The sequence below is a fragment of the Anabrus simplex genome, chromosome 9 (genome assembly GCF_040414725.1).
Source record: "Anabrus simplex isolate iqAnaSimp1 chromosome 9, ASM4041472v1, whole genome shotgun sequence".
Taxonomy (NCBI): Eukaryota; Metazoa; Arthropoda; class Insecta; order Orthoptera; family Tettigoniidae; genus Anabrus; species Anabrus simplex.
The window spans coordinates 67,048,750-67,332,078 of NC_090273.1; the positions used below are offsets into that span (position 1 = coordinate 67,048,750).

General features: G+C 38.8%; 2 protein-coding genes across 3 annotated transcripts; both read right to left on the minus strand.

Moving 5' to 3' along the window:
- Positions 1-9,680: 9,680 nt before the first annotated feature.
- xmas (RRM_XMAS2 and SAC3_GANP domain-containing protein xmas) lies at positions 9,681-234,210 on the minus strand. The gene is made up of 25 exons (XM_067154007.2): positions 234,083-234,210; positions 220,088-220,260; positions 213,222-213,709; positions 192,466-192,555; positions 188,817-188,993; positions 180,313-180,599; positions 171,764-171,894; positions 169,603-169,818; positions 164,464-164,732; positions 158,443-158,668; positions 154,030-154,233; positions 145,575-145,769; positions 133,937-134,070; positions 125,900-125,993; positions 119,577-120,103; positions 108,222-108,409; positions 93,285-93,517; positions 90,983-91,333; positions 87,664-87,819; positions 75,772-75,978; positions 65,595-65,725; positions 54,161-54,218; positions 50,413-50,545; positions 34,987-35,254; positions 9,681-10,536 (listed from the first exon to the last, which is right to left on the minus strand). Exons 1-25 carry the CDS (start codon positions 234,129-234,131, stop codon positions 10,497-10,499), a joined length of 5,025 nt encoding a protein of 1,674 aa, XP_067010108.2. The 5' UTR covers positions 234,132-234,210; the 3' UTR covers positions 9,681-10,496.
- A 26,613-nt stretch (positions 234,211-260,823) lies between these two features.
- Positions 260,824-282,631, minus strand: LOC136881227 (zinc finger protein 552). Of its 2 annotated transcripts, none has more exons than XM_067153961.2 (3): positions 282,528-282,631; positions 278,497-278,929; positions 260,824-262,552 (listed from the first exon to the last, which is right to left on the minus strand). In XM_067153961.2, the coding sequence occupies exons 2-3, from the start codon at positions 278,856-278,858 to the stop codon at positions 262,087-262,089; spliced, it is 828 nt and encodes a 275-aa protein (XP_067010062.1). In that variant the 5' UTR covers positions 278,859-278,929; positions 282,528-282,631; the 3' UTR covers positions 260,824-262,086. The 2 variants fall into 2 exon arrangements, with proteins under 2 accessions (XP_067010062.1, XP_067010063.1); XM_067153962.2 differs by lacking the exon at positions 282,528-282,631 and adding an exon at positions 282,398-282,503.
- Positions 282,632-283,329: the final 698 nt, after the last annotated feature.

A 283,329-nucleotide genomic window follows, 5' to 3' on the forward strand; every position in this document is an offset into this window, starting at 1 on the left:
TTAAAAATTTCATTGTTCCGTATTGAAGAATATTACAGTTAAAATTGAAATAATTGATAAAGAGATTCAACCTATTCTATTCTTTTGTATTGAATAGGTTGAATCTCTTTATCAATTATTTCAATTTTAACTGTTACATACATATTGGCGGAAATACAAGCTTTGTCGTCATCGGCCGCGAACGTGTTAATCTTGCAGATTTTATAGTGATAGCCATGCACCACCAGAGTTTATAAAATGTCAGTGTTCTTGATTGTGCCTGTGTAAGATTGGATCATCACGGCCTCTGAATGGAATTCCAGCCAATACTTACGTTCTTCCTTGCAGTAGTCTCATCTAGCAAAATGCAGCTGTCAAGTCAAATTTCAATCGTAAATCTCCACAAAAAAAAGCGGGTTATATATTTTTATTTTGTTGGCAGTTGCGCATGAAGTCTTCCACACTCTCGTCATCTTTAAATTGTTGCCCTCCTTGAGCTTCTCTAGCCGGGCTGAGTGGCTCAGGCGGTTGAGGCGCTGGCCTTCTGACCCCAACTTGGCAGGTTTGATCCTGGCTCAGTCCGGTGGTATTTGAAGGTGCTCAAATACGTCAGCCTCGTGTCGGTAGATTTACTGGCACGTAAAAGAACTCCTGAGGGACTAAATTCCGGCACCTTGGCATCTCTGAAAACCATAAAAGAGACGTAAAGCAAATAGCATTATTATTAGAGCTTCTTTAAGCGGTCCGAACAAATGGAAATCGCAGGGCGATAAGTCCAGGCTGTAAGGAGGATGATCAAGTGTAGTCCAGTGCATTTCCTGTAGCTTGGAGACCGTTAGACCTGCAGTATGGGGACGCGCGTTGTCGCATTGTGATGATTACTTGACAGCTCCCATAACTGATTCCAACTTGTTCTGCAATTTCTGATACTGTCGATCGTCGTCAATAATGTCTTTAACCTCACAAATGTTTTCGCCTGTAATGCTGGTCCGAGGATAGCGATCGTGTTGCTGATTTTGCACAGGTTCTTGTCCTTCCTTGAACTTTTTATGCCAAGCAAACACACGTGTCCTTGACAATGTTTGATCACCGAACTGTGCAGTCAATCTCTGGCAAATTTCTGCCACTGTAACTCCTTCACGAGCACGAAATTTTATAATTATGCATTGCGCAGTGGAGGGGTGCACCTGTTGCTCCGACATCGTGAGTGTTACTGACAAAACGGCGGGAAATGTCTAACAGCACGCTCTCCCCACTCCTAATGGTCCCGCCTATGCATAGTAGAAGTGCGGTACCAGTCCTACCAACTGCTGATGTTAAGGAACAAAAATCCCATTTATATTTGATTGAAATGTTTTACTCCACAATGCGTTTCACGTATGGAGCAAAGGCACCCATCACCCGTTGATTGAAAAATTTGATAAAAATTGTGACTGGTAACAGTTTTAAGTATTCATAAAAAATGAATTCACAGTCATGGACAAGGCCTACATAAAAATATGGTTATGTTTAAAAATAAGTTCATGTTTTTATCTTCTGGATCCATGTGGTCATCCGTAAGTGTAGACAGACATCTCTATTTGAGAAATATACCTATATGCTAGACTATAATGGACATATGGGACACATGGTCACCCTAAACAAACTGTATGATTAAAGAGGAAAAATAATTAGATCAGTACATTAAATTCTTGAAAAACTAAAAACATTATTTATTTGCATCTCTTTACATTTTCTCGAAAGTACACAAATTTTCTCTGCCTTGCAGATACAGAAACCACACCATCAACTGATGTCTGTGTGCTCACAGCCAGTCTAGTCCCCAAGCCAACATACTTAACACGCGAGAAGTCACACTTAAGAAACTTTCTTGGAAATGCAGTCATGTAAGAAAGCACTACGCGAGGGGTCGCACGAAGGCAATTTGCCGCGGCAGATGCGAGAGTGAAAGAAAACTTAAACTACTCCGGAATGCAGCAGGAAATACCCTGACGATAATCAACGTCAGGCGAGAGAGAGGGAGGGGAGGGATGAAACGAGAGCCCTAAGCCCTACAGCAGCTAGCAACGAAATTATCAACAAATGTTTAAAAAGTGCGGCAAACTGCCGCGGGTGCGACCTCTCGCATGTTAATACCTGTATAACTGAAGGCAATTTGATTTGAGTCAATAGTGCAGAAATGTCAATGGTGAAAGAAAGTAAATAAAACTACAATGAATACTTTGTAATTTGGACTATTCCTCGATTCATAGTGCATACCTGCCAACTTTTAGAAATCAAAAATAGGAAGATTTTTTTAATTCTTGGATTTCATCACGTATATTTGGCCACAGCCTCGATGAAAAAAGGACAACATAAAAGGCATCCCTCTCTACAGTTACAAGGCATATTCACCATTAAATTTAAAATCTTAAACTAAGGAAACATAAAAATAGTTACAAGAAAATGCTTGTAACAAACACGGAACAAAATAAATAATAGTTTCCTTTATTAGACTGTGACGTGAATGGAAATTCAATTTTTGAGGTATCTGAACATTTGGAGACAACGTTTGTTATGTTTTGTGACCATAATGTGAACAGAAATAATAGAAACTGTCACCAACACAGGCTCTCTGTAATCCATTCAACTCATTGAAATTATGAACTAAGAATGAACGCGAAATGCATTTTAATACACAAAACTACTACATACAACACGGATCAATATGTCTCATACATTATTAACATACGACTTTGGAAGAGGGAAAAGCACAAAACCGTAAGAAAAAACACGTGACCTACAACTCCAACGAAACTACGCACAGAAACGATGTTAACAGCATCTGAACCACACAATACCAAACTCAATCTTTCGTCCCGATTAACGGAGTTGCTATAGTACGCTAGCCTGTCTCACTTGTAGAACTATTGTTTTACGGCTGGAAATTCGGGGCGATGCTGTAGTGAGCGGCAAACATGATACACAAAGGTGATGAACAATACACTCACCAAATAAAAGCATCAAATAAATATGCTTGGAAATGAGGTTGCATAAAATTTACAAGCACACAGTAATTTATCCTAGGCGAAGAGTACCGACCCCACTGGAGTATAGGTCAAAATTAGGAAGAAGTAAAAATAAATTGGAAGACTAATAAAATATCAGAATGTTTCCGGGTGAATCGGAAGGGATGGCAGGTATGATAGTGAATTTTTGGAAATGGTTTAATTGAGTTTTTTAGAATTGCTAACTATATCACTGTTAGCTTTACAAGGTTCAATTTCATTGCTTAGAAATCATTGCTATCAGTTATAATTGTTGTATTTTAACAACATTATAAGAATAATGTATTCAACAAAAATTACCATTGCAAACCAAAATTATAAATTTTGTTTTGTTATGCTTTGTCCATTGTGGCAACCTTCAACTGAGGGACGTTTTTGTAAAAAAAATATAAAAAAATCTATGGGATTAAGGTTCAAACACTACTACTGTTACAATATGTCTTAAAACTCAGATGTGAAAGTGTTATTTCCATGTATGTTAATAAGCAAATATACATTGAATTTCTAATTTTAAACTCTTGCTTATCACTCACAAAAGTTTCTATATTTACAAGAAGCTTATGTGCCTTGAAACATGAAGTTCAATGATAGGAAGAGCATGTTTCCCGACAAGTTTTACACTAACATTGAGCTTATATTTGAAGATACTACAACTACTTGAAAATTCACTTCCAATTTATAGGTTAACCATTTTGCTGATGTGATCGAGTTAAATAAATTTGAATGTTGCACTCTCAGTGTTGCCGTCGACTAAACTCAATTTACGCGAAACATGCTTGTACGTTGCTGCAATCTGTTGGTTATGTTTTCAACTATTAAGTTTCTTTGCTTATGCACAGATGGTGGTAGAATAAATATGGTTATCTTCTGTACCTTCTGCTGTGTGTCATAGCTCCGCGTGCAATCGTAATGTGCACCCTGAGAAGATTCTTTGGTTTTTGGAATAATTAATTAGGATGTGTGTCTCGACAATGGTGAAAGTGATGCGGCGGTTGTTGGGGAAATCTTGACTAGTGATTGTGAAGTAAGTTGATGTGCCTTTCAAACAGCAAGACTTCCAGGAGTTGAATCCAGCTATTTTGAATATTAATTTGAGTCCAGAACCTCAGAGATAGAATATTCTGAACTTTTTATGAACAAGAAAATTGTAAGAATTTTTAAAACGAAACTGGGTAGATTTATATGGAGACAATTGACGGTAAGCCAAAATATTCAGCACTGGGAGTGTTTGGCATACCTGACAATTCAGCAGCGAAAAGCTTCCCCAATAAGTTACCTTCTTTACTGATAATCTTATTTAAGTGTGTTGTAAATGAAATGGTACTGCCAACAGAAAGGATGGTTCTGTTAGCCTTGATGTCCAGAATGTTCAATACAGTTCCATATTCTAAAATAACACATCAATAAACTGGAAAGACACTAAGCAACAAGGAAGGATTGGAAAATACACAGAGACAGTTCAGTGTGAAAATCCATGCATCAACATGCAAAAAAATGTTTCCTTTGAATCCCATGATATACAGGACCATGAAGCCATTTTGTTTTCCTTTCCCACAAAGTAAGACTACGTCTTACGCCCTTGACTTCTATCTTTAGGATGTTGACATCCATCAAGAAATAACTGCCAGGAAAGAAAAGAATAAAGTCAAATGATATCTCAGCCACATCCTCTGTTAGGCCAGCTTGCCAATGTCTTAAATCAAGAAGAAGCTTCTTACGATCTACTGAGGCACTTCAAGGTACATCAAGGCACGCATGAATTAAAAGAGTGGCAGGAATGAAGCCACGATCTAAATGAATGGATGATGCCAAATGAACATTTCCTTGGAAGTTACTCAACAGACTGCGTTCAGGCATCATGAGATGCAGGTCAAATCTGCAAAGTAGGGCTTCAGTGTAGATTCCAGTTTGTGTGAATGTGGGGTAGAGCACACCACAGCACACTTAATGCCAGTCCGTTGTACAGCGGAAGACCTGCTCAAGGCAATACCAAATGTTCTTGAAGTGGTCAGTTTTTTATCTTCTACAGTCTAATCCTGCAACCACACCGTATAGTTTCTGTGTATTTTTCTTGTTTTTCAAAGTATTTTTTTGTATATATGTATTATTCTCTCTTTAATGTAATGTTTCTTGCTTCTGACACAATAAACAAATAAATAAACAGACATGATATGGTATTTGGGCTTATGCCGTGTCAAGAAAACAAGGTGGAAACTCTACATTTTGCAGAACTTTGCTCCGCATCTTCAGAAGAAAATCTAGACTGTTCACGAGGTAGTCTTCTACAATACAGCGAACCACCTGGTGACAAACGAGCGTACACTACAATTCTCCAACAGTTAGCATTCTTAAATTCAAACCCTCATTATTATTATCATGTCTACAAGTACGGGGCGCGAAAGCATCAATGTTAACAAATAAATAAATATGCTAACTGGATTGAAGCCACTTACATATATTTAACAAAGCCGAGCTTTCTGCCAAATTACTTTGGCTTCATCAAAGCATGAGAAGGTCTGCTTTTGACAGTGATCATAGAAATTCCACATTCTTGAAGAATTTCTATGATCACTGTCATTAATGTACTTTGACGGAAAGCTCGGCTTGGTTAAATATATATAAGTGGCTTAGTTAGCATGCTTTTTTATTTATTTCATTATTTTAATACAATAAGCCATGAAAACCTAGATTAATTAATTAAATAAATGCTGTATTTACGCGAATAATCCCAGCATAGTTTAAAAAAAATTTAAATCTGAGGCATGAAATTGGGGTGCAGGTTTTATTTGCGTCAATGTTGGCATTCAATTTTTTCAAAATGAGCCTTCCTAAAGTTAAAGTGCGGGGATTATTCGCGTACATATGGTATGTCCTTGACTTGGATACTTATGCTGATCTTTAATTAAATTTCTTAATATATTGGGAAACTAATACAACAATGGAAATTCCCAACATCTGGCATATTGATTAAAGATTTATTTATCCTGGCAAGATTATTTACTGAAACAATTAAAATGTTCATGGTTCATGGTGTGGGTTACTGCAGTCACGTCCTAGTTCGTGAACCATGGGCAACGGCTGAGTGGCCTAGTAAGTGGTCCTGAGAGTCGGGATACCAAAGCTATGGAATGGGAGTGGGCATCTCAGACATATTCTGAGTCATGGCCCTCCTTGTGCTCAGGCAGCTAGGACTATACAATTCACTTGGACTATGTGCAAGTAGGGTAGCATCCTGCTTCATGAATTTACCGAGCTCAGAATATTTTAAGCAAGCCTCGGACCTATGGGAGTAACGGAGTACCACTCCCATTTGACAGGCGAGGGACTCCTTGGAAACAACTTGGTGAACGAAATGGAATTCGATGGGGAGCTATCAATATTAATGAGGCTTATGGAAGAAAGAAAGTAGAACTGGCTGAGTCAGCAAAGAGGATGCATCTGGATATGCTAGGAGTAAGTGATATTTGGGTAAGGGGAGATAACAAGGAAGAGGTAGTAGATTATAAAGTGTACTTGACGGGTGTTAGAAAGGGAAGGGCAGAGTCTGGGGTAGGGCTCTTTATCAGGAATACCATTGCACGCAACATAGTTTCTGTTAGGCACGTAAATGAGCGAATGATGTGGGTAGATTTGTCAGTTGGAGGAATTAGAACTAGAACTGTCTCCGTGTATTCACCATGAGAGGGTGCAGATGAGGATGAAGTTGACAAGTTTTATGAAGCATTGAGTGACATTGTGGTCAGGGTCAACAGCAAAGATATTATTGTGCTAATGGGCGATTTCAATGCGAGAGTTGGGAATAGAACTAAAGGATACGAAAGGGTGATTGGTAAATGTGGGGAAGATATGGAAGCTAATGGGAATGGGAAGCGTTTGCTGGACTTCTGTGCTAGTATGGGTTTAGCAGTTACGAATACATTCTTCAAGCATAAGGCTATTCACCGCTACACATGGGAGGCTAGGGGTACCAGATCCATAATAGACTATATCTTAACCGACTTCGAATTCAGGAAATCTGTTAGGAATGTACGAGTTTTCCGGGGATTTTTCGATGATACAGACCACTATCTGATCTGCAGTGAACTGAGTATCTCTAGGCCTAGGGTAGAGAAAGTGAAATCTGTCTGCAAACGAATAAGGGTAAAAAATCTCCAGGATGAGGAAATTAGACAAAAGTACATGGATATGATTAGTGAGATGTTTCGAACAGTAGACAGTAAGCAGGTTCAGGATATAGAAAGTGAATGGGTGGCATACAGGGATGCTGTAGTAGAAACAGCAAGCAATGCCTACGAACAACTGTGTGTAAAGATGGGAAAAGGCGAAGCTTGTAAACGTAAAAAGAAGGCTTATCAGAAATGGCTCCAAACAAGGGCCGAGGCAGACAGGGATTTGTACGTAGATGAAAGAAACAGAGGGAAACAAATAGTTGTTGAATCCAAAAAGAAGTCGTGGGAAGATTTTGGTAATAAGCTGGAAAGGCTAGGTCAGGCTGCAGGGAAACCTTTCTGGACAGTAATAAAGAATCTTAGGAAAGGAGGGAAAAAGGAAATGAACAGTGGTTTGAGTAATTCAGGGGAACTCATAATAAATTCCAGGGAATCACTGGAGAGGTGGAGGGAATATTTTGAACATCTTCTCAATGTAAAACGAAATCATCCTGGTGGTGTTGCGAACAGCCAAGCTCATGGGGAGGAGGAAAATGATGTTGGTGAAATTACGCTTGAGGAAGTGGAAAGGATGGTAAATAAACTTCATTGTCATAAAGCAGCAGGAACAGATGAAATTAGACCTGAAATGGTGAAGTATAGTGGGAAGGCAGGGATGAAATGGCTTCATAGAGTAGTAAGATTAGCATGGAGTGTTGGTAAGGTACCTTCAGATTGTACAAAAGCAGTAACTGCACCTATCTATAAGCAAGGGAACAGGAAGGATTGCAACAACTATCGAGGTATCTCATTGATTAGTATACCAGGCAAGGTATTCACTGGCATCTTGGAAGGGAGGGTGCGATCAGTCGTTGAGAGGAAGTTGGATGAAAACCAGTGTGGTTTCAGACCACAGAGAGGCTGTCAGGATCAGATTTTCAGTATGCGCCAGGTAATTGAAAAATGCTACGAGAGGAATGGACAGTTGTGTTTATGTTTCATAGATCTAGAGAAATCATACGACAGGGTACCGAGGGAAAAGATGTTCACCATATGGGGCACTATGGAATTAAAGGTAGATTATTAAAACCAATCAAAGTCATTTATGTTGACAATTGGGCTTCAGTGAGAATTGATGGTAGAATGAGTTCTTGGGTCAGTATTACAAGATATTAGAATCATTCCGTATTGATGATTTTCACTTTACAAAGGTGAAAAATGAAACTATACTATCCTTCTAATTCAATACATTATATATTCCGTCATTGGACGGAGTAAACAAATTCAAACATGTTTCGGCTCGTTTGAGCCATCCTCGGTGAAAAATTAGGGGGTTTGAAATAATTTACATAATATAAGTTGAAAAAATGCTAAAAAACATAATGAAGGAGCAAATGAAAGAACAAACAAAAGAGAGCCTAGACGGAAACAAAATTAGCACAAATATTTACATCAATATGCGGAGCAAAAAACAACTTACTGCGACAAAATTCAGTGAAACAGGTGTTAATTAAAATAATAATTGAAACTAAAAACTGTGTTAACCTAAGAAACAAAGGAATGAAAAAACAAATGATGCAGATGCAAATGAACAATAGTAGCACATGGTGAGGTTGTGGACCTCATACTTTACAAAATATTGGTTTAGTAACAATAACAAAACAGGTTGAAATCACTGTCGAAAATCATCCTTGTTGAAACCCATCACATCAAATTGGTTAGGAGGGGAGCGGGAGCAAACATTTTTGAGAAACCAAGCCTGATATAACGTGCAGGCGAAAAGCCTGTTCATTGACGGTTTCCACTAGATCACTTACAGTTTACTATGCATCTGTCTTCTACCTAACACAGCTTCTCAATTTTATATCGCGGCCCTTCCGACCCTTTATAATAAGGCAAGACACCAGCCAACATTATGAAACAATAATCAAGAAAGGGACCGCTAGATTGAGAAGATATTGAGAATGCTGCTGTTTCTGAAGCTTTAAATTTCACTGGTGTTTTTTCCTTGTCACAGGAATTTCACAGTTAAATTAGCATTCAACATATCTGGATTCAGAACCAGAGGTGTATACGTTAAGTACAGAAAACATTTTCAAATCTATCAAAGTGTTAATAATGTACTTCAACATTCATATAATTTGTCACACTTGTTCATAATATCACCCAATCACACAAAGTAAACAATATTTTACATAGGCTATATACACATGTTTAACATTGATTTGATACCTGAGGATGTTCTTGTAGTATGAAACATGTCATTCTCATATTGTGTTCTGTTACAGGTATTTTACATTGCTTCAACAGACTAGTAAACTTAAAGAAGTTATATATTGGAAACTGTGATGCATGGCAGTGTGTTTTCCGTTTACATCTGCATAACAAAAGTTAAATGTATTTATTCCACCGCTGTCTATACATAAACTAAAGAGCTAAAAAGTAGCCAACAGATTGCAGCAGCATATAAGCAGGTTTCAAGTAAATAAAGTTTATCTGATGGCAGCTCTGAGAACACAATGTTTTATTCGAGTGAACCGGACAATAGCTCTGGCAAACTCACTTGGGGTTGATAGAGTAAACGATCACAGTAGCAAAATGGTTAAAGTAAAGATTCCTGTTGGGCTGGGAGGCACAGACCAGCCTAATCTATCTTCACATTCATACGTATGCTCGTGGAGATAAAAGAAAAAGTTGTAGATTCTTTTTTTGGAACTTCTTAAATTTCTTTTTATTAATACAAGAAAGACTGTACATAACTTGTTTTCATTACTGGGCATGTGGAACGAGGTTGGTTCTGAGCACAAGAATACACTGTATTAAGGTGAACATAAAATGATTACTGCTCTTTAACATATGATGATTCTTGATCAAATAAATAAATGAATACAAAAATAAATAAAATGCTTAGAAATAAATCTTTCTAACAGAAGGCATGATGAGACAAATGCAGATGAAACTAACAGTGATTATTTGTTGATTTTCAAATCAAACAAGCTAGTATATCAATAAAAAGTTCTACGAATGTTGATTTATATTACAAAACTAAGTATACACAAAAGCCTCAATTGCAAACATAACTATGAAAAACTATTAACGCAGCTCTCCCATACATGAAATGTCTTCAAAATGCATTTAATAATTTTGTCCAATTGAACTTCTCCCAAACCTGATTAACATAAATTGTAATAAAAAAGAAGTTCTGAAACTAAAATACTTGCATAGAGGCCCTGAATTATGATTCACATTATTTACACACATGCTGTCAACCAAAGCCCCAAATTCGATGGCTCGACACAATTTCTTTCGTACTTCAATCGACTTATGAGACTCTTCCTTTTCTTGAGGCATGTTTTCTCTTGCTGAAACAAATAACAACAACTTGAATACAGAATACATATCTCAAGACTTTTATCAATATGAATAAAACCAAAAATAAAATTCAGAAGGTGTTCCCAAAAATATGGAAAATAATGGGGTGTGGATAGTACACCTCAAAACATCCTTATGAACACACGTACTATGGTCGACTGTTTATGAGTTATGCCTGTTTATGTTAGCAGCTGGACTGGAGGGAATATTTTTAATTAATTTTGGAGTCAGGAATTCTGTTATACGGTCTTGTATTATTTAATTTACCATCTAATCATTACGAGTTTGATAATGTCTCTCACTGATAACATTGTGCATGATTTTCAAAAAATCATCAAACTTGTGACACATTTTAAGTAATTCTTGTACAAAAAACATGGCTAAAGCTACTTGAAATGGGAAGCACCAGTAGGACTAATATCAATAATTCCAGTATAATTTTGGAATGTCTGTAACTCTTAAATTAAAATAAAAGTTAGAAATCTCCCTAATGCAGGGACTAACCAAAGAAATTGCTGACTAAGGATGTTCTAATTGAAACACCAAACACATCCACAAAAGAACCACTAGCAGTTAAAACGATCTTTGAAATCGTGAATGGAAACTTCCAACGGGTACAGTGCTACAGCTATTTTTCCTGAAAATAATACCAATAGCAGCTATTCTACTAAGGAATATCTGGAAACATCTGAGTGTTGCAAATATGAGAAAGTTGGAGAGTCTCAAAGCTACTTCCCTAACAAAAACTCTACAACTGTAAAATTTGCACTCTCTCTCCTTGTGTACCGAGTCTGAAACCCAACTATGCACAACCTCAGAAAAACATTGGTTGCTGCATATGCTACACTTTTTATTTACTTAATCGTATGGTGATTATAACAACAAATTGATAACTCCAGGTCTAAGTCTTTCAGCCACTCTACAGCAGAAGTTCAGAGAAGTTCAGTCATGGACGAAGTTGCCGCAGAAAGGAAAGGGCGTCGGACTCTTCCAGGAATACACGCCAGCGAACAAATGGATAAGAGATCACCGAGGTTTATCCTGTGCGGAATGGAGAGAGGCCATCAAGATGACAGCGAACGTGTGCGCCGTTCGCTCCGTGCCAGGAAGGTCCCAGGACAACACCCTCTGTCGGCGTTGCCACAGAGAGCACGAAACCCTTGCCCATGTCCTGGGAGCCTGCCCTCACGGGGAGATATTGAGAAATTCCCGCCATCATACAATACGAGACATGATTGCGACCTCGCTGAGGGATCACGGTTTCACGGTGCACGAAGAGGTCTCTGGCCTAGCTACCGACGGGAGTAACAGACGTATTGACATGATAGCCTTTCAACCAGCTAGCAAGCAAGGACTAATCTTAGATCCCACAATACGCTTCGAGTCGCACGTTGGCCAGGCCGAAGAGGTGGACGCCGCAAAGAAGTCAATTTACCAACTGTAAACTACTATAAGGATAAATATCACCTAGACAATATTTCCGTCCATGGACTCATGATCGGAGCTCGAGGCACAATCCCTAAATTTCTTGTACAGCTATGGGATTCTCTCGGTCTCAGCCGGACACGGCTTCACGACATCGCTATCGCCGCAATACGAGGTTCAGTGACCATACTCCGCAATCATCTATATAACATCTGAAGAACCGTATTGCAAATCTATTCCTGAGCCTTTTGGTGAATCTTCTACCTGGCACACTAGCAAAGTCAACAGTAACTTAGAAGACAAAATACTGTGTAGTCGACATACTTTGTCCTTGTGGCAGCCTCTGCATGGGGGAAGTTGTAATAATAATAATTTAAAAAAAAGATGAAACAGGTCGCTAGGGCTTCCGGACTAGGCATGAAGAGGGTAGCGCAGGATGACATGGTCCATGGTCTGCTCCTCTTCACTGCATTCACACATTGGAGAATCCATCCAACCCCACTTATGGCATAAGAAATTGCAGCGTCCATGCCCAGTTCTCAGTCTGTTGAGGTGACACCATAGTCTTATTGCTACACTGTTGAGCTAGAACACACTCATCATCACAATTTGCCAGCAATGATAACCAGGACTAGGATTTATACATAATAAAAACGGCCATACACAAACATTAACTCAGCTCAAGGGAGATAGGGTCACCTTCCCTATTCCACCACTTGAGTAATTCCTGTCAGGCGCATCCACGTCACAGGGGTGGGCACCCTACACTTCAGTAGGCCGGAGTGATAGGATGGCCGAGTTCAGTCGGGGACCCAGTCCCGTGGGGTATAACACGGAACCCATGCCCAGGGATACGGCTGAAGACCTCAACGGCAGTGAAGGCGGAAGTGAACATCACTGGTACGGTGGATATGGCGGAAGAGGCAATATCTGATCCCCGAGAACTGACTAAGGGCCTACTGCCTTGCAGGTTGATAGGGGACTATTAAAGGCTAAGGGAGAAAACCCTGACAGAAAAAACTTCAGAAGTGATAGGCCCAGCATGTCAACTTCTGAATAATTTGGAATTGCTTTCAAAACTAAATGAGGCCTCGGATGGAAATATTGTAATCACCAGAATAATGACTAGTTCCCTCATTGGTAATGATATTAATGATGGTTTAATACCCGATGCTCCATCACAACCAAAGAGGAGAACACACAAAACTCGATATGAGACTGCAATCAAAATTGCCATGCTAAACATTCTGACACTAACTGTGTAGACTTAATGAAAACATGGAACATAAACATACTGGGACTCAGTGAAACCAAGTGGAAAGGAAAAGGATCAAAGGAACTCTGAGAGGGATATCATCTATTCTGGTCAGGTGGAGTTCAAACAAAAAATGGAGTTGGTGTTGTTATGGATCATCAAATGAAAGATCATGTAGTGAAGTAAAATATGTTTCTGATCAGATTCTTCACATAATGCTAAAATTGGATTCTTCCCAGAACATCAACATCATTCAGTGCTATGCACCACAGACTGGTTGTGAAGATGAAGAAAAAGAACATTTTGAAGAAGACATAGAGGAAAGAATAAGAGATGGAACAATTATCATAGGGGATATGAATGCTCAAGTATGGACTGTGAGAGATGGATATGAAAGTAATCTAGGATCACATGGATGGGGTCCACGGAACCCAGAAGGAACTACATTCCTTGATCTCTGTCTGAGGAACAACCTTGTAATGGTATCAAAAACAAAAAAGCCATAAGGTCACAAGATATGGATGGGATGGAAAAAGTGAATCTCTTATAGATTATTTTTCGATAGAGAAACAACTACAAAATAGACTGTTAGATGTAAAAGTAATTCCTAGTGTCTCTTCCTAGTGATCATATTCTGATCTTGAATGGCTCGTCTCCATCTTTCTTTCTCTTCCATTTTTCTCTTCAACTCCTTAATGTACTTTTGGTTCTCTTCATCATTTTCTTGACTCGTCCCCATCGGTTGATTGAACTGGTAATAATTCCTCCAATTCTCGGCGTGATATCTCATTTTTTTAGAGTTTCGGTCGGAATAACGGCCGTTTCTTTTTATTCTTGCCAGATATGGCTGGTTCCAAGAAAACATCAAAACAGTACTACCTAAGACAGATGAAAGAACAGTTGAGGAGGAATGGAAGGATCTGAAAGAAAATCTAGTAATGATAACTGAGAAGGTATGTGGACGAACCAGTGGCACAAGAAGATGGAAGGAAACTCCATGGTGGAATGACAGAACAAGAACTGCTGTCCTGAACAAGAACAACACGTTTAGAAAATATTTCAAGGACCAGACTGACCATAATAAGGAACTATACAGGGTTGCTAAAAAACAAGCAAAACAAGTTGTTTCAGAAAAACGAGAGAAGTGGTTGAACAAATGGAGTGATGAATTGAAAGAGGATGTTAATGGTAATAAGAAAATGTTATATGGAATGATGAAAAATAGAAAAAGAGATACCTAAGAGATGATAATGAAAATCTGATCAATGAAGATGATAAGATCAAAGAGACTTGGAGGATGTACTTTGATGAATTGCTAAATGTGAATTGCATGCAGCCTACACAAAAACAGTACTATCTCATACAAGTCTGCCTCTGACAATGGGTTAGACTTAATGTAGAATATGCCTGGAAATACATCAAAACCGGAAAATCAGCTGGTGCTGAAGAAATTAATGGAGAAATGATCAAGGCTATGGGCATTTCTGGAAAACATTAGATCTACAGACTCTTTCGTAAGATATGGAAAGAAGGGGACGTCACAGTTGATTGGAAAACAGGCATCATAATTCCAATTTTTAAGAAAGGAGATAGAAAGAAATGTTTCAACTATAGAGGCATCACTTAAACATCTCAAGTTGGTAAACTTTATGAAAGAATTATAGAGCATAAAATCAGACCCCTTATTGAAGAGAACCTCTTCAAAGAACAGTATGGATTCAGGAAGGGGAGATCAACAACTGATTTCATCTTTACCATCCGTCAGTTAATGGAAAAATACTATGAACACAACCAAGATTTGTGGTTAGCCTTTCTGGATATCAAGAAAGCATTTGATGCTATGAACAGAGAGAAGGTGCAGGAAACACTGAAGAAAACTGGAATACAGGATGACATGATACACAGGATCAAGAATTTGTATGAAGATACCTGCAGTAAAGTCAAAACACCTGTAGGAATGACTGAAACCTTTGATGTAAAATCTGGGTTAAGACAGGGTGGTGTTTTGTCTCCTCTTCTTTTCATCACTGTGATGAACGAGATTCAGAGAAAAGTTCACCAAACTATTGGAGGTAAGAAAATGAAAGTTATCTTGTTCGCTGACGATATATGCTTGTGGGGAAACTCTAAAGAATACCTTCAAGAACAAATAAACTCCTGGACAGAAGCTGCTAAAGACCATGGTATCTTCAGCCAAGAGAAAAGTGAGGTTATGGTCATGAAAAGATAAGGACAACCCGTGGGACACATTGAAATGGAGGGGAAACAGCTAGAGATGAACTATCAATTCAAATATTTTGGAAGTGTTATCTCTGATACTGGTTCTATAGACAAGAAAATTTTGCACATAATTCAGACAGGTAGCAACTTCTACAGAATAGTACAAGATACAATATGGAACAAAAAAATACCAACAAAATGTAAGAGAGTCAAATATGAAACCTATTACGTACCAATCCTGACCTATGGTTGTGAAACATGGATCATGAGAAATAAAGATGTTAGTAGAATCTAGGCAGCAGAAGTGAGATTTGTCCGTAGCATGATCAGTAAAACACGGAGGGACAGAGTCCGTAATGAGGAAATCCGCAAGCAGGCTCAAGTTGTAAGACTGCAGGACAGAATAACAACGCAGCGACTGAGATGGTATGGACATATGCGACGCATGGGAGATAACAGATTACCGAAACAACAAATGTATGATCTAACACTTGAAGACAAAAGACCAAGACACAGGTACAAGGACAGGGTAGAGATTGACATTGAACAGCGAGGACAAACTTTGGAAAACATAGAAGAAGGAGAGAAGTTCAGAGACCAGAACTGGTGGAGAAGCCTCATTTGCTGACCTATCGCTTAAGATGGAACAACGTGGAATTTGTATGTATGTATGTATGTATGTAAAAATGTTCAATTATTTTTGCCAAAATAGGAGAAAATAATGTAAAGAATTATAGTGTATCAAATTTTGATACTTATAAAAAGGGTTGAGTTAAGGATTTATTGATAAAACATGAAAGCCAAGGATTAAAGTCACAGAACAAGGGTTTTACTTTTTCTATGCGGGTCAGAGCAGAATTCTCTTTTGATATTTCATAGAAATACCAGAATCCAGCTTTGAATTACTGATGCTAGTAAAACAATTTTTAAATTATTTTCTGGGAAGAGTAACTTTGAAACAATAAAATATGGAAGATATTTAAAATAAAACATTAAATTATGTAAATATATGTGAGATTTCCTCAAATATGTAAAAAAAGAAAAAATACTAAGTCAGGAAATATGGAAAATAAAATAGGCGTTCACTCCAATCATCCTAATTCATGAAGATATGACAAATATTATCATTTAGACTTTCACGGCCCGTGTAAATATTCACGAGTTGTATTTTTGGGCTTATGCCGTGTAAATAATTATAAACACACTCAATGTTTCAAAAGGAACCTTGCCTTTCTTCATCAGGAGACAAAAGAGAAAAGAAACGACGTATTGATGGTTGCTAGGAGAAAGCAACAAGGAAGCTTCAAATGGTACCCAAAGATGTAAAGGGGGCGCCATTTTAGCCCAATGCTACAGACAATGAATAGTAACAGCAAAGCATTATTCTCTAATGGTTCTGATTATAGGTAGCCATGATTCACTGAGGTTGTAACCTGTATCGCGGTTGAAATTATCTTGATGTTTACGTATTTCAACCGCCTCCCTGATAATTCTTGGGCGATATTGCTTTATACAGGCAAGAACATCCACTTCTTGGAACAAGACATCATGACCAGGTGTTAGGGCATGATCAGCAACAGCTGATTTATCAGGTTGGTTGAGTCTGATACATCTGGTATGTTCTTTGATGCAAGTACACACCGTTCTCAAAGTCTGCCCAATATAAACCTTGCCACAAGTACAGGGAACTCTGTAGATACCAGGTTGTTGTAATTTAGGCAAACTATCCTTAGTTGGTCGCAGGAGTTGCCTAATCTTAACTGATTTGTGAAGCGTCAGATCTACAAGAGGAAATTAACACCTTGAGAACCACCTTTGAGAGCAACGGTTACAGCAGAGCTTTGATCTCAAGGGTTCTGAAATCGGCACATAATCGGACGTCTGTTAAGAAAAAAGATGTAAAAGGAACTGCTTACCTACCTTACATACATAACACGACGGATCGTATTGCTAAAATCTTACGTAGGTACCACATACGAACTGTTTTTGGAACATCAGTTAAGATTAGGCAACTCCTGCGACCAACTAAGGATAGTTTGCCTAAATTACAACAACCTGGTATCTACAGAGTTCCCTGTACTTGTGGCAAGGTTTATATTCGGCAGACTTTGAGAACGATGTGTACTCGCATCAAAGAACATACCAGATGTATCAAACTCAACCAACCTGATAAATCAGCTGTTGCTGATCATGCCCTAACACCTGGTCATGATGTCTTGTTCCAAGAAGTGGATGTTCTTGCCCGTATAAAGCAATATCGCCCAAGAATTATCAGGGAGGCGGTTGAAATACGTAAACATCAAGATAATTTCAACCGCGATACAGGTTACAACCTCAATGAATCATGGCTACCTATAATCAGAACCATTAGAGAGTAATGCTTTGCTGTTACTATTCATTGTCTGTAGCATTGGGCTAAAATGGCGCCCCCTTTACATCTTTGGGTACCATTTGAAGCTTCCTTGTTGCTTTCTCCTAGCAACCATCAATACGTCGTTTCTTTTCTCTTTTGTCTCCTGATGAAGAAAGGCAAGGTTCCTTTTGAAACGTTGAGTGTGTTTATAATTATTTACATGGCATAAGCCCAAAAATACAACTCATGAATATATGACAAATAGTTAACCAAAGCTAATGAAAAAACAATTGTGTATTTATGAAGAAATCCCAGTCCTGATGATAATGTATGTTTGCAACTGTAATACACTTTCTTCTTCTTCCTAGCCTTCTCCCAATCAGCTGAGATCAGTTTTTCTGGTCATTCTCCTCCAAAATCTTCTGTCTTGTACCTTAGCCTTGAGAATTTTGTGACCTCTCCAGATCTTTCATGACTCGAGCTATCCATCACATTTTGGGTCGTCCCAGCATCAGCTTAATTTAAACTGTCAGCCGTTCAACTTTATGTCAACATATTCCTCAGGTCTCCTTTCAGAATGACCATACCATATCACGCGTTTCTCCTGAAGCTCTACTAGTCACTCTCAAAGACTGATAGATAACGCTGTTGCATATTCTACACAGGTGAATTACCCCACAACCCCATCACAGTATTCACATTTTTTTCTTGCCCAACATCCAGAACCAACTAATAAGGCTGGCCGGACCACCATTTCGTACATCTTGCCCTTAAGGTACAAGGGCACCTTCCTGTTGCATAAAACATCTGCTGTTGCCCACCATTTTGTCCAGCCACTATTTATCTTAATAATTATATCCTTATCTATATCGCCATCATCCTGTACCACTGAAACAAGATAACCGAAGGTCCTTTTGTTTTAATGATCTTCTCACTGTTAATACTCAACACTTCACCTATCCAGCCATAAATTGAAAAATTGCAGAGCAGGTATTCTAGACGTATTTTAGCTCTACTAACCTTCAACTCATTTCTCTCAAATACGTCCTGGAGAGACAATGACTAATCGTATTGTCCAAAAATGTGAAAGCACAGTAAAACATCTTCAGGGCTGTTGACAGAAGAGTTTAAACCAAATGCAAGCTTACAGCAACATGATCTGCATCACATAGCGAACCTGCTTGGCAGTTAAGACAGTCCTGATTTCTGACTTGACTTCATTATGCTGATACATGATTTTACTTAAAGCAGTTAATAGTGCTGCCTGTGGCTTCTTAAATACACAAGTTAACAAGAACATACCTGGCACAAAAGCTGAGTGAACTCTTGTACGGAAGAATCAGCATCAAACTTTGTATACCTCATCCTGTGCTATGGTATTTTTTTAAAATTTATTGTGCTTTTACGGCCACATTGGACCAATGTAGTCAATTTCTGTCCAGTCTTCTATGATGTTTTATGGTTTCTTTCCTTTCTGTTCTTCCAGTATTTCTTCATTCTATCTGATCTTCATTGTCGTTTTCTTCTGAAAATACCCTTTTAATTGTTTCTCTTTTATCACATAGGAATCTGATTTTACTATTCAATTTATTTACTTTGATTTATTCTTTAAATCCTCCAGTGTTAGGTCTAATTCTTTCATGTCTTCTTTTATTTCTTTTACCAGACAGGTTGTTGTTTTTGTTCCAAAGCTTTTCCAAAATTCTGCGTATTAACCTGTCTTGAAGTGTTCTCAACAGATGACCAATGCCATAAAATGACAGCCAGATAACATCTTGAGGCAACCTCTATGGTTCACAACCTTAGCTGTAACTCCATTCAAGGATATATGCCTTTGACAGTCAAAAATGGTCTTCTCTAATAAAATATTTTTTTGTTTTACCCCTTATTCTCCAGCCCAGCTTTCGAACAGACTACCAAACAAAAGAAACTCCATGGCATAACAGCCACGAAGGGCCTTAGCCTACCAAACAACTACAGCTCTGCCCAAACGTCTGCAGATCACGAGGTATCGTGGTCAGCGTGACGAATCCTCTCAGCCATTATTCTTGGATTTATAGACCGGGGCTACTATCTCACTGTCAGATAGCTACTCAACTGCAATCACATAGGGTGAGTGGAGCTCGAACCAGCCCTCAGATCCTGGTAAAAAAATCTCTGGCCTGGCTGGGAATCGAAACTGAACAGACTATAGGGAAAGTAAAATCATTGCCTTGTCACACTCGCCTTGGTTGCCAAATGAGCTGGTGCACAATTCAAAATTGTACTCCAGCATTATAATACAGCACAGCTCACCAACTGTAACTTAGGCACATTTAACCCAGCAATGCCGTGCGGTACCGTACAGTACCAGTGCACCTTACTTCAGATTTTCTCGTGCTGATCATTAGTCGTGACATAAATCTGGCAACTCCGCTTTACATTGTCAAGGTGATACTCCCTACAATGACTGAAATCAACACAGGCTTTTATTTCAGTGTTTGTTTGCAGCAACAACCACTTGGAAGTTGAAATCGTGTGGAGAACAATAAAAATGACTGCCCGTCTAAGGTAAAACCAAACCCCACGGCACTTAACGCCCTTGAAAGGGCTTTGGCCTGCCCAGCAACCGCTACTTAGCCCGAAAGCCTGTAGATTAGGAGAGACTGTGTGGTCAGCACAATGCATCCTCTCGGCTGTTATTCTGGGCTTTCGAGACCGGGGCCGCAATCTCACCGTCGGCGTCAGATAGTTCCTCATTCTAATCACGTACGCTGAGTGGATCATGAACCAGCCCTCAGGTCAAGAGAAAAATCCCTGACCTGGCAGGGAATCGAACCCGGGGCCTCCAGGCGAGAGGCAGGCACGCTACCCCTACACCACGGGGCCAGTTACCCGTTTAAGTTAAGGTGCTTTATTCTGTTTATAAATTTTGACAGTATAATTTTGTATCGTGTGGTTCATAATCTTGAAATATCAGTCAATGACTTGAAATAACAAGCAATTGGTCATCATTTCTGTATTAGCTGTTATGACACTAATTATTCTATTGGTACCGTATGGTACCGCACAGTGCTTACTGTACCTCTCAGTTCCTTTTGTGCTCCTTGCTTCTAAGGGCGATTCTAAAGAAACAATTCATACTGTAGTTGCAAATAATGTCATTCAATTGTATAATTGTAGATTTTACTAAAAAAATCTACGACATAACAGGCGTGGAGAGTGCAATATATCGTGTCTAATGATATGTGAACATCATTCAAGTGGCTTGATGCTTGAAGAGGTTCTACATGTTATTGAAGAAGAGGATACTGATGCTGAAGCCATACACACTGAACTACCAAAATGTAATGTACTACTGTATCTGATGAAGATACGGCTGAGGAAGATGAAGGGGGTCTCGCAGATAACCTTACGGGAGGTGGACTCCGAGCACCAGCTGAAGTAGTGAGGAAACAGCAAATTTCGCACAGCAGTAGAGAATCCATGTTCGATAATGATTCACAGCCCGCGAAGAGAGTGAAATCATCACCTCGTCCACCAACTATCTGGATGGCGGATGACCTAGTTCTCACAACAATCCACCTCCCTGGTGCAAAATTTTCCACTTTTCGAAATATGATGCTGACCGACATATTTTTGAGTTGTATTTTGACGATGAAATTGTGAATTTCTTGTGCTCTGAAGTCAGCAAGTATGAGCTTGTTAAAAATGAAGAAGATCCTAAAATAACCCCGAAGACATGAAAATATTCGTCACCATTTTACTTCTAAGTGGCTATGTGCAAGTGCCACCATCAGAATTAAGAAGGTGCAAAATATTTTTTACAATATATATATTTGGGAGGTATTTTGAAGAGAAATAAATGCAGTTGTTCACATTTCTTTTCTTTTTAGAGTATCTGACACCTTGAGATTCAATGACCTACATCACTATATCGCTCTAACAAACCATCACGCCGGTGCTGCGCAGCCGCAGGACGCAAATCTCGTGGCCGCACAGAATGCCTCAAGTATACAGTAATGTGGAGATAGGTGACTAAAACCTGAAGTCTATAATAGTAGTAGTATTCGTATTTCCTAAACATATGTCATGTCTGAGCTAATGTTATTTTTCAGAATTCCCAAAGGAATGTCACAAATGAACCTATAAAAACTGTTTGTTCTTTTGTTTACTGCTAAGTAATTTGTAATCGATATTTTGTAACAATATTAAGCATTAAATTTCATGGTATTCTAATGAGGTAACAATTTTTGTGTTTCACCCAAAAGGTATGTCAAGCGCTGTGCAGTACCGTACGGTAAGAAGCCCTCATTTAGAAACCAATCTTCCAATTTTTGGAAAAATTACTTAAATGTTCTCTAATATGTGAATGCTGGGAATATTAAATAAAAATTTAAAAGTTGAAAACTGAAAACTCCGGCATTCCTGGATTAAAAGAATTAATGCATTAATGTTATTAATGTTTGTGGAGTCTAATACCTCTATTTAATAACTACAGTTTTACACCATTAATTTACTGAATTAAATTATTTCGACACACATAAGTATTAAATTCTTTAAATTATTATTATTATTATTATTATTATTATTATTATTATTATTATTATTATTATTAGGATGATGATGATTATTATTATTATTCTTGTAATATGTATTAGTACTACATTATTTTATTATTTATCAATCACTATTATTACCTAAATATATGGCCTGATTCCAGTTGAAGACTAGGTCAGGAATGGAATGATGCTCCTCCACCTAGCTCCAAGTATTTGAAGTGTGTCGCTGGAGAAGTCTGTCATGCCACTTACAAGCGATATTCGATGAATAAACAAAAGAAGTAATGATTATGTATCTGTACTGGAATTAACTTGAAACTGACAGGGCAAATTGTAGATCCAAGTGAAAACCTGTCCAGTCTCCAATTTGTCCAGCACAAATTTCACTAAATAAGTATATTTTTTGTAAATAGAGATATTATCTATATATTAAAAGAGTTTACTAAAAATAGCTTTGACAAATCTGCCCGTCCATTCTACTGGACCAATTTGCTTCATTTTTATTTTATTCTCTCCAAATTACCTGCCAGTGAATCACGAGACATTGATAGGTCTCTAAGTGCAACCAGCTTTAAGTAATCATAAAATCAAATCATTAAATGATCGCTCCAATAACTGCAGGTGAAGGCTTACCCTAACCCACAATACAATGTGTACTTAGCAGGTTGCTAAGCGGACTAACACTTTCATTAACATTCTATGTGAGTTTCATCCTTAGTAATGTTGTTGCATGCATTCATCCATGTTTGATTACTACGTGTGAACCCAGAGAGTACACACTTCCTCTGATCACGGAAGAATACTATTCCCTGCTAGATCCTCTTCGATTCTGTAACCTTTCCCAGCTTCCAATATTCAACAAATGGAAGAGCGTTCCTAGTAACTTACTAGCCGCTAAGAGAAAAAAGTCTACGTAAAAACAGACCCCATCATGACATACAACTTAGACATTATCTGGAACACCTATCAAAGGATGACCTAGCTGCATCAGAAAGAATGAAGGCCATGCATCTTAAAAAAATTCTCTGCCAGACAAAAAACGCTCCTTCGAGACTAATCTATGAGCTCACAAGACCATTGTTCTGTATAGAAGAACTGCGATTAAAAATACTATTGCCTTCTACGACACAATCCAAGTTTTACATCAAGAACTGCAGGATAAACAAATGAATATATGGGTAGAATTTTGCCAAACAGACAGCATTATGATGACAGAATGGATGAATTCTGACTACAAACTGTAGAATACCATAACACGCTTCTTATTAAATGTTCATAAAACCATTGAAAAGGGCAGGCAAAACAATATGACTGCGACAGGCATATCAAGACGAGTTGTCTGACCTATTTATAACGAATGCTGCAGAGCAGCACGTATCCTCTAATTAAACATTATCATAATTACTGAATTAATAGACCGACATAAAATATGTTTATATCATAATGAAGCATGTTCTTGTGTCAGCCAACTTTGCACAGCAGGAATTAATCTGTATCGAGTGGCTGCACTCCCAAGTTGGAGTCAAAGTCGGGGTCAGCAAACGAGTGGGAGCTGTTGCCATAACTCAAACTGACAGGCGACATGTACAGCGTGCACCCTTCCCACTCTCCTACCATGTGGCAACACCATAGCGGGTCCCATTTCACCCACATCTTCCCTTGGCCTATACCCTCTCTTCCACTTTAGTCTACTCAGAAGATGGCCTGGAGAACAGTAAACATTTGTCCAATATATACTTAGCATAGTTCTATGATATTACAAAAGTGATGAGCAGCATTTGTCATTTCAAGAAGAAGAAGAAGAAGAAGAAGAAGAAGAAGAAGAAGAAGAAGAAGAAGAAGAAGAAGAAGAAGAAGAAGAAGAATTGTATGGTTTCAGCAACCATGTGTAAGCATTTTAATATGTCATCCAGGCTGCTTGGGCTTTCAATTTCGACGTTCTGTTTTCCCCTACCAGATGGCACAGTAAACTGGATCTCTGTCGCATGACATCTGGCTGAGTTTTAATTAATTTTGTCAGGTAAAGACCAAATGTGTCTGTCACCAGAGATCTTTCACATGCCAACACCATACAACCTTTGCCAGATTTGAGCCCAAGATATCGGGGTCTGGAGGCCAATACTCTATTTTTAATTCCAATATAAATGGTCCATTATTGGAAATTACAAATTTTTCAGCTAACATATTCTTGGTTGCCAGCGTTTTGCCCCAGTGTGCCAATGGAATTATGAATTTACTCATTCAGAAGAAAGATTTCATGTTCCCTATAGGAATCAAAATCTAAATCACTCTATTTTTAGCAGAGAAATGTCCGACTCCATGGCTGAATGGTTAGCGTGTTAGCTTATTGTCCAAGGAGCCCTGGGTTCGATTCCCAGTTGGGTAGGGGATTTTAACCTTCTCTGGTTAATTCTGATGGCTTGAGAGCTGGGTGTGTGCACCATCTTCAGCATTAGAATTCATCACAGACAGGGCCCCATATTCACAGATGCGCAGGTCACCTGTAAGACCTGCACTAGGCCTCTCCGGAGGCCATACACCATTAAAGCAGAGAAGTACACACTTTTACTGGCAAACAAAGGATAAACAGCCCAACAATAACGTACTCCTTCCTTTCAGTCGTGCTTGTACTCGGTGATCACCTTCTGTCAGGAAGTGTACAGGTTAAGGAAACATCGAGAGCAATAAGCTACCAGGAAGAACATGTTTTGTAGTACTTACCATAAGTAAAATACTGGTCCAAATTTCCAGTATAACTTCTGAGAGTAGAGGAGAGAGTAGGAAAAGCTTGTGCAGGTTGCGGTGTATCTGACTTCTGCGCAAGGGTCGTTAGGAGCACAGGAGAAAGGTGATGTCTATGGTTTGCTGTTCAAAGAGATAGGATCAGAGATAACTGGAAACTGAATATTCAGAATAAGGGGTAAGAACACAAAACTTACTTTGTTTTACACAGGAAAAATCAATCTTGAACTAAAGACTAAGGAAGCGGTTGAGAAATTCAATAGAAAAATGATACAATACAATAGTACTGAAAGGAATTACAAGATATACAGAAGAAGAGTGACTTCCCAAGGCAAGAACATAAGCCTCTCTGAATGGTTAAGACAGAGTGATGGCATATTCAAAGCTTATGCAGTTTTTATAGAGAATTCCATTGGCTTATTAAGGTAAACAAAGTTAATAAGTACAAAGAAGTCATAACTGTACAAAATTATAATCGTTACATAAGTCCAGCTCTGGCTAACTGGTTAGCATGCTGGCCTTTGGTTCAAGAAGTCCCAGGTTTGATTCCTGAATGGGTTCGGGATTTTAACCTTCACTGGTTAATTCCTCTGGCTCGGGAACTGGGTGTGTGTGCCGTATTCAACATTAGATTTCATCCTAAGTAGGGCCCCATCCTTGGGTGTCAACTCACAAGACCTGCAGCTGGCCTCTTTAGAGGCCATATGCCATTATTATATCACCACATAACATACGTCAACTATTAAAAAACACTTATCTTGAATCCTTCTAAACAGTATGCAAGTGTCCTTTACTCATCAGCATATATTCATGGCTCCCAGCCGTACAATAGCATGCAGAGCACAACGTACACACACTGCTCTCAGTCGTGAGAAGCTTCATCAGATTTGAGCCCGTATTTTGAGTATTCTGCCAAGAGATACCATGACGTGTTTACCATTTGAAAGAGGAAAAATTGCATTATGCAAAAAATATTACATCTGATTATTTCCACTAGTTCACATTCCATCTGACATTATATAAGTGAATGCCCACGCCGTCTCCATCCACGGCCCGTAACAGTAATGATGTCGCGTAGAAGGCTACTGTAAGCAAGCAGTGATATTTCTGAAATTATGAATAGAAGAAAGAGTGAAAACAAGTTGGAAATGTCAGACTGTGGAGAACTGTTTAATGGTGGTGGTGGTGATGAGATAATCATATGGCCTCGTCTACCATGTGTGGCATTCTGATTTGATGCCGTCTAGGACTGCCTGTGCGTCAATTTTGACATTCTGGCAGCATAAACCGGATCTCCCTTGGGTAATCTATGGCTGAGTTATTTAATTAATTTTGTCAGGTAAAAAAACATGTCATCAGGGATCTTTTTACATGCCAACATCATATGATATGGAGTGTCAAATGGCCTTTCTTCCTTGCTTCAAAAATCTGACCACCTCTGCCAGGTTTGAGCCCATGATCTTTGGATCCAGCGTCCAACTCACTACCACTGATCCATACTGAGAGAGAAAATGGTAACTGGAAACTGAATATTCAGAATAAGGGGTAAGAACACAAAACTTACTTTGTTTTACACAGGAAAAATCAATCTTGAGCTAAAGACTAAGGAAGGGGTCAAGAAATTCAACAGAAAACTGGTACAATAAAATAGCACTGAAAGGAATTACAAGACATACAGACATACAGAAGAAGGGTGACTTCCCAAGGCAAGAACATAAGCCTCTCTGAATTTCTGAAAATAATGAATGGTGTGGGTTACTGTAGTCACATCCTAGTTCGTGAACCATGGGCAACGGCTGGGTGGCCTAGTAAGTGGTCCTGAGAGTCGGGATACCAGTTTCTATGGAATGGGAGTGGTCATCTTGGACATATTCTGAGTCAAGGACCTCCTTGTGCTCAGGCGGCTAGGACTATACAATTCACCAGTGGTCCATAACCCGTTAGAGGAGAGATCCTCACTTGGACTATGTGCAAGTAGGGTAGCATCCTGCTTCATGAATTTACTGAGCTCAGAACATTTTAAGCAAGCTTCGGACCTATGGGAGTAACAGAGTCCCACTCCCATTTGACAGGCGAGGGACTCCTTGAAAACAACTTGGTGAACGAAATGGAATTCGATGGGGAGCTATCAATATTAATGGGACTTATGGAAGAAAGAAAGTAGAACTGGCTGAGTCAGCAAAGAGGATGCATCTGGATGTGCTAGGAGTAAGTGATATTCGGGTAAAGGGACATAAAGAGAAAGAGATAGGAGATTATAAAGTGTACTTGACGGGTATTAGAAAGGGAAGGGCAGAGTCTAAGGTAGGGCTCTTTATCAGGAATACCATTGCATGCAACATAGTTTCTGTTAGGCACGTAAATGAGCGAATGATGTGGGTGGATTTGTCAGTTGGAGGAATTAGGACTAGAATTGTCTCCGTGTATTCACCATGAGAGGGTGCAGATGAGGATGAAGATGACAGGTTTTATGAAGCATTGAGTGACATTGTGGTCAGGGTCAACAGCAAAGATATTATTGTGCTAATGGGCGATTTCAATGCGAGAGTTGGGAATAGAACTAAAGGATACGAAAGGGTGATTGGTAAATGTGGGGAAGATATGGAAGTTAATGGGAATGGGAAGCATTTGCTGGACTTCTGTACTAGTATGTGTTTAGCAGTTACGAATACATTCTTCAAGCATAAGGCTATTCAACGCTACACATGGGAGGCTAGAGGTATCAGATCCATAATGATACCGAGCTTGATAGCTGCAGTCGCTTAAGTGCGGCCAGTATCCAGTATTCGGGAGAAGTAGGTTCGAACCCCACTGTCGGCAGCCCTGAAAATGGTTTTCCGTGGTTTCCCATTTTCACACCAGGCAAATGCTGGGGCTGTACCTTAATTAAGGCCACGGCCGCTTCCTTCCCACTCCTAGCCCTTCCCTGTCCCATCGTCGCCATAAGACCTATCTGTGTCGGTGCGACATAAAGCAACTAGCAAAAAGAAAAAAAAAAAAAAGATCCATAATAGACTAGATCTTAACTGATGTCGAATTCAGGAAATCTGTTAGGAATCTACGAGTTTTCCGGGGATTTTTCAATGATACAGACCTCTATCTGATCTGTAGTGAACTAAGTATCTCTAGGCCTAGTTTTGAGTAATTGAGGTGAACTCATAATAGATCCCAGGGAATCATTGGAGAGGTGGAGGGAATATTTTGAACATCTCAATGTAAAAGGAAATCATCCTGGTGGTGTTGCAAACAGGCAAGCTCATGGGGAGGAGGAAAATGATGTTGGTGAAATTACGCTTGAGGAAGTGGAAAGGATGGTAAATAAACTCCCTTGTCATAAGGCAGCAGGAATAGATGAAATTAGACCTGAAATGGTGAAGTATAGTGGGAAGGCAGGGATGAAATGGCTTCATAGAGTAGAAAAATTAGCATGGAGTGTTGGTAAGGTACCTTCAGATTGGACAAAAGCAGTAATTGCACCTATCTATAAGCAAGGGAACAGGAAGGATTGCAAAAACTATCGAGGTATCTCATTGATTAGTATACCAGGCAAAGTATTCACTGGCATCTTGGAAGGGAGGGTGCGATCAGTCGTTGAGAGGAAGTTGGATGAAAACCAGTGTGGTTTCAGACCACAGAGAGGCTGTCAGGATCAGATTTTCAGTATGCGCCAGGTGATTGAAAAATGCTATGAGAGGAATAGGCAGTTGTGTTTATGTTTCATAGATCTAGACCAGTGGTTGCCAACCTTTGCCAGCCGACGCCCCCCTTTTCAGATACGGGTGGTCATCGCCCCCACCCTCGTCGCTTCTATAACCTCTCTGATATACTGACGTGGAGGATATAGACCTAACCTAATGACACCACATAAAGAATTATTCTATTATTCAATTATTTATGAAAAATAATATGAAGTACGCACTTTATATCTATGACATATTAACTTCATTTTAGCACAATACAAAGAACACACATTTACAATAAATCCTTCAATTAGTCAACAAATGTCAGTGAGAGGGTTGACACTGTTTTCTCTTGGTAAGATTCCGTATGTTTGCTTTGATATTTGACAGAGCACAGCAGAAATCACTTGCAACATCAAGCCGACAGCGCTGCTTTGCTTTTATGTCACTCAGCGTTGAAAATCCTGACTCGCATAAATATGTCGTTGAAATTGGGACAATGACACGCAATGCTACTTTGGCTATTTCAGGATACAGTGCAAGACAGTTTACCCAAAAGTCGCCCAGTGCTAATATTTTGTAATCATCTTTTAGCTTTGAATCACACTTCAAATCTATGGCTTCTTCTTGAAGTTTTGCTGGCAGTGCTTCAATGTCAATGGCAAACGGATTTCTTGTTAAAATCCAGGACAATTCATCTGACAAGATATCAGGAAAGTAGGAATTGAATTCTTGTGCCAGGGAATCCAAATGTGACTGAATTTGCACCTTAAATTTATTACAATCACGTTCATTTTCCGGCAAAATTTCATTAAGGCGGTGAAAGGATGAGAAGTTGTTCAACTGAAGCTGGCATTTCCATAACTGCATTTTTTCCAGGAAAGCTCTGATGGCATCATAAGCAAGCATAATACTGGAGGTTTTGCCTTGGAGCTATAAGTTCAAACTGTTCAAAGCTTCAAAAAAATTGCAAAGACATGCCAATGAGACGATAAAATTGGCATCAGTAAACACTTCATACAGATCGTTCTTACCGTAACCAAGAAGAAAAATTTCAAGTTCAGACTTTAATTCGAAGAGCCGAGCCAACATGTTCCCTTTTGATAGCCAGCGAACCTCTGTGTGGAAAAGGAGAGTTTTGTGATCGGTTTGAAGGTCAACACAAAGGGCTTCAAACAATCTTGTCTGTAAAGAACTTATCTTCACAGAGTTCATAATTCTTATAGCGACTTTTAGAGTGTTATTAAAATCTTGGGGCAAGGTTTTGGCCGTCAAAGCATGGCTGTGAATTATACAGTGGGTTCCCATGATGTTTGGATTTTTATCTTTGGCCAATTTGAGAAACCCAGAATGTGACCCGATCATAGCAGGTGCACCATCCATATATATACCCACTACATTTTCCCAGTAAAGTCCATGTTCTTGGAAAAAACTATCGATGGCAGAAAACACACCACAAGCTTTCGAAGTTGTTTTCAAACATTAGGAGAATAACATTTCTTCTCTTAAAATTCCACTGTCGACAAACTGACAATATACAATCAGTTGACAACAATGGGCCACATTGGTTGTTTCATCACACTGAAATGAAAACACTGGAGATGCTTTCACCTTCTCCAAAATTTGCATTTCTATGTCTTCTGACAGTTCTTGAAGTCTGCACTTCACTGTGTTATCGGAAAAATAAATTTTAGACAATTTCTGCCGACTCCCTTAACCCAAAACTATATTTGCAGCTAATAACATACACAGCTTTACCAATGTTTCCCCAATTGTGTGTGCTTTTTTGTCTTTGGCAATCAGAAGAGCTAGTTCATATGATGCTTCCACTGCTTTCTCATTTTCTTGGTTAAAAGTACCCAATGAATTTAATTTCATACATCTTAGTGAGTTGAGTTTAGTTGTAAAAAATTCTGTGGGTTTGTCTTTTAAGCCTGAATGATTCGAGTTTAAATGTCTCTCCAAACGCACGGGCCTCATCGCATCGTTACTCAGAACACAATGGCAGATTACGCATTGAGGCTGTTGTATTCCGTTACGTTTAACAACTGTGAAGCCATATTTAATGTAGTCATCATTGTACAGTCTCTTCTTGGACATCGTTTTCAATTTTTTTTAAAGTCACAATATTAAATAACACAATTCACACCGTCGCACTTTTACAGCAAAGCATACACAACATTCACAATAAACAACTTGACAGACACGTCCAATGCGAAAGTATACGAGGCACAGAATTAACAGTCAAAGGGCCTGGTCACTGATGGTCTATCGGCGATGAGTTGTCATGGCCATTACAGCGCCATCTCTGATGGGACAGTTGTACTATGTAGCTCTCACCAATTAGACTGCAAGGGAAGAATAAGAATGTGTACGGATGGGAACAGAGCATTCAAGGATGAGCTAACCACAAAACGAGTCTATATGCTGCAGGGTGAGAGGGAAGGAGGAACTTCCACTACATTTGTTGCTTCTGAAACTCCGATTTTCTTTGTTCTTCAGAGTTAATGTCGACTCCTGACTGTAGTAACTTATTGCCAGTTAAGATCTTTGGTGAGAAAATGTCACTGTTTCATTAATTGCTGTGGTCAAACATTAATTAGTTGTAGCCCAAAATACCAGCAGGCCTACATAGAATTTCACGCTAGCCGTGAAAGCCTAACATGTTATATTAAATAAATTATTATAATTTAGCCTACTATTATTGCCTTATCTCCTGTTGTTCTCGCTACTAGATCAATTTGATATAATATCGACATTTATACGATTACCTCCTTCATGTAATATATTTTGTTTATGAGAAAAACCTTGTACAGTATGTAACAATAATATTGGAAAATGAGAGCAACTACTACATCGTTGATGAGTTGAAACATGTCGCGTATGGTCATAGTTTACTTTCACGCAAGAAGGTCCACAAAGTGTGCTATTAAACGTGCGTTGAGTGCTCTTGTTTACGCACCTGCTCTCAGGCTACATTTCGCTCCTCACAACACAGCAAATTCCTTATTTCACCTCCACCCTCATGGCTCTGCAGAGGTTTGTGCCTACAGATGACAATTACCAGTGCTTTTGAACGACTGACTTGGCGCGACAATCACTTGGAGAGATTTGAAAAATGTTTATTACACAAAATTGTAATATTCAAGTTAAAATCACTTCACATCCCCCCCCGATAAAGCCCCATGCCCACCTAGGGGGGCACACCCCCCCAGGTTGGGAAGCCTTCATCTAGAGAAAGCATATGACAGGGTACCGAGGAAAAAGATGTTCGCTATACTGGGAGACTATGAAATTAAAGGTAGATTATTAAAATCAATCAAAGGCATTTATGTTGACAATTGGGCTTCAGTGAGAATTGGTGGTTGAATGAGTTCTTGGTTCAGGGTACTTACAGGGGTTAGACAAGGCTGCAATCTTTCACCTTTGCTGTTCGTAGTTTACATGGATCATCTGCTGAAAGATATAAAATGGCAGGGAGGGATTCAGTTAGGTGGAAATATAGTAAGCAGTCTGGCCTATGCTGACGACTTGGTCTTAATGGCAGATTGTGCTGAAAGCCTGCAGTCTAATATCCTGGAACTTGAAAAGAGGTGCAATGAGTATGGTATGAAATTTTTTTTTTGCTAGGGGCTTTACGTCGCACCGACACAGATAGGTCTTATGGCGACGAAGGTATGAAAATTAGCCTCTCGAAGACTAAATTGATGTCAGTAGGTAAGAAATTGAACAGAACTGAATGTCAGATTGGTGATACAAAGCTAGAACAGGTCAATAATTTCAAGTATTTAGGTTGTGTGTTCTCTCAGGATGGTAATATAGTAAGTGAGATTGAATCAAGGTGTAGTAAAGCTAATGCAGTGAGCTCGTAGTTGCGATCAACAGTATTCTGTAAGAAGGAAGTCAGCTCCTGGACGAAACTATCTTTACATCGGTCTGTTTTCAGACCAACTTTGCTTTACAGGAGCGAAAGCTGGGTGGATTCAGGATATCTTATTCATAAGTTAGAAGTAACAGACATGAAAGTAGCAAGAATGATTGCTGCTACAAACAGGTGGGAACAATGGCAGGATGGTACTCAGAATGAGGAGATAAAGGCTAATTTAGGAATGAACTCGATGGATGAAGCTGTACGCATAAACAGGCTTTGGTAGTGGGGTCATGTGAGGAGAATGGAGGAGGATAGATTACCTAGGAGAATAATGGACTCTGTTATGCAGGGTAAGAGAAGTAGAGATAGACCAAGACGACGATGGTTAGACTCCGTTTCTAATGATTTAAAGATAAGAGGTATAGAATTAAATGAGGCCACAACACTAGTTGCAAATCGAGGATTGTGGTGACGTTTAGTAAATTCACAGAGGCTTGCAGACTGAACACTGAAAGGCATAACAGTCTATAATGATAATGTATGTATGTATGTATGAATGAATGCGATGTTGTAAGGTTGGATTCGAGTAAAAAAATCCAACAAATGAACAGTGGAAATGGGGGGAGGGGAAAAAAGGTACGAAGACAACTCTGAGGCCCATAAATTTCTTGTGGATTAGCTCATTCCTGACTGCTTCAGAATTTTCCACATCCTGAAAATCTACTGAAATACCAAAAAAGCATTTCATTTTATAATAAAACGTTTGCATGATGACTTACAAAAGTCAAACAGCTGCAACTAATAAATTAAAAGTTCACATGACAACCTCTGGGTATGTGCAGAGCTAGAGATGTGTTTTGCCAGCGAGAGAACCTCCTCGCCACAGTACGTCATTTTTACTATTTCAGAATATTTTCCAAAAATGTAACACGTATGATTCTTTAAACTGATGCATGAAATGTCAAACTGTAATTACAAATCATCGTCATTGTTGTTGATTTTCCACTCCAGGAGACCAGGTGTGGAAATGAATAAGCCTTCTCCATAAACTTCTGTCTTGCCACTACATTTCTTCCAGTTTCTTTTCCCATTTTGGGCCCTCCTTGTCAGATCTTTATTTTATCTGCTTCATCCAGCCATCACTAGGTCTGTCTCGCAGTCCTTTTCCAGCTAATCTTTCTTGCAAAGTAAGCATTGGTGATTCCATCTCATAATGTAGCCAAATCATTTCAGTCATGATTTTTCTTATATATCAAACGCACTCGCTTATGGCCCTAATTCAAGCCAGACTGGTTTGTTTCCTATTCTGTCTCTTCCGTATGCTCAACTTAAGGAACTACATTTCTATTGCTTGTAACATAGTTGATTGTTGTCCCTACTAGCCAGGATTCCAGCTTTCAATCCATACGTTAGAATGGGTAGCAAATAAGTCTTCTAAAGTGACACTTTCGCTTTTTGGGGAAGCTTTTGTCCCACAATACAAGGTGTTAATTTTATTCAAGCCTGCTTGCAGCTGCATCATGGCCTCAGGCACTAACCACTCACCTGTCGAAACTCCAGTCCTTTCGGAGGGCCGCTTCTCTATTTCCTTGCACCTGACCGACCTTGCATTCTGAGCTGATTGCTATTCATTAATGGGTGCGCAAGCTGTCTGTGCCTGTGGGACTTCAATGCTCAACAGAAGGCCTGAGGTGCAGTTCAGTTGTAAGGAAAAAAACAGTCAATATCTCAAAAGAAGAGTTGCAACAAATTAATGAAAATTTGTTAAGACACTACAATACTGGTCTCGTAGCACAAGAAGAACATTTCCAGCATCTTCTTTGAAAGGTAAGGTACTCTTGTCCATTCGCCCCTTTTATGTTGATGCACAAGAATGTGTGAACGTCAGCCCTCGTACAGGGCGTGGTGCATGCTCGAAGTCACAGTGCAACTGCAAGCGGGCCTGAATAAAATGATGACCCTATAGTTGGAAAAAAGAAAATGTAGAAGGTTGCAATTGCTTTAACCCTGCTGCTAATTCCATATGTAATTTGTTGAATATGGTTAAATGGATACACTAAGTGATTGTATGAGCAACACTTTCACACCATTCATTACAGCAACTGGCTGTATAAGGAATGGTGTTATTAGCATTGCTCATACCTCAGTCACTTTGATATTGTCAAAGCTAAGTATGAGACTGAGGTAGGTCAATGAAAGTAACAAGTAGATACAGCCTAAGCTTTGTATCTCACCAGAAATAGTTCTGTTTCACAAGTTAATACAAGTATATATATTTTCTTAAATTATGTGATATAAACATAGGGAACTCTACACCAACAAACTCAGAATAAGGGTAACCAAAACCACCTACCTTCCTGGTAACATATTAAATAAAACAAGATCGTTCTTCAAAGCAATTTCATTCTCTTTTATTTTAGCCTCCATTTCTGCTAACTTCAGCTTAGCCTCCTTGAAGAAAGCTCTCACTTCAGTGTTCTCCCCCTTCAGTCTCAACATGTGATCTGGACTTGGTTTCGTGGTTTTAATATCTTGTGATTCCAACTTTGGCTTCTTTGCACTGTGAAGTTCAAGTAGCTCCTCAGACCATTTGTTTGCCACCATGCCGATATCTATGATATCTGTAAATACAAATAACACAACAATTTACATTTTAGAGAGACTATAAAATGGGTGAAGGGAGAAAGGAAAAATATGACAAAGAGCTGAAGGTGAGGTTTGCAGCCACTGTGGTGTGGGGAGCAAACAGAGAGGAAGTACAAGGTCAACAAGACATAATGAGTGAGTATACTGGTCAATATGGAATGACAATACACATAGAGGAAAGCAAAACAATGCTTCTATGTACAAGCTTGTAGGCCATGGTCCAGAAGAAATGTGGTCTCCAGACATTACTCCAAAGACGTTCTGCAATCAGAAGGGTCTGCACTCCCAAAGGTCAGCAGCGGATTGAGGGAGAAGACCTTAAAATTATAGGAAGCTTCAAGTAGTTGGGAAGCAAACTGATGCAGGGATGAACATGGAGATCATTAAAAGGATACAAGTAGGAAATGCATTTTACCAGAGTGTGAGGAACTTGGTCTGGAAGAAGGAAGTACCAAGGTGATATATAAGATGAATTATTGCCCCGCACTGACATCTCTATCAGAGCCCTGGATAATAACGAAAAGATGGGAGATAAAATGCAGGCTAGTGAGCAAGATTTTTAAGTAGTATGATAAGAAAGACAAGAAAGGGCAGTGTAAGAAATGAAGACATCAAAGCAGAAAAGCTCTCTGACAGAATGGACAGAAATAAACTGAGGTGGTTTGGACATATTAAGAGGATGGAAGAGGGAAGGATACTGAAGTAGATGATGGAGGTTAAGACTGAACGAAAACAAGAGGTAGATAAAGGTGAGCGGACTTGATCGAGAACAGCACAATAACAATGTTGTGTAGCTATAGCTAGCCTGGTGCGGCCCTGGTAAGGGAGATGCTCCGACGAGGGCAGACGGCGGCCTCTGCTGTGTATAGGGGAAACTACGTGTAAGTGTGATGAAGGACAGAGTTATGTGTGGTGTATGAGTTGCAGGGATGTTGAGGACAGCACAAACATTTAGTACCCGAGCGAAGGGATTTAACCATTTACGGTTACAATCTCAGACCAGGCCGGAAATCAACCCCGGGGCCCTCTGAACTGAAAGCCACTACACTGATCATTCAGCCAAGGAGCCAGACAGCATAATAATAAGTGGTTAGTTTTAAAATTGTCATCATTTTGGTACACAGTGTGACCGATTATTACCTAACTCTGCACGTCAGAACCACATCAAATAGGGTGGCCTCGAATCCATTACCCAAAGAAAAAGACAGCAAAGGTCGGGCAAGGAAAAGCAATTCATGGTCGAGCACGAGAAATGGTATGTGCCCTTTGAGTGTACTTTGAGCTGGGCAGCTCTTCTTAAAATAAGTATGAATACAGTCATAAATATAGGCAACACGAATGAGAAGAAGAAGAAGAAGAAGAAGAAGAAGAAGAAGAAGAAGAAGAAGAAGAAGAAGAAGAAGAAGAAGAAGAAGAAGAAGAAGAAGAAGAAGAAGAAGTTGGGCCTTATTGTGGACTGCTGGAAACTCGAGGGAAAGTGAAATACTATTACAAGGGATGAATCATATTGACTTAAGAATATTTGATACAATTTGTTAGAAGAACATACGGTGAAACCTCGTTAGTGCATTCCTCATTAACACGATTTCCCGCTTAGCACATCGTAAATTCAAAGTCCCGATTCTCATAGTACAGTATTAAATCTACATAAAAATTCCTCACTTATTGCATCACAATTTTTTGCTATTACCGCTTAGTACTATCACGTTTGTCCTAGCGCTGAAAATGTTACTGTTATTTGTCATCCCTTGTGAAAGAAACACAATTTCCAACTCGGTTAAGAATCGTTGTTACAGTTGCGTGATTACGGGAAACGGCCTTCCTGAACTTCACAGGATAAGTTGCACTTTCGGGGAGCAAGCCGTTAGCCTCACAAATGTTCAGTTTTGCTTGCCAGTTAGCAGCAAGATTGCTGAATAGCATAGTGAGCCCGTTTGTGGTTGTATTTCGCATTCCATTCAGTAGCTAGAAATTTATTTTGTGTTGAGTGGTACAGTGAAGTGTAGCGAATATTTGTTGTGTGATACAGTACCGGTAGCCTATGTCTGGATTAGAAACATAATCGTGTGAAAATGACTAGCGTGGTGCATATTGGTCTTGTGATAGCCTAGTTATGGATTCAGAAAATGTTGTGAAATTCCTAATAATGAAGACAAAATTAAAATCTGGCAGAAAGTGGATTGGCGTAAGCGCGCGGAGGTCGCGAATGTTAAAACTCGCACCTTCGAGTTTCGACTTGATCACTCAAGTTGGTCGAAGTTTTGTTTGATTCAAAATGGCGGCCAAAGTCATTCCTGGCAGCTGCATATGGTCGAGTGTAACCTCCAATTCATTGTCTAAGAGTGTGGCCAGAAATAATGTTTAATAACCCACTGTTTTAGAAAGAGTGTGATCTGCAATAATACTTTGATATTTTTGTTGGCCCTCGTGCACATGTTTTCATATTTGTTGTCTTTTGTCTGATTTTTTTTTTAACCACCTTTCAGTATTTTCATATTTGTTCTCTTGTGTTTTTCACACTTGTTAATACTTCCCTCTCATCTTTAGAATGGTAGATAGGCCTATAGTTTTCACTACACTCGCAGATACACAACGTAAAATGCCCTCATGTCGAAAAAATCGTATCTAGTGTTTCCATATCCTTGTTGGATAGCTTTTATTCATATTTTCATTAGTACATTAGTACATTTTCTCGCTTAATATGTTCATTTTCCTTGTACCCTGCAGAAACGTCTTAATGAGGTTTCACTGTATTTGTATTGGTCCACTTGTTCAATACAATATTGATAGAAGCCACTTAAAACCAAATGGTATGTACAGTCATAAAACAAGGACGTTTCAACCTTTTATGCTATCTTCAACAACTATATATTTTATTTTACTCGAGTCAGAAGCTATACAAATTTTAACATTACAAAATGAAATAAAGACATCTTAAAATTTCTGAACTGAAATATGTGGAGAAAGAAACATGATTAATGGAAAAGTTTAGTGTTGACACATTGAAAGTTTTTTAAAACATCATGCATTGTTTTTCACAGTCTTGATAGAAGACCATTATAGCCACAGTCCAATGATAATTATAAAATATGCCTGGCTGGAGGAGTTGTTTCTTGGTTATTCGTTGGACCTTTTGTCATACACAGTATATGGTAAAATGTGGGCATCAATATGGAACATGAGTATGAAGTTGTACATAAAGATGCAATTCCTTATTAGTTAGTTGGATGAATTTATTTTTATTATGTTTTTTTTCCTGGGTTTTGATTTGTTAAGGTTGAAAATAGGGTTAATTTCATGTCTTTTTTTCATGTATACTAGCTGAAGATGACCTAGTTGTATTAATTTTATGAGTGTACACACCATTCATTTTAAGTGGCTTGTATCAACATTGTATTGAACAGGTAGGCCAATACAAATATATTCTTTGAAAATAAAGGGCGTATGGCTTTTTTTAGTGCCAGGAGTGTTTGAGGACAAGTTTGGCTTGCCAGATGCAGGTCTTTTGATTTAACGCCTGCAGGCAACCTGTGTATCGTGATGAGGATGCAATTATGATGAAGACAACACAGTGGAATTAACTAATTATGATTCAAATTTCTGACTGTGCCGAGAATTGAACCCGGGCCCCTGTGACCAAAGGCCAGCATGCTAACCATTTAGCCATGAACCAGGACATTCTTCTAAAGAATTGTATTAAAAAGTGAGACAATTCCATAAACTGTCATTAACATTGATAATTTCCCAAAAAGATGCCATTCGCCACATATTTATTATTATAAGCACAAAGAACATTCTACGCTTAAAATGTCCATTTCATTTTCCAAAAAGCAGAATTTTTTCAGGGTGGTGAATCTTCTTTCTGCCTCAGCTTGCTAGCTCTGGGGTTCCAGTACGAGAAATATGCACAGTGAACAGTGCTCATCTGGGTGCAAGTAAAGGATCACGTTGCCCAAAATAACAAGAAATTTTCCGAGACTGAGGCACAAAGAACTGACTAGGGAGGGCACTGAGCGGGTTATTCCTGAGAACTGGGCAAGTGCAGTTAACTATGTAAGAAAGGAGACACAATGGTATTGGAGAAAGGAAGGAATAGTGGATGAATGTATGGACAAGACAATCATCTCTCTCGCATTCAATGGATCCAGTTTGGAAGCAGAAGCAGACGAGAGAACTAACTTGGATTCACTGCTTGGTGTAAAAATTATCATCATCATTATTACTTGTCCATAAGCTTGTGTCACATTATTGGAGTGCTCTTGAAGCAACAGCAACTTACACTGATGACCATAATTATAATATCTGTACGTTTTGCCAACTGTGGACCGTGTTAATTTGATTTTAGCTGATTCTGAGCTTTGATCCTCACCCAGTACTCCTTCATTCACTCTGCAATCTCCTGCTCTCATCTGTCCATGATGCTTGGATCCGGGATCTAACATTTTCTTGGAAACTTTTGGTGTTCTCAAGTCTCAACCTGCAAGCTTCCCTGTCATTCATTGCACCTAACTAAGGGGTTGGTCAGTCTTCACAGATCCATTCTGTAGATGTGTCCAAACAACATGGCTCTCCTTTTACTTTAATTTTGTTAATGGTTTAACGTTGCACTAACACATCAAAGGATGCAAGGATGGAAAAATGTTAGGACTGGGAAGGTAGCAGCTGTGACCTTATTAAGGTACAGCCCCCAGCATTTGCCTGGTGTTAAAATATGAAAGTGTGGAAAACCATCTTCAGGGCTGCCGAAGACAGGATTCGAACCCGCCATCTCCTGAATGTAAGCTCCCAGCTGTGTGACACTAACTATGCAGCCAACTCGCTCAATATGTTATTCTACTCTTCTGGATGGTGCCTGAGATCTTTCCTGGCCTGAGGTACAATTCTAGGTTCATTTCTTTCAATATGATCTGTCCTCTGTTCTTTGGGGTTCCAGTATCTTCCTCATAATCTTTCTCTCCACCAGTTTCCAACTCTTTGACCTATCCTAATTTTGTCAGGTTCAATGATTCAGCTGCATACAAGGCTTCTGGACGGATTGCTGTCTGGTAATGTCTGTTTTACACCAATCAAGATCTTCTTGTTGTAGGTACTCATAGTTAGTTTGTATGCTAAGTTCATCTTGATGATTCTCAATATAAGCCTCTCTTTTGCTGACAGGTTGTCAACTATCCACTCTCCCAGATATTTAAATTTCTCTGCTAATTATCATCTTTTGCTTGAGTGAAGGTCCAGATCAGAGTTTTAGGCTTGGTTGCATAAAGACATCTGACCAGAGATCAATTTAGAACCTAGTTCTGAAAATGAATCGAGATTATGACTTTGTCGCGTTGTACAAAACTGAACTTGGTTTACACATGTGTAGTTCAAATGTAATCGAAGTTCAGAAAAGTAGACATTGCAACACCGCAAAACAAATGAAATACAAAATAGCTTTGCCCGTTGGATAATACTTAAACAGTGGGATTGACCTGGCTGTGACTGTCAATAAATAAAATACGAAATTGCTTTGCCCGTTGGATAATACACGTTGCATTGAGCTTTACTATCACGTCAGGATAAAAATGTTGTCACATAGAGACCGTCGCACGTCCGTTTTTCCTTTACGGTACCTGTTACCTATGGTGATATTAAAGAGGTTTTAAATAATAAATTTGGTCACAGTGCTTTTGAGCACAGCAGAGTGAATACGTAGTTGTCAGGAAAAGGTGAAGCAACTCTGCATGTCAATAGCTAGCTCATGTTTCATACGTAGCACGAATCCGAATCAAACATGGTAGTCCCCAGCTGGCAAATGAAGCAAGTTTGAATACATTACATTTTCTCGAGAAGTACTTGGATCAATTTATGGAATAATCACAGTGCTGAATTTGTAATGTTTATAGATTAAAGGCTAGGTGTAGAAAACAGTGCAGTTACATTTTAAAAATAAAGTTAATAGCAATATCTCAGAGGATATTGACACCATTCTATATTGAACGGTCTATATGTTATTTGAGATGGACAACTTAGTTGAAAAACCCTCTATATCCCAGTAATCAGACATCTGTAAGACATGAACGTAAGCAATTCATGGAGGTTATGTTGTAGAATTAGGTTTCACTGCGTTATAAGTAGCGTAATATATGAGGGGCGTACTACATTGTTTTACACTTTATTTTTTGTATGTCCGGGTATGGTTCACATTTCACTTCTGAAGGTGGTGACGTGTAACTAGTGTCTTGTTCGACCGTTTGGTTACAACACACGCCCAAGGGCCAACGAATGCACTTGTCACAGCCATTTCATAACAACACTGTCAGCGTAGGAGGAGCAGACAACATGGAAAGCAACCGTCAGGGAAAGTGCTATACGACTTGATTCCTATGGAAAGAAGGCGTGACCACTAAAAATTCATCAGCGCTTGGTGGCAGTCTGTCGAGAACATGTGTTGTCAAGGAAAACAATTTACAATTGGGTGGAGGGTTGGAAAACAGGGTGCACATCAGTGGATGAGGGAACCAGTTCTGGAAGGATTGTGACAGTGTCAACACCAATCAACATTGCCCGGGTCGAACAGGCCATCCAAGGAAACAAATGCACCACATTTATGGAAATGAAGGCAGCCACAAGAATTAGCCGAAACACCCAGCAGCGGATCGTGCACGGCCACTTACAATTGGAGAAGGTGTTATCCACGTGGGTGCCTAGACTCTTGTCTGCACACAAAAAGCAGAGGTGTGGGGAAGTGCGCAGAGAACTTTTGCAACGTCATGATCAAGATCCAGCCGACTTCATGGCTAGGCTTGTGACTGCTAATGAGACATGGCTCCATTACCATGAACCACAAACGAAACAACAATCGATGCAATGGAAGCACAGGGGCAGTCCACTGCCAAAGAAATGTCAAACAGTGCCATCAGTTGGCAAGTGAATGGCGACAGTGTTCTGGGACACAAAGGGCATCATCCTCATTGACTGGCTGGAATTTGGAGCCATGATTAACAGTGCAGCATATGTGGCAACCCTTAAGCACTTACGTCGTGCCATTCAAACTAAGCGGCCAGGAAAATGGGCTAAAGGTGTGCTTCTGCAACATGACAATGCCCGGCCCCACACTAGCTGAGGAACCACCGCTGCCATTGAACAAATGGGATTCACGGTGCTGCCACACCCACCATACTCTCCCGATTTGGCACCAAGTCGGGAACATGAAGAACCCTTTGCGGATTTTGCAGAACTCCGAAAGAATGGTTTCAAGAAGGTCTGGAGAGAATGACACATCGATGGCAAAAGTGTCAAGGCATGGGTACGCAGAACTCCGAAAGAATGGTTTCAAGAAGGTCTGGATAGAACGATACATCGATGGCAAAAGTGCACACAGTTACAAGGAGATTATGTTGAGAAGGTGGGCATAACTGATGTGTAATGTACTTCATTTGGGTAGAAAAAAATAAAGTGTAAAACAATATAGTACGCCCTTCGTAGCTTATATACGGACAACAACTATAGGTAACAATGAATTAGGTTAGTCTCTTGTGTATTTTCTTATGATTTATTGTAACAACACAGGTAATATTATGTTCACAATTAGCTGTTCTTGTATCTCAAACAGAAAATAACTCCTTGAACTGACATCTGTGTATATTAATACATGAAAGAGTCTCTATGATGAGCATACTCAAGATGTTAGAACCTAGTAATTTTCAAATTTACTCTTAATTTCATCCCAGTTTTTAGCGTCAATTTGTATATATTTGTTTCATATATTTGTGTCAATTGTGTGCATGTACATTTGTTTAGTTATTAGATGTTTTACATTAAGGCTGAAGATGGCCAGCCCCGGCTGAAACTAGTCCCTAATTAATGTAAGTTAGAATATTGCATATTATAGTATCGAAAGGTGGACCATTACTACATTAATTTAATAATTACATTGAAATATCTCTAATCAAAGTTAATCCTAGTTCAGTGCGAATTGATCTCAGATCAACGTTTATACAACAAAAAATTTAGCGTGAACCAAGATCAATTTTGTCTCTGCCAGCACTCTTTGCATCCCTCTCTCTAAATTATTTAACAGATGTTTTGCCGCGGGCTATTTTCCTATTATCTGGAAACAGGCAAATATTGTTCCACTTCTCAAATCAGGCAACAAATTTAATGTTTCATCTTACCGACCAATCTCTGTTCTCCCCAAACTATCCTTTATCTTTGAAAAAAACTGTACACCAGCGTCTCCTCGCATTCACTTTGCCGTATATCTCAACCAAGCAGCATGGTTTTCTACCAGGTGGCTCTTGTCTAACAAACCTGGCCACTCTGCATAGCTTTGCATCACACGCCATTGCAGCTAAATCACAGCTGGATATCTGCTACGTAGACATTTCGAAAGCTTTCGATTCTGTAGACCATACTCTGTTGCTCCATAAACACTCCGAACGATTTAATATACATGGCAGTCTTTTGACCCTTCTTGCTGGCTTCCTACATAACCGTTGGCAGGGAGTGGTAATATCAGGCACTTCATCCTCATGGTTACCAGTCACCTTCGGTGTCCCACAAGGCAGTACTCTTGGCCCCTTGCTGTTTTCTTTGTTTATGGACGATATGCCGTCCGGACTCAACAAAATAGCGAATACCCTACTCTTTGCTGACGACTGCAAGATATTTAGGGAGATCAGGAATCCAGCAGATGCAGCTCTGCTACAGTCCTCACTTAATGCCCTCTCGAACTGGTGCTGTACTTGGAAACTTATCCCCAATCCACAAAAATGCAGCCACATGACCATAACACTACGTAAATCTCCTCTACCGACATCATATTACCTACTCGACAAGCCCATCACCGTGGTTACGCGACAGCTTGACTTAGGTGTAATATTTGATACAAAAATACAATTTAAGACCCATATAAAAACATATACAACCAAGGCCATGAAATTACTAGGCATTCTCTATCGCTTCACAGAAATTTCTGACCCCATTGATCTTCGTCACTTCTTCCACACGATCGTTCAACCTCTCTTAAACTACTGCTCTCCGATTTGGACAACAGCCGCCCCCTCCAATACTAAGCAGTTAGACAAAGCAGTGTCCTTCTTTGCTGCAATTGTAAGGAACAGAAACCCCAAGCACAGAAATCTGTCTACGCAGCAGATATTAATGGCAATTAATGTGTCACCGCTGCACATCAGGCGACAGGTAGCTGACCTGAGTTTCCTCCACGAGATCTTAAATGGACGTTACCGCTCGGAACATCTTGTCTCACTCTTCTCTCTCCGCGTTCCTTCCCGCTCCACCAGAACCAAAGACCTTCTCCACATTCCCCACACTCAGCACTCAATACTTCAACGATCTTTCCTAATCCGCCTCCCAACACTCTTTAATAACATTAATAGGAGACAAGAGCTTGATATAGCATCAAATAAAAGTGTACTCGAGAGGTGTGTAAATAGTATCTTAAAGATAAGTTGATGTGAAGGGATTATACCGTCATCTTGACCCACGACGACTTGGCTATGAACATGGACATTCTCATGGTTTTCCATTTGGACAGTTATTAGTAGGATGTGTACCTGATCTTGTTATATTTTGTTATGTTTGTTATATTTTATTATGAAAGTTTACGTTTGTTAAATAGTCTGTTGACAGTGCAAGTGAAATTTGCTCAGTGTAGCTGTATCTTGTGCTTCATGAATAAATAAATAAAAAATAAATAAATGGTTTATGCAACCAGTGCATAGTTACATCTGTTGGGTTTTTCTTTTAACTCAAATGTGTTTTGAACATTGCTAACAACTCAGATTTTGTATAAGCAGACAAGACAATTAGTAGTGATACAGTAGCAATGTAAAGAATGCAGGGAAGATTATAAAACCTGTGCACCTTGTCATACAACATCGTTAGGTTGTTAGCATATTTACCAGTTACATGTTATACTGTCTCGTGCTACACTGTTAGTTTGTTCTGTACTGCAGTCAGCTGTTGAGAAAAGTGGTCTACGCACATCTGTCTGAGCTACATAGTCAGTTGAATTCTGCTATACATGTTCACAGTCATTTTTTCAAAATGTGTTTTCAATGAAGCACACAATACACATTTCTGGCACTCCTAGGCACTCTGCACAGAAAGTCACCACCTTTCTCATTTTATAGTTAACAGTTTTCTTTCCATGATGAGTAAATATAGTCCTGTAGAACACTGTGCAGTTTTGCCACATCTTACCGGCAGGTCCTTCTATTTCATCCAACGTGAGTGCCATGTTCCTTGTTCGAGGTGTACAAGATGTGGCATAGTACCGCAGAGGGAAATCATAGTTGATGAATTTTATTTCCGTATTGATGATTATTAGGGCTCGGAAGTTGAGGAAAAAATCCTTTCTTTTTTTCTTTCTTTTTCTTGAGTGTCCAAAGATGAGGCCCAACATAATGTATGGGGTCATTGTGGGCCAGAAAGTAGTGTGTTTTACATGTCTTTTTTTTTGCCTTTTTTGGAGTTTTTTTACTTAATGGTCAATTTTTTAACTTGTTTTGTCCCAACAGCTCTTTTTTGCAACTTCGCCTTCTTTCGACTACATTTTACTGTGCATTCTTGATTTGAATCATCATTAGTTCATCCATCACCTCTTAAATATATTTTCTCTAGCAAATAAATATATCTGATAAGAGAGAAAATGAAATGAAATTGAATGAAATGAATGAAACTACAGGTGGAAAAAAAAAAAAACGCTTTCGTTCTCCTCAACCTCATGGTTAGTGGGTAGCATGACTGTCCTCGTCCAACGACCTTCTATCCTGAGCCAGCTGCTTGTTTAGTTGATATGGACGTCGCCCTTTAATGCCATCGAGGAACCCTGCTCTTCGTCGTCCTCTTCTAGTCTTTCCTTCCAGTTTCCCTTCAAGCAGTGTGGTGCACCATGATGAATGCTGGAGTAAATGACCTATACAACTACATCTTCTTTTTGTGATCATTTTCTCTAGAATGATGGTTTCTTCAGCTCTCTTGAGAACTTCTTCATTTGTTAGCCTGTGAGTCCAGGGAATTCATAACATTCGATGCCAGCACCACATTTTGAATGCATCTATTCTTACCAGCCTTTAATAGGGTCCAGGTTTCAGAGCCATAGCTCGCAATGCTCCAAATGAAGCTCTTAATGAAATGCTTTCTTACTGGTAGGAATATTGCCTTGGAGGTCAACAGGCTTCTTTTTTTATTGAAAGCTTCTTTAGCCTGGGCTATTCGAGAATGGATGTCCTTTTCACACCTCCCATCAGATGTAATGATGCTTCCCAAATAACTGAACTGATTTACTTGAGTCAATTTTTCTCCTTTCAGCCAAACATTAACATCCTGTTTACCATCCAGAGTATATTTCATTATCTGGGTTTTTGTTTTGTTAACATTCATGTTATATTTTAGTATTAGTAGATCATTCAATTTCTTTAGTGAAGTCTCTATCTCTTTCTCAGTTTCAGCTTTGAGGGCAATATCATCCGCAAAACGTATTGTTTGGTATAGTTGGCTATTTATTTTTATTCCATGGGTGGAGGTGGCTGAAAACTCTTTCATTGCTTCTTCTAAACAGACATAGAATAATAGCGGTGACAGACCACATCCTTGCCTTACGTGTAAGATAAGTGAAATACTGAAAGGAGAAAATGTTGATGCGAGTTGTTTTTGAAGACGAAAATCTCACTTGCTTCAAGTATGAACCTTTTTTTTTTTTTTTTTTTTTTCTTCTATTTAATTTACGTTGCACCGACACAGATATGTCTTATGGTGACGATGGGATGGGAAAGGCATAGGAATGAAAAGGAAGCGACCGTGGCCTTAATTAAGGTACAGCCCCAGCATTTGCCTGATGTGAAAATGGGAAACCACTGAAAACCATCTTCAGGGCTGCCGACAGTGGGGTTCGAACCCACTATCTCCCGATTACTGGATACTGGCCGCACTTAAGCGACTGCAGCTATCGAGCTCGGTAGTATGAACCTTTAACATCCGTTGATGTGGAGAGAAGTTTCTCGATGTTTTGCAACATGCTGTCTGAAAACCAACGATCCTTTACACCTAAGAACCTGGAGATGACTACTATGATATACTGCAAGGCCAGCTGAGGTAAGGTTTCCGAATTCCAATTTCTGTAACCCTAATGTGGTTAAGCCAAATATGATTCCAACTAATTTTAATTTCTTTCTCCAGGATGTCTATTGCGGGTTTGCTGAATTCATTCTAAGTGGAAAAAATATTTCATTCTCAATTTTGCAAGTACTCTCTTTTCAACAAAGATGGAATTCCTGTTTTTAAATTATTTTAATCTAAAATTTTTGCATTATTAAACATTATTAAACATTAAACATTATATTCCTTCATTAAATGTGCATTTAAAACTAAAATTATGAATGAATGCATCAAATTTTTACGTCTTTTTTGTCAGTTTTTACGTCATTTTTGGACATTTTTAGGTCTTGTTATAGGTATTTTTTGGCAAATGATAGGTTTTCAACCTCCAAGCCCTAAGGATATTCCAATATTCTGCTAAACAGAGAGAAATGATGGGGAATTTTTTTTCCCCCCAGAACTATGCTTGCAGTGCAGAATCCAGACATTTACAACTGCAGTTCCTATCAGAAATTCAATAATACCTTTCTCCACCACCTGACACCCTTTCTCAATGGGCTGTAATATGATAACATAAATTTGGTCACCCAAGGTCAATCCCTTTTTGCCCTTCTTGGAGTGGACCACAGATTTTGACTTGAAAATAAGGTCCTCTATCCTGTTCTTATTACTGGTGTCTTCCACAATATACTGCCATGCTCAGGTGCACAGTTGATATCATTAAAGACTGTTTACTTGTCCATCTTTTTTTAATACTCTTTTATTTTGCTCTACGTCACACCGACACAGATAGGTCTTATGGCGACAATGGGACAGGAAAGGCCTAGGAATGGGAAGGAAGTGGCCCTGGCCTTAATTAAGGTACAGCCCCAGCATTTGCCTGGTGTGAAAATGGGAAACCACAGAAAACCATCTTCAGGGCTGCCGACAGCGAGATTTGAACCCACCGTCTCCCAAATGCACAGCCAACTTCCGTGAAGCCAGCTGCTTAATATAGTCTGCATTATTTGCTCTGTTACAAACATATTATTGTCAGAAAGGCTATTGAAATTAGTCAAAAAGTTGACTTGTGAACCATTACAAAAACAAAACAAGCAAAAATAGGATACAGGGGTGGGCGGGGTGTATATGTCTACATTACACCAACCTACTAGATGTATACCTTGATCTTTAATTAAATATAAATACAGTAATAATATAATGGCGTATGGCCTCCAGAGAGGCCTGGTGCAGGTCTTTCTCTAGTAGACGGCCTATTAGGCGACCTGCATGTCTGTGAAGATGAGGGCCCTACCTAGGGTGATTTCTATAGTTGAATATGCCACACACACCCAGCCCCCAAGCCATTGGAATTAACCAATTAAGGTTAAAATCCTCGACCCGGCCGGGAATCGAACCCGGGACCCTCTGAACCGAAGACCAGTACGCTGACCATTCAGCCGAGTCGGACATAAATACAGTGAAACCTCGTTAAGACGTTTCTGCAGGGGATAAGGAAAAAGAACGTGTTAAGCGAGAAAACGTACTAATGAATATACGAATAAAAGCTATCCAACAAGGATATGGGAACACTAAATATGAGTTTTACTGACAAGAGGGCATTTTACGTTGTGTATACGTGGGTACAGTGAAAACTATAGGCCTATCTACCATTTCTAAAGATGAGAAGAAAGTATTAAAAGATGTGGAAAAACACGAGAGAACAAATATGAAAATCTTTCCGGTGGGGATTATAAAATAACAAGTACAATGAAAGGTACAAAAAACACCAGGCAACAAATATAAAAACCTGTGTACAGAGGCCAACAAAAAATGGAAGTATTATTGCACATCACACTCTTTCCAAAACAAATGTTAGTAGATCACTATTTCGGAGCAGTGGGTTATTTAACATTATTTTCTGGTCACACTCATAGACAATGAACTGGAAGTTACAATCGACCATGTGCAACTGCGAGAAAATTTTGGCCACTATTTTGAATCGAACGAAACATTGATCAACTTGAGTGATCAAGACGAAACTTGAAGGTGCGAGCTTCAACATTCGCGACCTCTGCGTGCTTATGTCAGTCCACTCTGTGACAGATTTTAATTTTGACTTCATTATTAAGGAATTTCACAATATTTTGCATATCCATAACTGGGCTATCACAAGACAAATATGCATCACGTTAGTCTATTTCAAACGATTATGTTCCTAAGCCAGATATAGGCTACCATATCACGCGACAAATATTTGCTACACTTCACTGTACCAATCAACACAAAATACATTTCTACCTTCTGAATGGAATGTGAAATACAAGCATAAACAGGCTCACTCTGCTATTCAGCAATCTCGCTGTTAACCGGCAAGCAAAACTGAACATTCCTGAGGCTAACAGCTTGCTCCCCGAAAGTGCAACTTATCCTTTGAAGTTCAAGAAGGCCTTTTCCCATAATCACGCAACTGTGGCGACAGCTCTTACCCGAAATGGAAATCACATTTCTTTCACAAGTGTTGACAAATACAGTAACATTTTCAGATCTGGGAAAAATGTGATCGTACTAAGCGGTAACAGCAAAAAGTTGTGATACGTTAAGTGAGGTATTTTTATATAGCTTTAATATGATGAGTGTTGGGACTTCGAATTCACGACGTGCTAAGCGGGGAAAATGTGTTAATGAAGAACGCACTAATGAGGTTTCACTGTAAAAATGTTACCATTAGTTCTGAGAAATGTGTCCCCAAGACATTCAGTAGTTACTTATCCTGCAATTTTGGGAAGTATGCAAATTCAGTGTTGACAAATAAGAACTGCAAGGAACATGTTCAAATATCAATGTCATAAATTTTTCCACTAAAGTAATCTTAAGATTATTTTTATTCCAAGGTTTTCATGCAATTTTAAATGAAGGCATTAATTTTGCAATTTCTATACAATACCTAAATGATACTGTATATTCTAAGCCATTAGCAAGTCTTTTCTTATGCATCATGTCGGTACCTGGGAATTTATAGAAACCAAGAAACAAGAGAGGATGGTTCTCTTACCAGCAGCAGGCAAGAAGAATTTTGATGAATACAGCTTTCTCATTGCAGATAAGTCTGCCTTCTTTACAGCAACAATTAATTCTTCATCTTCCAGCTGTTTCATAGCCAGTGCCAACTGGATTTCTGCTAGTGCCTGAACCAAAAGCCAAAAGCTTGATATAAATACTCATGAAATCATAAAATTAATCTCAAAACAAGCTGAACATTAAAAATGTAAGGGCTGTTTCTCTATTAGTAGGCAACTACTATTGTTCATTTCCATTTACATCATTTGTTTTTTCATTCCTTTATTTTCTTTGGTTAACACAGTTTTTAGTTTCAATTATTATTTTAAATTAACACCTTTTCACTGAATTTTGTTGCAGTGAGTTGTTTTTTGCTCCGCATAGTGATGTAAATATTGTATATTTGTGCTAATTTTGTTTCCGTCTAGGCTTTCTTTTGTTTGTTTTTTCATTTGCTCTTTCATTATGTTTCTCCGTCTAATGACGGAATATTTATTGTATTGAATTAGGAGGATACTCTCTTTTTTCACCTTTGTAAAGTGAATAGTTCAGAAGTTGATGCCATGAAGCGGTTCCACCACCACCACCACCACCACCACCACCATCATCATCATCATCATCATCATCATTTTTTCTCTTCCAGCTTCCTCTATCCAACCACCATTGTTACTCCTTAACTGTGTTCCGATCTAGATTTCTTCTAGTTATGCTATTCTTGATGGTTTCCAACCACCTTATTCTGGAACTCCCTCTTACCCTCCCTCCTTCTATCTGGGTTTCCACCATCCGTTCAGCATCCTTCCCTCTTCCATCCTTTTAACATACCCAAACCATCTAATTTTATCACTCTCCATTCAGTCAAAAAGCTTTTCCACACCAATTTCCATTCTGACATCCTCATTTACTCTGTCCTTTCTCATCCTGCCTATCATAATTCGTCAAAAGTTCAATTCACTGGCCTGGATTTTATTCTCCTGTCATTCTGTCAATGTCCAAGTCACTGCTGAATATGCCAATATTGGTATTTCCTTCCTCCACACTAGGTTTCTCCCACTCTGGCAGAATGCATTTCTGTCTTGAATCCTTTTACTGACATCCATGTCCACCACTGCCTATTGCATCAGTTTGCTTCACAAGTAATTGTAGCTCTCCACAATTTCAAGGTTTTGTCTCTTTATTTTTGGAATTCCTTTTCTCTTCAAGTCAACACCTTTTTCTTACTCTTCTCCACGCTGATTTTCATTTCATAATTTTCAATCATCTCGCTCAACATGCTGAGTTGCCCTTGTACTTCCCCTCTGTTTGCTCCCCACACCATAGTGTCATCTGCAAACAGCATTATCTTCAACTCTCTCTCCTCATATTTTATGCTTGTCATCATCATCATTTTACAGTTCCAGTTTCCCAGGTACTGTTGGCGAGTCTCTTCCATTCTGTCTTATTGAGATACGTTCTGTTGTTAATGACGTCCTCAAGTGTCCTTCCCCGATCTGCAATGTCCATCTTTACGATGCCCATCCAGTGGGTTCTTGGTCTTCCCACCATCTGTTTCCCTGCCACATTTCTCTCCAAGTTAACATACGCTGTCCTTGTTGGCTCCATCCTCATTACATGGCCAAACCACCTCAGTCTGGACATGCTGACCCAATCTAACAATGATGTAAAAATCCCAGCTTCCTTCCTAACCACATCTTCTTCTTCTTCTTCTTGCAAGTTGCTTTACGTCGGACCGACACACATAGGTCTTATGGCGACGATGGAACAGGGAAGTGCTGGGAGTGGGAGGGAAGCGGCCGTGGCCTTAATTAAGGTACAGCCCCAGCATTTGCCTGGTGTGAAAATGGGAAACCACGGAAAACCATCTTCAGGGCTGCTGACAGTGGGGTTCGAACCCACTATCTCCCAAATACTGGAAACTGGCCGCACTTAAGCGACTGCAGCTATCGAGCTCGGTCCTAACCACATCATTCCTTAACTTGTCCAGTTTGATTTTTTGAATTGTGGACCTAAGGAACTTCATCTCAGAGGCCTGCAACCTTGATGAGTCTTTCTTAGTGAGGATGCAGGTTTCAATATCATAGGTTAAGATTGGTATGAAGTACTGATTGAACATCACCAGCTTTAATTTTGCTGGTACTTTGGGATTCCAGAGGAGTGTTCGTACTTGCTGGTAAAAGTGAGAGCTCTTCTGCACTCTATTTGCCACCTCCTTTGTGGCTAGTGTATCTCGAGATATTACACTGCTGAGGTATGTAAAGCTTTCCACACTTTCTAGTAGATGGTTTCCTAGCATGATGTTCACTGGTCATCCCTCTCCGTTTATTGCCATCACTACTGTTTTGAGGTTGCTTATCTTGAGACTGAACTCCTGAAATGTATCTTTGTCTCCTTCACAATTTCGTCCATAATCATTATGAATAACAGTGGTGGGCCAATGACGTCGATGTCAGGCTCCCTTAAACAACAGGCATCGTCAATAACAGTGGTAACAGCGCACTTTCTTGTTGTAGTCCAGTTTAATTCCAAAACCACTCTGTCCTCCCCGTGTGTGTCTGGACATTCAAGCAACAATTTTTATACATTGTTTGAAATTATTCTATTATTTGTTTTCCAAATCCTCTGTTCCATTACTTTCCACACCTTTCATCTTCAGCATCAAAACAAAATCACATGGGCTTAAGTCTGGTGTGTATGGTGGATGACGGAGCACTTTACCGCCCTATCAAGCATATAAATTTCACCACTTGCGCGACATGTGCCCAAGCAGTGTCCTGCAAAATGATGGGAGGTGTCTGTAAAAAGTGTCATCGCTTCTTGTGCAACGCTGCTTCCAGGTGATCTTCCAAAAATTAACGGTAATATTGTGCATTATTGTCTGTCCTTGGGGTATGGTATACATTAAGATAACGATATGACAGCTGCACACCAGAATCACCTTCACATTGCTGCCATTCTAACACCCTTTTGACTTCAGTGGGGACCTATAATGAGCTCGTACGTTTGGGCCCATGTCTCATCCACCATTATAATAGGGCATGGGAAAACCTGCCCTTTGCACTCATAGCATTCCAAATGGGTTTGCGCAGCATCGTACCATTGGTTTTTCTGAAATCCCGTCAACTAGTGTGGAACTCATAACAATACAATTTTTCTCATACCAAGACGGTATTTCAGGATATAAAACCCAGTTTAGACACTTTGCCTCTCTCTCAGGATAACTCACAAGCCATCTGGGTTGTATCGCTTCCTAACCCACCAACTAGCAACCCGTCCTCGTCACTGACACCAGGGCAACCCGGCTGAGACCTGTCAGCCATTTGCTGTTGTCTGTCATTGAACAACTCACCATTCCATAGTTGTGTAAGGTAATGTGGTTCAAAGTATTTCATGACACTGAGTTACTGTATGGCCATGGGCACATTCAATTTAAATCCAGCTGTGCTGTTTCTGTTTTGAGAACATCTTGGATAACAACCGTTCAACAGGACTCTCACAGACAACACTATTCTTTGCAACACAGTGCATGCATGGAGTGTTGTATGGACGAGTCCATGAACTGTAGGGTAGGTTGTATACGACCCTAACGTAAGTATAGGCAAGAAACACTGGTTCTGTTTTCTGGTATACATACAACAGTGTTGCCACTAGTAAAGAAACAGCCCTCATATATAAATTAATTTATCTCAAGCTCATATATACTATATAAAACAACCCAATATGAGCTTATCATGCTCAGTACCAACCTGTATTATATGTGCTCGTTTAATGTCGTCACCAAAAGCTTCGTTCTGACACAACAGCCTGAAAAAAGAAAAAAAGGAAAAAAAAGGGAAGAAAATCATTTCAATAATTCATACAAGAAATTACTGAAGTCTAGCATCGACTGGATCCTCAAAACGTACAACCAAATAAGATTGTCAACTGCCCCCATTTTGTTGGGATTAACCAACTCTTCATTCTCAACATAATCCTGTATCCCATCACGATTTTCTGATAAAAAATAAACTTAACCTCTTCAGGCCAAAGACCATATAAAATGAAAAAATTTTATATATATATATTGTACCAGGAAAAGTTGTGGGCAAAGGGCATGAGTAGGACCTCAGGGAGTGGAACTGGGTTTTGGAGCCGATACAGAGAAGGATAGTCTCGCAGAGCGAATAATAGATGGTAAATAATTTTTTTTCTTAAAACAATTTATTAATTTTTCACCCTGCGGTATGATTATTGACTCAAATTTTGCATAGAAATTAAATGTCGAAAATAATCTCCTTAAAAAAATGGCATAAATATCATTGGTTTCAAAGTCTCTCATGTGTGGGAATTTCCACCTAAAGTCTTTTATAACCTAAGCACACTTTTATAATTGTAAATGGATATGAGAAATTATCAAAGTTTTCAGTTCTCAGTTCGTCAATCTCGATATATAGCACACTTGAAAGCCTACAGTCTTTCTACGAGAAATTAAATTTATCACTTTTGAGAAATTATGAAAATTGTTCACACGCGACACTGAAGTTTCACTGTTCAAAATAAATGAAAAAGTTTAGTCAGTTTGTTACTCACTTATGACAAGAACTGTTGCTACCAAATGTCGAAAGATGGACTTCTGGAATGTTCCATGTAGAATCAGGATTGGCGATGTTGACGTTCCCAATGAGGTGATGACAGCTGGAACTGGATCACGTTGAGTTGTAGCTTGTTCGGGTGATTTTCGCACACGAAAATTTACTTGGTGTGAGTAGTTTATCACTGACACTGTTGAACACTATTTATGGCGTATGAAGAATCACAGTCCTTTCTGTACGAAATGCTATTTACAGTCGTTATTGAAACGTTCATAATCACACAGTTCACATTTTAAAAAAAAATAAGTCGATGAGCACAGTCTTTGAACACAGTCTAAAGTTGCTAGGGATTATTTTCTGCTAATCCTGTTACTATAATGTTATATTAACACAGAAAAGTTCTCACTTTTTCACTCAAATTACTACTGTGAGTCTTATGTTGATGTGACGTGAATATGAGTTCTGGTAATTCTAAGTATTAGGCTCAGTAGAAGTTCAATGTTACTTGAAGTTACCTAAGTCCACACGTAATGAAATAGTTAATATTTGTACTCCAATAAGTTCACTCGCGTTACAGTCTTAAATGTCTTTAGGATTATATTGTAATCGCGACGCGGTATACTAACTGCAGTGCAACGTCTTTTAATAATTCTATCGGTGATAGAATTTCGCGTTCCGGAGATACGACGGAAAGTACTTCTACCGTGACTGCGCGAACATACTGTACGCGGGCCGGTCTCTTCGCTATCTCACTCACACAGCTGTTTGCTTGTCCTTGTACTAGTTTGTGGGCTGTCTGGCCTTGACATATATAGATACCAGCGCAGGGAGGGGTGACGGCTCTCTCGGCCATGTGACCGTGATTACGTAATTTCGTTGAGACTTTAAATTATTATAACTCAACAACCGTTTGATGAATTAATTTGAAATTTACAGGGATTAACTTTTATGATGTTTGCTATAATTCAGCGTTTGTCCCGTTGAAATTGGTTAAGGCGTTAAAAAGCTGTTAAAAGAAAATTTCTTTCGAGAAATATCTCTAGGGGAGGTGAGCTTCAAGCGACAGGTGACGTCACTTGACTCCGCCTAGCGCACTCGTAGGGTCTGGCACATACTGGAACATTCTTTACATGGATGTTCGTACGTCGGTCGGATCTTTAATGCTGGAAATAACATTTCTTTCAATTAACATGGACCAGGACCTAGGCCTTCCTGGTACATCTTCCCCTTGGTTGGACGAAAAGAAAATACGCAGGATTTTCTCTTCCAGGCTTTACTCTTCCTGTGGTACATATTGTTTTAAATTGGCTGAGTTATAAATACCCTCGAAAGTGCCGTCCAATTTTACAATTTCATAAGCCCCGTTTCTCAATACAGTGCGGATACGGTAAGGACCTACGAATAGTGGACAGAACTTAGCGTAAATCCTTCTCTCAGGGTTGGAGGTAGCTGGTCTCCGTATTAAAATAAGGTCTCCAGGATTCAATGGTCTTCTGAACTTCCTATTACGCTGGCGTCGTTCTCTGATGGCGGCTGCATGTCTTAACCTGATCAGCGCGTCGTTGATCTTGACTTGCTGCGGCACATTAGCATTTGGTAGGGCTGGTAATATTCTGTCCCAAGGTCGCTCTGGTTTTGACCCGTGATGTAGGCTGAGAGGAATGTCATTAGTAGATTCATGCACAATAGAGTTCATAATTTTTTGCATGACTGGCAAGACCTCGATCCACTTCCAGTGATGTTCACTACAATAAATTCGACAGAATTTAGCGAGTTCTCTCATTATTCTTTCAGCAGGGTTAGCTTCCGGATGCCTAATAGAATTCATGATATGTCGAATGTTGAGCTCTTCCAAAGCCTGTTGGAATTCTACGGAAGTGAATTGCGTTCCGTGATCCGTTAGTAGGTATTCAGGCTTTCCCCTCTCAGGGATGATGTTTCTTTTCAGCCTCCTTAAGATGTTACCGGCGTTAGCTTTCTGGATAGGCAATAACATAGTATATTTGGAAAAGACATCCACAACTACGATGACATGTCGGTTCCCCCTGGTCGCCTTTGGCAAAGGGCCGTACAGATCGATTGCCATTATTTCTCCGGGCTTTTCCGGGATCAGCGGTTTGGGAAATTCCTTGAGGAGATAATTATTCGGCTTGATCCGCTGGCATAAATCACAGGACCGTAAAATTCTCCTAATGTCTCGCCTAAGATATTCCCATGTAAACCTTTCCTTAATAAGGTTGAGAACTTTATCCGTACCAGCATGACCTGAAATTGAGTGACAATGCCATATGATAGCCTTCCTGATTTTAACAGGTGCATAAATCCTGCATTGCGTCTTGGCTAAGTCAATGTGTTTCATAAGAATTCCATCCCTTAAACAGAAATTTGAAGAAAGTCGTTGGAGACGTGGGAATTCATCATCATCGGCAGGAATCGAACCTGATAAAAATCGAATTAATTCCCTACAATTGGCGTCTCTTCGTTGCATCTGGGTAAGGTAACGAAGTTTGCGAAGACATTCTTCGTCATCATCAGTCATGATGTTAACCTCGTGAACTTCAATAACTTCAGCAGGGTTGCGGCTGAGGGCATCTGCTAATGCATTCTTCCGACCAGGCCTATGTATTACAGTGAGGTCAAACTGTTGAATAAAAATGGCCCATCGGGAAACTCTCTCATTTGTCATGTCGGATGATAGTATGAATGTCAGAGCTTTATGGTCTGTGTAAATCGTAATGGGATAGCCGTAGATAATTTTCTTCCAATACTGGAGAGAAAAAACAACAGCCAAAGCTTCGAGTTCAGTTATGGTATAAGACTTTTCGTGAGGTCGTAGTTTTCTACTTAAAAACGAGATGAAAAGTCTGTAATCGGGATCTTCAGGTCTCGCTTGATACAGCACTGCGCCTATTCCTACAGAGCTGGCATCACACTCTATGAAGAATGGAAGAGAAAAATCCGGATAAACTAGTTTAACAGAGTTTTTCAACATGTCCTTGGTGGCAAGGAAAGCTCGTTCACATTCTTCAGTCCACTTCCATCTATTATTCTTAAGTAGTAGTTGCTGAAGAGGAGCTACCGTCTCAGTGTAGTCTGGACAGTGTTGAGAAAATATCTGACAAAGTCCTAGGAACTGTCTCACGTTTCTAATGCGCTGAGGTCTAGGAAAGTCAATGATACTCTTAATCTTGGCAGGGTTGGGTTGAATTCCATCACCACTAATTACATGTCCCAAGAATAATACTGATGTTTGGAAAAGTTGACTTTTCTGGGCATTTATCTTGAAATTCTTCTTCTCCAATTCCTGCAGGACCAGATTGACATCTCTCACGTGCTCTTCGAAAGTTTTCGAGGCAATCAAAATGTCATCAACATAAATCGTAGTTATGTCCTTTACATCATCTGATAAGTGTTTCTCCAAGGCTCTGATCAAAACAGCTCCCGAGTTCTTAATTCCAAAGGGCATTTTGTTAAAAACATAGGTCCTATTTTCAAATAAGAAGCCTGTGAATAGCCTACTTTCAGCATCCAATTTTATGTGATAGTATGAAGAAGTTCCGTCAAGGCAACTAAAGAAATTCATGCCGTGGAATCTTCTGATGATATCCCTAAGTAATGGAGGACGGTCATATTCTAAGGTCAGTCGGTCATTTAGGACCCTTGCGTCGAGGCAAATTCTAATACTGCCGTTAGGCTTACGTACTATGGCCAATGGATTCAAGTACTTAGTTACGCAAGGCGAAATTATCCCATCATCTGTCATTTTATGAATTAAGTTACGAACTTCTTCTCGATATTTCTCGGGTACGGGATATGGTTTCTTCTGATAAGGAGACAAGTCATTTACATCAAGATGATATTCGTAGTCAGCTATCTCTCCAGGCTTGTCATCGAATACACATGCAAATTTCTGTAGAACGTCATTTTTAGCCTCCTCCAATTTTAATTTAATTTCCGGGTCTTCAACCACACTGGCTATTGACATTATATAATCCGGACCTATAATGGAGTTCTCATTGAATAGGGACTCTGCATCGTCCTCACTTTGGTCACCCTTTCTACTTTCTGCTACGGCTGGCGCAACCTCACTTACAGCGGGCTTAATAATGTCACCACCGGCTTCTTCAAAACCGGTTCTCTTGAACTTCCAGGTCACCTCGTCCTACCAGCTGTAGTTCTACGGAATTATTCTGTAATCTTACGAGGTTGGCATCATAGTCAATGGTTCCTTTGTATTTGATCATAAAATCTGATCCAAGTATTAAGTTGAAGTTAAGACGTGACACTACCAAGAATATGTGTTCGAACATCTGACTGTTAATTTCAAACTCTAAAAATGCCTGGGATTTGCATTTAACAATCTTATCAGGAACTATCCCTCTTACTTTAATCTGAGCTGCAGGTAATAACAAAACATTGTTCTGATCTTTCAGCGAGTCTACAAGCTTATCAGAAATTAAAGAAGCTTGCGCTCCAGAATCGATGAGCGTAATCACCTGTAGGTTGCCTGTGCGTACTGTTATGACAGGTAATGAACGTGTAATAATTGGCCTTAGTGTTTGTACGTCTTCGAATAGTAATTCGGAATCGTCAATATGCCAGTAATTGATAACAGCAGTACAATAATTTGACGTTTCGACCTCATCGTGTTCGGTAGTCAATCTCCCTATTGCGAGATCGGCGTTTTTTTTTTTTTTTATAGTGCCTGTTGGGTCAGGATCAGGTGATCTTTGTTCTCTTGGTCCGAATTGACGTTGATATTCCAGGGATGTCGCTCCAGGTTCATCAGGATTACGGTTTCTCTCCCTGATGTATTCCCGTGTGTCCTTCCATCTACTTTCGAGTTCTCGCCGTCTGGCCTCACGATTTCCTTCAGGAGTGCTTTCGCGCTGTCTCCATGAATTCCTAGGTTGGTAAGGGTGTCTATCCTGATTCCTCTGACGTCTGAAATTCCGGAATCTGGTTGGGTTAGTAGGGCTTAATCTGCCTTCTTCACGTGTCCTGGGTTCCTCTCTCTCCGGAGGTTTTATTTCCGCAGAATTCGTATTTATTTCTCGACTCCTGTTAGTTTTCGGACTAGATTGGGTATTAGCCGTATCTAACCTACGCAAAGTAGCGTCAAAATGCTCCAATGTTTTAATGTTGGCAGCGACTAGTATCTCTTGAACATGAGGCGGATATTGAAGTGTCAGGATCTGAATAAGTTCAATATCTGGCAAAGGTGGATCTAAAAACTGGAGTTTCTTTAATTGCATTAGACAGTAATCTGAATATCGGGAAGTATTGACTGAAGTATTGTATTTGCTAGAGTAGAGTTGCATCTTGACAAGGTGCTGTCTTTCTGAATCCCAAAAGCGTTTAAGAAGTGCCTGTTTAAAGTCATCATAGTTTTTAAAGTTGCTCTTAAAAGCTATGAACCATGATAAGGCTCGTCCTTCTAGAAGTTTGGATACTACTCTAAGTTTCCTATCGTCCTCTACCCTATTCTCTTCCAAGTAATCGTCGACATTTAACAAAAATTCTCGAGCAGTGTACTCATCACGTCCTGAAAATTTGACTGGTTTGTCATCTGGTACTTTAATAAGGGTAGTTGTATTGTGTATTTCCCTCGACGAACCAGGAATTGTGACATCAGTTGTATGTTCTTTAAGTTTAATTTGATTCATTTCTTCGGACAAATTTTTAATTTTAGAATTAATTGAGGTGTCTAAACTTTTTATTTCATTTCTCAAGTCAGTTTTAATGACTTGTACGTCTTTACAGAAAGCAGCTATCTGGGTATGCGTGCTATCTAGCTGTCCTGTAATACGCTTGTCGAGTTCTCCTTGCGTGCTCTTAATTAATCCTATCTCGCTTCGTAATTTACCCACGTCGCTCTTTAATGCATCTCGCAAGGTTTCCTGCACCTGAGCTAACTTTGCTTGAGTTTGTGAGATGTTACCATGGGATTCTTGAAATTCAGTCCGTAAATCTTTAAGTTCAGTGGAAAATGCTTGAACGGAAGGAAGAACATTTCTAAGATCTTTGTCTAAAGACTTGACGACCTCTGTCTTTATTTCTTCCTTAATAGACTCTAAATTTTCAACAAACTGATCCCGCATGTTTTTCAATGTAGCTTCGACTTGTGCACTAGAATCAGTAAGTTTCTTTTCGAGGCGAGTTCCAGCTTCACGGAATCGTTGCTCGATAAGGGCACTAGATTCGGTGAGTCTTTTGTTAATGACTTTATCCGCTTCAGCAAACTTAGTGTCCAAGGTCTTGTCAATTTTAAAAGTTAAGTCTTCAACCTTACTATTTGACTCAGTTAACTGCGCTTGAAGTTGAGTATTTTGTGCCTGCATTTGTTGTTGAAGTTGAGCCTGTAATTGGGAATTAGACTCTACCATTTGAGCCTGCAATTGGTTATTAGACTCTACCATTTGCGTATGTAGTTGAGAATTAGAGTCAACTATTTGTGATTGTAGTGCGGTTATTTGTGTGTTTATTTGAGCCTGCAATTGAGAATTAGACCTATCAATCTTAGCATTTTGATCGTTAATGCTAAGCCTGAGAGCTTCGATTGCTGCAAGTAAGTTATCCATGTTTCCGGAATATTCGAATAAGTCAAATACAACAAGTTCTTTGCAGTCAAATCCTGTGCTCAAAATATAATGACTTGAATCGAACCCTGAATGTTGCGATTATTGCAAGTGCATCATTTATTATTATAGTACGGCTTCAAAATTGAGTCCTTGAAGTTGCGACGTCATCTATTATTATAGTACGGCTCCAAAATCGTGCCCTTGAAGTTGCGGCGCCATCTATTATTATACTATCCTCTCTGTACCAGGAAAAGTTGTGGGCAAAGGGCATGAGTAGGACCTCAGGGAGTGGAACTGGGTTTTGGAGCCGATACAGAGAAGGATAGTCTCGCAGAGCGAATAATAGATGGTAAATAATTTTTTTTCTTAAAACAATTTATTAATTTTTCACCCTGCGGTATGATTATTGACTCAAATTTTGCATAGAAATTAAATGTCGAAAATAATCTCCTTAAAAAAATGGCATAAATATCATTGGTTTCAAAGTCTCTCATATGTGGGAATTTCCACCTAAAGTCTTTTTAAACCTAAGCACACTTTTATAATTGTAAATGGATATGAGAAATTATCAAAGTTTTCAGTTCTCAGTTCGTCAATCTCGATATATAGCACACTTGAAAGCCTACAGTCTTTCTACGAGAAATTAAATTTATCACTTTTGAGAAATTATGAAAATTGTTCACACGCGACACTGAAGTTTCACTGTTCAAAATAAATGAAAAAGTTTAGTCAGTTTGTTACTCACTTATGACAAGAACTGTTGCTACCAAATGTCGAAAGATGGACTTCTGGAATGTTCCATGTAGAATCAGGATTGGCGATGTTGACGTTCCCAATGAGGTGATGACAGCTGGAACTGGATCACGTTGAGTTGTAGCTTGTTCGGGTGATTTTCGCACACGAAAATTTACTTAGTGTGAGTAGTTTATCACTGACACTGTTGAACACTATTTATGGTGTATGAAGAATCACAGTCCTTTCTGTACGAAATGCTATTTACAGTCGTTATTGAAACGTTCATAATCACACAGTTCACATAAAAAAAAAAAAGTAAGTCGATGAGCACAGTCTTTGAACACAGTCTGAAGTTGCTAGGGATTATTTTCTGCTAATCCTGTTACTATAATGTATATTAACACAGAAAAGTTCTCACTTTTTCACTCAAATTACTACTGTGAGTCTTATGTTGATGTGACGTGAATATGAGTTCTGGTAATTCTAAGTATTAGGCTCAGTAGAAGTTCAATGTTACTTGAAGTTACCTAAGTCCACACGTAATGAAATAGTTAATATTTGTACTCCAATAAGTTCACTCGCGTTACAGTCTTAAATGTCTTTAGGATTATATTGTAATCGCGACGCGGTATACTAACTGCAGTGCGACGTCTTTTAATAATTCTATCGGTGATAGAATTTCGCGTTCCGGCGCCCCGGCGTCGGTGGGTGGGGTCTGACACATCCCACTCTGAAGAGTCTAGTGTCGGACCTAAGACGAAACGCTGGTTAATGGAGCGAACGCCGGACAAGCCATCCATCTAATTTTCGATCTGATTTCCGGAGATACGACGGAAAGTACTTCTACCGTGACTGCGCGAACATACTGTACGCGGGCCGGTCTCTTCGCTATCTCACTCACACAGCTGTTTGCTTGTCCTTGTACTAGTTTGCGGGCTGTCTGGCCTTGACATATATAGATACCAGCGCAGGGAGGGGTGACGGCTCTCTCGGCCATGTGACCGTGATTACGTAATTTCGTTGAGACTTTAAATTATTATAACTCAACAACCGTTTGATGAATTAATTTGAAATTTACGGGGATTAACTTTTATGATGTTTGCTATAATTCAGCGTTTGTCCCGTTGAAATTGGTTAAGGCGTTAAAAAGCTGTTAAAAGAAAATTTCTTTCGAGAAATATCTCTAGGGGAGGTGAGCTTCAAGCGACAGGTGACGTCACTTGACTCCGCCTAGCGCACTCGTAGGGTCTGGCACATACTGGAACATTCTTTACATGGATGTTCGTACGTCGGTCGGATCTTTAATGCTGGAAATAACATTTCTTTCAATTAACATGGACCAGGACCTAGGCCTTCCTGGTACAATATATATCTTTTACTTTCTTACCACATAATAGCTTAGATTTAGCAAGGAAAAGGATATTTATTTCACAAGATCATTATTATAGATGTTGCATATGTGTCTATTCCAATATTTATGTTGAATTACAATATTCTGAGATTCAATTATTAAGACACTGTGAAATGAATGCAGCCATCAAGTATGATGGTGTGAAAACAATTTTTGAAGGTCACAAAAAAAAAAAAAAAAAAACATTAAAGTACAAACTCCCTAGAAAGCATTTAGTATCTGTCTGCCATGTTGATATGACCCAGCAGTACCCTGCTCTGGTGCAAGCTGCTAGTAGCATGGATTTCATGGACTCAGGAGTTCACAAATGTGTGGTTATATTCACATTTCATGTAACATAATTAAGAAATGGGAGGTGCACATTTCTGTACCCTGGTGTGAACAGATATAAGCTAAGCTAAAGGTAGAAGGTAAACGTGGACATGAGCAGAGAAGATTATCCTGAATGCACCACCTTTGACAGTGGTTAACCTGACATAGGTATTGGAAAATAGGAACATTAATTTCAATAAAGCACATAATTTGATATTTCTAAGAATGTAAATAAACAACTAAATTCACACAAAAATGTGTTTAAAAATAGAGTGTGGGAGGCAAAATATATTCATTACAAGGAAGAAAATCAAAATATTTCTTCCATCAAAGGTAATAGAAACTGTCTCACAAACTTGAGACATTTGGTTTATAGTCCTTGGAGATATTCAGATCCTTCACCCTTATGTACATGCTGAGACTATCCAGATATAATTTAAGTTCTTAACTCCTTGACGCTGACCTCCATACATCATACAGACCTCCTCTTCTTCACATGCCGCCAACCTTCATGCGTGGTATAGACCCCTGTAGGCCTAACTTCAAGTTGTTGAGATGGAAATGGTCTCCAGATCAATGTTAATCTCAAAGTACGGTTCCTACTTTTAATGTTGATTTTTACTACAAACTATAAAATACTTATTGAGGGTTACCTTTTTTGCAGATAGGTGTTAGTTAGAAACTTCATGGTTGTTCTGTATTGAACTGAAAATCACACAAGTAATTTTAATGTAAGGAAATCCACCTTTTCAATACATACAAAACTGTTGCACATAAGTTATACTACAACATTTTTATTATTATGAAGGTACCAGTTTCGACATGTTTTCAATATCATCATCAGCCTTTCGTAAAACCAAACAAGAGAATAAATTCACATATAGCAGCAATATACACACACTAGATAAAAGTTGTATAACAACACGCATTTAAAATAGTATATATAAAATATATTAGGACTGTTACGCGTTGGCGGCGTAATAGTCTTATGTTGTCTTGGTACATAAGTTGTTGTATAACTTATGTGCAACAGTTTTGCATGTATTGAAAAGGTGGGTTTCCGTACATTAAAATTACTTGTGAGATAGGTGTAGACCATCCTGGACTTTTTTATACAGCTTTTTATGCTGAACAGTTCTTCCACACAAATTTGACTGATTAAGTATCGTAAACGAAGAAAGCTCTTGGACAGTAATTTTTTCCTTGCCTGCCTTCAGTGAAATCGCCACTGCTCAGCTTCTTTTTGTTGTAGGTGAATATTTCATAAACTTAAACTAAATGCTCTATATAAAATCTGTTGGAGTGATTCTCAATCAACAGACTTCTACCATGGACTTCATTTTATAATATATCTAGTTTTCATGTTTATTTTAATTTCTTCTCTCATTGGAAATCAAAATTCATTCTTCTACTGCATTTTGAAAATAGTGTTAATTTTTACTAAAACTGCATGTTTTCTCTTTCTGAACAGTGATAACAACAGCACCATACAAAGCAGCATACAAGAGTGAACTGTTTCTCTTGTATGTACCTTCTTGATTAAAACACAAGACATCATTAATTAACTTACCAGATAGCATGGTTGAACTCTGTTACCAATTCAGGGTAAGCAGCAAGACAAATTTCAATGAAAGAACTAAGAGACAAATCATCCTTGCTAGGCAGTTCCAATTTCTGGGTTAACATTGCTGAAGCACATGCCTGAAATACAATATATAAATCAAAAATATAATCATTTGCTTGACATACTTAACATGACAAGTATTATCAAAGATAGGAAACTGGGAAGGTAGGAGCATAAAAAATGACATGTTATACATTGAAAAACAGAAACATGAAAAGGAACACACAAAAGGATGAAAATGAAAAAATGGGCCTCTATCTCATGATTAAACTGAACAAAATTATGACTATGCATGAGTGTGGTACAGTTTGTCTAAAGCTAAATGGGGAGGAGATGGAGAGTGTGGAGAATTTCATCTTCTTGAGAGCCAAAATCAAAGTGGATATTGCGGTCCTGAAATTAAAAGACGGATTTCGCTTGGACGAATCGCTATGATGACTATGTCCCCGATCTGGAAGAGCAGAGATATCAGTTTGGCTACCAAGTACAGATTAGTCAACGCTATTATATTCCTACGCTAAAACAGGCAGACAAGTGGAAGATTGACGCTTTTGAGCTCTGGTGTTGGCGAAGACTCTTACGAATACCGCAGACTGCAAAAGTCACCAATAAGGCAGTTTATAAAGCAATCATCCTAGGAATGATCAGCGGTACAAGAAGACCAGGTCGCCAGAGGACTCGTTGGTCAGACACCATTAAAACAGACCCCCACCCTCACCCTCGAACAACTGAAGGGGGTAGTGTGAAACCTGGTGAGCACTAATTTGATTGTTTTTTGTTTTGCTAGTGGCTTTACGCCACACCTACACAGACAGGTCTTATGGCAACAACGGGATAGGAAAGGCCTAGGAGTTGGAAGGAAGCGGCCGCGGCCTTTATTAAGGTACAGCTCCAGCACTTGCCTGGTGTGAAAATGGGAAACCACGGAAAACCATCTTCAGGGCTGCCGACAGTGGGATTTGAACCCACTATCTCCTGGATGCAAGGTCACAGCTACAAGACCCTAACCACACGGCCGACTTGCTCGGTAGTGGAAGAAGAATGGAGTTGGGGAAAAAAGGAAGAATGATTGCTGGAACAATGGTACGATGGGTGCTCATATCTATATACAGTAAAACTTGCTCAAAGCGGAACGTCTGTAAAGCAGAAACTTGTCCAATGTGTATGAAAGTTATGGTCCCGGGGCACTGGATATGGCTTTGTATGTTATTTATGTTGTATAAAGCGGAATCTGTTCAACGTGGAAACGGAAAGAAATTATGAAAATAATTACTGTATAATGTGGAAATTATGCTTTAGCTGTGAAATTTATTTAGGCATATCCGGTACTGCAGGTCCATAAATATTTCGCCAGGGGAAGAGTCAGGTGTTTAAAGACTGTAACACGCTGCTCTAATGAGGTCAGGGTTTCCCAAATTCCTGGTACAATGGGATTTAAATCTCCACTAATTGCCTGAATCTTGCCATGGTCCGTAGGGATCTTTATCTTGATGTACAGCTTGAACCTAATTCTAAGGTAAACAGGTCCCTTACTTTGTGTCCCGGCAGTAAATTTATTTCAGTTTTAAAGACAGCATGATGGCTAAGAAATATACGTCACTGACACTGAACGAGAAAGTGAAACTTATTGAAGTGAGTGAAAAGGAAAAATTGTGCATGAAATTATGTCGTGTTTCAGATGTGAAAAAACTCAAGTTTATGAGACTTTAAAACATAAGGACAACATTACTAACCAGTGGATGGAGGGGAATGGACAAACGAAGAGGAAATCTAAGGTAACATGCCATGAAGAAATCAATGATTTAGTATGGGAATTGTTCATCAGTGCTCATTCGAGAAAGCTTCCGGTTAGTGGACCTATTGTAATCTATCAGTTTCATGTCCGTATTGATACTTAGTATCTATAATCACAAAGAATGGGTACTGTCCACCTAATCAATACTTTATTATATCTTGTTACTAAGCAGTACCGGTTTCGACCTTCACAGAGGTCATCTTCAGCTGGTCATAAGATCTAAAGTTAACTTAAAATAATTTTAAAAACATTACTAAATCTAATGAAGAATGTCACATGATGTCAGTGATAAGATTAAAATACACAATATATAAAATATACATCATATCATTGTATATTTTATATATTGTATATTTTAATCTTATCACTGACATCATGTAACATTCTTCATTAGATTTAGTAATGTTTTTAAAATTATTTTAAGTTAACTTTAGATCTTATGACCAGCTGAAGATGACCTCTGTGAAGGTCGAAACCGGTACTGCTTAGTAACAAGATATAATAAAGTATTGATTAGGTGGACAGTACCCATTCTTTGTGATTATAGATAGTGGACCTATGCTACAGAACGAGGCTTTTGCCACTAGACTCTTCAGAGTGGGATGTGCCAGACCTAAGAAGAAATGCTGGTTAATAGAGCAAACGCCTGAAAAGCCATACATCTTAATTTTTGATCTGATTTTGATATGCTCTATTGGTGGAAAAATATCTAATTCCCTCCATGGGAACTTAGAATTTCCATTTGGAATTGCTAGGCGGGCATTAATTCCATTGTGGAGTCTTATCTCCCGTATGCAGTTATCAGACTGTGCCTAATAAAAGGCTTCTGATAAGTTCACCTGCATACACCCCAGCATCAGTGGTAGGGGGTAAAATGTCGAGAGAAAGACTTACAGTACTGTTGTGGGGTAAGATGGAGGGGGAAATGGAAAAGTCCCTGGTAATCGGTAAATCACCAAACCAAGGTGTTTTAAAAACTTGGACTTGCGCAAGCTTCCGGTAACTTGGAGGGGCATTGGGGAAGCCTGGACGACCAGTGCTCTAATGGAAGAATGGCTGAACGTATTTAACAGTAGGATGAAGAAGGAAAATCGCAAAGTTATTCTTTTTCTCGACAATGCCACTTGTCACAGTTAAATTGAAATAATAAATATGGTAGTTCAACCTATTCAATATTCAACCTATGGACCAAGGACTGATTTACACCTTTAAATCTCACTACAGGCATTTATTGATGCAGTCACTGATGAAGAATGTTGATACAGCTGACAACACCTACTCCCTTGCACACTCAGTTTCCATACTGGATGCTGTCAACTGGACCAGTTTGGCTATGGAGGAGATCAAACCTCAAATAGTCGTAAAGTGTTTTGCAAAAGCAGGATTTGCAGAAAATGACGACGTCGGCACACCTGAGGAAGTGAATGAAAATGCTGCACTGATATCTCCGCTGAGCCAACAACAGAATTTTGCATGTAATGTAGACGAATACATTCGCAGCGACGACCAGTTTGATACTCACTACATTTTCCAGTCTGCTGTACAGCTTCTGAAGATCCATCGTACAGAGAATGGAGAAGATAATCCGAGGGATGAAGACATGGAAGAGGAGGAGGAAAGAGAAAGACAGGAAAAAATACGCACTCATGAATAAATGAATAAGCTATTGAGTGTGCCAGGGACATTATAAAATTTGCTGTCAAGTCGAATTCACCGCGACTTCTTGAGCTACTGTACAGCGCTAAAGACTGCATTGAGAAAGACATGACATCCATGAAGGTGAAACAGGTTTCTTCATTAGACATGTTCAAGAAGGAATAATTTGACAAATACATATACTGGGTGTAATGTGTTTACTGTAGTTTGTCTATTAAACATGTAGAATAAGGCAGAAATTGTCTGCTTTTCATTGAGTACATTACATAAGAGTACATGCTGTATATAATATGTTGAGTGTGTTATAGTGCAGGCCTATGCGAGAGTAATAAAAACCTACTGTACATCAAGATATTGTGTTACTGAGATTTGCATCATCAAAACTAGACTAATGGGTCAGGGGTAAGTAATTTGTGAATCTTTTGTATAATTTCATTCAATCTGGTAACTTGTCTAATTCGGAAAAGAAACTCGAACCCTTGCGATTCCGCTTTGAGCAAGTTTTACTGTACTGTATATAAAATAAGAGTTTTGTCTGTACGCTGCTCAGAATTTAAAAATAATTGTATTTCGGTATCGGTCGTGTCCACAGTAACAAGGAAATGCACTTTTTAATGTTCCATAATTTCTGTCTGTCTGTACATACGTACATACGTGCATCACTAGAAAACGGCTGAAAAGAATTTAATGAAAATCGGTATGTAAAGTCAGGGAATAAGTCGCTACAATCTAAGCCATAAATAATTTTATTCACACTAAGTGAAATGGTAGTTTAGGGGAAGGCCTAAAATTTAATTCTCAAACATTTATGTTATTAGCGGTCCTATCGATAAATACTACATAACTAAAGTTATATAGAATTAAATTTCCAATCACGCATGTCTTATACATTTTTACTGTTCTAGCTATGATAACAGAGATATTCACGAATTAAGATTTTGGTTGCTAAGTCCATATCAGCGCGAGTCACGAGACAATGGGTAAACAGATTTTAATGAAAATCTGTATGTAAAGTTGGGGAATAAGGAACTACAGTCTATGCTTAAATAATTCTATAAGATGCCCTAATATCACAGAGTCAGAAGAAAACTACATGTGTAGGCCTACAATATAGGAAGCTCATAAAATTGATCAACAATAACATTACATTGACCATTGTTTGTTGTGATGTGCTTTGTGTCTTACGCTGCCATTCATCTCCGATAGATGGGATTACAGCTGCATTCATAGTATAACAGCCTGCACGAATATTGGCGGAAGTAGCTGGGGAGTTACATCTCTCTCTTCTTGAGCATGCCATTCCTTTCCTCTGGTTCATAAATTTTCTGATACTGCTGGTACGTAACACACTGGTTCATCATAGCAATCCCTACTGTGATGCACTGAATAGAACTACTGCTACTAAAATGTTTTCATTCCTCCCCTGAAGGGGGAGGCGGGCCTCTTAAATGGTGACGCCGTCTCTCAGGCCAGGAGATACGTTGCGGTGAAGGAGATGTGTGGAGAAGGTGAGAGGATTTGAGGCTGTGGCCTATACTAGGAACTGTCCCGTCATTCGCCTTGGAAAACCAAGGAAAACAATTCTTAAGACAGCCGACAATGAGGACCAGGCCCTCTCCGTCTTCCAAATGCAGAGGCATAGATCCACGGCAGAGCCACGGTCACCCCTCCTCGGCTCGGTTGATCGGTCAGAGTTCAGAGCCCTCGGACTAGCTGAAGCCCACTCTGCAACCGCTGACCGGCATCGATTAGAATGAGCAGTGTGCACATTTAATGGAATAATGACAGAGGAGTGTTCGCGGCTGTCTGCTTCCTGGCCATTCCAGCACTGGAAATTTGGACTGTTAAATCGGCAGCATAGTACTGTTTGTTAAAAGTGAGAAAATGTGAGGTTTTTCATTTGTTCCAGTATTTTATATGATAACATTGCTTTTAATCACTGCATTCCTACTGACGTCATTGTAATCATCTATGTGACTTCAGTTGGGAAAACCACAAAGACAGTCTTTCTGGGAATTCCGTAGTGAAGCACGGGTACATCAGCTAGTTGAAGAGATAAGAGCCGAGTTAGAAACAGACATAATCATGGAAGCTGTGCGTATGAGCCAGCTTCAATGTGGAATCGTGCAGCGAACAGAAGAGGAATGGTTACTTATTCAAGAAATGGGAGTAAGGAGTAAGAGAAGCAAAGGGAGAACTTCGAGAATATTGCTGAACTCGATTTTTGGTGAGTTCAAAATAAGAGACATACACAAACACAAGGCTACAATGCTAGTTGCAAGTACAGGATTCAGTACTTTCACAGAGGCTTGAAATCTGAACATCGAGAGACATTATCGTCAACAGTGATGATGAATACTTATCAAAGAATACAGATACACCAGAGTTTAAGAGGGGCATGATATTAGCTAAGTGTCTTAGATGCTAGCTTCCTACCTAGAATGCTGAAGTTTGAATCCCGGTCAATCCTAGACTGAGATTTTCATGTCAAAATCATGCAGTGTCAGGAATACCTGGCCTTCAATCCCCAGTCAAAACCAAAATAAGCCTACACCCCAGAAATATTTGTAATGAATTGAAAAAATAAGCAAACTCTATGACTGAATAGTCAGCACACTAACCTTCGGTTTGCAGGGCCCAAAGTTTGATTCCAGCTAGATCAAGGATTTTACCAGCGTATGGTTAAATCCTCTGGCTTGACAACTTAGTATTTGTGTTCATCTTAATGCAATCCATCTACACACAATCAACCACTACAGAAAACACAATAGTGAATACATCTGTCCACATAGGGTTGACATCAGGAAGAACATCTGGCTGTGAAACTGGGCCAAGTTGCTCACAATAAATTGGGAAGAATCCCGGAAGAAGCAAACACTAGAGTCAAGGAACAGAAAAGAAATACTGTATTTACGCGAATAAGACCTGCATATAAAAGAAAAGAAAAAAAACTGAGGCACGAAATTGGAGTGCGGGTTTTATTTGAGTCAATGTTGGCATTTTTTTTTTCAAAATCAACCTTCCTAAAGTTAGGGTGCGGGGATTATTCGGTGGCGGGGATTATTCGCGTAAATACAGTACTTAAAAGTTTGTAAAAATTAGATAATACTGTATGCTAATTCAGAATCTGAAAAATAAATATGCATTATCCTTCCTGAAGCTATACAGTTAGTTATTCACTGTATGATCAACATCATTCACTGATCACCTAGTGAAGAATTAAAGCTTTAAAACACTCACCTTTCTTCTTGTTATTCTTTGAATTCCTACTTCTGGTAACTGGTTTATTAGTGAATGACAATGCTATTTTTTACTCAAGATTTGCCAATTGTAGATATTTTCTACAGTGTCGACTGCTCTGTAGTGCCAGTCTTGAACAGTTCAACATAGACAGTGCTTTTATATTTATCAAGACACATAGTCGCATTTTACAAAACTGCATTCCGAAGGTACTATCTGCAGATTCAGAGTCCTTTCTAGCCTCAGAGAGTTCTTGTTTTGTCATATTTTGGTTCTCAAGTATGTTGATAATCTTTGCAACATAGATGGCTAACAAGAGGCTGAATATTACTTATGGCAGTGAAGAAATAATGTAAAATGCACTATTTATTTAAATACATTTACTTTTAAACACATTTCCAACCTTGTTTACTTACCTTATTTACTCACATTTGCATACAAGAGTCTCCCCATTTTTTTAAAAGGACAAAAAAAAAAGTCTCTTGCATACTGGATCCTTACAAATGCTCAAAAAAATTGTCGACCACATTCTTGTTTAGTGCACTTTTTATTTTGCTATTATACATTACAAAGGGAATATATATATATATATTTTTAAATCTGTTTTATGTCGCACCGACACAGACAGGTCTTATGGCGATGTTGGGATAGGAAAGGACTAGGAGTGGGAAAGAAGCAGCCGTGGCCTTAATTAAGGTATGGCCCCAGCATTTGACTGGTATGAAAATGTGAAACCAAGGAAAACCATCTTAAGGGCTGCCGACAGTGGGGTTTGAACCCATTATCTCCCGGATGCAAACTCACAGCCGCACACTCCTAACCACACGGCGAACTCGCTCGGTAAGGGAACATAAAAAGAAAAAGTAGCATGCAGTAAGCTATGCAAAAGTAACAGAAATGCAACAAAAGCAGAGGGGTGGTAATGTGGGATTCTGAACAAAAAAACGATCGTTCATTGTGTGGCAGATCAATACCTTGTATAGCCACCCCAGGCTTCAAGGCATTTTTGAACATGACAAGCCATACTTGGCACTAAAGAATCCAACTTGTTTTGGTGCAGATTATCAAACTCTTGGATAGCAAACTGAGTCAATTGCTGAATGTTGTCAGGAGGATTAAGATGGTGGGCAGCTGCCCCCTCCCCTTCATGCCATGCACGTTTAACACAGTTCATATCCGCAGAATATGCCGGCCACACCTCACTGCATGCCAATGAACTGATTAACCTTTCAGGCTCAATGGGGACAAGCATTATCATTCATTAGTGCACACCCCTCAAGCTCAGTGGCAGCAAATTCTGTAACCACAGGTTGTTGTCTCTGTATACCAACCAGTCGTGATACTCTGAATATGAGTACGAGGCATATTTCAACCAAACAGGGTCCTAACCTGAAACATGATGGTTAACTTTTATTTTGCTGCATTTTTAAGGCCATTTTTGTAATTCTTTATATATCTCATACAATGAGCTGTCCATACACCTCACTACCCCCTACCATGCGTCTCCACCTCACTTGGTATCTCTCTCTTTCAGGGCTCGGCACAGCTTCTCTTCTTTTCTACCGTTTTTTCCACACCTTGTGGGATCGCGGGTGCGAACAGTCGCACATGTGGAATTGGCTCTGTTTTACGGTCGGATGCCCTTCCTGACCCCAACCATATGTGGAGAGATGTAATCACTATTGCGTGTTTCTGAGGTGGTTGATAGTGTAGTATGTTGTCCGAATATGAAGAGGAGAGTGTTGGGACAAACACAAACAACCAGGCCCCGAGCCAGAAGAATTAATCACGCGCGATTAAAATCTCCGACAGATGACCTCGATGTCAGGCCCCTTTAAACAACAAGCATCATCAAAATCCTCGACCCAGCCAGCAATCGAACCCGGGACCCTCTGAACCGAAGGCCTCAATGCTGACCATTCAGCCAAGGAGTTGGATTTGGCATAGCTCCTCTCAGCTCTGAAAACCTGGCACTGCCACAGAGCAGCTATGGTGACTGCCCAATTTGAATAAACTCAGTCAGAGAACACTTATTAGTAAAACAAGCTGTCCTTTCTACTCCAAGCTGCATTCCTACAAAATTGTGTAATTGAATATTTACAGCTGATGATGACCCCGAGTAGGGTCAAAACTAGTACCGAACTTTATAATGTAATGTAAATAAACTGCATTGCAAAAAGCTTACTGTATTGAATAGGTAGGGGGGGGGGGGGGAATTACCTGAATAAATCATATGTAATCTCAGTTCAATATGGACTAACCAGAATGAAATTTATAACCCTTAACCATCCCTCTTACTGCTGTCTTGGTCGATAAGCTCATCAGGTAGCATGGCTGCTAACAGCAAAAGTCATTTGGAAAGAGATTTTCAATCAAATAAGTTGTGCATTATCATGAATACTTTCTTCTCTCTCTCTCTCTTTCTTTTTTTTCCTGGTGGTTTAACGTCACATTAACACATTGAATGTTTTTGGTGTTGGAAGGATGGGAAAGGACTAGGTTTGGGAAGGAAGTAGCTTTGGTCTTAATTAAGATACAGCCTCAGCATATGCCTGGTGTGAAAAATGGAAAACCACGGAAAACCATCTTCTGGGCTGCCAACGGTGGGATTCAAACCCACCATCTCCAGAATGCAAGCTCACAGCTACGTGACCCTAACCGCACAGCTAACTCGCTTGATACCATGAGTACTCATAGTGATAAACATAAAAGTCTTTCTGCGAGTTTAAAACGATATCTTCTTATGTTTGCTGATAAGAATTGTTTTCTGGTCACATTCTTCAACCATGAATTACTGAGGTTACACTCACCCATATGTAAGAAAATGGCTTTGGCTGTCATCTTGAAAGCAACAAAACTTTGGCAATACTCGACATCGGTTCGGACCAATTTGCCCCTCGCGATATCAATAATTATGTGCCAGCTGTTAAACTAGCAGTTTATATTTTTAGATATGTGCAAATAGAACCCTCCTCAATTTCTCGGGATTAAATAACAGATAAAAATCAGGTCTTATAAGCAAGTAAATATGGAACTGGTATATATATATTACAGAAACATTTTCAATTAAGAGTTTTCATTAATTTCCAAAAAATTAACACCGATAATATTCTTTAAATCAATGTATTAGGTGTCAATGTTAAGAAATTACCAATGACAAGAATAATAGAATTGATTAAAATGTACGAGAAAACTTTTGAAATTGAAATTTGAGACTGACACCACAGAGTAGACACAATGCACTTGCAATGTTATGGATATTTACTACAAAGTTTATGAAGTCTAAAATCATACTTTAAATAAAAAATTAGCCCATGCTCTGTATGTATTTATCAGCGATATGTAGTGGCATTTTACTGAACTACATTCTGGTGGTAAAGTTAGGAGAATTGTATTTACTATCATATTTCATACAGATTTATTTCTACTGACCTCTTTGACTGTTGCTTTGTAACTGTCTGTCCCCCAGTACTCAGGCATTACTCTATTGATGAACACTTTGGGTGGGTAGTAACTCATTTTTATAAAAGGCAAAAATTCTCGAGCACCAGAGGAATACTGGAATAGGTCATCTTTCAAACAGAGTTGAGAAATAGCTTCCAAAGCACTGTTGTGGATGTTGATCAGCTCGTTGAAATTCTGAAAGAGAAGAAAATATCAAGATTAGTATAAAAATAATTAAAGCCACTCCTCCAATGTTTGTTCTATCTGTAAAAGCTTTATTTATTTCCATCCCTCCCTTTTCTTATAATCTCTTTATTGCACATTTCCCACAAGCACAGAGACAGAAATGAGATAGACAGAAGTTGAGAAAAACAAAACAGATGAGCAAGAAATTGGACTAATGAGAACAGAGCCTGTAGTATTGAAAATAAGAACTATGATTTCATCCTTTCATCCTTCGGTACTTTCATGCTCATTCTTGTCCTCCCTTTGTACTGCTTCTTCATCCAACTCTTAGTCCTGTTTCCTGATACAGGGTCGGGGACGAGGTGAGAGACATACTGTGCTGATCTAGACTATATTTTAATTCAATAAATTGTATCATAACCATCAGAACTGTGTATGATGATTATGAAAATGGATGAAATCTCTAAAATCAGGAAACATGCTTTAACCCATAAAAAATCAAATACCACCACTTACTCACTCAAAAATTATGAAACTACAAGAGTGAATTTTCTGAAATCTCAGAATTACACGGTTACAGTGGGTAAATAACAAATGTTGTCCTTTAGTCTGCAACTGAGAAACCAGTGGAACTTAGCCTAATACTCAGAGATGGAGAAAAACAACAAAGTAAAATGTTGTACAACCACTGCCAGAGCAGTATCCAGATAGGAGATGGTCATTCACAACATATAAAGGAGTGTAAGAGGGCAGCACTTTGTCACCTCTGCTGTTCATTATGGATGAAGTAATGAAGAAAGTCAAGAATGAATCTAATGAGGACTTCAATGCATTTATCTTCGCAAATGTGGTGATTTGTGGACAAACAGTGCAAGAAGTTTAACAGAAATTATCGTATTTACTTGTACATTAAACCTCTTTGGGTATTAGATGCCCACCTGGCATTTAGAGACGAAGAAAATTTAAAAAATTAATCTCGCTTACAACACCCCCAATGATATTCGCCAGAGAAGAATGATTCCGCTTTGAAGCGGGTACAAGCCTTATGCAGCTCTGATGACATCACACAAATTTGTGAATAGTTTCCTCCGTACGACCCACGCAAAGAAAACACGTGTCAAAGTCTTGCGGTACATCTGTGTTTCGTAGTTAACCCTCTCAGTGCCGTGCGTATTTGTTAGGTACTAGCCAAGAGTGCCACCCACTTTAAGTCCGATTTGCAACTCTCCAGGAAAAAATTCATCACTCCCTAAATTAATACCCATTATCTGTGAAACGTTTGTAGATTTAAAAAAAGCATACGACAGTATTAAAAAGCCTTAAAGAACGGCTTACACCAAAAACTTGTTAACCTCATTAGTATGACTTGTTAAATTTAGAGGTGAATTATCAGAATCGTTCACTATAAGAACTGGACTTCGACAAGGAGACGGACTTTCACCATTGTTATTTAATTGTGCATTGGAGTAGGTTATGCGTGAATGGAACAAGAAATGGCAACCAACTATCAAGATCAGTAGAAGTATTAAAATCAACTGTCTTGCTTTTGCAGACGATTTAGCATTAGTTGCAAATACAATAGAGGAGGCTAAATTTCAAATTGAACAACTAGAAATTATAGCAAAAAAAAATATGGGGTTACAAATTTCATTTCAAAAAACAGAAATGATGCCAACTTTTAAAGTTGATTTACCAGTTATTCAACTGAACAGTAATAGAGAGATTAACATTGTTTAGAAATTCAAATATCTTGGGGAAATAATAACATGGAACACAAATGAAAAAGAAGCAGTAGAACACAGAACAACTAAATTTAAACAAACACAAAGACTTACCTGGCCAACCTATTAAAAAAAAATCTCTTTCGATAAACGCTAAGCTGAAACACTATAATACCATAGTTAAACCAGAGGCAACGTATGCTAGAGAAACTTTATTCAAATTAAATGTAAAATCTACAACAGACAAATTACAGAAAACTGATAGAAGAATTCTTAGAACAATTATTAATAAAAAACACCAAGTTGATGGACAATGGAGATTGTTGCCTAACAACATAGTCTATTGTAAATGTGAATCAATAATACTGTATCTACAATGCGTAAAAGAAGAATTTCCTTTTTCTGTCACATATCAAGATTACAGGACATCAGGATATTGAAACAACTATTTGATTACTTTTTGAAAAATAAAATCAATAATAAATTGGTTCAAAGAAGTTCAGGATGATTTGGAAGAATTGGGTATAACTCGGCAACAAATCAAAGACAGAAAAGAGAAGAGGATTTTGAAGAACAAAAGCATAAGTCTCAAACTAAAAACAGTTGAACAGAAACAATATACTATATCGGACACACAAAGGGCTTCCAGGTCAGAGAGGATGAGAACGTTCTGGGAGAAGAAAAAGAAGGAATTAACTCAAATGTATTGATTTAAGTGCTCCAATGTGGGCGTAAAATATGTAAATAAATAATATAATAAATAATATGAACGATATGCCCCTTTGAATTAATGGTACTTTATACCTAAAAACATTTATAGTTAAAATTAAAATATATCATGAATTTAAAAATTTAAAATTCAGTTAATGAAAATCCACATTTTAAGGCAAATATACAGTTCTAAAAACCGGTATGACACACTAGCTGATGGTATTCCTTGTAGTACAGCCTTCTGACAGAGGTTTTCGATAAAATTATGTTATTTGCAGTGATAATATGTCATAAAAATCAAAATACAAGCTATAGGTTTGGCATCATGAGGGGGGGGGGGCATGTTTCGGTCCAGGTAACTCGAGGAAAGGGTGAGATGGTTGGTACGGTAAATCACTATCACGGGTGACTTCACTGAATACTGGCAATGTGTGATAATGTTAATACCAATATTACCGTGGAAATCTTCGTTAATTTCCGAACTATCTCTAACCTCGGCAATTGGCGGTGTTTCACTGACAAAATCGTTTTTGAATCACTCTAAGTGACTATAACCTCACTAGAAGTGTTTTCAACACTGTTGTGAAGTCCAGTTCACTTTCTGACTCGAAATAATCATCGTCATTCCGTAAATTATGTACGTAATCAGTCAGATCATCATCGTTTGTAAATACGTCGTCCCGTAAGTCCGCCATCACTGTTGACATGTCCACAAGATGTGCGGATACGGCCTTCACATCTTTTAATAATCTTCACACGAAAAATAATTTTATGCGGCTCCTAGTGGTCAATTTGGAGACTACACACCTTCCTTAATAAGAATATACTGATATGTGCTACCATCTAACGGAGAAGAAAGAACTACGACGGTTTCTAAACGAGTCTGCATGAAGGATGAAATATCATTCCTGCACTTTCGGCGAGTTCTCGGAGGAATGAAAAATCAAACCCTTGGCGCTCAAAGAGTTAAGAAATGTCCGCCTCCGTAGCATAGGTCTACTGCAGCTCTGATGACGTCGCACAAATAGGTGAATAGTTTCGTCTCCAACCCACGCATTGCAAGCACGCATCAGTCATGCTATATGTCTGTGTTTTGTAGGTAAGAATGTCTGCCAGCATAATGGTTAGCACAATTAGCTGCCATTCTCAAGAGCCTGGGTTCGATTCCTGGTACAGTACTGCCAGAGATTTACAAGTGGCAGGAAGGTTGATATGCAGTAAAAATGGTACATACAACTCCCCTCCACTGGAGTCATGTCTAAAAAGAGCTACACCACCTCGCGATGAGGAAATGAGTTTAATTCAGTTAAGACATATTCACAGTTGTTGCTATTAATATAGCAGGCGAGATCATTAACAAAGTGATCGTTTAATATCTCATAACTCGGTAATTTTTGTAGAGAAGTAGATTTCAAACGTGACAAAAACAATCTGATCACAATGACCCTTTTACTCGCCAACGTACCAAACAAATAATAACACTGATTTTACGTCCCCACTTACTTTTAAAGACTTTCGGAGACGTGAAACAAAACATAATATGTGTTAATAAAAAATTGGAGACAATGATCGTACAAAATTAAACATTATTATAATAAAACACATTACCGCCACACTTGCAGATATCCATAAATGCGGCAAACTATCCTGTTAATTATTTTTATTTGTTCCGTCACGGAAATCTGACACTATCCAGGCACTTGATAGCATACTTAACCTAAACAATGCGGCCTCTCTTATCTCAATTACAGCTGTTTAAGTAAATCCTGATTTGATAAATGTAGAGAAGAAGCATGAAGTATACTTAAAAATAAGGATCTGGCTTTCAACAGCTGCAGTTATCTAAAAAATGCTTCCAGTCACTATGTATTACATTCTGAAGTACAACTCGTAACACACACTAGTTATCAGCTGGTGGTTTGGCACGCTTTCTACGGCATGGCTTTATTCAGAAGGAGTGGCTTCTGTTACACATACACCAACTGGAAATATCAGAGACCATCTCTATAAACCATTTGGGAACAGATTCTCACTGTTCAGACTCTATAGTTGGGTATGAAACTATTTTTAAACGTTTCAAAAAGACGGGACCTCAAATGTTCTCGATGGCATTGCACGGCTCACGAGATGGCAGTGAAGATGTCATTTGGAATGACGACATACCAATAGCAGGGAAGTTGGCGGCACAAGACGATAATTCAAATGAAAGCAGTGATCAGGTTTGTTCATGTTTACTGTGTGGTAGGCCTACTGCTCAAATGACAGAGACAAATGATTGGCCTTTAAATTCTTTTGTATCAAACCAAACCAAACCCCATGGCACTTAACACCCTTGAAAGGGTTTTGGCCTGCCCAGCAACCGCTGCTCAGCCCGAAAGCCTGCAGATTACGAGGATCCGTGTGGTCAGCACGACGCATCCTCTCGGCCGTTATTCTGGGCTTTCGAGACCGGGGCCGCCATCTCACCGTCAGATAGATCCTCAATTCTAATCACGCAGTCTGAGTGGACCTCGAAACAGCCCTCAGATCGACAAAAAAATCCCTGACCTGGCCGGGAATCGAACCCGGATCCTCCGGGCGAGAGGCAGGCATGCTACCCCTACACCATGGGGCCGGCTCTTTTGTATCAATATTGCATAATATGATCATACGATACCCTTATCCCTTTTCTCTATGGGGTCGAGTATGAAGTAAGACGAATCTTCGAAGCAAGATTTTACGATCATGTGCTCTTCCTAACGTCAACATCATCAGAGGAATTAATGAGAGGAAACCAATGACGTGATGACTACAACTGACTATATTTACTTTATTTGTAGACCTAAAAGTCATGTTAACATTTTTACATTTAGAAATACTGCCCTCCAATGAAAATAGCCAGTATAACTCAAATACATTCATAAGTTTGTTAAAGAACAGTGTAGAATGTTTATATGTATAATTTATAGTTCTTTACAGCCTAGAAGTCATGTGTTCACTGCACAAAATTTGAGGTTTCTTTTGGCTGTAAAAGTGGTGGGAAAAAAGGGGGTCTAATACGCATATAAATACGATAACACTTGGAACTAGCAGTTAAAGCAGTTTGGCCTAAAAATCAGCCAAATAAAAACAGTAGTGATGCCAGTCATCAGGCAAACATTGCAGGATGGCAAGAAACTAGAAAACGTTAACCATTTTCAATATCTTGGTAGTATTGTAACTAGTGACAAAGTCCTCTGCTGAAATCACTAACAGAGTCAAAACAGGAGCACAATTTCATCACCAACTTAAAGTCACTTCTATGGCATAACCAAATATCTGTAAGTACAAAGAGTATCATGCATAGTTCATGCCAATGACTACATATGCCCTTGAAACCTGTACGACCAGGCAAGTTGGTCATGCGGTCAGGGACACACGGCTGTGAGCTTACATCCGAGAGATAGTGGGTTCAAATCCCACTGTCGGCAGCCCTGAAGATGGTTTTCCGTCGTTTCGCACTTTCAAACCAGGCAAATTCCGGGTCTGTACCTTAATTAAGGCCACAGCCGCTTCCTTCCAACTCCTAGGCCTTTCCTATCCCATCGTCGCCATAAGACCTATCTGCGTCGGTGTGACGTAAAACAACTAGCAAAAAGAAAAGAAAATAAACCTGTACGATCAACAGTAGGGATAGTAGCAGACTTCAAGCTGCAGAAATGAAGTTACTTAGGTCAAAGCTACAGAAAACAAGAAGAGATAAGATCCAGAATGAAGAGATCTGTCATAATACACACGCAGTCGCTAAGTGGAAATGTAAGAACATCAAGACTCAAATGGTATGGGCATGTAAAAAGGATGGATCATATAAGAACAGCAAGAAAAAGGCTAGAAAAGGAACTAGAAGGCAAAAGACCTACAAGGCAGACCAAGAAATTATTATGATTGTTTATGACTTAGTCCTTTTGCCCTGTTCTCTTAATCGGCTGATGATGACACTTTAAATGTGTTGAAACCAGTCCCAAAATTAACATGTTGTAACTTAATATTGGTACAACTTAATAATAGTGTATTGAAAAGGTGGAACCTCTATACTTTCTTTTTAATATTGTGATTCTCAGTTCAATATGGAACAATTATGAAGTTTTTAACTTTAAATAAAGTAAAGCAGCACCTGGATGGAAAAAGAGTGGAATGGCACCAAAGTGAGAAGGAAGGAATGTACCTGGATAGACAAAGATGGAGAGTGCTCTTGTACCGCACCTGGGTGACTGGACACGATTACAGGAGGATGATGATGAAGATGATAGAGAGGATCAAGAACAACCTTCTCAATTTTTAAGTTATTTCCCTGAAAATTTTACCAAACTATCAGCAAATAAACATCCTCTTTATGTAACAAGTAACGAAAAAACAAAATGACCAGTTACACATCTTAGCAGTTTGACCGTTGCAATCAAGATTACCCAATACGCGCTGAGTGATCCACCAGTGTTGCAGTCAAGTTGACTTGATTTGAACATTGTGATTTCAGTGTTGTCATCGAATAAAGTCGATTCACTTGAAACATCATTGTATGCTGCAATAATCTGTTGGTACATTTTCAACTATTGCCCTACGTTGACTTACCAGTTCCTCTGCGTTCCTGCAAGTAAAATACCACAGCGGTTTTTGGAAGATGCTGATAAACTTGTTACGAGTACACTAAAGGAGATCTTATCCCTTCCTACTGACACTCCTGATTCTATGATTTACTCAGATAAACGGTACAAAGGGTTAGATGTTTTTAGGACAAGCTGGGAAGCCTTGCTTCAGAATATAAACAGCTGCAACATTCTGAAATGGGAGGGGAACCAATATATTGGTAGCCACTAGAAATCTAGATGAAGAAATTAACAGATGCTTAACTGAGTTAAACGTAAATGATAAAACTGAGGATATGAAGAACAGGCACGGTGAGTATGACACCAAGAAACTCAGAAATAAGTTGCGAGAATCTGAATTTGAGAAATGGTGCCAGTTGAGAAGCAAAGGTCAGGGAGTGTGTCTGTACAAGGAGTTCCCTCCTGCAAACCGCTGGGTTAGAAACCACGATGGCCTTTCTAGCACGGAGTGGAGAGATGCGCTGAAAATGGCATGTAACGTTGCACCTGTAGGAGCTGTACTGGGAAGGTCCCTTGATGGTAACCGCTGCAGAAGATGTAGTGAGATTGAAACATTACCTCACGTCTTGGATTCCTGTGCCTTCGGTGAAGCTCTTCGAAACACCAGACATCACAACATCAGGTCATCCATAGCACAGACGCTCCGTGAGAAAGGATTTCAAGTGCATGAGGAAGTCCATGGCACTGGAGTAAATGGCAGCACGAGAAGGATAGATATGATCGCCATTAAAGGGAAGAAAGGATATATATTAGACCCCACAGTACGATTCGAAACACACTCCGACCAACCAGACGAAGTGGACCGAGAAAAGAAGTCTGTCTACCTATCAGCCTACAGTGCCGTACTATAAGAATAAATACGAACTGGACGATGTAGAAGCGAGGAGTCTCATGATCGGTGCGAGAGGGACAGTCCCTAAGAAGACGATAGAGCTGATGAACGTCTTCAACATCAGTACCAAGGAGTTCATCGACTGGGGGCTGAAAGCACTCAGGGGTTCTCTTTTGATGCTCAGACACCGCTTGTATTCGCCAGACTGAGACATTAATTACTTATTTTTTTATATTTTTTGAATGAATTGTATGTGTATTCTTTGTCTTAGGCAGCCTCCGAGTGGAGGAAGATTTTGGAAATAAAATAAATGGCAGTGGAATAAAGAGGTTTAGTTATCACGATGTTAAAACTAAACACATAGCTGTGCATCACTGTTTCCATGTGCAACCGCAGTATGTAAAAACCAAACCAAACCCCTTGGCACTACAGCCCTTGAAGGGCCTTGGCCTACCAAGCGACCACTGCTCAGCCCGAAGGCCTGCAGATTGCGAGGTGTCGTGTGGTCAGCACGAAAATTCCTCTCGGCCGTTATTCTTGGCTTTCGAGACCGGGGCCGCTATCTCACCGTCAGATAGCTCCTCAATTCTAATCACATAGGCTGAGTGGACCTCAAACCAGCCCTCAGGTCCAGGTAAAAATCCCTGTCCTGGCCGGGAATCGAACCCAGGGCCTCCGGGTAAGAGGCAGGCACGCTACCTCTACACCATGGGGCCGGCGCAACCGCGGTATGTGCTTCAACAAAATTCTTTCATTTTTGGAAGAAAATAATTCAATGCTGATTTTGATAGTGGTGAAAGTGGTGATATGGAAAGATGCTGGGGAAATTTTGGAAAGTGATAGTGAAGACTGACTAAATTATTCTGAACCCTACGTGAACAAGAAATTTTTTAGCAAATGTTGCAGACAAAACTTACATATTTTTTTTTAAGTGGGCAGTTCAGGCTAAGTCAAAAAAGTAAATGCAGCACAGGGGAGGGGCAGGGACATGGGCTCATCTGAGAAATCAGTGGTGAAATTCTGCAATGCACTGAAAATTTGTAAAAAATTAGGCCAAATTTATAGTTAATTACTCAAAATGTATAGATAATGTTGAGATCATTCTCCTACATTTTATCCCAGTTTGATGCTAGTCACCACAGAAAGTTTCACAATCCTATGTTAAATATCCAAGATGTAAAATTTTTAAAAGACTACTTAAATCAGATACTACACCCACAGTCAGATGGACGAACCACAAATTTAGTTCACTTTCGTCACTGTTTGGTTCACTTTTCACAATATTATCACGAACAACCACATCATTAAAACTTAATTTCGTTATATGACAACATATAGTCATCATCATCATCATACAAAGAGAATTCACATAATTGTCTAAATCATAATCATTTACAAACACTGCATCAGAGTAAGCCATTGTTATTCTTACTAGTGCAGTGCCCTGCAGGACTGACTGACAGCTTTTCTGTGATAGTTGGCATTAGTTGAGGGTCGGCTCTCTCTCCGCTGCTCTTTGTTATCATAATGGACACTATAACACAAGACTTACAGAAAGGCATTTCATAGACAGTGATGTATGCTGAGATGTGACGCTTGCAGCAGATACACTTGAAATTCGAGTTCAAGCATGGTTTGATCATCTGAAAAGGTTTGGGATAGAGGTGGGGACGGAGCGAGTAATACCGATGAGTAATCTGGTTGTAGCGGTAGAGCGCACCACCGATCCCCTCCGCTTACAACTGCGAGTACTCGCGGAGGACCTGAGCACAGTGTAGCGCACAACACACGTACGAAAGTACCTGTATTCAATCTGTGTTGTTTCGAATGTACGTATATATTTCCTACGCTTGTTATGTTTTGTAGATAATGTAAAGTCTGTTAGATTATATTTGTGGTGTTAGTGTGATATTTAAACATATTCGTAGATAGTAGTTATATTTTTAGAACATTTAAAGGAATTTAAAGAAATTTTTACAGAACGTTGTTTCACAACGGCCACGAAAACCGTCGGATGCCTGGCAGTTTTTTGACATCACTGACAATAGGAAACACGTAAAATGCAAATTTTGTGGCCGCACATACGCGATGGGTGGTGGCACATCAAATATAATATAATATAATATAATATAATATAATATAATATAATATAATATAATATAATATAATATAATATAATAACTGTATTTATAGAAGCATTCTACTGATAGCTGTTTGGCATTGGGACGTGTAGTAGTATGTTGTCAGATATGTTTTGTAATCACATTTGCAAAGAAGGACATTCCAGTCAACGTTCATTTACGTAATTACTTTTGTCATCCTGTAGATGAAATTATGTCAGTGTTTTTCATTATATTCTGATAAGATTCTTTATATTCAGGTTATTCTTCTCATTAACAGTGTACCATATCACATGAACTTACGAAATAATTGTTAATACATTACTTTTCTGTTAACTTCCAATCCCCTTGTATACAAACCCTTTCGGTAGGTATGCGCCATACTTTGTTTCACTATTCGAATGAGTTAACTATACGACTAACTAACATTTATTCCACATACTACCTCCTACTCCCTAGCAGTTACGTATATAACAATTATAGTGAATATATATGCAGTTATTTACAGCTGTTACGTTGTGAGAGAAGGGTATTAATAGAGGGATGCAATACCTTCGCAGTGCATACCTATAACGTGTTTAAACGTCCCGCGTCAGGACATTCACTCGGTACTACAAGGTGATGACGTCACAACAACTGCTCCGCTCCGCTCCGCCCCCAGCTCTAGTTTGGGATTTGAACATCCATAAGACTGAGTACCTAAAAATATACTGTCCCCTGGCTACATCCAAATTAATCAAATACTTCACAAGGTAGATTTACCATGACCTGAATGTGATTCAGAGATGTCACAGGTGTTCCATGTGATAGGAAAATCAAAGATATATCGCACACTGGTCAGACCAGTTTCATTCACTACATGGTACCGAGTGCTGTCCTACTCTTAGAAGTGCTGAGGACTCACTACACATTATGGAAATGCAAATGTTGCGAAGAACACTGGAGATTTCTCTGCTCGACCATATCAATACTACAACCAACAAACAACTACCAGGTATGGCTCCTATCAACAAGAAGATGCAAGAATGGAAACTTTGTTGGTAAAGACATGTCTTACGAGCATCACTTCATTCAGTTATCAGCTCAGCCTACCACCTTGCCGTTGAAAGTCAGAGGCAACAAGGATGACCTAAATTCAGGTGGCTAGACACCATGAATGTTGGCCTAAGAACCCACAATCTTAATCCAGAGGATGCAAGAAATCCCATGAAGTGGTATTCATTGATCCAAAACGTAGGCAGACATTGTTGCTGTTGTTGTCGTTACAAACATGTGAGAAGCACTTGGCCAAAAGGAAGAAAACCATCACAGAACTTGCAACTTCGACAGCATGAAAACAAATCAATACAGAATGCAAAAGATTATTTAGTTAGAAACTACATACTTTTTTTTTCATACAGCAAGTGTTGTCATCTCTCCTACACAATTGAACTACAAGCCATCAAGCAAGGGACAGCATCAATTGTTTTTAGCGAGCATACGGAGGAGTAATATATCACTCTTAGGCACTCGAAGGGTTAACAAGCAAAAGCAATATAGCCGAGTTGGTTTGTTGTATGCTACTAGCCATAGCAGCTCTGGTCCAAATCCTGACCAACGCAAGCAAGATTTCCAATTACATTCTAGTGGATCAAATTCCAACTACAACCCCAAGCTTTTCTTTATTATTAAGACCATGCTTAGCATACCTGATCAACGTTGTCAATGCCTTTTGAAGCCAAGTAGCATATCCTGTTCCAGATGTCATCAACAATACACGTTTCCCACAAAAGTTTCAAGGGCATCACTTCAAAATCTGGAGATGATGGTGTGTTGAACGCTAACCATTTCAAGGCAGATTCAACCTGAAATAATAACATTCAGAAAATCATTTACTTCAGCTGATTAGCACTCTGGCAACAATCAACATTTTGTTTATCAATAGAATTCAGACACAAAGAGAAAGAACAAATCACTGGGAGAGCCACAGCAATCAAAAGTAATGACAGAAGATCTGATAAAATAAGTACTATTGAAATATATACTGTATATTAGAAATCATAATTACTGTAGGTACAGTAGGTGAAATGATAATACTGTTGTTTTGATTACCATATTTATATATGTATAAGACTCATCCCAGTCTTGGCAGGTCATGCTTTTGTCTAAAAAGTTCACGGCAGTACTGGCAAAATTTCCCTGTACACGAGCTATAAGTACATATTTGTAATTATTATTAAAATAAATCGTCATTTTGGAATTACGAAGTGGCCACATGATTCTAGTAAAACATACCTCATAACCAACAGGAAAGAAGCAAGCAGCGATTTTATTCCCTCCCAACAAATACAATATGTCATATTCTTTCTTTGGAAAAATAGTCTCTATTTTACCAGGGTTAAAAAAAGAGCTCAATTTAAGGGTACTGGGGCATGAAATAAGTATGCTTTAAGCCCAAGTTTATAGGTTTACAAATAAGAAACTATTTGCTCCAAGACTACCAAACTTTGCTGATCTTTTAACATCAACTGAGGCAAAATACATGCAAAGCAGCAACTATCTGTCTCTCTTAGTTCATTAACAATACTGCAAAGAGCAACAAGCCACATTTAAAAGTACAGATCTCTGTCACAACTTTAGGTGCAATTTCCATGAAGATATTACTTTGTGCATCGTAATTCTTCTTGTGCAAGTTAATAACACTAATACCTACAATTACGACTTACAAGTGTCTCCAGGAAGTATGGGCTCTCAAAAAGAAAATAATTTCTCCCTCAAAAATCTGGAGATGTTTAATGCCATACTACTTATATTTCTAAGAAAAAAATTACTTTTTTGCAAGTCTTCCTCGTAACTTTCAGGCAGTTTAAAAATATACTGAGTTTGATTGTTCTAGCTCTGAAAAATGTGTACCTAAAAATTAAAAATTTCACGTTCAAAAACATAATGTTACCTGACAGCCAAGGGGGAGTGATGGTAGTGTCGTTATATCTAAATAACTATTTAAAATAAAATTATGTTGCAGAAACACACATAATATACAGTGGAACCTCGATTCTCCGTTTTTGGAGGGACCACCGTAAAAAAAGTACAACACGGGAAAATGGAAAATCCAGGAATGAATGAACCATGAACAATTTGGCTAAACATCACAAAAAAAGATACATGTATACTTAAAATCTTACAAACACCCCTAAACCAAACCAAACTACACCCCCAATGGGCCTTCCGCCTACCAAACGACCACTGGTACATCCGAACGCCTGCAGATTACGAGGTGACGCATGGTCAGTGTGACGAATCCTCTCTGCCGTTATTCCTGGCTCTCTAGACCGGGGTCGCCACCTCACCATTAAATAGCGCCTCAATTAAACGTAATCGTAGAATGAGTGAACCTGGAACCAGCCCTCATATCCAGGTAAAAATGCCTGACCTGGCCGGGAATCGAACCTGGGTCCTCCGAGTGAGAGGCAGGCAAGTTCGACCGCGGGGCCGGCTTCAAAAATTAATTACCGGTACGCGACTTAAAAGTCTCGCAACTTTACATTCAGTTTTATCGGGGAAACTTCGTTGGTTTATTCTGAAAACTTCTTTCAGTTCAGCAACTTTGATTGGTCAAACTGTTCGAAAAACCTAGTAACATCAAGCCAAACAATCGACCACAAGTTTTTTTAATTCTCTATTCTAATAAAATAAAGCACACTGGATACAAAAGCGCCCAACACGATGGCGAAATCCCTTTTTCTTTAAATCTTCCATTGTAATTTGATCACCGGTATACTGTTCGTATTAAGTTTGTGGAAATCTTGTACAGCGCAAATTAAGCCTACGGCCTGCATCGACTTTTTAAAGGTTATGTTGAACTCGAGAATATTGTTTCGAATATAAGTATCGATTCTCAAGTTTTCGAATGCATTATATTCCATTATGTCTTTCACTAATCACGATTAAATTGGAAAGAGAAAAAGTATCATCAAAACTTCCGAATTTACAGTTATTTGCGACCTTGAGCTCAGCTGGAAAATGCACACTACTGTCCAAGTCGGTACGAGTGCGAAATGATGCAAAAGGTTTTTACATGTAACGTGCGCAAATAAAACAACTGCGGTTTTAACATTTTAACACAATAACGTAAAATTCCTAGTCTTACATCAGGACCAAAACAGTAATAGGCAATCCCAAAACCTCCCATGCTTTATGTATGTAAGGTGCAACATCTGTTCTGGTCTCGATAACGTAATCGTATACGATAATATTAAAATACTAAATTTGTGTTACTTAAGGAGGAGCAGTTTAGATTCCTACCTGAAAGCTCAGTGACTATACAGTGCCCTGAGGGAAGAGCCGAAAACCTGTTCGGCGATACACTCGGAAAAAGTAAAGGAAAAAAAAAAGTAAACATCTAACCCTGGACATAATGTAGACGCTTTGCAAGTATGAACATTTGACGAAACTCATTCTGTTTTCAAGTAGAGCTGTCAAAATGCGCTCTGTCTCCTTCCAATTGTTGTGAACACACTCTGCTTTATGATTTCAATTCTCTAAACAATACCACATGAATGCGATGCTAAGATAGTCCCTTATGCAAGTTCACCGCCAATCGCTTTTCCGCTTCTTCAAATTACCGCAATAACTGGACGTTAACACCAAGATCTGCAAGTATGCCGTAGCCGTCCTTTCGTGAGATACAGTTTCTTGAAAAACGCGTGATGGAGGATTTAGTGTTGATGGGACTGAAATTTCTGAACGGTTGATACGGGAAATAGTTTCTTCGAGGAACGGATAATGCGGGATTTTTACAAGGTGATTTAATTAAGATGCTCACGGGACCACATAATTTGAATGGATAATACGGGAAAACGTAGTTTCTGGGAATGTATAATCGAGGTTCTACTGTATTTGGGAAACAGAAAAACTTAACTCTATTCAAAAGAAGAAGAAATCAAAATGTGAATTTTTGATTTTTCATGCTCAGTGCTCTTAATATGGAAAGAAATGGAATTCAGGTGAGAATAACTATGAACCAACCACAGAAATAGTCTGCTCTTCAGACACATCAGATCTCTGAAATATCTTGAACTGTGAGATACATTCAGAATCCACGAGCTGCTGCAACCATACTTCATCCTCGGCCAGTAACCTCTGACAATCTGTTACTACAGCGATAGGAAGGAGAGGCAGAGGCCGTCTCAGTTCAAGTATCCTCAATAGTCGCTGATACCTGTGGAGCATATCTTCACTGTCGCTGGCTACAAACATCAATACACCATGGATGCCCTGGAGTGGTTCAGATTTCTCAAGATAGCCCACAAGTCTCTGCACAGAGGAATTCATTATTCCGTACCGAGTTCTCTCTCGAGCCAGTCTCAATGTTTCAAGCTATAGAACAAATAAGAAAGCATTTAAAACTTTAAAGAATATCAAAAACTCTTTCAGAACTATTGAACATTGGTGTCAGCAAATTTTAGTGTGTATAAATGCAATTCTAGCATTTCCAAAATTAAGTTAATAACAATAATACAATAATTGTACATATATCAGCCTGCATATAAGAACATTATGTAATGACAATGAACACACTTTATGATACCTACATTACAAAGGAAGCCTTTAGAAGGAAACAAATGCTGATGATTAACTGCAAAATGAGATTAGGATTAAGGAAACAGCTGGAAAACTTTATATCTGGAGTGTGCTGTTGTATGGATATGAGTGAAATACAGATAGAGGAAGCCTTCGAGATATGGATATGGATGCTAAAAATAAATGATTAAAATTTTACAGTTTCAGTTTCTCGGGTACTGTTGGCAAGCCTCTTATACTCTGTCTTACTTAGATTAGTTTTGTTGCTAATGACGTCCTCCAGTGTCCTTCCCTGATCTGCAATGTCCATCTTTATGATGTCCACCCAGTGGGTTCTTGGTCTTCCCAACATCTATTTTCTTGCCACGTATCTCTCCAAGTTAACATAAGCTGTTCTTATTGGCTCCATCCTCATTACATGCCCAAATCATCTCAATCTGGACATGCTGACCCAATCTAACAATTATGTCTCAATCCCAGCCTCCTTTCTAACCAAGCCATTCCTTAGCTTGTCCAGTTTTGTTTTTTAAACTGTGGATGTCAGGACCTTCATCTCAGATGCCTGCAACCTTGATGAGTCCTTCTTAGTGACGGTGCAGATTTGGATACCATAGATTGAGATTGGTATGAAGTGCTGATTAAACATCACCAGCTCTGATTTTATTGGTACTTTGGGATCCCAGAGGAGTGTTCGTACTTGCTGGTAAAAGTGAGAGATCTTCTGCACTCTGTTTGCAACCTCCTTTGTGGTGAGGTATGTAAAGTTTTCCACACTTTCCAGTGGATGGTTTCCTAGCATGATGTTTGGTGGCTGTTCCTCTCTGTTTATAGCCATCACTACTGTTTTGGGTTCGCTTATGTTGAGATTGAATTCCGGAAACTTAACCTTCCATTCATTGAGTCTCAACTGTACTTGTTCCTCAGTTTCTCTCCAGATCATAAGTCATCAGCAAAAGCCATTGCATTTAGTTCAACAGAGGTGATAATGTTATGAACAAACAGGTTCTAGCTCAAACAGGAGAGGAGAGAAATTAAATAAGACGCAGTGTACAGAAGGAGGAAGAAATGGATTGGACATAACTTGAGAAGAGTCAATTTTTTAAGGTTATCCAGAAAGGAGCTGTTGAGAGAGGAAAGAAACTGGGATGAATGAGGACAAAATTCATAGATAACCTGAAAGAAGGAAGTTACGAGAACATTTTAAAAAATAGATAAAAGAGAGGGAGGTGGGGTGTATACTGGATCTGCAATTGTGCAGAAGCCTGGGTGATGATGACTACTGCTAGCAATATTACTGATGTGATTAAAACTAACAATAATAATTTTACTGAATTTATATTCCACTAACTACATTCATTGTTTTTGGAGGTGCTGATTTGCTGGAATTTTGTACCACAAGAGTTCTTTTAATGTGCTGGTAAATCTATCAACACAAATCTGACATATTTCAGCACCTTCAAGTACCACCAGACTAAACCGGCTTCAAGCCTGCAAACTTCGTCACCTCTATCACTACTGTTGGATCTGCGCAGCACACACCAAAAACCCATTTCATACAAATGACAACCAAAGGGCAGCCAGGTTCGACAGGATGAAGAAGTTTTGGGAGCGAAAGAAGGAGCTGAAAAGCGGACTCTATTTAATACTATTAGATTTGAATATATATGACTGATTAAAGTGCTCCAATGGGGGAGTAAACTATGTAAAAAAAAAAAAAATACATCTCAACTAATCTCCTTCCACTGACCTGTTCTGGAATGTCTGAAAGTTTAGTCTTGTCCTGTACAAAAGTTTCATCAATCCACCTCAGTAACTCATCACAATATCGTGGAGACTCGTCTGGGTCAGGTACTGACAAAAGTAGTTTCCAGAACATCTCACGTTCTAGGATATGTAGATTTTGTAATCTTTGAATCAACTCGCTTGTTATGACATTCTCCATAAAAATGCTGCCAATATCAGGCCAAGACTTCTTCTGCCCTGAAAAATAAAGTTTGGATAGACAAAATCATAATTATGCAAAGGTAAAGAATATGAGGAAATCATTTTGTTACAAATGATCTTGTTACATATCAAATGGCATAGCAGTATCATAGCATGATGAAAAATGGCTTTGTAGAAAAGCTGGTCAATAATTTCCTATTTACACAAAACTTCTTCACAGTGTGCTAGCGACTGCTGCTTGTGTGCACACATCCTCTACCACGACCAGACATACCTTATTTTATGGGACTGTCCCTTATTTCTCTAAAGTATTCAGTTGTCCGGCAAAAAATATATGGGAAACATATTGTCCCGTTTTTTGTAAACCGTCCTGTATATTATAAAATACTATGTTCGAACTTTATTTATAACACAGCTCTAATGCATATTTCTCATTGTGTAAAGAATTAAAGTTTGTTTGGTAGACACTACATGTAAGAAACCATTGAAACAGACGTATATAACATGTAAAAATGGAAATGTATAATCCTGCAAGCGAACATTGTTTTAACATCAATATATCTTATGGCAGGGGGTATCCAAAAATTTGTGTAACATGACAAAATGTGTGACGGAAGTGACATCTCATTACCATAGGCCTTGGTTGCCAAAGATGCTCTGTGAAATGATGCAAATAAATCATTCGTTATCAATATTTGAGTTTCTTTTTTTTTTCTTTTTTCTTTTTTTTTTCCTATTTGCTTTACGTCGCACTGACACAGATAGGTCTTGTGGCGACGATGGGATAGGAAAGGCTTAGGAGTTGGAAGGAAGTGGCCATCGCCTTAATTATGGTACAGCCCCGGCATTTGCCTGGTGTGAAAATGGGAAACCACGGAAAACCATCTTCAAGGCTGCCGACAGTGGGACTCGAACCCACTATCTCCCGATTACTGGATACTGGCCGCACTTAAGCGACTGCAGCTATCGAGCTCGGTAATATTTGAGTTTCATTTATCGAAAGACATACTCATGATCATTAGCTTTTCGCAAAGGGAAAAAATGCTTTTGTGCAACACTTTATGGGCTGGAATTGGGACATTTCTATTTTTAACAACAACAACAACAACAACAACAGCAACAACAACAACAGCAACAACAACAACAACAGCAACAACAACAACAACAACAACAATAATTTTCTATAAATAAATGGTACTTTCTGTGATGTTAAGAATTTCTAATCATAAATATGGCCTAAAATGGCAGTCGAAGTGTCCCGTATTTTCATGCTTGTAATCTGGTCACCCCACTACTGCCTCTTTCCTCCCACAATTCTGGCTTCATTTTACAATCTCTTACGATTCCTGCCCATTACCATACCTTTATACTAAAATAACTCCCTCAGAGCATCAGTGGTTGAGGGCTAGCCCCCAGAACACAAGATCACAGGCTCAAATCTAGGAGAAAAAGTTGAATTTCTGAAGAGCAAACAGATACATTCCATGTTGTATGATGACATACAAAAATCTTTGGTTAGATATTAGTGTTTTACCTGACAAAATTTACTGCAATAGGCTGCCCGATAGAGCTCCAGCCGCCTACTACATGGCAGAGTACGAACAGAACACTCAGACATGCAGGCAGCCTAAATGATGCCAAATCAAAATGTCTGCATATAATAGCTGAGACCATATGTTCATGACTAGGGGGCAGATGTTGAAACATCATCTTTACCCCCTTTGTATTAGGATAGAGCCCCAGCATTTTAAAATGGCCGCTAGCTGCTAATCACACGCAAACTTTCTTTTGCAAAAATTGTAGTAAACTGCAAGTGATATAGTGCTTAAAGTGAGAAATATGTTATTGGATTTGTGCTGAAGTTAAATGTGTGCAGTTAACTAAAGTAAACTATCAGTGTTCTACCAGTAAGTTTCCATAATGGCTCCTAAGAAGCCATCCCACCGCATGGCGCCAGCATACAAGAACTTGTTAAGCAGGCCGCAGCCGAACAGTTGCAGCCCCTAATATCGCAGCTCCTCTGTGGATCAGTGGTAGTGTCAGCCTCCGGATCCCAAGATAGCGGGTTGAAACCCGGCAGGGGTAGTCGGATTTTTGAAGGGCGGACTATTTGACACTCCAGGTCGTACGATGTCGGCATGTAAAACATCTCTGGTGACACATTTGGTGTTTACCCAACAAAATTCATTAAATCTCAGCCATAGACGACCAAGAGAGTTTTGGTTTACTCTGTCTGCCATCTAGTAGGCCTAGAGTAAAACAGAACGTCGAAACTGACAAGCAGACAGCCAGATGGCGTCAAATTGAAATGTCTGCACATGGCAGTTGAGGCCATACGATTATTAATATTATTTATCATTAAGACGTTGCTCAATAGTATAAAAATTAATTTTGCGATATAACAAACTATTATAACATGTTTGTATTTTGCATTATTTTGCATTTTTTGAGCGATTTGGGATGATTGGTCATTATTTCAATTTTCTACATGGTTTTTGGGCTAATATATAGCATTTGATTGTTTAGATTATTTTAGAATTTTAAAAAATGTATACCTGTATGATAAAAGTACATTAAGTGACAACATAAAAAAATTCACATTTTTCTTACATATGGTTAAATCTACTAAATATCCTTCATGACCAAACAAACTGAGCAACAGTTGTTGGTGACTAAGAAAGGGTAAGGAGAGGAACTATCGATTTACACCTTGTGTTTCCAAGATAAGTGCAGGGACACAATACAGAACTGTGATAATTAGGAGACAGTATTTCCCAACATGTCTCAAGCACAAGGAATGCACCAGCCTTCCCCCCATGTACCTCAAAGCTAAAAACAAATGGAAATGAGAAGGGATTGAAAAGAACAGTTATATAACTTTCCGCTTCGGTACAGAATTACCCTACGTTATAATTCTCATGTTTTGGTCCGTACTGAAATGTACAATGAAGTCAAATAAATATTAAAATTTATTTATTCCACCTATTCAATACATAAATAGAGATTTTAATTAAGAAATGAAGTCTTGAATAAAATTATAGGGACATGTTTCGCCCTTTAATTAAGGGCATCTTCAGCTTTAATCTCAATCTGAAAGGTAATTAATCAGCTACCTGATTGTATTAACATTACATATGAATGTGAGGATGATGATGGAAATGTGCTTCAAATGGTGAGCAAATGGTTAACAATAGTTATGATATTCTTAAAATGAGCATTAATAAAGTCTTAAAAAACAAATAGTCATAAATTTATACAGTTTCTTGAATGTCCTTGTTTAAAAAATTGGTAACAAATTGTATACTGGTAATTTACAAGAACGTAAATTGTTACGTTAAACCTTGTAAAGTGGCGCCCTGTGGAGGTTGAGGGCGTTAGAATAATGATAAAAGAAAAAAATGTAGTTGATAATTCCAAATGGAGTATTAAAACATATTAAAGCTATTAAAGAGGCGTTACTGTTGCTCACTTCAAGTGAAGTTTATAATAAAATTGTTACTTTGGAACAAGTAAAGCGGGGGCTTGTGATGGTTGAGTGTGTTAGATAAAATTATCGGGTTTTAAACAGTTCAAGGGTTAGGATAATGATGAAGAATGTAGTTAATAACTCCGAGCGGCGTTTAAACACAATTTTTAAAAAAATTGGTAAAGAGACGTTTCTGCTGCTTAGAACAAGTGGGGTTCATAATAATATAAAAATGGTTAGACTGTTGTAACTCTCGTGCGAAGAGATAAAACTGTAGTCTTCTAAAAGCACGAGTGAAGAAGAGTGCTTGATGGTAAGCAGCTGTGTTAAATATTAGCTGGAAGGAGCAATTGTAGTCTCTTGTATATAGTCGAAAGGGAAATTAGGTTTGAAGTCTGTAACAATAGGAGAAATACGTGTTAAAGAATGAATTTGAATGAAAGGAGAGTTCAAAGAGAAATTGAAGTGTGTAAAAATGCTTACCTCTTTATTAATGTTGAAATTGGTTAACGTAAAGATGAGTTGGAGAGAAAACGTTGTGTGTAATTTCATTTATTTTTAATTGTAATAGTGTTAAATAGTTGCTATGGTAGCGTTGAAATGACAGATATTTAAGTTACTGGTGTTACAGAATGCCTGAGCCTGTGTAAAAGTTGTTGTCTGAATTGACTGTATTGTGATTGAAGAATAATTTTTGGTTAGTGTTGGAAGTTCTAAAGGTTATGCAAGAGTTTTTTTTTTTTTTTTTTTTTTTTTTTTTTTTTTATGGAGTTTGAAATTTGGTTAAATGTCTGGATTGTTGTATGTGGGTCTGTCAGGGATGCGTTTTGTTGTTAATTTGAGTTTGATTTTGTTGATTAAATTGTTAATTGTTTCTAGTTTATACCCATAATTTTTTGCTTTTTTATATGAGTGAGTTCAGTTTTTAGGTTTTTAGGTGATAGAGGGATTTTAAAGGCTCTGTAAATTAAGCTGTGAAAGGTAGCTAGTTTATGGGATTTTGGATGTAATGAAGTATTTTTTTATTGTTGTTGAGGTGTGAGTAGGTTTCCTATAAATTTGGAAGTCAAAGTTATCATTATTACGTTTTACTGTGACGTCTAGGAAATTTAAGGATCCGTTGACTTTGTCTTCTTTAGTAAATTTTATATTTTGGTCTAAGTTGTTTAAAAAAATTAAAATATCAGTATTGTTATTGAGTTCTTTATCAATAATTACGAAAGTGTCATCTACATATCGAAGCCACAAGTTAAGGCCTTTTATGTTAGTAGAAATTTTATCACGTTCTAAAGAATCTAAATAGATGTCGCCTAAGATGCCGGATAAGGGATCTCCCATGGCTAGGCCATCTTGATGGTAAATTTTACCATTAAAAGTAAAATAGTTGTTTTTTAGAACAAAGTTTAGGAGTCTTAAGAATTCTTCTAATTCGAGCTTGCTAAGTTTACTGTGTTTAGTGAGGTTGTTTTTGATAATATTTATAGTTTCATTGACTGGTACATTAGAATACAGTACATGTTAGTAATATCGAAAGAGCACATAGTGTGGTTGGATAATAAGGTGAATTCTTTTAAAATATTACAAAAATCAACTGAATTTTTTATTGGGGATTTATTGTTAAAAATGTAATGATGGTAGTAGAGTGATGGGGTAGAGTGGTTAGCTCTACGCCCGGCTGCCTTTGCCCCCAGGAATTAACCTCGTACTCATTTTTAGTGTAGGCGGAGTGAACCTCGGGGCCATGTGCACCTCCGGAAGTGGAAATCTGACAGGGATTTGAACCTTCCGGGCAAACCGAGCACGCTTTTACCGCCTCGGCCAAGCAGCCCCTACTATTAATTAATTAGTATTAAATCTATTACTGTAAAGTGATACAATGTAATATAGTATGTATGTTTCAGTGCCTGGTAAAATAAAACATTACTAATTTACTTTTCCTGGTGTGAAAACGGGAAACCACGGAAAACCGTCTTCAGGGCTGCCAACAGTGGGGTTCGAACACTTTATCTCCCAAATACAGGTTGACAGCTACGTAACCAAAACAGTGCAACCACTTGCTCGGTATCACAAAGTACATTTTTAATTGAGCTAGTGTTTACAACAGATGGGTGTGTTTTATTTTGTAAACTGTGCAGTGTTAAAGTGAGTGCAGAAAGGAAGTTGGTTGTACAACAGCACATTAAACGAAAAAATATGGAAGCTATAAAGAGTGTGAAGAACAAGTGTTCCCAGGTTCTACGGAGGGCAAGGTACTACGTCCAGCAAATCATTATGCCCATATTTATATACACTTCTAAGTTTTTTTCTTTACGTTACACCAACACAGACAGGTTTTATGGAGATGATGGGATAGGAAAGACTTTGGAGTGGGAAGGAAGCGGCCGTGGCCTTAATTAAGGTACAGCCCCAGCATTTACTTGGTGTGAAAATGGGAAACCATGGAAAACCATCCTCAGGGCTGCCAACAGTGGGGTTCGAACCCACTATCTCCCAGATGCAAGCTCACAGCTGCAAGCTCACAGCTGCACGCCCCTAACCGCACGGCCAACTCGTCCGGTCACTTCTAAGTAAACTGGGAGATAATTATTTATAAAAATAAGAGCTGAGCAGTGAATAGAATAGGGATATATTAATTGTAAAATCTTTGTCACACAGTCACCCGAATTCAGTGTGGTCAAATGTTTTAGTCATTTAGTACTTATTTTATAACAACATCCGCCCCCTAATTATTACTATAAAGATGTTTATAATTAACTGTAATGCAAGTCAGAAACTTACATCCAGCTCCTTGGCTGAGGGCCCCAGGTTCGATGGCTGACCGGGTCGAGGATTTTAACTGCATATGGTTAATTCCCCTGGATTTCCCTGGGTGTTTGTGTTCGTCTTAATACACCTTTCTTCATCCACACACAACACATCACACTACCAACCACCACAGAAATAATGAACAGCAAATACAGTAGCGTACAAATTAATCCGAACAAGATACAGAAAAGTTTTCTCATAACAAAAGTCGTAAAAGCTACTGGAAATCAGTTCTGCAATTACAGAAAGTCATACCTTAATACGTTATGTGACCTCCTTTGTTTTTCAAAACAACATCATCATGTTTTGGCATGGATTGCACCAATTTTCGTAAAATATACTTGAGATCTCATTGTAAACCCACGCCTTGATAAGTGAACACTTTCGTTAATCTATTCCTTTTATTTACAGTAGAACCTCAATAATTCGAAATCGGTTTATTCAAAATCTCGCCTAATTCGAAGAAGCTCTCGTTCCCGGAAACATGAGGTACGGTTTTGCATGTTATTTCAATTGTTTAATTTGAAATACAGATAATTTGTAATTCAAAGAACAATGTCAGTCCCATTTCCAAAATTCAGACTTTTAATTTAAAACTACTTTAACATTTAAAAAAAATAGTATTTTACAAAGTTATTAATTCTTCGAATTATGAAAGAACACATCTTCCAGAACATGTACGGGTAGCTTTCCGCATTTTCAATCACTTTGGTGTGTGTACAGTGTGCTTCATATTTATTAAGTTTGAATGAAATCTTAATTCTTTTGTATTTAGCGTTTTAAGGAATGCCATGATATAACGTAGCAGACAATGTGCAAAGAAGCAGAATCTGTGAACATTGGCAATACTGACAGCGTGGCTCGTATAACAAATTCGTAAGCACCAAACAATATTGTCAATGCCAATGAAACTGCATTTTTTTAATGCCGAGCCCAAACTGACTTTTGGTTTTAAAGGAGAGAAGTACCAACCAGGAAATCGTACAAATGTGTGTGTGGGGTGGGATCACTGTACTTCATTCCCTCATCATAGGAATGTTCGATAAGCCACAATGTTTCAAGGGCATCGGGCACTTTCCGTGCAAAGGTTATATTTGCCAGTCTTTTATCCAACTGCATTATCACTTCAGCAGAAAGGCCTGGTCCTTAATTTGGGAACTGGATACAACAAAAAATACCATCAGGCAAAAATGTAACATAAACTTAGATGAAATGGCCAAACACATGATCACTACCTCCAAGTCAAAAAAGGAAAAACATATCATAAGAGAAGCCCAACATCAATTTAATAAAAGGAAAAGGTCAGCTCCACAATCATCTGAGTTCTCTGCTCCATTTCAACTAGAAGAGACTATAGAAGCAATGAAGTGCATGAAACCTGGAAAGGCAGCAGGTGTTGATGGCATTTACCCCGAATTTCTGTTACACTGTGGTCCAGCAACTGTCAGATGGTTGAACACCTTCTTTTCCAACATTGTAGAAACAGGTTATCTGCCCCCACTATTCAAGAAAACCAAGATTATTGCTATACTAAAGCCAAACAAAGACCCTTCAAAAGTTGAAAACTACCGCCCCATTGCACTCCTTAGTGTCACATTCAAGCTGGTAGAGAGACTGATTCACAATAGAATATCCTCAGCCATCGACAAGGTTGTCCTTACAGAACAAGCTGGATTCAGACCAGGAAGAGGATGTGAGGAGCAGGTGCTAGCTGTAGCAACTCATATCGAAAATGGTTTTGAGAAGAAGTTGATAAGCATGGGTGTCTTCTTAGGTCTAACTGCTGCTTATGATACCATTTGGCACGACAAACTGCTGCTCAAATTCACTAGTGTCATCCCTTGTTGGAAACCAACCACTCTAATAAGCAATATGCTAAGCAAAATGTATTTCCAAGTGTTTTCAGAAAACTCTGCAAGTAGGATGCACAAAATAAATGACAGGCTCCCACAGGGATCTGTGCTGACTCTACTCCTTTTTAATTTGTACACATACGATCTTCTGAATACCAGGTCCAAGAAATTTATTTACACTGATGATATTGCCTTGAAGCCCAGGATCAAAGCTTCCCCGAAGCTGAACCAACATTAACATCAGATCTGAAAATATTGGATGAATACTTTAAACATAATTCTCTTCAACCGAATCCTCAAAAGACTGTTGTATCAACTTTCCATCTGCGGAACAAACGTGCAAATTACAATCCTAGAGTCAGTTTCAGAGATGAGATTCTCCAATACTGCAGTAACCCTAAATACCTAGGGGTATGTAGCAGCTAATTTTAAAACCCAGAACAACATATTACTGAAGTTAACAGGGACCACCTGGGGTGCCAATGCATCAATCCTTAGATCCACAGCTCTGGCTCGTACTCAGTTGCAGTATACTGCTGTTCTACACGGTTAAACAGTGCTCATACTAAAATAATTGACACGTAGCTCAATCAAGCAATGCGTCTCATCACAGGGTGTATTTGATCTACTAACACACACTGGCTTTCGGTTCTAAGTAACATTCCACTCCCATCCCTAAGAAGATCTCAGTCATTGCCAAACACATGGAAGAAAATCGAAAATAATCCACTGTTACCAATACATTCAGATTGTTCCATTTTATTACCGCAGCGATTAAAATCCAGACAACCATCGTGGCAAACAGCAATCAATCTGCAAGACAATCACTTCAAAATACTAGATGCATGGAACAATCAGTGGCAGAGCCAAAACTCCCTGACACAACATTACTTAATTCAAATTCCTTGGGAGCAGCCCGCAGTTTTCATTCACCTCGACGACAGTGGTGTGTACTGAATAGGATAAGGACTGGCCAGGGAAGATGCGGAGCAATACTGAATAAGTGGGGATGGAAGTCCTCTTCTCATTGCAACTGCGGTGAAGAACAGCAACCCATGGATCATATAGTGCTCGAATGTCCCCTCAGAGTGTTTAGAGGCTCAATGAAAGATCTTCACAACCTAATACAAGAAGTCGTTGAGTGGATTAACCATTATTATGAACTTCAGAGTGTATGTATGTGTGTATTTTTGTACATATTCTGTAAATAGCTGATATTTCTCCTTTCATCATACGATAAATAAATAAATTTGAATAACGTACAGTAAATGCACCTTATTGGCATTTCTGAATTATGAGAGAAGTGGCATGGTGGCAAGGATAGTCACTGTACTGCGTAATGCAGATGCATCATAAAAACAATATATATACAATTCTCCACCTTATCAATACGAGTTTATTTTACATTACAAATATTCAAGACTAGTTTCGACCCCTATGGGGTCATCCTCAGTTGACAATTATAAATTGTTCATAAAAACATCACATAGTAAAAGTTAGACTAGTTTAGGCTGATCATTAATGTTTGGTGTGTCTAGTACATGACACACCAAACATTAATGATCAGCCTAAACTAGTCTAACTTTTACTATGTGATGTTTTTATGAACAATTTATAATTGTCAACTGAGGATGACCCCATAGGGGTCGAAACTAGTCTTGAATATTTGTAATGTAAAATAAACTCGTATTGATAAGGTGGAGAATTGTATATATATTGTTTTTATGTAAAGTAATATCCATCAATACGGAAATGAAACTTATAAACAACAATGAAGATGCATCAGCGCCCATATGACAGTTTGTGGGGGGGGGGGGGGGGGGGCAGACCTTGGGGTACGTAGTATTTTTAATATTTTGAAGATAAATGCGACTTTTATTCTGTGGCAGAATAACCCACGGTATCCCCTGCCTGTTGGTGGGGAACGGTACTACCGCTTCTACGTAATACTGACTTTTAAATCATTTTCTTGAAAAAAAAAAAAAAAAAGAAAGGAAAAAAACAACAACAACACTGGACTCGACTAGATTTTTGCCTTTCGCTGAGAACTTTGGGGGGGGGGGGGGGGGCGGTCCCACCTTGCCCCCAGGTATGAGCACCCTTATGCAGATGGTAGGAAGAGACTTTCTCCCTTGTCATAGAAAGTTCCATAAGCCACAATGTTTTAAGGGCATCGGGTACTTTCCATGTAAGTACAAGGCATCTAGAATGCATACAGTACAGTAATCCAATCAATAAAGAACTTGCACAGGGGAGCCAATATAGATTTCCCCTTGTCTTTGAATCATGTTTTCTTTTCTTTTTTTTTCAATTTCATTGCGTGAGGTTGTGTTTGCCAGCAGAGTTATCAAAGTGCATTATTTGAATACTGTAAATGCACCCTGTTGTATACATTTTGGAAATAGTTTTTTCCATGGCATAAAATAAACTGTGAATCAAGGTTAACTGCATGCAGTAACGGGCCTCAGAATATTTTGTGATGCGGCTGGGTTGGCATTTCTGAATTACAAGTTGGCGGTTAAATCAAAAACATGTAATACGAAGTCCAATTTTTGCGTCCCGACAACTTTGAATTAATGAGGTTTTACTGTATTTATCTGGGAAATCAAAACAGTGAGATGATGAATTACAGAGTTCCACAATGAAAAATATATTTCCAATGTTGTAATGACGACGACGACAACGACAACAACTACAAAATAATAATAATAATAATAATAATAATAATAATAATAATAATAATAATAATAATACCCTGTGGGGATTTACCGGTTACCTCCATCGGGCGCGTCCCATTGGAATTGGGGAAGCTCGCTGGCTCTGCCGCCAGCAGAGTCAGAGGGTAGTAGAGAAATAAAATACCACCGTGAAAAAAAAACTGGTCCCTTGCCAGGGTTAGCGCGAAGACTGGTAAATGACCAGAAGCCAGAAAACATCTTGAGGCAACCTCTAGGGCTAACAATCCTAGTTGTAAAAGGATGGGTACCTGTCCAAAGCAAAGTCAAAAAGCATGATGGCACAACATTTCAAGAAACATACCCCAGGGGGTAAATCTTCCGATAAATCCCTCGTCGTGAATGCCACGGCGCACGAGTCTCGTTCAGATTCTGGGAGAGACTCGACATCATGCAAGAGACGAGTCGGAGCGTCTCGGTGTACCCTGAAGAGTCAAAAACTCAGGCCAAAATCTAAAACCTTTCTAGCAAATTTCAACATAAATTCACTTACACAAACTGGCAAGCTGAAAACCCTCACCAAGGCTCTTCACGAAAATCAGATATCCATAATGGCCCTACAGGAAACAAGGTACCCAGATGAAGAGCTTTTTGAATCCGAAGGCTATCGATTTTTCAAGAGCAAAGCGCAAAGAGGAATCCTCAATGGAGCTGTGATGCTTGGAACCGCGTTTGCTGTTAGAACCAAGATCCTTAAATCGGTTGCAAATTTCGAACCTGTGAATGACAGATTGTCTATACTCACAATTAAATGCGCGAACAAAACCTATGCCCTAGTTAACGCACATGCTCCTACAAACGATAAGAACAAGTCTGATCCAGACGAAGTTGATAATTTCTGGGACCTACTGGATGAAAAATTAAACAAAATCCCCAAACACCATGTCAAGCTTCTTTTGGGTGACTTCAATGCCCAACTAGGTCGTGAACAGAAGTACAAGAAAGTTATAGGAAATTACCCTGCTCACAAAAGAACCAATCCCAACGGCAAAAGACTGGTGTCCATTTGCGAAAATCACAACCTGCAGGTCATGTCGACCCACTTTCGCCATCTACCCAGAAAGCAAATGACTTGGCGTTCTCCCGTAAGCTCTCGGAGAGTTACAAATTGATCATGTTGCAATCTCCAGGAGAAACAGCCCTGAGATTATGAATGTCAAGGTAAAGAAAGGCATCAATGTGGCCTCAGATCATTATACGTCTCTTATAAAATTCAAACCAATTCCCGCAAACACAAGGAAGACAACCAAACAGATCACACGCTTCGACAATGATAAACTTCGGCAAAGGGTCCAGGAGTTCCAGCAGAAGGCTAGACCGAATGACTGTGAGTTTTACAACGTCAAAAGTCTCCTTGTTGAGGCCGCCAAAGACGTTGCAGAAATCAAGAGAAGCAAAAAGCATGCCTGGTGGAATGGTACCTGCGAATCAGTCCTCCAAGAAAGACTCAATGCGTGGAAACAGTACTACTCTACGAAATCAGAAAATGATTGGGAAACCTACAAAACCCAACGTGCCCAAGCAGCTAGGGTGTTCAGAACTGAGAAACGTAAATACGAAAAATCTCTCATTGAAAAGATAGAACAAAACTTTAGGAAGAATGAAAGCAGAGAGTACTACAGAGCCTTCAAACACAAACTCACTGGCTATAAACCACCATCTCATGCTTTGAGCGAAAGGACGGCACACTGGCGACGTCAAATGAAGAAAATTGCAGCATTCTGGCAGATTACTTCAAGAATTTACTTAATTGCTCTAAACCGCAAAGCGCCATTGAGACCAAGGAACCCTTACTCAGCTACCCAGATTCCAGACCACCCGACAGAGATGAAATCAAGCGCCACATTGCCCGTCTCAAAAATAACAAAGCGCCGGGGGAAGACTCAGTAGTAGCAGAACTATGGAAATATGCCCCAGAGGAATCACTTGATATCTTGCAAAAGCAAATAGAAGAAATTTGGAACAAGGAGACCCTACTCAACGATTGGAAAATAGCTTTGATCCATCCATTACACAAAAAAGGCAGCATGAAGAACATCAACAACTACAGAGGAATATCTTTGCTACCCGTGACTTACAAAATTCTATCACTTGCCATCCTGGAGCGTTTGGAAGCACAAGTCGAACATCAAATAGGTGAATACCAGGGAGGGTTCAGAAAAGGTCGCTCAACAGCTGAACAGATCCAAAATCTCAAAACGATCATCAGATATTGTACGCTAAGGTCCAAGCAGTGTGTCTGTCTTTGTGGACTTTAAGAAAGCGTACGACTCCATTGACCGGGAAGTCCTAGTAAACGTCTTAAATGAATTTGGAGTTGATTTGAAACTGCTAGCATTAATTAGAGCCACCCTGACCGATACAAAATCCAAGGTGAAGTTCCACGGATGTCTCTCGCATTCCTTTGACATCAAAACAGGAGTCCGACAAGGTGATGGGTTATCGCCGATACTCTTCAACTGTGTTCTTGAAAAGATCATCAGAACCTGGTGGGTGAGATTACAGGAAACCAACTACAGTCCATTGAGAATAGGAACCAAATCCAAGGGGATCGCAACAGACTGCTTAGCATTTGCCGATGATATTGCTGTTCTCTCAAACGACATAGAAACCGCTAGAGCTCAAGTTGAAATTTTAAAGGAAATTGCCCAACAAACTGGTTTGCAGATATCGTTTGAGAAAACAGAAGTAATGACTTAACATCAAAGAGGCTCCACCAAAACTCCATACAAAATATGGGGACATCACCCGAGTAGACAAATTCAAATACCTGGGTGAGATCATCATGAAAAATGGACTGGACAAAGAAGCACTTCAGGAGCGAGTACGCAAACTGGAAATAGCCTACCAAACATCCCGCACAATCTACAACAAAAAATGCCTTTCCCAAAACACCAAGATACATCACTATGAAACAGTTCTGAAGCCAGTAGTTCTATATGCAGCCGAAACCCTGTCTCTAAATGCCAACAAAGGACTCCTTGAAGAACTGGAGAAAAGAGAACGCAAAATTGTGAGAGGAATCTTGGGATCAAAGTACAGAAATGGAATCCATCAAAAGAGATCCAACAAGGAAGTCTACAGCAAAATAGAGAAAATTACCGACACAATCAGAAAAAGACGGGCACGATTTTACGGTCATATGAAAAGAATGGACGGAGGAAAGTTAACTAAAGAAATCTTTCACTTTTTTGATTCAAACCCCTAAACCACAATTCCCTGGTTTAGAAATACTAAAGAAGACCTGCAAATTGCTACATATCTCAGCTGAAGACGCCCTTAACAGAGATCTCTTCCGCAAGAAAATATTGACGAACGGGCTAAACCGAGACGAGCAACCGAAGAGAAGACACGGTGCTCCTTGGACAGAGGAGCGTAAGCAGGCCCACTCTCAAAGAATGAGGGAAATTTGGGCTCTAAAGAAGGCCAAGTTCAGTGCCAAATGCAACAAGACTTAACGTGGTCCTTGATGGCCCCAGCGAATTATATATATATAATAATAATAATAATGAGACCTAGTCTACCAAACTTAAGATAACCTGCATACCAACTTTTTATGTTCCAATTGTACTGCCATCAAGTAAAACTCTACTAGGAAGTTTCTAAGACAATTCATTTTGCCAAGTAAACAAGAAATTTTAATCTGTTAGTAATTATGATACTTTGGTCAGAACTGAAACCATGAACTCAGGATCATGTACCAAGGCAGCTCTCGCACTGGAAAAAATGTACTCTTAACATATTTTACTCTCTTGTGCTCTCTTATTCTTCAATAAAAGTGGATACTTTTCTTCATTTCACAAAATCAATACAAAGGGCGAAAACATATGATTTCACAGTTTAATTCTTCCAATATAGTATCAAAATAAAGATGTACTTACTATAAGAGTGTATTCGCCTAGAAGGTCTCCATTCTTTGAAATTGCAAGATGAAGCTCCTCCAGGGACATGTAGCTGTCTCGCCTGCTCAGCAAGACTCAGGGAGGAGAACCAAGCTGTGAAGTCTGGGTTTGCATAGTGCACAACAGGTGACCTCTTAGGAATCGTTTCTTCAGCTACTGAAATCAAGCTAAACAGGAACAACAAAAAAAAGTCTTTAAGGGAAAGGCTTCATACAAAAATGTATGCATTCATACTAAAAAGCATTGATACTGTTAATTTTTCACTTACAGATTTCTTGTTCCACTAAAATATGGCATGAAATGATGTATTCATGTTATGATGAATATACAGATACTTTATCCATCAAAACAACCCCTTTGTGTATGTTCTCTTTGGAATCAAATGAATAGCTTTCTGGTACCACACACAGCTGAAATAAACCTGGTTATGCCTGTGCTGTTTTTCCAGTTTACATATTTGTTAACTTTAGGCAGAAATTATATCAAACGTTAAGACAAAACAAGACACATTTTTGCTTAAAAGTAATCAAGAACAAGAGAAGACTATCATTAGTATATCATCTGAAAAAGGAAGATGGGGAATCTGCAGTGGTATGCAAGTCTACTCCATTTTTAATCATTATGAATGAATCCAGGAACAGATTAATACGTCACATGTCTAGGGAGAAGATTGCAGTTTATTGTTGAGGTTCTTAACCAAGAGGAAGAGCTAACACAGCTTTTAAGAACAATATACTAAAATGTAAATCCAGAAGGCGAGTTGTTGGCGGATTTTTGCACGAGAAATCAAATGATTGTTGGAAATATCTGGTTTAGGAAGAAGAACAGTCGGAAGATTACAAGGTATGGTTGGGGAGACAGACGAATAAGAGACCATGATTGATTATATAATCATAGAGAAAGAACACCGGGAGAACCTTTTAGATGTAACAGCCATGCCTGAAGAAGCCTTTGGTAGAGATCATAGAGTTGTGACAGGAAAATTGAAAGTCGGAAAGACTGAAAAACCCCCATTAAGAAGAGAGAAAAGAATTAAAGTATGGAAGTTGACGGAGAAAAGCATACAAGAAGAATTTCAAAGGGAAATAATACCCTTGGTACCCAGGACGGAGGCGGCGAATGTTGAAGATCAATGGAAAAGATTTATAGAAGCACTGGTTGGATGTGCAGAAAAGGTATGCGGTAGAACATCAGGAAATGTGAAAGACAAAGAGAGACACTGGTGGAATGATAGGGTAAAGATTAAAGTGAAGGAAAAGAAAATGGCATGGAAAGCATGGAAAACATCTAAGACTGAAGAAAGTAGAAGAAAATATGTGGAGGCAAAGAATTTGGCCAAGGAAGTAGTGGAGGAAGAAAAGAGGAAAATGAGAGATGATATGCAGGGCAGCAAGAAATTTCTGTATGGTATCTTAAGAAACAAAAAGAGAGATCAAGTAAACACCAGATTTGTGAAGGATGAAGGTGGCATAATATTAACAAAGCCAGAAGAAATAAGAAATAGATGGAGAGAGTATTTTCAGAAGCTGCTGAACATAAGAACGGTTGACAGTCATTCAATGGACGACCAGGAAAGGCAATTAGTTGATGAAGAAATGGATAATGAAATTACAATATATGAAATTGAAATGGCAGTAAGAAAGATGAAGAATAGAAAAACTGCTGGAATAGATGAAATTTCAGTGGAGATGATAAAGGCAGCTGGAGCTGTAGGCCTGCAGTGGACATATCGGGTTCTCAGGAATGTCTGGGAGAATAAGGAGGTCCCTGAGGATTGGCAAAAAGGAATAATCATCCCAATTTTCAAGAAAGGAGATAAGAAAGTTTTGAAGAACTACAGGGGAATTACTCTAATATCCCATATTGCTAAGATAATGGAAAGGATACTGGAAAGTAGAATAAGGTTGGGGGTTTAGAATCAGATACAGGAAAATCAGTTTGGTTTCAGAAGTGGAAGGTCAACAATAGAACCCATTTTTATTATGAGACAACTAATGGAAAAGCAATGGGAATATGGGAATGATATGGTGATGACATTCATTGACATTGAAAAGGCATATGACAGCATCCCCAAGACTAAAATTTGGGACAGTCTGGTGCAAAAAGGAATTGGACAGGAATTAATAAAAATGATCATGGCATTGTATAAGGAATGTTGTAGTTGCATGCAAACACAAGTTGGCAGGACAAGTTGGTTCAATAACTAGTGGGCTGAGACAGGGAAGTGTTCTATCACCAATCCTGTTTACAATAGTAATGGATGACATCATGAGAACAGCAAAAGCTGCATATGGAGGAAGAGAAATGAACATGATGTTATTTGCAGATGATTTTGTGATTTGGGGAGAAGACGACAGGAAGGTTCAAGAACAGTTGAATGTGGTGAATGGGAATATCGAAGAATGTGGATTGAAAATGAGTATAGAAAAGAGTAAAACTCTTGTTATGACTAGAGGGGAGAAAGAAGGGAAAGGTCAGATTAGACTTGCAGGCAAGTCCCTCGAAGTAGTGGAAACGTTCAACTACCTGTGGAGTGAATGAATAGAGAACGCTCGACTGGATGCTGAGAATAATAAGAGGATTCAAGCTGGAAGTTGTTTCTATCACAGTGTAAGAAACATGTTATGGGACAAAGATGTGTCAATGGAAGCAAAGGATACTATGTACAAGATGTATTACGTACCCATAACAACTTACGGAGCAGAAACTTGGGCAATGACAAAGAAGGATGAGAGTCAAATACAGGCAGCCGAAATGAAATTCTTGAGGAGTATGATACAGAAGAGTAGAAGAGAGAAAATAAGGAATGAGAAAATCCGGGAAGAAATTGGAGTGGAAAAAATGAATGATAGAATAGAGAAGAGCCGATTAAGATGGTTTGGGCACATAAAGCGAATGAGTGACGAAAGAATGCCAGAAAAGGTGATAGAAATGCAAATCCAAGGAAGGAGAGGCCGTGGACGACCACGATTGAGATGGAAGGATACAATCCAACGCAGTATTATGGAAAGAAACCTGGACTGGGACACAGTGTTTGAGGAGGAGTGGTGGAAAGACAGAAGAAGGTGGAGAGGAACCATATTTGCCCCTACCCGGCTACAGCTGGATAAAGGGAAATGATGATGATGATGATGATGATGATGATGATGATGATGATGATGATGATAAAATAAAAATGTTCAGAGGCCCATTACTTCTCTTGCACTAACTCACGATATTATTATGGTGATGTTGACCTACAAAAGTGCAAGGATTACGAAGGAAGCAAATGTTGCCTTAATTAAAGTACAGCCAAATTTGTCTGGTGTGAAAATGGGAAACCACAGAATACTTTAGGATTGCCAACAGTGGAACTTGAACCTACCATCTCCCAAATGCAAGCTGACAGCTTCATGACACAAACTGCACAGCCAACTCACTCAGATCATTATTTTCTATAAGATTCCTGTCAATCTTATGTGCTACTAGAAACAAATATTTAAATAATGTGGAGAAGATAATTTGAGGAAAATATTTATCGATCGTTCAGTGTTCCCTATCAAAATTTAAATATTTTAAACTTTGGAAAGCGTTGACCATGTTCTGAACATGCACAGTTCTTTTTCAGGAATCCCCCTGCATATTAAGTGCTTCTATGTATTTCAGTATTTAAAAGTAGTTCTTGGATATTGTGATTTAATTGTACAAATGATTTTTAAAAAGCAGTGGCATTTCATGCCACAAAACATTTTACCATAGAGATAAAATCCACACGGGATACCTGCCCAATGTGTACAGTAATAGCATCAAAGTGATACTAACGTACTGTAATACCTTTCAAATTTTCATTCAGTATTTCTAGGATTAAATGAGCGTATGTTTGTCCAACCCTTGTCCCATTTCTCTACGAGCTCGGGTATGAGGTGAGATGAATGTGTTGTGGTAGTTTTGAGATGAAATGAGTTACATGATATCTGAAAGTAGGAAGGGAGATTGTGAAACCCAGAGCTGGCAGATAGCCTACTCCTGTCGAATAGCACTAAGGGGGCTGCTCAAGGCTTAACATCACAATCCGACTGACGAATCAACATCAACAGCATCATGGGCTCTAACTCCATATGAGCACTGCAGAGAGGTTTGGGAATTTAATCCAGTGATTAGAAATTGTATACCATCACCTCCCCTACCCCATTGGCCAACATTCTGATGGTGAACATTTTACTTTTTAACTTCTGAAATTACAGTACCTTAAATTACAGAGAACTGTAATACTAAAAACAACAAATATTGTTTTAAGAAGTTTTGAAAGTAAGAAAAAAGTTAATTTTAGAGGTTACAAATCAAATCAAATGTAATGTAGCATTTTATCCTTTTCTTTTTCGATAATTCATCATTATTATTTTACCCTATCCAGCACCAGCCGTATTTCTCAACCTTCCCCTCTCCTTCAACCATTCTTCTTCTGTCTTGATCAAATATCGCCATCTTACTCTGGGTCTTCTGCTTGCTCCCTTTCCCTCAAACGTATCCTTCATCATCTGGTTGGTAACTTCCCTCCATTTTTTCACATGTCCAAACCATCTTAGTTTATTCTTCTCAGGTCTGTCATTCAACTAATTTTCCTACTCTACTCTAATGTCCTTCCTTTCCTATCATACTTCTTAGGAATTTCATTTCACTGAAATTAATTTTATTCTTCTTTCTTGTCACTGGCCCGGTCTCCACAGCACGTGTCAAAGATGTACACTATATACACCCATATTGACGATTATGTGAGTGCCCTCTGGAGAGGCCTGGTGCAGGTCCTTCTTGTTAACGCTCAACAGTAACCTGCATATCTGTGTACGATGATGATGACGAGGTAGGGCGAGGGTGAAATCTGATATCAGCACATACCATACTCCTGTTGAATAACACGAAGGAGTCGGCTCAAGGCTTTAACCCATTCGCGTCATATAATGAACTGCGGTCGCACCTGGTGTTTTGGCGAATGAATCAAATGGCGAGCTCAGCTCGCAATGATGCAGTGTCTCGCTTATATTCGTGTATTAAATTCCCTTTGCAATATAATTGCTAACAATACACACCGTAAGGAACTAGAGGCATGAACTGTCGGTGAATAATGCTGTGTGTATTTCTGTGCGACACTGGAATTATTGAATAACAGTTTACTTTCATCGGTATTCATTATGCAGTAGAACTGGTTTTGCAATAATGTCGACGAGAGATTGAAAGCGCTTGTAGACATTGTTTTAGATGGCGATTATCACAATAATGACGTTTTGGAAAATGAATCCAAGGACACGATGGATTGCCCAAATAAAAGATGTACAAGGAGGAGGAGTGGAATTGTGTAAAGTTGAAGAAGAAGAATTAGTGTACTTCCAAAGGCATAAATGGAGAGCGCTCTTGCACCGCACCCAGGAAACTGGAGAGGGTTAAATGATGATGTTGACTGATCCAAGTTCGAGGATAATGATAGCAACAGTAAAAGTTACTGTAGTAAGCAGAATATTGAAGAAAATGAGAGTGAAAGTGCCGTGCTATGTTCTTTCAAACGGCACGGAGCCGGTGACACAAAAGACCCGTAGTGATTGAAAATTTGAGAAAAAATATGATAATCGTCATATATATCCATTTCGTGAATACAGCAGTGTTTCAGAAATACTTACCTAAAATGTATAGTCCGCCCACCGTCCGAAATTGTGATGATTTTAGAGTACACGGATCTGCTCTTTTCGAAATTATTTCAAATGAAACGTTTGTACCACAGCCAGCAGTCACTCAAGGAATGAAGAATGGGTAAGTCATAACCTTCAATGGCATGAAAGCGAAATGTAAATGAATTATCTACATTAGTTTTTATTTTATGCATGTTTTTGCGTGACATGTACGCTCAAACTACAGGCGGGCAAATTACACCTGATTCCACAGTAAACAATGTGGCCATTTATTGTGACTTGAATGGGTTAATGTTCCCATCTGACGGACAAATCACCCTCACTCTGTATGAACACTGCAGAGAGGTTTGGAATTGAACCAGGTTTCTGGCATGCAATTTAGTGATCATAAATCAATATTCTAATGGTGAAAATTCTTTCCATTAATGGGACTCAAACCAGCTAACCACGGTGTTAGTCTATAAAAACTTGGTGTCTTATAGAGTCACCAGATGAGCTATATTGACAATAATTTATGATCAATTTAAAAATCTTTACTTCATTACAAAGTTAATGAAAAAAAAAAAATTGTATAAAAAAATTGCTTATTGTAAATGTTTTGTGAAAATATCCCAGATTTCAACTTGCAGCATGTAAATAGTTTACAGTTTGTTAATGAATATGTTCATGACCAACTGTAACTTTAAAGTTCCATTTGTTTATTAGAGTTTGCAGTCATAACGTCCAACTCATTGGCTGAACGGTCAGCATACTGACCTTCGGTTCAGAGGGTCCCGGGTTCGATTCCCGGCCGGGTCGGGGATTTTAACCTTAATTGGCTCATTCCAATGGCACGGGGGCTGGGTATATGTGTTGTCTTCATCACCATTTCATCCTCATCACGACGCGCAGGTCGCCTACGGGCGTCAAATAGAAAGACCTGCACCTGGCGAGCCGAACCTGTCCTGGGATATCCTGGCACTAAAAGCCATACGACATTTCATTTCATTGTAGCCATAACAAAGATCGAAACCCTCCTTTTCATCTTAGGTTACTGCACGCAAAATGAAACTCAAATTAATTCCAGGTATCACCGCAATCGATCCATCCTGGTCAAGAACTTGACAGATTCAGGCATGGTTGTCCATGAAGAAGCTCACTACATAGCCACTACTGGCAGCACTCATCGAATAGGCACCATCTTTTTCAAAAGAGGTTATATAACTGATCCAACGATTAGATTCAGGACCGATGTGACACAGCTAATAGAAAGATAAAAATTTCATTGTTCCGTATTGAAAAGTATCACAGGTAAATTGAAATAATAAATATGGTAGTTCAACCTATTCAATACAAGTAAATAAGAGATGTAGAGATTACATTCTTATTTAATTAAAAATGGAAATGGTTCCGGTTTCAACCCCAGTCTGGGTCATCATCAGCCGATTATAACTCGAAAAACAATGCATAAGTAAGAAAGAAGTTAACGGTTAAGTCCACACAATATCAGTTGAAGACTTAAATCCTTATATATATCCATTTTGTGGATACAGCAGTGTTTCAGAAATACTTACAAAAAATGTATAGTCCGCCCACCGTCCGAAATTGTGATGATTTTAGAGTACACGGATCTGCTCTTTTCGAAATTATTTCAAATGAAACGTTTGTACCAAAGCCAGCAGTCACTCAAGGAAGACTTCAACTGATATTGTGTGGACTTGACCGTTAACTTCTTTCTTACTTATGCATTGTTTTTTGAGTTATAATCGGCTGATGATGACCCAGACTGGGGTTGAAACCGGTACCATTTCCATTTTTAATTAAATAAGAATGGAATCTCTACATCTCTTATTTACTTGTATTGAATAGGTTGAACTACCATATTTATTATTTCAATTTAACAGCTAATAGAAGTCGGCAAAGATAAAAGGAGTACAATCCATGTATCCCTAACTACTATAACAAATAATGTTATTAGTTTTACGTCCCACTAAAGGCTTTTATAGCTTTTGGAGATGCCAAGGTGCCAGAATTTAGTCCCGCAGAAGTTCCTTTATGTGCTGGAAAATCTACCGACATGAGGCTGACATATTTAAGCACCTTCACATACCAATACCACTGGACTAAGTCACAATCGAACCTGCCAAGCTGGGGTCAGAAGGCCAGCAGCTCAACCGTCTGAGCCACTCAGCCCAGCAATAAATACTGTATTTATGTGAATAACACCCGCATATTTTTTTTTTAAAATTGAGGCACGAAATTGGGGTGCGGGTTTTATTTGAGTCAATGTTGGCATTTTTTCAAAATCAGCCTTCCTAAAGTTAGGGTGCGGGGATTATTCGGTGGTGGGGATTATTCGCGTAAATACGGTATCACCTCAAGAACCATGAAGTCATGGAATATATGGAGCCATGGGCACGATTACATGTTTTTGAACTTCTGCAACAGAATTTAGGATATGTTAATTGATAATCCACCAAAGGTTAATTGAAATCTGCAAGGTCTAACCCTAAGGCCGCGTGCACACCGAGCGCGCTTCGCATAGTGTGTAGCGTGTAGCGTGAAATGCTATGCATAGCGCAAGGCGTGCTTGCTGTTCACACCGAAAACTCTACGCCGTGCTCTCAGCTTAGGTTGGTGCGAGGCGTTTTAGGGTGGTCACAAACTAATGCCGTTATCGAAGTACACTAGAAACAGTTTTCTGATGGATAACAGTTACCTAAAGTTGAAAATTAGGAAAAAGAATCGAAAGTGGGTTCATGAATTTAATGAAGAACGAATTACTTTCGGAGAATTCCATCGTTTGCACAGAGATGCAAGACTTTATTGCGATACATTTTATAATTACTTAAGAATGACAAAAAATACCTTTGACCTTCCAAACCCTGCAACTGAAATGTGGCGTCAAGTAGCAAAGAAGTATTGGGAGAAATTCAATTTTCCGAATTATCTAGGAGCACCGTGTAACAAACACGTGGAAATTAAATTTCCGACTAAATCACGCTCTTTATATAATAATTATAAATAGTATTTTGCAATACTGTTACAATTAACATACACAATTAATCATCGTAACAAAAGTGGAGTAAATGTGTGACAAATATAATAAACAGAAATATTTCCTTCCAAGCCCACTACTAGCTTGCAGAGTGATATTCTTCATGTTACCACCCTCCATTGGCAAAATTATAAACCGATATGACAGAGTCTGGGAGATTCTGTGCACTTTGTCACAAAGTGTCCGGCTACATGGCTAAATGGTTACCGCACTGGCCTTTGGTCACAGAGTCCCGGGTTCGATTCCCGGCAGAGTCGGGAATTGTAATCATAATTAGTAAATTGCATTGGCACGGGGGCTGGGTGTATGTGTGTATTTATAATCATTTCATCCTCATCATAATGCAGGTCATCTACGGGAGTCAATTCAAAAGACCTGCACCTGGCAAGCCGAACTTCTCCTCGGACACTTCCGACACTAAAATCCATACCCAATTTCATCCTGTCACAATGTTAAGCCCAGTAAAGTGACAGTAGAAGTAATTTTACTGTATATGTTTACTGTAGGAATGCGATACAACTGTTGTAGATACTTAAGTCCACTTAGTTTGCAAAACAGTTACATTTTTATAATTTTTGTGTCTTGGGTTCCATATTTCTTCTCTTTGAAACACTGCATGAATAATTTCTTCTTCCATAGATTCAGAACCAGCTAGGTAACGCTAAGCAATTAACCAACACTGCGCGTTGTTTGGCGCTTCGCTTCGCTGTAAGATAGGTGTTCAGCGCAGCAGAGCGCGGATAGTGTGAACATCTGGATTACGAACAAAGCACTGGTTATGCTTAGCGTTGAGCAACACGCGACACACTATGCGAAGCGTGCTCGGTGTGCACGCGGCCTAACAGTTCCCTTGGGAGAAGGATTGATGTTCTAGTGCACTATCCAGAGAAAGATCAGTACTTATGTGTTGGTTTTTTTTGTTGTTTTTTAAAGGGGCCCATAGACGTACAATATTATTGCGCAGTATTGGGGTTTGTGCAATATAATTGATAGTATGTATTTAATATTGAAGGGTTGTGCAATATATTGTACGAAATCAAAAGAGTTTGAAATATATTGCGCAAATCGCAAAATACTGTGTCGTGTGTTGGCAATATTGTGCAATATCGCGTCCTCCCGCCAGTTGGTATCAACAAGTGGGGGAGAACGTATCGTGATGGCAGACAAACAGGTGGTGAAAAAGTTTATTTTGGAGTTTATCGAAGCCTTCCGGCTTTATGGAACGTGAAGAGCAAAGATTACAGTAATCGCGTTAAAAAAAGTGGACAGAACGAGATGCTTATTAAGAAATATCGCGATAAATACCCGAACACCGACAAGCAAGAAGTTATTTTTTTTTAAATCAGTTCTCTGCGTACAAACTTCCGGGAGGAAGTGAAACGGCATCGTGATACAGAAAAGAGTGTTCACCAAACAAATTACCGGCATGGACTCACTATATATTGCCACGTATATTGTACGTCTATGACCGCTTTTGCACAATATATTGCACAACCAGCAATATTATCTCCACACGATTCTATTTATTGCACAAACCTGATTGTTGTGCAATAATATTGTATGTCTGTGGACAGCTAACAATATATTGTACATTCCAATTTGTGCAATAATATTGCACATCTATGGGCCCCTTAAGAAATAAAAACAATGTTCCTTGTACAAGACACATACATCTAGTACACGTGCTGTTAATCATATTGGTTCAACAGAACATACAATCAACTTTTTAATTCAGTCGCCTTCCTGCCTCCGCCAGCTTTGTGGCTGTGGGGTTTAATTTTATTTACGAAAACCTAGGGTAAACATTCCCTAAAGGAAATCAAAGCATTCAGCTATCTGGGCAGCAAAATTATAAAAAGTGGCAGATCCTCAGGAGAAATAAGATCATGGCTACGCCTAGCAAAAGTGGCTGCAATTAAAGGAAGTTCTTTTTTTTTTATAATGTCGCACCAACACACATAGGTCTAATGGCAACAATGGGATAGGAAAGGCCTAGAAGTGGGAACGCAGCAGTCATAGCCTTAATTACGGTACAGCCCCCGCATTTGCCTGGTGTGAAAATTGGAAACCACAGAAAACGATCTTCAGGGCTGCTGACAGTGGGGTTCGAACCCATTATCTTCCAGATGCAAGCTCACAACTGCACGCCCCAAACCACAGGACCAACCCGTCCGATGGAAGTTCTTTATGGCATAACAAGGCATACCACTAAAAGTTCAAAAGACATTCCTCAAGTCCTACATTTAGAGTGTGGCACTGCATGGGTGTAAAGTATGGGCAATTCTCATAGAGAAGGAGAGATGGCAGCATGCTATTGAACTCCAGTGCTACAGGCAACTGCTTTTTTGTTTTTGTTTTTACAATTGGCCTTACGTCTCACCGATACAGATAGGTCTTATGGCGACGATGGGATAGGAAAGGGCTAGGAGTGGGAAGGAAGCGGCCCTGGCCTTAATTAAGGTACAGTCCCAGCATCTGCCTGGTTTGAAAATGGGAAACAATGGAAAAACATCTTCAGGGCTGCCGACAGTGGGGTTCGAACACACTATCTTCCAGATGCAAGCCCGCCCGCCCGCCCGCCCGCCCGCCCGTCCATCCATCCTTAATTTACAGTGAAGTAACACACAATGGGCTTACCTTTCCTCATTCACATCCACTTCCTCAAGTTGCCCCATTTCCTCTTCTTTTTCGTCCAGGTTGTCGTCATAATCTTCTTCCTCATCTTCTTCCTCTACAAATTCCTCATCTTCTATCTCTTCTTCGTCTGATCTTCTGTCCGTAACAGCTACTGTATGTTCAGTATCAGGATATTTTGTCTCACCATATTCTTCAGTTTCAGGACTTTCCTCACGAAAGTCAGGAAAGTCGGGAGCTTGAAAGGGAACAGTGGGTTTCTCTTTGTTCAGTGATTCAATCGAGAAAACAAAATTTGGTACAGTATTTGTTGATGCTGCTTCCTCAAAGCTCACAAGTTTCCTTTCTAAAATTTCATCTTCTTCTTCAGTCTGATCTGCTAAGACAGGCTCTTCCTGTCTAATTTCAGTCTGTTCATCATCGTCATCATCATCATCATCATCTTCTTCTTCTTCTTCTCCTTCTTCTTCTTCTTCTTCTTCTTCTTCTTCAACGTCAACTTCTGCAGTTTCCTCAATATGCTCAACAGGCTGAAAAATATTAAGATAATTTATGAATATTACAAGAAATTGTGGACTGGAGAATCTACATCCACATTGTTCACTAAAATGTCCACTTTAATATTTAAAAAATCATGTTCAGTAAATTGGATTTTACACAAGTCAAGATACTTTGAACTACTTTTTAAAAATTCTTCTTAGTGGAAATTGAAATCTTACAAAACATCTATTTTATTGAAGATTTTAAACATACATTGTTTACAACTCTGACACTCAGTCTGATAACATTTTGTATTTTTTTCGGCTGACCAGTCTGTTCTCTCCACTCAACACCAGTGAGCAGGAAATGCACTCAGACAAAATATTAAAGCAAGACAGGACTCCTGCATGAACTAGCAAGGAGATCACTGGGGCTCAACCACCTAGGAGATAACAGGGACTCTACACCGCAAATACAGAAAAAACCTGCCTTAAATTGTCTACATTGGAAAATTTTCTCAGTCCCATGAATTATGGTTTAAGATTCTGGCAGGTTTACAGGTATTTAGCAGAACTTGTTTGATGCAAACACAGAAGGAAATTTTACGCTATAATAAAAATAACTTGTAAATTTCCTTCCTAACCCTTTTCGGTACATGTATATTTCGAATGGATCTAAGATGGCCGAGATAGCATTCAGCCAGGAAATTAACTCTCAAACAGTGCAATTATTGTAATGTCTGTGCAGAAGATTACGTGGTCACTGATCAAGAAGTTGAGACACAGGCATCAGAAAACATCAAAGAGTTGGTCATCCGTCACCTACAAGAAAGAAAAAAACAGAAATTGATGGCAATGATGACAAGAATGAAGACGATGAAGAAGATGGTTTATGTAACGTGAAGTCCTACCCACTTGCCCTATCAGCCGTAAAGTACATTAGGTCTTTTTTGCTAGCAAAAAATGATACGGAATTGTTCAACATTATTTGCCATGCCCACATTTTGAGAACTGTGCTACCAGGGATAATTGTGTCCAGCATCCAATTCTGTATTACTGGAAGAAGTAAATGACAGTACTGTACAGTACTATTATTGATATTATTTCTATAAAACATGTAATGTGTATTAAATAAGTGCATGTACTGTACTATTGTGCACTGCGAGGAAGTTCTAAGCAAGAACATGTTTGTGTTAGTGCCGCTAAACTAGTGTATACAAATGTGTGATTAGTGTCATTATTGTATCTACTACTGCACAAAATCATGTAAATCTACTGCTGGATTATTTTTATTTATTTTTAATCACCTTTATGAACCAGAATCCTGCATACAGCGGGAAAAAATTCCAGCCTGATGACAGGTTTTACTGTACAATTGTACAAACTCATTCTCAGCCTAGGAGGCCATTGTATGACATCGAACTGTTGTACATGGTGACCATATTATGACGGGGCCCTTAAAACTAAACATTAGTATACATAGAGGTAGCGTGTTTCACCATCTTCTAAATTTATCAAACTACTATTTACAGTTAATTACACGTTCACTTGTGTGTGAGTTTTCCATTCAACAAAGTTTTTCTTTACTCACACAGAGTCACCTGAGCAGTCAACACTGCACACCAGCGTGTCAAACCTGTTCTCCACACAGCTTCTCACAGTCCAGTGTTGTCCCAGAACAGTTGCAACTAGCGAGCCTCATTGAAACTCTGCACAGCCGTCTGATGGAATCATTCCCAAAGAATGACCCGACACGAAGTTGTGACCATTGCGTACCGCTTACTTTCACTCACAGCTGACACACTCAATACGCCCACAGAAGATTCTAGAAGTTCCCACTTCTAGATCATTCTGGGAGCTTGGTCCATTGTTAATCAGCTTCCAGGTTCTTCTACGAGCTTTCTTACCGCAAGGCTAAACAATTCGCCGGCACTACTGTTTTGCTCGCTGCTGGCACCATCCACATTGTCACAACTGACCACAATTATCGTCTCTAGCTGGGATTATTATCGGCCACCCTGCCCTCGGCCTTCATTGTCGCAATATGTTAACTCACTATGCTATAACACTGCATTACTTTCCTTATTTGTGGAAATGACTTAACCTACATTGGTTGCGGCATCATACACAAACATTAACCCGGCTCAAGGGAGATAGGGTCACCTTCCCTATCCTTCACTCGAGTAATTCTTCTATGGTGCATCCATGTTGCGGGGGTGGGTATCCTCCACATCAGTAGGCTGGTGTGAAGGAGAGCTAAGTTCAGGCAGGGACCCAGTCTCACAGGGTATAACGTGCAACTCATGCCCTGAAGACCTTAACAGCATCTTAGGCAAAGAAGGAGACCTTTGGAATGGTGAAGATGGTGGATAAGGCTAAATTAGATGGAGAAAATCAGAAGAGGAAACAACTGGCTTGTGGAGAAGAGGAATTTTCAAAGGCTAAGGAGCAAACCCCAAAAGAAAACCTCAGATGCGTTAGGCTTAGCAGGTCAGCAGATGAGTCAAGTTGTACTTGCTTTCGACTATAATACAAGCCTCGGATGAAAGTTTGCAAATGGAAATGGAATTGGCAAGTCTCTGGCTACAGTTGCACAGTATGATGGTACTACTGATGTTTGTGCAAGTGTTAGATCAGACAACAAAAACCAATTTGGAACAATAAATATTTTAACAATGAATGCGAAGGATAATGAATTGACTGATCTAATGGAGAGACGAAAACTCAACATCCAGGTATTAAGTGAAGTTAAATGGAAAGGGAAAGGAATGAAGAAACTAAAAAAATGGTACACCTTGTACTAGATGGATAACAGTAAAGAGAAAAGAAATGGAGTGCGATTTATAGTGAATCAGAATGTTGAACCAGCTGAAGTTGAGTCTGTAAATGGAAGAATTATAATAATGCACATACATGTAAGCAAGGAACTACTGAAGACAGTACAGGTGTATGCTCCACAGACAGGATGTAGCGTGGAAGAAAAACAAGATTTCCTCAATGAACTGGAAACACATATTGCTGGATATGGGATCATAATAATGGGAGATCTGAATGCTCATGTGAGAATGCTTTGGGCTCACATGGGTATGACGATAGAAATAAGGATGGAGAGAATTGGACTTTTGTATAAAAAATAACCTGATAATAAAGAATACATGGTTTATGAAGAGAAATAGCCATAAGATCAGATGATATAGTTGGGATGGACAGTAAGGAACACCCATCGATTTTTTGACAACAGACCCAGAATGGGGAAGATACGTCATGAATACGAAGATAATCCCCAATGAAGTATGGAAGGTTATCATAGATTATTAACTGTGGAATTTAAACAAGTAAAAATCCCTAAAATTGAACTGAAGAAGAAACCAAAGATCAGGATTTGGGAATTGGAGGAGAAGGATAAAAGAATGGCATTCTAAGATGGGATAAAAAGGAAGTTGCCCAACACAGAAATACGAAGTGGAGAAGAAGAGTGGGACAATTTAAGACAGACATTTGTGGAAGCAGCAATTGCGGTATGCAGGAAAACAAAAGCAAAGGTTAAGGGAAATGACACACGGTGGTGGACAGACAAAATTTTAAAAAGATAAGAAAGAAAGGAACAAGGTGAAGAAAGAAATGGATAAAGAAAAGCAAAAAATGTATCAGAGGGCTGAGAAAAAGATAGAAAAGTTAATGTGGAATACAAAAGACTGAAACTACAAGTACAGAGGAGTATCAAAGAAGAAAAGGAGAAATGTTGGGGAGAGTTTACCAACAAAACTGAGCAAGATAGTCAAGGAAATCTGAAACTATTATACAGAGTAATAAAATCGAAAAGAATAAATCAAGAAAAAATCAACTGATTAGAAAGAAGAGATGGATCCATAGTACATGACGAAAAGGGTCTTCAGAAGGTAATGGCAAAACATTCTGAAAAACTTTATAATGAGGATTACGGCTCGGAGGAAGAAGGAGATAAGAACATGGAAATAACAGATGGAGAAAAAGAAGAGAACCCAATAACATGGTTGGAACTTGAAAGGGCAGTGAAAGCAATGACCAAAGGTAAAGCAAGTGGAAAAGATGAATTCAATGCCGATATGATTAAGACAGCAGGAAGTTATGGATTACAGTGGCTATACCGAGCCCTCAATGTCATATGTAAGGGTGAAAGGACGCCTGAAGATTGGCAACAAGGAAGCATTGTACCATTCTTCAAGAAACATAATAGGAAGAAATGTGAAAATTGTAGAGTTATAACCCTATTATCACATGGGCTAAAAGTAATGGAGAAAGTCATAGATAAAAGACTGAGGGATATAACTGAAACACAGTCAGAGGAAGAACAATATGACTTTAGACCAAATAGATCAACAATAGACCTGATATTTACAGTGCGAACGATAATGGAAAAACATATGGAAAGGAACAAGGAAATCATCTTTGTATTTTTTTGATTTAGAAAAAGCTTATGATACAGTTAAGAGAAAACATGTATGGGAATGCCTACTGAAAAGGAATGTACCAAAACCATTAATTAACAAGATAAAAATGTTGTATCATGAGAGTAAAAGCAGCATGTACAAGTGGGGATTGGTGACTCTGAAACATTTTATACAAAAAAGGTCTCAAGCAAGGAAGTGCACTGTTGCCATTAATGTTTATTATACTGATGGATGAAATCATAAAATGTGTAAAACATAGGGTCAATAGTGATGAAGTGAATTGCTTTGGAATTTGCAGATGATGTGGCGATTTGGGGAAAGGGAGAAAAGGAAGTACAAAGTAGACTGGACATTGGAATAAAAATCTGAATGAGTTTGGAATGGTAATTAGTAAAAAGAAAACTGTAGTCATGCACTGTGGAAAAGAGAAAAAGAGAAGCCAAGTGTACATAGAAGGAGAACGGTTAGAGAATGTAGAACAGTTTACATATCTGGGTAGCATTATTAATAGAAGTAATGAAATCAACACTGAAATTAATAACAGACTAAGTAAAGGTACAACATTTTATCATCAAGTCAGAGAGCTTTTATGGGATGACAAAGTACCCAAGAGAACAAAATTAATATTATATAAACAGTATTTCATACCAATTGTAACATGGACCAGAAATGCTGGTAACTAATAATAGATAAGATAGTAACATCCAAGCAGTAGAAATGAAATTTTTAAGAACATCGGTTAAATAGACAAGAAGAGAAAGAATTCAAAATATTAGAATCAAAGAAGAGATAAATGTAGAACCGTCAGTACAGAAGATATAGAAAGCAAGACTGAGATGGTTCGGACATGTAAAAAGAATGGGAAAGGAACGGGTAGCAAGAAGGGAATTGGAAAGAGATTTTAAGGGAAAGAGACCAGTTGGAAGACCGAAAAGAAGGTGGATGGATCAGATTTGGAAGGATATTAGAGAAGCTGGATTGGATGTGACGGAAGTAATGGAGCAGGAAAAGTGGAGGGACAGAAAGAAGTGGAGGAGGCCTGTTAAACACACCCGGGCGTCTGAAAAGGGACATTGATGATGACATAACCTACAACCAACTTAGGAACTGCATATGAGAGTACTTATATAAAGTTCTCTCCCAGCCTCCCTTCATCAACATAGGCCCAGGGAATTTTCCATTTTACCTGCCATTTTTGGCCTTTCCCTTTCTTTAGGTAGTACCATTGTTTATGAAGAGCAAGGAACTCTTTCTCTCTTTCTTTCTTTCTTTCTTTCTTTCTTTCTTTCTTTCTTTCTTTCCTTCAATGAGTGCTACAAGGGGTTGAATACATAATTCTTTTACTGTTCAAAATAAGGGGAATGAAAGTGGAAGCTAGGTTATGTCAACAGAATGAAAACTTCAAATACAATTTTACCTGAGGAACCAAATCAGCCACTGTGACAGGTATGATCACCTCGGGTGGGGTTGCCTGGACCTCGGAGAATGTAGCAACCTTCCGACTCCCTTCTCTGAAACAACATGAACAACATAAAAGAAAATACTCACAAGTACCTTCATATACTTAATATATACATATATATCTGGGATGTTTAGTGAGGTAGCAAGGTAGGAACCCTGTATCTCAGGGAGTGGCGACCCTGCTTATGTGAGTTTAGGGCACATCAAATTGGCGTATACTACCTGGTATGAGTCTCAGTTCAGGGTAATATATGAAGACCTCAACGGCAGAAAAGGTGGGCTTCAGTACAACAGATATGGTGAATGTAGCAACCTATCAGCTATAGTGTCTGTCCTCGAGTGGAGTGGTTACAGAAAGCACTTGCTCTCCATGTTAGGGATGACCAGAATAATCACTGGCAATAGCTCTAAGATACTTTTGGGAGAGGCAACCCCATTGTAAAAATGATCTACGCTTATAATGGGACAAGAAAACCAGCTTTGGAAAAGGGTAGGGCATATCCTGCAAGCGACACACATTTCTCAAGATGTGTTGCTCGAACAAAAGCATGTGAAACAGAATGTAAGCATATACATGCTACAATAATAAGCCAAACTATAAAATAATTTCTATCAAAGATGAACTTGACACATGCGAGATTACTCAGACAGCTGTTGTCGTTAGCTGGTACATTTATATCACAGCGGGCACAGTGTTGCTTGCCTCCGCCCATAGCTGCTATAGCCACTCTATGATCTAGTATGTTCTTGTCCTGGTAGGGGGAGGAATAAGGATCAACTTGTAATGTCGTGCTGAGCTTGCTTATGCATTCAGCATGTTTGTTAAAATTGCAATCAGAAATCCTACAGGAAAAATTTACTGTACCTCTAACATTACGAGGATTTGTGTGTGTGTGCTGTGATATGTTACTTGTAATATTTTTGACCTACCTACATTGTCAGTATTCTGTATACAAATTTCACCCAGAGAACCAGTCGTGATGTAAACATAAGCACGTGCTTGGGTTAACGTTTATTGGTTAGTGTTGCCGCGGCACAGCTACGCGGAGACATGAAACAAGTTCGTTAGCCACATCACGGCTAATGCGATCCTAGATCAAATGTCCGAAATATAATTCCTCAAATAATTTAAGTCAGAGAAATATACAAAAAACTATTTGTATTCAATGTTATTTAATATAAACAAGCATTTCAAACTGAAGAGCACAAGGGACGCATTTGCTCATGCTTGACCTGCCATTTTGTTAAGCTGTGAGCTTGGGAAGCAAGCAGTACAGTGCGTGAGTGAGTGAGTGAGCGAGACATTACTTGTTCTTGTGCAATGTGGATCACCGAGTTGAGTTCGTTAAGCATCGCAAAGGGAAACCTTTGAAAAGTGGCGAGAAGGCAATTGCATTGAATGTGTTTCATACATTTGTAAGAAATACCCGACTTTAGCTTTAAAGGATTTGCGAAGCTGACATCCGAGTTCACTTGTGTTTCGGAGTGGAGCATTAATACCGCGCGCAGCGAACGACTGCACCAAGGATTGGTAAGAACACCTGGGAAATCGAAGAAGCGCTTACTTGGAAGGCGTTCATCCTTTATCATATTCTGATTAGGTAAAGTACCGGTACTGTACATTTTATTGTTTTAATATTGCCTCTTCTAAGATCCCCGCTAGAATTTTACTTGATTGGAATATTAAATGTGTGAAGTTTTACTTATATGCGCTGTTATGATTGATTTATTATGTATTTACTTTTCAGCCATAAATTCAAATCTACCTTTCTTTTCTGATATGTTAAATATCGAGATGCCATTTATCATTCATTGTTGTTTATTTTTCGCGTACAGTGAGTATAATTTGTGCCGTAATCTGCATCACAATTGCCTGTCAACTACTGTACACGTTGACGTCAGTGGTATCCGGCAACAGTCTATGTAGAGCTGATCCTAATGTAATCGCCGCAATCAAGCGAAGTAACGACAGTTTCAAGACTGCCCACGTGGTTCCTGCCAAGTGTCTGGGAGTAGCCCAGTGATTCTCCAATCAGCGTTTAGACCGCGGATGAATACATACGGATACACATTTTTCTTTGTTTTCATCAGGTTCGGTTCTCTCGGTGACGGGAGAATAGTGAGTTTTACATGCAGTACATTTATGAAAGTGAACTTTTAGTGTGTTTTTCACTTTGATAGGGTGCCTCATGATGATGATTTACAGATGAGCAGGCTTTGAATCTGAAGGTTTCAGGATCTTCAAGGATAAACCTGGTAAACGTGTCACACGACAAGGAAAACTGCCAGATCCTTGCAAAATACTTCAAATCCCTTCTTATCGGCAAGGCCCCAATATCCAGATTCATATTTGAAGATCAAACTCAAGTCCACCCAGATTCAGCTCCACCTACAAAAGAGGAAATCAGACAGATTATAGAATTCTTGAAGAACAATAAAGCGCCGGGTGAAGATTGATAATAACTGAACTGTGGAAGTTTGCTAATGACAATGCAGTGGAAAAATTAATGGACATCACATATGAGATCTGGAATACTGAAAGACTTCCAAGTGACTGGACATCTGCCCTAATCCACCCACTTCATAAGAAAATGGGAGTGAAATGCGTCGTTGCAACCATCTGCACTAATAAACTATTGGATTCAGCAAGAGAATCCAACTAGCCTCTTTCACTCCAACTCCAGCACATAACCTACAAGAGGTGCCCCTGTTAAACCGAGCAACCCAGTGGAAGTTTGGGTAACCAATCCCAGCGGGAAACTGGGTCAGTGAACTGATCGGTGCTGGGGGCTCCAAGGCTCACAACCTTGGTAGTACCTTGGTCGGTGCGAAATATCACCGATCCCAGTCTACAGTTTTTCAACTGTTAAATGCATGGAGGAAATTTCAGCTAAAGCTACTACCCCAGGTGGTAACCAATCCACTGTCATCTTGTACGATGTTAGCGGGCCTTCGGATTCAGGGGAGCCTGCACCGACATGTTCGGAGGTATCGGGGACTCCACGAAAGATTTACAGACTGTCCCCCACCTCGGCAAAGGATTTGTAGTCAACAAAATGATTCTGGACTCAATAACAAATTTCACCTCTGTGAATAGCAGAGTCTCCACTCTGTCCTTTCGAAGCACAAACAAAATGTATACTATTGTGAACATTCATGCACCGATCAACCACGCGAACAAGAGAGACTTGGAGGGAACTGATAGATTCTGGGAAGAACTTGAGGAGATTTTATCCAAGATTTCAGTCAAACATACCATAATCGTGCTTGGAGATTTCAATGCACAGGTAAGCAAAGAGAGAAAGTTCCGAAACATCGTTGGAAACTATCCTGCTCACTAGAGAACAAATCATAATGGAGAAAGGCTAATAGAGCTGTGTAAGGCATTTAACCTCACAATGAAGTCTATTGCTTTTAAACACCTGCCCAAGAAACATAAGACCTGGAAATCCCCAATTCGCCACCTTGGTGAATTCCAGATTGATCATGTCGCGATCGCACAGAAGGCTCAAAGAGAAATTCAGAATGTGAAAGTTCTAAGACATGCAAAACTGGACTCAGATCACAATCTATCCAAGATGAAAATCAAACTGCTCCCAAGAAACACAAGGAGAGTTCGAGTCAAAAAGATTGAAAGATTTGATAGAGAAAAACTAGGATCTAACCATGCGTTCACGCAGAAACTACAATCTGTGGATGCAGAGAACTGGGAACAAATGCGCAAGGCCCTGGTCAAAACAGCTAAAGAGACGATTCAGCTTACTCAACCCAGGAAGCATGCTTGGTGGAACAGTGAATGCGATGCAGCGATAAGGCAAAGAAATGGAACTCGCTAAAGAACCAAGTCAACTGGACAAACTTCTTGAATGAGAGAAAGTGTGCAGCAAAAACCATTCACAGCATTAAACGTGCTTTTGATAAACACCAGCTGGCTCAAATTGAGCAGGATTTCAAGAACAATACAAACGACTTTTATAAAACATTTAAAAGCAACTTGAGGAAATACGACCCACCGAGCCTACAGTTCAGAGATTCCAATGGAAAACATGGAACACTTTAATGCTTTAAAGCAAAATAAATATTCCGCAATAAGTAACCACATGAAAGAAACTGGCCATCAATATACCACAATAGACAGAGACCTCACAATAATCAAAAGGATTGAAAAAGGGAAGCTAATGATGGAGTTTGAGAAAATATATATTTATTTGGACCAATATTTTAATAGGGGGAAAAAACCTGAATGATGTGGTTGAATTAAGAAGTCCGTTAATAGAGCAATTGCCAATATTACTACAAACTTTCAAATCACTTAACAGTAAATTCTTTAAGACATTTAATCTGAAAACTCCCACCACAAAAATAGAAACAATTACTACTTTGATAATGCATAAAGATTCCCCTCCACACAATACACCAAGGTCCAACGCCCCACCCACCGTTTCATCCCATAATCCCACCTCGACAAAAGATAAACACTCCTCGCCACACGATACACCAATGTTTAACGCCCCGCCTAATATTTCTTCCCCTAAGTCCCCTACCCGCCCTTTACAACAGCTTCTTCATACGTATAACACAAGGAGTAGAAACACGAAAGATAACAGTCACCGTAATGTAATAAGTACCATGAGGTTTTGTAGTAGCAGTCAAAGGGGTAAGTGATACATACCAATACGATCACTGTAAAAGCACAATAACACACAACATTATCATGTAATTTTCCTTTGTTACAGATGCACCATCATTCAAATATTGTGAAATAAGAAAACATATCAACACCTCAAGATTTTCAGATTGACGTCCCTTTTGACTAAGCTCTCATAAAAACGAACTACTGCCAAAATAAGAATTGATCGTCAAAACAAGACTAGTTCAATGAAACTACCTATTTTAGCATCTTACCGTTCACAACTAATAAATTACAGAAGCATGCCTCAAATTAAAACCTGAAGCAGATTTCCTACGTATCCAAGATTTTAAACTTTAGACACTAATGAGTTTTAACAAAAACTACGACTCAAATTTTAATACAAGGAGTCAAATAACAATCGTTTTTAATAAACTAGAACTGGAAAATTTTAGCCAAATCTCATTATTATGAAGATATTACTGTGTTTTGGACGTCAATGTCATTAGAATTAACGAATATTCCAATTTTAGTATTGTCATTCATATTATTAAACTTTCCATGTGTTCACAAATACCTATGTTTATGTATTTTACTACTTAATTTTAGAATCATAATTAAGTACAAATTTGTCATAGCAAATTAACAATGACAGGTCTTAAACTTGAGATAAATTACAAAGGCTGAGGATGCTTGAAACCAAGCGAAACATGACCCTTTAAAGTAGTGTTGTAGCAATATGAATTTCTAACAACATAAAATCAATTGTATTGAAAAGGTGGAATAGAAAAATAAAAAATACAAATTTGTAAGTATATTATAAACTAGCCCGTAATGACAAGGAAAACTGCCGGATCCTTGCAAAATACTTCGAATCCCTTCTTATCTGTGCGGCCCCAATATCCAGATTCATATTTGAAGATAAAACACAAGTCTACCAAGTCTGCCCAGATTCAGCTCCACCTACGAAAGAGGAAATCAGACAGATTATCCAATCCTTGAAGAACAATAAAGCGCCGAGTGAAGATTTGATAATAGCTGAATTGTGGAAGTTTGCTAGTGACAATGCAGTGGGGAAATTAACGGACATCATACATGAGATCTAGAATACTGAAAGACTTCCAAGTGACTGGACATCTGCCCTAATCCACCCATTTCATAAGAAAGGCAACAAGTCGTTAACAACTATCGCGGCATCTCTCTCCTACTTATAACCTACAAAATTCTCTCGAAAACTCTTCAAATCAGGGCAGAAGAACAGCTAGATCCAGAGCTGGGTGATTACAAAGGAGGTTTCAGGAAAGGAAAGTCATGTGTGGAGCAGATTATGAATCCAAAATCTATCCTTTCATATCTTAAACTAAGGAGCAAGCCTTTCGTAGTAATGTTCATCGACTTTAAGAAGGCCTATCTTCAACTGACAGAACTACCCTAATTCAGATCTTAAAAGGAATTTGGCTTGGATGGTAAAACAAGAGCGAACATCCAACAGACTCACCAACACCACCTCAAAAGTTAAGTTCAGAGGAGAGACTTCAGATGCCTTTGAAATACGGACAGGAGTTAGGCAGGGAGATGGACTCTCACCTCTGTTGTTCAACTGCATTCTTGAGAAAGTGATCCGCGAATGGCGCAGAGAAATGAGTTATGAAGGAGTCGAAAGTGGAGTCAGACTAGGCCAGGAAAGAAAGATTTTGAGGAAAATCTTAAGTTCAGTCAAAGACAACAGCAAGTTTAGGAGACAGCACAACCAGAAGTTGTACTCACATGTGGAGAAAATAACCGAAGTGGCGCGAAAAAGGAGGATTGCTTTTTATGGACACATGGCCCGAATGAAGTCAACATGGTTAACCAACCGCATTTTCACTTTCCTCCAAGAGAAAAGGCAAAGTGGGAATGGTTCAGTGAGGTACAGAAAGATTTTCAGGAGATTGGGATCTCATTAGAAGATATCCAGGAGCGTGACCCACTTAAGAAAAAACTCCAAGAACATCAGAGTTTCCAACCAAAGCCAAAGCTGAAAACTGGAAAGGCATGGACGAAAGAGTGAAAGGAGCAACACTGGAATACTGGACCAACATTAAAGCTCAAAGGAAACAGTTGAAATGACGTGGTCCTTAGTTGGCCAAAACGAAACAAGAATAATATCATCATCATCATCATCATCATCATCATCATCATATGGCCTCAGCTACCATGTGCAGACATTTTAATTTGACGCTATCTGGCTGGCTGCTGATGAATTTCGACGTTCCGTTTTACTCTGGGCCTACTAGATGGCAGACAGAGTAAACCGAATCCCTCTTGGACGTTTGTGGCTGAGATTTGATTAATTTTGTCGAGTAAACACCAAATGTTTCACAAGAGATCTTTTACATGCCGACATTGTACGACATGAAGCGTCAAATGGACTTCCGCCCTTTAAATATCCGACTACCTCCCCCGGATTTGAACCCGCTTTCTTGGGATCCAGAGGCCGACATTCTACCACTGATCCACAGAGGCAGCTCTGATAATCTATAAAACAATTACAATTACAATTACAATTACAATTTTTGGATATTACAAGTTTTTTTTTTTTTTACCTTTTATTTACTATTGCTGTAATGAAGTTCTAGTGTAGGCTACTTGTGTAGCTTCTATTAATGAACGCACTTGTTTTAGCAAGAGTATTACAGTAACATTACTCGTTTTTATCCATATGTTTTGCATTCTCAATTTGACATTGCATGCATTTGCAGTTATTATAGCATTGGTCTTGCTATATCCCACAGTCCTTGGTTCGTGATTTCACTGTACATTAAAGATAATAATAATAATGCTATTTGCTTTACGTCCAACTAACTACTTTTTCGGTCTTCGGAGACGCCGAGGTGCCGGAATTTAGTCCCGCAGGAATTCTTTTACGTGCCAGTAAATCTACCGACACGAGGCTGACGTATTTGAGCACCTTCGAATACCACCAGACTGAGCCAGGATCGAACCTGCCAAATTGGGGTCAGAAGGCCAGCGCCTCAACCGTCTGAGCCACTCAGCCCGGCACATTAAAGATAAATAGCAAGACGATCAAGGAAATGTGCATCAACCCATGAAACAGTTCTAGCTTGACACTAGACACAACTGATATAGAACAAATAGAGGAATTTTGCTATCAAAGAAGCACAGTCAGTCAGGAGGAGGTGCTTTTAGAGGTGCGATGAGTTGTATAAATAAAGCAAGAGGAGCATTTGCACAAATATGAAGATTCCCCCACATTTGCAGGAAAATAGAAATCAGAATATTCTATCTCAGTGCACGGGTTGTTTATAATGATCACTTAACCAACACACGAGACTACCGATTGTTTCAAACGGTAATTCTCACCTTGTTTCTTTAGGAACATCCACAACAGGTTTAGACTTTTCTTTTTGTGGAACAGAAGTTTGCTGCCTAATATCATCTAATTGAGAAGGTTTCTGTTTGGAGACCACTTCAACAGCAACTTCTGGAGCTGGAACCTGCAATTTACAAACCACAATTTAGTGAATTTTTCAGATTTCCTGAGATATATAGTTAGAACAGAATTTTTTAATAGAATTAATAGGACATTAATAGGACAGAAAATTGTATCCCCAAATTACCTGAAGTTTACGGACTTTAGAAATGGTTCAATTGATACCAAGTCACATACAAAGCATACCAGCTCACATTAAAACTTATCACACAATTATACTATCAACCACTTCAAATTTTTGCCACATACTTCATTTTCATCTCAATTATGTCAACAAAAGTTGAAAGTAGGTTTAATTCAATGTTTTTTGTTTGTTTATTTGTTTGTCTGTGTCAATCTCATGGGAAAACGGCACCAAAAAATTTCTTGAAACTCACTACATTGAAACTGGTTAAAACGTCCTTCTCTGGTGCGTTTCCCTGATTATTATGCCATTATTCTAAAGTCCCAGTCCATGTCCTATTAAATACATGCTAAAGAAACCTGGATAGCACATTTAGTACGTTCGTAACTCCCACCATAAGAGATTTAATTTAGTGTTCCCGGTCACGTTGCGCGCACGACACACTAGCGACAACTGATCTTGGTAAAGATTTGTCAGAGAACTTCATTTCATGGCTCCGGAGTGCGGTAGCATGTCGGCCTACAGCTGCAGAGAGTGTCAGTCCCAAGCCAGTCTTTGCTGCGGGCCTGTGGTTATCCAGATCACGCAATAGTAGCTTGTCTGATGTTTATATTCGTAAGTGAATTGTGTAACAACGTATGTAAATTAGGCCTACTGTACTTACTCATAGTGGTTTATAGGACATTCAGTTAAGGACAGGAAGAAACCTAGACAGTTTACAAATGATGAAATATTAAAAATTATTGAGAAAATGGATGCTAAGCCTCGCATGAAATGTGCAAATCGTACAGATGTTTGACATTCCTATGACGACTTTAACTCTTTGCAATCCCTAACGCTCTAGAGCGAATATTATCACCCGCCTGCCGTGCTGAACGCTTCAAAGAGCTCATCACACGCACATTCATCAGAATTGTGTTGAGAGAGATATTGAAGGGTCTTGTGAAACCATACTGTATTCCCTTGACTCAGCAAGCTGTCAGGACCTTGTTGACAGCATTTCCTGTGTATATTTCCCAAGCAGACCTATTTTATAAACAACATCCTTAGTCAGAGATTATTCTTATTCAAGTTCACACCATGTCATCTAAGCACGGAGTTGTGTCGAAAGGTTCTTATGCTGTTAACAAATTCAGATTCTGTGAATGTTGGTACAGTGAAATGAAAAACCAGTACAGGCAATGAAGAAATTGCGTGTCCTCGTGCTGTCATAAATTACACAAAACATATGGGTGGTGTGGACATCAGTGATCAGAAAAGAGAATACTACACAGTTGGGTGATCATCTAAAAAATGGTGGAAATTTATTTTTCATTTTGTGATCAATTGTGCGTTGTGGACAGTTTCATTCCTTATGATTAGACCTGGGATTTTAGGCTCTAAAAAAATTAGTTTTAGGCGCCTAAAATAGGTTTTTAAAACAAGTAAATAGGCTTTTAAAAGAGAAAATATGCACTTAAAATTTTTAAAATGTGTGGATAGGCAGGAAGTAGACTTTAAAATATTACAATTTACACTTAAACTGTAACGTGATACTCTTTTACTTTAACAAACGTGGTATCCCTATTCTTAACCGAAATAACTGCAAAATTAGGACAGAATAAAAAAGACATAAAAAACAATGTAAAAAAGTTATGTGTCAAAATAGGTTATGGATTATATGATATATCATTATCAGTACTGATCTAAAACCTTAATACTAAAATCACTGTACACAATTACAGCACTGTAGGCATCCAATAACGGTGTAAACGCGAATGGAGTATGTGTTTAATATTTGTGAGGAACATTCCTACAGTACTTTCATTCGTAGTTTGCTTTACAGTACATAACAATAATCTTCTCCAAATTGTCCACAGTAAGGCGGTGTCTTTTGTCTGTTAAAATCATTTTGAAATCAGAAAAAGAGCGCTCCACACTGACAGATGTTAAGAGGGGCATAGGGAAATTTACCTACTTTTTCAATTCAATTTCACATGGTAAGTCTGCCTTTTCCCCATCCATTACCTGATGTACCCTTTTCAGCACTGAATAACCTGGGTTCTTCTGCAGTACACTAGACCACTTGTCTCTTATTTTATCCCCTACCTTTCCCCTAGCACTTTGTATGTTATTCTCAGCTTTCTCAGCGACTGGAAGAAATGAAAAATTTGCCTGAATATACGCAATGTGTCTCTGAACACTGGAACAATCATTTAACAGCTCTTTGACAGACAACACACATGCAGAGTTGTCTGTTAAAGGCAAATTGCCTATTACAGTCATGATTTCCTCAAGATGTTCTGCATAATACAGGGCAGCTTCCATTCAGGAACCCCAACGGGTGATGATTGGCTGTGGTGGAAGGGGAATAGAGGGGAGTTTCTCTCGAAAGATGGCTATTCTTGATGGAGCCTTACAGAACACTTTCTTCATTGTTGAAATAAAAGTATTTACTGCAGGAAACTCGGCCCTAACTGTTTCTGCGAGTCTATGAAAGGCATGGGCCATGCAAGTAACATGAATTAAAGAAGGATAGAAAGTTTTCAGCAGAGGTGCCGTGGCAATCATGTAGAAGCAGCATTGGAGACAGGGAGAAGGACTTTAGAATCATCAACACTCTCAGGATACAACAATTGCATCCCCTTGTTGATGAAGTATGCAATGCTTTGACTATTGACTTTCTCAAGCTGTTTAGAGCAAAGAAGGTGAGTGGTAGATGCCTGATTGGGTTTCAGTTTTCCTACTATAAGGTTAACAATGTACCTGCCCACAGAGTCAGTGGTTTCGTGCACACACAACCATACGCAAGACTCCCCAATATCCTCCCTGATTGACAAAATGACCCCATTGTAACAAATATCTAAGTAGTTTTTCTTTAACGTAGATGCTGATGGGATGTGCTGCTTGGTGTATTTCTGTAAAAAATCTCTGAAAACATGATTATGCACAGCATTCCAGGGGATATTTGCTGCAACTAGGGCTCTACACATATCAACATAGAAACCATTATGGGTTGTAGGAGATGTAGTTTGTGTGAGCAGAGTCTGTCTAATGTTACTTTTCATGGCTGCTTTCGCTTTGTGACTGACAGTATCTGCATGCTGCTGAAGGTGGCATTTTTTTCTCATGTGAAATCTAAAACACAATAAAGTGATGTCAATTAGAAACTAAGATGATGAATAGAAAAGGTGAGCTATTGAATAAAATATGTAATTTTGAACTATTTAAATTAAGCCATTATTACTCTAAAGTTCATTAAGAACAAGAACACTACAGTCCCCGAAGGGCTTGGCTTTCAATAACAGTTGCTGCCCAGCTCATGGCCTACAGATATTGGGTGGCGTGTGGTCAGCACGATACATCCCTCAGCCGTATTGCCTTGCCTCTGTGACCCCTGCTCACTGTAGCTTCTCAGTTGTCCTCACGATGCTGGGTCAACACCGTTCAAGACCTCATAGATTTCTAAATTACTGCCGATACTGGAAATCGAACCCAGGTCGCCTGGGCTACGTCTCTACAGTTAATTAGAGGAGCCAATATCAAAACCTTAGTTTTAGATTAATGTGAAATTTAAGATATATGCACATACCTGTTTATTGCAGTACTGGCAGAAAATAATCTTGCCATCAAAAGTCATCCCTGGAAATTGTACAAGCCATTGTTGTATAAGAGCACTCTTATATGATTTCGTTTTAGGCATGATGAACTGTATTCGCTTAAACAGATGTTCTTTCACTGGTGACTTGACACAGTATGTCCCTTCTTACTACCCGCTCCTTGTTCTTCCCAGATAGCCCTCCCCCTCACCCCGTTACTCAACACAGTACGTCCTTTACTACCTGCTCGTTGTTCTGAGCTAATCCTCCACCTCCACCCTTCACTCAGCATTCCTTTGGTGACAGCTGTCTGGAAAGAACACATTTCTGTGAAAAACCCACCCTCTGCTGTACTGTTCGTTCCAGGGATGTTCATTGTGTCATTGTAAAAATTACAGAAGTTGAATTTTATGTTAAATGTTGAAAATAGGCATTTTAGGCACTAAAATAGTAAAATAGGCTCTAAAGGTCCAAATAGGCATTTTAGGGCACTATAAAACTCTATTAATGTAAGGGATTTATCATGAAATGTCAACATATTTAACAAAAATCATGTTATTTCGTAAGGAACGAAATAGGCATTTGCCTTAAAATCCCAGGTCTACTTATGATATGAGTAACTGACCAGCTCTCACAGCTCATGGAAACAGACAGCTGAACTTGTGTCACTGTTCAAAGATCAAGTACGTCTTCTCTAGACGGATCATATAAAAACAAAGCAATGGACTGAGAGTTAAAATGAGTATCACCTTATACAACACTAAGATAAAATTTTCTTAAAAACCTAACATCAAGTCTTGAATCACCAAGTAATATTATAAAAGTTTTCTTACAAAATCGTAAGGAACTTGAGTCCAAATTCGAATTTCAGTCTCAAATTGTTTATTTTATACTTACAGTTTATGTGGAAGTGAGCTGGAACAGTACAGATTAAAATGTAACATTCCTTGTTAAAACACGACGTAACACTTCAGGATATGTTTATCTATAAGCCTGAAAGGAACTTTGAAGGTTCGAAGTTCGACTTTGTGTTACCAATTTTCGATGTGCGAAAAGACTAGTGTCACTGTTCAGAGGTAAAATACATGTCTTCTATAAATGAAAGCTCCTGTTGACGTCTTTTGGCTGAAGCTGGCCTAAATGGAATATGCTTCTGCGAGTTTCATTCTTACTGTGATTTGTAAAAGTTAATGTTAGGTGAAAAGGACACCATTTTTTCTACCAGGGTCCTAGGAGGTGTTCTTAGTTCAATATGGGACCTCTGGCGCCGTGTGTTGTGGTGTATGTTAGAGAAGACAGAAATTCTTATCGTACATTGAATTTTGGCAATACAAAGCTGAACCTGGAAATTTAAGTTCCTATCAGGGTTATAGATTAAATTTCTAATTGTTACATCTTGTTATAAGAAGAAAAATTTTATACTTTCCACAAGTTACAAGCATATAATCAACATTTTCAGACTAAATATTGAACTTGGACCTCAAGCTCCTTATGATCAAAAAAGAGCTATCTGAAAAAAACGTTATGTAGTGATTCAAGAAATGGTCTTATATTTTTAATTAATCTGTAACTTAGTGTTGTACGAAGTGATCTTTCATCACGGTAATTCATTTACATTTTTAGTCATATGTCCAATTGTATTGTGCATTGCTTTATATGTTTATTTTGTATATGTCAACGTCTATTTTTCTAAGTTTTTGGGTGAAGATGACGCAGAAAAAGTGTTGAAACTAGTTCCATTTATTAATTAAAATGCTGTAATTTAAATATTATAGTATTGTTTTGTATTGAAAAGGTGGACTCATTAATTTGTTCCTATTCTATTCTCGGTTCAATACGGATACATAATGAAGTTCTTAAATTTGACTGATAGAGTTACGTGAAAGACAACGTATCCATCCCTCCACTTCCAACAACTCTCCATGACCTTCGTCAACAGATCAACAACACAATTGCACGGGTAGATGCGGACATGCTCACGTGTATCTGGGATGAACTTTCATGCAGATGGGATATCTACCGAGTGACAAAAGGGAGCCATATTGAACATCTGTAAAACATTGCAAACAATAATCTTGATGGTATGTCAATTTATGCACTGGAAATAAATTATGTAAAATAATTTTGTATATGGAATTATTTAATGTTATTTTTAGGTAACTAATTTAGAATAACCCTGTAAATTCCACAATCTTCTACCCTAAATATCTATACAAATATTCATTCTCTCTAACAGGTGCACATTACAAACATGACACAAAATTCAATTTCCAATCTCTTATGACTGATTTATTTTTACTGTATGAACTATAGTAATGTATATACTCCTGAATTTAGACCTTTATTGTTAAGTCCATCAGAGCACTGTTGAGTGGAAATAGTGTTCAGTCGTCATGGTTACAAACTAACAGGCAATGTTGATGGTGGTTGATGAGACTGTTTTTATATGCTGATATCTGTTGAAATGAGAAGAAGAGGGTGAAGGAACAAACACTCGAAGAATGAGGAGAAAGAGGAATCACAAAGCCAAAGCCTCGAATGCCCTAACATCAATGAGTTGGAAGAAAACAATATGATGGCCTACTAAGCCTTAACCTCCTGAGACCCAGGACTTGGATTTTTGCAAGATTTGACTTAAACTAGGTTCTGGGGTTAAGGAAAGAGTTAAAGCATATTCTGATTTTTTTCTGCACTGATAGTTGTCACTAGTTCCCACAGATGTCACCATGTGCTAGAAATGCAGCAAGTGACAATACAAGAGGCCACATCATGCCTCAAACCTAAGGTATAGTATACTATACCGGGGGTCTCAGGAGGATAAGCTCCAAAAACAAATCAACAATAACTGATGGATTTTGTTGTTAGGTCTCTTCCACCCTCACCGTATCCTGTTAGATGACATTAGTGCTGTACTTACAAAAACTAACTCGTCAATGACAGGTACACTACAGCAAGTATTTTAAATTTCAAAAAATACATTGTTGTACGTACTGTATTTGCAATTTTAACCCCTCAAGCCGGTATTAAAAGTTGGCCAAGTTTTACCCTAGAGTGGTAATAAATTTAAGAAAAATATCACATTTTTATGTGCTGTCACAAACATTGCTATAACTTCTAAACGACTTATCTGATTTTGTTTAAAATAAGTGGATATGCAGTTCATACCATGCAGCTGTTGTATCTACATACAAAAAAGCAGCATGCAAAGTAATAAAAATGCCTAATTACCTTCTTGTTGGAATAAAATTAGAATCAACAGGTGTCCATAACGACTCAGGTGAGAATTCACTTATATTACTAACATTATTTACATCACATGTAATTTCTTGCTGTGCATAATCATCATCACTAACAATTTCATTATCACTCGGATTATTCTAATCGCTGCTTTCACCTAATATGCATTCGAGAGCTGCATTAGATAAATACAAACTATGCAAGGACACCGCGATGTTGTTTACAACGATCGACGTTGATGAAACAAATCCTTTTACACCAACACAATGCCGCATTACGGTAGAAGATACTTCCCTGCATAGAATGATACCCTGTGCTGCGAGCCATGCTAAAAGTTCACGTTGACAACCAATAGATATAACACATATGTACATCTAAGACATCGCTAACCTAGCCCGTACAGGTACACGTCAAACAGCTCCTGGGTTCTGTATTGTAGGTCCGTACACGTACACAACAAACTGGCTTGAACGGTTTAACATAAGTAACACTGTAGCACTGTTGAGGAGTAGCAATGGTGGTTGGATAGTGGAATATGGAAAGGTGCCATTAACATTCCAACCTGGCTGGAACTGGAAGAAGGAAACTAGCATGATGATGATGATGATGATGATGATGATGATGACAGGAAGGAAACAAACAAGAGAAAAATCAAGCCATATGGAAAGATAGGAACATGTTTTCTTTTTAAATTTTTTTTATCTGAAGTGATTTCCTTTCAGTTTTGACTCGGTTATTTTAAAACTGTTAGATTCTTCAGTCTGCCAATACTAATTTTGAGTAATAAATTTATAAACCACCTGCAAGAAAACATATAGTAACAGTATTATACCTGAAAAAGAAACAAATTAATCAAAATCTGGAATAGATTTTCATCATCTTGCATTCTATGCTGAAGTGGAGAGGAAACAGGACTTTATTAAGATAAGTTTCAGATTTTCCGAATTCATAAGAATTTAAACAGAAATAAACATAAATTTTTATACTTTTCTAAGTATTTGAGTGTGATCTGATAGAATGTGGTGATATATTTTAAGAACGAAACATGTCATTCTATTTTAATAATAATAATAATAATAATAATAATAATAATAATAATAATAATAATAATAATTATGCAACATTCTGTCCTCCTGTCAACATGCAACATTGTGCGATCATTCCTCTCGCAAGAATGATGATCCCGTGATCTACAGTTTTGTATATACCTGTACATCAACGTTTGTATTATAATGTGTAAATAGTTTAATTATGTAAGGCACTTGGTGCATCCCGTGCCCCATTACTACCCATATTTCCTGTGGAGAAGTGTATGAATAATAATAATAATAATAATAATTTTGTGTGGCTATTTCTAGCCGGGTACAGCCTTTGTAAGGCAGACCCTCCGATGAGAGTGGGCGGCATCTGCCATGTGTAGGTAACTTAATGTTATTGTGGTGGAGGATAGTGTTGTGTGTGGTGTATGAGTTGCAGGGATGTTGGGGGCAGCACTAACACCCAGCCCCTGGGCCAATGGAATTAACCAATGAAGGTTAAAATCCACGACCTGGTCGGGAATTGAACCCGGGACCCCCTGAACCGAAGACCAGTACGCTGACCATTCAGCAAACGAGTCGGATATTTTATTTTAATTAGGCTGTTTCTTTTTCTGGTATAATACTGTCATGTTTTCTTGTAGGTCGTTTATAAACGCATTACTTAAAATTAGTTTCAGCAGACTTAAGAACCTAACAGTTATAAAATAAGAAGGAAGAGGGATTGACAAGGAGAGAGCCTATCTATTACATGTTATAAACCTCATTATTGGTCCATACTGAAAATTTACAGTTCAAAAATAATAAAGGTGTTCATTAATCCACTTATTCAATACTTTATTTTCACATATAGTGGTTACATAAACACAATAACACTTATTAGGGACATGTTTCGCCCTTAATTTAGGGCCTCTTCAGCCTAAAATAATCTTCAAAAGTACATATAATATTATAAATAGAAGCTAAAAGATTAGCTAGTTACTAAAATTTGGTACATATAATGTGAATATTTTTACATGTACATATAATGTAAAAATTTGTTACATATAATGTGAGTATTGTTATACGTACATATAATCTGAATCTAGCTAATCTTTTAGCTTCTATTTGTAATATTATATGTACTTTTGAAGATTACTTTAGGCTGAAGATGCCCTAAATTAAGGGCAAAACATGTCCCAAATAAGTGTTATTGTGTTTATGTAACCACTATAAGTGGAAATAAAGTACTGAATAGGTGGATTAATGAGCACCTTTATTATTTTTGAACTGAAAGCCTATCTATCCGAAAATGGCAGTGTAAGATGATGTGAAAATTGTCCTTGTCATTTTGTGTTTTCATCTTCGTCACAGTCTCCTCTCGCTAGAGATGACCAGTCAGTGTGTTTAACCTCTTGCGTGTCCCTTTTCATATTGGTCTCCTTCTACTTGTCAATTTTAACAAATTCACGAAGGGCCCCAGAAATCTCCATTTTTACACACTGGCATCATTTTCAGCTTGTTGTGCCATCTGTTGGCTAAACTCTAAACTGCTCGCAAGCATGTTGTGAAGTAGTGGGATCGAAGATGTGAGTGCCGATGTATTTTTCTGCCTGCATGCTCTCTGTAGCACTGAAAATTACATATATGTGCCTATGGCAACATGCCTTGTGTGATGCCAAAATATTTCAGGATTCATACGCAAATTCATTATCTGATGCACCATGTGGATGATGGGCCATAAGAATTCTCGTCATTTATCAGTTATTTGAAGTCCCGATTCTCATAGTCTTAAAACTATATAAAAATGCCTTACTTATCGCGTCTCGAATTTTTGTTATTACCGCTTAATACAATTACTTTTTTTTTTGGCCAGTGGCTTTACGTCGCATCGAGACAAATAGGTCTTATGGCGACGATGGGATAGGAAAAGCCTAAGATTTGGAAGGAAGTGGCCTTAAATAAGGTACAGCCCCAGCATTTGTCTGGTGTGAAAATGGGAAACCACGGAAAATCACTTTCAAGGCTGCCGACAGTGGGATTCGAACCAACTATCTCCCGGATGCAAGCTCACAGCCGCGCACCTCTAACCGCACAGCCAAGTAGCCTGGTAATCACATTATTCCTAGCCCTGAAAATGTTATTTGTCATCCCTTGTGAAAAAAAAGTGATTTACAACTCGGGCACAAGCCGGTGCCATAGTTGCGTGATGATGGAAAAAGTGAGCCTATTATTGTGCTTCACATTCCATTCATAAGTTAGAAATTTATTTTGTGTTGAGTGGTACGTGAAGTTTTGTTGCATGATATGGTAGCCTATATCTGGATTAGGAACACAATTGTGTGAAATTGACTAACATGGTGCATATTTGTCTTGCGACAGCCTAGGTATGGATAGGAAAAAAGTGAAATTCCTTTCTAATGAAGAAAACATTAAAATCTTTCAGAAAGTGGACGGACATCCACATCTTTAAGCACGCAGAGGTCGCGAATGTTGAACTCGCACCTTTGAGTTTCGACTCTATTGACTGAACTTGGTTGAAGTTCTCAAAATGGCGGCCAATGAGATTCTGCCGTAGTCGTACATGGCCAAGTATAACCTCCAATTAATTGTCTAAGAGTGTGACTAGAAAATACTGTTTTATAACCCACTGCTCCGAAATAAAAGGCTTCTACTAACATTTGTTTTAGAAAGTGTGTGGTCTGCAATAATAATGGGATATTTTTAATGGCCCCCATGCATATGTTTTCATATTTGTTGTTTGGTGTTTTCCACACCGTTCAGTGCACTTGTTATAAGCACCAGCAGAAAAGGTTTTCATATTTGTTCTCCTGTATTTTTCACATGTCTTAATACTTTCCTCCCATCTTGAGAAATGGTAGATATAGTTTTCACTGTACCCACAGATACACGACGTAAAATGCCTTCATTTTGGAAAAAATCATATCTAGTGTTTCCATATCCCCTTTGGATGGTTTTTATTCGTAAATTCAGTAGTACGTTTTTTCGCGTAACATGTTCATTTTTGTTGTCCCCTGCAGAAACGTCTTAACGAGGTTTTACTGTACATGAAAGGTGCAGGCAGGGCAGATCAGTATCTTTCCTGCTACAACATGCTGAGAAAGACTATTAAATGGAGTCTCAAAGGGTTCTGCTTTGAAATGTACCACATCGTACAGACTACTAAACAACCTGGTGAGTAAATGTTCTGAGGTCGATATCTTGAATACTTTTCGAATTACAGTAGACTGAGTGCAGCAGTGTAATTGTTTTCTTGGAGACTTGAACTATCCAGTCAACATGGGGTAGCAGCCCTCGTTCAGGGCCTTTCATCAATGTGTTAATAGACATGTAGGTGTTTTTACGTTACAATAATGATTTCATGTAAAGAAATGAGACAAAAACCAAACAAAAACCATCAAAATTACCCTACCTGAAATTATTAGACAACAGAGTTTATTCACATAGAATATCTAAAGAACCAGAAATATATACATAGTTGGAAAACCATAGGCTATAATAACAGACACAAAAAAAATCGTAACTGACGTACCTTCAGTGGTAAGATATGAGCAACAGGAATCTTCTGTGCAACGTTTACTGGCTGGCTGGATACAATAACAGATTTACTAGGAATCTGATCCTCTGCATTCCAGGCTTCTGACTTCAGAACACCGCTTTCATCAAAGGAGTCGTGTGGTGCTCTAAGTGGAAACTCATCGTCAGGCAACACACTTCCAACAATAAGCTAAAACAGATTTTGATAATAACAAAGATTAAAACAGCATAATACAAAATACATTTGATTAAAGAATAGTAGGCCTATGCCTTGGAGTGTACAAAGGTATGAAACAGTGACGATCTCCAAGTGTGAAACAGTGATGATCTCTGTTGGTTCATGGCACCAGAAAATTTTGATTTCATATTTTTAAATGTAAGAAGCATCACAGAGCAGAATTACAGAATTGTGCAGGTAGGAAATGGTAGATCGGAATGGTTTTCAGCCAACAGAGGAGTACAACAAAGCAGTTCACTTTCCCCACTATTCTTCATTACACACATGGATATGATTATTAAGGAAATTAAAGTATCAGATGATGGGAATTTCAATACATGTTGTTGCCATCTGAGGCGAGATAAGGCAAGTTGGACTGTTGGAGCAGCAAGTTTAAAGCATATACATTAACAGTGAGCAAGCTAAAGTTAGTGGCAATTAAAATGAGCAGAACATCCATTCAATGAATCCTCACACTTGGGGGAGAAAGAACTGAATGTGTGGAAAGTTTTAGCTATCTTGGAAGTGTTGTCTCCAGTAATGGGAGTGTTAAATTATAAGTGCAAAACAGAGTATTCAAAGGATCCTTCTTCTTCAATCAAGTACAGAATCTAGTCTGAGACAAGGTAGACACTTTAAGAGTAAAAACAGACAATATTCAAACCATACTGTACCTTCTGCCAATCATGAGATATAGCCTGGAGACATGTGTATTAAATACAAGAGAAATGCAGGTGGACTCAGTAATGGAAGGAGGACTGAGAACTGGGTGCTAGAAATGGTTTAGCCATGTGAAGTGAATGCAGGAGATGCAGATTTCCAGGCACTACTCATAGAGAGGATGGTGCCTGGAAAAAGACCAATCAGCAACGCAGAAGGAGGCGGATGGACCAAATGGACAGTATAAAAAAGATTTAGCATGAGAGAGACATTGCTAGATGTAATGAGAGAAGAAATAAATGGAGACATGTCGTGCACACAAGTCCTTCCCAGCCTGCTGGAAGGATCTATAGACAACGATGATCATGGAACAGAAGAAAGACTGCAAAGATGATCCGACGGCAAGGATAAAACTGAGCTGAGCCAAATTCCAGATGATTCCTAACAAGTTAAAGGACAGAATATCATGTATAATTATAGTTTGACTGTGCTGGATAATTAAAAGAAGGTGCTTCATGCAGCTCACATAAGGATGTTTAAACAAGTGGTCAGAGTTATATCAGATGGTCAGAGAACTAATGAAGACAACTACCAATGAGAAGAAAATACAAGAAAGAAAACTTCCCTGGTGAGGCTACGCTTTAAGATAGATTAGTAAGCTCCCACCTTCAGTTTTAGGAGATGAAGCAGACCAAATAACCTTCATAAAAAAGGTTCAGAAGAAAGCATCAGTGAAACCCAGTTTGGATTTAGAAATGGTCTTGTTACTAGGGATGCCCTAATGTCTATCCAAGTTTTAGTTCAAAATGTCCTGACCAACAAACTGTCTTTGCTTCATTGATTATGAAAAAAGCTTTTGACAAAGTTAAACATCTCAAAATAAACTTTCAACGTATTAGGTCATGTTCGGTACTACTGAACAAAAGTGGCCAAATGGACACCAGTGGAATCTGGAAGAACAACCTTCCAATTTTGGATCAGATGCTCTAACCAATTGAGCTATGGTGGCCTATATCTTATTTTGTTCTGTTGGAAAGGATCTAAGCTAAAAGTCTGGCACTACTGCTATCACAACTGTAGAGTGCATGTCAGTTGCTCGCTGTAGACTATTTCAATGAATATTTTGTTTTTACTTGAAATAAACTTTTAACAGGGCCTTAATATGTTGAAAGTTTCTTTCAAGTACAATGCGGTTGTGAAAATCAAATATTCATTAAATGTTAAACATGATAACAGTCCAACCTGCTCTAACGGACACTTCTCTATATGGACATTTTTCCATGGAACCAATTTTATTTTATCTAAACATGCATTATATAAGCCTCATTTGAGCAGAAACCTCTAATTCCGGACAGCGGAATTGCCATTAGTCTTGTCCACTTTACTTAAGCGGGCACTTTACACATTCCAGGACACTTTCTTTACACAAGACTTTGTCATTCCTTCTCTTAATATCATTCTGCAAACATACAAGAATCCTTTTGAAAGTTTGTACTATTTCATGCCCAAGGAAAAACGGAAAGAAACGTACATATGAATGCTGTAGTGCCGTGAATTTAATTGTTCTATACAGGGCTCTTTCCAAACCTTTTGTTAGGGTCGTCTTGTCTTCTAATTATGGTACATTCTGAGAATTCCGGGAATGTGCGAGTGACTATTCACTCAAAAGTTATGAAGGGATTTTCCAACCCAGCATGCATAATTTTATTCGTAACTCACATTTGTCGCTGATAAGGTTGAGGTCAGCTCGTGCAGTTAAACTTGACATGAGAGAGACTTTCATGTGCTGATTGTTGAGACAGAAATACCGTAGCACTGCAATAGCCCAGTGAACATGAATAGGAGGAACGAGCGTGTTTAGATCTTGAGACAAAGATGTAGCGCAAAAGGACTTTCAGTGAGAAAAGCTCCCTGAAAAACTAAATGGAGGGAAAACACAATAATGTGAAAAATAAAAATGATACTTTAAGTGAGACGGAGGAAAATAGGAATCGAGGAATGCAAAGGAAGTAGGGAAACTGTAAGTGAGTGGGCCAATGTTACAAGAAAAAGCAGGAGAAATCAGAAATGACCTGAAAGTTGAGGTTAATTGAATAAATAATTTGTGTGTCAAGCTAGGGTCATTATTGTCTTTTCGACAATACTGCAGTAAATAAAAATGTGCTAAATTTGTACACCCAGCTAAATGATTACTTCCCGAAGCTGTAACGAATATAAAGGCTGTAACATTGCTTGTAATATCTCTCAGGCAAATATTTAGTTAAAAATTAGAATAATCAAAATAAAGATGTATGCTTATATTTAATGTGGATATTCTTTGCCGTTAAAATTTTTGATTAATTTTTACAATCTTGTTTTAGCGGACACCTCTCGTAACGGACATTTTTCCACGGAACCGACGGTGTCCGCAAAAGAGAGGTTCGACTGTATCTTTATGCATTAGCTGAAATATATTGTGCTTCACGATGGAGATGCGATCATCACTAAGAACATGTACTGGAACCAAACAGCTCACAACAACACCGTATCCTCTCAGCAATTCTTTTTAACTTATACTCTGAAGCCATTTTTCAAATTGTCTTTGATGAAGTTGATAAGGAAGCAAATGAACACCATCCACTATACACAGGAGACCAGGATACTTGCTGACAATATAAAAGACTTTCAATTCCTTTCAAACAATAACAGTAATGGGCAGGAACAAACAAGTGCAAATCAAGTAATATACAGGGTGGTCGGAAACAATTTAAACCGGATACATGAGCATTAAAGGGTTGGTCATACCAATAAAAAATTTGAAAAGAATAACTTAGATATCTCATACCATTGTAATTTTATCAGCTGCTGAAGTTACCCAATCAGATCGCTTCACACATGAATAGAAATAGGCTTTGCGAGGTGGTGTTGCTAAATCTGCTTGTGGCTTAAAGCCGGCTTCACCAATCGAAGAAAAAACCTCACCAGGGGAAGGATTTGAACTTGGAGGTCTGAGCTGACAGGATCGCTCCATAGCAAGTGCGCTACGGTGACATTCGCTGAAACCCGGGATGCGTTTGTGTTTGATGCTGATTTCTCGGCATGGTACTAAAGCGGTTCTAAGCCAGGAGCAGATTTCACACCACCATCTCGCATAGTTAATTTGAATTTGCCCACGTAGCAATTTGATTGGGTAACTTCAGTGGCTGATAAAATGACAACGGCGTAAGATAACAGTTTATTTTTCAAATTATTTATCAGTATGACCAACCCTCTAACACTCATATATCCAGTTCATGTTGTTTCCGACCACCCTGTATTGAAATATAGAAACAATGAGAACACAACAGTTAGGGTGGGAAGAGGGAGAAACAGATAGCTTCATCGAGGGCGGGCTTCAACCTTGACAGATCTTCAATCTTGATCTGGGAAGTGTAGCTGGGATTGAGGGGGAGAGATGGCAGTGCACGAACATGTCCAGATTGTCCTTGTCAATTTGTGTTTGCATTCTGTTTCTCCCTCTTCCCACATGTACCTGTCATTGTATTTTCACTGTTATGCATTCATTTCATTGTTCCTACCTTTCTATATATCAATTAATATCAGTGAAGTAAGCAAGGAGTTTGGCCATAAAATAAACATGCAGAAAACAAAATTAATGGTAATCAACAAGCAGAAAATCATCAACGCTACAGTTCTTGAAAATGCCAAGGTGCCGCAAATTCTGTCCCACCGGTGATCTTTTTTTTAATGATGATGATGCTTGTTGTTTAAAGGGGCCTAACATCTAGGTCACTGGTCCCTAATCATACAAAATGTAATGACAATTTAAAAATTCAAAATCATCCACTGACCAGAATAAAAATGTGGCAAAGAATGAATGGATGGACTTAATTTAAAACAATCAGTGGATCTGACCCAGAAACTTTCATAAACAATAGTATTACTGACCAAGGGACTGCTTCTAAAACACAATCCTGAATCAAAGATGCTTGTTGTCTAAAGGCGTCCAAAATCCAGGTCAACGGCCCCTCATAATGGTACTTATCGCTAGTAATGTAGAACCATGGTATTTGTCACGTTGCGGTACTAATCGAAAGTAGTGTACTCGCGGTGTTCCACACATTATGCAATTACTTACTGGTAATGTAATACGCGCATGAAATGCAGACCTATGATGTTTCTCACATAACAGCGCCACTCATAGGCAACGCAAACCCATGGTGTTCCTCACATAGGTGTACTAATCACGGGCGACGGTATTCCATGGTGTTCCTCACATAGTGGGTACTAATCACAGGCAACGCAGACCGACAGTGTCGGTCATATAGTGGTATTAATCACATGCAACGCCCAAACCCGTGGCGTTTCTCAAAATGGTACTAATCACGGGTACTGGAAACCCATAGTGACCTATTCTCTGCTGCTACTAATCACAAACCTATTGAGTACCTAACAGAGTGGTACTACTCGCAAGTAAAGGCGACCCATGGTGTTCCCCACATGATGGTACGAATCATAAGTAGTTTCATGGTTCTAATCCAATCATCCCTTGGTCGCCTCTTTTAGTCGCCTCTTACGACAGGCAGGAGATACCGTGGGTGTAATCTTCGTCTGCGTCTCCCACCCACGGGGGGTCCGGTGATCTTTTATCTGCTGGTATATTTAGCCCTTTCACTTTCAAGCTCTCAGATGATGGATGTGTGAAAAACTGTCCGCCACATTTACCGCACTATGCACACACTTCTTTTAGAATTACATGGAAAGCACACCAATAAAGATACCATCATGAAAGTTTATAAACTTACAGAGTATACATAACTTATTATCACTGCAAGTAAGTCATGTCTCTAAACCAAACAGGTTCTGACACAGATAGGTCTTATGGCGACAATAGGACAGGAAAGGGCTACGAGTGGGAAGGAAGCGGCTGTGGCCTTAATACGGTACAGCCCCAGCAATCGCCTGGTGTGAAAATGGGAAACCACGGAAAACCATCTTCAAGGCTGCTGACAATGGAGTTTCAATCCACTATCTCGCTAATACTGGATACTGGCCACACTTAAGCGACTGCAGCTATCAAGCTTGGTCCAAAGGGTTCAACGTTAAAAAAATAACAAATGTGAAAAGAAAGTTTCAGATTTTAAAGGTTTTGAAGTAATTCTGGGAAATAATGTTCACTGCCCAAGTTTGTGATTGATGTTAGTAGAAAGGCTATATTATTGTTTACTAATGGTAAATATCATGATTATAGGCACATTAGATCCAAGGATAAATTAATGTGTAAAGTGATGTATTACTGAAGAATGTCAGCAATTTTTGTATAAAATACACATTTCTTACTGGAGATGCTGGATTATTATCAGCGTCATCTACACTTTATGATTTGGACAATGAAACGTCATCACTTATTCCGTGATATCATCATCAGCTAAATGAACTCTCTTCACCATGTCGTGCACAGTAAATAACTAGGCCTAACCTCATTGAACTATATCTAACTGTATCGAATATTTCACTAACACTATGCATCTAATTACCTAAGGGAACTTTTTAAATAATAAACAAATACATAAACTAAATATATTACCTATGATACTGCTTAATTTTACTATAAAATCACCAACAAAAACAGACTAAAATGCATGCAAGGTTGCCGCCAACCACAATGTAAACAAGACACAGAACTGCAGTGAGCACATGTTTTGGACTCTGACAATATTAAAGTATGAAGGCTTTCACAGCCGGTGTCAATATAATAAAAATCTTCCGGGCTATCATGTAGTGGTCCACTCTTCTCATTCCTTCCAGACCTTTCGACTACTGCTGCGGTAGTCATCTTCTGTGGCGTCGTCTAGGTACTCTCTCCTGTATCCCGCTGGTGACTGCATTGGTTGCTTGGGAGACAGCTGCATTTATATGTGAGTGTGCGGCCTCCGATTGGTTTGCGCCATGGAGTCTGACGTCTGATTGAATATCTGAAAGCATGACCTTCAATTGGTTCGTGCTGTGCAGTCTGTCATCTGGTTAAATATATGAGGGCATGACTTCTGAACGGATCACGCCGAGCAGTCTGTCGGTTAGATTGGATCTCGGAGTGCAAACCTCCGATTGGGTCGCGCCGAGCTATTAGTCCTCTGGTTGGTTGACTGTGATGACCCTGATCTTAGTTGGCTTCGGCCATAAGTTATGTAGGGAGGTGTACCAGGCCTAGCTAAGCTTCAGTCCTTCCTCTTTTCTATTAAAGTTATCCGGATGTTTGTGTATTTCAATAGCTTCCCTGTAGAGACGGGCGTGGAAGTGGGATGTTGTGCCAGTATAGCAGTATGCTTGCAACGGATCTCATGCTTTCTGTCAAGCAGTGCGCGCTCTGCTACTGTTGACCTGTCGTATTGCCCCAAGCGACAGTTCCTTTTGTGTTCCCTCAGGCGAGTATTGACACTTCTGCCAGTCATGCCAACATAAACAGCTCCTCAGCTGCTTGGCATCCTATAGACTCCAGTAGATGTTACAGGGTCACGACTGGCAGAAGTGTCAAGACTCGCCTGACGGAGCACAAAAGGTACTGTCGCTTAGGACAATATGACAAGTCAGCAGTAGCGGAGCGTGCACTGCTTGACAGAAAGCATGAGGTCCGTTTCGAGAATACTGCTATACTACCCATAGCATCCCACTTCCAAGCCCGCCTCTACAGGGAAGCTATTGAAATACACAAAAATCCGGATAACTTTAATAGAAAAGAGGAAGGACTGAAGCTCAGCAAGGCCTGGTACACCCCCTTACATAACTTATGGCCGAAGCCAACTAAGATCACGGACAACACAGTCAACCAACCAGAGGACCGACTGCTCGGCGCGACCCAATTGGAGGTCGTGCACTCCGAAATCCAATCTAACAAGACTGCTCGGTGCAACCCAATCAGAAGTCATGCCGTCATATATTCAACCAGATGACAGACTGCTCAGCACGACCCAATCGGAGGTCTTGCGTTCAGATATTCAATCAGACGTCAGACTGCATGGTGCAAACCAATCTGAGGATGGACACTCACATATAAATGCAGCTGTCCCCCATGCAACTAACGCAATCGCCACCAGGATACAGGAGAGAGTACCTTGACGCCGCCACAGAAGATGACTACCGCAGCAGTAGTCGAAACGTCTGGAAGGAATGAGAGGGGTGGACCACGACATAACAGCCCGGAAAATTTCATTATTCTGAGAATATCGATAAATACGGATAGTTGGCAGTTCAAGCTGAATATGACGCGAGTTAAAACTGTGTTCTTCTAATTCCATGCAAAATGCTACTAACTTCTGCGTAAATAATGAAATAATAATAATAATAAAGGTCGGTAACGACGGATCGTTAGATGATTGTTACCATAACAGTTTTCTCTGGAACTGTGGGTACCGACAGATCGTTCCCTTGAAAGCGAAAGGGTTAAGCACCATTTTGAATCTGCCATCAGGAGCTCAGGGTGCTACACTCCACCACGTGCACAACTCAGCCTAGATATTTCCTAGCAATTCACTACTACCCAACAATTTCCAATAACATATGTTACTAGTACAATAAAAATAGCAACGAGACTTACTTCCTTTATAGAGCTTGACCTTTTACTTTCAATAGCAGCATAAGCACGTTTGACTGCCAATGGACCACTAGGGACATACACTTTCCGTATATGTTGAAGAATGACATCCTGTCCCTTCACTTTCAGGTGAAAATGGCGGCAAAAGTCAGCTGTTTCTTCAATACTGTCGAACAGGAGCAGCTTCTGAATATCTGCTAAAGGATACTGGAAGAGAAAGCACAAAACAGTAATTAGAGAATTTCGGACAAAATGAGCTCTCATCTCTTTACGGTCTTCTACATACAAAGAGTTCAGTTAAATATAACCGTGTTTTAATGTAGGCCTTGTCTGTGACTGTGAATTAAATGTCACCATTTCACCACCTGACGATGGAGCAAAGTCTCTGAAACGCGTTATGGAGTAAAACATTTAATGAAAATTGTGACCGGTAACAGTTTTAATTATTCACTACGTTTAGTTATTGTGTGCAGCCAAAGTCTATTTTCATAAAAGTCTTAAAGGTCCTACAATGCATAATGGTAACCAGAGTTTCTGTTGTCACTATTCTTCTTCTTCTCAAGCTTTATCCAGCCTGGATGTCAGCGATCATCAGCGCTATTGCAGTCTCATTCACAGATCTTCGGAACAGCTCGGCAGATGACAATTCGAACCAATGACTTGAAGTTTATCAGCCAAGAGATCGGATGTCTATGTCTAGATCAGCAGAAAAAAAGTAGTATGTTACTCCACGTGATTCCAACTGCACAAATTTTTCTGGGATTTTCTGGGATTAAGTGCAAAAAGTTTAATAACTTAACTATTGTGGACATTACAAGTGATAAGCTTTAACAGCTTCATTTCAAGTAATATTAATCCCGTATTGACTATAATCAATTAGTGAATATTCAAGATAAACTTAAATATTATAACTAAGTGGTCCGCCTATTCAATACAATATATAATTTATTATATTTAGTACATCCACTTAGTTATAATATTTAAGTTTATCTTGAATATTCACTAATTAATTTATTGTGGACATGGTATGGGCTTTTGGGCTTATGCCATGTCAAGAAAACAAGGTGAAACTCTCTACATTTCATAGACAACTTTGCTCCACGTCTTCTCTTGACTGTTCCCGAGGAAGTCTTCTACAATAATGAGGGTTTGAATTTAAGAATATTTTACCGTAGGAGAATTGCAGTGGTATGCTTGTTCGTCACCAGGTGGCTCGCTGTATGCTGGCACAGTGCTCCAAGCGGGAGCTGAAGGCAACATTAAACTCCAATATGACATAACCCATAGCTCAGAATGAACCAACTGGTGATGACAAACGTATGAATTTGGAAAACACCAAAATGAAATAACAATATAGAAACAACAGAGAAGAGAATTAACTACCTACATAAATCCTTAATGGCTGGCAACCATGTATTACTTAATTGATAGCCAGTGTCCTGTTGAAATTGTCAGGATTTTTATGTATTTCCACAACATCCCGTATAATCCTAATCCTGTAGTGTTTAGTGTGGGTAAGAGCTCTAACATCTTGGAACACGACATCATGATCCAGCAATAGGGCGTGCTCAGCTATTGCCGACTTGTCTGGCTGGTTGAGACGGATATTTTTTTGGTGTTCCTCGATGCGAGTGCCAATGGACTGGCATGTTTGGCCAATATATACCTTGCTGCAAGTACAGGGAATTTTGTACACCCCAGTGGGGACAATTTGTCCTTGCTTTTACCTAAATTATGCTCTTTGGTATCTGATGCGTAATAATAAGTAGAGAGGTCCAAGTGTGAAAAAACAGCTGAGGAAGAGGACAGTAACGTCCTTGAAACATGTTCTGTGTATGAGGTGATAATAAATAATTAATTAAATAACTCTTAAGTATTGACAAGGCTGTTTTTCAATTATCAAAGGTGTATTTATTGGAGTAGAGATTCAGTGCAACGGCGGGTTGATGCATTCATCAATGGTTGTTGTTTTTTGTTTTTGTTTTTTTGTTTTTTTGCTAGGGGCTTTACGTCGCACCGACACAGATAGGTCTTATGGCGACGATGGGATAGGAAAGGCCTAGGAGTTGGAAGCGGCCGTGGCCTTAATTAAGGTACAGCCCCAGCATTTTCCTGGTGTGAAAATGGGAAACCACGGAAAACCATCTTCAGGGCTGCCGATAGTGGGATTCGAACCTACTATCTCCTGGATGCAAGCTCACAGCCACGCGCCTCTACGCGCACGGCCATTTATCAATGTTAAAGGAGGGTATTTTTTAACATTTCATGAAAGGAAGAGTTTTATGTGGTATGCTGGTACATTCTGTTCATGTGGGTTCCATGATTAATGTACTATGTAGAGTTGTAGAAAATGTGTTCTAAGAAGGAAATAAAGCGCTTTGCGAACCCAAGTCCATGTAACATATTTTCTTCTTCTATGTGTGAGGCATCTTATTGTTACACGCTGTATGCAATGGATGATTGATGCAAAACAAGATTTCATGAAGAGTGGAAAAATCAACTGGCCGGATGTGTGAGTGGGTAAAACATGAATGGGACTCATTCCGCTACTGCTGGTGGAAAAATCCTTCAAAGAATGTGGCACCTTGAATTTATTCAAAAGAACTGAGGATGTTGTTCTATGGGAAGACTGCAATGACAAATACAATTCTTCCACTAGTGATGACAATGAAAGTGATGATGAATAGAGGTAAGAGAGTATGCAATTATAGACTAATGTTTTATTGCAAATACAGTAAAACTTTGTTAAGACGTTTCTCCAGGGGACAAGAAAAATGAACGTGTTAAACGAGAAAAATGTACAACTGAATAAACAAATAAAAACTATCCAACATGGATACAAAAACACTACATACAACTCTTTTTCTGACATGAGGGCACGTCGTGTATCCGAGAGTACAGTGAAAATTATATCTAACATTTCTAAAAATTAGAGGAAAGTATTAAAATGTGTGAAAAACACGAGAGAACAAATATGAAAACCTTTTCTGCTGGGGCTTATAAAATAGCAAGTGCACACAATTGTGGTGACGGATCATATGCGAGTTGGAAATCACTTTTATTTCACAAGGGATGACAAATAACATTTTCAGGGCTAGAAAAAATGTGATCATACTAAGCAGTAATAGTGAAAATTTGTGACACGATAGATGAGGTATTTTTATATAGATTTAATACGGTGAGAATCGGGACTTCGAATTTACGACGTGCTAAGCAGGAAAATGAGGAACACACTAAGGAGGTTTCACTGTATTACCATTAAATTGATAAACATTGTAATTTGCACATATATTTTTGTCTATTTGAGGAAGGGGAACTTCAAATATCACAAAATACAAAACAAAAAGCATGGCTTTGCCAGGCTGAAGAACCTCAAAGTTATAGTTTAATTAAATCGAAACCAAAAATAAATGGATTCTATTATAACAAAATATATACAGTAATTCAAAAAAAGTAACCATCACATACAGAGATGATAAAACATGACATATATTGTAAAGCATACAGAACATATTTTGCAAATCTTAAGAATTAAATCTCAGCTAAATCACATAAAATTACACTAGGTTGAAAATGGACTAATTTCTCTAGTCTTTGGTGCATTCTGAGCTGAAAACTACTACTCTGTTTGATTTTATCTTTTCAACACAAGGAACATGAAACCTGACTGGTAGTTGAAAAATTATATTTAGTTCTCAAGAGAACAGGATTCTTATCTTTGTGGAAGCAAATAAAACTAAAACTGAAGTAATGGTTGTAGAGAAGAATATCAGAGAAATCAAAACTGATATGCAGATGGATGGTACCTATGTTGATCCGGTAAAGAAGCACTGGTCTCTGGGAAGTCTGACTATAGAAAACAATAGATGCATGTTGGAAGTGAACAGAAAAAATAGCTGTCAAAGCAGGCATCTAACGTAAAGAAAAATATTTTGACTAGTAGACAGATGAACACAGATATTATAAAATCTTTTGCAAAATCATCTGTAAGGAGGATACTGTTTCATGGAAACAAAAGCTGGACATTAGGAAAGCAGGAGAAGAGCCTCCTCGAAGCAGCACAAATGTTGACATGGCACAAAATGACAAAAATGAGTTGAACTGAAAGAAGAACCAATTAAGAAGTAACAAGGAAAGTGAAGGTGGACAGAGGATTGTTAAAAGAAATGTAAAGTAGGGATATTAAAGTTACCAAAGATATCATTAGACACAGCAACTTCATCAATAACATTTTCGAAAGCAATGTGTTAGGGAAGAAAGGGAGAAGTCAACCAAGGAAAAAAAAAAAAATACCTGGAGGACAGCAGAAGGAAAATGGGACATGAAAGTTTAAGAAATAAATCTGTTACTATTATATGGCAATTGTCGGAATTTATATCCTCTTGTGCAAATCACAGATTACAAAACACAACTTACAGCAGTATCCCTCTTGCGAGATCCATATGCTGCAATCATGGTGTGTATGGCCTTGGCACGGACTTGATGGAAGTAGCGATGAAGAATACAAGCATTTAGGTATGTTGTGGATTTCACAAGCTTGAAAAAGCGAACATAATTGTTGTCCGAGAGAACTAAATACACTTTGGTGGCAAACTTGATGGGTTCAGAATGCTGAATACTGTCCTTCAAAGACTGCACCTCCCTAAAACAAACACACATTTACACATCAGTAAGTCCACACCCTTTAATGACAAAAGTTAAATATTGACTACCAACACGGCTGTTCTTACCTCTGAGGTAGACATACCTTCCATTTTGCAAGAAGGTGCCAAACACCAATATAAGTTCAAAGTCTTGTCTGTACATATTGTTCAGTAGCTTCCTGTGATTCCAGGAGTCATCAAAAGGTGAGGTCTGTGAAAGCTCAAAATATTCTTGAAGTTATGTGCAAGGTAAACTATTTGGCCGCAGCACGATTTGTTGGATCAAATCCTGCATGCTGGCAGATAAACTTTTCTTCCAGTGTGTTCATGAAACAAGAATTCCATGGTCTTGAATGTATAGCAGAGCAAAGAAACTCTACTAAAGTTTGGTTCTTTCCCTGGTCTGAGAAAAACAGCTTGAGCTTTCTTCATTGTCTTTGGAATCTGCAAGTTGGTGCTGTATTTATTCATTGAGGTCATAAGCCTCCAAAGCATATTATGGCTTAAGTACTTGATCTGCTCCACCCTCAGTTTATCCGCTGTTTAACTTCAAGTCAAAAACCGGCACGTCCGTCTCCTTCCCTTCAGATAGTGGTTGCACATTAGAAGTTCCTGTGCGTCCTTTTTATGGACTTTGCTGTTAAGGAATAACTAACTTACACCTGGGCTGCAGAAACCTCAGTGCAAGTGTTCTCCATCTTTGCAGAGTCTCTGCTGACCTTCTTGAGGAGTTCCCAGATTCTTCTGTTATTCACCTTCATATACGAATTCTCCATCAGCTTACGCCACTTTACAATACCGTATTCAGCTTTAGCCACTATCAGGTCTTCTCCAGCTTCAATAATGTCCTTGGAAGTCATGTATGTATAGGTGATCTGAAGAAACATCATGTCCTTTTATATACATCACAGGTTATCCTTGGTGAACGAAGGCAACGCCACAAGAATACGTTGGTTTGATACCATCAAAACAAACACCAAGATGTCATTACAACACCTCAAGGAAGCGGCAAAGTACAGAACCGCCTGAAGTGTCCAAGAGTTAGCCTCAACTGAATGGATAAAATCATCATCATTCTTTAACAGCAAAGTACAATTCTTACACATATTAGTGAAACCACATATAAAAAGACAGGAATATAAACAGGAACACATTACAGGATAAACACAACCGACACGTCCATGTGAGAAGAAGAGCAACAAAAACAGGAGACAAGGACACAAGTTAAAACACCAAAGAACACATCAAGACAACACCTCAAAGAGTGTGAAGCCTACCTTCTTGATGTAGCATGGAAGTAGAACATTCTCATAGGGGGCAGAGAAGAAAAAGATATTGAAGAACTGAGACTGAGGACATAGTCTATCTATGTGAAGACAGAAGTGTCGTCTATTTGCAAAACTGGCCATCTCAAATAAAAAAATCTACTTTTTGTGCTGAATGTGTTCTCTGTCTGCTTTTACACAAAACAGCAAACTATTAGCTGCAAACTCGGCCTCCAACCAGCTTATTTCCTCCGTTGAAAATTGGATTTAGGCAAAAGATGTTGAATCTCTACTGACTAAACATTTTGGGATTCAGTGGTGAAATGTAAAAGTGCTGAAGTTTAACAAAGAATTCATTGATAATAATAACCTTCAAAAAAACAACCCAGAAGATGGGGAAGATCCATGTGAGCACAGTGGAGACAATGGCATTAATTAATGTTTAATTCCGGTTCATTTTGTGTAAATACATTGGCTTTTTTACACTGTATGGATTTCTTTTTAATTAACTTTTAAAGAAAGCGTTTTTTCTACATTTTCATTCCTTCAGTTTCTTTTGTCTGGTGCAAACCCGACCATCTCCAAATTTGAAATTTAAATATGCCAAATAATTATACAAATAAAACATTGGTATTCTGTAACATTCATTACAATGATATTTATAAGTGATTAAGCAAATAAAAATAATTCTAAATCACACTATTTAGATTTTATACTTTTTTTTCAGTTTCTTGAAAAATTTAACTACTATTTGAGCCGTCTATTTGCAAAACCGGCCATCTCCAAATGGTTAAATTTTCAGGAGACCAAAGAAAAATGTATAAAATCTAAATATAGAGATTTAGAATTATTTGTATTTGCTTTATCACTTATAAATATCATTGTAATTAATGTTACAGAATGCCAATGTTTCATTCGTATAATTATTTGAAATATTTAAATTTCAAATTTGGAGATGGCCGGGTTTGCACTAAACTAAAGAAAGTGAAGGAATGAAAATGTACAAAAAATGCTTTATTTAAGAGTAACTTAAAAAAATCAATGCAGTATAAAAAGCCAATGCATTTACACAAAATGAACCAGAATTAAATTTTAAAAAATTAAACTTTAAAAAACATTAAACATTAAATGAAACATTAATGCCATTGTCTACACTGTGCTCACATTCATCTCCCTCATCTTCTGGGTTGTTTTGTGGAAGGTTATTGTTATCAATGAGCTCTTTGTAAAACTTAAGCACTTCAACATTTCTCCACTGAGTCCCAAAATGTTTGGTCAATAGAGATTCAACATCTCTTGCCTTTAAATTGTTTACTACTTTACCAGCATATATAACTTTTGGATTCATCATCAAAACATTCTTGCCTTTCTTACAAACTCCTAATTTTGTTCCAACGTCTATTCTGTAGTTGGGTTCACCTTCAATTAACACTGAATTGCCTCCTTTTGATTTGGTCAAAATAACCCTTTTTGCAGCAGAAAATTTGAAGTGCCATTTCCCTGTAGCTTGAAAATAAAAATACATTCTGTTTTCCAGTCGAAGTCGGGAACATTGTCATCTTTTCCTAGTAAAAATAATTTGCCATACTGAGAAAGAACATTATGAAATTCCTCAGGTTGTATTAAAGTTTCTATTTTCTTCGTTTGTTTTTCAATGAGCCCGAAAGCTCTATCAGATGGTAAAAATGAATGGCCTGTCACAGGGAAAATTAACTCAATTTCCTTAATGCTTTTAGGTAACTTTGTGACAAACCAAAAGGAGAGCATTGATATCATAACAGAATTTTTGTTCTGACCCCCACATCCATCAGCAAAACCCCTTATAAAAGAAACATTGGACATATCGGTAGTATTTAGCTTATGATAAAGCGCTGATGCTATTTCATTGACTCCTTTCGGCAAATCATTTTCACTCCATGAATAAATAAATGTGTTATCTGTCAATGGCTTTTTTGAAAAACCACTCACAATGGTGAAATTGTATAAATACACTTGCCTACTATAATATGTTGCCTGGTCTGGAATTTTAGGCATAGGGAAATTTTTTTGACAATCAAAAGAGAGAATCAGCAAATCATCTCTCTCTTCTTTCATTAGTTGGTAAAATGCTTTAGCCCTCATTTTATGCAGGTTTTTTTCTGTTCTTAAGATCTCTGGATTGTCAGCCAGTTTAATTCTCTCATCTAATTAAAGACACTTGGAACATACATCCGTATGTAAGGAGCCAAATCCAATGTTAAAGAATGTGGTGAAAATTTTGCGAAAATGACTTTCTTTTACCCTTAATTCAGTGACAGTTTGGGAGTTATACATGCGCCACATTTTCTTAATATTTAACTCACTACTTAAATAAATTCTAACATCAGATTTACCTCTACAATAATGCGATTCCAGACCTTTGAATTGCTTTATGAAACTTATAACTGCATCCCTCTTTTGTGAATATATATGGGTTCTATGGTCACCTCCCCTATTTTCTTTTGGCATTAAACCAGACTTATGAAAACGTTTTGCCACTCCCTGTACTCTGTATTTTGTAATACATAACACACTTAAAAATGTTTCCCTGCACACAGGAATTTTGGTTGTGTTTCTGTTCATATAACATACTACCGAAAGCGTTTTTGCTTCCCTGGTGGCAGCACTAGGCCTATGTAGAACTGGAGGCATTACGTCAATGTACTTCAGAATGAAGCAATCTTGTTTTATTTTATCAGGATATCTGTAGAAATGATCATGAAAGGTAGTTATATCAGCTTTCTTTACAGTCATACACTGGTGAGTTTTTGTTGAATGCCCACACACTGGAAGTTTCGGCCTGTCACTTGAAGCACAATATCTGTTTGAAAACAAAACACCCCTGTTATTGTGCAAATTCAAAAAGCAGCGATGTTTAAAAACATATTTCACTGAAGAACATCAAAACATAACCTTAAAAGACACACTTACCTTTCCCTTTTCTGTTTTTCTCATTTCCAAGAAGCCAGATTCCTCTGCCTTTTTCTGGCCCTCTCAGGTGTCACTTCATCAACCTTGTTGTCCATTTTTCCCTATATATTTATAATAGCTACACAGTTCTATGCTAACAACCACAACTTTCCTTACAATAGAACTACGACACCTACAATAGTCACCATGAATCAGCTGTTCTTTCCCACACAATTGCTGCGATTGCTCTGCTCTCTAGCGTTAGAGGAGATGGCCGATATTGAAACTCATAACCATACGCGGACAGCCATGTTTGCAACTAATCCCAATATTTGATGAAGTAAATAAGCTGGTTGGAGACCGAGCTTGCAGCTAATAGTTTGCCACCTTGTGTAAAAGTGGACAGAGAACACATTCAGCACAAGAAGTGGATTTCAATTTTTTTGGGAGATGGCCGGTTTTGCAAATAGACGCCTCATTTGGAGATGGCCAGTTTTGCAAATAGAAGACTCATATGGAGTTTGTTCATGCCACTTTGTGTTTTCATGTCTGTCCTAGTCTCTTCCCTCCATTGCTCCTTCTTCCCACGATGACCTGTCTAGTTAATCTTATTATATTATGTGATCCTCTCTTTCGATATGACTTCTGTCACTTATTTGTTCCTTTATATAAATTCCATCTTAGCAAAAACTAAGAGAGAACGATGGAGTGTGGAAGTCAGAAAGTAGCACGAAAGAAAATGGGAAAAGTTCGGTTCCCTGTTGGAGATCTGCAGACGCCAGTAAGATTAATAGGCCCAGCCCAGCCCAGCCTGACCTGAACCAAAGCCGAGCCCAAGGATAGATTATAGTTTACCAAGTGAACTAGCCCACTTGTTCCAACATTTTATACACAATATGTTTTAAACAAAAGTATTTAGCAATTCGAAGAGTGGACATTATTATTAAAATTATAATTCAAAGCTAAAAAAAAGGCCTTAAATCAATTTATCTATCTTTTTATAAAGCCTCAGCCTGGCCTGAGCTGATAAGCATTTGTCAGTTCAAGCCTCGGCCTGTGCAGACCTCTCCTGGTTTTATATTACACAGAATGGCTCCGTTTTGTTCCTAATATTTTAAAACAATGGCTATCTATTTGTTCCTCTGTTGTTATACTGTTTTAATAATTCATTACTAAAGAAACCAAACCCCATGGCCCAACAGTCTCAAAGGATCATGGCCTACCAAGCGACTGCTGCTCAGCCTACAAGCCTGCAAATTACGAGGTGTCGTGTGGTCAGAACAACGAATCCTCTTGGCCTTTATTCTTGGCTTTCTAGATCGGGGCAGCCATCTCACCGTCAGACAGCTCCTCAATTGTAATCACGTAGGCTGAGTGGGCCGCGAACCAGCCCTCAGTTCCAAGTAAAAATTCTTCATCTGGTCCAGAATCGAACCCGGGGCCTCCAGGTAAGAGGCAGGTATGCTAACCCTATACCGTGGGGCCGGCTTATTCAGTACTAAGCTAAATTCAAATACCAAAACCACAGAAGAAAAACAAATAAAAGTAGCTAGTAAAACAAGAATCTGCTACCCAGGCAAGACTGACAATGTTATACTTACAGCATGCATGATCCACTATTCAAATTAAGCAGCACTTTGTACGCCTGGAATTCTGCTTCGTGAGGACAGTCGATTCCCTTGACTGTCAAATCAGCATACATATACTTCAATGTCTGTAAACACTTGGTCAGATTCTCAGTGTTAATCTTCTCGTCATAAGCAGAAAGATCTTCCTCTCGCATTCTTTCAGAACAGAAGATATGAAATCGGGCACACTGTTCCACAATGGCAACCGAGTCCAAGTCACAGATTTCCTGCTGAGTAATGTCCTGGAATAAAGATGAAATAATTAAATAGTTCTTAAATCAGAAGAAGCAGTCATATCCAAAAGCACCAATGGAGTCAACGCTAACATTTCTCACATGCAAGATCACCTTAACCCCTCAGACCTCTAACAAAGTCCTTCATATGATACCTCTTACGAGGAATGGCTCTCGGCTCGAACAAGAATTTTTTGTTCACTCTTTATTCAGAAGCTTTACATATCATTGTAATTAGGATGATGAAGGGATGAAGGCATTCCCCTGTGTAACTGTTAGTTTGCCCAATATCAAACTTCAAATACGTACATGAGGTTCCCCAACAAACTGCATGAAACTATGGAGCATCACAATAAGTACATTCGTCAAAAACAATATCTGAACAATCCCTAATCACAGTCTTGATCTGAAAAATCAAATGCCACTTCAATCACATTCTTGAATTCAGCAATATATGCGTTGAGTATAGTATCTTACTGCCTGTCATGAATACTGAACCATAGGGCAAAACACTGAAGGAGACAACTAGTTATGAATAGTATAACGAATGTTCGTTATGAAAATGTGATTCCCCAGTTTAGTATTGAAATCACTGTGAAGAATTCTTATACATTTTGTTATCCTTCACACATATATTTTATACTGCCAAAAGAAATATACAACCAAAGGCTGTATGTATACAGGTGCTTTCAATGGAATGATCATGAATTCCAAGTCTTTACACACAGGTGATTCATTTACTAATGTATCCCTGTGAGCACTCCATAAATCACACACCAGTTTATACTTCCAGTTATTTTCAATACTGTTGCAAAGGACACTCAAGAAAAAGAAGGTCTTTTGACATTTTCCCACCTGTGCTAGTCTACAATTATACTACACGAATCTTTGTTAGTGCGTTCCTCATTAACATGTTTTCCCGCCTAGCATATCGTAAATTTGAAGTCCTGATTCTCATCATATTAAATCTATATAAAAATACCCCACTGGAGAATGGAAACCTACTTTCTGGCATAACAGGTGGTGAAAACCATGTACTGCAAACAGAGGCGTCACATGTCTGAGGTCGTAGTTTGGTTGTTTCCAATCTTGTATGATCATGGCGTCAATGGTGTAGACACATTCTCCAGGGCAAGAATGTGTGTGCAAGCGCTGTGGTGGGCTATGTGACAGATGCTATGTGATGTTTTGCAAGCAAAGGACCAAATCACTGACTATGTTCTGTGCTAGAGTCAACTAACCATGCATTGTCTGTACCATGTATGCAAATTGTGCGAATTTCTCTAATTATTATTAAAAATACCCCACTTATCGGGTCACAAATTTTCGCTACTGCCGCTTAATACAAGTATGATCACATTTTTCCTAGCTCTGAAAATGCTGCGTGTCATACCTTGTGAAAGAAGCGTGATTTCCAACTCGTAAGAGCCGTCGCCATAGTTATGTAACTACGTGAAAAGGCCTTGAATTCCTGAACTTCACAGGGTAAGTTGCACCTTCGGGGAGCAAGCCGTTATCGTCAAGAAGGGCCAGCTTCGTTTGCTGATTAGCAGCGAAATTGCTGAATAACAAAGTGAGCCTATTTTGCATTTCACTCAGAAGTTAGAAATGTATTTTGTGTTGAGTGGTTCAGTGAAGTGTAGCGAATATTTGTCGCGTGATGCGATACCGTAGTCTATGTCTGGATTAGGAACATAATCATGTGAAACTGACTAGCGTGGTGCATAGTTGTCTAGTGACAGCCTAGTTATGGATACGGAAAAGGTCGTGAAATTCCTTACTGATGAAGACAAGATTAAAATCTGTCAGAAAGTGAACTGGCGACTGCATCTTAAAGCACGCAGAGGTCACTAATGTTGAACTCGCACCTTCGAGTTTCGACTCGATCGCTCGAGTTGGTCAAAGTTTATTCAAAATGGCAGCCAAAGTCATTCCTCCCGGTCACACATGGTCGAGTGTAACCTCCAATTCATTGTCTAAGAATGTGACCAGAAAATATAGTTAAATAACCCAATGCTCCGAAATAAAAGACTTCTACAAACATTTGTTTTAGAAAGAGTGTGATCTGCAATATTCTTTTGATATTTGTATTGACCTCCATGCACTTGTTTTCATATTTGTTGTTTGGTGCTTTTCACACATTTCAGTGCACTTGCTATATTATAAGCCCCAGCAAAAAACATTTTCATATTTGTTCCTGTCATCTCATCTTTAGAAATGGTGGGTAGGCCTATAGCTTTCACTGTACCCGCGGATACACAATGTAAAAGGTCCTCATGTCGGAAAATATCGTATCTAGAGTTTCCGTATCCCTGTTGGATAGTTTTTATTTGTATATTCAGTAGTATGTTTTCTCGCTTAACACATTCTTTTTTGCTGTCCCCTGTAGAAACATCTTAATGAGGTTTTACTATGTATATGTGGTGGACTATTGTCTTCAATATACTTTTTCACTTTCAAGCTTAAAGTTTTCCCTGAAGACAAATATATAGTGTTTTTGATAGGTGTCCACTCAGTGAAAGTCCTACATCTACTTTATAACTATGGGCTGTACTGTGTACAAACTTAACAAAGGCAACTGTTGATTTTTTCCCTTTTGTAGATAATGTCAAACCAGAAGCTAGTTCATAATTAAAGCTACTTAGACCAGAATTCCAAATGCATTTGGAAATATGCTGTTTTCCAGTTTACTTCTTCGACAAAATGGGTGAATATCTTGGTCTTCTTGTACATCTTGGTTGTCATGAAAGAAGTGATGTGTCTACAACACATTTTGTATATATTTATTTATTCATTTATTTACTATCTGGCCCATACACAGGTTTGCGCTATTGAAAAAAAAAAATAGTGAATAATAAATTTAACAAAAAAGGAAGAAAAGTTCAAAAACGTTTAAACTTGGGTGGTACTTCCTGCTTGGAATGTAAGGTTAGATACAAGTAGATTACGTACTGCACACCCCTTAGAGATGGTTATGAAATTTGCAGAACATTTAAAATTTGTGTGCCGAATTTCTCTTGCTTTTTGCATTGCACAAAATTTTAGGTGCCAGTTACAGATACATTTTCCCTCATTCCTTGCCATGTCAAATTGGGATAGAATGCTTTGTTTTATCCCTAGTACTTTTCCCTTGTTTCATCATGTTTCAATCCAGCATTGGTCTGCTAAGCCATCAGAGACATCTGCATAGAGCATGCAGATAATGAAGGAATTGCAAGAGAGAAATTAATACTCGAATAAGAGTATCAGCCGAGACAACGAGGAAGTGAGAGTGCACTCATCATACCTGTGAAAGAACTGCAAAGGACGATGAAAATCATCTGAACTGTGGGAAAGAGGAGGACATTATGTCAATGTAAATTAGGATAACCATTAATTATCATGATCCTGCACCTTGCAGTCTTCAGTTCTTATGGGTGCCATGCACAGGCTGACTGTCAATGAAGCTGCTTTTGTTTCTTATTCTTCTTCACAATAACATTCTTTCAGAGAGGTATCATAATAAACATCATCCACCTTAAAACACAGAATGGATCATGTATGAAACAAAAGATCACTACAAGTTACATTATTTGTCTGAGTCAGAAAAAGATAAAACACATGATATATCAAATATGATACATAGGGTCGCTAGAGGTTATGTTGTTTATATTGTTGTCTTCTTCTATTGCAAGGTTCAGGTGGCTGGTTGGTGTAAATATCAAAACTTGATATAGTCCCGGACGTATCATATATTGTTATGCAACCAAAAGTAACCCTAGAACTCTCTCTCCAAAACATTCCAAAAGTATTGTTTTTATAGGTACAGAAGAACCTCGTTTATCCAGCCCTCATTAATCCGGATCTCCGGTTTATCCGAATCTAAAATAAGAAAAATTAGTTTTACTTGTACAGTATTTCTTTTATGGGGTCGATTCTTCTTGAACGTCTTTTCTGCCAAGGACAGGAATTGGAAGTAAGTCGGCCGCGGTCTATCAAAGGTACCGTCCCGGCATTCGCCTGTAATTGAGAATGGGAAACCGTGGACTCTTCTGAGTTCCTTGACACATCTCCACGCATTCCCAGATGCTCGGACGTAGATGTGAACGACATAAATGACTGGTTGAAGAAGAATGTAATTCAGACTACGGCATAATGACAGATGAATAAATTATTGCCTCCTGTTCTTCAGGAGGTAATGACGAGAGTGATGGTGAATTCGAAAATGAAACCGGCGCTCCATCAGAAGAAACAATGATTCATGGAGATGCAATAATGCAGCTGGACAAACTGATGCTCTATTTAAAATCCCAGGCTGAAATACACCAGCAGAACTGTTCCTTGGATGTTAGTAAAATGTCTTTGTGATCGTGCTGTGCGCAAACTTTATAAAAATGTAAAACAGAAAAAGATCACACATTATTTTAGTGCATAAAACAGAGTCATAAATGTAAGAAAAGTGTTCTTATATTTTTTTGTACAATTAAAAAAGGTATTACGGTACAACTTATGTTAATATATTATTTAACGTGTACTGTATTTGATTTTTACTCTTCCCGGATTATGCGGATTTTCAATAATGCGGATCAGTTCCGGTCCCACTTAATCCAAATAAACGAGGTTCTTGTGTATGTCGTATTTTGCCCATTAAGATCAACAGTAGAGGATAATTATTTCTTCAGATATCTATTTTTAAAATAAATCTCTTTTTTAGCTATTTCCTAATGTAAAGTATGAATATATTAACCTTGTACTTGCCAACTTTGTTAAACTTACAAGTTTGATTTATTCTGAAAATATTGTTTAAAACACCAATTTTCTGACTTAAAATACCACTTTTTGGCTTCTCAACACACTGAAAAATTCCAATCTTTACTTACTGGTACAGTAAGACAATCACCTTTCTAATGGATCGTGTGCGATCCCAGAGGAAATGATACCAATCCCCCAATGATTCTCTAGAATCGTCAGCAAGATCTACAAACTGCCTAATTAAGTAATTCATAGTCATCCGCAGTACTGACACAGGCCGCAAGTCATGTGGCATCGGCATCTGCTGATCGGCTGAGCTTCTTGCATACTCCTTTACTGCATACTGATGATAAGAGCTACCAGCCTAGAACATACAACAACAAAATACACAAAGTTTAACATCATTTTATACAAAGACTCAAAATAATCATAATTCTAAGCAAAGCACATCATGTCTGGAATTTTCAATAACAGAGTTTAGTTGAGTATCTATTATTCTGGTATGAACACTGTTTAGCCAGGCTGGGGAGCAGTTTTCAATTGAACATTTATGCCTTTTGAGTGCTTTATCTAAGCTTGACAATGACCCTACACTTATTGGAAGTGTAAATGCATACAAATTTGCCTCGGGTAGTGTAACTAACTTGTGCACTTCACAGTAAAAAAATAACGAAATTGTGAGTAACACCTATCAAAATTCACAAATATTTCACCATATTCACAGGATTATTTTAGCTCACGATTTCTACATTTGGAATATACAAACCTTACTATGTAATGATAGCACTCAAGTAAATGTAATCTTCTTCATTCTTCAACAATACTGGTTTTAATTAACAGTAGACTGATCAGAAACACTTGCAATATGCGAGTGATAAGCAACCATGCATTTAATATTCGCTGAAACCAATTTTTAAACTCAAATGTAGATGAATCTGATCAGCAAAAGTTTTTTTAATTAGTCTCATAATTAATAATCTTAGTTGGTGGGACCGCCTCAAGTGACTCCTACAAATTGACCCTTTATGCGTTTTTCACCAAGCCACACACTTAATTTGTTTCCTGGAAAAAAAAAAAAAAAACATGGACCCAGTGCTTTCCTGGCCTGCTGTTAGTGAAATGTTTTTCATTCATCCTATCCTGTTGAGATAGTTCTGACCAGCATTTCGGATATCAATATCTCTTAGAGGGGAAACTCGCGTTGCACACATTAGTAGCCTCTTCAAGTTTTCCCCAGTTCTCTGCTTAAAGAAGCTTGCTCCATATAAACCTGCCTCATCGGATCTGGTCTCAAAGAAATCTAGTTGACGATTGTATAGGGTTGTATAGTGCACACTGTATTGTTCCTGTCCTTTTTGGTTGCTGAACTTTCCTGACTAGAGAGAATTATTTTTTGCAAGTAACCAGCTTCATTTTCCGTATCAAATTCTAATCACAGAGACTTACAAAAATTGAAAATCTTCCACCTTTTTGATACTTTTATCTGCTTTTTAGCAAATTAATTAATTAATTATAAACAGTACATGTTTCGTTCTTATTTGAGAACATCTTCAGCTGTTGTTTAGCTTAGGTGAATCACTTAGTGTTACATTTTAAATATTGCTATTATTAATTATTGTGCACGATATGCTGGTGAAACTAAATACATAAAAACTTACTATGATATTTGAAAGTGCGAAGGCACCCTACGACAAGTTCACTTAGTGATTCACCTAAGCTAAACAACAGCTGAAGATGTTCTCAAATAACAATGAAAACATGTACTGTTTATAATTAATTAATTTGCTAAAAAGCAAATAAAAAGTATCAAAAAGGTGGAAGATTTTCAATTATTGTAACTCTCTGTAGAGAGAATTCACCGTGTTAGGTATACAGGGTTATAATTACATTTTCCATTAGGCTCAGTCTTCTTTTTTGTATTTACCCATGCTGATTGGATTCGTCCTATAAAGTAATAATTTTTCATTCAGACCGGCATAATCATCAAACTGAACACATTTTAAATACTGCTATTATTAATTACTGTGCACGATATGCTGGTGAAACTAAATACATAAAAACTTACTATGATATATGAAAGTGCAAAGGCACCCTACGACAAGTTCACCTGACCATGTCTTGCTGCCATCAGTGTAATTTTGTGTATGTTACATGTATTATTGTTGTGCTCCTGAGCTACTGTAATGCCAAATGTATGCCATAGATTTTTATTATAATGAACATTCGTGACCCTTATCAGATCCACTCACGTTTACTACAGTCAAATCTACATTTCATAACATATTTTGTAAGTTTCAGTATAAACCTGCCTCATCAGATCGAGTCTCAAAGAAATCTAGTTGACGACGAAATTTCCTCAGGTAGCGTTCCTTCTCTGGACACATGTCAGGACAGGTACCCTGGTTATTCTTACGACTTGACAGCTTTGATTCCTTGCTTTCTGAAACATGAATAAAATACTAACATTAATGTCACTGCTTTCACTGAACTATCAGTTCAAATTTGCTACCTGTTTTATAAAAAAATGTCACATGATGGATACCAGTGAATGTAATTTACCAGATTAATATTTCTGACATATTTCTGAAATAAAAAGGATACCTGGCAAAACCTTTGTTATGCAAGTATAAAACTATATTAAAGCATAAAACACAAAAGCACTCTGATGAACAAAATCTTTCCAAGCGCAATACCAGCTTTCTGCCAGCACTGCAAACCCTACTAATGTTCATATTTGTGCCTGTGATGGTATCACTCAAATCAGATCATAATTTATTTTAAGAATCGATTCATTATCATCATCAAACATGTTGTCCGACTCGTTGGCTGAATGGTCAGCGTACTGGCCTTCGGTTCAGAGGGTCCCAGGTTCGATTCCCGGTCGGGTCAGGGATTTTAACCTTAATTGGTTAATTCCAATGGCACGGGGGCTGGGTGTATGTGTTGTCTTCATCATCATTTCATCCTCATCACGACGCGCAGGTCACCTACGGGTGTCAAATAGAAAGACCTGCACCTGGCGAGCCGAACCCGTCCTGGGATATCCCGGCACTAAAAGCCATACGACATTTCATTTCATCAAACATGTAGTCTCTAGATGATGATGATGATGATGATGATGATATTAGTTTACAGTAAGTCTTTATTACTGTCTGGCTAGCAGATGGCAAAGAAATCAAAATTTTGTTGGGTGATCAAAGGCTAAGTTTTAATTGGTGGTAAACTTGAAACGCATCACTACCTACTAACAGAGAGCGTGATGAAGTGTCGAATGAAAGTCATTGACCCACTGAGGGAACAGATGTGGACAAATAAAACTGGCATTATTATTATTATTATTATTATTATTATTATTATTATTATTATTATTATTATTATTAGTCATCCAAAGCAAATGTGAGATATTCGTAACAACACACACATTACATGGTTGTACAGAGACCGAATCATGAGGAGTTGACAGACTACCTTTGAAGATTGGGAAATATATATTTAAAAGAGTAGTTGGTGTATTAATCGACGAGCAAAACCGAAGGCAACAGGAACATCAAGCTAGAATTAAGAATGCAATGAGCCCTATATTAGGCTCCAAGCTTTGAACAAGGAATGCAAAGATGATTATCTACAATACAATCATTCGACCAGTACTTCTGTACGGTTCCAAGACATGGAGTATAACCAAGAAAGAGCAGCAGCAGTTGCAAGTCTTTGAGAATAATGTTTATAGAAAAATATTTGGCCCATGGTTCAATCGTATCTCTCAAAGCGGGCAGAAAAGACCTAATTATGAGATTTACACCCTCTCTCAACAACACACTATAATGGGTGTGATAGAACCTAACAGACTGCGCTGGGCTGGACATGTACTGAGAATGCAGGATAACAGAGCACCAGTAGATCTATACAAGGGATAATGGGAAAAGACCTTCAGGAAGACCCCGAAGTACCTGGAAGAAGGAGATCAACAAGGTATGCTGGACCCTTCAAATTGGTAATGGGGAGAGCAGGCTCAAGATCGAAAAGGATGGAAGAGGATTGTGAGATCGGCACGGGAACTTTACATCTCTCAGAAACCTACAGAGTTAGTGAGTTGTTGTTGTTGTTGTTGTTGTCGTTGTTGTTGTTGATATTATTATTATTATTATTATTATTATTATTTGAATGTTCATTATTTTAATTAGAATAGATGAAAAGATAACAAAGTTTTCATATAACCTTGGGTGTCAAATGAAAGCCTTTTGAGGTGATTATCATCTGAGTGATGTACAGTTGCTCAAAGAAAGAATGGTATTGTGTAACAAACCCATAATTCTACCTTGCTAAAAAGTATTGCAACTACTAGATGGAGTGCAGCCATATCTTTTTATTGCAAGCTCATCTTGCGTTTTGTGGCATGACAACTCACAGCGGGGAGAGGCCTACCAATTCGAACGAGGTCGGAACATTTTGGAAAACCTTGGGTAATTAATAATGAAATTCTGGATAATAACCCTCAGTGCGAGAGATTTCAGCACTGTCATTAAGAAATAAGTTATCAAGAATTTTGGGAAATATCTGATGAAGCTTAAGTCCACAGGGTGGAAATGAAAGAGAAATGGAGAGAAGCTGGCATCCATACTGGCAGAGTAGTGACATGTGTCAAGGACACACTGTAAAAATGCGTGGGAATTCTCCTGCGCAAAATTAATTAATTACGCCCGTTAAAGTAACAGGAAAAATCAGCAAACAACACCATCATGACTGGAAAAGTAGGTGGAATATCTGGAGTGAGTCTCGAAGAAATCGGTCCAGTGGTCGTCAATTGGGATGATTGCACCACAATAGATAAGGCCAAGCATAGCATCCCTAGAAAATGCTTAAATACCCCCTCCTCAACCAGGAGCGTCAGTCATCATTCTATGTTCTGAGAAGGTGAACCTACGTCAGGAACATTAAAAAGAAGATTTAAAGTGGGCGAAATAGACTTGTAGAATCTCTAAAGCGAGTCAGCTAGAGGGATAAATATTTTACGAAGTGATAAATGGTCAACGAAGACAAAACTAGCTACTGAAACATTGTAGTTACGACATCTATCACGGTCAGGGAAGAGAATCATAAGTTGAATAATTATAGGATTCCTGAACTTCTTATAGGGAGACAAGCAAATTCATACCTGTAGATAGCTATTGTGAATTACTGCGGACAATGTGTGGTTTTTTTTTTTTTTTTTAATCGGTAAGGGAGGACGGTAGTCTGGCAGAGATAAGCTTTGTGTCTCACGGTCAATCACACCTGTGAAACATCTGGATAGAAAGGAGTTGGGAAGATTTCACAAACTGCATTAGTTAAGTTCTCGACACGAAGCGGGGTGGTTTAACTGTTATACGTCTATAGAATAAATTTTGTTTAATGTGTGTTGCTTCAAGCCAGGTGTAAAAATCAGTGTATGTATAAGGTAATATTTAAGTGAAGAATATATCCTGCAATTATGCGAGACTAAGTTTGAGGTGGCTGGCATAAAATGAAGCTGAGATAACTCCATGCCAAACGACTACAATTACAGGTCTAATTTAAATATTATTTTTTGTAGTTAGAGATGTAAATGCTTGTCCCTTTAAATTAATTAATTAATTAATTAATTAATTAATTAATCATAACATTGCGTTTTATATGGAGCGTGTGTAATCAAGTATATTGGGATGATGAGGAAGTGTCTTGTCATTCTAGTGTGGAGACGAATTGTCTATTATTTATGTCAGCATGCGAGACTTTAAAATGTGTTTAAAATTCCTTTTAAAAAATTTAAAAGTGAAATTAAATATTGCAATGAAAATCAATGAAATAATGTTTGGGACAGTAAAAGTTACAATAATGATAATGATAAATAACCGTTATGAGTGCGTTGAAGTCAAATAATGATGTATCCAAAAATAAATAATACTAATAATAATATTCACGTCAGGATAAAATTTGAAATGATGATAATTATGCGTTCAGCAGTAAGGTCAAGCAAGATTTGCGGCTTATATCTATTTTTGCTATTTGATTTACGTCGCACCGACAGAGATAGGTCTTATGGCGACGATGGGATTGGAAAGGCCTAGAAATGGGAAGGAAGTGGGCGTGGCCTTAATTAAGGTATAGCCCCAGCACTTGCCTGGTCTGAAAATAGGAAACCACGGAAAACCATCTTCAGGGCTGCCGACAGTAGGGTTCGAACCCACTATCTCCCGGATTCAAGCTCACAGCCATGCAGCTTATGTTGAAATCCAGTGAAGTATGATAAAGTTGGCATTTTTGGGAAACTTAAATTTTGTGGCACCGTGTATTTGTGATACAGAAAATCACGGTATTCTATTTTGCTCCTGAGGTCAGGAAACCTTTGAGAAGCTAATTGTTAGATCATTATGAAGTTGTTTGATCATGGGATCACTTGTATTTAAAAATGTTTCAAGTATAAAGGAAATGGATTGTAATAGAAATGTTATGAGAATAGTTAGGAAGATGTTAAAGGCAGAGTAAGCCTGTATTTTATGATGTAGAATAAACAGGATGCTGAGGACAAGAGGCCCTGTATTTCGACGGAGAGGAATTTTTGTGATACGGTGTAAAAGTTGAGGTGTAATATTTCTGAGACAGGCTGTATAAGATGAACAATGTCCTGTAGCAATCCAGAACGGTCGATGAATTTAAAGGTTGTCAAATCCAAGCGAGCATGTTGTAACACCTATTTTAAGTAGAAGTTGATGTTCTCTTATGATTACTATTTTATGTAAGACCGTAGGTAACGGCAATTAAGCCTAAGTGACGGTTCTATTTGATACCAGCAAAGTGCATTTTGTGATAGGCGACCTCACGAACAAAGTACATTCTGACACACGGTCAAGATAATACTTGATTACTGTAAATTTAATTCTATTCTGTACCTTTACAAGACGATATATCGCTGATTAGAAACATTGCGGGTGTGAAAAATGAATTTTATTAGAATGATAGTTTAGCTTGAGTAGAATGATGAAAAGTTTCTTCACTGGACAGTTCACGGTGATACCTGTTTGGAGTGTTAACATGGAAGGTCAGTTTGGAGCTTCACACTCTAGTCATGCCGTGAATATTGTGATGGTAGTGATTATTGCTTTCAATGATATAACGTAATATCAAACGAGAGTTGAGTTTATTTTATTTACCAAACTTCACTGCATGTGTTGAGTTTGCATTGAGGAATAGGTTAAACTATTCGGACATGTTGTTTAATTTCGATTTCATGCTTTATTGTAGGAAATTGACAGAGTAATATTTCCAGGTTCGAGTTCATTTTTGTAGTGAATTTCACTTCATGTGTTAGAGCTTCAACAAGGATCAGATCTAAACATCCGGGCATTGTGTTAAAGTTTCCATTTCGCCTGGCAGTATGAACAACGTGTAGACAGGATAGATTTAGGATGCTGCGTGCATTATATAACTTAAGGATGAGTAGACACAGTAATAGGCTCAACGACAGGATTAGGGCATCATCTGTACACAGCCAAGTCATTGGTTAGGCATTCTTGCAAATCAACTTGAGGGCAAAAGTTCAGTAAGACTCACAATTTTTCAGCGTACGCATCTAGGCACGATTGCAATGTCATTTGTTTCTCTCTCGCTTGCGTCTCGCGATGGTCGTGATCGTGCGGTGGACAGAGCTGGGCCAACGGTGTTAGTGTTTGTAATTGTGGATACAAATGTGAAAGATATTAGCACGTACTCTTCAGGCAACGTTTCGGCATAATTCCTACTAGTCAGAAGGTGCTCCCATAATAGCCTTGCATCAGTAGTGGCATGAATGTAAGGGTTGTCCCACATGGAAACCTAGCTAATGGAGACTGATCGTTACTGCTTAGCCGCGCGTGTTCAAGTTCGATGAACTTTTGTTCATATTTATTTACTTTTCTTTACTTTAAGATTTATTGTTCGGGTGTCTGGTATATTATGATAATGCCGTGTGTTGACACATGGTTGATTTTTGTAGGATTTTCACTATGAATGCAGTTTGATTCGTCAGCTGTTAATATATTTTATTTTTTCGTTATTCATATTATTCATGGCCAACGGCCGTAGCCGTGCTGAAACACCGGATCCCGTGAGATCATTATTACATGTAATAAATATAATTTTTGGTCCATATTGATGATATTTGATTGGAATAATAACAGTAAGTTATTTATTAAATAGACCACCTAATCAATACAAAGTCTTCCAAGAAGAGAGAATAAAAGTCGAAGGTTGGTCGAGAGATCCGAAGTTAATCATAATCTTTCGTCTTTTATCTTCAAGATCTCTTCTTTATTTTGAACATATACAAATTTTCGCCATCGTCTAATTGTAACCGCCAGACAGTCAACTTTATTTTTATAGCAATCTTACTACTTGTTGTATAACAGTCTGTTGTTTTATTCATTGTACTTATTACAGCAGCCTCCTAATGTTAATTTTAATGTTATTTTACTTCAAATCTCTTCAAGACTTTTAAAATTCATTTCATTATTACATGTTAATTAGACGCTTATTTTCAATCTAAGGTAATTTAATGGCTGATGATGCCTTCATACAAGGCGAAACATGTACCACTATTAGTTAACAAATCTATGTAAATCATCCAAGACTAGACTTTGTATTGATTAGGTGGTCTATTTAATAAATAACTTACTGTTATTATTCCAATCCCGTGAGATCTCCGAAGTTAAGCAACATTGGGCGTGGTTGAGAAGTGGATGGGTTGCCACGCGCTGTTGGGGGGGGTAAGGGAAATTGAGGAGTGGAAAGGAACTGGCCACCCTACCATATGTAAACTCCGGCTCAGGTACACCTCTGCGGAGGTTCGGACCTGCCTTCGGGCAGAATGCACCCTTATATTATTCATGTGAGACGATCTACCGATCACTTGTAGTTTAGTTTAATAGGACAAGTGTAGGTAGAGAGATCTGTAATGGTAGTCGTAGTTATAGAAAATTGGAAAGATTTCCTTTAGCTTGTTTGATATTGTTGACTTGTAATTTAATAAATATAATGACGTACTGTCTCATAACATGAAAGTTGGTTTAGTAAGAAAATTTTCAAGTGATTTATCACTCTTCTTTAACTTCAGTGTTTGGCATTTCTTCTAAATGCATAATGAATTAATGTTTTCCTGCATTTCGCAGTTTTGTTCCTTCAGAACGATGTAACGTAAGATCCCATCGGATCAAGTGTTGTTGGTTCCTTCTGAATATCTGTTTGGGGGTAACATTTCGTAACCTATCCAAAGCAATTGAGAGCCGATTTGGTTCGATTAAGGATCCATTCGAGGTGTGTTTTAATATCCTATAGGACAGTCGACTGGTGGATAACCTTAATTAAATGTAAATCTGGAATTCTACTTGCTGAAGGTCAGATTTTCCACGGATCGTGTGGATTAACTCTCAGTTATCATTTGGATCAATGGTACCCGATTTTCAGGTTTTATTCTCATGTTCTGAGTTCTGCTGTCCATGAATTTTACACTACAATTTCATTCTTTGAATGACAATAATAAATAATTCAATTATACTTTATTACTCATGTTATGCATTGTTACTACATTAAAACATGTTGTAAAAATTTTAAGTGACTTTTCTTGCACATTTAATAAATGAATTATCGTGATCTAAACTGAATAAATATTTTAGTAAGCACATTTTTTGCTCCCCATTTGAAATAGTTATGCTCTCCTCTGAACCCTATCGTTTGGTCAATGAAGTGACAGAGAAAAAACTTGCAACGACCCCAAGATCTGAGAGTACAATATTGCTTTACCAAGGCAGATGAACAACAACAGATTGGTAAGATCAAGGGTTCAGTAAGTTCCTTGCAGGTAAACTTTTCTTAGAAACAAATCTGGGTTTCTATCCACATGGGAAGTGAATTATATTTTGATAATAATTAAAATTAATTCTGATAAAATATTACACGTGAGAAACATACAAAACCACCACAGGATATAAACTTCATGGTTCTGACCCGTATTGAATTGTAATTACAATATAATTATTAAAATTAATGTAATAATGGTCCACCTTTCAATACTGTAATATGAAATATTCTAAATTACATTAACTGGGTACTACTTTTGGTCGGGGCTGGCCATCTTCAGTCTTAATGTAAAACATCTAATAACTAAACAAATGTACATACACACAATTGACATAAATCAAATGAAACAAATATACACAAATTGACATTAAAAACTGGGATGAATTTATGAGTAAATTTGAAAATAACTAGGTTCTAAATTCTTCTTGAGTATGCTCTCGATGAGCATTTCTTATCTCAAAACATTCACTATTCTTGGCTGCGACTGAGTCCACAACCTTGGCCACAACCTTGGCCACAAGAAGTCAGCTTTCTAACTAGTTGGCTCAGTGGCATCAGTAGTAACATGAAAAATGTATGTATGTATGTATGTAATATTTTCAATAACAAAATCTCGGAGCGAGTCGATCGTGCGGTTAGGGTTGCGCAGCTGTGAGCTTGCATGCGGAGATAGGGGGTTCGAATCCCACCATTGGCAGCCCTGAAAATGGTTTTCCATGGTTTCCCATTTTCACACCAGGCATATGCTGGGACTGTACCTTAATTAAGGCCACGGCCGCAACCTTCCCAATCCTAGCCCGTTCCCATCCTTCCATCGCTGAAATCCTTTGATGTGTTAGTGCGAAGTTAAATAAGTAGCAAAAAAAGCAAAAAACAGAATCTGAAGAACAACTTTAAAAATTTGTCATTAAGTTTCTTTCTGTACTCTTAGATGTATGATCCTTCTAATAGAAGGATTTTCTTCTTTACTTTCATAAAATAATCTGTCTGTCTTTCTTAGAAAATTACTTACTCATAAGCATGTCTCTGGCTTCTAAAACCAAATATCTTGCCTCAGCTGTACGAGCAGGCTGTCGCAGCATATTTTCAATCTCCGCCACGTTTGTGGAATATACATCGAATTCAGATAGTTTCAGCCTTGTACTCTCAAGAGATTGTGTCGCAGGCTGGACCATGGGAGTGGGAGACTTCTTACGAACCTCTGACTTAAGCCAGCGGGACGGAGGAGTTGCTTCAGATGTTTCTGTAGTATGCAACTTCCAGGGCAGTTGTGAAGCACCAGCAGGTCGTTCCAGCACCCTGGATGGAACAGGCATTTGCCAGAGAAAAACGTTACACAGCATTGTCGGAGTTATTTATTGCTGATAGCATACATATGTCATCTTACAATAAATACAGTTACAAAGACATATATGAAATTCCAGCACTTTTTAAAGATATTTTAATTTCCTCATTACATGTGTTACTTGCAAAATAATACTTGAAATATTAAATATCAATCACTTTTTCAAAACAGGCACCTTTCAACCTTACAGAGTCCTTAACCCTACATTTCATTTTGAACACGCTTACCTCTCCAACTCCATTTAAAAAGGTCTTGCTATTGATAAATTCTGTTCGGGTGGTTTTCAGACGCAAGAAGCAAAAACATTCCTATCTCCGAACCTATTATTCAGGAAAAGGCTAAGGAAATAAAAGGAGAACTTGGCTATGAAGATTTTAAAGTTTCGAATGGTTGGCTGGAAAAATTTTGAGTTAGGAACAACATCAGCTACAAAAATCTGATGTTGCTGGCCAGCAAACTGAACAATGAAAAGAGAAAGTGTCCTCCAGTATTGCAAGTTATAAGGGAGAACACGTTTATAATGATGACGAATTTGGAGAAAAATGGAGTGGAGTGACATTTTCTAAAAAGTGTCTGACTGTGCTACTCTGCACATATATGGCCGGTGAAACATCAAAACTTCTTGTCATTGGAAAGTCATCAAACCCTTGCTGTTTTTAAGGACTGGATATAAGGAAGTTACCAGTGGAATGAAGAACTAATAAGAAAAGCTTGGATGGTGCAAGAACTTATGACTGACTGGTTTCTTTCTTTTGATAAGAAAATGAAGAACCAAAACAGAGAAGTTTTGCTTTTCCTGGACAAAATGACCTCCCATCCCGAATTAAACTTGAAAAATGTCCAGTTAGTGTCTATCCTCTGAACACTACTTCTGTCTGCCAACCTCTTGATCAGGGCATCATTCATGTTTTCAAAGGTCAGTGCAGACAGCTAATACTGAGATGGCTCATAACAAACCTTGACTCTGCTCTTCTACCTCTGATCTCACCAAATCTACCACCATACCGAGCAAGTTGGCAGTGCGGTTAGGGGCATGCAGCTGTGAGCTTACATTTGAGACACAGTGAATTCGATCCCCACTGTCGGCAGCCCTGAAGACGGTTTTCTGTGGTTTCTCATTTACACACCAGGCAAATGCTGAGGCTGTACCTCGATTAAGGCAACGGCCGCTTCCTTCCCTCTCCTAGCCCTTTCCTATACCTTCGCTGCCATAAAACCTATCTGTGTTGGTGCAACGTAAAGCCAATTGTAATCTACCGCCGTACTGGATGCAGTGGGATGGACCGACTTGGCTTGGAAAGGACACAATTCGGAACTTTCTTCAAGGCAGGATTTTGTGCGAATGGAACCAAAGGGAACATGGAAAACAAAAGGAAAAAAAAAAAAAACCTCTACAAGATTTGATTCAGGAACCTTTGAACTAGGCATGGTATAAAAATGTTGATGCCAGTGAATACACCTTGACTGATAGGAGTGTACAGTTTGAGGAAAATTCATTGGGTATTAGTGAAATGGTGAAGGATGTGCAAGCAACAAAACTGAAATCTGGTGAGTGTAATGACAGTGAGGAAGAAGATGGTAAAGGTGGAGACTTCAGTTTAGATACTTCTATAACAAACCATGCTTTGGTCATCAAATGGAGGAACAATCGAAGGCATTCACTCTTTGTCGCAGAGATGCCAAAAGCTTTCAACCGAAACAACAATTACAGGCCATTCTAGAGAATGTCAATGTGAAATTTTTTCAACATATAAGCCTAGACTTATGGGAAATACGTCATAAAAGTTGGTGGGTTGAAGTGCACTATACAGTAGTAATTGAGTTTATTCCAATTAAAGATTTTGTAATTGTTAACATGTTTGTTTGTCCAACCCTTGTCCTGTTTCTCTATAGGGTCAGGTATGAGGTGAGGTGAACCTGTCATGGCAGGTTTTTATGACCAGATGCCTTTCCTGATGTCAACCTCATCAGAAGAGTTAATGAGATGAAATGAATGACATGATATATGATAGTAGAAAGGGAGAGGATGAAACCTGGTGCTGGCACATATCCTACCCCTGTATAATAAAACTACATACTACTAAGTTACCTCTAAAAATGTCTTTTAGATAGTACTGTAGGCCTATTTGCATTGCGAGGGATAAATTTTGTTTACGTAAGCATCCCCTCCCATTAACGGATACTTCCCAGATTCAGACAAATTTTGTTTCTGATTAGTGTCTGTATTACAGGTTTCACAGCATATGACCTCCGTCTCAGAATTCAACACAGCCAGATATTGTTGGCAACTGAACAATAAAAACTCCTAAACAATATCTTTCTTACTAGACCATGTCTGACATGAAACAATATCCCTGTTCCGTGGGGGTACGCTCCCTTTGAGATAAAATGTCTCCAAGTAACTAAAATGCCAACCAAAGAGCTTCTAAATTCATAATTTATCTCATATGTTTCACAATATCACCAATTCACAATCAGTGACAAGTTCATGCAATGTAAATTTTTTTGTACATTTGTTAGAATCTGAGGATGTTCTTGTAAAACAAAACATGTCATTCAACTTATAATTATACATGTGTTACAGGTAATTTATAGTGTTCTAAGTGTTATATTCATGTTCGACAGACAGCAAAGCTTGTAAGTTATATTAACTCAGTAGACACTGGAAAATGATTGGCTTCATTCTTAACAAAATATGGTACTTAAAAATCAAAGCCCCATTTTCATCTTGAACTCACTGAACCACAGATTAAAATCTTCTGGTGTTGGTGTCAAACAATAATTTAGATCATCAATACAAACTAGTTAACATTGAGCAATGGTTTTATGCTAATCCCTTTGTTACTAGCCTAAGTCAAGCCTTGGAAGTGGAGACCTCGCCCACACATGGTAGAGAGGGATCCATGGTTCCTCCACATCGGTGATACGGTGGGTCAGGTGAAGTGGGGCTGGCGATTGAGGTGAAGGCTCACTGCGGGGTGCTGGAACCAACACATCACTTTGCTCGACGTAGCCTGGACGAGCCGCGGGTTAGGAAAGGGGCGATCCCAACCTAGGAGGAAAGTCATGGCTGTGAACTCAGTCATGATAATGCCAAGTGGAGACCACGTGAGTAGGCCTACTGAAGGGGGAACAAACCTGGCTAGGTTCGGACCAGGGGCGGACCGCTGGATGGATGACTGAGGGCCATGGTCTCTGCTATGGAGAGCCTGAGTTGCGGGAGGACAATGTCTGGCTGTATGCCTCACCACGGATGGTGAGAACAACGCTCAGGACCCTAGAGGGGGCAAAAACCCTATGACTGATTGAAATATGGATGCTTATAAAGAACCAATTTCAAAAACTTTGACGTCAAGGGAAGCCATGAAAGCTCAAGTAGAGCAGATCTGGGAGCAAGCCCAAGATGAAAAATGGAGACAGAAGTCCCAATTGGACAGGCTGTCACCGATTCAAAACAAGAAATGGCAACAGAAGCTCCAGTAGAGCAGACTGCTACCACAAGCAAACCAGGAACGTCCATAGAGACAGAACTGAAGATTTCTGCATCGAAAATCAACAATTTCATATTGACAGACCACCTCGCAACAGTGTATATTACAAGGAAAGGAAGAGAGCAAGAAAAGAAGCCAAAATTGTGGCTGGAACTTGGACGGAGAACAAGCCAAGGAACAGGGATCGGCGAGAGGCTATCCCTCCGACAATGCCCAAAAGGCCAAGGTCAGGGGATAGAACGCCATCAACTGCGGCTACAAAACCGCCCACCAAGAAACAGAAAGAAGAGACGGTCATGTCCTTTTTGGAAAGGCTAACTTCAATCAAGGTAGCAATAATACCTAAAACCTTTCCAGACGGGAAACAGAAGGAGGAAGATGTGAAGGAACTTTCATCTGCTCTGATATAGCGCAAATGAAACCACTGTCGGATGGATGCCTTCCAGACTTCCTCGAGTCTCCAAGTCTGGATAATGAAGCAATGGTACTAATATGTGCAAATCCAGAAACTAAAAGCTGGGTGGAACAGACAGTGGCCAATTGCAACCCTTGGAAAGGGGAGAATCTGGAGGTGGCAGAGGCCCAGAAGATGCTGAATACTACAAAGGTCATCAACAAGTTTCCTTCTCCATTTGACAAGGTGAAGGCTGATGATGTGCTTGTCAGGATACATCAGCATGACACCAAACTTCCGACAAAAGAGTGGAGAGTGCTGAATGCAACAACTACTGATGACACAGGAAGGACAATTGTTTTGGCCATTAATGAAAGAGATTTTGAAGAACTCAAGAAGAGAGGCCTTAAGGTCAAGCTTGGGCAGATCAAATTTCAAGTAATTAAAGGGAAAACAAAACCTAGCATTGGCAAGGATGGTACTGAAAGTTCTACAGGCTAACCAACAACATAAAAAATCAGCTGTGGCCAATTTCGTCAAGTAGTTCAAGGCCAAGGCTGTCGATGTGGCTCTTACACAAGAGCCATGGGTAGTTAAGGGCAGAGTAGCAGGACTGGCAGAACCTGGAATCAAGCTACTGTACAATATTACATCGAATATGCCTAGAACATGTTTACTTGTGAGCAGAAAATTAAAATGCCTTCTGTTGCAGGAACATTGTTCAAAGGACTTAGTGGCGGCCAAGATAAAACTTGGAAATTGGGAAGGTCCCAGAGAAATAACCATAGGTTCTGCATACCTCCCATATGACTCAACTAATCTGCCCCCATCAGAAGAAGTTGAGAACCTAATTTGAAACACAAAGAGGAAAGGCGAACACCTAGTCCTTGGAGCAGATGCAAATTCACACCACATGGCATGGGGCAGCATGAACTGCAATGCAAGAGGAGAGTCTTTACTAAAGTTTATTATTGGAACTGAGTTGATGATACTAAACCTAGGAAACAAACCTACATTTATAAATAAAAATCGTAGGGAGGTAATACACATTACACTAAGCACTATGCATATTGCAATCTTTATTCAAGACTGGGAGGTGCTGGAGGAACCATCATTGGCAGACCACCAGCACATCCAATTTGTAATAGATGCGAGACTATGTGGGACTGAGATGTACAGAGACCCAAAAAGAACTAACTGGGATAGATACAGAGAAGTTCTAGGGAAGGCTGTACAAAAAATTCCAACTCCCATGAGAGGACAGAAAGAATTGGATGAGGCAGTGGAACTATAGAAGAGGCCACTATATACTCATTCCATGACAACTGTCCTCTCAAAGAAAAGAAAAACAGCAAAAAATTAAGGTGGTAGAACAACAAACTAGCCAAAATGAAAAAAAAAAGAGGTTCTGATGTATAGAATATCATCTAGAAATGGTATGTGGGACGAATATCATAGGATACTAGAGATACGGAAAGCAAAAAGAAAATCTTGGAGACTGTTCTGTGAGAAAGTGGAATCACACACTGAAACAGCAAGGCTCCAGAAGGTTCTTAAAGCAACCCATATGAATCAAGTGGGGACACTGGAGAAACCAGATGGGTCATTTACTCAGGCGGGGAAGGACACACTGGAGATGCTAATGGCCTGTCACTTTCTTGATGCTGAGGAGATGACAGAAGAAGAAACGGTTGGAACAGAGACCGGAGCTCGAAGAGCAGACTGGAACTGTGCCAACTGAATAATAAAACACAACCATGTAAAATGGGCAATCGACACGTTTCAACATATAAAGGCTCTGGGGCCAGATGAGATACTTCCGAAACTCCTATAGGAAGGACGGGAGATACTTGTCAATGCCCTGACGGACCTCTTCAGAGCTAGTCTAACTTTAGGGTACGTGGAGAGATCATGGTCTGAAGCTAAAGCAATATACACACCTAAGCCTGGAAGGGCAAATTATGCCCAAGCCAAAGCATATAGACCATTATGTTTAATCTCCTTCATGCTGAAAGCAATGGAGAAAATTCTGGATAAATATATCAGAAGAACAGTGCATTTGAACTCAACGTTACATGAAAATCAGTTTGCATATAGACCTGGCAAATCCACTGAAGTAGCACTCCATCAGTTGGTTTGTAAACTAGAGGAAAGCCTAGAATATAAAGAAATTGCACTGGCAGCATTTCTAGATATAGAAGGAGCCTTCAGCAATACAACCTATGACTCTATGATCAAAGTATTGGAAAAGAGCAAGGTGAGTAAAACCGTTGTCAAATGGATTAAATCCATGTTAGACGGAAGGAAGATAAAAGCAACCCTGTTTGAAGACACGCTGACGGTTAGGGCCACCCGAGGCTGTGCTCAGGGTTTGTATACAAGAGGATACGCAGATGACCTAGTGATTGTGGTACGAGGTAAGGTGATGAGTGTTATCCAGGACCTCATGCAAAGATCACTCAACCTTGTGGAGAACTGGTGTCGGGAAGAACAACTATCAGTCAACCCGAACAAGATAACTATGCTCCCTTTTACAAGAAGGAGAAAATTAGAGGGAAAGAGATCACTGAAGCTCTTTGGGGCAAGATATATATATGGAAGAACAGGCACTGCACCTAGGTGTAGTGTTAGATAAAAATCTAACCTGGAATCCACACATAGAAAGGAACATAACCCGGGCCAAGAACTTGCTGTATGCATGTAAAGGAGCCGTTGGGAAGACAATAGGCGTAGGACCATCAATGGTAATGTGGATATACACAATGATCATTAGACCATTGATGGCCTATGCTGCAATCATCTGGTGGCAGAAAGTAAGTCCAAGAAAAGTCGGCAGTAGATTGGATAGCCTACAGAGAATGGCATGCATAGCCATAACTGGGGCTATGAGAACTACGCCGACAGAAGCCTTGAATATTTTACTAGACCTCCCATCATTATGCAATTTCATAAAAGGACAGGCTAGAATTAGTTCATATAGATTGGCACAATCAGAGTGCTGGAATGCACAAAGACCCAATCTAGGACACTGTAAAATTAACAAAGTAATAACAGGGGAAGTTCTACACATGCCTTCTGATCATATGATACCAAAGTACAACTTTGAAAAACCGTTTCAGACCCAAATAATTAAAAAAGAAGCCTGGGACATCAACAAATGGAATACTGAAAAAGAAGATATAGCGAGGTGGACTGATGGCTCAAAACTGTGGATGGCACAGGAGGAGGGATCAACGGGGGAAGACTTGAGAGATCAATCCAGATGAGCCTGGGCAGACACACTACAGTCTTTCAAGCGGAAGTGATAGCTATCACAACATGTCTTGAAGAAAATCTGAAAATGAACTATAGGAATAAGAACATTTTCATTTTTACGGACAGCCAAGCAGCCATTAAGGCACTAGAGGCAGGTCCGGATAATATCCAGAATTGTCTGGTATTGACACTCACTTCTCCTGAAGCTCTCAAAGTACAACATTGTCAAAATAATATGGGTACCAGGGCATGCAGGTATAGAAGGAAATGAAAAAGCAGATAAACTGGCCAGGAAAGGGGCAGAAACACATTTTGTAGGCCCAGAACCTGTATGCGGGATTTCCTATGGACAAGCCTGACACTACATAAGAAAATGGGTACAAAAGAAACAAATGGAAAACTGAAAAAATACTCCAGGATGCAGGCTTGCAAAGGAACTGATAAAAGGACCAAACAAGAAGCATACTAAAGAACTGTTGAATTTCAGCAGAGAAAATATAAGATGGGTAGTAGGACTGTTGACAGGACACTGCCATCTGAAAAAACACCTACATAGAACTGGAGTAATAAGAGACAACATACGTAGAAAATGCAATGAAGCAGAGGAATCAGCTGAACACATACTTTTCAAAGTGAGGCGCTGGGTAGAATCAGACTCTCCACTCTAGAACTACCAGGTGAAGAGAGAGAAAAAATCCAAGAAGACCCAATAAGAACAACCTGCAGCTTTGTGAAGGGAGCAGGCATATCTAGGTGGGAATGAAGGGAAAACATGGTAGCAAAAGATCTTAGAGGTTGACTCTAATTAGGAACTAATATTTAGAGGCCCCAAGAAAAAGAAGAAGAAGAAGAAGAAGAAGAAGAAGAAGAAGAAGAAGAAGAAGAAGAAGAAGAAGAAGAAGAAGAAGAAGAAGAAGAAGAAGAAGAAGAATGCTAATCCCTAGTTTCAAAAGTACACTGTCATTTACTCACCCAAATTATCAAAGTTGTTTTTATTAGTTTCACAGAGAAAGATAGGAACTGTTGTTTACCTCATCCTGTCTAATCCTCCCAAAGCTTTCAGTTCATCCATAACCTCGTCTGGCAACTCAAATTTAGCTACTTTCTTCTTCGTAGGACTTCTGGTGGAATCACGACTCCTCCTTTCCTTTTCCGAATGCTTGTCTCTCCTTTCAGGAGGTGCATCATCATTTTCTTCAGGTGACCTGCTAAATACAAAGAAAAGTCATAATTAACCAAACCACAAAAGAAGGAATGTCCATCAGCCAGTACTAAAAATAGTTTGATATTGTATACACATTTTCCTACAACATTTTTGCATTTATTTTTCAGGAGGGCAGGGGGTGAGTATGTGTGTATGTGATTAGCTCAGAGGCTTAGCTGCTGGTTTCCCACCCAGGAGGCTGAGGTTCAAATTCCAGTCGATCCCGGGTCGAGATTTTCATCTCCAGTATCACATGGCATCAGGAAGGGCATCCAGTCTTAAAATCCTGGCCAAAGCCAAAATGAGCCTGGGTGGCTCCAGGGACCCCAGAAATAACTGAGACAAGCTGAAGAAAGACATGATATAGGCTATTTTCTTTTCGAGCCTTAAAGAATTTCACCTAATTTTATTGATGTGGCATAAGCCCAAAAAGCCTATATCATGTCTACAATTACGGACCGTGAAAGCATCAATGGTAACAACCTGAAGAAAGTTTATTTTTACTTTTGTCATACCATAACAAACTGCGAACATAAAGGAATTCAGTCAGTTCTCAGTGAAACGTAAAGAATTTCACTTTATTTTCTCGACACGGCATAAGCCCAAAAGCCTATATCATGTCTATAAGTATGGGCTGTGAAAGCATCAATGGCAACAGTGAACACGGTTTACAACATTAAAGGAATGACCACCCAATCACATTCACGAGGGAAATGCAACTAGCCTTCTACGGCCACTTGACCAGTATGGACCTCTGCAGGCTCACCAACAAGATCTTCAGCACAACAGATAGAGGGGAAGCCTCCAAGAACAGCAGTGAAATTTGGACCTTGAAGAATTAGAAATTCCACTAAACACCACACAGGACTGATCCCAATTCCGATGGATTACTATGCAGGATGTCTTCCCAGTGTCTCTCACTCTTAAGAAGAACAAAGGGACCACCAGACCGAAGTAGCCAGAGGAGAGGAAACTGACACACAGACAAAAAATGAAAGCTTTCTAGGCCAAGAAGAAACAGAAGACCCACGTAAAGAGTCAAAAGGAGTCCCGTGGTCCTAAGTAGACCCAAACAAAAAGAAGAAGAATAACAAACATTCTACATCATCATGATAATTCTGTAAGAATAAAAATCTGTGAATGTTAAGTAAGTTACACTGTCCTTTACCACAGACATTGACTCACAGACAAGAATAATGATTGTCTACTTGTGTATCAGTTGTCTGAAGAGATCAACTCTAGAACCACAGTTCTGGCACATCACATCTACCAAAGCTCCTTACTGTAGTAGAGTTCTCTGATTATGTCATTCCCTTCTACGACATCTTTAATTGGACTCTTGCCTTTGTCATTGCTGTTCAAAATGTGTGCGCGCCCATACACATCGCCCAATCAGATGCTATATCCTTGCAGTTACTGAAGTTAATTTTGCAATCCTTCATATTATACTTTAGAATTTACTTGTAATCGTTTTTGCTGTTCTCTCCAATTATGCAGTCCTTCCTTCAACAGAGAATACATCACTTGCTAGGCATGCAAGTGACATGGTCGATCCATTGCAACTGAAGTTTGATGATGATGATGATGATGATGATGATGATGATAATGATAATAATCATTTGTTCACAGTACCGATCTCAAGCAAGATATTGTTTGTTCAGCATTCCTGTCATTTTTCTCTATATATTCTTCTTGTATTTTTCTGAACATTATACATGTTTTCCATAAGTATTTCTAGTCTCACATCTGTAAGTGTTGGTGTCACTACAGCATCGTAAGCATATAGTTTGCTCTGGACACCGAGGAGATCACTGTCAAAGACCCTTAAACAACTGAACACGACACTAGCACATCTGAGGCAAAGGTGTATTTCAACATCTATCTTAGAATTTATCAAGCAACATGAAAACAAGAAGTCAGAAGCTAATATTAAAACAACAAACAAGGAAACTTGTGGTTTTGCATGACTGTTGACACTGTGATCATAACCATAGGATCTCAATAGTTTTACATCTGATCAGAACAGGGACATAATATTTCACTTTTTGAATCCCACATACATTAGATGGGATTGTATGTATGTATGTATGTACGCATGCATGTACGACTCTTCTTAGTTATGTCAAAAACATATCAGATGTAAGGGTTTCAAGGCATTCTCTCTATTAAACAGCGCTTCATCTTAGGTCTGACACTAGACTCATCAGAGTGGGATGTGCCAGACCCTGCCCACTGACGCTGGGGTGTAACCTATCAGAAGCCCTTATAAGAGGCACAGTCTGATAACTGCATACGGGAGACAAATCTCCACAGTGGAATTATTGCCGCCTATCTAATATCTAATTCCCTTCATGGGAATTTAGAATTTTCCATTCGGAATTGCGGGCAATAATTCCACTGTAGAGATTTGTCTCCCATATGCAGTTATCAGACTGTGCCTCTTATAAGGGCTTCTGATAGGTTCACCTGCATACACCCCAGCGTCAGTGGGTAGGGTCTGACACATCCCACTCTGATGAGTCTAGTGTCAGACCTAAGATGAGGCGCTGGTTAATAGAGCAAACACCTGGAAAGCCTTACATCTGATATGTTTTTGACATTTTTGACATGCTCTATTGGTGAAATATATCTAATTCCCTTCATGGAAATTTAGAATTTTCCATTCTTAGTTATGTCTCAGCACCGTACACATTTCATAAAATTTTGTTTCTGAATCCCTCTACACTGGTCATTAATGATAAGAACTGAACATTGCCATGACATAAGAAGTGCCAAAAAATCATTTCCACTTTCTTCTTAAGGGTCCTCTTCTACTCCTTGATATTCTGAAACCAAGTCTTAGCAGGTGCCTGTGATTCTTGTATTGCCATTATTTATCAAGATTAATAGCCATGTACTCATGTCAACTTCAACTAATAAAGTTCCAACACAAAAAACAATTATCCATTTTAACTCATTGGTGACTACAAATAGAACCGTTCTATACATGCCTGCTATGGACCAGAAGCAGCATACGGAAATGTTCTGCAAAAATGTATGTAATTCACATATCAGGCAAGAGATGGGTAACGCAGCACTTCTAATTTATTCCATACAGTTTATTGACCTTTTTAAATGGACTGCACCTTCTCACATTTAAAGAAAGCTATACATAAAAATATGACAATCCAGTCCAACATTGTATTTTCCATTAAAACAGTATTCATTACCACCACCATTGTTTAGTTCAACCAAGAAGACATAACTACCCATTTTAACATTCCAGTATCTCAGATTTCAGCAAGTAATATATTCCTGTATAGTAAGAATATATCTGATCATTTGATTAACTCAAAAATTTCTAGACCTATATTTTTATCATTTATTTTTCTTCTCTATCAATGATGAATTCATTCCTGACTTATGGCTTTGTATTACTGCTATACTCTATATACTGATCTCAAAGTAAATTATTATTAAAACATTTCATACAATACCTGATTTCTTCACTCTGGCTCGCAGAGCGTTTTGCTCTGTACAGTAATAATTCTTTCCTCTTGCAGTTCTTCACCATTTTCTGTGCTAATCTGCAACAAAAAAATAATAAGATCATTCCCTCCCACTGATGTCACAAAACCTTTTTAACACCATAATGAAATTTTGGGCTGAGCCTAATTCTTTTAAAGTCCCAAATTCATAAACCATTACCAAAGTTTTCCATACTGATTTATGTACTGTATTTAGGCGAATAATCCCTGCATACATATTTTTTTAATTTGAGGCCCAAAATTGGGGTGCAGGTTTTATTTGCACCAAGGTTGGCAACAGACGCCTGGTTCACATAGTTTTTGATTTTGGATGTACAGTTGCTTTGTGTAACTGCAGATGGAAAAAAACTGCCCCTATATGTCATATTTAAACAGAAAACAATTCAGACTTTTAATTCAAAACTGCCCTTACATTTTTAAAAGGCAGTATTTTACAGAGTAATTTAAATTTGAATTTTCTCTGAATCACGGTAGAAGTATCTTCTGAAAAGGGGACGGGTAGCTTTCCGCACTTTAACCCGCTTCGGTGTGTATACATTGTGTTTCATAGTTGCTAAGTTTGAGTGAAAACGTAATTCGTTTGTATTCAGCATTTTAAGAAACGCCACACCATCACGTAGCAAGCAGTACGCGGAGAAGCAGAATCCGCGAACACTGGCAATGCCGATAGTTGGCGAAAAAGCATGGCTCATAATTATAATCAATTCGTACGCACCAAACAATATTGTCAATGTCAATGAAACTGCATTTTTAAAAATGCCGAGATCAACGGACTTACGGTTTTAAAGGAGATGGGGTCACTGTACTGTGTTGCAATGCAGACGGAAGTAAAAGACTTCCTCCCCTCGTCATAGGAAAGTTCAATAAACCACGATGTTTCCGTGGAAGTACAAGGCATTTAAAAATGCAAACATTACAGTAATCCAAAAAATAAGGCACTTACATAGGAGAGCCAGCATAAATAAGGCACTTACATAGGAGAGCCAGCATAATTTGCCTTCGTCAACTTGTTGGATACATTTTGGAAATAGTCTTTTTCCATGGCACTTGAGACTTCCTACTTCCTTCCCTTGTCATAGGAATGTTCGATAAGCCTCAATGTTTTAAGGGCATTGAGTAGGCCTATTTTCTGTGCAAGTACAAGGCATCTAAAATACATTCAGTACAGTAATCCAATAAATAAAGCACTTGCACAGGGGAGCCAGCATAGATTTCTCCTCATCTTTGAATTTTATTTTTTTTTCGTTGCGTGAGGTTATGTTTGCTAGCGAGTTATCCAATTGTATTACAGTATTTGAATACTGTAAACGCGTCTTGTTCGATACATTGCGGAAATAGCTTTTTCCATGGCATTTGAAAGGTTTAAACTGTGAATCAATTTTAATCGCTTGCAGTAACGGGTCTTAGAATATTCTGTGACGCGGCAAGGGTTGGCATTTCTGAATTACAAGTTGGCAGTTAATTCGAAATCATGTAATTCGAAGTCACATTTTTGCATCCCTATGACTTTGAATTAATGAGGTTTTACTGTATCGCAAAACTAACAAACGAGTTTGCAGGTGTGTCTGTTTCAAGTGTTTACACTGCACAAAAAGAATTATCCACCACCAGTAGTGTTACTATCCGAGTAAAAAGAGACCACGTGTTAGAAGTGTTGTAGAAGTGGAGTGTGATGAATTTGTAAGTAATTTAGGAGAGGATTCTAGTGATGCAAGAGACAAAGAATCTTCCAAACTACAGCGAATCGAGCCTATTGCGAAGAAGGCCTACTTGCTAACTTTTATGGCAAATATATTTTATAGCAGTGATAATGCATTGTTATCATCCCAGATATGTTCAAGCAAAGTAGCTATATCCGTCATGTTCATATTTGTGTAAATAGCATGTGGAACAAACAGTGATATGAAATATTTGTTTATGATGAATATTGAATTTTCACGACCGCATTGTAATCGAAACAGACTTTCAACGTATTAGGTCGTGTTACGTACATATAGTATGTGTTGAAGAGATGTTAAGTACAGAACAAAAATGGCCAGCCGGACACCAGTGGGATCCGAACACACAACCTCCCGATTTCGCGTCGGTTGCTCTACCAATTGAGCTATGGTGGCCTAGGCCATCTTTGTTCTGTTTGAAAGGATCTGAGCTACAGGTCTGGCACTGCTGCTAGCACACTGTAGAGTGCATTTAAGTAGCCCGTTGTGGGGCATGTCAATGAATATTGAATTTTCACGACCGCATTGTAATCGAAACAGACTTTCAACGTATTAGGTCGTGTTATGTACATATAGTACGTGTTGAAGAGATGTTAAGTATAGAACAAAAATGGCCAACCGTATACCAGTGGGATCCAAACCCACAACCTACATTACTCTTTCAGCTGTGTGATGTGTGGACCTATATGTTCTACGCAAGAATTGGTCTGTACAGTCACCGGAAGTTTAAACACAAACTGCTGTGAATTGAAGTGAGCTATTAGCCAGGAAATCTGTGAACTCGGAAACGAGTAACTGCCGACAACAACTCCTTCAATGGAAGGAATTTTAGTTCATTTGTTTAAATGGTCCTTCCTAAAATTAGGGTGCGGGGATTATTCACGTAAATACGGTAATACCAGCTGTACTACCCACCGTTGACAGGTTTCTGAACAACTCGCAACGATAGTGTTAGCAGGAGTTTGTGAAAAATGTAATTGTGAATATCTCTGTTACTACTGCTTGTAAGCAGAGATCAGAACTTTTTTTTTTTTTTTTTTTTTTTTTTTTTTTTTTTCAGAACTTACAGTATGTTATAAAGTTTTTCGATACAGCTAACATTAACAGAGAAATGTGACATTTCTGTTTTGATCCCTTAATACCGCTATGACACCGTAAACTAATAAAATAACATATAACCAAGTGCACAATCCAGCTATTCCTGAACTAAAGTACAGAGTTTGAGAAATTCTGTTTAGCCATATCTTGGGATGTATTAACAAACAGAAAAATAAACAAACAAACAAACAAACAAACAAAAAGATATAAATTGAACTGAACCTACTTTCAACTTTTGTATAACTAATCGAAGATTAAAATGGAGTATGAGCCAATAATCTGAAGTGTGCAGACAAAATTATAATTTTAAATTTTCTAGATGAAGCAGATAATCAAGCATCCTTCACAACATTTAACTTGTAGGATTCCTTGAGTGAAACACAAATGACCACAATTACATTCATAGACTCTAGAAATATTGATCGAAGAACCCTTTCTTCACAAAACGCATACAGTGGGGGATCATATTATTATTGCCACTAGGTAAAAACTGGAGAATTTCTGTTTGGATAATTCTTATTGTGTTAGTATTTACTCATTGTTTATGTTTATTGTTGGATATTATTAAGTACACATTTCTGTAGTAAAATTCAACAATCAGTCCTACATTAAGAAACCTAATAATAAAAACTCTGGTCAATAATTCAGAATGGCACCAATAATTTACAGTTCCTTGCTGACTGCTGTTCGAGTGGCACGTGTGATTTATCGTAGATTTGTTTCAGTGCATCTTTTATGTGAATTTAGCTTTGTATGCGATACAGTGAGGGGCCGATGACCTTCGATGTTAGGCCCCTTAAAACAACAAGCATCATCAGCATCATCATCAGTAATACAGTGAAGTGACAATGCCAAATACAGTTAATTAGATTTCGGTACATACTTAAATTACTGGTATTTACGAAGCGTGTTTTTTCAGTAAGGTCCGTTTTGTTGTAGACACTAGTAGTTTGCGTGCATATCGCAATGAGCGCGTGCATCGTGTACCGGCATGCCTCGGGAACAACTGTGCTCAGTTCTGTTCTGTGCTTTCAAAATGTTTAAGACTATCAACTCGCCCGTCACGTGTGAGGTTCGGTCAGTGATACGGTTTTTGTCAGCAAGGAACCTGTCTGCTGCAGAAATTCATCGACAGATTTGTGAAGTGTACGGTGATACTGTTATGAGTGAAAGCAAAGTGCGTAAGTGGGTACGACAATTCAAAGATGGACGTGACAATGTCCATGATGAGGACTGCTTGGTCGCCCTTCTTTGATTACAGACGATTTGATGGTTTCAGTTGAAGCGAAGATTTATGAGAACAGGAGGCGCTTCACAATAACAGGTCTCTCAAACGAATTTCCTGACGTGTCGAGATCAGTGCTTTACAACATTGTTTCTGAACACCTAAAGTTTAGGAAACTGTGCTCCCGTTGGGTCCCGAAACTCCTAACAGAGGACCACAAAAACCAAAGATTTGTGTGTGCGATGAAGTTCTTGACTCATTATGACGAAGAAGGTGACGGCTCCTTGAGTCAGATCGTAACTGGAGACGAAACATGGGTTTCGCATATCATGCCTGAATCGAAGCACCAGAGCATGGAATGGAGACACACACACTTGCCCGTAAAGATGAAGGCCAAACAGACTCTGTCCCAGTGCAAAATCATGGCGTCGGTGTTTTGGGATAGGCATGGTGTTTTGTTGGTCGACTTCATCAAACGAGGAACCACTATCAATGCAGAAGCATACTGCCAAACCCTGAGAAAGCTACGCAGAGCGATTCAAAACAAAAGACGCGGCATGCTGACAAAGGGAATTGTCCTTCTCCATGAAAATCCAAGACCTCACACTGCAGGTCAGACCCGCGATTTATTGAACACTTTTGGCTGGGAAGTTTTAGACCACCCACCCTACAGTCCTGATCTTGCGCCGAGCGATTACCATCTGTTCCTACACCTCAAACATCACCTCAGTGGCAACCATTACAATGATGATGACAACGTGAAAACGGCAGTGAACTCTGGGTTATCGGAGCAGGCTGCAAGTTTCTATGAAGAGGGTATTTTAAAATTGGTAACGAGGTATGATAAGTGTTTGAACAAACTTGGCAACTATGTCGAAAAATAGAGTGAAGTATGTACTTTCTGAAAATAAATTTACTTTTTTGAAATAACCTTTTGTTGTGTACTTATTTTCAAATGGACCTTACTTAAAAAACACGCCTCGCAGAAAACAAACATGGGGAGAGCTAAACACGTTTCTTCCTGGAGTATTTCAGAAATTAAAACACTTTTAATGAATACCAATCATTTCCATATAAAAAATACCATCTATTGCTTCTGTTTCAAAGTCAACAGTGGACAGAATTAAAGAGTAACTTGACAAAGAAACGGATACGTCACCTAATCCTTTGAGTGTCACATGCTATTACGGTTTTCCTACCGCTGAGCGCCAAGGCCAGTTTCCGTTTTTTGCAAGCTTTTGTTTGATCACTCACAGTTCAGCTGTTATTGTAGGTAGAAACTTGAAATTTTCGTTATTATTTTGCTGACAAAGGGAATTGTCCTTCTCCATAAATAAATAAATAAAAAACATTTGGCAGCCAAAACCCAAAAATATTAATTAAAAATAAAACAAAACAAAAGTTTAGCAATAAAATTTAGGTAGAACAAAAATTTTTTATACAACGCGAACATATTTATTGAATAGTAGGCCTACAACCTATTATGAAGCTATATTGAAAATTTAATTCATTTCGTGCCTAAAATTTTTTTTTTTTTTTTTGCTAGTTGCTTTATGTCGCACCGACACAGATATGTCTTATGGCGACGATGGGATGGGAAAGGCCTAGGAATGGGAAGGAAGTAGCCGTGGCCTTAATTAAGGTACAGCCCCAGCATTTGCCTGGTGTGAAAATGGGAAACCACAGAAAACCATCTTCAGGGCTCCCGACAGTGGGGTTCGAACCCACTATCTCCCGATTACTGGATACTTGCCGCACTTAAGCGACTGCAGCTATCGAGCTCGGTCTAAAATAAATCTGTAGTAAAAATAATTAATTTATATATACAAATGAGCCGAAAATACAAGTCTAATTACACTTGTTTCGTTTATATATCAATATTTACTAAATACGGTACAAACATCTTTTACATAACATACTACAAATAATAATAATAATAATAATCATAATCATGGCAAAAGCATTCATGAAACTTTTGAATTGTGAAGAACCCCAGGAACTTTTAGCAATTAATACAGACACGCCCATCAAAACCCCACCTGAACTCATAAACCCCCCAACAATCCAAGAGGTGGAAACAGCACTCAAAGAGTTGAAAAATTATAAGGCATGCGGAGAAGACCAAGTTTTCGCAGAAATGTGGAAATATGCTGGTGATACAGTTCGAACATCCTTACACATGGCCCTAACAAAAATCTGGATAACAGAAAAGTTCTCCGAACATTGGACCACAGCCATAATCCACCCACTCCACAAAAAAAGAGATAAAAGCAATCCAGATAATTACAGAGGTATCTCTCTCTTAGACTGCACATACAAGATTTTCTCCAGAATCCTATACAGGAGGATCAGAGAGCAACTAGAGGAAGAATGAGGAGAATACCAAGGAGGCTTCAGACCTTGGAGAAGCGGTGCAGAACAAATCATCACTTTAAAATTAGCCATAGCATTTTACTTTTTTTTTTTTTTTTTTTTGCTATTTGTTTTACGTCGCACCGACACAGATAGGTCTTATGGCGACGATGGGATAGGAAAGGCCTAGGAATGGGAAGGAAGCGGCCGTGGCCTTAATTAAGGTACAGCCCCAGCATTTGCCTGATGTGAAAATGGGAAACCACGGAAAACCATCTTCAGGGCTGCTGACAGTAGGGTTCTAACCCACTATCTCCCGGATGCAAGCTCACAGCTGCGCGCTCCTAACCGCATGGCCAACTCGCCCGGTAGCATATTACAAGAAGCAAAACAAACCTCTTGCAATAATCTTTGTGGACTTTAAAAAAGCTTACGACTGTATCCATAGACCTTCAATGTTGAAAATATTTAAAAATTTCAGGCTCCATCCAAAATTAATCAAATTGATTAAACTCACCTTAACCAACACTAAATCAAGAGTCAAGTTCAGAGGGGAATTCTCTGAGCCATTCATCATAAAAATAGGCTTAAGACAAGGAGATTGCTTGTCACCACTGCTGTTCAACTGTGCCTTGGAATATTTAATGAGGGAATGGTACAAGAGTAACCCAAAGAACATCCGAATTGGAAGACCCATAAATTGCCTAGGTTTTGCCGATGACCTTGCTCTCTTGTCCAACAATATTCAGGAAACCAGACAACAAGTTATATCACTACAGGAAATAGCACAGAAAATTGGTCTTGGAATATCTTTTGAAAAGACAGTAATCATGTTCACTGACCCACCACTCAATCAAAATTGCCATAGGAAACCAAGAAATCAAAATTGTAGATAAATTTAAATATCTGGGAGAAATCATAACATATAACCTCAATGAAAAGCCAGCATGGCATAACAGAATAAATAAACTGACCAGAGCACAATATGTCACCAAGAATACCTACAACAAAAAAGGCCTGTCAATAGCAACAAAATTAAAACATTACAAAACAGTCATTCAACCAGAAATAACATACGCAAGCGAAACCATCTTCAAAACAACTAACACTGCACAAATAGACAAAATACTCAAGATAGAGAGAAGAATCATTAGAACATGCATCAACAAATCATACCAAAAAGATGGACACCGGAGAGTAGCTTCTAATGAAACAGTCTACAAGGAAATAGAACCAGTAATGAGCTCAATCAGGAAGAAACACATTTCATATTTTGGACATCTAATCAGGACACCAGAGAACAGGATCATCAGGAGAATAATAGAAAAATTATGAAATAGCAAGTGCAACATTAAGTGGATTACAGAAATCAAGGAAGATATGGATGAACTACAAATTACAGTGGAAGACCTAAGAAACAAAACCGACAAAATCAAGAAACTCACAGACAAACAAACCAGACTGCAAATCAGAATCAACAAACAGACAATAGGAAGGGTGATTTCCGATGAAGAAAGAAGGATAAGATCAGAGAGAATGAAGAAGTACTGGGCTGACAGGAAACTAAAAAATTCTTTGTATAAAGTTGTATAAATTCAGTACAAGTATATTTTCCAACACCTCTCAAACACACGTATGTTTTGTCAAGCACAATGGCTATTCACTATAATCATTTTCACAGCAATAAATGAACAAGTAAAAGATCGAGAGCAACTAGACACAGAGCGGACAAGGTGCACAGCCGCGCCAAGTAAAGCGCGCCAATAAATATGCCTGCTGATTAGACTAATATACTGAAAGAATGGCCTTGAAAATAAACGAGGCTGTTTACTGCAAAAATAGTAAGTCTTTAACTAACTATATTACGAAATGCTGAAAGGAAATGACTGTTACTTTTAATAATAAAAAATAAATACTGAACGTCCTTTTGAAAGGACATTGGCAATTTTCAGATGAAAACCAAAGGGGCTTTCAAAAGGACGTTGGCGCTTAGACGGCTAAATAGGTGGGTAAATGTAGCTGCGAAAGAATCAACCCACCACAAGCAGAGCACTAGTTAAGAAATATCATTAAACACAGAAAGACTTCAACAAATATTCGACAAGTGGGGATCAAGATACCTTCACTGACAGCTTGTCGGAGGATCAAAGAGCTGGATTTCTCTTGTCGTAGTCCAGCAACCACGACGAAGAAGTGATCATTATGGGAAAAGCGGTATCAAAATTGGACTGCTGAAGATTGGAAAAGGATAAGCAATTTGCCAGTCACATGATTCGTTTGCTTCCTGCATGTTATAATACAAACCTATATTTTTTCAGATTTGCTTTTCAGATGAATCATTAATACACATCCTTGATGACAGATGAGGGGCAAGGGTGGAAATACAATAGTAACTGCACTATCATGACCGTTAAGCACCTGTTAAGTGTCATGGTGTGGTCTGCCATCAGTAGTAATAGAATTGGCCACCTGTATATTGTCAAAGGAACCATGAGCCAACACCATTACATTAAGGTTCTGGAGAAATGGGTGTTTTCACAAGTTCATGAATGGTTCCCAGATGGCAAATTTGTATTTATGAGTGACTCTGCACCTTGTCACAAGAATAAAACACTGACAAAGTTCCCTCTGAACAACGAAGTGAAGGTTCTGGATTGGCCTGGCAATTCTCCAAAACTCAACCTGAATGAGAATCTTTGGGAGCTAATGAAGAGGAAATTTTCTGCTCAGAATGTCAGGAATAAAATCCAATTGATCGAAACGCCTCAGGTGCATTTGTAGTGTACCAGATAGAGTCCAATCTGTAATCGCTGCGAAGAGAGGCGTTTTTTTTGTTTTTTTTTTGCTATTTGCTTTACGTCGCACTGACACAGATATGTCTTATGGCGACGATGGGATAGGAAAGGCCTAGGAAGTGGAAGGAAGCGGCCGTGGCCTTAATTAAGGTACAGCCCCGGCATTTGCCTGGTATGAAAATGGGAAACCACGGAAAGCCATATTCAGGGCTGCCGATAGTGGGGCTCGAACCCACGATCTCCCGATTACTGGATACTGGCCTCACTTAAGCGACTGCAGCTATCGAGCTCGGTCGAAGAGAGGTGTTAAGAAATATTAGATTTTATTAGTTTTTCTTTATTTTCATTAATATTTCAAAAGGAAAATAATGTAACATGTTTGGAAAAGTCAATTTTAGATTAATTAAGTGTATATCAGTGAAGTTTTGTTCTGTATGTTTTATCAAGTTTACCAAGTGGCCTTAATAATATGATCACCCATTGTATGTTCCCTACAGGAAATAAATAAATAAATAAATAAATAAATAAATAAATAAATAAACAAACAAACAAACAAACAAACAAACAGTCACCCCTTTTCCATTTGAAGTTAGGTGGCTACAGCAAAGAGAAGTAAAAGAGTTAACCTACCTTTTGTATTATAAAATGATCAAATTATGCTGCTTAAGGATCAACAAGTTTAATCCATAGACTTTTACAATAGATTAAGTCTATCTTACTATTGATTGACTTAACTAATCAATTTCCTGACCTAAAATTTTAACAAACAGAGTATTAATGTCAATGTTCCCATTAAAATAATTGGTATTTGGATTATATTCTTTGAAAATAGGATATCAACAGGGTTTTACTCACGATCATACACAAAGTATGGACCATGACAATAATAATATAGAAAATTTCTTAAAAACAAATGAGGACTCATTAGGGGACCTTAAAATTGTTTGTTATACAATTCCTCAGACAGTAACAATTCCTAAAAAAATAAATAGGTATTCAAAACTTTCATTAATAGTTACCAACCATTCAGTTACCCGCTGAGGTCTACAACCAATTCATCAAACATTAGTTTAATGCAAGAACTAGCCTTTGCAACACTGTAGATTTTTCTAATAGAACCAAAAGTCGGGAGGAGCGCAATCGCACACATCGGCACTCTAGGGGTTATGAATAACTGCAAGTGTAACTAGTTCTCATTATTGTTCATTCAGGCTAAATAAGAACTGGCAGGAGTGAAAAGCAAAGGAGTAACTGTCATACAATCATGTTGTGTACAACCAGAGATTAATACCAATATAAATGGTCCGTTATTGGACATTATAAATTTTCCAGCTAGCTCATTCCTGGTTGCCAGCGTTTCGCCCTCGTGTGCTAGGGTGGGCTCATCAGTTGGTACCTAGCACACCTACCAATACGCTGGCTAGCGCATACCGTGGAGGCCACTGCGTAGGCTAACTGGAGCCACCGGCAGTGCCAATGCACTAAGAGACTTTGTCTCATCACTAAAAATTGATGCCTGCTTGGCCATCAGATGATATAGATGTTAATTCCCATAGGGAATCTGAAATATTTGTCCTGAATGAGCAAATTTATAATACCAATATAAATGGTCCGTTATTGGACATTATAAATTTTCCAGCTAGCTCATTCCTGGTTGACCGGGCGAGTTGGCCGTGCGCGTAGAGGCGCGCGGCTGTGAGCTTGCATCCGGGAGATAGTAGGTTCGAATCCCACTATCGGCAGCCCTGAAGATGGTTTTCCGTGGTTTCCCATTTTCACACCAGGCAAATGCTGGGGCTGTACCTTAATTAAGGCCACGGCCGCTTCCTTCCAACTCCTAGGCCTTTCCTATCCCATCGTCGCCATAAGACCTATCTGTGTCGGTGCGACGTAAAGCCCCTAGCAAAAAAAAAAAAAAAAAACATTCCTGGTTGCCAGCGTTTCGCCCTCGTGTGCTAGGGTGGCAACCAGGAATGAGCTAGCTGGAAAATTTATAATGTCCAATAACGGACCATTTATATTGGTATTATAAATTTGCTCATTCAGGACAAATATTTCAGATTCCCTATGGGAATCAACATCTATATCATCTGATGGCCAAGCAGGCATCAATTTTTAGTGATGAGACAAAGTCTCTTAGTGCATTGGCACTGCCGGTGGCTCCAGTTAGCCTACGCAGTGGCCTCCACGGTATGCGCTAGCCAGCGTATTGGTAGGTGTGCTAGGTACCAACTGATGAGCCCACCCTAGCACACGAGAGCGAAACGCTGGCAACCAGGAATGAGCTAGCTGGAAAATTTATAATGTCCAATAACGGACCATTTATATTGGTATTATAAATTTGCTCATTCAGGACAAATATTTCAGATTCCCTATGGGAATCAACATCTATATCATCTGATGGCCAAGCAGGCATCAATTTTTAGTGATGAGACAAAGTCTCTTAGTGCATTGGCACTGCCGGTGGCTCCAGTTAGCCTACGCAGTGGCCTCCACGGTATGCGCTAGCCAGCGTATTGGTAGGTGTGCTAGGTACCAACTGATGAGCCCACCCTAGCACACGAGGGCGAAACACTGGCAACCAGGAATGAGCTAGCTGGAAAATTTATAATGTCCAATAACGGACCATTTATATTGGTATTATAAATTTGCTCATTCAGGACAAATATTTCAGATTCCCTATGGGAATCAACATCTATATCAACCAGAGATTGTCAAAAACTACTTCTAATGTAATAAAACATAAAAAACAACTCTATCAATGAAAGGTGTTGTTTTAAAACAAACATTTTTTATATGATTCATTTCTTCTAAATAAAATACAAATTACAGCTTTTTTTTAGTTTGTTTTAATTCCCCTCCTAAAATTAGGGTGTGTGAATTATTTGCATATATACAGTAAGCTAAAACTGAACAATCTGACGGATGCTGACGATACACTTATTACAGCATCCAGCAATACAGAACTTCAAAACACCAAGGAAAGACTGAAGTCAGTAAGGAAAGATTATGGACTACTAACCAAAAAGCGTATAACCAAAGTAACGATAATTGACTATGCTCTTCGAACATCAAGGAAGTGAAGGGTTTTGAAGTAGTCAAAGAATCAGTGTACCCTGGATTAAAACAACAAACAGGGGAGGCTCCAACAAAGAGATAAAATGTAAAATTAGTGAACCTCAACATGCATTCAACAGAAATACTCCGCAATATCTGAAAACAATTAATTGTAATATACACATATTTCTCACGAACCTACTATGCTGTCGTAGCAGGCGGAGAGGTAATACTACGACGTGGCGCGTCCCAGGTGGCAGACAGGGGGCTCCTCACTGAATTACCGGCGGACTTGAGTGAAACAAAATAGCTCTCATGGACCACACACACTCCACAATTTCATTCATCATCATACCATATTTCATTAATCACCTTTCCAGATCACGTCTGGAATTGTAAACCTTGACCACTGTCAGAACATTGATCAATGATCAGACAATCAACCAAACATGGGGAGTCTTCTAACGAAAGAAGACACCGGCTTAGACTTACAACATCATAGGCCCAAGAAAAGACACCACTCAGATACGGTGGGGTGACACTTAGAAGATCATGGCGAGTCGGAGCGCCTGGAAGCCCAACAGACAAACTGCAGACACAGACTTAAATTCAGTAAACCAGGGAAATTCTCTTCCTTTGCACCATTAAACATAAACTTGGTAATGAAAATTGGAAAGTTGAAACACTTAACAGATGTAATGGATCAACACAGGATTCTAATAACAGTCCTTCAGGAACTTCGGAACACAGATCAAGACCCACTTGAATCTGGAAGATATTGTCTTTACAAAGGACCTCCAGGAAAAAGAGTAATGAAGAACGACCCCCAATTTGGAATGGGATTTCTGGTCTATACCAGCATATTAGATTCTGTGGAGGACTTCTCATTAAACTCTCCAAGAACGGCAACCTTAATGATTAATGTAGAGAACAAAATATATACACTGATTAATGTCCATGCCCCAACAAATACAAAAATATGAAAAATAAAGAAGAAACTGAAATATTTTGGGAAGAGCTTGACCAACTGATATCAAATATCCTTGATAACCATGTTAAAATAATGCTTGGAGATTTCAACGTGAAAATTGGACAAGAAAGAAAGTATTGCACAGTGGTAGGTAAATGGCCAGCTCATAAATTGACAAACAAGAATGGTCAAAGACTAATTGAACTTTGCATATACCACGGGCTTATTCTTTAAACCACAAGATTTAAAAGAAAACCACACAAGTTAAAAACCTAATGTCAAAATGGGCAAGTTTCAGATACACCATGTAGCAATGGATAAAAAGTACCACAAAGAAATCTATAACATCAAAGTCTTTCGTGGGGTGGACATCGATTCAGACCACTATATTTCAAAGATGAAAATCAAGTTAACCCCAAGAAAGAAATACAAACCACCGAAATCCACCAGGAGGAGGAAAAATATCACCCCAGCTACTTAATAAATAATGCATTGTATTCAGAGAGATCCAAAACAAATCTAAGCAACAAACTGGAAACGATTATTGTTAAACCGAAAAACATTACCAAAGAAATAATTGCTCCTATTGGAAGAAGAAAGAAACACGCTGGGTGGAATGAGGACTGTGATATAGCAATACAGAAAAGGCACAAAGCATGGCTAAATGACCAACAAAAGAAAACCGAAAAATCTCAAGAAGAAAATAACCCTTGTTAGAAGACAAGCAGCCAAATAAATTAGAAGAATCAAAAGAGAACATCAAAACGAAAACAACATAAGACAAGGGACAGTTACAAGATATTTATACAATATCAATCAAAGTATACTCCAGCCACACTCATGATGAAAAATAAACAAGGGAAACTAGCACATAATAATCAGGAGAATGCCAAAATTCTAGCTGATCACTTCAAAGAATTACTAAATGCTGAGGAACCAAAAGAATACTTAGAATTTGAGCCTTATCCAAAAAATAAAACATGTCTAGGAAAGGTTAAAACCACCAGATTTTAATGAAGTAATCAAAGCGATTGGTTGGTTAAAGAACTAAAAGGCAGCAGCAGAGAATCAGGTGGTTGCAGAGCTGTGGAAGAATGCAAACAAGCACTTCAAAACCTCCACAAACACTCCACAGACATCGGGAATTCTGAAAAACTGCCTGAAGAATGGAACACAGCTATGATTCATCCAATACACAAAAAGAGTGATAGATTGGATCCAAATAATTACTGGGGGATTTCTTTACTTGATATCACATATTTATAAGATCCTGTCTAGAATTACTGTATCCTAACAAGAATTCAGGAACAACTCGACCAAGAACTTGGAGAATATCAGGGAGGATTTCGACCTGGAAGTAGTTGCCCAGATCAAATCATCAGTCTTAAGTGGATCATGAAACATCAAAGAGTGAGAAACAAAAAGTTAGTAATCACTTTTGTTGACTTCAAGAAAGTGTATGGACAGTATCCATCGTGAGTCATTACTTAAAATCCTCAAGGAATTTGGATTACACCAGAAACTTATCAACATTATTTGTCTGAATCGTTTGAAATCCGGAATGGACATCGACAGAGTGACAATCTCTCACCATTACTATTTAACTGTACACTGGAGAAAATCATGCGAGGGTGGACTAAGAAATGCCAACCAAACATCAAGATTAGCAAAAATATCAAACTCAATTTCCTGGCATTTTCAGATGACCTTGCGCTGCTCGCAAACACTGTGGAAGAGGCTAAACACTACATTGAAGAACTCAAAAAAATAGCAGCAAAAGTTGGACTACAAATCTCACTATAAAAGACGGAAATGATGCCATCCTTCAAGGTTGAAACACCAACTATCACACTGAATAATAACAAACAAATTAATAATAATAATAATAATAATAATAATAATAATAATAATAATAATAATAATAATAATAATAATCATAATAATAATAATGCTATTTGCTTTACGCCCCACTAACTACTCTTTTACGGTTTTTGGAGACGCCGAGGTGCCGGAATTTAGTCCCGCAGGAGTTCTTTTACGTGCCGGTAAATCTACCGACACGAGGCTGGCGTATTTGAGCACCTACAAATACCACCGGACTGAGCAAGGATCGAACCAGCCACGTTGGGGTCAGAAGGCCAGCGCTTCAACCGTCTGAGCCACTCAGCCCGGCAACAAACAAATTAAGATTGTAAATAAATTCAAGTATCTTGGGGAGATTATTACTTGGAACTTACAATGAGAAAGTATCAGTAAAAAATAGAACGAGTAAATTGAAACAAGCACAACATATCACTTTGGCCAACCTACAAGAAGAAATCTCTCTCGATAAATGCAAAATCTGAACACTACAACTCCGCTATTAAACCTGAAGCAACCTATGCTAGTGAAACACTATTCAATTTGAACACCAAATCAACAGATAAATTACAGAAGACAGAAAGAAGAATCCTTAGAACAATCATAAACAAAAAACACCAAGTAGATGGACAATGGTGATTATACCTAATGAAGTTGTATACCACAAAACTGAATCAATAATAGACACAATGGGGCCAAGGAGGGTTGCATTTTTCTGCCACATGTCAAGGCTACTGAAACATTTTTTCAACTACTTTTGGAAAAGTAAAACGAAGAATAATTGGTTCAAAGAAGACCAAGATGATTTAGATGAGTTAGGCTTGACAATGCAGCAAATTGAAGACCAAGACAAGAGGATCCTGAGAAACAGAGACTTGAGACTTAAACTAAAAACTTTTATGCGCAAACAGTACACCATAACTGACGAAGAAAGGACAGCCAGGTCAGAAAGAATGAAAAAGTTCTGGGTGCAGAAGAAGAAACATAAGCCAAATTTGTAGCTAATATTCTTAAGACTTAACACATTGGAGACGCCGCTCATAGAAACTACGGGCGCCCTATTTCACTGCTGCTGACGGAGCCCGGAGAATCCATGGGGACGTTTTCACTATAGCTAAAAAATAGTAGCTGCTGTTTCAGCGAGCTGTGACTTCACTACTATACCGTTGAATGCTTCTACAAGCATAAAATGTACTAGTTATGAGCATAAGTCGAGAGCTCTTCTTTCAAGGCATTGATAACACAGCCACATTCCTAAATACCTGGGGCTGCGTCATCGTTGACTCTCAACTGTGAAATAGGCGGGAAAGTACATACGGTACATGCAGACAGGAAGAGTGTTGTGTTCGAGAGGCAGGCTTGTTTGTGTAATTCTTTGGAATATTTAGCATGTCTAATTCAAGTATACGAAATTTTGACAACGAATCCATAATGGATGTTCTTATGGAAGACAGGAGTTCTAAAATGAGGATGAGGATAACAATTACACACTAAGTAAACATGACGATCCTGGCGCTTCAGGCAAGTAAATGTAAATAACGAGTTAATTTTAAATTGGTGTGAAGTGTAACGTAGTTTTATACCACTTCCTGAAGTGGGTTCTGTAATACTGTTTTATACCATTTCCCGTGCACAGATGACAACTTAAGGCAACTCAAACAACGAACAGTGGGAAATCAAATTCCTGGTTATAATAATAATTTTGTGTGGCTATTTCTAGTCGGGTGCAGCCCTTGCAAGGCAGACCCTCCGATGAGGGTGGGCGGCATCTGCCATGTGTAGGTAACTGCGTGTTATTGTGGTGAAGGATAGTGTTATGTGTGGTGTGTGAGTTGCAGAAATGTTGGGGACAGCACAAACACCCAGCCCCCGAGCCACTGGAATGAACCAATTAAGGCTAAAATCCCCGACCCAGCCGGGAATCGAACCCGGGACCCTGTGAACCAAAGGCCAGTACGCTGACCGTTCAGCCAACGAGTCGGACAAATTCCTGGTTGTAAACAAGGATACCGGTGCCAGATGACCAATTAGATTAGAATATGTATTAGTGTGTTTCAGTAGATGTGTCCACAATATTAGACAGATTTTAAAATATTAACCAAACTGGCATCCATAGCTGCGTCAGAATTTTTTCGTTTGTAAAAATTATCATCTTCATAAATTTATATTTTAAAACTGCTACATTATTATGATAATTAACACTAATTTTTATGTAGAGTAAAGTGTGATCTTTCTAAATATTCCAAAAGTTGTTATAATCATGGCTTACCCTAGCATTGAAAAAATTTCAAAAACCATTAAAAATCCTGCAATTTCTGGAGGGTAGCACATTCAAATATGGCCGTCTCCAATGTGTTAAATCAGTGGTTCCCAACCTTTTGTGGCCCATCGCCCCTTTTTGGAAGTTGACTAACACCTATCGCCCCCTTTTCATTTTCATTGTATACCTAATTTTAATTTGAAGTAAAGTGTAAATAATAAAGCAGTTTTATTATTTTAAACAATTTTATACTGTATATAAAAACAAACAAAGCAGTTTTATTCGGTCACTCTTAAATAAAATAGAAAAATTAAAATGTACTTTTTACAGATATTTTTAAGAACAAAGAAGTGAAGTAATTAACTAAGATCATTGACGTACATTTATAAAACAAGAGTACATGTTTTCATTTTCAAACTGGAATCTGGGAAAATTGAGAAAGTTGACAGTAATTATTTTAAAAAATAAATGAAAGTTTGAAAACTTGGTTATTGTTTTATTTTACCTTTTCAATGGCTGCCTTGTGCTTGGTGGATTTCACTCAAAGCTTGAATATCTGGCTTTATGTTCGTCAAGTTCAGGCACAGGTCTCCTTTGAGGCAAATGTCCAACTTATTTCTTTTGTTTTGTGCGGGGCTGGACAACAGAACTAAATCCTTTTTCAACTGAATATGTTGACGGGAACGAGATGAGAAGTGGTTCAGTTTTCCCCCACATTTGTGGATAAGTGTCCATAAGCTTCACCCAGGCTAACTCATAACCGCTCTGCTTGAAAGTGATTTTCACCTCACATTTATACTTCAGATCTAGAAACTCCATCTGCAAAAAATTATCAAGCTTATCCACAGCTTCAAACGAGAATGGATCTAGAATCCAATCAGGAATTTGTAAGTTGGTAAAATCTTCAAATCTTGATTCCATGTCAGTTTTTAACTGGTCAAGGTGATCAATAAAAATTAGGATTTTGTCTTTTGGGAGTTCAGGAGTCTCCTTATCTGACAATGAACAGTTTTGAAGGGTCGGAAACTGAACCAGCCTTTTACGGCCAATATTTGCCTTGTGAATATCAAACTTGCCAATGAATGATGAAATGATTCCTTTGGCCTTGATAAGGTTCGTCTTGTTTCCTTGAAGCCTTATATTGACTTCGTTCATTTTTTTCAAAAATATCTGTAAGGTTCGCAAGTTCTAACTTGCGTTAATTCAAATTCTCACTTAAAAGAGGATCAGACGTGTCGAGAAATTCAGTAACCATGTCAAATAATTCGAAGAAACGGCGCAAATAGTTTCCTTTGGAAAGCCACCTCACGGCCTTATGTGGAAGCAAGTGTTCGAATTCCACATCATTTTCATGGCAAAGTTGTCGGAACAGACGATCATTGAGGGAATTAGCTTTGCTATTGTTGACACTAGTAATAACCAGTTGTAGGGTTTCATGCAGGACACCACTCATTTTTTTCGCAGCTAAGTGTTGACGGTGAATGACACAGTGAATAGGGATGACCTCTGGCATTTCTGGGCTAGAAACCCAGCATTATGACCTGACATGGCAGGAGCACCGTCTGTTGCGCAAGCGCTCATGTTTGTTAGAGGAATCTCTTTTCCTCAAAATAATCTTGCACCACTTTAAAAATCGACGATCCCTTTGTATCAGTGATCAAAGTTCTAGCAAACAACATTTCTTTGGTAATTTCCTTTTGTTCATTGATAAACCTCACATAAGCTAATGAAATTGCTTTGTTATCAATCACAGTTGATTCATCAATCTGCAATGCAAATTTACTTTTTTTTTTTTCAACATATTGGTGAGTTAGGATTCAACGTCCGTGACTATTTCGTCAATTTGCCATGAAACAGTATTGTTGCTCTAAGGAACCGATTGACTTATGTTATTATTACTACCCCGTCGCCTAGCATGATTTCAACAATGTTTTTGGTAGCCGGTAAAACAAGTGTGTCGCCAACTGTGTGAGGTTTACCACATTTAGCAATCAATAAAGACACGTCGTAAGAAGCAAGAAGACCTTTGTCAAGATCGGTTGCTCGTTTTTTAAATAATTCACTCACATTAGGCCGCTTATCAGCATTAGCTTTGAGGTGTTTAACTAAGTTCTTTATTCACTTTATCACTGTGTACTCTTGATAAATTATCTTTCATTCGCGAAGGCTTCATAGCTTCATTAGTAGTAAATATTTTATGGCACAAAAGACAATGTAGACACTGCACATTTTGCGGTGACGCGATAAAACCGAATATTAAATATTCAGCTGAGTATTGATGACACTTCTTATTTTTTGAATCTATTCGCATGAACTTCTACACTTCAAAAGAAACGCAAAAAATACAGAAAAGACACACACAATAACTAATTGTGAGGCACACAAAGGCTAGTTAAAACTGAAGACGAACGTAGGTCAGTGGCAAGTGTATTGTGATGGCAGGAGGGTGAGGGGGTTTAGTCACCAGTCGGCGGCACTGAGCAACAATAGGTGGTGACTGTGGAGAGGAGTGAGTGCAGTGAAGTCGCCAGCTGAGAATAGCTAGTGACTCGTGCTATCCGGCAACTTCTACTGTACAGGACTATTTTAATTTTTCCTCCTTTGAATACTCATCGCCCCCCACTTATTGATTGCCCCCCTGATAACCCAAATCGCCCACTTGGGGGCGATCGCCCCCAGGTTGGGAACCACTGTGTTAAATGTATATGGATTGATTAAAGTGCTCCAATGTGGGCGAAAAATAATTTTAAAAATAAAGAAACACTTATTCCCACAGCCACTTATGTCTCTGAAACCTGCACCACGAACAACACATATTAGGAAAAAAAAACTATGCCCGTGAAATGTACGTGTACAACCAGAAACTGAAAATGCCATGGACACAGTACCAGACCAATGTATCAACTTTGAAACTTTAAAGCTACTGAAGACCATAACACACCTATCCAAGAAAATCGACCCGTCATTTCTTTGATATTTTGGATATATTTCTAGAACAAGCAATTGTCAAGAAGAACAGATTTTCCCATGGCAAAATAAATAGTAAACATCCAGGAGTGAGACGTCCAAATTCTTGGGCAGACCAGCTGAAGCCACCCATTGGACACAGAATGTACAAAGTCATCCTCATAGCACAAGATCAAGAGACCTGGAGAGATAAAGTTTATGCTAACAAGACATTATGTCACCATGCTCTTGTTAGTGAGACGGGACTATAGTGAGAGACAGTAACATGTAAAACATACAAACAAAATTAAGATTTCTATGCACCCCCTAAATGTTTATAAACAATATTAAGATTCTCAGAAGAATGTCTAAATAGACAAGACTCAACATAAATTTTCAACTTCAGGAACTATTACATACTTACTTGATGGTATATTTTCTTTGTTTATCAGCAGCACTTGGTGCACCAGCATCTTCTGAGGGTATCTGAAATGCAACTTCTTTCTTATCTTCCAATTCTGGCTGCTGGGAAGAAACAGCTGCAATCTGCGACACATTTTCATTTTCCACACTGATCGGACTTTCGCTACCAGGTTCTGTGGTGCCAAAAGGTATAGGTTTGGCACTTTTACGCAAACAGGATTGAAATATTGAGGTTGACTGTTGAGTTTTATGTCTCAATGGTGAATTGTGGATATTTCTGTTCTCATCACTTCTCAGACGATCAAGTACATCTTTGCCAATATCCTCGTCAGACTTCGCCCTTGTTCGTTTGGAGGCACGCTTACCTGCATCTGCCTCTCTTTGTAATTTCTTTGTTTTTGAATCAGGGCTTTTTGAGTGGCTCCAAAAGATATTCAATTGTACACCATTAAGGACACCACCATGTTTTCGGGCGTATTCAGCTTCATCCTAGAAAAGAAACAATTGCAAGTCATATTAAGAGTTGGTTTGATTCAATTTGAGGACCATTAACATTAACATACCATAAGAATATATTCAACAATGAGTTTACAAGTAAACACTCATATTCAGAAAATGTAGTTGAGTTTTAGATATGCACAGACCTGTATTTTAAAAAATTTAAAAAATAAATGAAAAAAAATCCAAGAACAATGATTTGGACATCAATTTCTGTCCCATTATAATTTTATGCCAAAAGTATTAATGTCTGTGTTCTAATGTCAAGACACTTGGACCTGCGTCCACTGTGATGATGGGTGGTTTGTCATCTCAATTATTCTTTGGTCAAGGACCATTACATGAGTGTATGTGTTTCTGCGTCCAGTGTGATGACTGCACATTATGTGTTGTGTAATGTGTGATGGTGAAAATGATGAGTATATTGAAGTAGGGAAAGGGTGAATCTGGTGTCTGTGCATAGCCTACACCTCTCAAATAAAATTAAGGGGTTTGCTCAAGGACGAATCACCATCAACAGCGTCATATGCCCTCACTCGCATGAGCACTGTGGAGAGGTTCAGAACTGAACCTAGGCATTTTGCACACAATTTAGTGATTAATAATTGCATACAACAGCTCTCCTACCCTGTCAGCCAACATTCTGATGGTGAACATATTTTCCACACCAATTAGCTAACCACTGTGTCAAACGATAAAGACTTGATGTTTCAGCAGTCATGGCCAGCAGACAATAACAAATGTCTGAACATCAATTTTTGTCCCATTATAATTCTATGTCACGAACTTTCAAAAGTATTAATGCTTTACATATAATATCAGTGGCAGCAGCGGCTGGCTATTTACATGTTTGCATATGCCCACCCAAAGAAATTTGATTCAACAGTTATATATTTTAAACCATTATTTTATGCAGCTTCCGGATTATTGTTCCTTGTTTTGTTGAAAGCGAATTAATATCCATCACAGACTTGCTAGGCCTACCATGAATTCACCAAAACCCTGTTGGCCACCATATTTTTAGGATTCCTGTAGGGCCTCCACAGCTACCATAGCGGTCTCGGGGCTTGGAGGGGAACAGCTTAGGAAGGTAGAGAGTTTCATATACATGAGAAGTATCCTAGAGGAAAGTGGAAGAAATTATAAGGAAATAATTGAGCCTGGATGTCAAGCAGGAGCATTCCTGTAAAGTGTTGGAAGCCTAGTTTGGGTCAAGGACGACCCTCAGAGAAGCAAAAGAGTGATATACAGGTCGTACTAGTACCTATTCTGACATACGCAGCAGAAACTTTGGTAATGGGGCAGAGAACTATGACTAGGATACAGGCAAGTGAAATAACATTTCTGAGAAGCAGGATAGGAGTTAATTAATTTTGTGTGGCTATTTCTAGCCGAGTGCAGCCCTTGTAAGGCAGACTCTCCGATGAGGGTGGGCGGTATCTGCCATGTGTAGGTAACTGCGCGTTATTGTGGTGGAGTATAGTGTTATGTGTGGTGTGTAAGTTGCAGGGATGTTGGGGACAGCACAAACACCCAGCCCCTGAGCCACTGGAATTAACCCATGAAAGTTAAAATCCCCAACCCAGCCGGGAATCGAACCCGGGACCCTCTAAGGCCAGTATGCTGACCATTCGGACAACAAGTCAGACAGGATAGAAGTGACAAGAATGGATGAGAGATGAGAAGGTTAGAGATACAGTTAAGAAAAAAAGAGTCACTACAGCTAGAGGTATCTAGACTTAGATGGGATGGACAAATGAAGAGAATGACAAAGGAAAGGATACCCAGGAGGGTACACAAAATGGAGATAACAGGAAAATGAACAAGAGGAAAACCAAGAGACAGGTGGATAAAAGGAGTGGAAGAGAGTGTACAAAGAGGAGAGGACTGGGCAAAAGTGAAGAGGGAGAAGTGGTGGGAAGACAAGAGGAGATGGAGAGGCTTATGTTCCAAGCAGATCTGGCCGACAGCTGGAAACTGCATATGATGATGATGATGATGATGATGATGATGATGATGATGATTTTAGGCAGCAGTTATTGTAGAAATGGAACCAAACATTTATTTAATTTTGGAATTCAAAACTGTCACTATTTATCATAAAGCCACTAAAGAGGCTCCTTCTACATCACTGTAGCATGGTATTCCGTACACAGCATTTCTAGGATTTGTGATGGGTTGCAAGTGAGATGCAGCGACACATTCAGGGGGAAGAAATGCTTGCTTTAATGCTGTGTTGGAAATGGCTTTGCGCCAAGTGAATACACAGCATTCTGCTGCTATCTTACTATCCTGCCTCTATATCTTAACTTGAAACAGTGCAATGTAAGTTCTCTGGGTTGCAGTATACGTTTGGATGGGAAGTGTCCAAAACAGACCTGCTGCTATGTATGAAAAGCAGTAATACTAGAAACAATAGATAGATAAATGCCTGAGATGAGGAAAATAGCAACTTAATAATATGTGATAAAGTTACTAAACAAGCAAGAGACCGTTTTAAATTTGCTGGCATTTTAATGCCGTCCATGCTCTTCTCAACAGAAAATTTCAGAAACTGCAATAAGGAGTTTCCAGAAACCTTGGTGGAGAAAACCCTTGACGATTACCCATTTATAAATGCTGCAAGGCCCTCAACTGAGCTACAAATAATTTACATGTGTAAAGATTTTAATAACTCCTCTAGTGCACATGTTCTATTGCAGTTCATGATTGAACACAGTTTACAACACAAATTCTGTGAAAGTCAAAAACTGCTGAATAGTGTTATGACAATATCTTGAACAACAACTGAAGCTGAAAGGTGTTTTCAAACATTAAGGATGGTGAAAATGTTTCTGGAAGACAGACTGACAGCTTAAGCAATACTGCCTACTGAGTAACAACTCGTTACAGACTTAGTCAACTTCAAAGCAATTGTAAATAGAAGCAGCTTCTCTTAGCAATACGGAAGAAATGTTAATTGAATTGGTGCGGGTGCATGATAATCTGTATGATATAAGTTCGATTAACCATAGAAACTGGCAAATGCGGCACGAAGCTTGGGACGAAATAGGAAAGGAATTAAAGATCACAGGTGAGTACTAAAATGCACTGATTTTAATAGGCATTCAGTTGTAAAAAAACAGAACTCACTTGTACTTATGATTATTATCGCAATACTATACAAATTACAAATACAAATTATCCTGCTGCCTTTTTTTTTCTTTTTTAACAATTTGCTTTACGTCGCACCCACACAGATAAGTCTTATGGCGACGATGGGATAGGATTGGGAGGTAAGTGGCCGTGGCCTCAATTAAGGTACAGCCCCAGCATTTGCCTGGTGTGAAAATGGGAAACTACAGAAAACCATCTTCTGGGCTGCCGACAGTGGGATTCGAACCCACTATCTCCCGGATGCAAGCTCACAACTGCGCAATCCTAACCGCACGGCCAACTCGCCCGGTTCCTGTTGAATTAGAGATCTGTGAATAAATGTTTATTGTTTGATCTATCCACTACTGCACAGTTCTTATCTTTTTTGTTCAATTTATTCTTCCATGATGAACGATTGCTAACTGCCATGGCACGGAACCTTCAGGCGAGTTGAACTAATTTTTTGAAATTTCCTCGTATTTGAAAAGCCTCATTTGTGGGATTCCTCCGGATCAGTTGAAAATGCAATTTCATCCTTGATGAGAGTATGTAAGTAGCTGAATCCATCTTTGTTCAGCCTGAAGTACATCTGAAATCTTTCTGGATGCCCATTTGGCTCTGTTACTAAATTGTAGTATTCACCCTTTTCTTCCCTCTGCAATTTAGTTTCATGTACCCATTGTCATTTGCGACAGACAGTACTTATGGCAACAGAAACAGTACAGGCAATTAAAAGATCATCAGAATCCAATGAATTGGATGTTTTATCGCAGCTTGCCATCAAATGAAGTATACTGTGATCTGTTAACGTGAGGATACTGTGTTTCCTGTCTTCACACCGCATGCAATGACATCATCAACCTTCCCTCCACGCTGACTCAGCTAAGCGAGAGTTCACGTGAAGTGACAGTAGTGTGTTTCTGCCTTAAAGTATATTATAATGTAAGCATATGACACGTTGTTCCATTTCCAAAACTTGGCAGCAGTAAGAAAAAACACCACACGTATTTCTGAGAGCAAGGCATCGGAGACTGATATTGCAGCCCAGACTCTCGTCCCTCTCGCCTCGACTCGCCCCACACGGCTTGCTGCTGTATATCGGGTAGGAGCGCGGACCGAGGGGATAGGTGCACTAGGCTTCAGTCCGTCAGATCGCCACTGCTAACTATCAACCATGCGTTACTCATCATATATACTTCCTTGCCTCATACTTCTGATTTAATTACTGTATATAGATAACAGAGTGCTGTTATTTAACTCCCGTTTTCTTCTACACCCTTGTAGGAAGACACTGCAGGGCTGCTGTTATAGGAAGAAAATAGTTTTCCTTTTATTGGTAGATCTGCTAAAATGAAATTCAATCTTTCAGGTTTAGTGTTCTCGTTTGTTGATTGGAATCGAGCCCGTGACCATGGGTAGGACACCAGTGAACGATGGGCACAACCGCTGTAAAATTCAATATTTTTATTTAATAATAATAATAATAATAATAATAATAATAATAATAATAATAATAATAATAATCAACACATCCAGGAAACTGGAGTTGGGAAATTGAGATGATGATGATGATGATGATGAATAATGGTGCATTGCATCTGTATAGGTTTGGTGGTGACCTAATGAGGATGAAATGAATGGCGAAGACGTCATAAACACCCAGTCCATAAGCTAGGGGAATTAACAGTATTAGGGGGTTGATTCTGAAAATTGAACCGGGGCCATCCGACCAAAGACAAGCATTCTATTCATTTAGCCACAAAGCCGGACTTTAATTTGCTAAACCTTAGGCTACCATCTCCACTGATCAGGTGTTGATTATTGAAAGTAGCAGAAGCCAGGGCAGTAGCTTGTGAAGCAGCTTTGAGAACATAACAGGGAGCTCCATTGGCTATTGGCTGCAGCTCAAAACGCTGAAGGCTTGACGTTCACTAAGCCAACCATCGAAAAAGGGTAACCTAAGTCTAGAGGTAGCCCACGTCTTGATCGCAGCATACGCCATTGCTATACACTTAAATAATTGCATTTTATCAATATTCCATTATTAGAATTCAATAAGAAACCTATGTTTATATCGCACACCCACTGAAAAATGTCACCAGATGCCATTGTATAATGTCCCTTCTACCATTACAAATGGTCCCCCAGGAATTTACGACCATCAAAATGACACTAGCAGACAAATGCTGACATTTCCATGGAAAAGTCTCATACCACTGTTTTTGTGATAAGCAATTTATATTCTAAGGATGATTTCATTGAGTTCTGAGGTGTGATGATCCTAGACCCACAGATGAGTATGGCATAGCTGAGCCAGGTCAATTTCTTTTAACCTTCCTGCCCAACTTTACTCAAAAGGTATGTACTTGACCTCGAATGCCCACAAGTGTTATTTAAATGCCCACTGTAGAACAGTGTGAATCAGTTTCCACTATCTCATTTCCTTTCTAACACATTTCCTGAATTGCTACTATGTCTATTTTATACTTTTCCATTTCTGTTTTGAGGTGTTTCAAAGCACCAACTTTACATCTACTTTGAACACTCCAGTCACCATAATCAAATTATTGTCCTTTTTCTTGTCAGGTCATGCATCCATAAGATTTATCCAATTATCATCTATTGGCTTCTCAACAGTGTGTATTTTTTTCTTACAATGTGAGGGTGTTATCCATATGTTCAACCCCAAACCTGGAGGACCAGACACTCTTCTGTTAGGGTTACAAAACCTTAGCCAAGATATTCCCATTTCAAGGCACCAGGAACTCGCCCTTGTCCCTCACCATTCAGGGATAGGATTTGCTAAAAACCCTAGCTGAAATACTAGCTAGGCATTACTTGAGTTTTACCAGAGGCACAGACTTGGCCTCTGTGAATACGTCAAGACCAACATACTGGATACTCACCTCCCCATTTATCTGGGCTTGGGACCAGCAGCTGGGATGATTATCCTTATCCTTTGATGTTTTCATATTTGTTCTCGTTTCCTGTTCCTCCCTCTTCCCATACTGATCTGTCATAGAGTTTATCCTATTATGTGTTGTATTTCACGATTCTGTTTTTCTATATATGACTTGATTTATCATTTGCTTATTCCTATCCATTACTTATAGTTCGGAGTATGGTACTTCTACATATTCAGTTCTCTCCTCTCCCTAACCAATCTCACACATCTTTCAAAGACTGACTTGTCTTACTGTTCCCAATAATGAACTTACATGAACATGTACTTACATGGGTTCTAAAATGTACAGTACAGCTCCTTCTCTTATGGCTGATGTAGACTCTTTCTACTGTAGCAAACTGTGAGAAATGCTGCCTCATAATCTTCGCATCCATCAAGGATTCAGGTAAGTCACATATGTAGAGAACACGTATGTTCTCCAAAGTGTCCTTCTTGCCATCTCCTGAAAAATGATAAGCAATCATAGAGAATCTTATAATGATACCCTAACACATCACTAAAGATATGTTATACTGTATAGAATTGTAAATAAATTACAGGACTGTGAGCAACTGCAAAAGCATCTCAACAATATTGTGAGATCATTTTTATGCTAGGGGCTTTACGTCGCACCGACACAGATAGGTCTTATGGCGACGATGGGATAGGAAAGGCTTAGGAGTTGGAAGGAAGCAGCCGTGGCCTTAATTAAGGTACAGCCCCAGCATTTGCCTGGTGTGAAAATGGGAAACCACAGAAAACCATTTTCAGGGCTGCCGATAGTGGGATTCGAACCTACTATCTCCCGGATGCAAGCTCACAGCCGCACGCCTCTACGCGCACGGCCAACTCACCCGGTATTGTGAGATCAACAGCAGACAATGGTATGATGGTAAACACGATGAAAAGTCAGATTGTAAGTATCACCAAGAAGAAAAGTCCTCTCAGTTTTAATCACTATGTTGATGGGGTGAAAGAACCTCATGGGGAACACTGTAAGTATCTTCATTGGAGCAATAAGGTTGTAAATAAAGGTTACAGACCTCTTCAAATGGTTATGAGGATATTTAAGGGTTGAACTAAGGATATAAAGGAGGGCATATAAGTCTCTGCTATTTGCTTTACGTCACACCGATACAGATTGGTCTTATGGCGACGATGGGACAGGAAAGGCCTAGGAATGGGAAGGAAGCTGCCGTGGCCTTAATTAAGGTACAGCCCCAGCATATGCCTGACGTGAAAATGGGAAACCACGGAAAAACCATCTTCAGGGCTGCCGACAGTGGGGTTCGAACCCACCATCTCCCGGATGCGAGCTCACAGCTGCGCGCTCCTCTGGTTAAGACTCCAGTCAGAATATTGTTCCAGTGTATGGTACCCCTACCAGGATTACTTTATATGAGAACTGGAAAAGATCCTAAGGAAAGCAGTACGATTTGTTATGGGTGATTTCCAACAAACGAATAGAGTTATGAAAATGCTGCAAACTTTGGAGTAAAGACTCAGTAGTAAAGAGACAAGCTGCTCAAATAAGCGGCACGTATTCTTTTATGACAAGCTGCTCAACTAAGCGGTATGTATTTTTTTTTTATGTGGAAGACATTTCTTTCCAGTTCCAACTTTGTTAACTATTTAAAATTTAATTTCAGGTATAATCTGTTGATTTGCTTCTTCAGGTACTTTCTAAATGACATTTTGTCATAAATTAATTTCAACAGACTGAAGAACCTAACAGTCATAGATTAAACAGTATGTTCAAATCTGTCAGTGGAGAGATGGTGTGGAATGACATTAGTAGACAAATAAGCTTGAGTGGAGCTTTTAAAGATAGAAAGATCATAATATGAAGATAAAGTAGAAATTCAAGAGGACAAATTGGGGCAGATATTTATTTATAGCAAGAGGAATTAGGGAATGGAATAATTTGTCAAGGGAAATGTTTGATAAGTTTCCAAGTTCATTGAAATCATTTAAGAAGAGACTAGGTAAAAAAAATGTATATGTAATTTAACACCTGGGCAACAGCGCTAAATGCAGATCAATGATCCTTGATCATGTTCATAATTTTTGTATTAGACTACAGATTTGTTAACACATCAGAAGAGAGGGGAATATGGTGAAGACTTGGCGCTGACATTTATATGACCTAGAAAAAGCCTATGACAGTGTTCCAAGAAAAGCAATATGGGATACTTTTTTTTTTTTTTTCCATGACAATACAGCCCTTGAAGGGCTTTGGCCTACCAAGCAACCGCTGCTCAGCTCGAAGGCCTGCAGATTATGAGGTGTAGTGTGGTCAGCACCACGAATTCTCTCGGCCGTTATTCTTGGCTTTCTAGACCGGGGCCGCCATCTCACCGTCAAATAGCTCCTCAATTCTAATCATACAGGTTAAGTGGACCTCGAACCAGCCCTCAGGTCCAGGTAAAAATCCCTGACCTGGCCGGGAATCGAACCCAGGGCCTCCGGGTAAGAGGCAGGCACACTACCACTACACCATGGGGCCGGCACATGGGATACATTACAAAGAAAAAAAATATATGTGAATACAGAAAGTGTACTCAAAGAGCAGTGTCAGGACAAAAGTGGGCAATTGCTGTGAGCTTGCATCCGGGAGATCGTGGGTTCGAGCCCCACTGTCGGCAGCCCTGAAAATGGTTTTCCGTGGTTTCCCATTTTCACACCAGGCAAATGCTGGGGCTGTACCTTAATTAAGGCCACAGCCGCTTCCTTCCAACTCCTAGGCCTTTCCCATCCCATCGTCGCTATAAGACCTATCTGTGTCGGTGCAACGTAAAGCAACTAGCAAAAAAAAAAAAAAAAAAAAAGTGGGCAATTCAAACTGATTTTGAATAGAAACAGGCCTGAGACAAAAAACTGTACTGTCACCTCTCCAGTCTGTAATCATCATGGATGAAATTCACAAGGAAGCAAAGGCAAGGATCTCATATGGCACGAGGGCACGGTTGTTGGCAGATGACATAGTGATAATCGGAGATGATGAACTGGAAGTTCAGGCTCAACTGGATATCTGGAATAAGACTTTGGAGTAGTCTGCCCAAAATAAGTAGAGGAAAAAAAAAAAAAAACTCTGCTCATGACAGAGGAGAGACAGGAATGGAAGGGGAGTGATGGAAGAGGCACTGAAAGTGGTTGACAGTTTTAAGTATTTGGGAAGTGAAGTAATGAATGATGGAATCATCTAGAGAAAAATAAGTTTGAGAATCCAACAAGCAAATGGTTTTATCAAAAAGTCAGAGATTTGGTATGGAAAAAAAGACATCCCAGTTAATAGTGAGAAAACCCCCTTTCAACGCTTATTTTGTGCCAATACCAACCTATTTGGCCAAGAGAATCTAAGCAGTAGAAATGAAGTGCATTAAAGGTGATGGTGGTGGCGGCAGCGGCAGTGGTGGTGGTTATTGTTTTAAGAGTAAGTGTAACTAGGCAACCATCCTCTACAGAAACAAGGAAATCAGATGGAAGATGGATATAGAAAGAACCGGGAAAATCCAAAGGGGCATTATGGAGCAGAGATTGGAGGGAAAGAGGAAATCTGAGGAAGAGACGTAGGGATCAGATTATGGAGGATATTGGAAAATGACATGTGGAAGTGGAGAAAATATTCAGTGAGAAGTGGTGAAAGGAGAGGAAAAAATAAAGGTCACTGATCCATTGCCCAACCCAGGAGGTTCCTGGACATGGGTGAAGAAGAGGAAGAAAAAACTACTTTGGTCATTTTTAACATTATTTACATTCTAGATTGAATGATCACTGGATTAGGAACACCTGGCGCATGACATCTTATGCGTGATGATGTGATACCATGTGATGGTCATGTCAAAAATTAGCTCTCAACCAGAAGCAAAGTTTGAGTGAATTGCTATGAGATGGCAGCAGTTTATGCCATGATGCATGTGAAAAATTAAGACTTCTCTCATATTCTCTTTCCTTTCAAACAATGTCTCTTCTTTATTTGTATGTATGTTGAGTGCTCAGCCCGAAGGCTGGTTTGGACCTCAACAGAACAGCCATCAGGTGGCGCAGGCATCACTGAAGAGGCGTACTAGGGAAAAAAGGAGTGAGGTAGTTTCCCGTTGTTTTCCTCACTAAACCAGAAGTTGCTATTACATCTCAGTCTGCCCAGCCCACTAAAATGCCCGCATCAACCGACCCTATGAGCAACATTTTCACACCATTCATAATAGGGACTGGATGCATCTGTCTGTCTGTTAGGTCATCAGCCCAGAGGCTGGTTGGATCCTCAAATAGCATCACCAAAGGCTATGCAGTTATAGGGAAAATGAGGCATACTAGGCAAGATGAGGAGTGAGGTAGTTTGCCATTGCTTTCCTCACTGGGTCAGACAGTGCTATTGTAGCACAACTAACCCTATGACCAACACCTTTCATTACACTCAGACACACTGGTTGTGCTCTGAATGTCATTAATCAGCACCACCCATACCCTAGCAGCTTCCATATTGTCACAGCCATGGATGAGACTGGGACTTCAGTGGAAGCTACACTTTGCTCTGGCCTGTGCCAAGAGATGGATGCAAAAGTACTGTATCCATCAAGAAATGACAGCAGGCAGACTAAGGAATGGCATTACTAGCATTACTCATATAAACTGGCCAGGAAAGAGGCAGAAACACATTTTGTAGGCCCAGAAACTGTATGCAGGATTTCCTATCGACAAGCCCGACACTACATAGGAAAATGGCTACAAAAGAAACAAATGGAGAACTGGAAAAATACTCCAGGATGCAGGCTTGCAAAGGGATTGAGGGATTGATAAAAAGACCAAACAATAAGCATACTAAAGAACTGTTGAAACTCAGCAGAGAAAATATAAGACGGGTAGTAGGACTGTTGACAGGACACTACCATCTGAAAAAACACCTACATAGAATTGGAGTAATAATAGACTACATATGTAGAAAATGCAATGAAGCAGAGGAATCAGCTGAACATATACTTTTCGAATGTGAGGCGCTAGGTACAATCAGACTCTCCACTCTAGGACTACCAGGTGAAGAGAGTGGAAAAATTCAAGAAGACCCAATAACAACCTGCAGCTTTGTGAAGGGAGCAGGTATATCTAGGTGGGAATGAAGGGAAAACATGGTAGCAAAAGATCTTAAGAGGTTGACGCTAGTTAGCAACTAATATTTAGAGGCCCCATGAAGAAAAGAAGAAGAAGCATTACTCATACCTCGGTCACTTTCATGTTCAACTAATAAAGGTGTTTTAATTTGTTCCACCTATTCAATACTTATATTTTCACTTATAGCGGTTACAAATTAGATTCTTAGTTACATGGGACATGTTTCGCCCTCAATTAAGGGCATCTTCAGCCTATACACAATCATCAAAAATACAACTAAATTAAAAGTGGAAATTAAAAGTTTAGTCAGTTATTAAAATTCGGAACATAAAAATGTGAAAAGTGATAAAATATAAAGATGCTAATGGAAAACTTTCTTATGATTAAATTATAATCTTGTCGGAGACTAAAACTTCTTCTATTAAAATTCTAATTAAAACAGTTCATATAAAATACTAGTGGAAAATCAAAGTGGTAATAATATAAAGCCAACGACATGAGGGCGTGAACACAAGCATAAACTTGATTGTCATGAATACAATCTTTCCAAGGCTGCTGATGAAATTTGTCAGCAAGTGAAAAATTGTAAGTGGCCGTTAGCACCGGTAGGTAATAAAATGGCTGAAACCTTGCCAGAAAATGTCAGTAGATGCAGAAATAATGTTTTATGTAAGTGGAAGTTGTTATTCGTTATCTGCTGTTGAGTTGGTTGCTGCCCGTCTGTTGGCTCTAAGTCTGGTGTTGTAACTGTGCTGCAGAGGTTTCAGCCATTTTATTACCTACCGGTGCTAACGGCCACTTACAATTTTTCAACAGATGCTTCTGCCTCACTTGCTGACGAATTTCATCAGCAGCCTTGGAAAGATTATATTCATGACAATCAAGTTTATGCTTGTGTTCACGCCCTCATGTCGTTGGCTTTATATTATTACCACTTTGATTTTCCACTAATATTTTATATGAACTGTTTTAATTAGAATTTTAATAGAAGAAGTTTTAGTCTCCGACAAGATTATAATTTAATCATAAGAAAGTTTTCCATTAGCATCTTTATATTTTATCACTTTTCACATTTTTATGTTCCGAATTTTAATAACTGACTAAACTTTTAATTTCCACTTTTAATTTAGTTGTATTTTTGATGATTGTGTTTAGGCTGAAGATGCCCTTAATTGAGGGCGAAACATGTCCCATGTAACTAAGAATCTAATTTGTAACCACTATAAGTGAAAATATAAGTACTGAATAGGTGGAACAAATAAAAACACCTTTATTATTGTTGAACTGTTAAATTTTCAATACAGACCTAAAATGAGGTTTATAACATGTAAAATAACACTTTCATGTTGTCAAAGCCAAGGATGAAACTGAGACAGGTCAATGAAAGTAACAAATTTGTTCTATCCTACACCATCCTTAAAATCTGGTAGTTTTATAACAGGACAATTTACAAAACTTAGAACATACCTACGAATATCTGTTATATCACCTAAATAATAATCCCCCAACGCACTTCTAGTGTAGTAGTGTCATGCAAGATTGCTATACTTGCAACCCTGTTTGAGTTCCAGGCAGATTAAAATAAGCCTTTTTTAAATAATTTTTTTTTTCCATACCAGATTACCTACATGTTCTATTATTTACAAAAATCTTCAGTGCAATGTTTTTTCAAAATTTTTAATCATATGTTTTATTATTTATGAAAATGTTGGTTTATGCAAGGTATTCTATTCGGTTCGTTTTATGACCCCTGAGGATCACGAGTGACTTGTTCGGCACGTCTTCTTTCTTCCCAATACCTCTTCATTCTCTCACTCCTCCTCTTTCTCTCTGCTTCCGTGATCTGAATCTGGATCCTGGTGTCCGTCCATCTGTGACCTTCCACGAGCTTTCTGTATATGGTCCTATCCTGTACTGTCATAAGTGAATATTTTTCCTTTATGCCAATAGTCTACCAATCTTCTCTGACTTCCTTCATGAAAAATTTCCATATACTGTAATGGCTTTTTGTGTGCAAGTTCAGAAGTTGTTTTTTAATTTTTTTTTTTACAAGTTGCTTTACGTCGCACAGACACAGATAGGTCTTATGGCAACGATGGGACAGGAAAGGGCTAGGAGTGGGAAGGAAGCGGCTGTGGTCTATTAAGGTACAGCCCCAGCATTTTCCTGGTGTGGAAACAGGAAACCACGGAAAACCATCTTCAGGGCTGCCAACAGTGGGGTTCAAACCCACTATCTCCCAAATACTGGATACTGGCCACACATAAGCGACTGCAGCTATTGAGCTCGGTCATTAGAAGTTTCCCAGAATGTTATATCGATGATGATGATGATGATGATGCTTGTTGTTTAAAGGGGCCTAACATCGAGGTCATCGGCCCCTAATGGTACGAAATGAGACGAAATGGAATAACATATTAAAAGTCCAAAATCCTCCACTGACCAGAATTCAGAACGTGAGGACGAAGAATGAATGGGTGGATATGAATTTAAAACAATCAGTGGATGTGACTCGCAATGCCTTATATTCACAGAAACTGACATAAAACAATAGTATTACTGACCAAGGGACTGCTGCTATAGCATAACAGTGAATTGATGATGCTTGCAGTCAAAAGGGGGTCCAAAATCCAAGTTATTGGCCCCTCATAACAGTACTTATCGCTAGGAAAGTAGAACCATGGTATTTGTCATGTTGCGGTACTAATCAAAAGTAGCAGAGACTCGCGATATTCCACACATTATGGTACTACACACAGGTTATGATATTTGACATGTAATACAGACCTATAGTGTTTCTCATATTGCGGCGCCATTTACAGCCAACGCAAACCTATGGTGTTCATCACATAAGAGTACTAACCGCAGGGACCTGCACTATTCCGTGGTGTTCCTCAAATAGTGGATACTAATCATAGGCAAGGCAGAACCATGGTAGCTACCATCCCATGGTCCCACTCATACGGTGGTACTAATCACAGGTACTGCAAAAGCCGACCTCGCGGTGCTCCTGTGTGCTGCTAATCACAAACCTATTTGGTACCTAATATAGTGGTACTACATGCAAGTAAAAGCGACCCATGGTGCTCCCCGCGTGGCGGTACTAATCACAAGTAGTTTTATGGTTCCAAGAAAATCATCCCTTGTTCGCCCCTTTTAGTCAACTCTTACGACAGGCAGGGGATACGGTGGGTGCATTCTTCGTCTGCGTCCCCCACCCACGGGAAGTTGTGTGTTTGGTCCGCGAGAGGTATTTTATTTCCCTCAAGTCTGCCGGCAAGCCGGTTAGGACTCCCCTATCCGCCACCTTGGACGCAGCACCACATGGGAATATCACCTCTCCCCCTGCTACGCCAGCGTAGTAGGTTCGTGGAATGTTATATCACCTTGCACTCATCTCTTGAATGCTTTCTTCTTCTTCTTTCTTGCGAACCGGCCAAACTTAGGACCACGCCAATACCACTTCACTTCCTTCTAATCATCCCTTCTTCCTTCCTTTTTCTCCACAGTGCCTTCATTCTTTCAGAACGTTGCGCTCTTCTCTCTTCAGTCCATCTTTCCTCAATGCGCTCTTTCTTTTCTTCAACCAGAACTTTTATGTTGGAAAGTCTTTTCCTGAATTGGTCTCTATCACGACATTCTTCATCTGCAATTCCTAACCTCTTGAGCTCTTCCTTCATCTGCTTGGCATATCCCCCCTGGCTCTTCAAGTAGTATATTTTATTAAAAATTTGTTTATTTAACCTTGCTGGATCCATCCTGACCATGTGTCCATAGAATCACAGCCGTCTTTTCCTTATTGTTGTTTCCAGGTCTTCTGTTCTTTTGTATATCTCCTTATTTGATCGTAATCTGTAGTTCCCATCTACCACCCTTGGGCCGTAAATCCTCCTCAATATTCTCCTTTCAATCTTTAGTAGTTTTTCCAGGTTCGTTAGTGTTGCAGTTTCCACTCCATACAGAATCACTGGTTTTACCACAGCATCATAATGTCTTAGTTTTGCATTGATGGAAAGATTCTTTATGTTGTAAATGGTTTTGGTGGCAATGTTTAGCCTTTCCAACTGAAGTCTTCTATTTTCCATGGCCTCTTTATCCATCCCGTTGCTGCTGATAATCTCTCCCAGGTATTTAAACTGCTTTGTGACCTTCACTTTGCCATATTTCGTCTTCATTGTTCTCTTCACATAATTCCTGTCCGTGCTCATCATCTCTGTTTTTGTGAAGATTTTTAAACCTGTTTTCTCAGCTATCTCCTGTAGTTCATTTATTGTGTTATTGCTTCCTGTTCTGTCTCAGCGAAGAGTGCCAAATCATCGGCAAAGGCCAAACACTTGGGTTTGACATGTTTATTTTTACTACCTATTATAGCACCTGAGTCATTATGTTTCCACAGTGTTTTCATGACCTTATCTAGAACCACGTTGAAGAGTGTTGGGGATAAGCTGTCACCCTGTCTCAGACCTGTTTTTATCTGGAAGGGTTTGCTGATCTCTCCTCGAAATTTCACTTTGGATATGGTGTTTGTTAGTGTTAACCTAAGTAAGTTGAGTGTTTTTTGATCGATGCCATATTCTCTCAAAATTTCCATCAATGTGTCTCTATCTATTGAATCGTATGCTTTTTGAAAGGCAACGAAGATGAAGATGTTCTTTGGTCGCGCATTGTAATATTTGATTATCATTTTTAGACTCAAGATATGATCCTGACAAGAGCGCCCTCTCCTGAAGCCACCCTGATACTCTCCCAACTTGTGGTCAATTTGCGGTGTCAGTCTGTTCAATAGGAGTTTAGAAAAAATCTTATACGTGACAGATAAAAGTGATATTCCTTGGTAGTTGTTGACATCTGTTTTCAGTCCCTTTTTATGTAGCGAGTGTATTAATGCCTCTAGCCAGTCTTCTGGTATTTTCTCATCTCTCCAAATATTCCAGAACAGTTCTGTCACTTCAGTGATAAAGGCGTCATTGGCTATCTTCCACAGTTCTGGTATTACTCCATCTTCACCAGATGCTTTGTTGTTCTTTAGGGAGTTTATTACTTCCCTTACTTCTTCCTCATCTGGTGGTTCAGAATCTGGGTTCTGGATTGTGTCCTTCTCAATCTCCAATTTGACCCGTGGTGATTCACAGTTAAGGAGGTCTTCAAAGTACTTTGCAAGGATCTCACAGTTATCTTTATTGTTGAGGGCAAGAGTTCCGTCCGTTTTCTTGAAATGCAGGCTCGGTGCTATATAGCCTTTGATTCTATTTTTAAAGGCCCTATGGAATAAGCTGGTATTGTTTTTCTTGAAGTTTTCATCCTTTTCTGTGACTTCTGCCCTAAGGTGTTCTCTTCTGACTCTTCTCAGTGTTTGGTGGGTTTGTTTTCTTATTTCTCGTGATTTTTCCAAATTTGTCACAGTCTTATTCTCATTCCATGATTTCCATGCCTCAAATCTTTCTTTGATTGCATTTTCACATTCTGCATTCCACCATGCATGCTTGCTTCAACGTTTCGTAGATGCTAATTCAACTGCTGGCTCCTGCAGATCTTTTGTCACTTCATTCTAATTTTTTGGCACCTGTAGCTTTTTCCTGTATTCTTCCCTCTTTTCTTGGATGAGCAATTCACAGTCAATTTTTGGTACTCTATTGCCACAGATATGTGTTTTTCGTCCGGGTATGAAATTCATCTTAATCTGTGATAAGTAATGGTCTGATGTTACATTAACTGCTTTTCTAACTTTGACGTTATGAATTTCCTTGTAATTGTTCTTGGATATCGCTACATGGTCCAGTTGAAATTTGCCTAGCAAGGGGTTTGGTGATACCCATGTTTTATTTTTGTTGGGGCGTGCTTTGAAATGGGTAGACATGAGTTTGAAGTTGTTCATATTGCATAAATTGATCAGTCTTTCACCGTTTTTATTCGTCCTGTTGTGTGCCGGATAATGTCCAACTATTTCAATGTACTTCCTTTCCTACCCCACTTGTGCATTGAAGTCCCCCCGGAGAATTTTGATGTTATTTTTTGGGATCTTTAGTATTTCATCCCCCAGTTTGTCCCAAAACTCTTCAACCATATCGGGGTTCTTTTTATTATCCTCATTTATTGGTGCATGAGCATATATCAGCGTGTATTTCTTATTCGCTGATTTGATCGTCATGAGCGATGGTCTTGAGTTTACACTCTTGAAGTCGACCATAGTGTTTAGAAACTTTTTGTTTACTACAAAGGCTGTTCCCGGTTGCAGGACACTTTTCATGATCTTTTTTTCCGGCCTTTCCTTTGAAGATTCTGAACCCATCTGATTCAAAAGGTTCTTCATCCATGTACCGCATTTCCTGGAGGGCCAATATCGAGATGTCGAGTCTATGTAGCTCCGCTGTTAACTGTTTCAGTTTTCCAACCTGAATAAGGGAGTTGATGATGAATGTTCCAAAATAGTATTTTCTCTTATTCTTGAATTTAGCAATGTTCTTGTGGTGCTCTGATTCACTCACAAGCTTCAAAATGTCAGGCACCCTGGAATCCGAAAGCCTGATTTTGTCTTCAGGGTAATTTAATTCGTAAGAAGCTTGTTCCATGATATTAATGTTCATTTTAGGGATTGGACATAGTCCAACATTGTACAACTAAGGTTGTTAGCCTTAGAGGGCCTCATGATGTTTTCTGGCGAAAGGCAGGCATTTCCTCCTACCTTAAATACGTATGGTTTTCCCGCCAATACTCGGGTGGCTAACCCACTGGACGATGGGGTCGCCACATCCCTACGCCTTTCGAACGCTTTCATTATAACAGAAATGAAATACAATTTCTTTGCTGAATACTAATTTAGCTGACTCCAATTAAATATACTGAAACATTTTTATTCCTTCAGATTATCAAAAATGAATGATATATTGCTACCAGTTCAGTGCATAATGCTCTGCATGGTAAAAGGCAACATTTATCAGTCGTAGGTAAAGAGGGTAAGTTGAGTGACTTCAACTGTAGGCAGATATTTGGGTGGTTTGTGGTTGACCAAGAGGTGAGTACTCAATATCACAACAGGTTCCTCATCCATGACGTATCACAATGGAAAATCTGACCCACCAGTAGAACAGCAGGGAAGTACAAGAAATTTTGTCACTGATCTTGCCTGGATCCATCTCTGGCAAGATAAAGTGTTCAGAATGCACTGTGTTTCCTGGTTTGTAACTCATCTTCTTGTCCCAATCTCATCACTGGTTTTAATAATATAAAAGTGACTGAGGTATGAGCAATGCTAGTCACAACAATCCTTATGTAGCCAGTTCTTGTGATGAATGATGAATAATTTTAACTCATAGGGTGAGCTGCTGCATGCATTTCAGTGAGTTAGCTAGCTCCCTCCGTGGATCAGTGGTAAGAGTGTCGGCCTCCAGATCCCAAGACTGCAGGTTCAAACCTGGCAGAAGTGGCTGGATTTTTGAAGGGCAAACAAAAGTCCATGCAGCATTCAATAGCATATGATGTCTGAATGTAAAAGATCTCTGGTGACACATATGGTGTTTACCTGACAAAATTAATTAAAACTCAGCCAGTGATCACCCAACAGAGATTGTCAAATCAAAATGCCTGCCCTCGGCAGCTAAATCCATATGATTATTATTATCACCATTAGTGGACTTGGTGGACTGATATGTAACAACACCTTCTAGTTCAATGAAGAAAGCACCGCAAGACTAACTCGTACCTCATTTCCCTAATATGCTTCTTCAATGACACCTAGGCTACCTTTCAGAACTGATGGTGGATCTGTTGAGGATCCAACCAGTCTGTAGAGTGAAGTCTCAACGTACATCAAACTGTCTTGTTCAGAAAGTCGGTGGTGGAACTGTCATGCCCTCAGTTGCTCATCATATCGCACTCCTTGAATGGTGAATGCTACAGAGATCTGTTAGTTCACCATCTGTATTTTTATCTTCACGGAGTCTTTCTTGACCACTGTACCATGTTTAAACAGGATAGCACACTGTGTCATCAGATCCAGAGTACTAAACAATAGGTTAGAGAAACAAGAAAATGAATTCTCCATACTGCCATGGCCCCAAAACTCACTAGACTGTAACATCAGTGAACAGTTTGGAATGAGCTGGAATAGACTGCGAGGGTACTTATCATTGTAAGAACATTCATGTCACATCACTTTCCCTCTCACTCTCTCCTTATTTCGCTGTCCTCCACTTGGCATGCTTGATAGCCAACTGTTTTACGCACTGCTGACATAACAAATGCAGAGTGCACTAATCGTGGTGTGGACAAAAATGACTGTTAGTGGTGATGCCTCCAGGCAGGGGGGCGGGAGGGGGAAGCACAGGCTCCACTAATGACCCCACATGGTTACTGTTAGTGACTGGTTAGGTTCTGGTTTACCAAAAAGCACTGTCAGTGATAGGGTTAGGTTAGAGTTTGGTAAGGTGGTTCAGCAACCTTCATACATATTACCATACCATTAGAGTTAAGACCTCATACTACCTTCCCACAAAGTAAGAGGGGTGTGCAATGCTGATGCTAGAAAGGGTGCAGGCAGCAGTAGAGAGCAACTAGGCAAGTCAAGAGGGAGCTGCCACTATCTATACTCCTTCACTTGGGCTAATTATGGCTCATGTTGGGAGTATCACCACACATTGCAGCCCTAATAGTGCTCCATGCCACAGAATGCCCTGGTGCAGGAGTGGGGCAAAGCATGACATCAATGTAGTAAGTGCACCACTTATCAGTGATAAGATATTGTTTAAGAACAAGCTGCTCTTGCTATTGCTTGATTTGTAGTTTAAAAACAACGTGGGCACCAACTCTGTGCATAGAGCCGAGGTGGAATAAGGTTCCCTCAACTTAAATGGCGTTATGGTGAAAGGTAAATAATGGAAATTTTAACTCACATTACTTGTAGAGGAGAGATGTCTCAATTATGGATGCCAGTGAACTACTAACCCACCCAAAGAAAAAACAAGTATGTTTATTTTTATACCCTGCAGCGGAGGACAGTGGAATTTTAATGCATTCGTTACCACACTGAAGATAAGCCTAACCTCAAATCTACACAAGAGATTCAATTTCGCGGCGCAGGAAAATGCAGATATGCGGTATAAATGAAAAATATCATATTTTGATTTATTTTAAACAGTCTCAGAAGGTGAAATGAATATAGTATATGTAGGCCTACTTACGTTCTTTCTCGGGAGAATCGTCCGAGTGTTGAGAAGCAGAAAATGACATGATTTTATTTACTGGAGTAACAGTAAATTACAACTAATCACACTCTCCCATTTCTCCTACTGTCAAATTTCACTGTTGTATAAACAGTCGTCTCTTACGAATGCTTCAAAATCGCAAGCATCGCAAGAGCTGCACCAACTCACAAAAACAAATAGCGATAAAATCAAACATCACAAATATAAACACACAGATATTCCCATACCACGACGAAGAGACCAGGGAGTTTACTTCCTGAAAATTACCCATATGTTGCCAATAAAAATATCTCAAATCGCTAATTAAAATAGTCGTCGAATGTCTGTATTATTTGTAGTGACATCTTCATTTCTATAGCTCATAGCTCTATTAAAAGGTTCAGACAGGGGCAAGACTCATTGTGAATTAACGGAAACATCATATTACCTTGACGAAGAATATCTTAAATCTCGTTTGATTGGCAGTACTGCTCTCGAGATAGTTTTGTCTCCATTTGCAAAGTAAAACAAACATGATCCTTGAAACAAGCGCAAACATTTAAATAAGAAAAGAAAACGAACACTTCGTTTTCAGAAGTCGAAAAGTATTTGGAAGAGCATTCTTTATGAAATGCACACTGAAATCCGAACTGATAAATAAATTAGGTGTTCTTACACATACGTCAGGAATTATTCCTCGGAATTCTTCATTTTGATGATGTACAAATTTAATATACCATGTGTTTATATGCTCATCACTTATTGATATCTCTATTCAGCTATGTAAGTGCCCTCCAGAATGTGACGACCTGTACAAGTCCTCCGTATGAGCCTGCAGGCTTGTTGGAATTAACTGAAATGAATTATTCTTCTTGCTTCCGAATTTGGCCAACTGTGGAGCACGTTAAACTTAATGCTTTCTGGCCAGTCTTCTTCTTTTCGCTTCCCAGAACTTCTTCATTCGTTCACTCCTTATTTTTCTCTGGTGTTCTTTGAATTTCTTCTGCGTCCTTCTTAACCTCCTCCACCCATTTCATTGTCCTCCTCAATCCAATCATGTATTTAAATGTCCTTTTAGTCAGGCGGTTGTCATTCATTCTGACGAGATGTCCGTAAAATTTCAGTCTTCGTTTTTGCATTGTGTCCGTGATCTTTTGGGAATACTTGTAGAAATCCTCATTTCTCCTTTTCCTCCATGTTCCATCTGTCGTTTTCTGAGGACCAAGAATTTTCCTCAGAATTTTCCTTTCCTTCTTCTCGATTTCTTTCAGTTCCCCTTTTTTATTTAAGATAAGGCATTCTGAACCGTACAGCCCCTCTGATTTTACAACAACGTTGTAGTGTTTAATTTTAGCTTTGTAGGATATTGCCCGTTTATTGTACCTGTTCTGTGTCAGTCTGTAGGCCAGTTCCAATTTTCTAGCTCTTTCCTTGTTTGCCTCCTTGTCTAGTCCATTGGATTGGATCAGTTCTCCCAAATACTTAAACTTTTCTACTCTTCTAACCTTTCCACACTTCACTTCCATGCTTTTCTCTCCCTGATGTCGGTGCTCCATGTACTTTGTCTTTTCGTAGGAGACTTTGAGACCTGTTTTCTTCGCAATGTCATGAAGAAGCTCCAGCATCCTTTGGGCATCCTCTCTGTTTTGAGCTAAGAGAGCAAGATCATCAGCAAAAGCCAGACATTTAATTTCCAAGTTTTGTCCCTTGCACCCAAGATTAATTCCCTGTATGCCTTCTACTTTCAGAGAGTTTTCCCAGGTTCTTACGACTTTCTCCAATACAATTTTAAACAGGATGGGTGATAATCCATCTCCTTGTCTGACTCCTGTCTTTATTTGGAATGGATCAGAGATTTCTCCAGCAAATTTAATTTTTGAGAAGGTGTCTGTCAAGGTTTATTTTATCATTCCTCTCATTTTCCTGTCGATTTCAAACTCTTCTAGGACATTAAATAATGTCTGTCTATCAATTGAGTCATATGCTTTTTGGAAATCAACGAAGATTACTACTGTGTTCTGGCCCCTCAATGCTCTAGTCCTTAGAATACCCTTGAGGTTGAATATCTGTTCTGTACAAGACCTCCCTTTCCTGAAACCAGCTTGGTATTCTCCAATGAGAGAGTCTATTTGTTCTTCAACCCTGTTCAGTGGCACTTTGGAGAATATTTTGTACCCGACTGAAAGTAAAGAGATACCTCTATAGTTATTAATATCCATTCAGCTACCTTTCTTGTGGAGTGGGTGGATAAGCACACATTTCCAATCGTTCGGAATCCTTTCACTTTCCCAAATCTCTTTTATGAGGTGATGTATTCTATCTGCAGCCACTTCTCCGATCTTCCACATTTCTGCCACAATGCCATCTTCCCCTCTTCCCCTGGTGCTTTGTTGTTTTTAAGCTCTCTGATTACACATTTTATCTCATCTAGACTTGGTGGTTTGGAATTTGGACTCTCATTGGATAAATTCAGGGCAGGCAATCTTTCATGCGGTTCTTCACAGTTGAGCAGTGTTTGGAAGTAGTTAGCCAAGAGCTGGCAGTTTTTTTTTATCATTTGTTGCTATGCTACCGTCTGTTCGTCTGAAGCACAGATTTGGTGGTGTGTATCCCTTTAGGTCTTCTTTGAAGGTTTTGTAGAACTCCCTGGTGTTGTTCCTTTTAAATTCTTCTTCTAGCTTCTCCATCCTATTCCTGTCATATTTTCTCTTCTCTGTGCTTATGATCCTAGCTGTTCTCTTCCTTGCTTCCTTGAAGTCTTCCAAGTTCTCACTGCTGCTGTTCGAATGCTATCTCTTCCAGGCCTTTAGTCTACTTTTTAATGCATCGTCACATTTTTTGTTCCACCATCTATGTTTCCGTTTCCTTGGAGGATTTCACAAACCTTCAGCAGCTTTGTTCATTGAATCTCTGATTTCATCCCAGTTGGTCATCCTTAGTTTGGATATGTTCTGTTGGTTTTCCAATTTATTCTGCTCCAGAGTCTCTATATTGATCCTGGACTTCCTTTGCTGTCTTGGTTTAGATCTATTTGACTGGAATCTTACTTTTATCTCAGAGAGATAGTGATCCAAATCAATGTTCAGGCTTTTCCTTACTTTGACATTTAGGATTTCTTTCTGGTTTCGTGCTGTTATTGCAACATGGTCAATCTGAAATTCACCCAACATTGTATTAGGAGAGACCCAAGATTTTTTCTTATTTGGGAGAGCTTTGAAATATGTGGACATGAGTTTCAGGTTGAATTGTCTACAGTAGTCAATCAGTCTTTCGCCATTTCTGTTCGTTCTTCTGTGTGGGTAATCTCCCACGACTTTTCTATGTTTCTTTTCTTTGCCTATCTGAGCGTTGAAGTCCCCGACCAAAACCTTTACATGATATTGTGGAATTTTGGAAGTCATATCTTCAAGAGTTTCCCAAAATTCATCCACCTTTTCTGGACGTTTCCTGTTATCTTCATTTATAGGGGCATGTGCGTTGATGATTGTGTAAGCTTTGTTGCCAGATCTAAAGGAGAGAAGTGAGAGCTTCTCTGTTGGTGAGGTGAAATTTATGATGGACTCAGTAATGCTTCTTTTAACTACAAAGGCCGTTCCTAGAACTGGTATGTTAGAGTTGTTTCTTATTGCAGGTTTTCCTTTATAGATTCTGAAACCGTCTGACTTAAATTAATTTTCTTCCCGTTCCTTTATAATACTGGTAAATTGTTTTAATTTCCCGGCCTGTAGAAGAGTGTTCACTGTTCCCAATAGGTGTTTTTTCTTGGGTCGAATCTTCTGCATTGAAGTTCTGGGAAGCTCCGACTCTTCCCTACATGATGTTCCAGGCTCTCCAGAATCCGACAGCCTGGTTGCACTGCTCTTGGCAGTGGGGGATTTCCATTTCTGGGTACCCCCTGGAGTAGTTTTTCCTGAAGATGTTTCCATCATGCCTTAAGTTGAAGTTTGGCGGGAGGGCAGGAACAGCCTGCTCCTCAGAGTTAAAACTGAGGTTGTAAGCCCCAGAGTTTGTTCTAGGCTGCCCCTTACATGGGGAACAGACGCCCTTGTAGCCGCCCCTCACCTGAGAAACAGACGCTGCTGTTGGATAGTGTACTCATACTATTCCCTGAGTACTGGGCTGCCTCTTCCGCAATCTCCACCGTTCCAAAGTCCATCTTCTCCGCTGTAGATTCCGTTGAGGTCTTTGCTCGTAACCCTGAGCTGGGACCCTTACCAGATGTTACACACTGGGTCAGTGTGCTCTGGGACTCACACAGGCAGGGGCGCCAATCCCTGGGCAGGGCTGCCTCCGAAGAGGGTCCCTACCTGCTACCTGGAATTGAAATAAATGAATGAATGAATGAATTAATTAATTAATTAATAAAACCACTCACATCAGAGCAAGGACAGCTATCCACCATTCTTTCAAAACTTGAAATTGTTTCAACTGAAATATCCATAGATTTCTAAATAAACTGTTCTGCCCACCCATTTCAAGTTCTGAACTCCAAGCGAGTTGGCTGCTCAGTTTGAGTCATTTAGCTGTTAGCTTGCATTTGGGGGATAGCATGTGCTGGTAAATTGTTTTAATTTCCCAGCCTGTAGAAGAGTGTTAATGTTCACTGTTCCCAATAGGTATTTTTTCTTGGGTCGAATCTTCTGCATTGAAGTTCTGGGAAGCTCCGACTCTTCCCTACACGATGTTCCAGGCTCTGTGCTGGAAGCACTGCAGATGGTTTTCCATAGCTTCCTGTGTTCACACTAGGTAAATTAATTAAAGCCACAGTCGCCTCATTCCCAATCCTAGCCCTTTCATGCACCATCGTCGCCATAAGGCCGGTCATGTGTCACTGCGACGTTAAAAAAATACCAGTACAGTACCAGTATATTTTCTTAATTATGGGCTGGGAAGACTTGTAACAGAAAAGCTTCTCGACTAACCAGTATATAGTTAAAAAATAATAAAGGTGTTCTTTAATCCACCTATTCAATACTTTAAATTTCCACTTATAGTGGTTATATAAACAGACTATCAGTTAAATGGGACATGTTTCGCCCTCAATTTAGGGCATCTTCAGCCTAAAAACAATCTTCAAGAGTACACATTATATTGATATGGAAGCTAAAAGTTTAGCCAGTTACTAAAATTCAGTAAATAAAAATGTGAAAAATGATACATTATACAAAGATGTTAATGGAAACACTGTCAATGATTAAACCATAAACTATTTTGTCAGAGACTAAAACTTATTCCGTTAAAAATTCTAATTAAAATGGTTCATTTAAAATTGTTAATGGAATACCAAAGTGACAATGACATAATGCCAACAACATGAGGGCATGAAACACAAGCACAAAAATGAATGTCATAAATACAACATGTTCAAGGCCGCTGATGAAATCGTGAGCAGAAGGTGAAACTGAAGCATCAGTTGAATTATTGGAGAAGGGGCCCTTAGCACCGGTAGGCAATATTATTGTCTGAGACCTTGTCAGGAAATGTCAGTAGATACTGGAAAATATTCTCTGTAAGAGAAGAAAAGGAAGGATTTATAACATATAATAACCAGTATATTCTCAGCTGCTAACAGAGAGAAGGTGGATTGACGTTAATAAACAAATAAGATTGAATGGAGATTTTAAAAGTAAGAAAGAATATGAATTATTACAAATGAATTTCATTTCTGTTCCATATTGAATCACATTTCTCTCATCTCTTTGTTATTACCATTCCAGTAGAGGGTATAGTTTTTACTCAACTCTTTCTACCCTTAACCTTCCCATTTAGTTTCACTCAGTCTTAGGACTGATATTTTCCTTCTCTCCATAATGTCCACTAACTCTTCACATTTCCCAGTCAAACTCAGTGTGTTGTCTTCTCCGGGGTTGTTGCACAATCTCAAGGCTTCACCTATCATCAGGCTGTAAGCCAGCATACCTGGTGTGGGTCTGCGGGTGCTGTCTACTCTGATTTCTTTCTTTGCATCCGAGGCTCGAATAAGTGTTGAAAGCAATTGCAGTTACTCTCCAACTAACTTGCTAGGCCTAACGTTACAGAAGATTTTCTGTCAGGATTACCTCCCTTAGCCTTTAGCAGTCCCTTGCCACATCTTCAAAGCAGCAGCTTCCAGGTGAATTTATGTGTCATTTCCTACACATTGGTTTCAACAAGCCCCCTAAGGGTAAGAAACTGTTTGATAGTAAAAAACAGTTGGTCCAACAAAAGAGTCAGTCACAAGATTACCCGTTACAGCTGGGATGGAAAGAGCAAGACGGTCATTGACTATGTCATTACATAAAAAAAGAAGTAGACTTGTGACTGATGTCAAGGTGATTCCAAGTCAGAACCTCAATAGCGACCACCAGTTATTAGTAGCAAATCTGTAAGACATTAATGTACCAAAGATAACAACCAGGAAATTACCTAAGATGAAGGTGTGGGAACTACAACAGATTGGAAAAAGGACTGACTATCAGGACCATATAAGAGGACAACTGCCTACAGAAGAAGTGGAGAGTGGTGAGGTAGAGTGGACAAGATTTAAAAACACCTTGATAAAAGAAGAAATAGAGGTTTGTGGGAAGACAAGTGTGAGAGTAAGGGAAAAAGAGACACTCTGGTGGAATGAAAGCGTAAGATCCTCAATAAAGGAAAGAAACATAGCACAAAAAGAATGAGATAGATAGAAATCCAAGCCAGAACAGGTAAGGGATGAGGGGAAGATCAGAGACCTCGAGCAAGTTTACCGGGACAAGAAATTAAGAGTTAAAAGAATAGTAGAAGAGGGGAAGATAAAGTGTTGGGAGAAATTTACTCAATAAATAAAGGAAGACAGCAGAGGCAATATGAAACTATTGTTCAGAGTGATCAAAAACAAAAGGCATTCAGTTGAAACCATCAAAGCAATTGAGGATGCTAATGGAAACCTGGCCACGAAAGAAAAGGACATCAGAGAGGTTCTGAGGAATCATTTTGATCACCTAATGAACAGGACAGAAGCAGATCAGAGAACAAAAGAACCAGCTGTTGAAACCTACACAGAGGAACCTTACATTACATGGGCAGAAATAGAAGCAGCCCTTAAGAAGATGCCGCAAGGGAAATCCCCAGGAATCGATGAAGTCAGCACAGACATGATTAAAGCAGCAGGAGTCCAGGGTTTACAATGGCTACACAGAGTGCTCAAATTAGTTTGGAAAGATGGCTAGATACCTACTGATTGGAGCAATGGTGTCATTATCCCCCTGTTTAAGAAACAAAATCACCAAAAATGTTCCAACTACCGGGAAATAGAAAAGACCCAATCCTGCACCAACCTGCCCCAAGAGAAGATCAAGTAAGGCCCAATGTGAACATCAATGGAGAAAATCTTAGAGTTGTAATACCCTTCCTTATCCAGGAAGTATCCCCTCTTCTAGCACAGACATTGACCTTAAAGTCCAACATAGAAATAAAACAGACAAGAGTGATTGTATTGATGACCTTGATGGGACTATACCTGAAGGGGAGAGGTATTCTATTCTGAAATAGTCTGGTTTGCTTGTTTGTGGAACACAGTGAAGAAGGAATTAGCATGGTATTTACAATGTTAGCCATGACAACTGCCAAAGAAAATGACTGATATGAGACTGGACTGAAATCAGTGGTGGCAACTGGCTATCATACCAGAAGAAATTTGATTTAACAGTTACATACTTTAAGCTGTGGTTTTTCACAGGAATTATTGTGGAAATTGAACAAAACAAAATTTTTGGAATTGAAACCTGCCACTATTTATTACAAAGCTGCCAATGATGCTTCTTTCACAGTGAGTATAACATGGTATTGCATTGAGTGCATTTCCAACATTCCCAGTGTGGGTGGGGGTGGTAGAATAGCACCCACGGTATCCCCTGCCTGTAATAAGAGGCTACTACAAGGGGCCCCGGAGGCTTTTAACTTGGAAGTGTGAGTTAGTGACCACGGGGCCGTTAGCTGAGTCCTGGCATTTGTGCGAGGCTCTTTTATCCTATCTGACCTCCCTTGGTCAACTCTTGTTCTTTCTGGACCCCAACAGTATTAGAGCTTTTGAGGCCTAGGGAGTCTTTCATTTTCATCCCGTTCATGGCCCTTGTCTTTCTTTGGCCGATACCTTCATTTTTTGAAGTGTTGGATCCTTTCCATTTTCAATAATGTTATTTGCTTTACGTCCCACTAACTACTTTTACAGTTTTCGGAGATGCCGAGGTGCCGGAATTTAGCCCCGCAGGAGTCCTTTTATGTGCCAGTAAATCTACCGACACGAGGCTGACATATTTGAGCACCTTCAAATATCACCAGACTGAGCCAGGATCGAACCTGCCAAGTTGGGATCAGAAGGCCAGTCTCTCAACCGTCTGAGCCACTCAGCCCGGCCCTTCCATTTTCTCTCTCTGATTAGTGTTATATAGAGGATGGTTGCCTAGTTGTACTTCCTCTTAAAACAATAATCACCACCACCCACCACCACTGGGTGTTTGCACTGTTTTCCTGCAACTCACACACCACACAGAGCACTTCCTCCACTACAAAATTAAATTAATAATAATAATAATAATAATAATAATAATAATAATAATAATAATAATAATAATAATAATAATAATAATAATAATAATAATAATAATAATGTTATTTGCTTTATATCCCACTAACTACTTTTATATCTTTCGGTAATGCTGAGGTGCCGGAATTAGTCCCACAGGAGTTCTTTTACGTGCCAGTAAATCTACCAACACAAGGCTGACGTATTTGAGAACCTTCAAATACCACCGGACTGAGCCAGGATCGAACCTGCCAAGTTGGGGTCAGAAGGCCAGCGCCTCAATCGTCTGAGCCACTCAGCTCGGCAAAAAAAAGAACATCAGTTCCTATATACGGCAGATGCCGCCCACCTTCATTGGAGGGTCTGCCCATCAAGGACTGCTCCAGGCTACATGAACATATCCTTAGACACTTTCAGCAATAAAAGCATATGATAAATAAATAAATAAATAAATAAATAAATAAATAAATAAATAAATAAATAAATAAATAAATAAATAAATAAATAATCACCACCACCATCTGCATTTCTAACACATGCGATGGACCATAGATGAGGTGCGTTATGGTACTCGGAGGGACGGGGGGGGAATACTTGTATTAATGTTATATTGGAGATGGACTTCACAGTCTTCTGTTGATTTCTACCACCTCATCACAGTGACTTACCTTGAAATAGTGCATAAGTCCTCTAGGTTGTAGTATATGTATGGATGGGGAGTATCCCAAATGGATCTTACTACTGCTGTGTAAGGACAATGAGTAATACCAGAGCAAATAGATAGATAGGAGATCAGTTGAATTATATTTTGATCATTATAATAATTAAAATTAAGTCTGATAAAATATTAAATGTGAGGAACATACAATACCATGCACTATTTTTTTTTATTTACTGACTATACCTCTAAATTTTACTGACATGCACATGAACTACAAGCAATGAGCATAAATAAGTGGGAAAACAAATGGAACAGCACCATAAATGGAGCAGTGATAAAATCATTTATACCAAGTGTGAAGGACAGATTAAAGTTAAATTTGCCATTAACTGGAAAAATAACGACTTTCTTAACAGGACATCTATATATATAAAATAAGAGTTTTGTCTGTACATTGCTCAGAATTTGAAAAAAATTGTATTTCTGTATTGTTCATGTCCACAGTAACAAGGAAATGCACTTTTTTCTTTTCTGTAATTTCTGTCTGTCTGTCTGTCTGTCTGTCTGTCTGTCTGTCTGTCTGTCTGTCTGTCTGTCTGTCTGTTTGTTTGTATGTACACGCATCACTTGAAAACGGCTGAAGAGAATTTAATGAAAATCGGTATGTAAAGTCGGGGGATGAGCCACTACAATCTAGGCTATAAATCATTTTATTTACACTGAGTGAAATGTAGTTTAGGGGAAGGCCTAAAATTTAATTCTCAAATATTTATATTTTAAGTGGTCCTGTCGATAAATACTACATAACTAAAGTTACATAGAATTAAATTTCCAATCATTTATGTCTTATACAATTTTACCGTACCGGCTATGATAACACTGATATTCATGAATTTCGATTTTTGTTGCTAAGTCCACATCAACGCCGAGCCACGAGAAAATGGGTGAACAGAATTTAATGAAAATCAGTATATAGAGTCGGGAAAGAAAAAACTGTAGTCTAAGCTATAAATAATTTTATTGAACCTGGGTGAAATGATAGTTTAGGGGTAGGCGCCTAAAATTTAATTTTTAAATACCTTAGTTATGGCTTCTATAAAAAAGTACTATATAACAAAAGTTATAGAGAATACAATTTCCAATCATTTATGTTTTATTCAGTTTTACCGTACCGACTGTGATAAGAGTAGTATTTCAGAGTTGGAAGAAAACTAAATGCAAAGGCCTACAATATCGAAAGCGCATAATATTGATCAACAATAACATTACATTGCTCATTGTTTGCTGTAATGTCCTTTGCTTCTTATCGTGCCCTCAACTCCGATAGATGGGATTACTATTGCATACCGAGTATAACAGCCTGACTCAGTATTGGCGGGAAAGAGCTGGGGAGTTAGAAAACGTTTTTCTTTAGCATGGCATTCCTCTGGTTCATACATTGTCTGATACTGCTGGTACGTAACACACTAGTTCATCAGTATTCCAGCTATTTGTTCCCTACTCTGACACGCTGTTTTGAATGAGCAGTGTGCAGATTTGGCAGAGGCTCACTTAGTAATAGTAGTATGACCTGGTCTAGAATTACAATTTAGGCCTATTCCAAATTATAGCACTACAATTCACAAAATAATTTAAAATTCAACCCTGAAAAGAGACGTTACTTAAGAAAAGCGTCTTCCTCTTCACTTTTATTAAATTCTACATTCATTTTGTTCCAAATTAGCAGTGAACAAGGGTTTTCTCCTCTGGTTTGGAGGAAAAATTTGCCTCCAAGTCAGTTAGATTTTTTTGCCACCATTGTAGTGAAATGAGATTTTCCGGCTCAACGGGTACTCCTAGGAAAGAGATTAGTGAAAGGGCATAGATTTGTCCTCCTGAGACTCTCTGCTATTATATCTCACGGCATGAACATGTTCAGAATATCTTATCTTCAAGTTGCGTCCAGTTTGCCCGAGATAGGCACTACCACAGTCATTGCACTGAAATCTATATACTCCTGATCTGAGATAAGGATTGGATTTATTTTAAGTGGCTGAATTATGTAACAACTCCGTATTCCTATTACACTACCCAGCATGATTTTTGTGGCAAAGCATCTGATACGTGATTTTAACTAAATAAGATCTCCTGATTTCAGAAATGTCATTGGTTCTATTGTATCACATCTGGTGGTAAAATAAATTTGTATTTTTTCTATTTTAAAATAAAAGACAGTCCTTTATGCACATGTGGAAATGAAGAACAAATAGTGGACCATTTGTTATTTAGATGTGTAAAGCTAGATAGAGAAAGACAAATGTTTAAGAACAATATGATAAAGAAATGTGGAAAATGGACATTCGACAAAGTGAAACTAATGGAACACTATACAAAAGAATTAACTTTATACTTAAATTCGATAGATTTAGACAAACTTTAGAAGATGATTACATGTTAGTGAAATGGGCATACTATAAATTAACGTAAGTTACTGTAAGTAATTTGGACAGGTTCTAGGATAATACAACAGAATATCAAATGTTAGTACATGGTAAATCCACAAAGTGAAACAAGATAATCATGAAAGACATTCGAAAAATAGCCCTAAATACTAAGAAATTTATGTACTCAATTTATGTCGTTATATTATGTAAAAGTTATGTTTACAGAGCATGTAGTATTACACTCATTGTAATGGAACATGGTGTTAAATAAATAAATATAAAAAAATAAAATAATATAAATGCACATTTCCTGGTCACTGTATATCTATGCTAGTAAACATTTTGTTTCACTGCCAGTTGCCTTTACATGACTACAAATCCCTCTTGATTGCCATACTTATCAGTTATCACCATAGGCTTTATGTTTTGGGATTCTGTACACACATGGGTACAATCGATTAGACAATGGCAAATGGCAACACATTTCATTGGGACAAGTTTTATTGAACATTATTAAAATACTCTTAAAAACTTGGAAATTTAATCCTTGTGATTTATCAAATATTTTATCAGTAAATTTGATGACCTTGCTCTGGTGAAAGTCTATTTTTGCTCTACACCATTCTGGTAGCCATGGTAGGATGCATGCCTTAAAATATTTTCATGTGGTCTTTCACACCTAGGAGGTACTGTCCTAGCCAATCCATGTCCTCTGGCAGCATTATTTTGATGCACTTTGTATGCTTTCCTCTTGCAAATATGCAAAAAGTTAGCCAAGTTCTTATAAAATTATTCATCGTATTTAGTCGTTCTGTTCATTGTTGAGCATCGTGACCTCATGAACTTTACCTTCTGCGAGTGGGGGCGGTAGAATAACACCCACGGTATCCCCTTTCTATCGTAAGAGGCAACTACAAGGGGCTCCTGGGGCTGTTAATTTGGTAGTGTGTGTTGGCGACCACAGGGCCCTTAGCTGAGTTCTGGCATTTCTTCCACTTACTTGTACCAGGCTCTTCACTTTCATCCACTTTATCTGACCTCCCTTGGTCAACTCTTGTTCTTTTCCGACCCTGACGGTATTAGGGCACTCGAGGCCTAGGGAGTCTTTTATTTTCACGCCCTTCATGGCCCTTGACTATCTTTGACCAATATCTCATTTTTTAAAGTGTCTGATCACTTCCATTTCCTTTTCTCTCAGATTAGTGTTGTATAGAGTATGGTTGCCTAGTTGTACTTCATCTCAAAACAATAATCACCACCTGATTAATATTATCATCTCTGTGCTACTCAAGTCCAGGAGAATGGGCACAGTCATCTGTCCTTTTTCTATCGCTAACTGAATATCATTTGTCTCTGCCACTAATGCTATGGTAGTATTATAGTTTGGTCTGAACCTTAATTGACATTTGTCATGTAAGTTGTAGCATCCGTTGCTTGTGAACAATTTTTTCCACTATTTTATCATCATCTTGCTAGTGAGTATAATGAGTCCATTGGCGCTGCCAATTATGAGTTCTTAGAAGGCTGAAGAGACCAATTCTAGAATCCTGAGTTATGTTGCAATGTTGGCACAACAGAACTGCCATAGCTTCTTGTTGTAGAACCTGTTGGTCATTTTTTTCTCTGAATTTCTATGATCTCTTTCATCAGACTCATGCTGTTGCTCAAAATGTTGTAGAACCTCATGACAATATGTTGCCACCTATTAGATATTAAAACGTCCTACTGCTCATGTTGTCCTCTTGGACTTCATTGCCCATGACAATAACATCACTTGCTTGGAAGACCCTCCTTGGGTGAGTGCAGAAGAATTCATCCATGGATCCCCTGCCTTATTGTACGAAGCAACCAGAAGAGAAACTGCCAGGGCTCTCAGCTTTGGAGCATGGATTGGCGGCCACAGCTCCCCTAGCTAACTCTCGTATTGTTACCACCTACTTTTGCCATGCTTTTTTGATTTCATCTTTCCTATCCAACTTCCCTGGTCAACTCTTGTTCTCTTTTAACCCTGACAGTATTAAGTTACTGGGGCTTACAGTCCTTCGTTTTTGGCCCTTCACAACCCTTCTCTTTCTTTTGCCCAAGTGTCAGAACTCTTCCATTTTCCCTCTCATTAATGTTGAGAAAGGATGGTTGCACAGTTCTACTTCCTCTTAAAACAATAATCATACCACTACCAACACTCTCTGGGTGGAGCTTGCCAGTCAGGTTCTGCTTAAGCCAACTATGTTTAGGGCACCTTCTCTAGCTCTTTTCTGCTCCTGATGAGCAGAATGGATACTAAATAGGACAGTTATTGTCCCTCTGATGATCCCTGTGCATGATATTCTTTTAATATGTAAAAGTTGGTGCACTAAAACAACCACATGGTGTCTGACAGATTCAGAGCCATAGTCTAGAGCAGGGATGGTGAACCTTTTCCAACTAGTGTGCCATTTTAACTCTGGTTTATTATTCTCATCTGTTGACTGTGCCAATTGTTGTTTTCCATTTCCATTATGGGATATCTACAACCTACAACCCCCCCGCAACTTCCTTTCAAATTCCCGATTATGTTTCATAATACGTTATTTATTCATTTATTGAGTCATTTATTTATTTATTTTAAATATTTGCATAATGGGTGCAATATATCTTGTAAATACTTCCTCCATTAGCTTCATTATCTTCCCATGTTGTAGTTTGTACGCTCAACAATTAAACTAATTTCTCCCTCATCACATTTCCATAAAAAAATCTAAAATAAAAAACAGCTATCCTTGTTTGTAAGGTCACATTCATGCTTTCATCAAAACATACTGCATATATGTGGGAGTTATCCAAATTAGCTTTCAACTGCTTCAAAACTTCTTCACTCATTTTTATTATTCTATCCTTGACAGCAGTTTAGCTGGCTGGGATTCCTTTAATCTTGTTAATTATTAGTTGTTTGTTAGGGAAGTTTTCAAATGATGTGTCGGACGTCAATAAGAAACTTTCTTTCAACAACTCACCGTCAGAAATCTGTTTCCCATGCATGCTGTACTATGCAGTGAGACAGATAGAAAAAGCCGCACTGATATTATTCCTGGGCCGGAGAGATGATACTAAAGAACTAGTTAGTTTGTGTAATGTTGGATATTTTGTGAAACGAACTCTCTTCTTTCTTCATTTGAAATGGAACAAACATTTGAATGACCAGTCTCAAAATTGCGCTTTACATTAAATATGGGGGATACAACTGTTTTCGAACACAAGCAACACATCTTTTTAACAGTCCGAATTCCCTTGGCCAGAGTTCTTGAAAAATACGGTCACCACCTATGTTAAGTTTCTGTTTTTTTCGGCACCAAAAATATATTTGCGATGTCCATATACAAAACCACCAGAAAACGACACTATCTCACTTGACTTTCGGACCTATCAGTGTAGCAGTGTTGCCATATTGCACGTCCAAATGGAACTAGTAATTTAGATTTTCGATATTTATTTCTTACACGTGAAACACTGTAAGATATGCACTGTCTGTAGCACGAGACGTATATATAAAATATTCTAGTAATTTAGATTTTCGATATTTATTTCTTACACGTGAAACACTGTAAGATATGCACTGTCTGTAGCACGAGACGTATATATAAAATATTATGTTCATGTGGCGTGCCACCAAAATCGTGTGACACGCGTGGCATAGGTTCGCCATCCCTGGTCTAGAGGGTAACTGGAGAATCTGAAGGCTTCTGCAGCCTTTGAGAACAAGAGGACATTACACATGCATAGGTTGTTTGCACTTTCATCAACATTATTGGTGTAGTTCAGCTTCTCCAGAACGCATTCTTTAATTTGAAGTTTGTTTCATTCACTCTTCATATAACTATAGGCAGTATGGTTCGTCCAGGATCTTGTAGCAGATCAGACCTGACTAATTCAAACTCAAGAAGACCTTGGTCATCTCTACTACCGAGTTTACCGTACTCAGCGACTTCTTCTCCGCCAAACCAATAACCAAGGACTTCATCATAACCCTGGTGGGGCGGTAGAATACCTCCACAATATTCCCTTCCTATTGTCAGTGTCAGCTGTTACTCATTTCAGTGTGTACAATTTCTCCTACTTACAGTCCACTTTCACTCAAAGTTGTTTATGCTTGAACTTCTGATGATGGAACAAGCCAATTCTAGTGTGAAATATGCATCCACACAGATTGTACTAGATGGATAGGGGAAGCTGGGCTGCATCTGATGGAAAATGTGTTTCTGTTGTTCAGACTCTTCATGCCAGTGACGTTCTGGCTCAAACAGCTCAATAGCAGTAGAGGTGGTTCAGCACCAAAGCCAGTGATCATTGGTAAATGTGTCCCAGATTTGAGGGTTGATAATGGTGACGTATGTGATTTGTTAAAACTGGTCTTAATAACATACCAAATGGCCACTGTGGGCTCTTGTGCCCGAGCAAAGTTCACCATACAGGAATTGGTGAGGAAGCCGGATATCGATCATATGGCAGACTTGTTCAGCGCATCTGAGCTGATGGCTAATGATACACTGTACACGAATGTGTTCTCCCATTTGATATTTAAGATAAAACAATGTTTCTCTTCATGAAAATGCTAAGTTTCTTGATGTCATAGCATTACAGGATCCAGGTTTCACATCCATACAGTAACACTGAGATTATGAAAAACCTACAACCTGTTTTCCAATCAGTGACCGGGTCAGGGATGGAATGAATGAAGCCCCTATCTTGCGGTGAGGATAGGAATAGTGCCGGCTGCCAAAACCTGACGCACTCCTCTGGGGCAATGATTAATGACTGACAGATGAAATTAAATGATAGTGGAGAGTGTTGCTGGAATGAAAGATGACAGGGAGAATTGGAGTACCCGGAGAAAAACCCGTCCTGCCTCTGCTTTGTCCAGCACAAATCTCACATGGAAAGACTGGGATTTGAACCACGGAACCCATTGGTGAGAGGACGACGCACTGCCGCCTGAGCCACGGAGGCTTACACTGAGATTATGACTGCTTTATTCACTATGAATTTGATAAGAACTGATAGGACTTTATTTATTCCTGAAAACCTGGTTTGGTAGTTCACCTAATGCCAAGTGGGCAGTACAGAGTGTTTTCCACATCCTCTCCCAAGATGCATCATTTAGATAAGATCTCCCTAGGTATATAAAATGCTTTGCCTGTTCTTGAGTCACACCTGAGACAGAGATATTGAACTCTGAAGGCTAGTCCCTGGGGCAGGGTGAGCAAGAATTTTGTTTTTTTGAGCATTGATAGTGGAGCCAAAGTAATCACTTCAAATGGTTGACTGACTGTTGCAGATCCTTAGGTGTAAGAGAAGGTGATGCAGTGGCGTTAGCATATTGCAGCGATGTGAACAAAGTCTTGTTAAGGTGAGACTTCCATCAGGGTAATATCTTAACTCGAAGCCTGCCAGTGTTGACAGATGATGTATTACAAAGCATAGCATAGCAGTTAGGAAACATTAAGCGGATTAAATAGCTAGAAGACAAAACATCATCATCATCATCATCATTGTTCAGTTCCAGTTTCCCAGGTACTGTTAATGAGCCTCTTCCATTTTTTCCTGTCCATATACAGCTTGTCCTGGGGAACATCATCCACAGTCCATTCCCTGGTAACTAGATCAACCTTGATAATGTTCATCCATTGGGTTTTAGGTCTTCCTGCAGGTCTTTTCTCTTCTACCTGTCTTTCCAAATTGATTCTGGTTGTTCTTGTAGGTTCCATCCTCATCACATGCCCGTACCAGCCTAGTCTGGATGTGCCGATTCGGTCTAATAGGGATGTCTTTATTCCGGCTTCTTTCCTCACCTCCTCATTTCTTAACTTATCCATCTTGGTCTTATAGATGGTGGATCTAAGAAATTTCATCTCTGATGCTTGCAGTCTTGATGAATCTCTTTTTGTGAGGGTGCATGCTTCAATACCATAGAAAAAACGTAGTAAATTAAAATATAGAGATCCACCTATTCAATACAAATTATGTGAGAATTTTTTAAATCATCACATTATTATTTATTCATTACATGGTACCAGGTTTGAGCATAGTAAATGCCATCATCAGCCAATAGGGAAATTTTACAAAGACAAATAAAGTGGATATAAACATAGTAGAATTGTTAAAATATACTAAATAGCTTAAAAATGGATATCCATATTAAAACAAGCACTGTTTTTTAACAAGTATAAATTTGTGTGGCATGTATCGACTGTTTTTCAACTTTTAAAACTTGAAAGTCATGTATTAAAAATTAACCATCTAAAACCAACGTTGAATGTTATAAATACTATGATATCAAGTTATTTGGTGAATATAGCACATTGAGGCTATGATTCAGTAGTAGTATAATATATATGAATGACAGAGTGTTCTTTTAAAGTCAATAGAAAAACTTGAATCATATGTAGCCCATGAATATTGTAGCCATATTTCGAAAGAAATAGTCTGTATAAAAATGACAGAGAATTCTTCTTTTTGTTCTTCAAGAAATATCAACTTGCATTAATTCTATATAGCACTGAATTCAAACTTCGTGAATGTGGTGTAATGACGTAGCTGGGAAAGTGGATCTCGTAGGTGCAGATATGTCATTACAGATGTTAAAATAAATGGTTCTTGGTCCAAAAAAAGAACCTATAAGATAGAATATTCTCAAGTTAAAGTTGTAAATAAAGAAATGGGGCAAGAAATTTTTTATATAAGTAGAAGATTCACCTCAGATGACAGGTTGTTAGATGTAGAGTTGACAGGGAACTAACCAGCTAAACATGCACGCAGCATAGTGGTAGAGAGGGAGGGAAGGGGCAAGGTGTATTAGGTTGGAGAAGGGGAGAACGAGGTAGCGGAGGACATGCAATCAGGTGGGTGTGGGGGGTGGTAGTGGTAACATGCAAGCGTATTGCGTCCTATCTGAAAAATTGATCGGTTTTTAGGTAATTTAATATTGTTTAATACTGTGATAAGCATGTCAAACAAAATTTTCGGTTAAAATCCCCAACCCGGCCGGGAATCGAACCCGGAACCCTCTGAACCGAAGGCCAGTACACTGACCGTTCAGCCAACGAGTTGGACAGCTTATTCAATATGGACTGATATAAAGCCAAAAATGGTTGAAGTTGTGAATTCTAAAGTGTTGTGATCTGAGCTCTCAGTGGCGAGATGGTGTGGAATGATGAATAAGTTTCAGTGGTGTTTTTAAAAGTAGGAGACACAATATGAAGGTGAAGTTGGAATTCAAGAAGATTAATTGGGGCAAATATTTGTATATAGGAAGACACGTTAGGGATTGGAATAATTTACCAAGGGAGATATTCAATAAATGTCCACATTCTTTGCAATTAATTAAGAAAAGTCTAGTAAACAACAGATAGAGAATCTGCCACGCAGATCAGTGGTTATTGATTGACTGATTGATTTTAGTTCATGCGTCATCACAGCTTAATTGCCACTGTATCTTGATGAAGACAATAAATTACTTATAGTGGAGTATCATTTCTCTTTTAGCAGGTTAGCAATCCTTATTTGCTAATTCGACGAGGTTGTTAAGATGATCTGACACTGCTAAGTAGCATCTTGGAAATTACAAGTCCAACTGAGCCCAAGTGGAATGACTGGGATGAGAAAAAAACCTGCATGCACGCACACACACACGTGGTTCTTCTTATTCCCTTTAATTCCAGGTGGAACACAGGGCCTCGACAAAATTTCTCCAGCTTGTTCTATCTGCCGCCAATGCTTTCACCTCCCTCCATGTCTTGTTAACTCCAGCAATCTCCCTGTCTATGTTTCTCTTCCAGATAATCCTCGATCTGCCTTGCTTGCGACTACCTTGTGGATTCTAGCTCAATGCCTGCCTTGTGATACTTTCTTGTGGTCTTCTCAGGGTGTGCCCAATCCATCTTCTTCTCATTATCTGTTCGTGTATGGGACTTTGACGTGTGGCCTCCCAAAGGTCTTTGTTTGAGGTGATCTTTGGGCACCATATTCTCATAATGTACCTCTAACAATGATTTACAGTATATATATTTTTTTGCTAGTGGCTTTACGTTACACTGACACAGATAGGTCTTATGGCAATGATAAACAATGATTTATAAAAGTCTGTAACCTTGTGGTAATGTCTTTGGTCACTTTCCAGGTCTCACCTCCATACAGTAACACAGACTTAACATTTGAGTGGAATATTCTTAGCTTCATTTTAATACAATTGTGAGGTGTTCTCCACATTGGTTGTAACTGTGCAAGAGCTCCTTTGGCTTTATTTATACGACTCACCACATCTCCATCCTGACTTACCATGCTTCCAAAGTAGCAAAATTCCTCTACCCTTTCTATATCCATTCCATCTAGAGTCAAGCTAGAATTGTTACGATGGTTTATGGCATTTCCTTAGTCTTTTTGTTATTAATCTTTAAGCCTAATTCTTTAGCTTCCATTTTTAAGTCATTCAGTTTGATTTCCATGTCCTGAAAACATTCTGCAAGAAGACAGAGATCATCCACATAATCCAGTTCTTCCAATCGGTTATTTAATCCCCACCAAATGCCGCGCTTTCTATTTGTTGCCTCTCTCAGCATACAATCCAGTGCCATGATAAACAAGATTGGTGACAGTAGACATCCTTGTCTTATTCCAGATTTTACAGCAAAAGGTTCAGGCAGCTTCCCTGTATGTTCTACTTGACAAGTATATCCATCATATATTGCCTGTGTAAGACGGACTATATTTTGTGGAATTCCGAACTTTTCCATAGCCTTCCACAGTTTCCTCCGGTTGACAGAATCAAAGGCCTTTTCAAAATCAATTAACAGTATATACAGAGATGTCTGATACTCAGCAAATTGTTCAATGATTAGCCTTAGTGTGTTAATCTGATCCACAGTAGACCGACCTTCTCTGAAACCTGCCTGTTCTTGACGTAGTATCCTGTCAACGGCTATGCTTATTCTGTTCAGTATGACTCTTGACCAGGGGCGGTTATTCAATGGAATGAAGGGAATGAGTCATTCCCTTAAAAAATATTACACAAAGACTCTCGAACTTATCTATACTGTCGATTGAGAAGACGTTACTAAAATTGAAGTCATCAAAGAATGAAGAAGAATTCTACAGCCTTGTCATAGAAGAATTCGTCAAGAAGGAGAGGCAGATTGAATTAACATTCAAATAGCACAAGATAATGTGAGTTATTATATTTATTTTATACATCTTCCTAGCTTATGATATGTGCTTCCCTTACTGTAAAAGTCACGCGCCACCACTGCTCTTGACATAACTTTTCCCGCATATGAGAGCAATGTTATTCCCCTCCAGTTATTGCAAACTGAGAGGTCACACTTCTTCAGTATCTTGATGAGGACACCCTTCTTCCATTCCTCAGGAAGATGTTCTTCGTTCCATATTAGTGTTAGAAGTGGCTCCATGATTTCCGCTGTTAAATCTGGATCTACCTTTAGGGCTTCTGGGATAATGTTACCTAGACCTGGTACTTTGCCACTCTTCATTTGTTTCACTACTTGTGCAATCTTTTGTTGTGTTGGTGGTTCTATCGAGATGTCTGGATCCTCCAAAATGACTTCAACTTCTTCAGTTCTTGATTCCTCACAAAGATTATTGAGTACTTCCATGAAGTGATGTCTCCAGCTTTCCAATTGTTGTGCCTCAGATGTCAAGGCTACTCCATTTGCATCTCTGACTGGTTTCTCCCTTGAAAAGTCCTCCTAGAAAGCTTTCTCGTAATGGCATATACTTCTTTGCTATTGCCGACTCTTGCTGCTTCTTCTGTTTGCACACACACATACGACCTAATAACCCAGACTGTTGCTGTTATTTTTTTAACTATGGCCTTAAAAGCCTTAATTGGAATAAATATTATTTTTTTACATTAATTATTGCATTGATGGGGTGAAAGTTCCTTATGGGGATCATTGTAAGTACCTATGTGTTAATATAAGGAAAGATCTTCTCTGGGCTTTTCACATAAACAGGATTGCAAATAAAGGGTAGGCCTACAGATCTCTGTACATGCTTTTGAGGGTATTTAAGGGTTGTAATAAGGATATAAAGGAGAGGGCATGTAAGTCTCTGGTAAGACCCCAGCTAGAACATCATTTACTTTAAAAATGTTAAGGAATTAAAATGGAGCATTACGACTTTATAAGATCACTATACATGGACATAATAAAGGAATAACATAAACAATAATTTATTTACCTGCAATTTGAGAACACTCCAGAGGGTGGTTCTACATTTTATTTAAAGCTGTATTATTTTAGTCATACATCTACATATAATGAACTATAAATATATATATTTTTACAAGAAATCAATTACATGACAGAGAAAAGAAAGGGGCATTCATGACAAATAGCACTCAACCAAAAGCATACAGATACTCAGAAGATAACATCTTGAGTTTCTTTAAAGCATTAGTCATCTGCATTTTAAAATTTTCTTTCAAACACGAATCATAGGAACTACTTCAGTACCATGTGTGCTGATTTGCCATTTGCTTCCTTGAGCGACACCAATGCCTCTCGGTTGCAATTTCTGAAGAAGACGAGAAAAACTAGTGGGGTGTTTTGAAGGAAGAAAATGCATCTTTCTGACATAAATGAAGTAAACTGAATTAGATGTAATACCATTCTCATACATTACAGTTTCCTCTACATTTCCCTCTTTCAATCCTACCTTGTCATGTTTTTTTCTTTTTTTTTCTCTCTCTTTTTGCTAGTGGTTTAGTTGCACTTCTACATCAAAGGCTTTTGGAAATGTAAGGATGGCGAAGAGCTAGGTTTGGGAAGTAGCAGCCATGGCCTTAATTGAGGCGATGAGCGCAATAGTGGCCCAACCCCTTGAGAATAAGTATGGAGATAATGGCGATTGAAAAATATCAGTAACCTGATCATTTTACAGGAACCCAAATAACGAAGGTACAGTTATGAAATTTGGATAGAAGATACAACACTGCATGTAGAGTTTGATGACTTTCGGATTTTATCAAATTAATTTATCATCGCATGGTAATTGTGGGTTGAGCCACTATTGCATGATCTAGATTTCCATCATAATCTCGGTACTGTGGGATAGGCCGTTGCTGCAGTAATGGAAAATGTCACGAATTCCTTTTCCTTTCCTCATAACTCCTTATTACATATATTTCATTACAAAATGAGATGACTACAGTGCGAATAAAGTACACTTTTTCTCAGATTGAAACAGTCTTACGTTCTTTGAATTATTATCTGCTGACAGGTGTGACATACTAAAAGACCCTGAAAACATTACACAACACTGTTGCACAAAATTTAATCATCACATTCATTATCCGCATTTCCAGACAGCATTCCAGTATCTGTAACTGCCTCACTGGATTGCAAGTTGTTATAGAAAGCATGCTGGCAGGGGGATATAAATGCCAAGAGGGACTGTAAGTCATTGTACTTGGATTGGTCAATTCTCCTACCCTGTGGGTATAACAAAGGTAGCTCTGGAGACTGGATATTATTAGGTCCTCTTTTCTGGAAACTGACATTATAAAAGGGACTAAAGTCTTGGTTTGAATACTTGTAGAACATTACATAAGGTTTGGTGCTTACAAAATGAATCCACTGTATTTTCAGCCATGGAACGTGATCCCTGTCTGCGTTAATTTTCCTATTGGTAGCATTACTTTCCAACAATTTCGTTGACTTAAAATCATCTTGTGTCATTTTGATTATTTTGAAGGGTTGCCTTTTCCTGGCATGTTCAATTACAGTTATCCAGTCATCTGGGACAAAAAGATTGTCATGAAAACATTTTGCCTTTTCGATTAATTGCTAGCTAGATATGAATGGCCTGAAACAAGGAATTTGTGGTGTATTTCTATCACGATGAAGTTATTGGATGTAACTATGTAGTTACATATCAAAGCCATCTTAAAACTTCAGTTTTGACCTCCACATTGATCGCTGTACATGATTAATTTAGTAGTTTTTACAAGTATTTTGATATAATGCACTACACAGGATCCTATTTCCTGCAGTCCACGAGATGCTTGTGAATTGTTCCAGACATACATAAATGCTTCATTATTATTGAGATTATGGATACCAAAACAGTACGTCCACAACTGTCTCTTATAGTATGCTTTTCCTGCAGTGACAACTGGAGTTGGAAGGGTCTTCATCAGGTCAAATGCAATGACTGTCACATCATTCTCGGAAGTACCCTTCACTACATCATCCTTCATTGCAGTCCTTGCTGCCTCAGCTTTCCTCAAATGAAGGCTACTTTCTTGTTGAATCACGTGTAGTGCATCGCTATATGCTGTCTTCTTACGAACTGCAAATTCATCACACTTCCTGCACGTGTCTTTTAATGGAGGATGAAAGGAGATATTGAAATTCTTATTAAATGTTTGGCAAAAAATGTACGAAGAAAGTAGATCATCACAACTTTTTATATACAGGTTATAAATAATTGTTGTATTCAGGACAAGTACAAGGTACTTCTTACGTGGGCTCTTGTGCCTTGAGTAGTGAGAGAGATAAGTAGGAAATTGAGATATTAATTACTTTACCTTGTCAAGTCGTTCATCTGACATTCTGCCAGGGCAACGCTTCTTACCGCACTTGTCTTTAGGAGGTGTAGTATCATCCGATGTTCGACCTAAAGCCTGTGTAATCCTGCTGAAAGAAACTCCTAGTGTCTCTTAAAAGAATATTTTACATACCTTGACCTCCTCCTTATTAGCATTTGCGAGGTGGTAAATTTGTGTATTTTCACGTTTGTGCGAGTCCGATTTTGTATTAACCCTTTGCTTCTGGCACACTGTAATAAGGCCATACAAATAATTTGTTTGTAAATTGTAGTCTTCCAATGCATAAAATGAATTAAATATTTTGCGCCTCTGCATTTGAGAAACCAACATGTGATATTTTAAGTTGCAGTGACATTCAAACTCTTTGAATATCTTCTCCATAGCTGCCTCTGTGGATCAGTGGTAGAGTGTCGGCCTCCGGATCCCAAGACAGCGGGTTCAAACCCGGCAGAAAGGGCGGAAAAAAGTCCATTCGACACTCCATGTTGTACGATGTCAGCATGTAAAAGATCTCTGGTGACACATTTGGTGTTTACCCGACAAAATTCATTAAATCTCAACCATAGACGCCCAAGAGAGTTTCGGTTTACTCAATCTGCCATCTAGTGGACCTGGAGTAAAACGGAACGTCAAAATTGACGCGCAGACAGCCAGATGGCGTCAAAATGAAATGTCTGCACACGGTAGCTGAGGTCATACGATTATTATTATTAATATCTTCTCTATAATAAGTTTTCGCCTAGCAGAAACATACGACTTTCCAGAGTTTCAAAGTCTTTTTCTGATACTGTGTTTCCAACCTTCCTCATTTCTAACTCTCTTTCTACCTCTACACTGTTCTTCACATTCATTACTGTTGCCGTCCCACTAGTACTTAGTTCGTTGCACTGTGCTTCAGGTTCACTATCAGGAACTGTAATATTTCTATGGATCATTTTCCCTATGCGCCGTATTTCATTCGCAGAATCATGCCTGTCTCCACTGTCAGAAGGCGAATATGACGACCGCATATCTTCCAGTTCATCTATTTCTAAATTAGATGACTCATCTAGAAGGGAAAAACACCCCCTGTGGGTGGGGGACGCAGATGAAGAATACACCCACGGTATCCCCTGCCTGTCGTAAGAGGCGACCAAGGGATGATCAAATTAGAACCATGAAACTACTTGTGATTAGTACCACCACGTGGGGAACACCATGGGTTGCTTTTACTTGTGCGTAGTACCACTATGTTGGGTATCAAATAGGTTTGTGATTAGTAGCAAACGACAGTGTGATGGCTTTTACACTACCTGTGATTAGTAGCACTATATGAGTGACACCATGGGATGAGGGAACCCATGGTTCCGGCTTGCCTATGGTTAGTACCCACTATATGAGGAAGACCACGGGATAGTATGAGTCCCTGTGGTTAGTACCCTTATGTGATGAACACCATAGGTGTGCGTTGCCTGTAAATGGCGCCGCAATGTGCGAAACAGCGTAGGTCTGTAATACACGTGCGAATTCCATTACCTGTGAGTAGTACCATAACGTATGGAATACCGCGAGTCTACGCTACTCATGATTGGTACTGCAACATGACAAATACCACGGTTCTACTTTCCTAGTGATAAGTACCATTGTGAGGGGCCGCTGACTTGGATTTTGGACCCCTTTCAACTGCAAGTATCATCGGTTCAGTACTGCGCTATAGAAGCAGTCCCTTGGTCAGTAATACTATTGTTCTATGCCAGCATGTGAGGCACTGTGGGTCGGTTCCAATGATCGTTTTAAATTCATATCCATCCATTCATTCTTCGTCCTCATGTTTTGAATTGTGGTCAGTGGATGTTTTGGGGCTTTTAATTTGACATTTCATTTAATCTCATTTCAGACCATTAGGGGTCGATGATCTAGATGTTAGGCCTTTAAACAACAAGCATCATCATCAGAAAGGAAAAACAATTATTATAATGAGAACTTAGCATGCCAACGAAACGAAAGTGAGGTTATGATCGGCAGTTTGTCAATAGCAATTGATTATTCCTCCACCGTACAAAGTATACGTATTTCATAATGTCTGTACGTGTATTCACACGATAATAACACTTACATTCTTTGATGAGGTCCATACTTTCGCACAATTAGCAACACTACCCACTTTCATATGTGTACGAAATAATAACAGACACAACAGCAACCTACGCACCAGCTGGAATGGTTGGGTCAGTATTGCATTCTGGGAGGCCGTGATTAATTCTAATGTAACAACACATTCTCGCCTGCCAACTGTCGGGGGTGCCACAATGTGGTCTGGGCCACAGTTGCTCTCCTAGTTACCATTATGAACAACATTTTACGTGCTATAACTCATTTTCTACATTTTTGTGGGTTGAGCCACTATTGCGCTCAACGCCTCAATTGAGGTACACATGGGGCGAGTTGGCCGTGTGGTTAGAACCCAGCCCTGAAGATGGTTTTCAGTGGTTTCCCATTTTCACGCCAGGCAAATGCTGTACCTTAAAGGCCACGGCTGCTTCCTTCCCACTCCTAGCCCTTTCCTATCCCATTGTCACCATAAGACCTATCTGTGTTGGTGTGATATAAAACAAACTGAAAAAAAGAATAAACTTATCTGTGTCGGTGCGACGTAAAACAAATTGAAAAAATAAATTTTAAAAAATTGAGGTACAGGTGTAAAGATGGGAAATTATGGAAAACCATCTTCTGGGCTGCTGACAGTGTGATTCAAACGCACCATCTCCTGAATGCAAGCTCAGAGCTACGCAGCACTAATTGCAGGGCCAACTCACTCAGTTCTCTCCATATTTATCTTCACTTCAATTTTGATAATTACATTTTTAAACCATTCAAATATGTCTGTCAGTGAGTTGTGTAAAGTATATTCTGCATATCTGAGGTTTTATTACGTTTCTGTCATCTATAGTAAATCTGCTATTCATCAAGAACAACTCACCTTACATGTTACAAAGCAATAGAAACAGTATCATATACATGTCTTAAAAATGATGATATCCCCTTTATATTTCAGTACTTGAAATCAATTAAAGAAAAATACAAAAGAAAATTCCACTGAACCACCTACCAAGCCACACATTCATAAGAATGTCAAAATGACTAGAAATTGAGCTGGATTTGTGAAAAATTGCAGCACAACCAATGCAGCCCTGGAAGAGAGAGACTAACACATCAATGAAATTTGCAAACATATCATGCTGAGGAACTTCATAATCACCAGAACTCAAACTTCAGAGAAAAAAATTGTTGAGAATTGAAATACACCTTTCCTATTTTGAACCGATTCATTTTGACAGTACTAATTGAAGATGCACAAGAAATCTACTTACAGCATGATACGTGGAAGACAATAATGATTAATTCCCTGCTGTTGAAAGTATTACTCTCCTCCAAGCATGCACCTTGAACTACATCTCTTGGATTCTCATCCAAAAGTTAACAGAATACCGGGATTTCAAACGAGAATATGATACAACTATACACTCCCTATTCTGCACAAGATGACCTGCCATTATGTTTATCCTAATATGCGTTCCTATTCATGTTCTTATAAATGACTTAAAATCCTTAAATACTGTTTACAAATACAGTGGATAAGTCTCCTAGTACATTAGATGGAGAAAGCTGTAAATCCTTCATTCTGATTAATGAAAGAATCAAATGTTAATTATTCTACAGAATTATGAAATATGGTATATGAGAACTGAGTACCGTATGATATTGTTGAGATGTAGTCTTTGCTTCCTTCTCACTTCACATATTATTAACCAATATTCTACTAGCAAGCATCTGACTGTGCATATGAGTATTCTCATGTCTCCTGAGGGTACTGATTTGAGTAAAGCTTTTGTTACATACGACACACTCGTATGGTCTGTCCCCTGTGTGAATCCTATAGTGAGTGGTTAGGTTATAATGTGTTGAAAAACTTCTGTCACACTGGTCACACTTGTAGTTTCGTAAAGAAGTGTGGAACTTCCTGTGGATATTGAGTGAGTTGACATGTGTGTATGTTCTATCACACATTTCACACTGATATGGTCTCTCTGTAGAGTGCGTAGCTTGATGTCTTTTTAAGGTATTACGTTCTGTGAATCTCCGCTGACACACTTCACATTGATACGGCTTGATGCCGGTGTGTATTCTGTAATGTGCTGCCAAGTTGGAGCGTTCAGAGAACATCTTCAGGCAGACATTGCAAGGATACCATTTCTTCTTCCTGAAACAAAAATAAAGTTCAAACATTTACTTTAAAATGTTAGAAGGTGTTTGATCGCTTCTAATAACAGCACACAGTAGGAGACACTGTTGAGTTAGGCCAGCAAGGTAAGAGGGTGATATCACTATGGGCCAATATCCTTTAAGTCTGTCAGAAATATCCATAATTTATCATCTACAATGCTATTCCTGTTGGTGGCAGAAAGATATTGAATCTCCAATAGGCGAATAACACCATACTCCCTGCAGTTGAAGAGGCAGCAATGACAGAGCTTTTGGTCCATGTGAAAAATGAATGTATTACTTTGGGTCTGCAGACCAACTAGCAAAAGACAAAATTAATTGTTTGCGCTGGAAAACTGAATGTATCCAGTTTCAGCTATAATCTTTAAAATTTTCAGTCTATCAAACACAAAATTTATGTTAACACTAGAATGTGCCTACAAAAGAACAAAAATATTATTTATAATAGAATAACATGTTTTGTTCTACACTGCCTGACAAAAAATTAAAAAAAAAAAATTAAGCACCCCGAAGAAATGGTCGGATGTCAACGTAACTTTGTTGCAATTCTTTATGACAGGCAGAACAGCCACCAAAATGCATTAGTGTTGTTACCAGGCCTAGTAGGATTTATAAGAGGCATAAACAACATACAATGTTGAGTGATCACTGTGAAGGACATGGAGATGCTGCAAACTCGTGTGAGAAAACATTATCAGCACCTGGCAGAGTTTGAAAGGGGCCTCATTATGGGTCTCCATTTGGTCATCTGGTCGAATTCTGCAATATCCAGATTTGTGGGGCATTTAGATGTGACAGAGGCGCAATGTTGGACTGCATGGGAACGTGAGGGCAGGCATACTCGTCGTCAAAGTTCTGGTGGACCATGTCTGACCACCACAGGGGAGGATCGCCATATTGTGCAACAAGCACATCATAACACCTTCACATCTGTGCCTGCCATCTGGGAACAAGTATTGAATTCCATGTAACATTCTGTGTCATCCCGCACCAGTGGTCAGAGACTAACAGCAGTAAGACTATGGAATTACCGTCCCATGTGTAGGCTGCCGTTAACACAACAACACAAATGGCTGTGCTTGGAGTGGTGCTGTGACCGGGAAGCATGGACTGCTGGAATGGCATTGCATTGTGTTTAGATTTTTTCTGAAGACACCAGAAGGAAAGTACATAATATAAATGGTGGACTCCCTCAGGGTTTTGTATTGGCCCCTCTACTATTCAACGGCATCTTTGGTGGAGAAGGAGACCTTCGGAATGGCAGAGATGGCGGATGAGGCAACCTATCTTCCCTGGGAATAATTAGAAGAGGACACCACTGCCTTGTGGAGAAGAGGGATCTTCAAAGTCTAAGGGAGTAAACCCCGAAAGAAAATCCTCACCTGTGTTAGGCCTAGCAAGTCAACAGTTGAGTATGAATGTACTGCTTTCAAACCTAAAACAAGCCTCGGATGGAAGAATAAATTAAATACCGGACATGACAGTTCTTCTCGTACCGTCCGAATTTATGATGGCCAAAAGCCTGATGCTCATCGGAGATACCAGAATACACGAAACCCTCCCAAGAAAGAGCGACTGAAAATTGGTACACTCAATATCCTTACTCTCATCAACAAATATGAAGAACTTGTGGATCTTATGGAGAGGCGTAAGCTCAAGATATTGGGGTTGAGTGAGACAAAATGGAAAGGATATGGGAAGAAGTCATTGAGAAATGGATATGTGCTGTACTGGAGTGGGAACAATGATGAATAAAAAAATGGAGTTGGCTTCCTCCTTCATAAAGATATAGACACACAGACAGATGTCAAATATGTGAGTGATAGGATCATCCAGATGAGACTAAGTGTTGGTAATGCACATCAAACTCTCCTGCAAGTATATGCACCGCAGACAGGATGTACCACAGAAGAGAAAGAACAATTCCTTATCGAACTTGAGGAAAAAATAACAGAGGAGAACACAATCATTATGGGTGATCTGAATGCTCAAGTTGGTAAAGAAAGACTAGACTGTGAAAACATCGTTGGCTCCCATGGCTATGGTAAGAAACTCTGAAGGAGAGAACCTGATTGATTTCTGTGTGCGAAACAACTTAACCATCCAGAACACATGGTATCAGAAGAGGGATAGCCATAAAGTAATGAGATACAGCTGGGATGGAAAGCTCAAGACTATGATCGACTTCATCATCACTGATAGAAAAGCGGGTCAGTATGTTACAGATGTTAAAGTCATACCCAGCAAGCGCCTAGATAGCGACCATCGGCTATTAATCGCTGACCTAAAAGATGTTCATGTGCCTAAAATTAAACAAAAGAATGCCAAAGATTAAGACATGGCTGTTGAAGGACATGGAGAAGAAAGGAAACTATAAAGCAAGGATAACAGCTAAATTACCAAAAGTGAGAAAGGGGGAGTAGAAGAAGAATGGTCCTTATTCAAAGAAACCCTTGTAAAAGCCACGGAAATTTGTGGAAAAACAAGTGCCACACCAAAAGAGAAGGAAACACCTTGGTGGAATGACCGAATGAAGACAGCAGTAAAAGATAGAAATATACTGAAAAGAAAATTAGACCTCGAAAAACAGAAAACAGACGATAGACGAAATGAATTAGAAATTGAACATCTAGCATAGGAATACCGGAAAAATAAACTGGCTGTAAAAAGACTGATCCAGGAAAAAAAGGAAAAGTGCTGGGATGACTTTACTACAAGGATAGAGGAAGACTGTCAAGGAAGTAGGAAACTACTTTACAAAATAGTAAACAGTAAAAGAAATGAAAATATAAACATCCTTGCACTGAAAACAGATGATGGTAGCTTGATACAAACATAGGAAGGGATCAGGGATGAAATAAAGAAGTACTTCAACATGCTGTTAAATGAATGGAGATGGGGGCAACACCGCCACCAATTATGTAGTGTAGATGAAACCAAAAGCAACAAATACCCATTAACATGGCTTGAGGTAGAAACAGCACTAAGGAGCATGCGAAATGGGAAGTCCCCAGGCTTTGATGATCTCAGCTCAGGCATGATAAAGGCAGCTGGAATACCAGGCTTCAATTGGCTATATAGAGAGTTATCAATGATTTGGGAAAGTAACAAAATTCCAGAAGTTTGGAGTAAAGGAGTCATCATCCCACTGTTCAAAAAGGGCAACCGACGGATGTGTGGAAATTACAGAGGCATCACGCTGTTGTCACACTCACTGAAGCTGCTGGAAAAGATAATAGAAACAAGACTTAAGAAGATAGTGGAACCTTTGCTTGAGGAAGAACAGCACGGGTTCAGGAAAGGTTGAAGTACTGTGGATCTTATCTTTGCAGTAAAGATGCTGACAGAAAAGTACTGGGAATATGGAAGAAATCTTGTGACTGCATTTGTGGACATTGAAAAAGCATATGATAGTGTTCATCGAAACAAGATATGGGAATGTCTGAAAGACCTAAAGGTGCCAAAGTACTTAATTGACAAAGTCAAGATGCTATACCAGAAGTGCTACAGCTGTGTCCAGATAGGCAACGGATGATCAAAATGGTTTGAAACAAAGAGAGGTGTCCAACAAGGAAGTGTTCTGTCACCACTCCTGTTCATAACAGTAATGGACAAGGTCATCAAATCTATCAAGAATATTAGACAGTGAACCAAACGCCCTGGTATTTGCTGATGATGTGCTTTTATGGGAAGAGACAGAAGCTGAAGTTCAGAAGAAACTTAATGATTGGAACAACACATTCAAAAATTTTGGACTGAAGATGAGCAAAACAAAAACAGTAGAAATGACAATCAACAGGGAAGGAATAAGCTCAAATATATTTCTGGAAGGAGCAAAAATCGAATCAGCTTCCCACTTCAAGTACCTCGAAAGCACAATCTCGAAATACAACACTGTTACGCAGGTAAAAATCAGCAGGACACAGAAAGCATCGAACTTCTACAGTCAAGTCAGAAATCTTCTCTGGGACTGCAAAATACCACAGAAAGCGAAAACAATCATGTACCACACTTACTTCGTACCAATCCTCACGTATGGTTTAGAGACATGTACCCTACTAAACAAAGACTTCAGTAGAATCCAAGCAACTGAAATGAGATTCATTAGAACCATGAACCAAACAACCAGAAAGGACAAGATCAGAAATGAAGTGAATAGGAAAGTAGCTGGTATTGAGGTTCCTATTATCAGTGTCATAAAGAAATGCAGACTTCAGTGGTATCGGCACATAATGAGAATGAACAGGGTAAGACCTGCCAGAAAATATTTTGACCTTAATCTCATAGGAAGAAGACCACAGGGAAGACCAAGAAAACGTTGAATAGAGACTGTAAGATCAGATGTGGAGGAGAGAGGATACAAATGGGAAGATGTACTGGATCAGAAGATGTATGAAGACAGAAGGAGATGGTGAGCGCTTGTACACCACACCCGGGAAACTGGAGTTGGGAAATGATGATGATGATGATGATGATGACTATTCAATGTGTACACATGACCTCCCAGTAATCAAATTCAGAAAATTAATCTACGCAGATGACATCGCATTCGTCGCCCAACACCAACGCTTTAATGAGTCTGAGTCAATGCTTACATCAGACTTAAAGATTCTAGACAGTTACTTTCATCAGAACAACCTTAGACCAAACCCTCTGAAAACTGTTGTGGCTACCTTCCACTTGCAAAATAGAAGTGCTGGGTACAAACCAACCATACCATTCAGAGGAGAGACTCTACAGTACTGTAGCAACCCAACATGCCTGGGAGTCACCCTGAACAGGTCCTTGACCTACAAGAATCACCTCTGTAATGTGTCAGCCAGGATCAAGACCAGGAATAACATCCTTCAAAAGCTGGCGGGCACATCCTGGGGTGCTAATGCTCAAATACTGAGATCCACTGCTCTTGCTTTTCTTATTCCGTCACTGAATATTGTTGCACGAGCTGGTTTAACAGTGCTCACACTGGAATAGTAGATACCGAGCTGAACCAAGCAATTCATACAATTACAGGATGCATCCAACCAACTAACACACACTGTTTTCCCACCCTAAGCCACATACCAGATCCATCCCTAAGAAGATCACAGTCACTGCTTAACTTATGGAAGAAAATAGAAAACAATCCTCACCTCCCTATTCATTCTGACATAGCAGCTTCTCCAGCAATATGACTGAACAGACAGTGGATCACATTGCATATCAGTGTCCTTTCCGTGCTTATAGAGGTTGTATGTATGTATGTATGTATGTATGTATGTATGTATGTATGTATGTATGTATGTATGTATGTATGTATGTATGTATGTATGTATGTATGTATGTATGTATGTATGTATGTATGTATGTATGTATGTATGTATGTATGTATGTATGTATGTATGTATGTATGTATGTATGTATGTATGTATGTATGTATGTATGTATGTATGTATGTATGTATGTATGTATGTATGTATGTATGTATGTATGTATGTATGTATGTATGTATGTATGTATGTATGTATGTATGTATGTATGTATGTATGTATGTATGTATGTATGTATGTATGTATGTATGTATGTATGTATGTATGTATGTATGTATGTATGTATGTATGTATGTATGTATGTATGTATGTATGTATGTATGTATGTATGTATGTATGTATGTATGTATGTATGTATGTATGTATGTATGTATGTATGTATGTATGTATGTATGTATGTATGTATGTATGTATGTATGTATGTATGTATGTATGTATGTATGTATGTATGTATGTATGTATGTATGTATGTATGTATGTATGTATGTATGTATGTATGTATGTATGTATGTATGTATGTATGTATGTATGTATGTATGTATGTATGTATGTATGTATGTATGTATGTATGTATGTATGTATGTATGTATGTATGTATGTATGTATGTATGTATGTATGTATGTATGTATGTATGTATGTATGTATGTATGTATGTATGTATGTATGTATGTATGTATGTATGTATGTATGTATGTATGTATGTATGTATGTATGTATGTATGTATGTATGTATGTATGTATGTATGTATGTATGTATGTATGTATGTATGTATGTATGTATGTATGTATGTATGTATGTATGTATGTATGTATGTATGTATGTATGTATGTATGTATGTATGTATGTATGTATGTATGTATGTATGTATGTATGTATGTATGTATGTATGTATGTATGTATGTATGTATGTATGTATGTATGTATGTATGTATGTATGTATGTATGTATGTATGTATGTATGTATGTATGTATGTATGTATGTATGTATGTATGTATGTATGTATGTATGTATGTATGTATGTATGTATGTATGTATGTATGTATGTATGTATGTATGTATGTGTATGTGTGTATGTATGTATATGTATGTATGCATATATGTATGTATGTATGTATGTATGTATGTATGTATGTATTGTGACATTTTAGGTCTATTGTAATTGGCAGTGAATTTTATAAGACCGGACTGTACACCACGTGTCCCGCGCGGAGTGTCGGCAGTGGAACTCAAAGGGATGACTTTTTGTTTATCTTTTGTATAATCTGTTGAGGGGTGAGAGACAATGTTATCACCGCAAGAGAAGATGAGAAAATTCTAATACGGCTGAACTCTTCACCCACGACAAGTATTGCATCCAAAATCCTTCGTCATATTACAACTTCAGATTCGACGTTTTAATAAACATTCTCCAATGAGTGTGCATAAAAGCCGTGATATCACGCTTCGGGAAGGCACGAATAATAATATTTGGAAATTAAATTAATTATCTAATTAATTAATCAGAAATTAGGGCAAATGTTAATTACAACGTCGAGGAATTCAGGACGTCAACTGAATCACGAGGTATGACGTCAGAGCTCAGAAGATAGGTGGCAAACCTGTACTAGAATATTCTCACTCACTCTTGTTTCTGCTGGCTGCGCGTGTCACTCGGGAACTTATTATGCAAGGAAGTATTTCATAGACCTGGACAGCTGTTACTTGCACCACGAGGAGAGCAGTGTCATTTCTTTGCAGTTTAACAGACCATCAAAAAATCATAACAGACGTCAATAGTGTCTGGGAAGAAAGTACGTATCATTACATGTCAATTGTGAAACCACGTGTGGGGAATTTGTACTAACATTTTTGTGAAAGTTTCAGTGCACCTCAAGCAATACGAGTTCGATACCAGCCAAGGCAATGAAGACCTACAGTAAGAAGTTCATGTGCCTTGGAGACATCGGCTGGATCAGGATGCAGTACTAAAAGCGAGAACCAAGGCCAACAGCGTCCTAATGCCTTGAATCCTGCCTAGAAGACAACCATGGTCATCAAGACATCCAAGTTAAGTCGACATTTCATTTATACTGGGTATTATCTGTTCTATGTAGCTGTAATATATAGTTAACTTTCTTCTTGAAGGGATTATTGATTAAACAGTAGTTTGAGTAGATTTCTAGTATCTTTACCATGTTATTTTCTTGCATTATACAACGTTGGACTTGTAGTTTTTCTCACTATGTGATTTTAAGGTGCGTGATGACAGTATGTCAACATCATCAACCTTGCGGATTTCAATAAGTCATGTCATCAGACAAGTATCTGATTTAAATATCAGCCATCAGCTAACCTTTAAGGAATTTTATGTTTCCATTCAATTACTATAATATTGAGGATTGTGTACGCGTGATATTTTCATTCTTCGGAATGTATTTCTCTTGTATTTTGCCAAAAGTGTTTGCTATATTTTGCACGAGGCAGCAGGCTCATTTGACATATTAACTCTATGCTGACGATACGGATAGCTTTCTTTTGGGATCCGATTTCATACTTTTAAAGAAGGACATTGTCTGATTATTATATTTATATGTGGTTCCAGTCATTTATGAGAATTTTCCCGTGATATTTTGGACGGATTTTGCGAATTATTTTCATTATTGTACCTCTCACATTGTGCCATGTGGTGAAATGTGGCATGGATTATGGTGATTTTATTTGCTATTTGGGGGTGAATCTTCACGTCTCTATGAACAGAGGCACATGTAGTCTATTTTCTGCGATGTTGCGTGTAATGATGAACGGATATTTAGGAATAATTTATCGTCATTTATGATGTATTTGCGAGTTGTTGTTTTGTGAGAGAATTATAGGCGATAGCGTCTTCATAAAATATATTGAACCACGAGGTAAATCACATGTCTTCCTACAAAATAAAATTTAGTGTATGATATGGTGAGAGCCCTTTTGTCATACTGGATGAGCGTCATCACAATAATGTTAAATCGAAGCTGTATAATATTACTCACTTCCTCGATATATGCTAAATTCTAGTAACGTCCTGAGTTCGATGCAAATATTGATGGTATTTTTAGTCACCATTACCCAGACTATTTGTACCGGATGGATTACTTATAGGTGCAAGTCATTATTTATGGGAGTCTGCCATTCCCATGAAATGAACGGATAACGTGTGGACGTGTGTGTATATTTGTAAAATAGTATCCGTAGTTGTAGTTGGTTATAATTCTTTCCTTGGTGGATGATGGTAACAGGAGACTTATTACGTGCATTTTTATTTTGTTATTCCCACAGGTTGAGTGATTTTATTTTTATTGCAAATTATTGACGTGTGTTACCATCGTTGTTCTGAGTTTTGGCGTTGTGTTAAGGTCATGACACATGGTTAAAGATTTAATTTAAAAAAAAATTCTTTCTGCTTACTTTTATCATGTAAAGTCACGTGTAGTTTGAGGTTACGCTGAACAGATAATCATTGAAAAGTCGAGTTAAATTGGAGAAATAATTATGAAAAATGAAATTAAGTGACAGAACTTTTTTTTTTTTCATCTTTTGATCAGTCATGTAACTTAAGCATTTAAAATCTTGTTCCAGATTTTCCGGCATGATTTGACATGCGCACGAGCATCATTCTCAAGGCAAATCAAAACAATCAGAATAATATTCGATAAATATGACTTTTATGAAAACAATTTTTGTCAGAATTAATAATACATTAACATGTACCATCCCATTTGCTTTAAATTTTTGGATGTACAGCAAGAGTTAACGTAAAATTAAAATTTTTTGTGATCATCTCACATAATCATAATTCTTAAGACGGAATTATTTTGTAATAAATCATCCACCATTAGTTTCTATTTCGATGGTTCATTATTTACTGATATCTGCCCATCTCCTTGATCCACACCATTTCTTTTATGGAACATGTCAATCCCTTACTAAGCACCCCTGAGGGGGTCTCGTGTCTCTAATGTGTTAGTCGCGGCTTAAACGGGCAGAGTATGTATGTATGTATGTATGTATGTATGTATGTATGTATGTATGTATGTATGTATGTATGTATGTATGTATGTATGTATGTATGTATGTATGTATAAATCAAGCGTTGGAAACTATCTTGCTCACCAGAGAACAAATCGTAATGGAGAAAGGCTAATAGAGCCGTGTAAGGCATTTAACCTCGTAATGAAGTCTACTGCTTTTAAACACCTGCCCAAGAAACAGAAGACCTCGAAATCCCCAAATCACCACCTTGGTGAATTCCAGATTGATCATGTCGCGATCGCACGGAAGGCTGATAGAGAAATTCAGAATGTTAAAGTTCTAAGACAAGCAAAACTGGACTCAGATCACTATCTATCCAAGATAAAAATCAAACTGCTCCCGAGAAACACAAGGAGAGTTCAAGCCAAAAGGATTGAAAGATTTGATAGAGAAAAACTCAGATCTAACCATGAGTTCACCCAGAAACTACAATCGGTGGAGGCAGAGAACTGGGAACAACTGCGCGAGGCCCTGGTCACAACAGCTAAAGAGATGGTTCAGCTTACTAAGCCCAGGAAGCATGCTTGGTGGAACAGTGAATGCAATGCAGTGATAAGGCAAAGACAGTTTGCCTGGCAGAAATGGAACTCGCTAAAGAACCAAGTCAACTGGACAAACAAGCATGCTTGGTGGAACAGTGAATGCGATGCAGCGATAAGGCAAAGACAGTTTGCCTGGCAGAAATGGAACTCGCTAAAGAACCAAATCAACTGGACAAACTTGTTGAATGAGAGAAAGTGTGCAGTAAAAACCATCCGCAGCATTAAATGTGCTTTTGATGAACACCAGCTGGCTCAAATTGAGCAGGATTTCAAGAAGAACAATACACGTGACTTTTATAAAACATTTAAAAGCAACTTGAGGAAATACAACCCACCGAGCCTACAGTTCAGAGATTCCAATGGAAACCTAGCCCATAATGACAAGGAAAACTGCCGGATCCTTGCAAAATACTTCGAATCCCTTCTTAACTGCAAGGCCCCAATGTCCAGATTCACATTTGAAGATAAAACAATAGTCCACCGAGATTCAGCTACACCTACGAAAGAGGAAGTCAGACAGATTATCCAATCCTTGAAGAATAATAAAGCGCCGGGTGAAGATTCGATAATAGCTGAATTGTGGAAGTTTGCTAGTGACAATGCAGTGGAGAAATTAACGGACATCATATATAAAATCTGGAATACTGAAAGACTTCAAAGTGATTGGACATCTGCCCTAATCCACCCACTTCATAAGAAAGGCAACAAGTCCGATGTTAACAACTATCGCGGCATCTCCCTCCTACTTATAACCTACAAAATTCTCTCGAAAGCTCTTCAAATCAGGGCATAAGTACAGCTAGATCCAGAGCTGGGTGATTGCCAAGGAGGTTTCAGGAAAGGACGGTCATGTGTGGAGCAGATTATGAATCTGAAATCTGTCCTTTCATATCTTAAACTAAGGAGGAAGCCTTTTCTAGTAACGTTCATCGACTTTAAGAAGGCCTATGATTCAACTGATAGAACTACCCTACTTCAGATCTTAAAGGAATTTGGCTTGGAAAGTAAAACAAGAGTGATCATCCAACAGACTCTCACCAACACCATCTCAAAAGTGAAGTTTAGAGGAGAGATTTCAGAGGCCTTTGAAATACGGACAGGAGTTAGGCAAGTAGATGGTCTCTCACCTCTGTTGTTCAACTGCGTTCTTGAGAAAGTGATCCGTGAATGGCACAGAGAAATGAGTTATGAAGGAGTCGAAAGCGGAGTCAGACTAGGCCACAAGAACAAGAACCTTTCAATTGACTGTCTAGCATTTGCAGACGATCTCGCGGTTTTCGCCGATTCCTTGGATATGGCCACGAAGCAGATCAACCAGCTTCAAACACAAGCTGCAAAGGCGGGCCTCCAAATCTCCTTTGAGAAAACGAAATTCATTACAAATATCAAACTGACGCCAAGTGAGCTAGAAGGGACTCATGGAAAAGTCAAGCGAGTTGAAAAATTTAAGTATCTTGGTGAATGGATAGAAATTAACTTGTCCGAAAAAGAAGCCTTTTCTTCACGTATGAATAAAATGGAAATGGCTTACCATCTGACTAAAAATGTCTATAACAAAAGATCTATATCTCTGAATGCAAAAATCAAACACTATTGCACTGTTATCCGGCCAGAGGCTCTATATGCAGCGGAATGTCTCGCCATGAACAAGAAAGGCATGATGGAGAAATTGGAGGCCAAGGAAAGAAAGATTTTGAGAAAAATGTTAGGTCCAGTCAAAGACAACGGTGAGTTTAGGAGACGGCGCAACCAGGAGTTGTACTCGCATGTGGAGAAAATAACCGATGTGATGCGAAAAAGGAGGATTACTTTTTATGGACACATGGCCCGAATGAATTCAACACGGTTAACCAACCACATTTTCACTTTCCTCCAAGAGAAAAAGGCAGAGGGGGCATGGTTCAGTGAGGTACAGAAAGATCTGCAGGAGATTGGGATCTCTTTTGAAGATATCCAGGAGCATGTCCCACTTAAGAAAAAACTCCAAGAACATCAGAGTTTCCTACCAAAGCCGAAGATGAAAACTGGAAAGGGCATGGACGAAAGAGCGAAAGGAGCAACACCGTATACGAATGAAGGAATACTGGACCAACATTAAAGCTCAAAGGAAACAGTTGAAATGACGTGGTCCTTAGTTGGCCGAAATGAAACAAGAATGAATAAATAAATAAATAAATAAATAAATAAATAAATAAATAGTTAATTAATTGTGTTCAGTGACGAATTGCAGTTCATACTACCACGGATAACCATAGTCTGTGAGTATGGCGGCAACGTGGGGAGAGGTCTCATTCTTCCAATGTTTTGGAGAGGCACAGCGGTGTTACTCCTGGTGTCATGGAGTGGGGAGCCATAGAGTATGACTTCAGGTCATGGCTGGTAGTGGTTCAGGGAACTCTTTATGAAACCCTTCCCAAACAAATGAGTGCATGCATCCAACGTCATACTGACAAGTGGACTCGTACTGCCAAGTTTTTTGTAATTTTGACTCGATCTTGTAACCACTGAAATCACATCACATAACCTCTCAACAAATGTTTAATTTCGTTTCCTCCTCCCCTTCTGGGTGCTTCGATTTTTTATTTTTTTGTCAGGCAGTGTATAAGAATATCCTCACACATCACTTTTATATCATGCATATATACGTATAAAACGACACCAGACTATTTTTAAAACCTCCACTCAAGCTTATTTTTCTACTATACATGTCATTCCACATCTTCTCTCCGCTGACAGCTTGGAACATACTGCTTAGTAAGCTGTTCATTTCCTTACTCTTTTCCAATTCTGGAATCAAGTCCTGGTCTCATATACTGGATCCCTACTCTAACTGGGGTCTTACCAGTGACTTACTTGCCCTATCCTTTACATCGTTACTACAACCCCCTAAATAACCTTATAACTATATAAAGATCTTTATTTAATATCCTGTTCATGTGATTACTCCAATATTATATTAACACCGGGGTACTTGTGTGTTCCCAATGAACTACTTTCACTCCCATCAACACAGTAATTAAAACTAAGAGGACTTTTCCCCTTGGTGAAACTTACAACCTGACTTTTCACCCCATTTACCATGTCCATCGGACAGTACTATCGAGATCTTTTTGCAGTCGCTCACAGCCTTACAATCGATTTATTACCGAATGAATGAATGAATGAATGAATGAATGAATGAATGAATGAATGAATGAATGAATGAATGAATGAAAATTCACACCCTGTTTTCAGTCATTTATTACTCTTAGGTATAATATCATCCACAAAAAGCCTTATATGTGATTTAGTTCTTTACTCATATCCTTTATATACATATATAAAAGAACATAATGGTCCAATAATACTGTCTTGCAGAAGAATCAGATAATGCTTCGCCTCCTCTAATTCTCCCATGATCTACCCTAACAACAGCCTTGGATAGGTCAGTAGTTGACACAATACATTTGACCCCCTGAATGTACAATATCTGCAATATCTTTCTTGAATCCTACAAGTTGAACCTCAATGGAATAACCTTACCTAAACCTGAACTGCCTTCTATCAAACCAGTTAGTAATTTTGCAAATGTATATAATATAATCAGAGAAAATGCATTCTCAGAGCTTACCAGCAACACATGACTGGCATGACACGTGTCCATTACCCTTTCTTTTGTACACAGGGTCAACTATAGCAACTCTCCATTCATTATGTACAACTCCTTCATATAAGCATTTGTCAAATAAGTACTTCAGATATGGTACCAGTAATACTATATTTCCCAACACATTGCCTTCATTATATCCCCGGAAATCATATCAATTCCAGCTGCTTTTCTAGTTTTCAACTGTTTTATATTTTTGAAAATATTTTATCACTGAACTTCACTGAACATTAACCTTATATCCAACTACCTTTACATACTGCTGACTGAATACTTCTGCCTTCTGTAAGTCCTCACATACACACTCCCCTTGTTCATTAATGCACCCTGGAATGTCCTTCCTGGAACCTGTTTCTACCTACAAGTATCTGTACATATCCTTCCATTATTCCTTAAAATTCATATGGCTGCCAATTATTGTATGTGCACTTTTTAGTGATAGATTTTTGTACTCGGTTGAGGAGTAAGAAGGGAGAACTGCCGGTTCCGGTAATACTGCCAACTGAATGGAAATGAAATCTGAATTGAATCGATAATATGATTGATCGATTCGAATTTTCTAAACCTTTATTATCTTACACCAACATCTGTGTCACACACACAATATATAATACTATATAACATTTCCCGATGCGAAACGTGTTCCAAGCATGAATTCTATAATTTGGCTTTGCTGTGTAAACAACAGTACGAGTACTTAAAGTGTACGCCAGATGTCGCACAGCGATGATAAGTGATTCTTAGTTTGTGTTTCAAAGGTTGCCAATACGAATCTCGAAGATAACCGAAGCTGACCGATTCAGCACTAGGGTGTAAATCTATCGCTAAAAAGTGCGCAGATAATATGTTTGTCATCATGTTATCCTCACCTTATTTTTGCTAAATTAATTTCCTAGTAAGTTCCTTGAAATTCTCCTTACTCCCGCAACCATTCCTTTCTAGCTTGCATCTCCTTCTTAATATCTTTATTTCCCTGTTATACTAGGCCTATAATGAATACAGAAGACAAGGAAGGATAGAGGAGAAATGAAGACATAAGGAAAGAGCTAAGTGTGCAAAATCTAAATGACAAACTTGGAACAGAACATATAGAGGTGGTTTAGACATGTCAAGCAGATGAAAGAAGAAAGACTGCCAAGACAAGCAGTGGAAAGACATATGACAGGGAAGAAAGGATGAGGGATACCGTAATAATGATGGATGGACTCTGAAGAACAGCATAGGACAATGGAACCTGGTCTGGAACACAAGTGTTGGAAGAGGAAAGGTGAAGACACAGGACGAAGTGAAGAGGGCCATATTTTTCCCCCATCTGGTGTCAGCTGAAAAAGGGGAATTGATGATGATTGATGATAAATATAATGGGTCCTTACCATTCTTTACCACCTTTAAACATACATAACAGTTTTCACAATCCTCAACAACTGCTGTAAACTCAGACCATAGGCTAGTTATATTTTTATTTATCACTTTTCACCAACTACAATTACTTTTTAAGGACTCCCTCCTGCCTATCTTATCAACCATATGGCACTGCCTAATATTCCTCCCTTTACACTTTTACTTTCTATCACTTTTTTAAAAAAATTTTAACTTTGACAAAAACAGTTCCATGATCATTGATACTACCTATCACTTTAGTTCCCCTATAGAGCTCATCTGGTTTTATCAGCACCTCATCCAGAATGTTCAACCCTCTAGTTGGTTTCATCACTTTCTGATTCAGCTGTCCATCCCAGATTAACTTATTTACCATTTGTTGGTCATGCTTTGTCATTTGCATTTCCAACAACATTTGGTAAATAGAAATCACCCACTACAACCACGTTCCTTTCAGTGTTGTTCTGCACATAACCGATTATCTTATCAAATAATTCCGTGTCAGCATCACCCCTTCCAGGTCTGTACACTCCAAGACATCAAGTTGCTTATTATCTTTAGAGATAGAATTTCACGTTTCTCATTCCAGTTCCATAAAAATAATTCTGCATCCACAACAGCGCTTCTAATCCATGATTCAACTTGTATTACAATGTCTGATAAATATAGGCTATATTAAATTCCTTAATTCTATTCTGTTCCTTACAATACTTCTACAGTTTAACACTAACAACTTTAAGTCATCCTTACTTGACTTCCAGCACCCTGTAGGCTATTTTCATCACCACTTCCTAGTCCACCCTGTTTGCCCTGGATGTACCTCCCTCAGCTCACAAAAGCCTATTATTGTGTTTTTCTTTAAGTGTATTCATATTCTACATTCTTTCATTCTTTAATTATTTATTTTAGTACACTAGCTTGTTTCATCTCCATTAATTATGTATTTTGGGAAAATGTATATTAACAGGTATATGCATAACAAGATATTACTTACTCAATGTTTTCTAGGTATTTCCTTTCTTGTATACTGTGTGCTACATCAATGTATCCTTTGACTAAACTGTCTGCGTTCAGTTCAACTCTGGAGTCTTCCTGCTTCCAAGAATCTACATCACCACCACAAGCATTGAGTTCATGTTCGCATTCTATTAACTCCACTTTCACTGGATACCATAATTCCTCATCACAATCACTGTCATCATTTGAATTCTGATCTTCCAAGTTGTCACTGCTATCATGACATCCATTACTGTTAACCTCCTGAGTGTCAGAAGAACCAGTGGCAGAATTGTCCACTTCTTGCATCTCTATTCTTTTCTTCTCTTCAGTATTAGGATCAGTTTTGAATATCAACATAAACCTCAGCTGTCTCTGCCATGACTTTTCAAAAATATTACTGTTGTGATCTTGCAGTTAGTTTTTCAAACCTGAAAAAAATTAACACAAAATTAATTTTGAACCAAAGTGCATTAGAAAAATCCCTTATTCAGCTTATCCAAAGCTCAGTAACAAATACTGCATGTTTAACATGTGAGCTTTGATTTGAAAGCCTACACCTGTACAAAGTGTGCACAAAGTCCGTATACCCCTACCCATTATTTAGTTAACTTCTATTGTCAAGATACCCAATAGACTTCGATTGTTGACAGCAGATGGTGCCAAGATATTGAAAGAATGGCTGATACAAGTGATTATACGATTGAGGAACGTTTGATGGCCGCAGTGTGGATTCATGAGCTTAAAATTAATGGCAAATCAATTAAAAATGTGAGGGATGATTTTGTTGAGCGGTTTATGAAAGCAGCACCGGCAAAGAAGACGTTGTTAGTGTGGGGAAAAAAAAAAAACACTTTTTAACAGGCAGTGTTGGTGATGCGCCTAGAAGTGGAAGACCAACCACCAGACTTGGACTTTTGTGCTGACGTGTAAAAATCTATTGAACAATCTCCGGTCGCATCCATACGGAAACGTGCGTCAGAGCAGGGGATCGGACAATGATCCAGTTTCTCTTCCATGGCCACCAAGGAACCCTGATCTAACAACACCTGATAACGCACTCTCGGGTTACATAAAGGAACAGGTGAGGAAGCAGCGATATGTTGGAACTGATGATCTGAAAAATGAGGTGCGCGAAGCTTACCAGACAGTGACTCCACGGATGTTGCTTAATATGACCATCAGATCATGGAGGGAAACATAGCGATGTTTTAGATTCCTAAGATGTAAGTAGAAATAAATAAATAATGAGTATATGTACTTTTATATCATGTCAGTTTGAGTTTAATGTAATTTAATTTAATAGAGGAGTTTGTGCGCACCCTATATAACATATGCATTACTTGACTCAAATAGTCCTTACAAATGTGCGGCTGAGTTAATCCTATTGAGTTCCTCGGCCCACAATAATCTCGTTTCTGTTTGCCAGCTTCATCAGGAAGGTGGGATTCAACGCTTATTGAGGGGCCATGATTTTCTAGAGATCTTCGGTCTAGATACAGAAGTATGGGACAAGAAGAACGCCTTATAAACATAGGAAAAAGGAAGAGGGGAAAGGATAAACATGAATACAAGAACAGGCACATATAATAGGATAAACACATTGACAGTTCAATGCGGGACTGAGTTTGTCCTATTCTGTGTTCCTTTCGATACTCCTCTCTTTCTATATATGACTTGATTTACACTTGTTTGTTCCTTTCCTTTACTTAGTATCAGAAGAGGGAGCAATAGAAAGAGGAGAAGAGGGCAAACATGAAAACAGGGACAAGGGCAGTCTGTACATCTTCACAGTGCCGTCCTCAAGTAGATAGGATCTCTCCTCATAAATCCCAGTTCTCTTAAATCCACTTCTTCTCAGCTCCTGATAAGCTCGTTTCTGCTTCCCAGTTCATCAGGAGTGCGGGTTTCATAGCTTACCAGCTGTACGCATAAGTTTTTGCTGTTTTTTTGTGGTAAAGAAAACAAGTAATTTTCAAGGGAAATTCATTTTTTGTTTATTCAAAATATTGGCCATCGGCTTCTACACACCTCGCCCATCTTTCAGGTAAGTTATGAATACCATGGCAGAAAAAGTGCACGTCTTTTGCGGCAAACCATTCGTCGAGCCATTTTCCAACTTCCTCTAAATTGCTGTTCTGTGAGCGCATGCCCCATCGATGTGAAGAGGTGACAGTCAGATGGAGCCACATCGGAGGAGTACGGTGAGTGCAGAAGGATGTGCCATCCAAGCGATTTCAAGGTGTCTTTCACTGGTTTTGCTGTGTGAAATGGCGCACTGTTGTGTAACAAAATCACATTGCCATGTCTTCTGGCCCATTCGGGTTGTCTTTCGATCAATGCGTGATTTAAATTAATAATTTGTTGGCGATAGTGTTGTGCATTAACGGTTTCGCCGGGCTTCAACATGATCACTGAACGATACAACACAGACACTAGTATTTGGCGGACTCAACTTGCCAGTTGAGGTTGGTATGGTGACAATACCGCTGGTGTCCCACCAAACACAAAACATGGTCTTCTTGCTGAAGCAATTTGGCCTTGGTGTTGAAGGACCGACTTCACCAGGTGACAGCCACGATTTTCTCCATTTTGGGTTTTCAAAATAAATGCATTTTTCATCACCCATCACGATACGGTACAGAAATGATTTTCTGTCGTGGCGTTGAAGCAGCATTTCACAAGTGACTTTGCGATTTTCCATTTGCCATTCATTCAAATCATGAGGGATCCATTTACTGAGTTTACTGATCTTCCCCATTGCTCGTAAATCTCTCCTGATTGGTTCTTGTGACACATTTAATGCTTGTTCCAATTGCTGTTGAGTTTGGTTATCATCTAGTAACGCCTGCAATTGCTTGTCTTCGCACTTTTGTGGTCTACCAGAGCGTGCACTGCCTTCACATTGAAATCACCATGTTTAAATTGTCAAAACCATGTCTCACATGTTCTAATCGATGGAGCGTGTTCACCATATGTTTCTACCAGCAAACAATGACTTTCCACAGCCTTTGTCTTTTGATTAAATAAGAAAAAAAACAATGTGTGCCTCAAATGTTCTCTTTCAGACATAAACGTCGATATGATCACTGAACGATACAACACAGACGCTAGTGGTTGGCGGACTCAACTTTCATGTGGTGGTAGTTTAATGTCAGATGAACAAACTGACGTATGTGTCAAATTCGTACGCTGCGTACTGTTCGCTGGCACCATCTCATAGTGAAACCGAAAAAGACTTATGCATACACCCGGTAGTGAGGGGCCATCATTACCTACAGACCTTTGGTCTACATATAAGAAGAGTAGGACAAGAAAAAATCCAGATAAACACAGAAAAAAGGATGAGAGGAACGGATGAACTGACTACAGGTGGTAAAAAGGGTGGGAACACTGGATAAATTTAAACAGAGTATAGGGACCCAACAGGTCGACTTATCACTTCCTTGTCACTTTCCATTATTTAATCGACCCATGCAATGAAGACAGCCTAAATAATAATGCAATATGTTCAATGACAGTTTAACTATCCGTCATAAAAACGCCGTGGTGTCGAAACTTCGCACCCAAAATAAGTTATTTAACATGCCAGTAGATCTTCTGCCACGAATCTCGAATCTAGACATTGTTAAATGTCAATCGACTCTGTCGGTACATGATCCCACACATTCCGCAATTATAACGTAAAGAGCACAGTAGCACGTTCTCTTTGCGAGCGCGCAGTAACAACTCAGGGAACCAATCAATCGTGGATGCCGTTGTACTATATTTATAAGACACCACTACGTGAAGTACCCGATACTCGTATATACAATTTTTTTTTTTTTTTCAGAATTAAATTCGTTTTTCCATTGCAGACATAAAGTTTAAATAACTCAGTTCTTTGCTATTTAACTTACACACAATTTCTTTAAGAGTTTATGACATTGATGATTCATCTACACAGACTACTGTCGTTTTAAAAAGAAACAACAAATAGACAGGGACCTAAAGGCTCGTAGTCGTACACTATATTATACTCCTACGAACTTCGCTACATCCATTGAGCAGCAGAGCTCGGTGTAGCTGGTCTTGACCCGGCGCAGGTGCGGTCGGCAGAGTCGGCACTCGGGCCAGCGCTCAGCTGTGTTCCATCATAGAGGTACAAGGATGCGCATGAATGTTTACCAAATACAGTAGAGACAATACACGACACTGAGCGAGATATCGAGGGACAGCTATTGGAGCTCACTCTAGCGGATAGACCTGAACGGTACTGATTCTGTCATAAGAGCACGTGTATTTTTGTGTGAAGTTTTTGGTGTTATTTATGCGTTTTCAGTGAGTTGGCATAATTAAATAGTAGCGTGTGTCATTCCTTGATATCTCCTCTCAACATGAGGGGAAAGGTATGTGCTGTGTTTGGCTGCAGTAATTACGAAGTAGAGAAAAATGCGCGGTCGTTCTTCAGGTTCTCTCGTGACAAGAACATGTAAGTAATATTGTGTTTGCATATATATTCTTCCAGTGACAGTGATGTTTATAGTACTTCATAATCTTCTGACCTGCTCGACCCATATTTTAACGGGCTTAAAATATAACACGTATATTTTATTGTGTAGTGCAGCAGTTAACCTTCAATACCGATGTGTTGTTGTAGGTGTGATCTGTGGGTTTTGAAATGTCACAGAAGCGATTTGGATAAAGTGTACAAGAAAGAAGGGACGTTACGCTTTTATAAGAATTATAAGATCTGTTCAGATCATTTCCAGGCCAGCGACTTTAAAAATCCTCGACTATACAGCCAAGGGTATGTTACATTTTTACTCTAATTGTATGTAAATATTCCTCA

Coding starts and splice junctions, on each gene's coding strand:
- xmas (XM_067154007.2), bottom strand. CDS start 234,131: ATGTCATTTTCTGCTTCTCAACACTCGGACGATTCTCCCGAGAAAGAA. Junction 164,733..169,602: donor GCACACGATCCATTAGAAAG/GTGATTGTCTTA, acceptor TCTTTATTCCAG/GACATTACTCAGCAGGAAAT. Junction 10,537..34,986: donor TTTAATATGTTACCAGGAAG/GTAGGTGGTTTT, acceptor TATTTGTTTCAG/CAAGAGAAAACATGCCTCAA.
- LOC136881227 (XM_067153961.2), bottom strand. CDS start 278,858: ATGTTGATATTCAAAACTGATCCTAATACTGAAGAGAAGAAAAGAATA. Junction 262,553..278,496: donor AAATACCTAGAAAACATTGA/GTAAGTAATATC, acceptor TTTTTGTTTCAG/GAAGAAGAAATGGTATCCTT.